Here is a 257,214-nt window from a genome sequence, read left to right as displayed (position 1 = left end):
GAATGGTGCCTGGACATAGCAGGGCAAGGACACTGGGAAGGGAGGCGTGGTCAGCAGTGCTGGTTCTAATGGGAGGTCGCGTCACATAAAGCCAGTCAGGGGGCTTTACGTATTGAGCACCATGAATTATCCATGAGTGACTCTGGTGGTACTAATTTGAGGGAAATGTGTTCTTAAATTCACCCTGAAAAAAATAAGCAGTGTTTGGAAGTTGGAGATGGGAGGGTGAGGAGGGTTAGGGAGGCACCAGAAGAGGGCACTAGAGAGTCTGCCCCCCCCCCACCTTCCCCAACCTTCCCTGGATATTACTTCTGACATCTCAAAGGTGTGTTAACCTGTCCTAGATGCATAAGAACAATGGACAGGGATGACAAGAGAGAGAGAGCACAACATTTGGCTAGAAGTCGTGTACATTGCATTTTATTTATTTATTTATTTATTTATTTATTTAAAATATATATTTTTATTAATTTCAGAGAGGAAGGGAGAGGAAGAGAGAGAGAGATAGAAACATCACTGATGACAGAGGATCATTGATCTGCTGCCCTCTGCATGCCCCTCACTGGGGATCGAGCTTGTAACCCGGGCATGTGCCCTGACCTGGAATCGAATCATGCCCTCCTGGTTCATAGGTCGACGCTCAACCACTGAGCCATGCCGGCCGGGAGCATTTTATTTATTTAATACACCCAGTAGCCCTTAGTGTTCTGAGAAGTTTACAAATATCAACTCACTTAATAAATTCGATTTCTTGCACAACAAGGAACTCTAGGTTGCCAAAGAACTTTTAACTGCAGTGTGCTGGAGAAACAATAACAAAGGCAAGAGAACTGGAAACGATTTAGTAACACCACCTACGCCAATCACCTCTTCTTAATTGCCTTTCCATAAAACGGCGTGAGTAGTATGTTTCTCAGGGGTCGGTAGAGTAAGCACGGGGGAGTTCTTCCCTCGTTCCAAGTTCATTCTGCTTTCAGGACAAGTGACAGAGGGTCTCTCCTTCCTTTATGCCTGTAGTGGTGAAAATGCACAACACCAGTCTCGTCCAGGCCCCACGACGGGGGTATTTCTCTCTGGGTTGGAGCTCCTCAGGGGAGCATGTCCTTATCACTCTCAAGGTGTGCACGGCACGACGTCTGTGCAGCTTGCATCTTATTTGGACTTGGCATGCGTTGCCCTCATTTTCCGGCCTGGCCCCTACTTCTGTGTTGGCGGGTCCTGGGGTTTTGTCTTTGAAGGATGCGTCTGGGGGAGGCAGGTCCCCTTTCAGAATGTCTTTCGAGATCACACCCGTCTTTTGGTCTCTCCATCTATGTGTCGGTTTACATCTCTCTGTGACCATGATATATCTTTCTGTCTCTTCCACACATGACTTCTCCTCTGTCTCCCTTCCCCCCTTTGCAATTCTGTTTCTTAACAAGTCATAATACAGACCTGTTTGTTTTAGTTGTTCCTAAGGAATTACTGCAAATTTCTGAATTAAACCTTTGATGGGCTTAAATGATGCATTTTAAAAATAGACCGTGTCAATTTCTTCAGGAACCCTTAGGTAGCAGCTGTAGGGGTAGAGTATTACACTGATGAGGGTGTGGATGAGAAAGCACTGCATTCAGATGAGGAGACCACTGCAGCTCTGGCTCTGAGGGCAGAGAGTAGAGCGAGTGTGGCAGGTGGAGGGAGTCTGACTGTGGAAGAGGCAGCCTTTGAGGAATTGCACTGGCAGGATGGGCGGGAGCGGGGCGGGGGGGGGGGGGGGCGGGGGAGAAGGGGCATAATTCATTGTCTGCTTCTAGTCCTGGAAGAAAAACAATCAGACGTCTGAACAGGGACACAGGAAAGGCAAAGGGAGGCCAGAATGGCACTCAGAGAAAACCCCACAGTCAACCTATGAGTGTAAGAGATGCAAAGGCTGGGAAGGTGGGGTGATTCGGTTGGAGGTTGTGGGAATGGGAGATGAGGATGGGCTTGCACGCGAGAAGCAGTTCAGAGAAGCATTCCAGCCCAGCAGAGAAATTTCCGTGATGAGGGGAGGTGGGTCATAGCCTGCTTTGCCTGACATGCAGTCCAGGCGGACCTTGGACACACGAGGCAGAAATGGCACAGAGAGAAGCTTTAGCCTGAGAGCGGGCGTAGAAAGGAAAGTAGACACAGGAGAAGTCTTTTATTTTTTTATTTTATTTAAATATATTTGTATTGATTTCAGAGAGGAAGGGAGAGGAAGAGAGAGATAGAAACATCAATGATGACAGATGCATGCCCCCTACTGGGTTCGAGCCCACAATCTCGGCCATGTGCCCTGAACAGGAATCAAAAGGTGACCTCCTGGTTCATAGGTTGATGGTCAACCACTGAGCCACACTGGCCGGGCAGGAGAACTCTTTTAAAAGTTAGTTAAGGCAAGTTAAGCCCAGCTCAGTGAAGAAGCGGTGGGCCTATCCATTTCTGCGCTGTGTACGTTTGTATCGTGAAGTTTCCTCCCTCTGGCCTGAGCAGCGGTTCTCAACCTGTGGGTCGCGACCCCTTTGGGGGTCGAACGACCCTTCACAGGGGTCGCCTAAGACCATCGGAAAACACATATTGAATATATAGTGCCATATTGTTTTTGTGATTAATCACTATGCTTTAATTATGTTCAATTTGTAACAATGAAAATACATCCTGCATATCAGATATTTACATGACGATTCATAACAGTAGCAAAATTATAGTTATGAAGTAGCAATGAAAATAATTTTATGGTTGGGGGTCACCACAACATGAGGAACTGTACTGAAGGGTCGCGGCATTAGGAAGGTTGAGAACCACTGCCCTAGAGGGAAGTTAGGTGATGGCAGAAGGTTGTTCGCACTGACGCTTTGCTCTGACGTAGCCAGTGACCGCTTTGATGCCAAATCCAATGCCCTTTTTCAGTCCCTGCCCTGCCTGATCTCTAAACAAACATCAGTTAGACACTTAATCCCTTCATTCTTCTTGGATCAATCCCCTCCCTTGACTTTTCATAATGATGCACTTTTAAATTTCCCCTTCATCGTCCCTGGTTATTGCTTCTCTCTTCCTTGTTTTCACCAAGAAATTCAATTCATCAAATGTTCATGACTGCTCCCTGCGTGTTCGATTCTACAGCAGGAACGGAGTGTAAAAGGGAATAAGCCACAGCCCCTGCTTTCAAGGAGCTCAAGTTCAAAGCCGTCAGGTAGACTTTACCTGGTGAAGAGTACAGTTCAACCTGATGAGTGCAGCACTGAGGATGCACATGGTCAGAGCTGGCACAGAGCCCACTGACAAGGAGCATGATGGCAGGATGGAGGAGCAGGCACACCTGCGCCCAGAAGCATGAGGTCTGGCAGGGGGACAGAAGGAGAAAGGCACGTGTCCAGGACCTGTAAGAAGTCATAATACTGCTAAACGCCAAGGACAAGGCTCAGGCAGTGTTCAGGGACGAGGCGGGGGATAGAGGTATGCCATGCCAAGGGATTTGTACTTATTCTGTACTAGAGGCCTGGTGCATGAATTGTGCACCAGCAGGGTCCCTTGACCTGGCCTGTGGGATTGGGCTGAAACTGGCTCTCTGACATCCCCTGAGGGGTCCCGGATTACAAGAGGGTGCAGGCCAGGCCAAGGGACCCTACTGGTGCATGATCAGGGCCAGGGAGGGATGCGGGAGGTTGGCCAACCAGGGAGGGACCGAGGGAGGGCTCCAGGGCATGTCTGACCCATCTCACTCAGTCCTGATTGGCCGGACCCCAGCAGCAAGCTAACCTACCAGTCAGAGCGTCTGCCCCCTGGTGGTCAGTACACGTCATAGCGACTGGTCGACTGGTTGACTGTCTGCCCCCTGGTGCTCAGTGCATGTCATAGTGAGCAGTTGAGCAGCCTTAGCATGTGATTAGCATATTACTCTTTGATTGGTTGAATGGCCTACTGGTCAACTGGACACTTAGCATATTAGGCTTTTATTATATAAGATTCACCAGGTGTGAGGGATAAATGAGTTCAATTTAGTTTTTTGTTTGTGTGTGTGTTTTTTCTCTTTGTTAATCCTCACCCAAAGATATTTTCCCATTTGATTATCAGAGAGAGAGAGAGTGGAAGGGAGGGGGAGAGACAGAGTGAGAGAGAAACATGGATGTGAGACAAACGCAGGACCCTTCAGTCCAAGGGCCGGCACTCTATCCACTGAGCCAAACTGGCTAGGGCAAATGAGTTCAGTTTTGAACCTGTTGAGTTTCTGATTCCTAAGAGATTGTCAGGCAGGGATGCTCATAGGAAGAGTTTGGGTCCTGGGGTGATCTGTGTCAAACCCCTACAGGAACTTTCTAAAGATGCAGATTCCTCAGGCAGAACTCAAGCCCATCGACTCAGGGATCTCTGGGGGCGGTGCCTGGGAACATGCATTTAAGTGTACCCTCTAGTCTAGGGGATGGGATGGTTATAACAGAGAATGCCAACAGGCAGAGGTATGGGAACAGCCACTGGTGTGAGACGCTGAGGCTACAGGATGGGGCTGGGAAGGGGGAGACGCCATCATCTGAGATGCTGTGAGGTGTTCTGGAGTTAGAGGGGCCAAGCCAGGGTCCTGGCACCTTGGAGACAAACTGACCTTGGAACCACGGACTTCCTGGCCTCTTGCTAACTGAGCAGAGCGAGGTCCTTATCAAGCCACCTGTAGCCGGGCATACCATTGCTTACAGCTATCAGCTTCTTAATTAATACAAGGAAGAATTTGATTTTGTGATTTCCAGATAGTGTTTTATCACAGTCCATGTGGAGATCTTTTACAAATATTTCAACAGCCTCTGCTGTACACCTAAAACCAATCATATTCAAAATCATATTAAAAAATACGTCAACAGCCTCAAAGAGCAATTTCTAAAAAACAAAGGCTCTTTTTGTCACAGAATTCTGGGGGTTTTCATTGTACGTGCGAGCTGAATTTGAATTTTTAAAGACTTTCTGCTGAAATATGGCAGCAGCTTCAGCTCACATCCCACTTGCCCTAGGTGGTACACTTAATCAACATCTGGGAACTGCTGATCTGCTTATCTTTTCTTTAGGAGACACACACTGCCTGGCAGATTTGAGCTAGTTTGTCTGGTTGAGTTAGATATTTAAATAGAAGACAGAACAACAGAAAGGAAGATTTAATATATAGTTTCGAATTTCCTTGCATTCTTTTGATATTGTTTTGTTGATCCTGAACTTCTGAATGTTAAATAACAGCCACTGAGAAAGGAAGGTGGTGAGCGGCAGGGAGGGGTCAGAGTTCTCTCATCAGAGAAGCAGGCTGGTCAACAACACAACGGCCTCACTGGACACCTGAGTCTGAGCTTTGGGCAAAGCTAGGGCCATGACAGGGGGTCGCTGAGGAGAGCATGTGCTAGGAACAGGTTCAACAGGGCATTCGTCATGAGACCAACGCTACCCACTTTATTTAGCACCAAAGGGGAAACGTTCTGAGATATACATCATTAGGCAATTGTGTTCCTGTGCAAACATCAAAGAGTGTTATGCACACCTGGATGCTGTAGCCTGCTACACACCTAGGCTGTACAGTACAGGCTATTGCTACTAGGCTACAAGCCTGTACAGCATATTAGTGTACGAATCAACATGAGATTAAATCAAGCACAAGAGAAAATGATGCAATCGAGAGATTGGTAAACATGAGATGGATGAGGCTGCTGCCAGTGTGACACAGCATACTGTTTTACAGCAAACCTTTTTTGTCATAAGTAGAAAGATTACATGCTAAAATAATGATAAAAATGATAGTATAGTAAATACATAAATCAGTAACATAGTCATTTACTATCATCGAATATTCTGTACTGTACATAATTGTATGTGTTGTGCTTTTGTACAACTGGCAGTGCACCAGTTATGACGCCACTAAGTTATAGGAATTTTTCAGCCCCAGGATAGTCTTCTGGGCCCACTGTCCCAGCTGAAACGTCCTCACGCAGCACATGACTGTACTGCAACTTGCTCTCCTACCTGCACTGTCCTGTTACTTAACATTCATAAGTTCAGGATCAACAAAACAATATGAAAGAACGCAAGGCAGTCTTGTGGAACCTGGGAATCCCTTCCCGGAATAATGTTTCTAAATGCATTAAAAAAGGTATAGTGTTAACAACTTAACAAAAGGAAGATAAACAACCCAATAAAAAAAAAGGGCTAAGGACCTAAATAGACACTTTTCGCAAGAGGACATACAGAAGGCCAAGAGACATATGAAAACATGCTCAAAGTCACTAATCATCCAAGAGATGCAAATCAAAACAACAATGAGGTACCATCTCACACCTGTCAGAATGGCTATCATCAACAAATCAACAAACGACAAGTGCTGGTGAGGATGTGGAGAAAAAGGAGCCCTTGTCCACTGCTGGTGGGAATGCAGACTGGTGCAGCCACTGTGGAGAACAGTATGGAGTTTCCTCAAAAAACTAAAAATGGAACTCCCATTTGACCCAGTAATCCCACTTCTATGACACCAGAAACACATATCAGAAAGGATATATGCACCCATATGTTCATAGCAGCATAATTCACCATAGCTAAGATTTGGAAACAGCCTAAGTGCCCATCAGCAGATGAGTGGATTAGAAAACTGTGGTACATCTACACAATGGAATACTACGCTGCTGTAAAAAATAAGGAACTTTTACCATTTGCAATAGCATGGATGGAACTGGAGAGCATTATGCTAAGTGAAATAAGCCAGTCGGAGAAAGATAAATATCACATGATCTCACTCACATGTGGGATATAATGAACAACATAAACTGATGAATAAAAACAGAATCAGAGACAGAGAAACACTGAACAGACTGTCAAACCTCAGAGGGAAGGCAGGGGAGAGGCGGTGGGTGGGGGATGGGGGGGAGCGGTCAACCAAAGGACTTGTATGCAAGCATATTAGCATAACCAATGGACATGGTGGCGGCTTGTCCTGGGTGGTGGGAGTGGCCGGGGAGGAGTCCATGGGGGAACAAGGAGACATATGTAATACTTTAAACAAACAAAAAAAGTATAGTGTTATAAAAGAAACTATGTTTCTTTATTTTTTAAATCCTTACAGAAAGATATTTTTCCATTGGTTTTAGAGAGAGTGGAAGAGAGAGGGAAAGACAGAGAGAAACATCGATGTGAGAGAAACACATCGACCGGTTGCCTCCTGCACGTGTCCTGACCAGGGCCCGGGCCGGGAGGAGCCTGCAACTGAGGTACGTGCCCTTGGCCGGAATCAATCCCAGGACCCTTCTGTCCGCAGGCCGACGCTCTATCCACGAGTCAAACCAGCTAGGGCATATGTTTCTTAAAAAAAAAAAAAAAAAAAAAAAAAGAGTCCCTTCTTTTATCCTATTCTGCTACTATTGATTTCAGAGAGGAAGAGAGAGCTAGAAACATCAATGTTCAGAGAATTATTGATCAGCTGCCTCTTGCATGTCTCCTACTGGGCATTGAGAAAGCAACCCAGGTCAATGCTCAACCACTGAGCTACACTAAGATCTAACTGCAGGTCTAATAGCTACAAAGTAGCGATGAATATAACCATACTTCAGTATACCAGCAACAACTCTCAATATGATATAAAAATACTTGTGACAAAGCCAGAGGCACTGCAATTATTCCCGTGGCTGGTTGCCTACAGTCAGATTTGAAGATTTAAGTTGAAAATAAAGAAGTCATTTCCCCCCATTCAAGTTCATAGATCCCCTGAATTCTAGCCACGAACCCCTTGTGGATATGGGACTCCAGCAGAAGAGTCCCTTCTTTTATCCTATTCTGCTATTTTTGGGTAGTATTTAATTGTCTTCTAACATCGTATGTCCTGTATTCATCTTTTAAGTTGGTTTTTTATTGTCTGATACTCCCTAGTGAAATGTAGGTTCCAAGAAGCCAGGATGCTTGCCTATCTTGTTCACTAGTATCCAGAACAGGGCCTGGCACTTACCGGAGGCTCCTTAAATATTGGTCCATGAAAGTGCAGAAAGCACCAGCACTGAGCCCAGGCAGAGTGGCACGGAGTTTTCTTGACTTCTCTTATTTCCCTCTCTCCTGTCTTCCTTCTCTGTTTTCTATCCTCTTTATTTTACCTTTACAATCTTTCTCCTCCCCCCATCTTCTTCATTTTTTTTTTTTTTTAAAAAATCACATATTTTTCATTTCTCTCTCATTCAACAAGTATGTGCTGACAATACACTTGTGATAAGACAGACCCAGACCTGGGGCTCCTAGAGCTGGGCAGTGGCTAAGAACATGGCCTTCAGGCCAATCCAAGTCCAATGTCTGCCTCTCCATCATGCTTGCCATCTGCCTATGGGTAAACCTCTTACCCAGTGGTTCTCAACCTTCCTAATGCCGCGACCCTTTAATACAGCTCCTCATGTTGTGGTGACCCCCAACCATAAAATTATTTTCGTTGCCACTTCATCACTGTAATTTTGCTACTGTTATGAATCGTAATGTAAATATCTGATATGCAGGATGTATTTTCATTGTTACAAATTGAACATAATTAAAGCATAGTGATTAATCGCAAAAACAATATGTAATTATATATGTGTTTTCGGATGGTCTTAGGCAACCCCTGTGAAAGGGTCATTCGACCCCCAGGTTGAGAACCGCTGCTCTTACCTCTCTGTGACTCAGTTTCTTTTCCATCATTCCCTCAATCATTAGGGGGCTGGCGGTGTGTCTGGCGCTCTGCTAGGTACTTGTGCTACTCTGGGGAGAGCGATGAGTCAACACAAGCATATGGTGTGACAAATGTGCTGATGGACAAGGGGCACGTGCTATAAGAGGGTAACTCTTGAAATCCCGAGCCCCATGAAATTTGGTCTTAGAGCAAAGCCAAGGGCAGTCCATTAGCCCCAAAAAATTTCAAATAAATTCCATTGAGTTTTTTGTATTTCTGGAACAACACTGAGGGGACTTCAAGTCCATAGTGCATGACAAGAATGATTAAACCTCTCTTTACTGCATCCAGACGATTTCCTTCTCCCATTGACTGAAACTCTCGCCTTCCTGTTGGGTGAAAGGAAGGGGGCGGGGCACAAATTTCAGGACTGGTGGTTTCAGGGTTCTCCCGGTAGATAGTGAAGAAAGGGCTACGGATGCCCGCTTGGTGCTAATTGTGCTCAGACGCAGGAGCATATGAGATGGGGGGCATCCTGAAGAAAGTGATGTGTAAGCCAAACCACATCAGGAAGAGAGACGCAGCATGCGGGTCTGGAGAACAGGAGATGCTGGCCCTTCGCTGGAGGAATCCAGTCTCCCACGAGCATAAGAGATGACGAGGAGGCTAGCAAGAGACAATGATGAGACGGTGAAATGGAGAGAGGTCAGAGGCCTAAGTGGAGCCAAGTCACACAAGGCCTCTCAAAGGGTTGTGATTGTCCAGAGAAAACTGGGAATCAGGGAGTGACAAGATCAGGCAGAGGTGTTAGGAGCCCTCAGCGGCTACAGAGTGGGACTAGATCAGACGGCCACAAGACTAGAAGGCAGAGGATGAGAGAGACCTGGGCCATGGCGATGGCAACAGGAGGAACCACTGGTTTCAGGAGACATTCCAGAGTTGGAACCGATAGGACTTAATGACTAAGAGTGTGGAGGGCAGGGGAAGTGTTAGGGGTTAAATGTGTCTCCCTCCCCCCAAAATATGTTGAAGTCCTGATCTCCAAGGCTCAGAATGTGACCCTCTTGGGAGCTGGACCATGGCAGATGTAATTAGTTAACTTAAGATGAAGTCTATGGAGTGGGGTGGGCCCTGCTTCAGTACAGCTGGTGTTTTTATAAGACGATGGTCGTGTGGGGACAGAGACATGGAGAATGCCGCATGAAGACAGAGAGGTGGAGTGGTGCACCTACAGGCCAGGAATTCCAGAAATTACCAGAAAACCGCCAGAAGCTAGGAAGAGGCAAGAAAAGATCCCCGAGTTTCAGAGGGATCAGGGTCCTGTGGACACCTTGATTTCAGACTTCTAGCCCCCAGGATGGTGAGGCAGTACGTTTATGTTACTTAGTTACAGCAGCTCAAGGAAACTGACATAAGGGGAGTTTAGCCACATCGTTGAGGTGAACATTTAGGCCACTCTGAACTTTTATTATAAACATTAAGAGCAAGAGGAGCTGGAAAATATGAACAAAAATTAAAAGGAAGCTCTGGCTGGTGTTGCTCAGTGGCTAGAGGGTCTGCCCCCAGACTGAAGAATCTCTGGTTCTATTCCCGGTCTAGGGCACATACTTTTGGGTTATAGGTTCGATCCCCAGCCCTGGTTTGGGTGTGTGCAGGAGGCAACCAATTGATGTCTCTCTCTCTCTCTCTCTCTCTCTCTCTCTCTCTCTCTCTCTCTCTCTCTCTCCCTCTCTTCCTTTCTCCCTTCAACTCTCTCTAAAAATCAATGGAAAAAAATATCCCCGGTGAGGATTAACAACAACAACAACAAATTACAAGGAAAACCAGAAAATGCTGTAAATTGATTCAGAGATGCCTCAAGACCCACAAGTGCTGCTGGAACTCAGCACCCTCGCTCCACAGGCTTGCTGCTCAGTTTAGAGGAGGTGATGCGTGTAGCATTGCTTTGTACACATAAAGCATCTAGTTATGTTAAAGCGTTGTCTCCATTTTAATTAAATAAAAGCACAAGGCCATATGTCGGAGTTGCCTACACAAATAGTTCCCACCCACAGGCCTGGCAACATAACTTGTGGAGCTCAGTGCAAAATGAAACTGTGGGGCCCCTTGTTCAGAAATTATTAAAGAGTTTCAAGTCAGTGACACCAGAGCATCAGGCCAAGCACACAGACAGCCCTGTGGCCTGCACCCTGAAGCCGTGCTGCCCTGGGGAGCCCGAGCCAGACCTCTGTGGAGACCTTCGAATCCAGAGAACCATAGGGTTGGACACGTGGAGGGAAGAGGAGAGGTGAGGAGGAAGGGCTTAGGGCTGAGAACGAAGGAATGATCATGATGCAATGAGTAGAGACTGCCCCGCCCCAAGAGGGGACAGATGTTAGGTAATAGTGAATATACAATATATTTAGACTGTTAGATGGGCCTGGGTGGGGGAGGGCCTTTGGGGCCAAGCAGAGGTATTTGACTCTGTTTCAATAAGTGATAGAGGAGCACTGAAGGTTTTTGAGCAGGAATTCAAGTTGGTAGAGAGTGGAAGGGTTGGAAAACAAAAGCTATAAGGTTATAAATTGTTCTCCAAAGCAAAATATAGCCCCTCTCAAAAGAAGAAGAAGAAGAAACCCCTTCTCTCCAGATCTGTATGTGTGACACCCAACTGTTTGCTGAATGGGTGGCCTTGATGTGATGATGTCTTTCCAACCTGGTTGCACCCAACCAGACATACAAACAGGGATGGATGGGGCAAAAAGGGACTACAGTTGTTCCTATGGAAAACAATACAATAATCTATACTAATAATAGAGGAATATGCAAATTGTCCAGGATGCCATCACGTAACGACCAATCAGGACAGGGGCGGGGCCACGGCGGAGAGCTCTCGGCACACCTGTGCTGCTGGTCCGAAGGGTGTGGAGAGGAAGGGAGAGTATACAGGCAGTTAGGGGGATCAGGCTGTCAGGGGAGAGCAGTTAGGCAGTTAGGGGGATCAGGCCAGGAGGGGAGAGCAGTTAGGCAGTTAGGGGGATCAGGCCAGGAGGGGAGAGCAGTTAGGGATATCAGGTTGGCAGGGGAGCAGTTAGGAGCATCAGACAGGCAGGCAGGTGAGCAGTTACGAGCCAGTGGTTCCAGATTGTGAGAGGGATCCTGGATTGGAGAGGGTGCAGGCCAGGCTGAGGGACACCGCCCCCCCTCCCCATGCATGATTTTTGTGCACCAGGCCTCTAGTTAATAAATAATAATGCAAGAATAAACTTTGTTTTGCATGTTCACAACTGTGAATACAACCATTCACCTTTTTGTTCATAATAATTTGAGAAATTGTAGGAACACCTATAATTTTAGTGTGCTTGATCTCTTTATTAGTGAAATATCTAACCCAGTGGCTAGGAACTGATGGCCGTTTTACTATGGTTTCAACTCACTGTGTTCCGTAAGCGTATTTTTTTCTAGAATATTTTTAGGCCTGAACATGTAATTCTAGGTCAACTCCTCCCTCAACCCACACGGAGCCCTAACTGCTGCTTTGTAATCTGAGCAACATGGTTAGTCAGGCTCACAGACGAAGTGCCAATCATCTGTTTATATGGTCCATCATTTCCTCTTCTCCATAAAGGATGCACATTGCTCTACCATCATTTCCTTTTATCCCACATAGCTGTGACCAAGTGGCAAGCATTCTATCCCAAAGTGCCGCACCAGGACCCTAGGCTTACAAAACAATTCGTCTTGGCTGTAAAGTCAATGTAGCTTTAGTTTAAAGTGCAAGTCGGGACCATCGGATCCTCTGGGTTTCATGTTTGAATGAAACACTCGAACGTCCCCACCACTCCTACTGCCACGAACAGTCTTGTGATGATGTTTGAAAACTAAAACAACCCAAGTCCTGTTCATTTCCTTCAATTTTCTTTTCTTTCCCCAACTGTTTTCTATTTATTCTTTATCCCAACCATAAAGCAAGAAAAACTGAAATAATTACTTAGAAAATTTCCACTGCTGTCAAGATGACAAAAGCTGTACAGTGTGGGTGATTAGGCAAGAACAATGGACAAAAAGACAGTGCTCAAAAAGAAAAATGATTCCTTAAACTCCTGGAGAAAAGAAAGCAAGTTGGCACCGTGATCAAACTAAATTAAGTTACATGGTAGTGAGGAAAAATTTGAATGTCAGACCATTCTTTTCTTGATCCTGTGTACTCATTCTCATGGAGAAGGTAGGTAGTGTGTGTGTGTGTTTAAAGATATTATTATTTTTAAAATATTTTTATTGATTTTAGAGAGGAAGGGAGAGGGGAAAGTGAGATAGAAACATCAATGCTGAGGGAGAATCATTGATTGGCTGCTTCCTGCACATCCCCCGCTGGGGATCAAGCCCACAACCCAGTCATGTACCCTTGACCAGAATCAAACTCGGGACCCTTCAGTCTGTAGGCTGACACTCTACCCACTGAGCCAAACCATCTAGGGCAAGGTAGGTGGTTCAGGACTTCATAGTAAATTTGTATGAGTTAGTGGATATTAAGAGAATGGGTAACAATGGCTGCATTATTAATTGGTATAGGTTCTGAATTTTATATCTGATCGTTCATAAAAATACAGAAACACTAATATAGAGGGAGCCCTTGCCTCCATAAAGTAACACAAGCTGTTGTAACAAATAAAAGCTGACAGTGGCCAAGCACAACGGAAGGTGACTTTTCATTCTTACAACAGCCCAGGGCGGAGTTCAGCAGGAGGCCTTCCACACAGTGATTCAGGGACCTAGCACCCCCCCCCCCCCCGCCCGCCCCGTGTGTGCAGGAGCTCCGAGTCCTTCGCTTCCCACTGGCAGGCAGGAGGAGAGATGGGGAGGTTGATGGGCCCTGTCTTCCATCCACACTCCAGTGGCAACAATTCAGCCCCATGGCTACATCTAAGCCCAAGGGGGCTGGGCAATGGGTCTGAGCATCCACGAGGAAGAGGACAAGTCCTAGAGACTACCACATGGTCCCTGCCGCTATTGCGTAAAGCTGGACTGCCAACGGTCCAGTTCCCGCACAGGGCCACATTCAAAGACACCTAGGTTCAGCTGCAAGAAAGAAGTAAGATAAATCTAAATGGAAACCCCAGCTGCAGTCGCTCCAGAAAGCTTCAAAGAAGAATTACCTTTTCAATGGACAGGCAAACTTTGCGGATCTTCTCCCACCTCCCTCCTTCTATGCGTGTCTCCACTGCACAAGGCAGCCACCTACTCCGCAGGTCCCCTCCTCCCGCTCCTCTCCAGGCAGCATTCAAATCTCTGCAGCGTAGGCCCTTTCCTCCCCATTACCCCGATTGTGCCTGTTTAACCCTCTGGGCTTCAGTGTCCCCATCTGTGAGTTGGGAAACTTGAACCAAATGACCCTCACGTATTGAACACTCTAGAATATTTATTGAGTGCCCATTGGGCTAGGCCAGCTCAAACGTTCTCAAATGCTATGAAAAGGGCAACACGCTTAAATCGGGGACTTTATTCCACTGTGGCTGAAGTTTTATATGGTAAGAATCCACATCCCTTGCCTTGGCTGGTGTACTCAATGGTTAGAGCGTTGGGCTGAGCCCTGAAGAGTCCTGGGTTTGAGTTGGTTTCCGGTTTGATTCCTGGTCAAGGGCATGTATTTAGGCTGTAGGTTCAATCCCCAGCCCTGGTTGGGGCACATGCAGGAGGCAACCAAATCGATATTTTTCTCTCACAGTGATGTTTCTCTCCCTCTCTTTCCTTTCCTCTCTTCCTTCCACTCTATCTAAAAGCAATGGAGAAATATCCTCGGGTGAGGATTAACAAACCAACCAACCAACCAAACAAACAAAGAATCCACACCCCATGAGTGTAACAGTCCCTTCACATGAGTAGAAGGTACATCTTTTCTGACAAAAATAAGGTCCTTATTTTTGTCAATGAAATTGACTGTAATTCATGAAAAACAGCTTATAGAACTGGAACTACCATTTCTGTTAAAAGGAATTGATTCACTTTGGGGAAATATTCATATCTAATAATATAGGCACAGGAGCATTTAATACTTTATTGTTTTTTAGTGGCCCAAAACTAGAATGAACCTGAGTAGGATGTTGGGGACATGCCATGGGGTATGATGCAGCTGGTAAAAATAACGAGCTGGCATTCTATCCACTGACCGAGGACAGTGGTCGGCAAGCTCATTAGTCAGCAGAGCCAAATATCAACAGTACAACGATTGAAATTTCTTTTGAGAGCCAAATTTTTAAAACTTAAACTATATAGGTAGGCACATTGTTATTAACTTAATTAGGGTACTTCTAAGCTGGCCTTTGCTAAAAACATCCTCAATCTGATTGAGGTACGTTCGCTGAGGTCGACCCCTTCCAACTCTCCCATCCACACTCGTCTTGGATACTTGTTTCAGATAGACGAGTGTGGATGGGAAAGTTGGAAGGGGTCGACCTCAGCGAACACGTACCTCAAAACAATGTACCTCCCCCGCGCGCGCGTATCCCCCGGCCCCCCTGCGCTGGGACTCCCGTTGCCCGACCAACCGACACCCCCCACTTCTTCTAACGCCACTTCTTCAAAATAGACTTGCCCAGGCCGAAAACCGACTTCTGCGCGTGGGCCACGAAGTTTCAATCGCACTGTACGTGCGCGCCCGCATGTGGTATTTTGTGGAAGAGCCACACTCAAGGGGCCAAAGAGCCGCATGTGGCTCACGAGCCGCGGTTTGCCGACCACTGCCCTAGCGGAAGTGTCTGTGATGCATTAAGCAAGAAGAGTAAGTCTCAGAGTGAGGTGCATTGTATGACCCCACGTTTGTAAAAGAAACTTGAGAACCTCTAACTGTGCCACGGTGGAGAAGGCTGCATGGCCCCGTCTCTCCGCATCTATTGCTGCCAGGGCTGGGAATGGAGACCGTGGCAGAGACATGAGATAATTAGCTTTTTTTATACATCTTTAGAGTGCTTTTTAGTTTCTTGCAATGATCACAGGCTTTGGAATTAAAAGAATTTTAAGTATGATTTTAAAATATTGAAACAAAGAAGTATTGTATAATGATGCATGTTAATGGGTGGTAGTCCTCATGAAATTTAGAAAAAACAAGAAGCAAAGAGGAAGAATGCGTCTATGTGTCTCCAACATCATGTTCTTTTCCCTGGGAAGATATTTCCCAAAGCAGGCAGGGCTGGCGGGTACATCAGGCTATGCTGTTGTCTATAGAAAGTGCACTCCGAGATTCTGATTTCAAGCTTAGCAAGCTGTCTCTTCATTAGAATGTAATTGATCAGTCTCATGTATATCAGAAGGTAAGTGCCCTGCACCTAAATATTTGGGTCTTAGAAGAATATTCAACTCTCACTCTAAATTAATACATTGTTTTTCTTATTTGGGGGAAAAACAAAAGCTAATCTGTGGTTTGATTAGAATAGATCAACTCACCAGATCCTGAAAACCTTTGGGTAAACTGACAAAATAGAGTTACCAAAACCATAAGGCTGAGACCTGGGCCCCATCTCCCCCGCCCACCCCGGCTCCACAGGATTCTTCAGAGATGCAATCCCTAGGAGGCTGAAAGTCAACCAGCCTGACCCATGATCTGCCTGGTGTTTATTTCAGGCCTGTGTGGGCACCCACTCTCTTGTCTATATTCTCTCTTTAGGTCCCAGAGGTTGAAGACCTTGACCTTTAAGTCAAATTTACTATAGAATGTGCCTCAGCATCTGCGTATAGTTTATTGGCAATAAAAACAAATAAACAAGCAAAACAGAGATAGACATAGAGGCATTCTTTTGGAATCCCATGGAGCAGAGTTGGGTGAGTGGTTGGCCAGTCCCCTTCAGCAGCAGGGATGTGGGGCAAAGAGAGGAATCCGATGCTTTGTCTCCTCAGACAGGCACAGGAGCCTGCGTTTGCTCTGAGCAAGGGCCTTGGTTACTAAGTTAACTCTGCTGCCAGGGAAGAATGAGGGAGGAGAGACGGGATTGCTTTCGTGCCTGTCTTCCAAAAGATGCACTCCTTACGTTGTAAGCATCATTTGGTATCATTTGAGGCCCAGTTGAGAGAACATCAATAGGAAAAAAGGCAAAATGATAAATGGAAAGGACGATACGAAAATTTGGTGCAACATTATCTGACCTACACAAAGAAGGGTCTTTAGGTTGTTTGTCTGCAGCCTGCCTAATGCATGGCTACATGGGCAAGATGTTCAGATCAGACGAGCGGTTTCTAGAGATGTAATTGAATGATTATCTTTTATGTGGATGGCATACTCTAAAACATTGTGAAGAAGAGAAATAGCATAAAACATCCCTGCAGGAATCCTATTAGTCATGAGTACATTTTTTTTTTTAATCCTCACCTAAGAATATTTTTCCATTGATTTTTAGAGAGAGTGGAAGAGAGAGGTAAAGACAGAGAGAAATACTGATTTGAGAGAAACACATAGATTGATTGCCTCCTGCACGAGTCCCAACCACGGCCCATAATGGGGAGGAGCCTTGTAATCAAGGTATCTGCCCTTGACCGGAATAAAAACTGGGACCCTTTGGTCTGCAGGCCGACACTCCATCCACTGAGTCAAACCGGCTAGCAGTGGTCGGCAAACTGCGGCTCTTTGGCCCCTTGAGTGTGGCTCTTCCTAAGCCTCAGGAGTACCCTAATTAAGTTAATAACAGTGTACCTACCTATATAGTTTAAGTTTAAAAAATTTTGGCTCTCAAAAGAAATTTCAGTCGTTGTACTGTTGATATTTGGCTCTATTGACTAATGAGTTTGCCGACCACTGGGCTAGGGCCATGAGTACATTTTAAAAGTATTTATTGAGAGGAGAACCAAGATGGCGGCATAGGTTAACGCTGGAGTTTGCTGCCTTGAACAACTACTTCAAAAGTGAAACTAAAAGACGGAACGGACATCACCCAGAACCACAGGAACGCTGGCTGAGTGGAAGTCCTACAACTAGGAGGAAAGAGAAACGCATACGGACACTCAGAGGAGGCGCAGTGCTGAAGTCAAATTCTGAGGTGCGGAGTGCACGGAGCGGGCTGGCGGAGTAGGGCGCGGTTGGCGTTTTCAATCGGGAGGGAGTCGCAGACTCTGAGCTCCAGATCCGGGCGAGTCTTTAGGGACCCAGACTCAAACGGGAGAAGCGGGACTGTCTGGCTTCGGTCAGAGCGAGTGCAGCTTTCTCTCCGAGGTTTGCAGCGGGTGCTGGGACTCAGAGAGGCAGAGCCCCTGGGGACAGGACTGAGAGCTGCCATAACTGCTCTCTCCGGCCCACCCTGTTGATCCTGTGCGACCCGCCCCGCCCAAGCCCTGCACACAGGCATTTGCTGGATAGCCTCAGGCAAAGGCTAGATTAGCACCTCCCTAGAGGACAGAAGTTCTCTCACTGCAGACACAGCTGATTCTCATAGCCACTTGGCCTGGAGGTCAAACCCTCCCTGGTATTAGCTACAACAAGGTTTAACTATAAGACTGTGCACAAAGACCACTAGGGGGTGCACCAAGGAAGCATAACAAAATGCGGAGACAAAGAAACAGGACAAAATTGTCAATGGAAGATATAGAGTTCAGAACCACACTTTTAAGGTCTCTCAAGAACTGTTTAGAAGCCGCCGATAAACTTAATGAGATCTACAAGAAAACTAATGAGACCCTCGATCTTATATTGGGGAACCAACTAGAAATTAAGCATACACGGACTGAAATAACAAATATTATACAGACTCCCGACAGCAGACCAGAGGAGCGCAAGAATCAAGTCAATGATTTGAAATGTGAGGAAGCAAAAAACACCCAACCGGAAAAGCAAAATGAAAAAAGAATCCAAAAATGCGAGGATAGTGTAAGGAGCCTCTGGGACAGCTTCAAGCGTACCAACATCAGAATTATAGGGGTGCCAGAAGATGAGAGAGAGCAAGATATTGAAAACCTATTTGAAGAAATAATGACAGAAAACTTCCCCCACCTGGTGAAAGAAATGGACTTACAGGTCCAAGAAGCGCGGAGAACCCCAAACAAAAGGAATCCAAAGAGGACCACACCAAGACACATCATAATTAAAATGCCAAGAGCAAAAGATAAAGAGAGAATCTTAAAAACAGCAAGAGAAAGAAACTCAGTTACCTACAAGGGAATACCCATACGACTGTCAGCTGATTTCTCAACAGAAACTTTGCAGGCCAGAAGGGAGTGGCAAGAAATATTCAAAGTGATGAATACCAAGAACCTACAACCAAGATTACTTTATCCAGCAAAGCTATCATTCAGAATTGAAGGTCAGATAAAGAGCTTCACAGATAAGGAAAAGCTAAAGGAGTTCATCACCACCAAACCAGGATTATATGAAATGCTGAAAGGTATCCTTTAAGAAGAGGAAGAGGAAAAAAAAGGTAAAGATACAAATTATGAACAACAAATATGCATCTATCAACAAGTGAATCTAAGAATCAAGTGAATAAATAATCTGATGAACAGAATGAACTGGTGATTATAATAGAATCAGGGACATAGAAAGGGAATGGACTGACTATTCTTGGGGGGGAAAGGGGTGTGGGAGATGCGGGAAGAGACTGGACAAAAATCGTGCACCTATGGATGAGGACAGTGGGTGGGGAGTGAGGGCAGAGGGTGGGGCGGGAACTGGGGGGAGGGGAGTTAAGGGGGGGAAAAAAGAGGAACAAATGTAATAATCTGAACAATAAAGATTTAATTAAAAAAAATAAATAAATAAAAATAAATAAAATAAAAGTATTTATTGAACACCTACTATGTGCCAGACACCTCTTTAATGCATGGCATACATCAGGGAACACATTTGTCTCACAATCTTGTCATAAAAGACAAAACAGAGATTGTGGAAAAATGAGCAAACAAATAATAGAAGGGTGATATGTGGTACTGGCCAAATGAAAGACACTTATTATAAATTCTATTGACTTTTAGGGAATGGAAAGATCACAATGTGCAGAAATAGTCAGGGAAAGCTTAAATTTTGAGCCAGACACTTAGGGAGAGATTTGATTTGCAGAAGCAGAGAAGAAAAGGCAACATATTTTATAGGAGATGGGACAGCATAATAACAGGAACATTGACCAAGTGCTTTCCAGTTTGCAGGGCTTTTTCTCATCCAGGCTGCAGAGGTGAGATGAGCAATGCTTTTCGTGGCCAAGTGCTGAGATCAACGTGACTTAGCAGAGGGAAGTCATCCTTCCTTCCTTCCCTTCTGACCTTGCTTCCCTCTCCAGATCAGGGCTCACGGTTTCATAATCACTTGCTAATCTAATGCCCCTTTACAGAAGTGGCAAAGAGTACCAGGAGGCTGTATTTCTTAACTTAAGAGACAGCATTATTTCTGTATATCGTGTGTGCGTGTGTGTGTGTACACGCATATGTGCAGCATGAGACTCTACTTGGGGGAAACAAGACCTTTTGTAGGTTATAATCCTAAATTAAAGATCTCCTTGACTTGGAAGGACTTCCTTTCTTAGCCAACCTCAATTCCCATTGCTGAGTAAACTCATTCTTCCTCCCTGTTTCACAGCTCTCCCCCGCCAGCTTTCACATCTCTACTCTGGCTGTATGCTCCTTGCTGCACCCAGCCACGTCAAGCCACCTTCATCAGCTCTTTTCCAGCGACAAATGCAACTGGTGGTTCTTCGCACCACTCCTCATCTCTGGGGTTGGTAACATGGAGAGGACGTATACTATCTCCCTGTGAGAATTTAATGAATGCCCTGGAACCTAGACACATATATTCAACAAATATGTGTCTAATTTCGAGATTCATGTACCCCTGAAAATATCACTTTTCTAGATCACATTTATTTTGTGCAAACTATATACTTCAATGCTTTAAAATGTACTGGTACATTATTTTGTCTGGAATATGTCTTATTTTCAGAATTAGATTAGCCTTGGAAATAAAGCTACTTTAGAACTTTTTGGCTAGCCCTGGGTAGAAGGTAGAGCACATGGGGGAGGAGGGTTAGTTCATTTAAAAAAATAATGTGTAAACAAACTGTGGTACATCCATACAGTGCAATATCATTCAGTGATAAGAACAAATGAGCTGTTAAGTCATAAAAGGCGTGGAGGAACCTTAAATGTGTACTACTAAATGGAAGAAGCCCATCTGAAAAGGCTACATGCTGTATGATTCCAATGATACAACATTCTGGAACAGGCAACACTATGGAGATATTAAAAAGATCAGTGGTTTCCAGGGATCTGAGGGGAGGGGGTTCTGAATAGGTAGAGCACGGGAGACTTTTAAGGCAGTGAAACTATCCTGTTTAATACTGTACATTATACATTTGTCAAAACCCATAGAATGTACAACACAGAGTGAACCCTAGTGCCAACTGTGGACTTTAGTTAAGAATAATGTATCAATAATGGCTCATCACTTGTAACAAATACTAGTATACGACATCATTATAAGATGTTAATAATAGAGGGAACTGGAGGGGTAGGGTGGGATGGGGTATATAGGATCTCTCTGTATTTTCTGCTCATTTTTCTATAAACCTAAAACTACTCTAAAAAAAAATAAAGTCTATTGCCCAGCCACTGAGGCTCAGTGGTTGAGAGTTGACCCATAAACCAGGAGGTCATGGCTCGATTCCTAGTCAGGGCACTTGCCCATGTTTTGGGCTCAATCCCCAGTGCGGGGTGTGCAAGAGGCAGCCAATCAATGATTTTCTCTCATCCTTGATGTTTCTATCCCTCTTTCCCTCTTCCTTCCTCTCTGAAATCAATAAAAACATATTAAAAAATAAAGTCTATTAATTAAAAAAAGAAGAGTTTCAGATTTTGACTGTAGCCACTAATGACTTTTGGCATAAAGGATGTGAACTCAATACAATGTTTGCATTTTAGCCTTTTAAAGGTTGTATCTAGTGGTGTTGGACTCAGTTAAATTTGCTGCTTGATAAAATGTCGACACAATATCCAGATTTTTTTTTGTTTTTGTTAATCTTCACCTGAGGATATTTTTCCATTGATTTTTTTTAGAGAGAATGGAAGGGAGGAAGAGAGAGAAACAGCAACATGAGAGAAACATCAATTGGTTGTCTCCTGCTGGTGCCCCGACCAGGCATGTGCCCTTGATCAGAACGAACCTGGGACCCTTTAGTCTGAGGGCAGACACTCTATCCACTGAGCCAAACCAGCTAGGGCCAATATCCAGAATTGTTAAGTGAAGTAACTGAATTAGTGAGATACGCTCCCTTGACATAAATGCAGTCCAATTCTAATGTCCACGAAGACTCAACATTCAACACACGCATTTCAAATTTCAGCATGAAAACAATCCATTAGAGCAGCGGTTCTCAACCTGTGGGTCGCAACCCCTTTGGGGGTCGAACAACCCTTTCACAGGGGTTGCCTAAGACCAGCGGAAAACACATATATAATTATATATTGTTTTTGTGATTAATCACTATGCTTTAATTATGTTCAATTTGTAACAATGAAAATACATCCTGCATATCAGATAGTTACGTTACGATTCATAACAGTAGCAAAATTACAGTTATGAAGTAGCAACGAAAATAATTTTATGGTTGGGGGTCACCACAACATGAGGAGCTGTATTAAAGGGTCGCGGCATTAGGAAGGTTGAGAACCACTGCATTAGAGCATATTCAGTGAGTCTTACACATCAATGGAAAGAAGGGCCACAAAGACATGGCTGTCACTTAAAACAGCTCTTTCTTCGTGATCTGTCTTTATATTCTGAACAGAAGCTTTGAGGAAAAACCGCATCTACCTGGACGAAATGAATATTTGGGGCCCCAGAAAATCAGTTCAGTGAGTGACGGGGCCAAAGTCAGTGCCTTATTCTCAGCTTTGAAAGAACATAGTGAAGGGTGACGGACCCAGATGACTTCTCCTCCAGGTTATGCCAGAGCTGATTATTCTGGAGTCAGGCTAGGATTTTGGCCATAGTTGTAGCACTTTGCCCCACGTGGCTCCTGACATCATACCATCTTGTTTGGTTATTAAAAAGGCTGAATTGACGGAGTGAGTCCTTCCTATTATTCTGTCCATTTGGACACATACATTCAGCATATGGTGATTCGGCTGGTGGGGTAGAAAGTGCTTCATTCTGAGATGGGAGAAAAGGAAGATTTCCTCCCCTACTCTGCCACCCTTTCCTGTCACAAACAGATCGCCCAGCTCTCACCGACACCTTACCTTCCTGTTTGGCTCTGGGTGGGGAAGGAGGGAAAGAGAGAAGAGTTAAGCAAAGGCTCAGCAGGCCAAGCCTCCCAGGTCGCACGTGGGTTCCTCTGAGGCCCCCTGTGTCCCTCAAATATTCAAGCCTCAGACAAGGGGCCATGCTGCCTTTGCAGCAACTCCTTTGACCTCAACCACTAGACATGTGATGCATTCATTTGAGTCTATTTATTTCCTTCTCCAATGATTATAACAATGATGCCTTCCAGATAAAACAGAGACTGCACGCTTCAACCCTTCTCCTTGGAACACACATGCCATGCATTCAAAGTGCAGAGCCTGGGGGTCGCCATTGTGTTCACACAATAAATCTTAGTTTATCTGGGATCCGGCAGTCACGAAGCTGCGATGACAAGAATTTTTTTCTTTAACAGACAGAAGTCAGGGAGGGCAGTCATTGCTCACACAATGAGATTCCAGCAAGTGCTGTTCTGAATCCATGAGCCTTGCAGGGGAGAAGATGGATGAAGCAGGCAAACTGACACAGCCAGAAGGGAAAGGGAGACATCGGTGAAGCCGGAAGGGAAGAAGGCGTGAAAGGGGAGGAAGAGAAAAAATGGAAGCCAGTGGATGGGGGAGGAGTTGTCATCAGGGGAGGGAGTGGAGGGAGAGACCTGGGAGACCAGTGGGCGGGGCCAAGTTTTCCCTGTGCTATGAACAGGGGAAGCCAGGTATATTGTTCTGCAAACCACATGATTAGCTGCCGGCCATATGGTTTCCAAGTTATGTGAGGACAGCAAAGGCAGAAAAGAAAATGTTAGTGAGTTGTGCTAACACTGAAAAAAGAAATCTGGCCCTGGCCGGTTTGGCTCAGTGGATAGAGCGTCGGCCTGCGGACTGAAAGGTCCCAGGTTCGATTCCGGTCAAGGGCATGTGCCTTGGTTGTGGGCACATCCCCGGTGGGAGGTGTGCAGGAGGTGGCTGATCGACGTTTCTCTCTCATCGATGTTTCTAGCTCTCCCTCCCTCTCCCTTCCTCTCTGTAAAAAAAAATCAATAAAATATATTTATAAAAAAAGAGAAATCTGTGTTAATTCCCCTCTACCCCCAAAAAAAGTGAGAATAGAAACCTTCTAGACAGGAGATCAGGGTCTCTGTACATTTCATATATCGAGGCTCCCGACCATGGTAGTTCTGATTCAAATTAGGTTGTTTCCTGTCCATGGTAATGTATGTTCCTAATGGTGAGCATGAAGCATGACAAGGACCTAAGGAAACTTCTGAATTTCCAAAGAAAGATTAATGGGGCCGAGAGCGGTTGGACCCCGAATGCAGTTTGAATGTTAAGCGTACGTTGCTGTGTTCTGATTTTTGGAAGGTTGTGAATCCAAGTGTGAAAGATAGAGTGACTCGCAAGTACCTGGGACTCGGCCCCCAGTCTGGACCTCAGACCTTCGTTCCAATTCTGTCTCTGTAGTTGCTGTCTAGGAGCCCTGTCATCATTTTAAAACATTTTCAGAAACAGCCTCATCCTTCCATCTGCCCTTTTCTCAGACATCGGCACAATTCATCCCTCATCTCACCTTCTTTATTTCCACGGGCTGCCACATTTTTCTGCAAATCTCTTGGTCTCCTCGCCATTCTCACTGCCCTGGATGAAGCCCAGGCCTCACTGACCAGCCTCCGTCTCCACTCCTTCTATTCAGCCAGCCCATATGTTCTAGAACAACTTCCTTAACATCACTTCCATTTGGAGGCGTCTCAGAGCCCAGGAGGTTTCCCTGGCAGCCAGCCCCGCCTGCCCCGCTGCATGCATTATTAGTGAGTTGTGCTAACACTGAAAAAAAGAAATCGGTGTTAATTCCCCCTCCCCGCAAAAAAAAAGTGAGAATAGAAACCTTTCTAGACAGGAGATCAGTGTTCCTGCACGTCACACTCTAACCCAGGGGTGGGCAAACTTTTTTTTTTTTAAATATATTTTATTGATTATTTACAGAGAGGAAGGGAGAGAGATAGTTAGAAACATCGATGAGAGAGAAACATCGATCAGCTGCCTCCTGCACATCTCCTACTGGGGATATGCCCGCAACCCAGGTACATGCCCTTGACCGGAATCGAACCTGGGACCTTTCAGTCCTCAGGCCGACGCTCTGTCCACTGAGCCAAACCGGTTTCAGCAGGGGTGGGCAAACTTTTTGACTCGAGGGCCACAATGGGTTCTTAAACTGGACCGGAGGGCCGGAACAAAAGCATGGATGGAGTGTTTGTGTGAACTAATATAAATTCAAAGTAAACATCATTACATAAAAGGTTTCGGTCTTTTTTTTTTTTTAGTTTTATTCATTTCAAACGGGCCGGATCCGGCCCGCGGGCCGTAGTTTGCCCACGGCTGCTCTAACCACATCTCTTTCTCCAGGCAGGGCTCCCACAACTGGGTGCCAAGCCAGAACCTGTGGATCACCTGGCCATCCTCCCTGTCCTTTTAACCGTCCATCAGCAAGTCCTGCAGATTTCACCCAACGCCGTGGCCCGGCTCCCTCCACGTTCACCACCCTCGGTCAGGTCAACGTCACTTCCTCCCGAGACCCCTGCCACCTCCTCACTTGCTGCTCTAGTCTCCTTGGACTCCCAATCCATCCTCCACACAGTGGCCTGGAAGTAATCTTTAAAAATGCAAATGCGATCATGCCGTGCCTCCCGTGGCTTCTCACTGCACTTAGGATCAGGATCCAAAGTCCTCGCTGTGGCCTCCGAGGTCGGGCAGGCTCCCCCCTGCCTCCCTCCCCAGGCCTCTGCCCACAGCATGCAGGGGCCTCGATACCCCTTCAACAGCCAACTTCTCACCTCTGAGGCCTTGGCTTCAAATGACGTCTTTAGAGAAGCCCTCTGGGCCGCCCTCAGCACCGCCATCCCCACCTCCCACCATGATTCTCGTTACCGCGTTTATTTCCTCCAAACCTTTTCAATCACAATTTGCAATGTTTTTGTTTGCTTGCTTGAGTTTTGCCTGTCTGCTCACTGGGCTCTGAATCCCACAAGGGCCAGACCCACCTTCTCTGCAGCTTCAGCACAGATGCTCAATACATGAAAGCCATTATAATTACTATTTTATTATTTATGTTAGTATTAATTATCAACTTATATTTTATTATCAATTATTATGATGTTTCTTGATGATTCCAGACTTTGTGGGTGGAATATTCTTCCTTCTAAGGGCATCGTTGCCCCTTTCCTACCCCCTCTTACCTCTTCTGGCGCTCCCTCCAAAAAGCATCCTGACCGTCCTAAATTTTCAGTCTTTTCATGGCTGTTTAATTTTTTTCTCTTGCTTACAAAAACTCTCCTATGACTCATTCCCATCTTTCTGCTCCTTCTTAGACAAACCTGCCCTGGAATAGTTTATACCTAACTATTTCCTTGCTTTCATTTATTCCTTTCCTTATATTCAACTTCTTCTAAGCAAATGTTTCTGTTATTCCAAATTAATTTTAGAAACAGTTTTTAGAAAGTTTCCAAAATAATCCCACTGGTGTTTTACTTGGGATTACACTAACTTTGGTTAGTTTAGTTAGTTTGAGGGAAGTCATTATCTTTGCAGTGGAATTCCTCCCAATAAGGCCATTCGTGTATTTTTAAATAAAATGTTTTGTTGGTATTGGTCCGTTTTACATTATTGTTAAATTTCCCCTCAGCAGTCAACAGGATCAGTAGAATATGTCTAAATTTTGTTCCCTTTTTATTAATTTTGCCTGACACATCATGAGCTTTGACTTATGAATGCAGGTCTTGCTTCAACTTAAGATTTTTCTTTTCTAATATCTTTTTTTAATAATATTATTACTAGCAGAAGAAAATTTCCCTGGTCCTTTTTCCCCCTTCTCATTGAAAACTGGATTTTCATTGTCCATCCTCTAGACCTTGTATCTGATAATGTTGATCTGTTTGTCCTTTTCCTCGGTATTATGGAATAAAGTCCACAAGCTTGTCTTTCTTTTCACTGATTGCATTCTCCTCTGTATAATTTCTAGCCATCGATTATGCTAAATTCATTTAAAATTCTGCTATGTTATGAAATGATTTCTTTCATTATTTTCTTAACTCTGACAACCCTCATTTCATATTGCTGTCTCACCTCACTTTCACCTTTTATTTCATCGAATCTATGATTTTTATTTCCCCCTCCATCAAATGTAGTTTAAACGTTGCTTAAATTTACTTTTGTTGTTGATAGTAATTTTTAAAAATATGCAATTTTAACATTTCTCGAGTGCTATGTTTATCTTCGCTCATGTTACAGAATTATTACGTAGGTCACATGTTGTTTTTTAATTTTCCTCTTAAATTGTTTTGGAAAGCAGAAAAGACCTATCTTAACTATACATTCACCAAAAATTAATGTGAATAGATTTTTCACTGTTTACTGGAACTCTATTAACATATTTTTAAAAATCCTAAATTGGTACTTAGACTAAGAACTGGCCAATGACCCAATAGCCTGCTGGGTGTGGAAAGCAAGCAGTCTGGGGCTGTCCTACCAGAGAATCATAATCAATCATAATCATAGTCAATCATAATCATAATCATAATTGCTCCACCTAGATACCAGGCCTGGTTCTAAACATTTTACATGTATTTCTTTAATCCCCACAGTAGTTCCTTGAGGTAGAGTTGATCATTATCTCCGTTTTATAGATGAGGAAACTGAGGCTCAGTTACATTATCCAAACAAATAATTAGTGGAACCAGGTTTCAAACCCAAACAGTCTGGCTCAGGATCCCACATTCTTAACTTCTATTTTATATTGCCTCGCTTCTGCAGACATGCCTGCTTCTTCTCTGTGTCTGTGGGTCTGCAACCTGCCCTCATACATGGAGGGCAGGGAGAGACTGAGGCCGATTGGCAGGAAGCCAGGAACTTAACACACGAGGCTTGTCTTGGGCTCGGCAAGCCGAGTCGATCCCCACCCCTCCCACCAGAGCCTCAGTTTATATAGGGGACTTAACGCAGTGGTTCTCAACCTTCCTAGTGCCGAAACCCTTTAATACAGCTCCTCATGTTGTGGTGACCCCCAACCATAAAATTATTTTCGTTGCTGTAATTTTGCTACTGTTATGAATCGTAATGTAAATATCTGATGTGCAGGATGTATTTTCATTGTTACAAATTGAACATAATTAAAGCATAGTGATTAATCACAAAAACAATATGTAATTATGTATTCAATATGTGTTTTCCGATGGTCTTAGGCGACCCCTGTGAAAGGGTCATTCAACCCCCAAAGGGGTCGCGACCCACAGGTTGAGAACCGCTGCCTTAACGGTTCAGTCACATATTCAGTCCTATTGCTCTGAACACCACCTTATAATCTGAAGGTTGCGACCTTGAAAACATTCCCACTGGGTGCACGGTGGGCACACGGGCATTCACAGGGCAGGGAGGGGTGAGGAGCCCCTGATTGCTCTGGTCTGCTCTTGGGGCAACCAGTGGTCACGACCTCCTGATGACCTCCTTCAACAGTGTCTGTTGAAATTGTCAGGTCAGCTATCTCAGCTGGTTTTAGGGAGGACCCCTACCGCACGCCTGGGAGGGGCCCAGCTGCCCGAGGGCTTTCCTTCGGGGGTGGCCAGGCCTCCTCCCTGGGTCTGAGATGCAAGCACTGCTGAGCACGGGGGTGGCAGGGTGCTTGCTTCTCCGGGGCCTCGCGCCACTGTCACCAGCTCCAGACCTGAGGGTCTTGTCTGTCTGTCCACTTCCATGCCCTGACACACACATTTTCTGGTGAGTCTAACTGTAGGTCTTCCTTCTCGTTTTGGTTCCCCCTTACCTTAATACCTAGAATATATCCCTAGATTTTTTGACAGTTATGTGGCAGATGTTTGCACTTCTCTGCCACGAGCAGGATTTCCACTTATTTCTATTTAAATAACCTTTGCCGGGCTTGGTGGTGTGGCCTGTAGTCCCAGCTACCCGGGAGGCTGAGGCTGGAGGATCGCTTGAGCCCAGGAGTTCTGGGCTGTCGTGTGCTATGCCGATCGGGTGTCCACACGAAGTTGGGCATCAATGTGGTGACCTCCCAGGAGCGGGGACCACCAGGTTGCCTAAGGAGGGGTGAACCGGCCCAGCTCGGAAACGGAGCAGGTCAGAGCTCCTGTGCTGACGAGCATTGGGATTGTGCCTGTGAGGAGCCACTGGGCTCCAGCCTGGGCAACACAGCGAGCCCCCGTCTTTAAACAAACAAACAAACAAACAAACAAACAAACAACAAACAACACCTTTGGTGCTCTCAGTGGTTCCTGGGGAGTGGGATTGAACACCGGTGTGCTGCTCCTCTTTCTAGATCTCTCTTCCTTCTCTCTTGCTCCTGCTTCCTGGCACCCTCTTCTCCTTTGTCCTGCATTACGCTCATTCTCACCTGAGGTTCTCTGGATGAGCCTCTTTCGTCTCCTCTTCCTTCTGCACCTGCTCTCCCCTTTCTTCACCTTTAGTCTTTAGCCTGCTGCCCTTTTCCCTCTGGGTGCTCTCCTTGGTGACCTCACGCCCTCCACCCACATGCTAACGGTCTCCAGTCCAGACCCCAGCCCAGTGCCTCAGAAGCTTCCTTTAAATAGTCAGCTGCCTGCTGGATCTCACAGACGCCACAAACTCAACAAGTCACCTCTTCTCAAAGAACGTGCCTCCTGCATGGTGGGGGAGTCCCTCTAACCTGCCAGTCATCCTTGACTCCTCTCCAGTTCAGCCACCCTCCAGCTAAAGGATGCTCCCCTGTCCTGCAAGAATGGTTACTCTCCCTCCTAAAGTTCTTCAAAGCCTCCAGCTCCAGCTCCTCAATGTGGTCTGGAAGGTCAAGTGAGATTGGTTTATCATCTGTCCTTGTTCCCCGCTGCACTGTTCCCCTTTCTGCACAGCTAGCAGTTTCCTGCCTTTCCCTTGTGTGGCCTCGTCCCTGCCTTCTGGGGAGGAAGAAACCCCTGATCTGTAGCATTTGTGACTTTTCTGGTAAATACTCCCACCATGGCCAATTTCAAACTAACGTGATGTCACTGAATGAGGAGTTGGGAAAAGATGGGTAGTATCCACTGTTAGGTAATATTTCCATCATACAGATACAATAGACCTAAAAAATCCTCAAGGGCATAGCTAATACTAAAATAAATGAGGGACTGATACATTTTTATATTTGTTTTAAATATGATTTATTTAATAGAACTTAATTTAATTTTTAATAATGACCAAGTTTAACAACCAGCTTGCAAGATTACTGAACATTTGTTTTAATCCTCATCTGAGGATATTTTTTCCATTGATTTTTTTAGGGAGGGAGGAAGGAGAGAGAGAAAGAGAGAGAGAGAGAGAGAGAGAGAGAGAGAGAGAGAGAGAGAGAGAGAGAGAGAAAAGGAGAGAAAGAGAGAGAGAGAGAGAAACATCTATGTGAGAGCGACCCATTGATTGGTTGCCTCCCACACGTGCTCCAACTGGGCCATGGATTGAACCTGCAACCAAGGTATGTGCTCTTGACCAGGAATAGAACCCATGGGCTAACAGTCTAACCACTGAGCTAAACTGGATAGGGCAAGACTCCTGAGCATTTAACAGCTGGCCCTTGTGAGCTTGTTCCAGCCAGCTCCAGGACACCACTGACCTCTTTCCCAAAGATCCCTCCTTCCCATTCACTTTGGGAAATAATGCTTGTTGATTGGATCAACTGACCAAGTGGATGAGACCATTTGTCGGTATGAATAGTTCACTCCCATATATTTGAGGTAGGAGGGGGTGTGCTCTCCTACCTACTCCCCAGACATAGGGTCCCCATGCCCATGACCGTCATGTCTCATGCTAACAGTCTAGAGCAGCGGTTCTCAACCTGTGGGTCGCGACCCCTCTGGCGGTCGAACGACCCTTTCACAGGGGTCGCCTAAGACCATCCTGCATATCAGATATTTACATTATGATTCATAACAGTAGCAACATTACAGTTATGAAGTAGCAACGAAAATAATTTTATAGTTGGGTCACAACATGAGGAACTGTATTTAAAGGGCCAGAAGGTTGAGAACCACTGGCCTAGAGGATGCAAATTCATTACTTTGGGAAAGTGATCATTTAAGCAGATGTTCATTTGATATACTTCAGGCCTCTATGCTCAGACCTGGTCTTTTTCATTGAGTGAAAAATAACATTCTAAACCATCACGTTGACTGACAGAGAACCAAACAGTCCACCAGGAAGTGTTACCTGAACTGAACAGAACAGGGATTGAGCATCTGTTATGCAACAGGTGTTGTGTCAGCCATGGGCTGGATCAACAGAAAAGGAATCTGTAAATATACTGATGGTACTGATAATATCTTTTCAGTTTTTCAACTGAATGCTTGTCATTTTAATGACATAGACTCTAATTTCTCAGGATCTTTAGAGTCACTCGTGTCTTTGTAGCTGATTAACCACAGAGGCTGCTGTCTCTAGTCACCTAACTTACTGCACATGCAGCCTTCGCTCCAGCCTCACAGAGAAGGGGCAGCAGTGGATTCTCCAGAATTGCCATGTTATACATGACTCGGACGACTGTCTTCAGTAGGTTAATATATTTATATAAGTGACTCTTTTTGTTTTCCAAGAAGATTCAGCAGTTTCACGGAGCAACAGCGAAAGCAGTAGTCACCTCTCCAGAACAGACCTCAGTCGTGGCAAGATTTATGCTTCACAAATAAATATTTAAAAGCAAACCGTAACAGCACAAAAACAAAACCATGGCACACACCCAAACCACCCCCGTTAGCCGGGTCCGTTTCTCCTGGGAATTATGTGATTCTGAAACCTATGTCGATTTTACTCTCTCCCTAGAGAAAAGTTTGGTGTCTTTAAGATTCAATCTCCACACACGTACTGTTCTGAAAAGCAAAATCACTAAAGACTGAGGCAAATAGAATTTGAAAGAACTTATTTTGTTTACTAGGTTCAACCAGAGAAACATTGAGATTTCTTAAAAATCTCCTTTTACAGGGGAACATTATTTCTTGCCTATGTGGGAAAAATTTATATATGCTCTGCACATAGAGTCACTCTTTGTCACATTGGATGATGGGTCACATCTATGGCAAACAGATGATTCTCAAGAGTCTAAGATTCATGAGCAAAGGTGTGCTGTGGCTGGGTGGTGAGCTGTTCTCAGTAGATGTTTTCAAAGAGAGCTGTGCCCCATAATTAGCCTGAAAGCCAAGTTATCCCCACTGGAGGGGACAGAATGACGTGAGCACCCTCTGCCTGTCTTTGAAGATGAACATCCTAGGACGATTGATTCTGTTCTTGACGATTCTGGACTAGAAATGATTTGACGGCTTGATTGGGGCTCTTGGAAAGGGACTTTGTTGAACTAATCTCTGGAAGAAAAATCTAGACATAGTCTTTATTAAAAATCTAGACACAGACTGTATAACTAATTGTTGAAAGAAAAGAAGGGGGAAAGAAAAAAAGGAGAAGGACTTTTTTCACTCAGACAAGAGCCACAGGAGTAATTAACCCCAAAGACGGAAATAGCAAGTGACCTTTGGTGAGGATATTTTCTGAGCATTTCAAACAGGATCAGACTGCTTTATAATTCTTCCGATGGCATGGAAAGTACTCTATTGTGGGTGAGAAATACCCTGTTTAAAATGAGCAAAGCCTTAAATTAATCCACACACGACAGCGTCTCTGGCCAGGTAGAATATTTCAACCCTGCACTTCCTGGCCTGTACCCTTTAGAGCAATTGCATTTCATAAATTTCAGGAACGTGCCTGGTGCAGGTGGTTGAGACATGGGAATAGTCATAAATCCGGGGCTCAATGGCCTCCAGCCTCCACAGTTAAGGCTCTCACGTGCTGGCCTTGCCACAACTGGAATTCATGCCGTAGAACAGCCTTCCACAGGTGGCGATTCAACAGCTTAGGTTTATTTCTTATCGCCATCCTTGAGAAGCAGCAGTGTAGAGGAATGTTAAAAGAGCGCTCTTTTCCCAGCGGGCTCTAGGAGGCTGCATGGAAGCTGTTTCTGAAGCAAAGATAATTAGGTTGAAATGTTCTACATTTTGTGGCCAAGGATGAATTCTAACTGAGCAAATGTGCACGGGCGCGGGGAGATGATACTGAGCCCACATCCCTGGGCTGAGCTTCCCAGAGAGACGGAGAAGGAGGGAACAAGCACCAAGCACGTTTATTCTCGTATCAGATGTCTGCAGCTCAAACCAAAATTTTCCCTGAACTTTTCCCCCTGTTACAAAACTGACCCATGTTCATCCTAGATTCTAGGACAGTGGTCGGCAAACCGTGGCTCGCGAGCCACATACGGCTCTTTGGCCCCTTGAGTGTGGCTCTTCCACAAAATACCACGTGCGGGTGCGCACGTACAGTGCGATTGAAACTTCATGGCCCATGGGCAGAAGTCGGTTTTCGGAAAGGAGATAGACGAAACAAGTATACAAGACGAGTGTGGATGGGAGAGTAGGAAGGGGTCGACCTCAGCGAACGTACGTCAATCAGATTGAGGACGTTTTTTAGCAAAGGCCAGCTTAGGAGTACCCTAATTAAGTTAATAACAATGTACCTACCTATGTAATTTAAGTTTAAAAAATTTGGCTCTCAAAAGAAATTTCAATCGTTGTACTGTTGATATTTGGCTCTGTTGACTAATGAGTTTGCCGACCACTGATCTAGGAAGTCCAAACACAAGGAAGTGCATTTCCTTTGCTTTCTCCATGGGTATGTGGAAAAACATGTCTTTTGCCTTCTATTTCATTTTGTGGAAGAGGCCTAAATAAAGATAGTACTCTTCTTAGAGACTGGTTTCAAAATGAGTAGGAGGGACATGAACTGAGTGGAGGTGAAATACATCATTTATCCACATGCGCATCCCCATTTGGGGGTTGGGGGACGGACAGGATGGAGAGCCCCAGTGCTCCTGTGTGATTAACCGTGGTGGACAGCCGCACCTACAGTGCTTTGAATGTCCGCAAAGCATCACACAGGCCACTCCGTTCATCTTCCGAGGAGGAGCCTTTTGTTTGAAGACAATGAATGAAGAACATCTTGGGCAAGGCCTGGTCCTTCCCATGTGCCGTGTTCCAGAGACCTCCCAGCTTTGGGCCAATGATGTCCTTCTGGGGTATGTTTAACTGCCTGTGTTGGAGAGTAGTCACGTTGCCTTCATGCGTAAGTCCTTCCACACCACCACAGAAGCACTGGCTGCGCGCCGGCCAAGAAAACATGCTTCAGGTGAAGGGGCTGAGGAAAATTTATTGCCCACTGAACTGCTTATGGCTTCCTGAAAAGTCTTTGAGATGGAAGAATAAGTCCAGTGTTCCTTAGGCTTGTCCAAATGTTTAGTTATTTTATATCCTGCTTCTTTTGAATAGTAACACCCATCATAGACATATGGACCCTCGACTGGTTTCTTGAATCCCATGTGACTGTTTTTTTTTCTTTCTTTTTAATTATGTAATTGAAGTAACCTTACCTGTGTCAGGAACCCTAGAACTTAAGAGTACGAGTTTTCCAGATCTCCTTTAAAACTGTTAACTGTTAACAAATACTAGGTTCAGTGATGATAGACATAGAATGTGCACCGTTTTCTGCCAAAAGCAGGTGTAAGTCAGACGTATGACATTTAGGACCCAGTCTCCAAGCCAGCTGGAATGAATGAGGTGAAGCAAAATGGGGACCTCCCAGGTCCTATGTCCTCTCTCCTCCACACAAGTGCAGTCTGGGATGCCCACCTGTTGGTTGGATCTGGTCTCCATCTCGCTGTCTGGTCCCCTTGGATGGGTGTTTCCTCTGACTGTTCATGTGGCCTTGACTCTGTTCTCCACCAGCACCTCCTTTGCTTCCTGTCTCTCTCAGATGAAGCACCACAACATGGGATGTAGCATCCCTTCACACCAGAAAAACTCAGTAGGAAGAAATAGCCTCTGACCCCATATCTCTACCCAGTGCTGCAAAGGGTAGGCTGCCCTTTGACCCTCTGCTTCCTTTCCCATCACTTCAGCCCACAGCCTGGGCAACTGCTTCACCCTTCAATTCTGGAGCACACGGCTCCAACCCTCACCTCATTCAGGTTTGCGGGGAAGGTTAGCTGGTTGGTACATTTCAGATTCAGGAAGCTGGATACAGGGCTGCTCTCAACATGACGGCAAAGCTGTTTGAAGAAAACACCATTGGGCCAGGACTTGAGCGGCCTGAGTTCTAGTCTCATCATTGCCAAGGTTCACTGAACCTGGCTGAGCCTGCGTGGAACTGCTGGTCCAGTGGGGGCTCTGTCACGACCAGATGAAGGGACAGATGCGGGATCCCTGGCACAGGCGGGAAAATCTGACGCAGGTTCTGGGGCTGTGCAACAGGAGACGGACTGCTTCACGAGGAAGTGAGCTTCCCAGAACTGGAGGAACTAAAGCAGAGACCAGGCAACGAGGTGCCAGGGACACTATGAAGGTAGAAGGCCAGACTAGGTGCCCGGAGTCTCGACTTGGTTTTCCAAAGACTGTGGTTTTCCAGACCGTTTCAAAGATAGTGATTCTTGGCACTGACCTGGAGTCCTCACCAGACTCTGCATCCGGTCATCTTGACCTGAGCCTGGTGTCACTGAGCACAGAGCACGTCTCTCGCCACCCTCCTCTCCAACCCCTGCACCTAAGCTTCTCACCTGGCTGGGCTTGGAGCGCTTCCTAAACGGGTGATGGTGTGCGGGTTCCTCTGACCCCAGCTCTGAGCCTAAGTCCTGTCTCAAATCCAAACTGGCTCCACCAATTTACAAAACTTGTTGGGAGAAGGGGAGGTGCCTACATGATACTGACAATGAATATGATTTGAATCTCAGTTTTGTCATCCAGGACTTTTGATGTCAGAGCACGCAAAGTTAAGGCAGACATCGAGACTATGAGTTTAAGACCCCTGGCCTTATTGTTCCAATGCTGCGAGAATAGCATAGGGAGCAGGACAGATGGAGAGACAAGACAGACATGAAAGAGAGAGACAGACAGACAGTGGGCAGAGGAGCCCCCATGTAGCTCCCAGGCCTGACCTTGGCAATTTCCCTAGTTTCTAGACAGTCTGACCAAACGGAATGATTTGGTCACTTCCATGAAGAGTTTGCCACTTTTGAGACGTAGTCCCCCCTTATTCATGGGGGATATATTCCAACACCCCCAGTGGATGCTTGAAACTGTGGGTAGTGCCAAACCCTGTATGTACTATGCTTTCCCCCCTCTACATACATACCTTTTCACATATAGGAAGCACTTTATGGCTTTTCTTTGGCATATCCAAATTGCCAGCACCACTGCTCTTGAACTTTGGGGCCGTTATTCAGTACAATAAGGGTGACTTGTACGCAAACACTGCGATACTTCAGTAGTTGAGCTGATAACTGAGGCGGCCACTAAGCCACTCACAGGCAGAGAGTGTATACAGCGTGGAGACACTGGACGAAGGGGTGATTCACGTCTGGGCAGGACAGAGCAGGAAGGCATGGGATTTCATCACACTGCTCAGAACAACATGCAATTTAAAACTTACGAGTTGTTTATTTCTGGAATTTTCCATTTATTTATTTTTTTTGGACTGCGCTTGACCACAGGTAACTGAAAATGCAGGAAGCAAAATCGCGGATAGGGGGGACTACTGTCTTCCAATTCATGGCTCATTTGAGAAAGAAAAAGCAGGGAGGAACAAGCCCCATACTGATTTTGTTGGTAAACATCAGCCAACTGTTTCCTTATTAATTTACCTTGGCAACACCTCTCTATTATGTAATTATGTGAAATTTCAGACCCATATTTACTTCTAGCCTACACATACCTTATGCTACCTCATGTTTTCACTACCATCTTGTGAGAAAGGACTCGCTTCTCTTAGTTCCTGCAGACGCTCAAATAATCCCATTGGGAGATAAGACACGTTGGCGCCGAACAGCTGGGTGGCCATGAGGTGCAGGGGTGGGGCCAGGGCTGTGGTGGGAGGAGGTCATGTCAGAGAAGGGAGGCGGAGGGTAGCAGGACTGCAGAAAGCTGCATGACCCACCCACGGGAAAGGCAGAAGAGGAACTGCTGAAATAAGAGCTAGAAAAAGCAAAGTGTCAAGTGCTTATTGGGAAAGAAGCAAATGTGAAATAAATGATCCTGGGAGGGAGACGGGACAGTTCTGGCCAGTTTGGTACACATCTCGGAGCAAAAGGGGAAACTGAGGCCTCATCATGGCAATCAGGAGGGTGTTGGAGACAAAATGGTGAAAATTCATGAGCAGAAAGCAGAGCATTTGCTAATACTCTTCAGCTCCCACACTGCAGCATCTTTAGCCCTGAGGTGCCCCCAGAGGTGCTGTCTTTGAACCTCACATGGAGGCGGAGGGAAGCCCTCCAGATGTTCTATGGATTCCGATCCAGGTGGGTTGGGACAGGCTCTGACTTGAGCATTTAGAAAAAACTTCCACTGTGCTTCTAATGCACAGCTGGGGGCGAGAAGCACCCTTCTCCACGCCTGGTCCCAAACTAGCAGGAGCATCACCTGGGAATTTGGTAGAAATGCAGATTCCCAGGCGCCAGCCCAGACCTACCAAATCAGAAACTCTGATGTGGGGCCTGGCAATCTGTGGGTTAATATCACCCCTCCCCTCCCCCAATGTGTATCTGACTCCCCTACAGTCTGAGAACCACGGCGCCAGAGACACCCAAAACTCGGTGCCGCTTCTCTTAAAAACAGCTGTCTGCCATCTTGCCCATTCCTCTCAGGAGTCCCTCCCATACCACCCTGTCTCCCTCACCCAGCCTGGGGCCTGGAGATGGCTCTGAGGGCTGCTGAGCAGCAGGGGGGTGTGGAACGTCCAGGGACACTGTTCACCTAAGAGTGTTGTAAACAGCATGCTTTTCTGCAGGTAGAAGTCAAGTCCCTGGGAAAAACACATCTTTCTTTAATTTGCACAAAGTCAGGATTTAGCCTGAAGGTGGGCCTCCTTTCTAGGCTCTCTTCTCTCCCTCTTCTTCCCATCAGTTGATTTACCTACAGAGAGAGCATTCCCCGAAGCCGCCCGGATGTCCACCCTCCACGTCCTCCACGTGTCCCATGCCTCAGCCCTACTTCCTAGACGGCGGCAGAGATCTCCCAACATCTGTCCTTCTCAGCACCATTTAGCACATGTCCCTCCCCCCATTGCTGGGCCCTTTCGCTCTCGCACACACGTGCGTGCCCACCTGCCTGCCCGCACACGCATGAACACGTGTGCATGACACCAGCATCCTTTCCAGCTACTCTGCCTCATGGGGGTAAAGTCCACACTCCTCAGCCTGGTGTCCAGAGGCTTCCTCCTGCAGCCCCTCCCTACTGCTCCAACCTTATCTCTCACCAGCCTTAGTTATGAACCCTCTAGCCAAACTGGTCTACTGGTAAAACCCCGATAAGATAAACAAGTAAAATGAGAGCCAGTGAACCCGGAACAGGTACAGGCAGTCACCGGGGTGTCAGGCTGGGACAGCTTCAGACACATCAAGTGCTCAGGAATCTGAACGGATATTCTCGGGTCTTTGAGTTAAATAGTTCCGCACTGAGGTCACGTGGAGAATGGTACCAAGGACTGGAACGCTCAATGGAGCGTTCCCTCTCCCTCTTCCTTTCTTTATGGCATTTCATTTGCTGTATTTTCCTTAGAGAGGCTAGCTTGAGAAATGATGTTGTGGTTATTTCAATGAACTGATACATTTCACAGAAGATTCCCCACGTGCTTGGATTATGGGAACAAACCTCAGTTTACTTCAGGTGTTCTCTCAGAAAGAGCACCCACACCTACCTTCATAACCCAAAGAGCACTGTTGCCATCTGGTGGCTGCTACCTGAAGCACAGGCAGAGCTGCATGTATTCATTCAACAAACGTTTCATGAACACCTACCAGTGCCAGGCAGGCTTTCTCCTGGCCACTGGGGGTACACTGCTGAGTCAGATACAGTTTCTGTAGACATACAATTGATTAGGCAACGTCAACAGAGAACGCTTGGGGTGCTATGGCAGGACATGGAGGTACGAGTCACATCATGGGTGGTCCTGGAGCCTTCCTGGAGGTGACATCTAGTCTGGGTGCTGAAAAGGCACAAGAAGGAATCTGGCCAATTAGGAGGGGGTCAGGTTGACCCAGGGCCTGTCATAACGCAGGTGGGCACAGGTATAAGCAGGCTGGGGCCTCAGTATACGGACCAGTGCAGATGGACAGGGAGCTAGGACCACTAAGGACAAAATGTTCAAGGTATAAGGCAGGGACAGCCGATATTTCTGATTCACATTGTCCAGTGGGGTGTGGAGAATTGAGGCTTGATTCAAGTAGCACTGCATCCTAGGAGGGTCTAGTTGGGAGGACCAGCCTTGTCTAGTTGGGTCTAGGTGAGCATCATACATGGATGGCTCCAATGGCTTCATGGAGCTGTGGGCAGGTTCTGAGCAGTGAACTTGGGGCAGAACCCAAGCTAGCAGCTAGGCTCAGCCTCCGGGGAGAGAGTTGGGGAAACTGGGTCAGATGTCAGCTCCATCATCATAAAGGTTAGTTCCTCTTTATCCTTGATCCCTGAACTGACTACAGGGCTTTTGGGGACCTCCATGCCCCACCCCCCACCCTGTTCTAGTGGCTTGTTTCCTATGGTCGTATTGAGAATAAATTCCAGGCTGGGACCTACCTATGGCAGGAATGCTGTGTGTTTACCAAACTTGTTTCTTTTTCCTCCTGTGCCTGTTCATTCCCCAGCCTCCTTTCATGTGGGTGTGGCCAAGGAAATGAAATTGGGAGTGTTTACACCACTTCTAGGTCTGATCTGTAAAAACCTGGCCAGCTGGTTGCAGACGATCCAGCAAAGGCATCTGAGGGGTGGAAGGAGGTGGAGTCACAAGACTGAAGGAGCCTGCGTTCCCAACTCACTGCATGGAAAGCTGCTCACGGAACACCCAGATTTGGATGGTCAGGTGAGTGAGAAAGAGACTTCTATATTGCCAAGCCCTTGAGATTGGGCTTTTATCCTATCTACTCTCCCCTCAGGACTCAATTTTCATTTCTACTCTGCCATTCTGGGGGCTGGGATCCTCCTACCTGCTCCTCCATACGTCGCCTTGAAAGCAGCTGCTGTTGAAAGTTCTGATTATCTTCTGCTTTGGGGGCCCCACGATTGGGCCCATGCATATGTCACAGAGCCCTCCTTCCTCTGTTGGGACTGCGGGGTGCTGACTTGCCTGGAATTCCACTGCAGTCTGCTGCCAGCCTCTGTGGATTCTGGATTCTGCTTCCTGCGCATGCAGCCGGTCTCCACAATCCCTTCCTCCCTCCCTCACCCGCACCCTGTGACTAGGAGGTGAAAAATGGCTGTTCCAAGCACTAGCTTGACTGAAAGCTCCAAGACTTGCCTGAAGGCAGTCAAGCCATCTGCTGACTCCCCATGTTCACCAGCAGAACTACGCCTCATCGTCAACATGTAGCCACATTCAGCCAGGAGGAGTGCCAGGAAAGATGCGATGACAATTTAGAAAGTGCTAATATCTGACAAGCTGAGATCATGGGTGACATAAATTGATAGAGGGGCTGAAATAGGACGGGCCATGTCTGGTCGCAATACCAAGCAAGAGCAGCCTGCCGTTGACAGGTTGTCCCGCCTTCTGATGAAACATACAGCCAGGGTCTGCATGGTAGCACTGCAGCAGAGCCCCCACTGTGTGACCGGGGCTCCTGGGTGATGCTGACGTACAGGTATTAGACTATCATCTAAAGAGCTCCACACTCATTTTAATAAAACCAGGCGGGACAGAGTTGGCCTAGATACATCATGTCACTCCCCTGCTGAAAGGCCTTCCTTTAACGGCTTCCCTTTCCTTTTGGAAGGAGTGGTACACTTTTTAATGGCCCACCAGGGCTTAGGTGGTCTGACCCCTACCTACCCTCAAGTTTGGTTTCACCCAGTTTTACATTTCCCCTTGCTCAATGCTTCCAGGCCCTGCTAGTCTTCCCGACATTCTTCAGGCACACCCAGCACAGTGCTAGGCACTTAGCACAAACTCAACAAATCAATGTTGATGAATGAACGAGGGACAGGGAGGCGGTTAGGAAACTGCTGCAATCTAGTGAGACAGAGCTGCACTTTGGGTGGATCCCTCTCTAGATACAAGCGCCGTAGGATCAGAAATCTAGCTTGTTTGTTGTTCCAGCGTATTCCCATGGCCGAGAACAGTATCTAACGCAGACTAGATGCCAATACATTTATGGAGTCAGTGGAATGAATGAGAATGAATGGCTAAAGGGAGAAGTGGCCAGAAGGAGAGAAATCAGTAGGCAGAGCCAATAGGGCCTGGTGATTAACTGGATGTGGAGGTTGGAGCTGGGAGAGAAGGAGGAGTCAAGGATGAGCCCAAGTTTTTGACTTGGGAGCGGAGTGGGAGGAGGTATCATTTACTGAGATGGGGGAACATGGGATGAGGACAGGAGGTTAGTGGAGAAAGGAGGCTGCAATGATGAGTCTAGTTTTAGATATTTCAAGTCTGCAGCATCTGTGGAATATCTGTGAGAAGAGGTCCAGTGGGCAACTCATTATATTAGTCAGAAACTCAGGGATGAGAACTGGGCTGGAGAGGATAGATTTGGGAATCATCAGCCTGTGGATATTAATTAAAGCCAAGTGAGTATATAAGGTGGCAGCGTAACAGGTGGTGTGGTTACCCAATGATATATAAAATATGGTCTCTGCCCTTACAACCAATACACAAGTCAAGATTTGACATAGACCTGAAAACTGTTTACAAACCCATCCATGTCTCCATAGCAACCTTGAAGAGCAGAGACAATTCTGCATTGTCACAGGGGCCGGGGGAGCACACAGGTGCTGCTGCCTCCCACAGGTCTCCTCACAGGAGATGTTCCTGCTTCACGTGGGTCCCACTGATAGTGGCACCCAGAGATTCTACTCTAGCTGGTCCAAACCTGTGCTTTCTCCCAGGTCTCCACCGCGGGGCCAAAGAGAGAGAAGCAGAAGGTCATCAGTCCTTTCCAACCTCTTTTTCTCAACATCTGCCCCTTCACCAGAGCCTTTCTGGGTGGCAGCAATGACCTACCTGCTAAATCCTAAGACGCTCTGGTGACCACTTCATTTGGCCTTTCTGCAACATTCCTCACCTTTCGGCATTTCATGCTTCTTTCAACTACCCTCCTGTGGCGTTGGCCAACAGAACCACAGACCACACGTACAAGTGTCCACTCTGCGTCAGAGCCCCGCTAAGCATGCCACACGGCACCTCATTGTCCTCACAACCACCCTGTGCTGTATGTTCAGCTATCGCCACTTTACAGATGGGAAACTGCGGCGTGGAGAAGTTAAATAGCTTCTCAAGACCATCCACGCTGGAGAGCAGAAGTGGCTGGATTCAAACCCCGTTCTTCGGAAAACAGAAAGTGACCCTATTTAAGCACAGAAGTAGGGTGCTGTTCCCGCTCAGATCAGCCCTCCTCCATCTCTCCGGGGTCCCCTTTGCTTCTCCCCTGCAAGGCTGCTCTTGCTAATGTTGTTCCATGACCCACTTCTCAGCACTCTACCTATAATCTGTGGTTAATTTTATTCTCCTGGCTTGATCCCATCCATATGCAGATGGCTCTTCAAACGCAAACTCCTTCTCTACCCCAGATTTCTCTCCTGACCTCTCCGGGGCTGGCTGCCTTCTGAGCATCTTTGCCTCCATGGCCACCAGAGGCCTCATGCTTCGCTGTCTCACCACTGAAGCCACAGTAATTTCCCTCCACTTGCTCCTTCTCCCAGGTCCTAACTGCTGTGTATGGCACCACATGACTCAATCAATAGAGCCAGAAATTGAGGAGTTATCCTCAATCACCCCCTCTCCATCACCCCCACACTCAACCAGTGACCAAACACTGGTGATTCTGCCTTCCCAGGCCTCTCTTCCCCACATCTAGGCCTACTGCTTTATTCAGACTGTCACCGCTTACCTGGATGACCAGTGGCCTCTTTGCTAGTGTCCCCATCTCAGGTATAACCCATCCAGTCTGCCTCCTGAGGGATACTTCTAAAAGCAAAGCTAAGCACACTGCTGCTCAATTTTAGGTCCTACTCTGGCTCCCCACTGATCCCAGAATAAAGTGTAAAGCTTCCAATGCCTTTCGCAAAGGTTAGCTATGCTCCCGCTGCCCAGCACATCTGTCCCCCCTCATCTGCTGGGTGAAGTCATCTGTCCAGTCTAAGCTCTGGCATCATTTGTTCAAACCTTCTTTTAAAAATATTTTTTTTTATTGATTTCAGAGAGAAAGGGAGAGATAGAAACATGAGTGATGAGAGAGAATCATTGATTGGCTGCCTCCTGCACGAGGGGATCGAGCCCCACAACCCAGGCATGTGCCCTGACAGGGAATGGAACCATGACCTCCTGATTCATAGATACACACTCAACCACTGAGCCACACCGCCGGGCTGTGCAAACCTTTTACAAGCACCTTCTTCCTACTATTGCCCCCTCTGTGCCCTACGTGTGTGTGTGTGTGTGTGTGTGTGTGTGTGTGTGTGTGTGTATCACCGCACCTCTAGCACCGATGGCACTTGGGTGTTCACATGTCTGCTTCCCTCTCCTAGAAGCTGAGCTCCTTGGGGGCAAGACCCGGACTTATATATGGGGATTCTATGCCCAGTGCCTAGTGCCTAGCAATTGTTCAATAAATGTTTGTTGGTTGAAGGAATGAAGGAATGGATGAGCCCATCTCACCTGACCCCATGTTTTCAGAAACTGGACAGAGAGTCCCTAAGATATTGCATGGTGTTTAGGAGATGGGGCTGAATGGGGGCCAGCTGAGGTTTGTGCCTTCCAAAAGGGGTCCCAGTATCTCTGCATGGAGATAAAGCCTCCCGCAGGCACACACCATCCCCCCTCTTCCTTATCGGCAACTCTGCACACCTGGAGGTGATCATCGGAACACAGATATCACAGCCGTGGGCTGGCTTGGGGAACTACGGACATTTCAACCAAGAAGTGACTTTAGATTTAGTGGAAAAAACACTGGGTTTAAAGCCAGAGGCTGGGGCTTGAGCCTGGCCTCTAGAATGTGTTAAACGTATGATTTCAGGCAGACTTGGAACATCTCTGAGCTTGTTTTTTCTGCTTGGACCAGGAATGGAAAGTCCTGCTCACCTACTCCCCAGGCTGGCGCTGAGGCTGCAGTGGGGTTATGGTTACACGTAGACGTTCTCTGGATTTGCATGGTGCCCCGGTGTCCTTTATGTGGGGTTCTGCTTGGCAGAGAGAATGTGCCCCACTGTCTTGAACCTCACCAGACACCAGGCTCAGCTCGGCAGCTGGGGCCCGTCAGCAGAGGAGCCAGGCACCGCTCAGACATCTGCACGGGCAGCCTTTAAACACAGGGAACACGGGGGAAATACCACAGGATTTATGGAGTGAAAGCTTTAAAAAGAAACACCAGACTTAAGTCAAAACAGTTGACCCAACTCTGGGGGAGGTGTCTGCCTGGATGTAGGAGAAAAAAAGATAGACTTGGAGTAGGTTGAGGCGGAGGGGAAAAGTGCCAGGGGGTGTCTAACCAAGTGGGGTAACGGCGCACAGCTCGGGGGAGGAAACACTGAGACTCCTTCACGGAGGGCGGCACCCCCCAGCATTTTGAAATGCACGTCTTTGGGCCCAGCGGTGCCACTTCTGAGAATGTCACGGGATATCCTCACACAAGGCCACAGTGATATGTACAAGGATGTTCAATGCAGTTTCATTTGCAGTTGGGAAAACTTGGAAACATCTTGAATACCATTCAGCAGAGGGCAGGGTAATTACGACACACCCACACGATGGAATCCTAAGTACCAGAGATGCATATCTCTAGGAACGAGTGCAGAAAGACAGTCTCGACACAGTGAGGGGAAAAGCCATTTTCAGAATGGCATGGATATGAAGACTTTGCTTTCATAAAAATAAAAAACATAGCCATGTTTATATATGCATAGAAAAAGAAATGGGACGATATACACTCATTCTTAACAGAGTTGGTCTCTGGGAGTTGGTATGTTTCATACAGTTCTGTAGAGTTGATTGTTTGTTTTGTTTTGTTTTTTGTTAATCCTCACCTGAGCATATTTTTTTCATTACTTTTCAGAGAGTGAGAGGAAGGGAGGGAGGGAGAAAGGGAGGGGGAGAGATAGATAGATAGATAGATAGATAGATAGATAGATAGATAGAGAAACATCGATGTGAGAGAGACACATCAATTGGTTGCCTCTTGCACATACTCCAACTCGGGTGGGGAGCAAACCACAACCTAGGTATGTGCCCTTGACTGGGAATTGAGCCCGAGAACCTTTGGTGCAAGGGCCGATGCTCTAACCACTGAGCAACTGGCCAGGACGAGTTGATTGTTTTTAATAGACATAGTATTTAACAGAAAATACCCAGAGAATAAAGGTATAATGTTTAATTATGGTAAATATCATTGCAACAGTTTGTTCTTCATCCTGAAAATATCTTGGCCAGAGAGTCCCTGCATTGTCTCATAGATATAAAAATTATAATACATCCTTAATTATGTTACTTTCCTGATGAAAATCCTTACTATCTCTCATATCCGACCTTTCTACTCCATCTTGGTTAGCTTACTTCCCACAATTCCCTGAGTAGTATCTTTGCTCTGAGGCAAGCATAGAAAGGGTGTGATGATCCCCCCACAAATCACAGGTCACATAGGAAGGGCTCCAAAAATACCAGCTGGAGGAATGAATGGGTGGCCTCGGTGCCACTAGGGGAGTGGACACCAACACTCAAAGGTGTCTCCAAGAACAGGGCAGGACCTGTGCCAGGTGTGTGGGTGACATGCCCACAGGGAGACGTGAAGAATATATTCTAGATGCAGAGCCTAAAAATCGAGATGAGAGACCTGGATTCTATCAGCTATGGGACTTGGTACCAGTCACACCCTTTCTGGGTTTCATTTCCTCCTCTGTAAATAAGACTTGGGCTTGGTCAACATTTTTCAAAGCATGTTCCTGAGGGATGTGTTGATAAATGTCTCTCAAGAGGGACTCTGTGGTCAAATGCACTTGGGAAATGCTGCTCTCGGCATCATACTCTTGCTACGACAAGCCTTTCGGTAAGTAAGCTTGCTTCTGGGTGCTTTACCAGCATTGCTCACATTTATTCACCTCCAAACTTTAGAAGAGAAAACTTTTTCTGAGCCTCTTTCTGGCACACACACTGCTCCCAGTCATACCTGAGGCCCTTCTGACTGAATCTGTGGCCGTGATGAGCTGGCTTCCCCCACACCCACAGCCTCATGTTCTGGGTGTCCCCTGTGGAGTGCAGCTCTGTTTTGTGAGGGGAGCACACAGATCCATTAACATCTCAGTACATACTGATGGGATGGGACGGGACAAAGGAGACTTTGTCTGAAAGGTCTGGGCTGGAGCATGGGGCACTGGGGTCCAGATGGGGTACAGCTGTTGGGGGACACCTAAGTAGGGATGCAAAACAGGGAAGCAGGGCAACTGGTCAGAGAAAAGGGAAGTACTTGGTACCTGAGTGGTTCACTCTCATTTGTGGCTGTAGCTCCATCTATGACTCTGGATTTAAATATCATTTGTATGTTAATGGTGCCCATGTTTGAATATAAACTGTTGTTCAGAGAATGGGCTTTGGAGGCCTACATCCCATGACTTTTCGATAAGATGGGATTAAATTTTACCTCATTGGGTTGTCTGCGAGGATTAAGGGAGCAGACACATATGAACACTCTTAGGAGAGTAACTAACACACAGCAAGTTCCCCATAAATGCACTATCATGACCCATCCTTGTTACATATATTTTCAGCCCAGATTGCTCTCTGACTTGACAGGGCCACTCACATGTCTCCCAAGCATCTCAAACTTAACAAAACCCAAACTGAACTTCTTGATTTTCCCAACAAGACTCCACCTTCCCCATCTCAGTAAAGGACACCCTGTACCCCTGTAGATCAAGACAAGAACCTGGTAGTCAGACATGTTCCCTCCTTCCCCTCCACGTCCCACCCCCCAGGAAACGCTGCAGTCTACCCCCAAATGCATTTCAAATTCACCTGCTTCTGTGCACCTCCCATCCCTGCTGCCGTCTAAGGAGCATCATCTCGGGAGGGAGGTCGCAGTCCTCTGCGTGGCCTCCCTGCACTTCCTCCTGCTCCCTGCCCGTGAATTCCTTACATGTAGCCAGAATGACTTTAATAATCATAAGTATAACCACGTCAAAACCTCAGCGGCTGATAAAGTGAAGTCCAGGTTTCTTCCCTTGGCCTGTGCTATCTGGCCTCTGTGGACACCCCACCTCTTCCCGGCTGCTCCCTCAGCTGGCCCACGGATTCGGATACACCCGCCCCCTTACTAAAGGTGTTGTGCGATGACTAACAAGCAAAAAAGGATCCAGGCTCCCCTAGTCAGATAAGCTCAGCACTAGGACAAAGGATCCATGCACGCGGTTATCTATGGATACACTTTCAGACATTTAAGAAATCCTCGCATTCAGGACGAGAGCACTAATCTGAGGCAGGAGTTTTGGTCCATTGCAACAGCCAGTCACCAACAGCCAGCCCCCAGTCACCTCTGACCCCAGAGAGGTCATCAGGGCCAGGAACCAATGAACTTTGCTGGATGGATGCCCTCAGGGCAGCCAGCATTTTTCATCAGGCTGATGTCCACCCCAGGTTTTTCTGGGATATACAGAATCTCTTCACTTAATTCTAAATTAATTTTTTTTTTTTTTTGAGAGGAGTCTTTCTTTAAGGACCCCTCGTCGTGGTTGAACCAATTTGTTTCTCAGCCAACATGGGGCCAGCTCTGCTGCCGGTTCCCCGGGGAATTTAACGTAAATGTTTATTGACAGTACAGTCATCAAGAAAATGAAGTTGCTGATTCATTGCCTTACACAGAAACCCTTTGTTTTTCCCTCCTCTTCCTTCCTCTTTATACGGAGACACTCTGAGAACGAGCACATTCTGGGGACCCACTCGAGGTGATGGTTTCTTGGTTGCCTCTTCCTTCTTCTGTCTGCAGAGCGTGATTCCTGTACCGGCAGGGCCATCCGCCGCCTCTCCCCCTGCAGGACAGCCCCGAGGGTCTCGGAGGAGCAGGAGCGATGGAAGGCTGGGGGTTCCTCAGCCTGGACGCCAGCGGCCCGGTGCTGACGGTGACCCTGTCAGTGGTCCTCTTGGCCCTCCTGACGTGGTAAGTGCGGCTCAGAGACGGCAGCCCGGGAGCCCGGGAGCCCGGGAGCCCTGCTGGAGCCAGGAGGGGGACGCAGGAGTATGTTTTCCTTCTTTCCTAATCTGGAGGGAGTTGAGTATTAACACAGCTTCAGAATGAAAGGCAAACAGCCGGGTTAATCTTTTGCTAAAATGCATGAGATTGAAGTGTCAGGAAAGGCTGGGGGGTCAGTCACTGAGAACGCTGCACATAATTAAGTCTGAGAGCGATGGAAAAAGAAACCAAGTGGAAAGGTTTGGGGAGCAGTATGTCCTCGCACCCCGTCCTATCTTCTCACCTTGGGTTTCTAAGATCTTCTCCCCGCCTCGGCTGTACAGCACCATCGGCCCCTGGTTCATGTTACGCTAAACACAGAGAGGATGTGGGAGCTCTCTGGCATCGGGGGCTACCCTGCGGGCAGTCATGACGGGGATTTCTGGAGGTTTAGGGACAAAGTGGTGGAACTGATTTCCTTGTTTTCTAATATTTGATAAAAGGGAATGGGCATATGAGCATAGCACGCTCAGTGGCCACAAAGTCTGGGACCCTGCAAGGATCGCAAATGTGAACTGGGAGCAGCTCCCTGTGGTAGTGTTAGTTCAACAGGTTTTCCGACGTCTGGCTCAGTCCAAGGTCACACAACGGGCAGCACTTACGCACAGCCACCTGTCAGTCATAAGCACCTGGATTTAGGCAGCTCTGGGGTTTGAGGGGAAGGTGGAAAAAATAATGGGGAACTTGGGTTTGAACAGAATTTCAATTGATGTTTCCGGTCTAATAAAGCCTCCTCTAGATTAATAACTGGGAAAGCACTTTCAGAAGCATCAAATATTATGCAAATGTGAGGTATTATTCTTTTGGAATTTGCATAGCTGAAAATGGGATTCACGTTTGATGTTCTGTGATGATGAAATTACTTCTTGGAAACTGGCTCTGAAAGGCAGCTTCAGTCCACTGCTGTTTTGCCTTTTAACTGGCTTAATTATCTTTTGAACCTTTCTGTGGCAGTGTAGCTTATCTTGCTTCGGGACCAGCCACATGCAAATGATAGCCCCCCCACCCCATTAATCCATCTTAACATCGTTCCACACTCAGTGACGCACACAGCACAGCACCTGACACGTAGGAGGGTGCTTACTTAGTAGATGTCAGACACTCTAATGACCTGACATTCATGTAACCTAAATGCAGAGGAAAGTAAGTGTTTGGTACTTTAGGCATATTTTTAATTATTTATTAATATTAATTTCTCATCAAACAGCTAGGCTCTGACTGTGGCGCTCAAAGCATGTCCCACCTGAGTCCTCCAGGTGGTCTCATGGCATCAATGTCTATATTATACCAGAGGCCTGGTGCATGAATTCGTGCACGGGTGGGGTCTGGCTGGCCTGGCCTGATGGGGTGGGGTGGGGGTTGGGGGGGATGATCAGGGGCGGGGCCGGCTGAGGGGAGGGGCTGTGGGCAGTTGACTGGCCGGCCCCGCCCCCTGGTTGAACTCCCATCAAAAGGACAATTTGCATATTAGCCTTTTATTATATAAGATACTTTCCTACATGTCTGTGTCTGTTGTTAGTGTGCTGTTTTCATTTCTGTATTCTTATGCCTCACCTAGGGCCTCGATAAATTAATGAATCGCATACATTAATGTTGCTCTGGTCACGGGAAGGGGCGTGTGTCCCGACCATAAGCTGCTGTAACTGTAATCAGCGTACATCAGAGTCACACGGTCAATAACACTGCACTGTTCAGCAAGGCAGCTGTGCATGTGTAATCTATTCCCGGGGACAGATTAATAACCTGGGTCAGAGACAAGATTAGATAAAAGCAGGAAGCAGAGGTGGTAAATAGGAAGGGAGAGCTGACTTCCACCTGTTATCACAAAAGCATTCATTGGTCTGTTCATGTGTGCCAGGCGTGGAGTGAGGCCCCAGGACAAGGTCAGGAAACAGGAAGTGTGGATCGGATCCCATGGGAGGGGGCATATGGAGGTCCTGGGGTAAACTCAACGTCTGGAGAGAATATTCCAGAAGGAGAGGAGCAGCAGGAGGGAGGAGCTGTAGCTGTGGCTCTGGTGTCCTTGAGTCTATCCCTTGATTCGGCTCCAGGAAAACACCTTGGCCTGTTGACCTTTCTCTTCCAGGCAAAGTTCTAAGTAGCCACTGAGCCACAAACATCATCTTGAATAAAGTGGGGTCTCCCAGCTTCCTTTTCTTAGAAGGTTACATGTGAGAGAGATGCTCACAGCCATCTTGCCTGAGGAGAATTCAGAGAGGGTGGCACGTCCTGAATACTTCAACTCCTTAGTCTCTCCTTTCAGAGTGACACCTGCCATGGGCCAGGTAAGATCGCAATGGAAAACCTAAACTCAACTCTGAGAGGGTAAAATTATGAGGGACACCAGGATAGTTTCTTGCCTCTCAACCAGCCAGCGAGTTCCTCCCCGGTAGGGGTGGAGTCTCATATCTCATTACAGTTCTGGCAACTTCTGTCCATGGCACAGGTGTTCTGCTAGCATTTGGTTTAATGGGGGAAAGTTAAGAAGGACACATGTATCAGCCCAGCGTCCAAGACTTAGGGCTTGGCTCTTGCATCTTTCAGTGGCCTCAGCTGGTCTCTCCCCCGACATCCTGTGCTGTTCATGGTTCTCTGAAGGGACACGCTGCAGCAGGGCCTTTGCCCTGGCCGGTCCCCGTGCTTGGATGCCCGTCCTCTCTACTCTTCAATGCTAAGCTCAGGGGTGCCTCCTCAGGGAAGCCTTTCCTGGGGTTGCCCAAGGCACATACAAGCCCCCACTCAGTGCTGCTTTAATCGTCCCTCTCATCTCCTCTCTTTCACATGCCTGGCTGGAGCTTGGCACCTAATAAACGCTGGCTGAAGGCTAATTCCAGCCTCTAATCTCTGCTGGCATTTTCCTTGCTGGTTTAACTCTTAGCCCCTGCAGCTCAGTATAAATCTTTTGTCCACATGAACCAGCCCCTTTCCTGAAAGCCCACTGTACGTTCACTTCGTACCTACTTGGTGACCACTTGTCTAATTGTTGCAGGTGGAATGTCCTTGTAGCTTCCCCCCCCCACCCCCACCCCACACACACACACCTTGTAGAGTAGAGACCATGGCATGTACTTACAAATGAACAAGTCTTAGTTGTTAAGTGTATGTGCAAATTTGAAAAGAGGAAGACAAAATAGTTCATTTCATTTAAAAAGAGTGCATTGTAAAATAGGCATCGTATATGTTGATAGTTTTCCCCAAACTGCACTTGACATGATTTTTCAGTGAGGATCATTCACATTGGCAGGTAGGTGGCTGAGCCGTGTGAATTGGGGTATACGGAGACCAGGGCCACTCCACTGGGGTGGGAGACGGAGCTGGGGGTGTAGAATCTATGAGCTAGAAGTACATGAGGCACAGCAAAGGTGATTAACACATGCGAGAAGCATTTTAAGATTTCTGTATAAAACTGTTTTAAATTCTTACTCCTGGAAGAGATTTGATGTATAAGAAATAAGTTGCATGAGTTGAATATTGCTAGAGGCAGCCTTGACTCCTAGTGCTTTTAAACTCTCAAGCACACCTAAGAACTGGCAGCTGGATTCCTGTCATAAAGATTCCTTTATTCTTTGGAGTAATGGGAGAGTCTTGGCTGATGAGAAAGGTAAATGGAGGCTGTTCCACTAAGCAGCTAAGCAGTTAAAACAAGTGAATATATGCCTATGGTGGAGGCTGAGAAGAGCCCTTGGGAAGATGGAAGAGCTTTTAGTGCTGAGCTGCATTTAAGGTTCAGGATCCCAAGACAACAGAGGTACAGATCAGACAGACATTAAACTAGGAATCAGGGTGAGTTAGTGTTCTGGTCAAGTCTTAGCCTAAGAGACCAGGTTAAAGTAAAATGTGCTGGGTGATTATTAAGACTTAAGACTTTAACAGAAATGCCTATCACTATATCTGAGAATTTCTTTCTCAGACAGCTTGCTCTACATGTGAGGGAACTGGATTCTGATTCTAGACCCACATCTGGTCCCAGAGCCTATTGAAAAGACACCATTGTTCCCTGGGGTGCAAAGATGGTTCAACATCCACAAATCAATAAATGTGACACACCACATTAACAGAACAAGTATAAAAATCACATGATCACCTCAATAGATGCAGTAAAGACATTTGACAAAAATTCAACTTCCTTTCATGATAAAAACGCTCAACCAACCAGGTATAGAAGGAATGTTCCTCAGCGTAATAAAGGCCATATGTGACAAGCTGACAGCGGACATCATACTCACAGTGAAAAGTTGAAAGCTTTTCTGCTAAGGTCAGGAACAAGACAAGGATGCCTGTTCTCACATTTTTATTTAACATAGCATTGGAAGTCCTAGTCAGAGCAATTAGGCAAGAAAAAGAAATACTAGCCCTCCAAACTGGAAAGGAAGAAGTAAAACTGTCTGTTTGCAGATCCCACGAGTGTGTGTGTGTGTGTGTGTGTGTGTGTGTGTGTATCCTATATAATAAAGAGCTAATATGCTAATTAGACCAGATGGCAGAACGACCTTCTGGAGTGACCTTCTGGAATGACCAGTGGAGGTGGGTGGGGCATGGGGCTTCAAGGAAGTCAGGGCTGCTGCGAGGGCAGAGGCAGCCAGGGCTGCGAGGGCCGAGCCCCTTGCACAAATTTTGTGCATCGGGCCTCTAGACTAAAGACTCCATCAAAAAACTGTTAGAACTAATTAACAAATTCTATACAATGGTGGGATAAAAAATCAACATATAAAAATCAGTTACATTCCTATATACGTACAACAAACTCTCTGAAAAAGAAATAAAGAAAACAATCCCATTTACAATAGCATCAAACAGAATAAAATAGGAATAGATTTAGCCAAGGAGGTAAAAGATTATAAAACACTGATGAAGCAGACACAAAGAAATAGAAAGATATCCTGTGTTCACGAATCAGAATTAATATTGTTAAAATGTCCACACTACGTAAAGTCATCTACAGATTCCATGCAATTCCTATCAAAATTTCAATGGCATATTCCACAGAAATAGAAAAGAAATCCTGAAATTTGTATGGAACCATAAAAGACTCCAAATGTACTCCACTTCCTGATTTCAAACTACAGTATAAAGCTATAGTAGTCAAAACAGTCTGATATTGGCATTTAAAAAAACACATAGATCAGTGGAACAGAAGAAAGCATTTAGAAATAAACTGATGGATATACAGTCAATTATTTTTTTTACAAAAAAGCCAAGAATACACAATGGGGAAGGGAAACTCTCTTCAATAAATGATGCTGAGAAAAGTGGATAGACAGATGCAAAGGAATGAAATTGAACTCTTATCTTTGACCATACAGAAAAATTAACTTGCAGTCGATTACAGACTTAAATTTAAGACCTGAAACTGAAACTCCTAAAAGAAAACATAGAGGAAAAGTCCCTTGGCAGTTGTCTTGGCAATCATTTTTTGAATGTGACACAAGAAGCACAGGTAGCAAAAGAAAAAAATAAGTGGGACTACGGCAAATCAAAGAGCTTCTGCACAGCAAAGGGAACAATCAACAAAATAAAAAGGCAAACTACAGCCTGGAAGAAACTATTTGCAAACCATATATCTCATAAGGGGTTAAAACCCAAATTACAGAAGGAACTCATGGAACTCAATAGCAAACAGGCAAACAAAAAATAAAAAAATGGGTAAATGATCTCAATAGACATTTTCCCAGAGAAGATATACTAATGGCCAACAGTTATATTAAAAGGTGTTCAACATTACTAATCATCAGGGAAATGCAAATCAAAACCACAACAAGATATCACCTCCAACCTGTTAGGATGGCTGTCATCAAATGATAGGAGATAATAATTGTTGCCTAGGATGTAGAACAAAGGAAACCCTCATGCACTGTTGGTGGGAATATAAATTGGTGCAGCCATTATGGAAAACAGTATGGGAGGTCCTCAAAAAATTAAAACTAGAACTACCATTTGATCCAGCAATTCCACCTCTTAGTATATATCCAAAGAAAATGAAATCAGGATCTTTAAGAGGTATCTGCACCCCTGTTCACTGCAGCATTATTCACAACTAGAGGCCCGGTGCATGAAATTAATGTACAGGTAGGGTCCCTAGGCTTGGCCGGCAATCAGGGCTGATTGGGGCTTCTGACTGCCAGTTGGGGCCTTCCTTCGTTCCACATCACCCCCTGGTGGTCAGTGCACCTCATAGCAAGTGATCACACTTCTGGTCTCTCTGTTGAACTCCCAAGGGGACACTTTGCATATTAGCCTTTATTATATATAGATAGCCAAGATATGGAAACAACCTAAAGTGTCCATCGATGGATGAATGGATAAAGAGGTTGTGATATATATTTATATATATATAAATATTAGATGGATATACATATATATATCATGTGATATATATGTACATATATAATATATATGTGTAATATATAATCCTATCTAATAATAGACAAACATGGTAATTAACCATACCTCTGCTATGCTTCCCATTGGCTAATCAGGGTGATATGCAAATTAATTGCCAACCAAGATGGCGGCCAGCAGCCATGCCGCTGAAGCGAACATGAGGCTTGCTTGCTCCAGTGATGGAGGAAGCCAAGGTTTCCTGCCTGCCATGGCTGGGCTCTGAGCTGCACTCTAAGCAACAATGTTGCAATTATAGAAGCTAAACAAATCCCAGATACCTGCTTTCAGCCAGCCGGCCTCAGAGCTGGAGTTGCAACAAAGTTTCAATTACAGAAGGTAAATAAATCCCAGAATAAAAAAGAAAAAGAAAAAAAGGAGAGACTGGGAGCTTCAATTGCAGGCTTGGCCTGCCTGAAAACAGCCCTCAGCCCCTCATCCAGTCTGGCCAGGCACTCCAGTGGGGACCCCACCCTGAAGGGGGTGTGGGCAGCCTGAAAACAGCCCTCAGCCCCTCATCCAGTCTGGCCAGGCACTCCAGTGGGGACCCCCACCCTGAAGGGGGTGTGGGAAGCCTGAAAACAGCCATCAGCCCTTCACCCAGGCTGACCAGGCACCCAAGCGGGACCCCCCACCCTGATCTGGGACACCATTCAGGGCAAACCAGCTGGCCCCCACCCGTGCACCAGGCCTCTATCCTATATAGTAAAAGGGTAATATGCAAACTGACCCTAACAGCAGAAAGACTGGGAATGACTGGTCACTATGACACACACTGACCACCAGGGGGTAGACGCTCAATGCAGGAGCTGCCCTCTGGTGGTCAGTGAGCTCCCACATGGAGGAGCTCTGCTCAGCCACAAGTCAGGCTGATGGCTGCCAGTACAGTGGTGGTGGTGGGAGCCTCTCCCGCCTCCTCAGCAGCGCTAAGGATGTCTGACTGCAGCTTAGGTCTGCTCCCCGCTGGCAAGTGGACATACCCCGATGGCAGACGGGCTGCCAGAGGGATATCTGATTGCCAGCTTAGGCCCAATCCCCTGGGGAGCAGGCCTCAGCCAGCAGATGGTTATCCCCCAAGGGGTCCCAGACTATGAGAGGGCACAGGCCAGGCTGAGGGACCTCCCCCCACCCCCAAGTGCACAAATTTTTGTGCACCGGGCCTCTAGTATATATAATAATATATATTATTAGCATTATTTAGCCTTCAAAAAGAAGGATCTCCTGCCATTTATGACAATGTGGATGAACTTGGAGGACATTATGCTAAGTGAAACAAGCCAGACACAAATAGTTCATGATATCACTTATATGTGGAATCTAAAACAGTCAAACTCATTGAAGTAGAGAACAGAATGGTGGTTGTCAGGGGCTGGAAGGTGGGGGAAATGCGGAGATGTTGGTCAAAGGGTACAATTTTTCAGTTATAAGATAAATAAGTTCCAGAGATCTATTGTACAACATGATAACTATAATAAATAATAATATGTTATACTTGAAAGTTGCAAAGATTTGTAAATCGTAAGTGTTCTTACCAACACACAGATGGTAGCTGGGTGAGGTGATGGATATCTAAATTAGCTTGGTTGTGATAATCATTACACAATGTATAAATGAAAGCACCAAATTGGGCACCTTAAATACATACAATTTCTGTCAATCATACATCAGTGAAGCTGGGGAAACCCACTGGGATAGAACACGGGAGCCCAGCTGAGAAACCTTGAGCTGGGCAGAGCAAGGCGGCCGCCGAGGGGTCCCCAGGATAATCAGAGGCAGAGGGAGGGACACCCAGCCGCTGAGTGGGTGTTGGCAGAGTGAGGATCAGTGTGGTCACCATTTCCCAAGTTCTGCTCCTAAAAATGTCTGGGGGGTTAAGTATAATGACGTGCAAGGCCTTTCTTGGTGATTCACAGCATGTCAAAGGCCCTGAAATGTTCCATGGCAAAGAAATCTGTTTAACTTTATTTAACTCAGGGTTTCCTGAGCTTGTTTAATTAAGTAACGCCACGCACGGCCATAGTGAGAAGGGCAGGGAAGACCGCCGCAGTGGTCGGCAAACTGCGGCTCGCGAGCCACAGGCGGCTCTTTGGCCCCTTGAGTGTGGCTCTTCCTAAGCCTTAGGAGTACCCTAATTAAGTTAATAACAGTGTACCTACCTATATAGCTTAAGTTGAAAAAATTTGGCTCTCAAAAGAAATTTCAATCGTACTGTTGATATTTGGCTCTGTGGACTAATGAGTTTGCTGACCACTGGCTAGGGCGTTCCCTTGGAAAGGGTGGTCAGACGTGTCAGTAGTTAGGCAGCTGCCCAGCTGCTGTAAACAAGGGGCAGCTGGACAGGGGAATAAAACATGGAAATGATCCCTCTGCAAGCTCCCAGGCTCTGGGTTGATAATGTGGATGATGTTTTTCAGGGCACAGAGGGTACAGAGTCTAGAAGGCAAAGTAGGGCCAACGTGTGGGGCTGGCACCAGTTCAACATCAAAGGAAATGAATAACCGCAGCTATCCGGCAGCGGCCTGGGGACTTGTGAGTGCCCCTCGGCGTCCATCAGGAACGCCGCCAAAGCGCTCCTCGCGTGGCGTGGGCAGCTGGCCTAGATGACCACGGAGGCCGCGAGGTCTAGGCTGCTGGTCTGTTTCACCTGTTGATGCTCTCACACGGGCAGGTCTGTGCTGAACCTACGTGCTGCCGGTGAAGCAAGTCAGAAAACACCCGTGATCTGCTGGTGTCTGCCCCCTCTCCTGCCTGGCTTGCCCTACTCATCTCCAGTGGCATTTCCTGTGGCCCTGACAGTGTCCCAGGAGCCTGGAAACATGTCCACAAAGCAACTCCCATGGGCCTCGTTGCGGCTTCGTGCCTGACCTCTTGCTTCTTTTTTTTTTTTTTTAAATATATTTTATTGATTTTTTACAGAGAGGAAGGGAGAGAGATAGAAAGTTAGAAACATCGATGAGCGAGAAACATCGATCAGCTGCCTCCTGCACACCCCCTACTGGGGATATGCCCGCAACCCAGGTACATGCCCTTGACCGGAATCGAACCTGGGACCTTTCAGTCCGCAGGCCGACGCTCTATCCACTGAGCCAAACCGGTTTTGGCCTGACCTCTTGCTTCTTGCTTCCCTGTGCCAGTCCCTTGGCTGTTCTGTGTCGCCAGCCATAGGGGCGGCTTTGGAAAGCAGAAGGGCCTCAGGCTGGGCCCTGGAATGCAGGAAGGAACTGCCTTGGAGGAGAGTAGAGGGAGGCAGTTTCAGGTGGAGAAGTATCACAGGCGAAGGCAACACCAGGGCCTGTAACATTTGGTGGAACAAAGCATTCACAGTGTGAGTAGTGGACGCATTTTAGAAATAATGTTAAAGGCCGAGGGTAATTTCCAGTGCCCCAGCGCCTCCAGTGAAGGGCGCACGCTACTTCCCGTTTTTATGTTTTTGTACTTTTGTCTAGGCTGTGATGGGCACTTTGGTTTAATAACTCGGCGATGAGCTTGCAGATAAAATCGAGCCTGCTTATGAAAACGAGGTCTGTGCTTCCTCGAGGACCATTTTCACGGAATATTACTTTTTTTTGTTTTCTCTCTTTTCAATAGTTATGCACAATGTCCCTAGCCCCCCCCCCCCCCCCCCCCGCTTTATTGATTTTCCACGACGATCGTACGAGGTGTGACTATAAAGTAACGTGGCTGATTATTTCAGTACACACACCAGAACGTGCGCAGCCCAGCGGATTTTATGACCTGCCGAGGCACGTTCCTGGTGGGTGAACCTTCCTGCACAGGGGCCACTCTCGCAAAACGCGCGCTTAGCCCTTTTCCTTGGGAAGGGCCCGTGGTGTCTGCACGCAGTCTTTTGACAGCTCTCTGGGCAACAAATCATCATCTCGGTTGAGAACAGATTGATTTTTAAAACAGCCCCGATTTCGGGAAATGGATGATCAGACTGGGGAACTATTTTAAATCCCAAACAAGCCCTGACCGGTTTGGCTCAGTGGATAAAGCGTCAGCCTGCGACTGAAAGGTCCCAGGTTCCATTCCGGCTAAGGGCATGTACCTGGGTTGCGGGCACATCCCCAGTAAAAGGTGTGCAGGAGGCAGCTGATCAGTGTTTCTCTCTCATTGATGTTTCTAACTCTCTATCCCTCTCCCTTCCTCTCTGTGAAAAATCAATAAAATATATATTTAAAAAATCCTAAACAAAACATGATTGTAAAACAATAAGGCATCGTTGTTGTTTCCTCAGAAGGTCTGGAAGCCTGGGGATTCTGTGGAAGGGCCACACTTACCGGGTATAGGAGTTGTTCTTAGGTTTTTTTTGTTTGTTGTTTTAAAGGAAAAATAGTAATAGTCTAAATACTTAAGGTCATGCTTTCTCTAATCTGGTAAGGAATTTAGGCTGCTGGTAACACTTACTCGCTGGGCAGAGATGAAAGAGGAACCTCATTCCTCCTATAAACAAAGCCCACCATCAGCTTGATGGTGGAGCCTTACTGAGCCCCCTGAGTAAACGCTTGCGGCCGCTCTCCCTGGAGGGCAGTGGCTCTTCCAGAGCAGAGCAGTTGGATGAACCTTTCCTCCCCACCCCCCGTGCCCCCCAACACCATCACCACCACCGAACGGCCGTCATTGGCCATGGAGGCCGAGTGCCCCGTTCTCGGGAACCTCAGCAGAGTAGCAGGAACTTGTTTCTGACTATAAACACCAAGTGCCTCTGAACATGGGATGGATGAGACTCTGGGGACAGAGGAACAGGGGACAGGAGCTCACACTATTGTGGACTGGAATTTCAGTTATTAAGAGCCACCTTGTTCCTGGTTTGCCAGAAATATGTGATGTTGCCCAACTTCCTGGGGGGTGGGCAGGGAGGTGTGTCAGCTGAGTGGGAGATCCCCAGAGCCTGCGACTCAGTGTCCTGGGCCTCCTCGCGGGGCCTGTTCCTGGGCCTCCTCGTGGGGCCTGTTCCTGGGCCACACTGCGGGGCCACCCTCAGCCTGCGGCCTGTGCCCTCACAAAGGTGTGCTTCTTAGGTTTCGCGGAGGCACAAGGCAATTCCTGAGTGTGGCCCCAGAAAGAAGACGGCCTTTTTAAAATTGTTATTTGTTCAAAGGTATCTGGAAAAATGGTGTCAGAGATGGTCTAAAAGCAAGGCCAACCTGTATAAATGCTTACTTCACCCAAATCCTGTTTCCTAAGCACTACACCCAGACACCCGGGGAGGGCCAGCGTATGTACCCAAACCAGCCACTGCCTCCACATCGGGAGCTGAAAGGTGCCTAAAATCCTCCTGCCTTTCCCTCCTACCTGCACACCACAGGCCCCTTTTCTCTGCACACTTTGCATACCACTGTCCCTGCTGCCTGGATGCCCTCCCCTCTCTGCTGAATCCAATCCTATCCATCCTCCCTAACTCTGTCAAAATGTTGCTCTTCTTGAAGGTCTTCTTAACCAGGCCAGCCCTCGGTGATCTGCTCACTTTGAACTCCAGGAGCTCTTTCTGTCTCTGTTGCTATCTTGGCACTTACTGTATTTTTTAAATTGTTTCTGCATGTGTCCTCTCTTCCTGGCCTGACTATAAGCCCCGGAGGGCAGGGGCTGAATTTTAAGCCAATGAGTGCCTTGTGCACAGTAGCTGCTCAATAGATGTTAATGATGATAATCCTGCCTCAGGTAACTGGGATAGCAGTCCTGCTTCCAAAATGCTCGCTGTTACGTGGGTGCACGCATGCGCACAGCACAGGGAAAGGTAGGATCAATCTTCCTCCGACTGCACAGTAGCGGCTCCGTGCCCTCATCACCTGGCAGAATGCCTCGCACATGGCCCATTGAAGGAGTGGATAAATGACTTCTCCATTCACACACTCACTGAGTGCTGAAGGTTTTCTGGGTTGTGTGCTGGTTCCGCCTCCTTGATGTGCAGTGGATAACATCCCCATGAATTCAAACAGATTCGGGGATTATCACATGAGGAATCGAGGAGCAAGACTGTGATGCAAAAGGAGGGGCTGGGACAGAATGCAGGACATAGCCGTTTAGGAGATGCACTCCCCAGAGCACTCGGGGGCTAAGCAGGGTGTCCTGACCACAGTGTGAGGGGTATAGGATGCATCCAAGCCCAGCAGAGAGGCTGCAAAGGACAACCACTTGCTCCTTCACTGTCCTACTGAACCCCAAGGCCCACAGCTTAAAGCAATGCTACCTGCACGCTCACCACCTTCCACTGCTTCTAGCATTTCCCCATAGACCCCATGTTCCATTGTTCAAACAACAACATATATTTAAGCAATGATTGATTTATCTTCCCCTTTTAATTATTCAAAGACAAGCTGACGGAAGCTCTGCCAATGAGAACAGCTGATCAGTGAGATAACCAGCATTAGCGTACCGAGTTATAATTCCACTCCAAAGCAAAGAAGCTTGACATTTTAGTTAACCTGCACAATCTGATTGTCAATAAGTGCACAATTTACATTAGGCTCTTTGAAATGCTGAAAGTATCTCAGGTGCCCCCTACACGGATCAATAGGCATCTAGGGACCTCAGGCTGCAAGCATCATAAAGCAGTCGGTTATACATTTATGGGTTTGAACTCTGTCTGTATAAAGAGAGTGACCAAAATTTGTAGCAGCATCTTATGACATAAGGGATGGTTGAGGGAGATCATTGGGGAGGTGTTAGGAGAAACACGGCACTGTGGACATCAGCTAGGCCTTTACAGTTTAGGGTGGATACACTATAATGAGTGGCCTTGGGCAAGTCAGTCTATTCCTACCAGTTTCCTCATTGATAAGAGAGGACTGACAATCCCTGCCTCTCTGCATGTGGCAGCCAGGCCAGCTCTTCCTCACCCTGACAGTCAACTGATCACCTGTGTTGGGAGGCTGTTTCCTAAGTGACCCTTGAATCGCTCCTTCCTCTCTATCGGCTCTCCTCTACTATACATAGTTCAGGATTTCAAGAGCATCCTTGGCTAGAAATAGCCTCCCAAATGATTTTCCTGCCTTCTGTCTCATGCTCCCCAAATTTGTCCTGCAACTTTGCAGCTAGAATACCACCTCAGGAACTTGCCACTCTGCTTCGTAACACCCTCCTCGGCCCTCCTGCCTAGAGAATGTCTCCCTAGCCTGGCACACCAGGCCCTCTCTGACCTGGCCCTGCCCACCTTGGCATGCTCATCTCCCATCAGGTCTCAGCTGGAACTCTGCTCTCTGGTGCTCATTTCCTGCCACATACCATCTGTTTACCACCCGTTCCCTTCCCTCGACTGGGGTGCCCTCCTCTTTCAGTCAAGAGAGGGTTTCTGCATCCCTGTGTTCCTGGCCTCACCGCACCTGGGACCCTCTCTCTCTCCTACCATGTCCCTGGCTCCTCCATTAGAAGGTGAGCATCTCAAGAGCAGGATTGGGTCTTACTCAGCTTTAGCCTTAAGCACCCCAGATTGTGCCTGGGGCACTCAGTGCTATATTTCTATCAGGTAACAAACACATAGGATTTCACGTGGCATGTGCTTGGCATCCCATGCGTGTTAGTTGTTCTTTGCTGCTATGACTATTATCATAGAGAATTTCCTTTCATTCCTGGAGGCATACCCACTGCAACCAGTTACCACCCTCACTTGTTATATAATAAAGTTTCATGGAATTGAACTCTGAATCTTAATAAAAGAGTTTGCCTTTAAAATTCAGGTTAGACTGGGCTGTGGGTGGAAGTTCATCTCTACACGATTTCTTAGGGAGGATTGCCAAACAAAGTCACAGGCAGAGGTGGCGGTTGACCCCATTCAAGAAAATAAACTACTCTCAAGCACTTGAGCCACATGCTACTTCATCAACATTGCCTTTAAAAATGTTTTACCCTTGGCTGCCTTTCTCCACTTTCTGTAATAGTCCAGAGCTTGGACGTTCTAACCAGATTCAAATCCTGCCTAGCTTGGTGACCTTAAGCAAGTTTGTAAGGTTTCTGTGTCTCAGTTTGCCCATCTGTAAAATAGGAATAATAATAGTATATACCTTGTAGCATGCTGAGAGGATTAAATGAATTAAAACACAGAGTAGACTTGGAGCAATGCTGGACACTTTAGTGTTCAATAACCAGGCTTATTATTAGCCAATAACTGCAGGCTCATACTCAGCAATGATTGCATAGATGCTAGGTGGGTAGATTGTGATTTTAATTTAATTTTAAAAACATCATTCAGAATTTTTGCATGATCTCCAGGAAAGCATAGAAGTGAATGTGAAGAGAGCTGCATTTCAAACAAGTGGTCCCATTTGAATGATATTGGGCTTATACACCTAGGTAGCTTTTGACCTTGAACAACTAAGACAAGGTTTAAAAAATACTATTTGAGTTAACTAAGACATCTTAGGTGATGCTGGAGATGGTCACTGATGGTGTGTATGGGAGGGGGGGGGAGCGGGGGGGGGGGGGGAGAACAGATGCCAGGACGCAGGAGGTTTAGGAGTGGGAAGGAGGGCAGTTGAGAAGAGTGGACTTTTCTTTCAAGAAGGTCATCTAAGATGTTTCCAAAGATAAAGTGGAGGAAGTTACCCCTTCCCATCTCCTTGAAAGGGAGTACACGCACTTTGTGAACAGTACATTTTACATCAACTTATATTATTATTAGTCTATTGGCACAATTGTTTATCTCTTAGTTGTAGGTGTTTAAAAATAAAAGAAACCTATTTTTTTGAAAAGTGCTCTATAAATCCAGCTTTAAACTCAATTTGCTTTCCAGAAATTTTTCTATGATAAACTTTACATTTATCCATTGAGCAGGAGAAGCCTGATTCTATGTTTCACTGGTTGCCAGTTGCCTAGCCCTAGGGTTTGAGAATTTGTAGTCTAAACGATGCATATCAAATCAGTAAGTAAATCCTGGCAAGCCTTATTCTACTCTCTCTCATAGACCAGACTTTTTGTTTCCTGTACACTCATGTCCGAGCCCTTATTTTCATTATCCCTTAACTATGACACTGTTAAGGTTCCCTTGCAGGTTCAATTCTCTCCCATCTAAAAACATATAAGTAAGTCAGTCATTAGCTTGCCAACTACCCACCTCTTCTCTGTCTATATGTTCCACCCCAGCTACCACCCCATCTATCCTTCCCTCCCAGCCAAAGGGCTTGAAAGAAGATCCCACATACGCTCACTTTCTCACCTTCCAAGTACCCTTCAGCCACAAATGGGGTTTTCACTCCATTCTCCACTGAGAGGGCTCTCTCTAAGGCCACCAATAGACCTGCATTCCTAAACGGAATTCACTTCCCAATCCTTCTCTTTCTATATTGCTTTGCGATATTTGAATCTGGTGTCTCTGTTGGGTACATTCCAGAGCCCTCAGGTGTATAGAGGTAGAAAAAAGGTTGAGCACCTTGGTTATTGTCCAATGGCTTCATTTTAAAGGTAAGAAAATGAAGGTCCAGAGCAGTGAGTTGATCTGTATCAGTCAGTTATTGGTGCAATAATGCTGTATAAAAACCACCCCCAATTCACCTGCAAACATTTATTCTTCTCACAGTCTATGAGTAGCTCTGTTCCAGGCTGTGAGTGGGGTTCAGATCTGCTCCAGAGGTGTTTGCAATGGGGCCCAGGCTGAAGAGGCTACGTCATAGATGTAGTTCCTAGGAATGCAAGAAATGCAAGAGGAATAAGCAAGAGGCCTCAGCCTGAAAATGGCTTGACGTCACTTCTGCCCATATTACTTTGATTAAGGCAAGTCACATGCCCATGCCTAACATTAACGGGGATGGGTGGGGCGGGGAAGAAGACTCCCCCTACTGTAGTGGGAGGCACTTCAAACTCACAGAACAAAGGGTGGTGATGTGGAATGTAGACACAGGGAGGACATTAGCTGGGAGCAGTGATTCAATCTACCACAGGCTCCAAGATGACACATCTGGGTTCTGATCTCTGGCAAAGCAGAAAGAGGCCGTGGATGAGAAGACAAGACAAAACAAGAAGCAATAATAAAAACAAAGAACAAGCAAACTAAAACTTGAGGCTAATGGACGTTTGGATTTTTATTGTAAATGAAAACAATGATCTCTGATAAAAGTACAGACACCGATGGAGCATTTGCCAGCGGAGACGCTGATGTGGTGGGTCAGGGTGGGTCTTGACCATAGAGTGAGAACTAGCTTCTAGAATGCCAAAAGCAAGGGCTTGAGCTCAGTGTAGGGACTCAGCCTGGAGATGTACCCAGAATTTCTAGCTGAATAAGCAATGGAGGTCAGGGGCTGACTGATGATGGGCGAGTGTGTACTCTGAGAAGAGCAAATATTGATTCAGGAGATGGGGTATGGAAGGGAGGAGCCGCTACCTGAAGGACCTAACTCCAGTCTGGAGAAGCAAAATTGAGGGGAAGCATTTCTGGGGTCCAGAAGACAAGAAATAGACCTTTGGATTTTGGAAAAAAGCCTGAATGCAGAAAGTAGTATGTGCACCATATCCTGAATGACAACAACCAGGGGGCATCCTTGCAGATGGTGAGCTGCATCATTTAAGACAAATTCATTGTTCTACACTGGGCAGTAAATTTATGGCTGCTGCTATGCCAAGAAATGGCTGTGGATGTAAAGAGAAATAGCTACAGAATTCTTTAAATATTCTCATGGGTGCTAGAGCCCTACTGGGTTCTTGAAGAGAAAACAGGTGTTAGGATTATGTCTTGCCCTTCCAGAAACTACCCCTTGGTGCTGGCTAAAAGAAGACAGGGTGACACCCAACACCACAATGCCTGCTACACAGGGTGAGATCAACCTGGGCTTTCAAACAGAGAAAGTGACTTTGTCTCCCTTCCCTGCTCCCCCACCGTATGCGTTTGTACCCTCTCCTCTATTGAGTGTGAACAGGGAAGTGCTCTTGCAATCCAAAATCAGCCACAGCATTTCATTTCCTTTTCTCTATAAAAAGGCTGTGCTGACTAAACTAGAATCTAGCTTAGTTAGTATAATAAAAATAAATAGCCAAAAAAGCCCCCCAAAAGCCCAACAGACAAAAGAAAAAACAGAGCACAACATTGAGAGTGAGTCAGGAAATGAAATGCTTTTGAAATCGTGTCTTCTTTCATTAGGGTTATTTTCTTCCCATCCCACCTCCTCTGACTCCAGGGGGTCAGGGAGAACCCTTGCCACCAACACAGCATGCAGATTATTCTCTGTAGGGCTGCTGACAGCTCTGGTGGTATTTTTCCTGGGTTGAGTAGTGTCCCCTCCAAAAATTCATGTCCACTCAGCACCTCAGCATGTGCCTTACTTGGGAATAGGGGCTTTGCAGATATAACCAAGTTAAGATGAGTTCATACTGGTTTAGAGTGGGCTGTGATCCATGGCTGAGGCCCTTATAAGAAGAGGGAAGTCTGGACATAGAGACGCATGGAGTAAAGATGATTTGAAGATATAGACACACAGGGAGAGCACCATGTGATGAGGCAGAGACTGGAGGGATGTGGCTGCAAGCCAGGAGCAGGACTGCCAGCAACAACCAGAATCTAGGAAGAGTGAGGAAGACTCTTCCCCTAGAATCCTTGAGAGAGAGCATGGCCCTACTGACACCCTGATTTTAGACATCCGGCCTCTAGGACTGTGAGAGAATCAACTTCTGTTGTAAGCCCCCGGTTTGTTACGACAGCCCTAGGAGATGACTGTGGTCTCCTTCCTTTCACGAGCCTTGCTGAGCCAGGACAGGCCCATCCTGGCTCAGGTCTTCAGTCAGACGTCCCCAGCCTGGGCTGCAGCCTGGCCACTGAGCAGGGGGCCAGACCCTGGGGCTGGTTTCTAAGTCTCATTTCCCCATCTATATAATAGACATAACAAGGATGTTGATGGAGATTAGAAGCCACAATGTTTATAATGTGTTGGTACACTGCCTGACCCAAAGCAAGTGCTTAGTAGATGTTAGCTATTATTAGCCAGATGGTTTCCTGAAGGCTTTACATTCATTTTTCACCCAAGTTTGAAGTTTCCCAGATTTTACTTTTCCAGTAAAGCCAAGTAGATCCTATCCGTTCTCCCGGTGATATATGATGGCATCTGGCACCGTGCCTGGCACTGAGCAGGCACTGAATACGTCTTTATGAAGTGAAAAATGGCACAACTACATCTTGTTTCAATACCTCCTCACAGGAGGGAGCAGCTTACAGACCTAACACAGCTTAGTAACCAGCTTGAAAAACCCAAGGTGAAACTCTGGAGGAACGATGCACTTTAATGAAATTTGTTCACACTGGGGCACAAGTGGTGTGGTAGGCAGCCTCCAAAACGTCCCCTGAATGACCCCTGTGGCCCTCTCCCATTGTACCGGGGCCACTCATGTGACCAGTAGAATAACGCATGTGACAGTGTTTCACTTCCAAGGTTAGGTTATAAATGACTGAGCCTTCTGTAACCTAATCTTGGACTCTCCCTTGGACTGCTTGCTTAGGGGAAGCCACCTGGCTGAGGAGTGGCACTGCAGAGAGGCTCACATAGTGACGCCTGCTAACGCTTAACCTAAGTGGGCATGGAAGCGGATTCTCAGGCTCTGCATGCCTTCGATCAGTGGTTCTCAACCTCCCTAATGCCGTGACCCTTTAATACAGTTCCTCATGTTGTGGTGACCCCCAACCATAAAATTATTTTTGTTGCTACTTCATAACTGTAATTTTGCTACTGTTATGAATCGTAATGTAAATATCTGATATGCAGAATGTATTTAGGCGACCCCTGTGAAAGGGTCGTTCGACCCCCAAAGGGGTTGCGACCCACAGGTTGAGAACCACTGCCTTAGATCATTGCAGCCCCAACGGAAAGCTTGACTGTAACCTCAGGGGAGACCCTGAGCCTCAACCACCAGCTAATCTGCTTCCAGATTCCTGACCCTTGGAAGCTGTGTGCGATAACAAATGTCTGTTGTTTTAAGCCACTTCAGTTCAAGAGTAATTTGGTACACAGCGATGAATAACTAGTGCAGGTGGTGAGAGAGGAGTGGTCAGGACGACCCAGGACTAGGACAAGGGACAGTAATCATACAAGTGATTATAAGGTTCAGGAGGCAGGCAAGAGGCCAAATGCAGATGGGCCGGCCACGGGGAAGGCTGGGCAGGTTCCATGTGTCTGTGCATCCGGTCCAGAGCCCAGGGGGCCGAGAGCCAGAACCAACCACATCGGTGAGCAAAGGGCACGGAGACTCTTGGCGATCTTAGACTGGAGCTACTGCCTTTGGACCTTGTTTTGTGCAATTTCCAGTAGAACTTATAGTTGATGACTGTGGCTAAGAGGCAATCAAAGGCCATGAGTGAACTTGGCAAGAATCAGGTCAACACAAAGATTTCAGGATTACAGTAACAAAAAAGATGCAATGGGATTAAAAATATTTTTGAAATGCTTACAATAATCTTTTGTTATTTTGATTGCCTAAGCTCTTTAAGTCATCTGCCAGGCTTGGAGACAGAACTGGGTTTCCCAGGCCTGTTCCAGGCTTCTGAGCAGGTCACAGTGCAATAGAAAGACAGAGATACTGACTGGGTTTATGAAGACATAATCAAATCCAATTGGCAAATATTTTTGAATGCCCACTAGGCTAGATACAAAGGAACTTGGAATCACTCTGTGCACCCACTACAAAGACCCAATGCCCTGAGTACCAACCTTGGCTACTAAGAGACCTAGTAACTCAAAGAAACAGCCCTCTATTCTCTACGAAGGCCAGATCTTCACTGTAAGTTTACTGTCCTTGTTTCAAGTCTCAGGGTCCTGCGGACTCATTAGCTAATCTGATCAATTGATTTGATCCCAGGGGTTAACAGAGCCCTGTGAATGGCATCTGTGAGCAAAGGAGGGCTTTCTGCCCTCCTGCCTTGTAGATAGGTTTGGTTCTAGGCAACTTGCTGCTCTGCAGATGTAAAATGAGACACAGTACAGGCTGCTAGCCAAGAGCACAGACTTGAACCAGACAGCCTGGGGTCAAATGTCAGCTCTGCTACCTACTCGCTGTGTGACCTTGGGCAAGTTACTTGGTCTCTCTGAGCCTCTGTTTTCTCATCTGCAAAATGAAGATGAGCATAGCAGCACATTCTGTATGGGGAGGAATAAATGAGCTCACATGTGGGGAGCACTGAGAGCAGCCCCCGGCCCCTGCAAAACATTCAGTAACTGTTCGATATTCTTAAGAAGCACACAGAGGCATGCTAATAGCAAACGGGTCGTTGCCCACTCTGTGCCAGGCACTGTGCACTCTCAGGGCTCAAACTGTCATTGGGGTGCACCGAGGCAGATATCTCTTTCACAACAATATCTTAAGGGTTCTTTAAGGACTTCATGAAAACAAAAGGATTAACTACAGATGACTAAGCCCGCACGATGGAAACAGAACCGGGTCCAGTAAATAATGAACTTAAGCAGGATTATATCCCTACAAATAACACACCAATTCTTCTATTCTTCGTTGGCAATCCCTCTGCATTAGGGAATCGGTGGCCAAGGAAACATCTCCATGTGCCTAGGACAGCCTGGGTGGGCCCCTGGAGAAATCGGAAGGACAATTAGGACCTGCCAGGTGGAGAAAGAGGGTGGACACATCAGGCAGGGAACAGAGTGTACTGGGAGAGAGTGAGGTAAGCAGGCATCTGGGGTGTAAGATTTAAGGAGGCACTTATGCTCAGGGTCATACAAGACTTGCAGGGGTGGCACTTGCATATCGTGGAGAGTAAGAGCTTCCTTAAATTTTGCACCCTTGGTGTCTCCCATGCCTTTTCTTCGACTTGGCCATGGAGAAGAGCATGGGTTTAAAAGCCTGGGAGGGTGAAATAAACTGACATAACTGTCAATGTCCAGGTGCTGCAAGATTGCTGGAGTCTAAAGGCGGGGGACAGCGACCACTTTGAGTTAGGCCAGGCCAGATCATCAAAGGCCCTACGGGCCAAATAAAGGAGTTTACTGCTTGGTCTGAAAGTGACTGGGAGCCAATGAACTCCTGAAGCAGAGACAACGGTGCCCTGAGAAAGGGCGATGCCAGTGAGAAGGAAGGAAAGAACCCACTCGAGACGTTCTGAAAGCAGAATTGACAGTCCTTGGGGACTGATTGCAGATGAGGATTGACGGAAAGAATAAAAGATAGCACTGCAGTTTCTAATCGGAGACCAGCTTAGAAGCCATGGGAGTTACTAGGTAAAATAAGTACATGGAAGGCTGTTGTCGGGGTTCCCCCAAGTCCAAGGGAAATCGCCCTTTTCCCCATTTGTTTTCCTTAGGATACACTCTCTGGGGGTCGGGATGGTGTCTGTACTCTGTAGGTATCGCTGAACTAAACTCAGTGACTTCCAGATCCCATCCCTTCATCCTGCTCATTGGCTTCCAGGTGGCCTTGTGGTGTCAACGTCCTTTCAAAGGTGGCTGGGATCAGACCAACCTCCGGTTCTGGACCCATGAGATCCCATGGCTCTGATTTTGGCCCCCATGACCTCGGTAGGGACCTGGAGAGCCACTGGGTGCCAGGCAAGGCCAGACTGGCCCGGGGCTCTGGGGGGAGGGGCAGTAGGAGGGAGCAGGTAAAGGGGAATGAGGGTCTTTTGGGAAACTGGGAAGCTTGCGTTGCCTGGTGAAGAGAGCCTTCTGAGACACAATTTGAGATCAGAGTCAGCCAGAGAGCAGGCTGGAGGGTGGTGGGTCTGAGGTGCAGCCCGGAAGGGCTGAGGTGGCTATGCTGGGGGCAGGGGGAGGTGGCGGTGGCTTCCCAATGGCTAAGCCTGGGGCAGGGGAAGTGCTGAGACTGCAGGGCAGCCTTTGAGGCATAGGTTGGGACTAACTTCCTCTGACCCAGGCACAACCACACACACTGACCTTGTGGTCAACTAAAGCCCCCAGATCCTTTTCTATGAACTTCAGTGAAGCAGGGCCTCACCTTCCTGCACTTGAGAAGTTTGGAAAATACCTGCTGTGCACGAATTTCCCCACATTCTCTTAAAAATAAAGCAGGTGAAAAAGCAAATCTGAGCTCTTTGAAACATTAATTAAAGGCACCAGAGTTTCCTTATTTAACTAAGGGTTGCTACCTCATTTGGGATTATTAGCAAAGCAAGACAGCCTTTGTTGTGCTTGACAAAGTGATTAATTCAGACTCTAGGTGAATTTTGGCTTTCTCAACATCTTTTGATGTGCTAAGATTCCCCAGGGAGGACAACACCATCAATTACTTAAACAAGCCATTACCTGGAGAGCACAATTATCAGGGAGGCCCAGTCTACTAATTGGCAGATGGAGAGATGGAAATGAACTCTCGCTCTGGCCTGGACCCCTACCTGTCTAGGAGGAGCAAGCGTCCCTTCACTTGTCTCATGACGATGCTCCCGCTGATGGGGGCGACCTAGTTATTTTCCCACCTCTGCAAAAATGCATCTCGGGTGACTGTGTCTCCACAACCCAGAAGCTGCCTGTGGCTCTCCGATGACAACTTCATTCTCCAGGGCAGGGCTGTAGAACTCAGCACTGGGGGAACTCAAAAGAGATGAGGCCACTGAAGCAAAATTCTTTTTTGAAAGGAATTTGTAAGAGATTCTTTGACTTGCTTTTTCCCTCTCAGGAGCCAAATTCTCCAGCTCCTGGGACAAGCAGGCTGAGGTGGGGCTTTGGAGATGCCATGTCTGGGTTTAAATCCCCTGACATGGAAGGAATTCAAGAGGCTGCTTTTCATTCTTAAACATAAACATATGAAATGACATTTAAATATATTTGTATTTAAATGCATAAAATAACATATATTATAATGCATTTAAACATATTTTATTTTAAAATGTTTATTATGTATATATTTTTAAATGCACTAAGCCATTACTCCCCCCACCCAGAAGAGAGGTTTTGGGGGCAGGTTTGGGATTGCATTTATATATGTCACTGTTTTTTTCTGGTGGGGATTAGGGAAGCTTATTCTAGTTAAATTCAGTCGAATACTTTTAAAAAAATCTAGGAGTGTTTCAAAAATATCAGCCACTTAACCCATTTTATGACTTAATTCAATTGCTTTGATCTATTTTTAAAATAGAAGGATGAGTTGCATGCACATTAATATTGTGAAACTACTCTTTGCTCTACCTTCATCCTTCTTCTCTAATTCTCACTGGCACGAAAGCTAAAGGCATGCTCCCAGCCTCCCTCTGTGACCAGCCCTGTGATGGGGCGGCAGAGATGGGAACAAGGCTGAGGCTAGCCTGGCTCCGGGCGTCACTCAGAGCCCCCTTCCTGCTTAACTACCCACTCCAACAGCATGTCATTTGCTGCCCTTCGTCCCAGAACGTATCAGTTGGTTTTCTTGAGGCGGGACGGGCATTGGAAAGCACTGGGCTTAAGACAGAGACAGCGTTTCCTCCCCCACAATGGCCCCAGCCCAGCCCAGTACCCTCTGGGCCACCAGCCCTTGCAAGGCCTCCCCCAGCGCCATCAGACGGCTATGGGTGATGCAGCCCTGTTTATCCCTCCAGCTTCAACACCTCTGTCCTCAGTTTAGTGGTTTTCTGGAGACTGATTCTCTTTGAAAGGTCCTATTTTTTGAAAACTGGCCTTGGGGAGAAATAATAAGCGTCAGGACCACTTTCCCTTTTTTTGGATTCTATAAATCCCACCCAACGGTTGGACAGAAGAAGTGCTCCTAAGTGATCAAAATACAAAGTGTGCATTTCAACTGGCACGTTCCCATGATGCTTCTTTGCTGCAAGGATCATAATGTAAACGCTGAATTAATTGCTTCTCATTAGCCATTGAATGTCTGTCTGATCCACTAGGTTCCTGCCATGTCCCTGCAGCATTCCTGGCACCCAGTGCCATGCCTGGCACCCAGGAGATGGGCAAGGAATATGTGTCGTTCCCATGATTCTCTTCATTGGTCACATGCCCATTAACGTCAGCCCTAACAGTGATAAAGAAGTTCACTATTAGGACCTGTACCTCTTATGAGGGTAAACACCTATCATAGTTTGGAATAAACCCAGTGTCAAATGCAGACCAGCTCTCTTTAGTTTTGAGAGAGGAAATACAAGACAATAGATTCATTTGATCTCATTCTCCACATGAATGTTGAACAAGGACTGAATTGTTCTCATTCTCTGGCCTTGGTATTAAACTATCAGCTGAGCCAGGGCAACCTCGATGGAGCACATTTTAAAATGTGGCCTGCTGGGCCCAGCCTTGGCCTGTGGACTTACCTTCAGCAGGTGAGATCTTCACGGGCTTTTGGAATTTTCCATTGTGAAGTATTTATTTTTCACATGAGTTTTTATTTATGGGAACGGTTTTTATTTGTGGTCACGACATAAAGTTTCCTTTGAAAACAAATGCATTTAAGTTTATTCAAAGGAAATAGGAAGTAAAATAGCACAAGTGATTTACAGATAATGGCAAAGACTCTAAAGATGCTATCCAAACAACTGAATTTAGAAGAATAACATCTTAATATCAATTAAGATTTATTGACTCAACTGACTCTCCCGCCCTGAAAAGTTGAGATAAACATGGAATAGTTAACTCTGCACTGCAATGACCATCAACTGGTCAATTGTAGTATTTTCTTTAAAATACTTCTGTTGCTCGCTTAGATGCCAGGGCCACCAAAGCCTGGTTCAGCGGTGCCGGAGGCAGAGGCTGAATGTCGTTGGAGCTCTGGGCTTGCCTCCTTTCCATCCTCCAGCAGCTGTGACACCCAGTTCTCCCTAAACAGGAAGCTCTGACAATCCGGACACCAGACACTTCTCCTTTACAGTATAGGCACAGTTCAAAACTCCACCATAAAATCAGGATCTACACACAATATAAGTTGGTGTGGTAGCTAAATAGTGGCCCCAAAGATGTCATGTCCTAATCCCTGGAACCTGTAGAATACCACTTTCAATGGCAAAAGGGACTTGAAAGATAGGATTGAGGATCTAGAGATGGGGATAGTGTCTGGATTACCTGGGTGGGCCCTACATGTAACCTGAGGATCTTTATAAGGGGGACCCAGGAGGAGTTGGTCGCAAAAGGCGATGTGATGACTGGAAGCAGAGATGGGAGAGATGTAGCCATAAGTGGCAGAAATAAAGAATCGATAATTCTCTGAATCCTCCAGAAGGAATCGTCCCTACCTGATACCTCAACTTTAGGCTAGTGAGACTGATTTTAAGCTTCTGGCCCCCAGAACCATTAGGTAATAAGTTGTGCTGCTTTAAGCCACTAAGTTTGTGGTTATTTGTTATAACAGCAATAGGAAACAAGTACAGTCAGGAAAGATTAGTTTATGTAAAAGAATTCATTCACTTCTTGGTAGGATTCCCCATATTGATCTTTTAGGTGAGGTACCGCTATACATTTAAAATAATTTTAATTACAAAGGAGTCAATAAACAAGTTTCAAAATCTATTTACGTTTTTGAACAGGCATTCACATGAAGAATCAAATATGGTGTCATGAAGTATCACTTGGAAATACAGTGAAAAGTCTTCCTCCTAGATGCCATTTTACATTAAAAGGAACCAGGGCTTCTTGGGGAAATGGCTGGTCCAGGTTTGGTGCAAGAAATGTGCAAGATAAACCTGAAACATCTTGTTATTTAAGAAAGTAATGCCGAAACCGGTTTGGCTCAGTGGATAGAGCGTCGGCCTGCGGACTGAGAGGTCCCAGGTTCGATTCTGGTCAGGGGCATGTACCTGGGTTGCGGGCACATCCCCAGTGGGAGATGTGCAGGAGGCAGCTGATCGATGTTTCTCTCTCATCGATGTTTCTAACTTTCTATCTCTCTCCCTTCCTCTCTGTGAAAAATCAATAAAATATATTAAAAAAAAAAAAAAAGTAAGGAAGCTGTTCTGTCAAAAGTACTCAGGAACACATTTACATGCACTCAACCAGCCGAAGGTGGGATAATTTGATAAATGAAATAATAATTGCAATGGATCCAAACACATAAAAAATATTTAAATCCATGAATTCATCATGACACAAAAATATCATGTCACCACTGTAAAATGTTATGAAATGAACTCTTTAGTTTAGTATATTTTATATTCAGAAGTTCCCTAGTAGACTACAAGAGATACTGAATGTACTGCATTTAAAAATGTGTGAGATGCAACTAAAGACATACTGAGAGAGAGATTTCAGTCTTAAATGCATTCATTAAAAATAAAATGACATTGAAAATAAGTGAGCTAAATTGTTAAGAAGTTAAAAAAAGAAACAAAAAGTAAAATCAAAGAAAACAGAAGGAAAATGATAATAAAAATATGAGCATAAATTAATGAAATAGAAGGCAAAAAAATAGAAATGATGAATAAAAGCAAATGTTGGTTCTTTGAAAAGATTAATAAAATAGGCAAAACCATGGCAAGACTAATAAGAAACACTTTTCTAAGTAGGAATAGAAGGAAATGTCCTTAACCCAATAAAGAATATCTATCAAAAATCTACAATAAAATCTCACACTTAATTTTGAAACATTAGATGCATTCCCATAGAGTCAGGAATATGAAAAGGGCACCCTCTTTTACGGCTTTTTAAAAATATTGTACTAGAGGTCCCAGCCACTGGAATAAGAAAAGAAAATGAAAAGTGAGACAAAGTATTAAAAGGAGATCAAGCTGATCCTATTTGCATAACATGTAATTGTCAGCATAAGAAATCAAAGAGCTTCCATATGTAAACCAATAAGAAAGTTTAGAAGGCTCATTGATTACAAGATTAGCATAAAAAAAAAACAATTAGTGTTTCTACACATGAGCCATACCAATCCGTCAGATATACACCAGATGATTTCCAGCCCTGATGGCAAATGAGAGCAAGGGCTTGAGGGGGTGAGTCATAGGAGAGGCCTTGAGCACGAGCCAGAGGACGCTAAAACAGAAATGAGGTGTTGAAGGGGAACTGAAATGACCTCCCATAGAAACTCTATATTTCCAAGGAACTCTTGCTTAATGCATGATTGAAGCAAGCTCTGTACTTACAGTTTCTCTATTATAGTGGTGGGGGAAGAACGGGGAAAGGAAGAAGAAGGATATAGAGTTTAAATTCAGCTAATAAGGCTGTAGTTATTAAATGAAAACTGTTCAGACTACAACTGCTCATTTCTTCCCTTTGCCTAAATATGTGCTTGGAGTCAGCTTGCAGTCTCCCGTCAATAACTGTTCATTTTCCAACTAATGCTTTAATTGCTGTGACATAATTCCGCCTGGCACCTACATAAACTGTAGTGGAAATGAGGTGGGGAGAAGAAAGAATAACTTCAAAGTTGGGAAATATTTTTGAAATTGGAGAAAAAAGGATGGCAAAAATGTTCTCTCTCTTTAGTGATGAGAGAAATGCAAGCATCCAGATACATTGATGTGTCGATAAAAATAGGAAAACATTTTATGAGAGTATTTGGTGAAATGAACACTGACAGTGAGGCTGACTGGGACAAACTTTCTGGAAAGCACTTTGGCAAGTGTACCAACATTTAACACCAGGGACTCCATGGACTTCAGGTTTGGAAAAGCTTCATGTATAAAGTACTAGAGAAGTTTCATGCCCAGAGATGTTCGTTATAGGAGCATAAAAATTAGCAAAAATACTGAAGACACCCTAAATATTAAACAATAAGAATAGTTTAGTAAGTTATATATGCACAAGAAGAATATTATATTGCCATAAAAGTAATATCCATAAAGGATTAATAACATGGACATACAGTATTCCTTATGTTAAATGAGAAAAATAGAAATAAAGGGAAATAGAAATAGAAAAAATATTATCTTATTTAATAGAAAGGTAATATACAAATTGACCATCATGCCCTCGCACAAGATGGTCACCCCCATATGGTCACAAGATGGCTGGCAGGGGAGGGCAGTTGGGGGGACCAGGCCAGCAGGGGAGGTCAGTTAGGGGTGATCAGGCTGGCAGGGCAGCAGTTTGGCGTCAATCAGGCAGGCAGGCGAGCGGTTGGGAGCCAGCAGTCATGGATTGTGAGAGGGATGTCCAACCGGCAGTCGGACAACCCCCGAGGTCCCAGATTGGAGAGGGTGCAGGCTGGGCTGAGGGACACCCTCCTCCCTCTCCCTCCGCCCCCCGCCAGTGCACGAATTTTGTGCACCGGGCCTCTAGTAGAGAATATGATCTCAAACATATAAAAAATACTCAGAAGATAAAAACTATAAAGACTTACAATAAAATGACAGTAGGCTTTCTCCATGATTGTTCTAACTTTTTTGCTCAAATTTCTATAAAGTAATTCTTCTGGAGAGCTAGCAAACCTCACATCCTGTTCCCTTGTCATAAAACCTTTTGAAAAGGCAATGATTTAAGGCCTTTTTTCTAATGAAGATTTTGATGTGGTCCCAATTTTTTTATGAAAGTTCTGGCAAAGCCTTTGATGGCTATGCATGTGGCGAGCGTAGGGTAACCACAAGAAAGCAATTTTCTTCCCCACAGAGTAGCACAGGTGGGCTACCTGGCACCCCGGGCTTCACCTGTTCCTGGAGCATCATGACTTTTCATCGCAGGAGAAGTGTTATTTGCCAAAGAAATCTTTCACCATTTCAAAAACGTCAGTAGCCTCTGAAATTTCCAAAAGCAGCTCACCAAGCAGGAATTCTTTCTTTTTAAAAATATATTCTTATTGATTTCAGAGAGGAAGAGAGAGGAAGAGATAAAAACACCAACGATGAGGAAGAATTATTGATCGGCTGCCTCCTGCATGCCCCCTACTGAGGATCTAGCCTGCAACCCAGGCATGTACCCTTGACCAGAATCGAACCTGGGACCCTTCTGTCCACAGGCCGATGCTCTATCCACTGAGCCAAACTGGCCAGGCCAAGCAGGAATTCTTTGATAGTGACGGTGAGGATACTGAATGAGCAGAGGAGCTGCTGTTTCCAGAAGCACATAAGAGAAAAACCCACTCCTCTCTGACTGCTTATGATATGCATAGGCAAATCGTAGAGGGTAGCTTCTCATTTGACTGGTGTTTTCTTTTGCTCCAAGCTCCAATCAGCTTGACCATCTCTTTAATATTCCACTCATCAAAATATTCCCCAGTTTATCGTGGGTGTCTTCATTGGCTGAACAATGGGCTGACCACTCTTGTTGAATGCATCCAGAAAAGGCTTTGTCTTGGGGAAAACAGAATGTTGGGAAATTTCTAGGCTTTAAAAATGGAATCTTATTTTGAAAATGAGCCATTTGTCACAATTTATTTTGAAAATTGACAGTATAAGGTGCACCCTGGCATTTGCAAGATTGGGGTCCTGTAGCAATAAATCACTGCGTTATTTGTCACAGTAAAATCCAAGGATGTATCTGAAGCTACTACATACATTTTTGTTGTCATTTTCCAACTAAGTATCCTTAATGTAAGCAATGATGCATGTGCATAGGCACACTAGTAACTGTGAGATCCATTTGCATGCATACCCATACAAAGGGAAGCTATTCTAAATATCACAGCACAGTTGTGTACCACCTGCTTTTCACAGCAGCATCCTCGGCCACCTGCACTTTTTTGATGACACAGGAATTAATGGCACATTTTAACATAAAAGAGCAAATTTCTCTCACAATGACAACGTTTAAAGTATCAGCAGGATATTTTTAAAAATCCTTTTTCATTCATGGGTATTCTGGTTTATCAATTTGCTAGGACCGCCATAACAAAGTACCACAAACTGGACTTAAAACAGTGGCATTTGCAAACCCCACAGTTCTGAAAGCTGGAAGTTTGAAATCAAGGCAGGTACAGGCCATGCTCCCTCTGAAACCTGGAGAGGAGAATCCTTCCCTGCCTCTTCCTAGCTTCCAGTGGCTTGCTGATGATCTTTGGCATTCCCTGGCTTGCCGCTGCATAACGCCAATCTCTGCCTTTGTCATCGCTTGGCATTCTCCCCGTGCCTCCATTCACGCGGCCGTTCTCTTATAAGGACACCAGTCAAAATGGATTAGAGGTCCACTCTACTTTGGTAGGACCTAATTTTAACTAATTAAATTTGCAACACCCTATCACCAAATAAGGCTATACTCTGAGGTACTGGGAGTGGGGAGTTCCACTTATCTTTTTTGGGGTGACACAATTCAACCTCTAACTCCTGGGGTTCATAGATTCTGGGTTAAGAGCCTGTTGAGAGAGACAGAGGGGACCCAGGGACCAGGGAATATGAAACAAGGGTGCAGAGAAGGAAGGGGGAGGGAGACAAATGCAATTTTGCTCGGTAGTCTGGTGGCAGGGACCTCACCCTGCTGATTTTGGCGCAAGGACTCTAGTTACTGATGGCAACATTTGGCAATTCCTAGCTCAAGACCCTTAAGGTCTACACTTGAGTCTAGGCTGCAAGTGAAGTTGATGGCTGTGACTAGAACATTCTCTGCTGATGCCATGTCTTTGAAAATGTCTGAATTTTGTGCAGGGGCACACAAGCAGTATTTTCATAAGTGGAGTTACATAGTTAGGACATGGACTTGCATAATAATTAGCACGTGTAATTAGGCACAGACTTCTTGTCCTTTAATTAGACAATCAAGACATCTAATTACAAAATTAAGATGTAATTATGTGGCCCAAGATGACATATTTCCTTCTACCCATTAGAGATTATATTTCAAAAATAATTCACAAAAACTGATGAAGACATGGACCTAGGAGCCAGATGTGAGACCCCGAGGGGAGTAGTAAGTGGACTGGTATGCTGCCTTTGCTCTCTCCTCTTAGGTGTGTGGGGAGTTATTTAAACTATCATCTCCGACTTGAAAGAATAACTCTTGCACCCCGTGCTGTCAACCTTTGGTACACACGCTAATGAAGAGGAGTGTGGGCGTGACTGATCCATGTAATTCGCACACGGCCCTTGATTGTGGTTTGTAATTACACTTGCACAGGGACAGAAATGTGAGGTCCTGGGATTCATTCAAACCCGATAATGCAGCCATATGGTGGAACCCTGGGTCGGGGAGCTGGGAGCAGAACCCTCTTCCTTTTCTGCCCTGGCCTGGTTCTCCCCTGTGGCCACTTTAAAAGCAGACTCAGCCGGCTGGTGTGGCTCAGTGGTTGAGCATTCAACCTATGAACCAGGAGGTCATGGTTCGATTCCCGGTCAGGGCACATGCCCAGGTTGTAGGCTTGATCCCCAGTGTGGGGCATGCAGGAGGCAGCAAGTCGGTAATTCTCTCTCATCATTGATGTTTCTTTCTCTTTCTCCTTCTCCCTTCATCTCCAAAATCAATAAAAATATGCTTTGTTTTAAAAAAGCAGACCCATTGCTCAGAATAACACAAATCAACCCTTAGGCTGGACTGGCCTTTGCTTGAATATCTGAATGTTCGATTAAAAGTTCTTATTTGAAGTGCTCCTCACTGGACTGTAAGTAGGAAGGTCAAAGACTCTAGCAAGCATTCCATTTTTCTAATAATAAGCCAGTGATTCTTCCAGCAGTGGTTTGTTTTTCTTAAGTTCCAGGTCTGCTATGAAGCCCAGCTGTAGTGATACCCCACAGTTTTCCTTGCTCCTAAATTAAGATTTGGCTGATCTCTGCATGATGCTAAACACCCAGTTTGACTCATTAATTTTTCTGAACTAACTGAACTTTTGACCTAATTAGCTGGCTGATCAGGGATCACAGCCATATGTCCAGGGTTTTCAGAACCAGCGCTGACTTTCCCGGCGCTCTCCCTCTGTTCCCATAAACTGTTGAAACGTCCCAGTAACTCCAATGTTTTGACAGCCACATGCACTTCTCAGACTGCCGCTCTCTCCTGGAAAGTGGCATAGAAATCTGTCAGGCGGCATTTCCTGATTTTTGGTTAAGAAAATATGTTTCCCATATGGTTTCAGGCCGTGCAAACAAAGACATGAAGAGGCTGTTAGTGGTTGGTGATGAGGTCTCGTCTCCATGGGGTGTTCCTTCCGTCCCTATTTTTTATTTTTAGGGACGGAGAGAACACTCTGTCCCTAAACATGTGCTGTGGGACAAATTCTGTGCAGGGGTCAATTTTGACCAAGAAAATAGACAAATTTGCACAGGGAACTTATCTCTGCCATTGTGACTTTTTACCCCTTGCCTTTTGAAACAATTGTTCATGGTAGATTTAGAGCAGTGGTTGTCAACCTTTCTAATGCCGCGACCCTTTAATACAGTTCCTCATGTTGTGGTGACCCCCAATTTCATTGTTACAAATGGAACATAATTAAAGCATAGTGATCAATCACAAAAACAATATGTAATTATATATGTGTTTTCCGATCGTCTTAGGCGACCCGTGTGAAAGGGTCGTTCGACCCCCAAAGGGGTCGCGACTCACAGGTTGAGAACCGCTGGTTTAGAGGCAAAGGGAGACATGTGTTTTAAAGAACAATTTATTGATGGGCATTTTAGGTGGGGAAGGGCATTTGGACATCATGTCTCAGGGGTCACTCAATCCGGAGTAATTTACGGGGTTCTATGCCACTCACTCCCCTATAGGCCTCTACCTCTTCAATCCTTAGATATTGTCAATGGAAACGGCTTTTCCTACCATTACTTCCGGAGGACTCAATAATTCTGACACCTTATAAAGCCAAAAGCATGAATTCCAACTTCAGTTTCTCTGGTTTTTAATTTGCTTTTCCCCTCAGGTACTCTACTTCGGCATTTTCAAGACTGGAGAAGTTGGGCATCAGACATCCCAAGCCTTCTCCTTTTATTGGAAACCTGTCGTTTTTCCGCCAGGTAAGGGCTGCTGTCCATGCCTTCCAGCATAAGACATGCTGAGCCCAGTGCAGCTTTGCCCTGAAGCACTGCTCCTGTCTAGGTCACCCACACCTGGAGTGGTTGGTATGGGAAGGTGCTATGTGATGACAATGACCTATTGCTTATCACTTATCAATATGCACTGAGTCCTGTCATCCATTCACCCAGAAAAATCAGTTAGTTGGTGCCTAAATGTGCCAGCCCTGGAGTGTGGAAGAAGTAGAAGTTACTTATGCCCTCAAGGGCACATACCAAATAGTGGTGGACATCACCAGATCAGATCTATCCTAGCGCTAGATGGGGTAGCTGTCCTTCAGAGGAGAGGGAGAGCCATCCTGGAGGACTTCCTGGAGAAAGGGGTCCTGCAGGGGCAATGGACACAAAGACAAGGACACACAAGCCAGATGCAGAGCGACAACGTGTGTGATGCACCTGCCTGAGAACCAGGGCACAGCTTGATGAGCAGCCTGGAAGCCAAAGACTGGGAACCCCTGAGGATTGCAGCTGTGAGAGAGAGGGAGGGAAGGGAAGGTGGAACAATTTCCTGACAGTCTGGAAAGGCAAGTGAAGGACCATTCATGTGCTATTATTTGTGAGTAAGAGAGGGACACCAAAGTGGGCGATTACTCTGTAAGGAAGAGAATTTAGGTCAGGACTGCAGAATCCGACTGTTGTTGAAGTCTAGGTGTGAAGTGAAGACTTGGCTCAGGGTGCTAATAACAGTGAAAAGAGAGGGGTGCTGGGGACAAAATTAGTACCTCGTGTGACTAATTAGGTGTAGAGAATTCAGAGCAAGATGAGTCAAATGTGCCTGTAACTTTGGAGCCAGGGAAACGGGGAAATGGCCATGAGTTGTTGGAAGGGAAGCTGGTTCAGTGAGATGCCTTTGACTTGTCAGAGTGACTGATTAGCAAGTGGAAATGTCTGCATTTGTAGATATAGGCCCAAGGCTCTATGTTCTAAACTCGATGTTTCCCTCTCATTGGGTTTTCTCAGAAGCCAGTGGTCTATTCTGCTAACTCACGGAGGTGCTGCCACTAGACCCCACATCAGGAGCCAACAGATTCAGCGTGTGAGAGCCACTAAGCCGAAGGCAGGAAGAACCCAATTTGGGCCAGTCCTGATAGTAACCCTTTGAGGTCTTTTCAGAATCCCCCCGCCCCCGCCCCCCGGAAAGGCAGGCCCTTGGTGCCAGATAGAAAATCACGCTAGCTATTTCTGTCCTGCTTCCTTCTCAGTTGCTCTCTCACATCAGTGTCTCTCTCCCTAAAAATTCAATAAAAACATATTTTAAAAAAATACAATGACTAGTGGTCAGGCCCTGGGAGCCTTCACCATCCCTCACAACAACGGGTGCGTGAAGGTGGGCTGCAATGGGACCAGTGGCCCTCCGTGCGTTGGTCTAATTTGCCTTCCTAACCCATAGCAGGTCTTTCTCCATGAACTTATCTGAAGCCTACATGGACCTGTGTACTGTAAAATATACTGTCAGCTGTATGACCATATCAGCTACCATCCATTCCTCTGTCCCTTTCTCTGTCCGACAGCCACTTTCACTCTTTACTGTTGCTGTTTCTCTCTTCTTAGTGTTTTTAAAAAAAAACACTTCTCATCTCTATCTCAGGATGGCCAGTTCACAACGTTAAGCCCACAGCTACACCTCATCTGGGCTCCGTGTGAGATTCCTGAAGCAAGTGTGAAGAAATTTCTCAGTGTGAAAATAGAACAACAGCCCAGATAGGAAATTTAATACATTCCACATATTTTGGTGTGTATGTGCGTGTGTGTGTGTGTGTGTGTGTGTGTGTGTGTGTGTGTGTGTATGTGTGTGGTGATCAGTTGCATTCAGTTGAGTAATTACTTTGGTATTAACATTTGGAGGGAAACAGTCTGACTGTCGATGTGAAGAGAACATTGTGCCCCTCCCTCTGGATAATTTCCAGGATGCTCTTCTTCAGCTCGTCATCCTTGTATGTACGCACTCTGCCAAGTTCTTTGAGAACACAGCAATTTCAGTGACTGTTTTTATATTCATATATGATTTCCTTGATATATGGCAAACTTAGACCATGAAAGTCGATTTAATGAAAATGGAATGTATTTCCATCAAGGACACCCACCTCTTTGATCTCCCCAACTTTAAACTCTCACCCACCCATCCTATGTCTGCCCAGATTCTTGTATTCTCCATTCCCACAATACAGGGCTAGCATTTTCCACCTCCATCCCAACCCATGCATGCTTAAATGTAAACTTCATTTCCACAATACAAAGGATCTAGCAATTTCTAACCCTTCACCCATACAATCCCTCTATGTGTATCTGCACACATACTCCATCCCTATACACAACTCCATCTCTACAACACAATGAGTTTAGCATTTTCTGAGCCTCCACCCCCATCCCCACACATACCTCCATATATAATCATTTCCCACTATGAAATGTGTCATGTTTTGTCCTATATAAAGTTGCTCTAAGGTTCTGAATATGTTGATTTTAGTTAAAATTGAACTTGGATGACGATAATTCAGAATTTGTGATAATTTGGATAGACCCAGCAGATGTTTACACATAGACTGGCTGTGAAAAGAAGCTTTGCCAAAAATAATAATAATATAAACCAAATTGCAGAGGGGAATGTTAACATAGTTGGGAAAGCAAACAGTTTTCAAATATTTTAGCAGCAATTATACACAAATAGTTTAAGTACAGATGATCTTTTCTGTCCATGAAAGCAGAGCTGATGGAGACTTTTCCTTGGCAACATATATATTTTTAAAGCTATTAGTTTATTCTAATACTCCAAAGTACTTGAAAGCAATATCACTTCAATTCTTTTTTATTGTTTATGTAATTGCGTTCTCGCTGTTCCAGACTTCTTTTCTGAATACTAAGTTTGAACACTTGACATTTTGTTGAATAGTATTCTTACTCTAGTGTGTGTTTTCTGCAGGGTTCCTGGGAAAGCCAAATGGAGCTCAGAAGGCTGTATGGACGTCTGTGTGGGTAAGAGGGAAACTCCGTTCTTCTACCATTTTGATTTTTGTGTGGTGAATTGTTTGGAAGTAATAACAGGATGGGAAGGTATACGTGTTTCTATCTTTTGAGGATCCACAAAAGGGAGTGCCCAGCAGGTGAGACCCCTAGAAGAGACCACAGAGTTGGCCAAGGGGACATCGGTTAGCCTGAAACACCATCACTTCCCAGGCTTTAAGACCCTGACCATCCCTGGCTGGTGTGGCTCAGTTGGTTGAGCATCATCCCATGCACCAAAAGGTCACTGGTTCCATTCCTGGTCAAGGCACATGTCCAGGTTATGGGATTGATGATCCCCAGTAGGAACATGCAGGAGGCAGCTGATCGATGTTGTTCTTTCACATCAGTCTCTCTCTCTCTCTCTCTCTCTCTCTCTCTCTCTCTCTCTCTCTCTTTCTCTCTCTAAAAATTCAATAAAAACATATTTTGAAAAAAATACAATGACCAGTTGGTCAGGCCCTGGGTACCTTCACCATCTCTCACAATAACGGGTGCATGAAGGTGGGCTGCAATGGGACCAGTGGCCCTCTATACATTGGTCTATTTTGCCTTCATAACCCATAGCAGGTCTTTCCCTATGAACTTATCTGAATCTTACATGGACCTGTATACTGTAAAATATACTGTCAGCTGTATGATCATATCATCTACCATCCATTCCAGTATACTTTTGAAAGTGAAAGGGGGTGTTATTAATAACTAGAGGCTTGGCGCATGAAAATTCATGCACTGGAGGGGGGTCCCTCAGCCTGGCCTGCCCCCTCTCACAGTCCGGGAGCCCTCAGAGGCCAGAGGTGACCTGGCAATCAGGGGAAGGTGATGCCCCATCACACCTCTGCTGCTGCCACTGATGGCAGCGCAAGCCTTGGCCAGCCCTGGTTACCTGTGCCTTGGGCCGGCCTTGGGCGGCTGGGCAGCCACCATCCGAGGCTTGCCTGCTCCTCAGGCCGGCCCTTGGTGGCTGGGGGGCTGAGGGGACTGGAGGCCTTGCAGCATGCCTGCCACCCTGGCGGGGCTGAAGGGACTGGGCGCCGCCATCTTTGAGAGCGGGGCAGTCAATTAACATATTCCCTCCTTATTAGATAGGATTACCCTAAGACAGCAGTGGAAATTAAGGCTGGCCTGTATGTACATAGGGTCACCCTAGTTCTCAACCAGGTAAAGTAATATAGACTTCCCTTTATTATTCCCTGAATTTTCCCTTTTACACTTCAGAGTGTGCTCCCCACCAACTTTCTAAAAAAAATAAAAAGAAAGAAAGAAATTCTGGAATCTAATGAACAAACCCATGCTCAGAGCATTTGCCCTATTCAAGATTTCAGACTTGAATCAATTGACTCTCAACATGTGTCTGTCCACAGTGGTGTCCTAATCATTTCAGGCTGTTGTCACACAATTTATCCTTAGCCACTGGGTAATTTTAGTAGCTCTTTTCTAGGCTTCCAGGTCAATGGTAACTTTTCTGGGACAGTAAATTTCTGTTGTGTTCCTAATACACATCCTGATGGGGTCCAGTGTCTTGTGAGTCCTCCAATCCCAGAATGCGTGATGCTTGTTCTCCCAGCGATGATTTCCGAAAGGGATTGACTTGTATCCTATGTGGACACAGCCCTACCCAGGAAACTCACAGTCTGGCCAAGGTCTGCTTAACCACTCTTTAGTTGGCTATGTGACACCATGAAAGTAATAAATTAAGATGTTATACTACATGCTCTCTGTATGAGTTTGTTATTGCTGTATAACAAACTACTCTAAAATGACGTGACTTAAACAACAAATTATTATTTTTTTATCATGTGCCAGAGGGTTGTCTGGAATTGACTGATCTGAGCTACCCTTGGCTGGGAAGCTGAGATGAGCTTCCTGGTGCACCGCAGGTCAGCTGGGGAGGTGGCTCATGTAGGTCAGGCTCAGCTGGGGCAGCTCTGCTCCACATGCCTCTCATCCTCCTGGGAACAGCAGGGCAGGCTCTTCTCACGGTAAAGGCAAAGATTCAAGAGAGCAAACTCAATAGCACAAGAGTATTTTGAGTGTCTGCTGTACCATATCTGCTAACATCCTATTGGCCAAACCAAGTTATATGGCCAAACCCAGAGTCAGGGCAGGAAGTTTTGTGGCCAACCATGACATTGATGGAGCGGGAAGGTGTATTCTTCTGATGGAAGGACAAGTAGATGGTGCATATCTTCCAGTAATAAGCAACTCTACCTCACTCTCTAAGATCTCTTTCAGTTTAGTCTTTCTTTTCTTTCGTGTGTGTGTGTGTGTGTGTGTGTGTGTGTGTGTGTGTGTGTGTGTGTGGCTTCTTGCTTTTGGCATGATAGATACTCAATAGAGGCTCAAGGAATTGAACTGTTTACCTTTCTCTTTCTCCTGTGTGGTTTTATTGCTCTGTAAAGGTTCTCCTTCCACCTTTTCCTTTCCAATAGTCTCACTTTGCAGTTGATTTGACACTGACCGTGCAGACCGTCTCAAACATTTTTGAGGCATCGAACTGACTCAGAATGACAGTAGCTTCCCCAGAATTAGAAAAGGCCTCACTGAGCTTGAATTCTAGGAACTACTTCCCTGAGTACTTCTTGTACAGATTTTCAGAGTAGAGCCATTGGTATTTTAAAGTAATCTTAAAATTTCAGATGAAGAATTTAAAGGGCACTGTAATAACTGGTGGGTGGTGTGGTGCCGTTTTGTGTGGTGTGTGTGTGTGTGTGTGTGTGTGTGTGTGTGTGTGTGTGTGTGTGAGAGAGAGAGAGAGAGAGAGAGAATAAGAGAAAGAAAGAAAATTGGTTTCCTTGACAACAGAATGCCCAATCAACTTTTCCCCAACTTTAACTACTAGTAAGTTAGCACAATTTATCCTTTTCATTTCAAGAAAACTTAAATCAAAGAGAATGATTTCAAACGAGATTGTAGAGATAGAAATTACAGTAGTATCTCCACTCTTTGTTCCCAGCTCTGATGAAAAGGAGAGAGAGAGAGGGAAAAAAAGAAAGGTGATGGTATAATTTCTTCACACAAAGATAACACCTTTCTCTGTTTTAGAAATAAACATGAGCCACAAAATACTGACTTCTTTTGAAACGTGTCCACTCCTGCAGTTAGAGGCAGCGTGGTGGTGGGGTAAAGTCCTGTTTGAGCTCTATAATCTGGATGACACTCAATAGGCTCACCTTTTAAAACAGAAGTGTTGCCTACTTTCAGTCAAGATGGCAACATAGGCAAATGCAGTACTTGAATCCTCCCACAATCAAATCAAAATCACAACTAAATTACAGAACAACCATCATTCATACTGTCTGAAATCTAGCTGAATGGAAGTCCTATGACTAGGGATTTAAAGAGGAAGAAACATCAAGACTGGTAGAGGGGCAAAGATGCAGAATGGGCTGGTCCCACACCCATGTGTGGCAGATAAAAATTGGGAAAGATATCTTGACTGTGGAAGTCCTTTTGAGGACTAAGAGGTCCCAGCCTCACATCAGACCCTCAAGCCCAAAGCCAGGAAGAGAAGTCCTCATAACTTTGGGCTGTAAAACCAGTGGGGATTGTGACTGAGAGACACAGAGGCTGCTGGAATCCAAGGCAGTTCCTCTTAAAGGGCCAGTGCATGGACTCACTCAAAACTCACTCCCTCTGAGCTTTAGTGCTACAGCAGCAGCTTGAAAGGAGCCATACAGGGAGCTGGGGTTGGCAGCTTCCTATCAAAGAGAAGTGCTGGCAAAGGCCATTGTTCTTTTGCTGATCTCTCCTCCACAGAGCTGGCAGGTGGGCACCATATCTGAGTCTCCATTAACCTGGCTCACACTGTTTGCCCTACCCTGGTCATTCCCTGAGACCCAGCCCCACCCAACTTGCAGGCCTATGCAAGCCATTTCCAGTGGCTTTTTCATACAAATGACCTCTCTTGCTTCATGCTTCAGATGTTCCTAAAGTCTCTCAAACAAGCAGCAGCTGGTCTCTGCGTACCCTCTTGCTAAGTGGCCCCAGGCACGATATTACTGAAATCCAGCCTTGGTTCACAGCTTGGCCTCTCCTGGGCACCTCTAAGCCAAGCACGAGTAGCAGCCATCTGAAGATCACTCTGTAGCCTGTGCCAGGTGGCCCAGGCAGGGCACAGGCAGTGGCTGAACTTGCACCTCCTGGGAGACTCCAAAGCCAGTGCACCCAGGGTAGACCATGCTGGATTACAACACATTCAAGGGGCAGACTCAGTGGGCACTAAAGTCCACTGAAAGTCCTGCTCCATTGGTTCAATTCCTATACAGCAGTTTCTCCACTGTAGTCTCAGTCCTCACAGCTGATCAGCCTGGAGATCAATCCCTCCCAGTGACACCAAGAGTAATCAAGGCTCAACTACAATTGGACAGTGCATACAGCCTGCACAGGGGCACACCTGGAGCACCCAGCTTGGGTGAATGTGGAGGCTGTGCCACTGGGCCCAACAGGACATCTATTACACAAGGCCACTCTACCAAGTTATAGAGAAATAGCAGCTCTACCTAATACACAGAAATGAGCATAGGGAAGCAGTGAAAATGCAGAGACAAAGAAACAGGTCCCAAATGAAAAAACAGGAGAAATCTCCAGAAAAAGAATTAAACAAAATGGAGACAAGTAATCTACCAGATGCAGAGTTCAAAACGATGGTTATAACGATCCTCAAAGAACTTAGTGGGAACTTCCTAAGCTGCTGCCCCAGCACTAGTTTCATATCTTGAAACATGAAAAAGGACATAGAAACCATAAAAAAAAAAAAAAGAGCTAGTCATGTGGCTTAGTGGTTGAGCGTCAACCCATGAACCAGGAGGTCAGGGCACAAGCCCAGGCTGTGGGCTCGATTCCCACTAGGGGGCAGGTGGGAGGCAACCAATCAATGATTTTCTCTCGTAAATGATGTTTCTGTTTCTCCCTCTTGGAAATCAATAGAAATATATTAAAAGAAAAGAACTAGTTAGAAATGAAGGCTACACTAAATGAAATGAAGAATAATTTATAGGGAATAAATATTAAAGTAGGTGAAACTGAGGATCAAATCAGCAATTTAGAGTACAAGGAAGCAAAACAACAACAACAACAACAACAACAACAACAACAACAACAAAAATATAAATCAGATAGCAAAAAGAAAAAAGAATTTAAAAAAATGAAGGTAGTTAAGGAGCCTCTGGGACAACTTTGAGTGTACCAATATTCACATCATGGGGGGTGCCAGAAGAAGAAGAAGGAGCGCAAGAAATTGAAAACCTATTTGAAAAAATTAAAATAATGACAGAAAACTTCCCTAACCTGGTGAATAAAGTAGACATACAAGTCCAAGAAGCACAGAGAGTCCCAAACAAGATGAACTCAAAGAGCCCCATATCTAGACACATCATAATTAAAATGCCAAAGATTAAAGACAAAGAGAGAATAGTAAAAGCAGCAAGAGAAAAGCAATTAGTTACCTACAAGGGAGCGCCAATAAGACTGTCAGCTTATTTCTCAACAGAAACTTTGCAGGCCAGAAGGGAGTGGCAAAAAATATTCAAAATGACCTCCAACCAAGATTTACTCTACCCAGCAAAGCTATCAGTTAGAATTAAAGAAAAGATAAAGCGCTTCCCAAACAAGAAAAATATAAAGGAGTTCATCACCACTAAGCCAGTATGACATGAAATGTTAAAGAGTCTTCTTCAAGAAGGAAAAGAAAAAAAGATAAAAAATATGAACAATAAAATACCCAAAATACATATCTATCAACAGTTGAATCTAAAAAACAAAAAGAACAGAAACAGACTCATAGATACAGAGAACGTCTTGATTGTTGCCAGATGTGAGGGGGGTTGAGGAGAATGGGTAAAAAAGTTGAAGGGAGTAAGAAGTACAAATTTGTTGTTATAAAACAGTCATGGGAATATAGTGCAGCACAGGGAATCTATACTAATAATAGAGAAATATGCAAATTGTATGGGACACCGTCACAGTAACAGTAACGACAGAACATCATGGGGTGACAAGGCCGGCAGGGGGAGGTTAGCAATGGACAACCAAACTGACTGAACAGCAGGCTGCATGGGGTGACCAGGCTGGCAGCGGGGAGCAGTGAAGGGGTGACCAGGCCAGCAAGGAGGGGCAGTTGGGGGTGACCAGGCCAGCAGGCAGAGGCGGTTAAGGGTGATCAGGCTGGTGGGGGGGGGGGGAGGGTGGAGGAGGAGGTCAGTTAGGGGCGATCAGGCAGGCAGGCAGGTGAGCAGTTAGGAGCCAACAGTCCCGGATTGTGAGAGGATGTCCAAACTGGAGAGGGTGCAGGCTGGGCTGAGGGGACCCCCCTGCTGTGCATGAATTTCATGCACTGGGCCTCTAGTATATTCAATAATATTCTAATAACTATGTATGCTGCCAGATGGGTATGCGATTTATCAAGATGATCACTTAGTAAGTTACGTAATGTCTAATCACTGGGTGTACACCTGAAACTAATATAATATTGCATGTCAACTTTAATTGAAAAATAAAAATGATTTAAAAATAAAATAAAACAAAGGGTTGAACTAGTCTATATTTAAGGTCCTTTCTAGCCCTAAAAATTATTTTGTTACTGCTTCAATTTTAGAAAAATGGGTTCACTGATTGGGAATATCAAGGATGAATTTTGTGAAATGAAAGACCTGTCCTTTAAGAAATGTTTTGGTTTAAATTATGTTAATTTTTAGACTGCTATCATTAGAAAGTATTATCAATCCCAGTCTGGTCTCTCTCACATTGATGTTTCTCTCTTTCTCTTTCTCTTTCTCTTCCTCTTTCTTTTTCTCTTTCTCTCTCCCTCCCTCCCTTCCACTCTCTAAAATCAATGGAAAAAATATACTCGAATGAGGATTAAAAACAAAACCAAACTGAAATAATTAACCGATTCACCATATGACAAGTGAAACCTCACACTGTTACTTCCATACAGAGGTTCCCTATGTTTTTAGATGACAGGACATAACAGGATATTGGGAGAAATTCAAACCTAAAAGCCAAATATGGTGATTATTTATGCTTATGATCTGGTTGTCATCATAGCAACTCAGTCAGAGTTTAGGTCCCAAAACTTGAAATCGGCTCCTTGCCCATTTTTCCTCTTACTCACTGCTATGGGGAAGATATTTCCAGAGAAAATTTCTGCCAAGAGGTGTTGAGAACATTAGTACTAGTGTTTATTATCACCACCACTACCATCCCATCATCACTACCATTACTACCACCACCACTACCACCGCCATCATCATAACCACCACAGCCATCACCACCATCATCACCACCACCCACTACTACCACAAACAAAATGTCGTTACCAAATGTCTAATTATGTAGCCTGCTTTGCCAGGCCATGTGCAGTAAAACTATTTTTATTTGCACACATTGTCTCTGGCTTTTGTGAACTTGAATGTAAAGCGGGCGGACTGGCACAAACACCTATACTATTTTTACTTATAATACTTGATTAGAACTCTTGAGTTACACAGTAGTACCCTTGGCAATATAATATGAAGAAAACAAGGCTTTATCGCCTTAGATAACCTTCAGTCAATTAATGATTACTGGTTATTTCCTTTAGTCTGAGAATGAGCCCTAAGTTGGATTTATATTCCTTCCAAGCCGTAAAGGACCAATATCAATATAATCATCATACATTTGTGATTAAATATAAAGAAGAGAGAGATTATGTCCCCTTCAATTTGCAATTGACTTTGTAATCCAGTGGATGACAGCCTTTATTATGCTATTACTATTAATTACTTATAAATACTTACACAGCACCCTAAGTTCAGCTCATTAGAAACTTCTAAAGGCTCCAATCAAAACTCCCTTTCTCCTTATCTCATCTATCTTTTAAGTAACAGCTCTAAAGCTATTCTTTTTTTCTAGCTTCATCCCCATATTTTCTCACGCCCACATCACTTTAGTCTTAATATCTAGTATAAACTTACCTCCCTTTTGTTAAATTTGACTTTCATGCTTCCTGGTGCCCATCACCTATGCCCCTCCATTAGACTAATAGCACCTGATCCCTATATACCTTCATCAAGCCAAACTTGTTAAATAACCTCATATACTCTCATGAGAACATTAAGTTGTAAGTAGGTAAACATGCACAATGCACATAAAGTACAAATAACTACACAGGTAAAAGTAAAACTGACTCCCACCTTGGACCCTTACACTCCTCAGAAACAACCTCTGTTCTCAATCTCTTAATACTCAAATGGATAATATATGATAGATGCCACCCTTTACCTGGCTTACTTCACTCATGATATTTGGGAAATTGTCCAGTTTTAATACGTTCATTCTTGTTTGCTATTCTGTTTTTTAAGGATTCCACTGTATGGATGTATCCTAATTTGAAAAAGAAGTTCTCAGTTGGTGAACACCTTTTACTTTTTATAAACAGTACTACAGTGAATATTCTTCTATAGACATCATTGTGTCAGTATGTCTGTAGAATAAGTTCCTAGAAATAAAATTATTAGGTCAAAGAGTATCTACACTTTTATCTTGATAAATATTACTAAATAGCTCTCTTTATGGGTTATATCAATTTACACTCCCATTAATAGGTACATGAGAGCACCTGGTTCTCGCTGGTCACAATTACATTTACCTTTTGATGGTAGTTTTAAGTTTTTTACAATAAATTTTTTATTTTTATTGAATTTATTGGGGTGATATTGATTAATAAAATTAGAAAGGTTTCAGGTGTACAATTCTATAATACATCATCTGTATACTGTATTGTGTGTTCACCACACCCCCCAAGTCAAGTCTCTTTCCATCACCATTTATCCCTCCTATACCCTCTCCTACCTTCCCCTACCCCACTACTTTCCCTCTGGTAATCACCATACTGTTGTCTATGAGGTTTTTGTTTTATTTTTGCTTAATCCCTTCATCTTTTTCACCCAGCCTGCCTACCCACTCTGACAGCTGTCCGTCTTTTCTCTGTATCTATGAGTCTGTTTCTATTTTGTTAGTTAGTTTATTTTGTTCATTAGATTCCACATATAAGTGAAATCATATGGTACTTGTCTTTCTCTGGCTGGTTTATTTCACTTAGCATAACACACTACAGGTCCATCCATGCCATTGGAAAAGGTAAGATTTCCTTCTTTCCTATGGCTGAGTAAATTCCACTGTGTAAATGTCCCACAGCTTTTTTATCCATTCATCTACTGATGGGCACTTGGGCTGCTTCCAAATCTTGGGTATTGTAAATAACATAGGGGTACATATATTGTTTTGAATTAGTGTTTCAGGTTTCTTTGGAAATATTCTCGAAGTGGAATCACTGGGTCATAAGGCAGTTCCATTTTTAATTTTTTGAGGAAACTCCATACTGCTTTCCACAGTAGCTGCACCAATATGTGTCCCCACCAACAGTGTACTTTCCTCCATATCCTTGACAACACTCCTTTGTTCATTTATTGATGGTAGCCATTCTGACGGGTGTGAGGTGATATCTTATTGTGATTTTAATTTGCATCTCTCTGATGATTAGTGATGGTGAACATTTTTTCATATATCTATTGGCCACCTGTATATCTTCTTTGGAGAAGTGTCTATTCAGGTCCTTTGCCCATTTTTTAATTGGATTATTTGGTGTGTTTTGGGGGGAAGTTTCTTGGGGGGGATGTTGAATTGTATAAGTTCTTTATAAATTTTGGATATTAACTCATTAGATGTATCATTGGGGAGCATGTTCTTCCATCCAGTGGGTTGTATTTCGTTGTGTTGATTGTTTCCTTTGCTATGCTAAACTTTTTGAGTTTGATGTAGACCTATTTGTTTATTTTTTCTTTTGCTTCCCTTGCCTGAGAAGATATGTCAGGAAAAAAATAGTGCTATGAGAAATGTCCGAGATTTTACTGCCTGTTTTCTTCTAGGATTTTTATGGTTTTGAGTCTTACATTTAAGTTTTTAATCTTGATGGCAGTTTTTAATTTGCATTTCTCTAAATATAAGCAAGTTTGAGCATCTTTTTATTTGTTTAAAATCCATTATATTTTGTTTTCTGAAGAATCCTTTGCTACTTTTCCATTGCATTATTGATCTTTCCCTAATTTATTTGTAGAAGCTCTTTATATATTAAAGAAAATCACCCTTTATATTTAATATCTGTTGCAAATATTTTCTCCTTTTTATCATCTTGTCTTTTATTTTGCTTATTTTGTATTTTTTTTTAATCAGAAAACATTTGTTTTTGTGTTGTTGAATTTAATCAGTTTTAATGGAGTTTACATTTTGTATCTTTCTCAGAAAGGATTCCTCCATCAAAGATTTTTCTCATGTATTTTATTTCATTATAAAATGTAGGTATTTGATTTATTTGAGGGTAAAGGTAGGAGTAGGGGTCCAGCCTTACTTTTTCCAGATGGTGGTGTTCCATCTGGAAATTCATCCTTTTCCAACTGACTTGAAATATCACTTTTATCATTTATTGATTCCCATATGTATCTCTGGCTTTTCTGCTCCATTCCTCTGCCTAATCACATGCCTCACTGGATGCCCTTCTTTGGATATCATGCAGGGAGCACCTTCTTGTACCCAGCTGCCGTAGAGTGTTCTAAGAACACTGTATCAGAATCTGAAGCAATTTATCTCCCAGGGAACCTGTGGTCTCTGCACTGAACAAATCAATTTAGCAAATAAATCATCTTTCAGCATAAAGGACCTGCCACTTAGATGCAAGGTCCATGCCCAAAGGAGGTAGAGGTGTTCCGTATGCCTCCAACCTGGAGGTTGTTAGCACTGTTTTTATTTAACTAGCTAGCACGCATGCACAAATAGCACCTTGTCACCAGGCAGTGAGGAAGCTGAGAAGGTGGGGACACATATGGAAGAGTATATGGCATCAGCAATGAAAACGATAAGGTCGTTTCAATGGTTTTTTAAAGCTCAGATTCCACCGTGCCATCCATTAACAGTGTGTGCGCCAGAAGTGACTAAGGTGTAAAAACTTCTCATTAAGCGCCCTGCACCATCATCCTTATGTACTACGTAGATAAGGTTGAAGAAGTAGAGACGGTCTACTTTAATGTGGTCAGATGGCTCGGTTGTCAACCTGCGGGAGATTTGCTGGCCTATTTCCATAGAATCAAGAACTCTGGGAATTAATGGGCTCTGAGGGACTCAGCCTGTTGCCTCCCAGTGTCACATGATTATTCTTTGACTTACAAGACACAAGACACCCGAACACACTGGACTTGAAAAATGTGGCAGAGGATGGGGTGCTTTGTGTAAGAAAATCCAAGTATTCAGACTCACATTGGGCAGCTGACATGGGGAGGCTGCTCTTGATTTTGAATTGGCCTGAATTCAATAGAGTCCTCGATGTGTAAAAACTGCAGGACTCTTAGGTGGAAATATAGCCCAGTGGCAGCAGAGCCTCACAGACACTGATGCACAGGAATTGAACTTGAAGTTTCTGCTGGTGATCTGGAGTTTATGCCTCAGAATGAGACTCATTTACTAAGTATCTGACCTAAAAATGCAACTCAGTTGAAGAGGAATTGATGAAAATAAAAACACACTATGGTCATTGAGAGAACACAGTATCCTTGAAACTATGGAATTCTGCATGGAAATCCTAAATTATCCTAACATTTCTATGAGGCCCGACTTGGAGCAATATTTGCGCCCCCTACCTGAGTAAAAGTTGAGTCTTTCATAAAAGTGTTGAAAGCAAAACTTAGGATCACAGGTTCAAGTAATATAAATATGAAACCAAAATTAATATGAGACCTGATGTTATAATTACTGAGAAGTAGTCAGTGAATTCAATATCTATATTCTCATGGGTCAAAAACAAACCATAATCACTAATACTTGGCCTGTGAAGGCACAAGTTAAAATGAGTGTTTGTTAAACTATTATTGCATTTTGAAGGGCACATTATTTTATAAAGGCCAATACCCTGACATAATGAGCTGATTTTTTTAGTCCTTTAGGAATAGGAAGAAGGTTGTCAGCAGGAACACACGACAATTATCACCAATCCAGATGTGTAGCCCAATAGGTAGAATTATCAAAGGACCAATTGTGCTCAAATGAATAGGCAACTTAGACCAGAAGGGGACAGGGGGGTTCTATTAGAGTCCCGCTTTTCTTGAATGAACCTTTAATATATGCTTCACCTTGCCTGGCCCTATCAAGGTCTCTGGTTATATCAAGTGGTAGATTACTGCAAAGCTTCCATTCTTACTTACAGTTAAGACCACCTTTCTTCCTAGTCATCATGCAAAGACCCTTCTGAAGTGTGCCCATTTCCCTCTGCACTTCTGACCTCTTCTTTCTCCTTTATTTCACACCACTTCCTTTCCCCCACCTTCATTCTATGACAACCTGCTGGTGATGATTGCTGCCTATTTTAATGCCTACTGATGGCCAAGTCTTTGTGACTCACACTCCTAAAGATCAAGAGTCTACAATAATTCCTTTTGTTTGGGCAGAAAAACACCAAACAGAGCATGCCAACTTTCAATAGAAACCTGAGGCTCAAGTTCCAGCTCCAATTCTCTATCTGCCACTTGTTAGCTTAATGGATCTAGGCCTACCACTCCTCCCCTAAAAGCCCAAGTTCTCTCAGATGGAAAATGAGGGGATTTGGACTAGATCCGCAACTTGACACTTTGTTTAATTATAAGCCTCAGTAAATAATCTATCACACACACACACACACACACACACACACACACACACACACACGAAATACAAGTTTAATAAAATAATACCTTATTTAACATATAAGATGCACTTTGACCTATTCTATTGTATTCTTTCATAAAAAACAAAATCAATACAAGCTGGCCATACCCCCATTAAATTGGTTTCCTTACCACTAGTGAGTCAAAATGAGCAATCTGAAAAGCAAAGGCCAGATGATATTTGAAGTCCTTTCCAATTCCAAACAAGATGACCACAGATTGATGACTCAACCCCAGCAGTCCACATGAGAACATTTTTATGAGCCCCATTTTTGCCCCATTGTGGTTTAAGACTCTGAGAACCTTCTAACAAATTCAGAAAAAGCCCACTGTTGGCAGCTAAAGTCGAACCTAAGCCGAAGCACTGTCCCTCCGGAGGCGGCTCGGGCACCTGACTGCGGACCCAGGCCCAGCACCAGCTGCCCCAAAGCGACTCCCTTCTTCTCCTTTAAAATTGCAGGTTTAAGCACAATTAAAATAATTTCCCACCCTTAACCCAGAAAGCTTATAAAAATATATTAGTCCACAATTTAAAATATCTAAGTAATTCAGGTGCATATCCTATCTCAGCTATGTATGGCCAGTGGGTTGCTTATTCCCAGGGGATGAGGCAGCAGAAGGAAATGACCTAGAACCTGGAATTGGCCCCATTCACTGGGGTGGGCGAGGTATAGGAAACTGACCAGGTTGTGGGTGCTGACAGAGCAGGTTCCAGCTGCTGAGCAAAGCACAGCACTGACAGAGTAGGAAAGGGACCCTCCCCAGTCTAGTAAACACTGGCCATCTTGGACCGTCCAGGAGAAAGCTGCCCACAGAGGTGCCAGCTGGGCAACAGTCAGGCATTCAGTAAAGCAGGGATCAAGAAGGCCTGCCAGTGGACATTAGGTCCCAGCTACAAGGTGTTCTGGGCCCCGAGAAGCAAGTCGGGCAGGAGCATAAGCAGAGGCTCGGGAAGATGGGCCCAGGAGATAATCCACTGCAGACACACAGTCCTAAGCCTGAGAGCATGATGTGAAGCACAAGGCTCAGAAAACAGACCTAGCTCCTGCACTCAGCTGGGGACTAAAGGTCCATCCTGGCTGGAACAGATGGCGGCTGAGGATGCTACGGGAACAGGCTGGGACTGCAGGTGGAGGCTGAGCACCCGGCTGGGAAGAGTGGACAGCCATGGAGGCTGGGAAGTCAGGCACAGATTTTCAGTCCTGCATTCCTTGATGGGTGTATTTTCCAAAACCCACCAGCATATCAGGCTCAAGGTGAAAGGGAGCTCATTCTCCATCAGTGATGATCAAATGTGGCAACAATAACGTTGTTCCCCTCCGATGACAGCCCCGTGCAGAAATGTTCCCAAACAACAGAACATCTCAAGTTAAAATCGCATAAAAGCTCTATTTCTAGCTAACATTTTCAAATAATAAATTCCATATTTAATTGAATTGTACCTGCAACAAACCCAAGTTGTTCGGCCAAATGCAAAATAGTTATGCAACATAGTCCTGAATCACTGTGGCGCTTGCCAAGGCATACTCCCACCTGGACGCAGGTCCAGCTAACACGTGGCATTATGTACATCTCTTCTGTCAAGAACCCTTTTGCATAATCTCAAAAACTGTACACATTTAGCCAATCCTTATGGCTCTTAAACCTAATTCATTGAGGATGCAAAGGAAATCCCTTTTTTTTTATCCAAAAAGCAAAATGACAAGCCATCTTTGATTTCACAATTTAAAAAAAAAATCACTACCAAATCCAAAGAAACAGCTAACTCACAAGTCACATGGAGCTTAAAGTTCTTTGGTCACTATTTTGTGAGCAGAGAAACTTCTTCCAAACAAGTTTTCGGAACTCTTGGACAATTAAAAGAACAGTTTTAAATCTTGTTACTTACATTGGGCAAAAGGCAAAGCTACCTAAATGTCTAAGCCAAGGTAAGTCTAGATATATAGTGGAAATTTTCAAAAAAGTATCACGCATCAACCATCACGCGTACATTTGAAATTCTCCTAAATTTGGAATATCAAAGTTTAACTTTAAATGACCATATTCTCCATTATTCCCCAGGACTCTTAAATGTTTTAGAGTTTGGGTTGTTTCCTATACATTCCAATTATTCCTGGTCAGTCTTATGTGGAGCACTTCTGTGGCTGTCCATATCAAGTAATTCCCAGCAAGGAGTTGGCAGGTTTTTGATGCCTACATGCCTGAGGCAGATCATAAAAACTTAACTACTAAGAAAAGTTCCTTGATTGTTCATCCCATCTCAAGACCATGCTCCTATCAACTTCTCTACCATCTCACCCCCAAACTACAAGAATTTTGCAACTTACTCTATGAAGTTTTCCACTCTGGGTAAAGCTCTCAGTTTATTGACCTCTTTTTAAAGGCCTGACTCTTGGACGTGTTCTCCTGGCACTTCCACATTAACCACTAAGGAGACACTGTTAGCACATCAGGCTATGTTTGCCTCTGCTAAAAGAGGAACTTCCTAACCTTTGCCCTGAGCCTATGGCTGGTGGTGGCCTGTCACAGCATGTTAGGTAGATGTGGTGAGTGAGGTCTTTTGTGTTGCAACACCCACCACCCCTGCTTGATATTACTCAGGCTACAGGCGAGATGGGCATCCAGGTATTGATTGAGGCCACTGCCTTCTTCATCAGGACCCACCCTGAGAAAGGAAACTCCAGTACTCCCCAGGTTACGCCCCTTGCCATCTCCACTGCTAATGCTGTGCCTGGTGCATATGGACCACCAGAGAGGAAACTGTTGAATGGACCTTCCACTTTCCTTTGGAGGTTATCTGTTACTCTGCAAGTTCCTTCTCTGCCTTATAATTGATACTGCCGCCGGGTCTTTCCAAGAGACTCCGGTCTAAAGACTCTGAACTGCTTCCCCAAAGTCTCAGGCTTCTCTGCTAGAGCTTGGTTCCCCAGACACCCCAGAGACAAGAAGCCTCAGCCCTGTCCTCCTTGCCTGGAGGCCGCTATGATGCTAACCCTCCAACCCGAATGGACACAGCACCCTGAGTTCCACCCTCCTTCATCCATACTTGTTCATGAGTAACAATTTCAGAGCCTGAGAACCCAGGCTGATACCTACAAAGATTTTACCTGAGTAGGTAGAATGGGTCTTCGTGCTTCTACAATATGGCCAGTAAGAGAGACTCTACAACCCATGACTGTGGGATTGATGGGTCCCCTGCTTCCCATGGATCCAGGTGCTAAGGATGGCATGCAGGATGTGTGGCTGGAGGACATGTTTTTAAATTATGGTAAAATATACACAACACACATACAACAAGTACAAAATAAGACAATAAATTCAACATCCTAAGCATTTTTTTATTAATTAAATCTTTATTGTTCAGATTATTACATTTGTTCCTCTTTTTTCCCCCCATAACTCCCCTCCACCCAGTTCCCACCCTACCCTTCTCCCTCACTCCCCACCCACTGTCCTCATCCATAGGTGCACGATTTTTGTCCAGTCTCTTCCCGCATCCCCCTCACCCCTTTCCCCCCTAAAAATAGTCAGTCCACTCCCTTTCTATGCCACTGATTCTATTATAGTCACCAGTTCATTCTGTTCATCAGATTATTCACTTGATTTTCAGATTCGCTTGTTGATAGATGTGTATTTGTTGTTCATAATTTGTATCTTTACCTTTTTCTTCTTCCTCCTCTTCTTAAAGGATACCTTTCAGCATTTCATATAATACTGGTTTGGTGGTGATGAACTCCTTTAGCTTTTTCTTATCTGTGAAGCTCTTTATCTGACCTTCAATTCTGAATGATAGCTTTGCTGGATAAAGTAATCTTGGTTGTAGGTTCTTGCTATTCATCACTTTGAATATTTCTTGCCACTCCCTTCTGGCCTGCAAAGTTTCTGTTGAGAAATCAGCTGACATTCATATGGGTACTCCCTTGTAGGTAACTGAGTTTCTTTCTCTTGCTGCTTTTAAGATTCTCTGTCTTTTGCTCTTGGCATTTTAATTTTGATGTGTCTTGGTGTGGTCCTCTTTGGATTCCTTTTGTTTGGGGTTCTCTGTGCTTCCTGGACTTGTAAGTCTATTTCTTTCATCAGGTAGGGGAAGTTTTCTGTCATTATTTCTTCAAATACGTTTTCAATATCTTGCTTTCTTTCTTCTTCTGGCACCCCTATAATTCGGATGTTGGTACTCTTGAAGCTGTCCCAGAGGCTCCTTACACTATCTTCGTATTTTCGGATTCTTTTTTCATTTTGCTTTTCCGGTTGGGTGTTTTTTGCTTCTTCGTATTTCAAATCGTTGACTTGATTCTTGCGATCCTCTAGTCTGCTGTTGGGAGTCTGTATAATATTCTTTATTTCAGTCAGTGTCTGCTTAATTTCTAGTTGGTCCTTTATCACAACCTCGAGGGTATCATTAGATTTCTTGTAGGTCTCATTAAGTTTATCAGCAGTTTCTAGAAAATTCTTGAAAAACCTTAAAAGTGTGGTTTTGAACTCTATATCCAGTCGTTTGCTTTCCTCCATTTCTGTCATTTGTGACCTGTTTCTTTGTCTCTGCATTTTTTATGCTTCTCTGTGTTGATAGAGTGGCTTTGTGGGCTAGGTGTCCTATAGGGCCCATGGCTCAGCCTCCCTAATTACTTGAGGTGGACACTCTTGGTGCACCCCCTTGTGGTCTTTGTGCACAGTCTTGTTGTAGTTAAGCCTTGATTGTTGTAGGTATCACTGGGAGGAATTGACCTCCAGGCCAATTGGCTGTGAGAATCAGCTGTGTCTGCAGTGGGAGAACTTCTGTGCTGGAGACACCCCTCCGGGGCAAGACTTGCTTCAATGGGGCTTTGGTGCTCACTGAGTCTGCCCCCTGAGTGTGTCCTTTATGGTTCCACGGAGCTACAAACTGGATGGTCCCACTCTGACCTCTGGGAACACAGGCTCCTGGATTTCTAGGGAGGTGCTAATCTAGCCTCTGCCTGAGGCTATCCAGCAAAAGCCTCCCTGCAGGGCTTGGGCAGGGCGGGTCCCAAGGGATCAACAGGTCAGGGCTAGCAGTTATGGCTGCTCTCAGAGGCTCTGCTTCTCAGTGTCCCAGCAATGGCTGCAAGCCCCTCCGAGAGAAAGCTGCCCTTGAGTTCAACCGATGCCAGACAGTCCCACTTCTCCCGTCTGAGTCTGGGTCCCCAGAGACTCGCCCGGAACTGGAGCTCAGAGCCTGAGACTCCCTCCCGATTGAAGACGACAACCACGCCCTCAGCTGCCAGCCCGCTCCGTGTGCGCCTCTGTACCTTAGTATTTTACTTCTGCACTGTGCCTCCTCTGAGTCTCGGTATGCTTTTCTCTTTCCTTCTAGTTGTAGAATTTCCACTCAGCCAGCCTTCCTGTGGTTCTGGATGATGTCCGTTCCATCTTTTAGTTGTGTTTTTGAAGTGGTTGTTCGAGGCAGCAAACTCCGGTGTTTACGTATGCCGCCATCTTGGTTTCTCCTCCCCTAAGCATTTTTAAGTGTGCAGTCAGTGGCATTAAGTACATTCACATTGTTGTCAACCATCCCCACCAATCATCTCCAGAACTCTTTTTATCTTGAAAAACAGAAACTCCGTAGCCATTAAACACTAACTCCCCATTCCCCCCGTCCCCTACTCCCTGGCAACCACCATTCTATTTTTTCTCTCTGTGAATCTGACTGTATTACAATATTTGTCCTTGTGTGACTGACTTAGCTCATTTGAAATAATGACCTCAGGATTCATCCATGTTGTAGCCTGTGTTGGAATTTCCTCCCTTTTAAGGCTGAATAATATTCTATTCTACATTTATGCCACATTTTATTTATCCATTCATCTCACCTTTGGGCTATTATGAACAATACTGCTATGAACATGGCTGTATAAATATTTCTTAGAGAGCTCACTTTCAATTCTTTCAGGTATATATCCAGGAGTAGAATTTCTGAATCATGTGGTAGTTGTATTTTTTTTTGTTTGAGGAACTACCATACTATTTTCTGTAGAAACTGTACCATTTTACATTTGGAGAACATTTTATAGCAATGTTTTACTGCTCCCTTTGGCCATGGCTGAGTGGCCATTACTTCTTGCCTTGAAGCCTTAACAGCGAACTCCAGAAGAAATTTAAACTTCTTGTGCTCTGGAACCCAACTGATCAATGTGAACCACACATTTCTGATTGGAAGGCACAGCCCCAGTCCTCTTGCCCCAACTTCCTGTTGACTACCAGCCAATTAGCACATTCTTTACCAGACTAGCCCTGTTATCAACAAACACATTCACTGCGCCATAAATTCAGTTTGTTTTAATAATTCCCAACAGCCCCTACCCAGGCCTCTTCTTCCCTTATCTCACTGTTTGCCAAACGCTTCACAATTTATGTGTTTGTTTTTCTATTCTGCTTTCAGCCCTCTCTGAGTTCCCTTTTCCCACCAGGTCGCTAGAGCCTTTTTGTCTCATATAAGTTTAGTCTTCTCTGTCTAGGACTCGTTGACTTCTACTTTCTAATCTCTGGGCTTCCTACCTCAAGTAATTTGTCAAGATCATGTCCTTGCAATTTGCAACTTATTCATTTTCTTTCTCTGTGTTTCTTTAGCACAGTCTTTCAGCTCTGTCATGGCATATGTCCCAGCTTTGTGGTCACTTGCTGGAGGAGAACTATTAAATTCCCTTTGTCCCCATAGTCTGTGCACTGAGTGTGTGTTCACTGAGAGAGGCTAACTAGCTCTATAGTCGCCCAAATGAAAGAGAGATGGCAGGTGGCATGTATGCCCAGGCACATAAGTTAGGGAGAACGTTTAGAGGTTTGGGCTGAAATAGAAAAAGGGAGAGTAGAGGCTGAGGGTGTGTTAGGAAGGTGTGATGTTTGGGACACCAATAGAGAGGAAACCTTGGCCGTAGCAGGAGAGGAAACAGGCCTAAGGAATGATGCCAAGGAAGTGGGGTTTTGAAGGCAGTTGTGCAGGTGCACAGAGTAGAGAAGGGCAAGGTGAGGGGTGAAGGGAGAAGTGAAACAAACAAGCAAACAACCATTCTAATAGCCCAGGGGAATGATAACAGTGATTCGAATAATCAGCAATGTAAGGAAACAGACTTATAGACACAGAAAACAGATCAACAGTGTTAGAGGGGAGGGGGTTGGGGGCTGGATGAAAAGGTGAAGGGATTAAATAAACAAATAAAAACCTCGTAGACACAGGCAATAGTATGGTGATTACCAGAGGGAAAGGGGGCATGGGGAGGAGGTAGAAAAGAGTAAAGGAGCGATAAATGGTGATAGAAGGAGACTTGACTTGGGGTGGTGAACCTGCAATACAATACACAGATGATGTATATAGAATTGTATACCCGAAACCTATATAACTTTATTAACCAATGTCACCCCAATAAATTCAATTTAAAATAAAAATCGAAAAAGAAACATAAGGGAAAGTAAAGGAAAATTTTATCTAGGAAATGTCCTACAGCAGCAGTATTGGACAACTCATCGATTGATATAAGGAATCGGAGATGAGTCAGCATTAGTCAATGACGCTGGCTCTGAATTCTGGAGACAGAATGTTCATTCCTGCCGTAACGAGGAGGTTGAACATGGCAGAGGGAAAGACAGTTCCATCTTTGCCACAGTCAAGTGCATGAGACATGGGGTCCAAGGTGGCTCAGGAACGAAGCACTCTAAGGATGGCCCAGCATGTTAGGCGGAGAGGAGAGGATATGAGGCCCAGGCTGTGCCGGGGACCTGGAACCCCCGGCCTCTCAGCCGTCAGCTGTCTAACACGATATTTCCCACGTTGTGTCCCTTGGACCATTTCCAATGACAATAATCATTACATGGAAAATAAAAGGGGGGTTTCCCTTGGTCAAACGCTGGAAACAGTGGGTTGATCAAAGGAACACAGGTCTCTTTATTGTAGGACTTCTTGAAACCTTTCATGTAATAATGTGCTTGGGAAACCTCCAAGTGAGAACTTCAGCATTTGACTACAGAACTTTTCTTGTTGTTTTCCAGAATGTCTCTTGGGACTAGAATATATGGAGAACAGGCTTTGAGAGAAAACATGGATCTAACACATAGCAACATTCTATTCCCAAAGAATCACGTTAAAAACAAAAAAGGCCATTGACAAAATAGTTTACTTCACCATTGTGAATTATTAATATTGCGACCAATAATTACTAATTTCCCCCACTTCCAGGTGTGTGTGTGTGTGTGTGTGTGTGTGTGTGTGTGTGTGTGTCACTGTGGAGCCCTGGGAACACACTGCAATGCTTTGCTTGTCTCTCTATTCCTTGTATTTTCACACCTTTCTTGCATTCTGCTTCTTATCCCCAACAAACAACCACCCCAATTGTGCTTACTGTGTATTTTTTGGGTACACATTCTTTGCAAACTGTGTATCCTTATTTTGTGTGCATTATCTGTAGCTTATGCCAACAGTTAGTAATCTCATTCTATTGCTTAGTGTGTTCACTGAGCACTGTGTTTTCAAGATTCATCATGTCTCTGTCTCTCCCTCCCCCCCCGCAAGTCTATTGCATCCAACTACTGCCTGTCCCTGTGCAGTGTACCCCCACCCGTCTTACCCGTCCACTCTCCCAGAAGGTGACACACAGTGGCTTCCGGCAAACAACGTTGCAATGGACAAACTTTTAAAGGCCCTTTATGGACCTGTGCACAAATTCTATGGACTAGAGATCTCGCTTTTATGACTGTAAGAGACATATATCTTTGTTCCCTGGGGCCACTTTCATAGTAACTGTCATTGATCCATAACAGTTTTCTAGTTTTCTATATGGGTCTTGTCCCTTTAATACAGTATCTCGTGTGACCCTCCCAACAACCCTGCGAGTTTAGCTGGGCTGATCACATTATCCTCAATTTATACGTAAACATAAGGGACTTCAATTGGGGAATGATAGTTTAGTCAGAGGTGAGCGTAGGGCCGTGTGGGTTCTCCTTATTAACCCAAAGCCTTCCGTTCCACTGTTCCTTATTGTTCCTTGGGCGCTCTCAGCACTCCTGCCTTAGGACATCAGCCCTGACACTAGGTCACATCATTATGTGTTGACTGTCCTGCTCTCCTGCTGGAATGCAAGCTCTGTGAGGACAGGGACTCTGTCTCTTCTTTGCTCTGCTTTCCCCAGTGCCCGGAAGTGACCTACAAAAGGTGCTCAGTAAATATTTGTTGAATGATGAAAAGAATCATTCAGGATAGATATGTCCCCAAGGAAACCTCAAACAGGAAGTCTTGTTGTTTTGCTGATTTCAGTAATGAGCATTATTTCCCAGGGACTTACGGAAAGGAATCGGGGAGGTCTGTCCCCTAAAATCAAGGTTTTGGGTGGTGGGGTCTGTAATCTCTCCCCATCAGTGCTCCATCAATTCAGCAGTCAGCCCACAAAAGTACAGTTGATTTACTACCATGTCAGGCCATCTCGGGATCCACAGGATAAGGGAAGGATCTGCTCTGAAGAGCTGCCAGTTCAGTTCCACTCATTCGGGTCATGCCTCGGACTCTTACTGGAATACTATCTCACGTCTCTTTCCTAGCCTGACTCAGGGGTTGGCCTAGGGTGCCAGAAAGAGCACCAGATTGGGAACCAGATCTGGCTTCTAGTCTCAACTCAGCTGTTCCCAGCCAAGGGACCAGAATCATCATCCTTACCTTGAAAACACACTTGAGCTCCTGCCTACCTCATAGGTCTGATGTGAGAAAGGAACTCTTGCTCTGTCAGAGCAGGGGTTCTAATCCTGATTCCTCCCATCCCAGCTGGCACCCGGGAGCCTGTCCCTGACCAGCCGTGGGTGAGCTTCACTAGTCCTGCACATGGGGCCTCAGAAAGGCCGGGGAGGAGTTCCTCTGGTCTCTCCCGCCTCCTCCTGGCTAAGGGGCAGCTCTAGGGCAATGGCACGTGTTCTGGGGCACACACACCATCACCTCACTTCGTTGGACCTGCTTTCCTATGAAATGAGGGGTTTGAGCTAGAGCTGTCATCTTGCAGCTTCCTTCTGTCTCTCAAATACCATGATCTGTGCTTTAATGTCTCTTTTCTCTGCCTCCTGTGTCTCCCCAACAGGGTCTAAAATTCTTTTGCCATTAAATTCTCCTTTCTTCAGAGCTCCCCATCTGGGCTTGCTAACACCTGGCCCAGGACAGCGCCCTCCAGCCATGGCCTGGGGCTCCTCCCCTGGCTGCACTGTCGCTTCAGAACTGGTTCTAGCTTTCATCAAGCCCTTCAATTCATATTCTGAGTCCACATATCATTTGGGAAGAAGAGATTTTGCCATATACTGTCACACAAATATATGTCTTGCACGTATTCTATGCAATAGGCCCCCTTCTCCCCATGGTCACACACACACACACACACACACACACACACACACACACACACACACACTTCCCTCCAGTGCCTGAGAATCTACATGCCTGGGCATGACTGTGTGGGCACAAAAACACAGGGACAGCCAATGACTATTTTAATGTTTCTTTGTCCCTGTGGTGCCATCTAACTATTTATTTAGTGGTGTGATGCTGTTTGCATCAACAACTTTGCCTTATAGGCTGTTCTTCATGTTTATGCTTCTTACTGTGAAAAAAATTGCTTGCCTAACATCTGTTCTGAATTCGCTTTTTCTTTGTTTTGTTATTTATCTATTCCCTATTGAATTAAATTTGCACCAAGGACAGTAACTGGAATTGGAATCTTCGGTGTCCTCCAGGATTCCTGTATACTTCAATGCATCTCTTAATTACTCTTTTTTTGCTGTTATGAGATATACATATTTACCCACGTTCACGCAGGCAGATTGGCTTGTAGCTTACCTCTGCCTGCCCCCTCCGGGGAATACATTTATTAACTGAATAAATTAAGTGGGCACGTATATCCAATAGAGTAGAGAGGTTTTTCGCTATAGGTTTATTTCAGATCATTTTCCCCTGGCTGCCCAGTTCCCTCTTTGAGCCAGAGCTCTGTTCTGGAAGAAGCTTTAATGTAGCTTGATATCATCATAACTCACTAGGACTAGGAGGGCCACTGTGTTTTACAGATGAAGACTCTCTTCCAGGCTGGTTTGTGTGTAATTGGACCCGAATCCCCACTAACCCCCTACTCCCACCACTCAGAAACTCACTTTGGGACTGACCAAGCATATGCCCAGCTGTAGCCCAGACGGTCCCTAAAGAAGGGCGGTGAGATCTGCTTTTCTTCCTGACGCCTGGGAAATCTACCAGGTGTAAGCCTGTGACCCTGAGACTCAGGGGCTGGTGCAAAGTCACTAAGTTCTAACTCCAAAGGCAGTGCTCACTCTGGGAGAGGGACGGAGCCCCTTTCCCTCTTTATGACCTTTCCCACACTCATCTCAGGGTCTGTGTCCATGTCTTCTAAAGCCACAAAGACAGAGAGGACGATTTCCCCCAAGTCTGAGAGAACTCACTGCTGGCCCCACTCCAGACATTGTCCACTCAACAGATATCTCAGCTTTGCTCTGTGTAGAGCACTGAGCTGATGGTAGTGGGAGAGACCACCCCTCCCTTCCAAAAAAGTATAATTCCTGTCTCTTTTCCTAAAGACATTTGGTATCTACTTCAGAAGAAACACGTGAACATAGGCCAAGTTGCCCAAGAATGCCAGGTAGTAAGTGTCTAAAAACCACATGATTGAACCACCACCCTGAAGCCACAAATTCGATTGGTTTATGGGCCAGTGAAGGCAGAGAAGGCTTCTAGGCGGAGACAGTACTTGAGCAAGGTCTTGGAGGATGAATAACAGGGAGATGAGAGGGAAGAGGGAAGAACATACAGACCTGAGACTCACCTGCACCGGCCTCAAAGGGAGGCCCAGAGTAGAGCAGACCTGCAGGCAGATGCCCCTTCCACAGTGTGGAAGAGAACAGAGAGTGGACCACGTGTTTCAGAACGGGCAGGGACTGGGTGACTTTTGGAATGGCAAGATAAAGGTGAGTACAGAGAAACAAGGTTCTGAGGTTTCAAGTCTGGCTTCAAATCCGAAGGAATTGGGAAGCAGGAGGATAAGAAGTGATTTCCCAGGACCAGAAAGGCAGGCTCAAAACCATCCTCCTAATCACTCGTATGTACAGATTGCTCTCTAGCTTCTTGGGGAACTGAAGAGAAAATAAGACAGGGCTTTGTCCTCAAAGAATTCACAGAGCAGTAAGGAGCCTGTCAATAAAGAAAACAGAGTGAGATGCAGATTGATAGAGGAATGGAAAAAGAGCTATGGAACCTGAGAGGTCCACAGAAGAGGGGGCAGGTGACTTGTCAGCCTTTTCCAAACTAATGAGATGAAGACCACAAGAAAAATCATGTGCAAGGTTGGAGAAATACTGCCAAGTTTGAGAGCCACAAATAACTATTTTTATAGCAATGATGAGGTTATGATTCCCAAACTATGTGCGAAGGCACCCCAGGGTGCCACAGTGAATTCATAGGGCTTCTTGGGATATTTTAAATATTCATGGGGAACACAGCGACATCTGTTGGTCACTGTGAGAACCACTTCCAAGTATGTGTATTTTTTCAAATGTCCACTAAGCTGTTAGAACATGAATACTTATTAAGCTGTTTGGACTTAACTGCTTAAAAAATAAGAGTGTTAGGGACTTCTTTTGGCCTTGGGAGGCTATGAAAAATTACTAAGTCATTAAGGGTGCTGTGAATTGATAAATTTTGGGAATCATTTTGGAAGAGGAATGAGGCAGGAAGAGAGGGTGCAAGCTTCGGCTGGGACCCTTGTTATGGACCAAGAGGCTCGCATTAGTTGCTTCAATGGAGAGTTTTATCTGGAGTGGGACAACATGGTCACCTTCTGTTTTACAAAGTTAGATTTGTCCTTGAGGTGGGAGTTGGTTTGGAGCAGAGGTGGGCAAACTTTTTGACTCGAGGGCCACAATGGGTTCTTAAACTGGACCGGAGGGCTGGAACAAAAGCATGGATGGAGTGTTTGTGTGAACTAATATAAATTCAAAGTAAACATCATTACATAAAAGGGTACGGTCTTTTTTTTTTTTTAGTTTTATTCATTTCAAACGGGCCGGATCCGGCCCGTGGGCCGTAGTTTGCCCACGGCTGGTTTGGAGGCAGGGAGCCCCTTTGGGAGCTACTGCAGTGGTCCTAGTGAGAGAGATGGAGGTGAACCCACAGCATTAGGATTAGCATGTCCATTAAAGTGATGGAACTCCTACTGCATGCCCAACACAGCAGTAAATGCCAGACATCAAAGATAAACGGGACAAGGGCCCTGTGCTTAATGCACTCATAATTAAGTGGAAAGGCAGCCAAGGAAACAGACCATTACAAACCAGCAGTTAACCAGGCAAGAGAAGAAGAAAGAGTGCTGTTCCAGGAAGCTAGAGGGAACAGCATGTGCAAAGACATGGAGGTGAGAGGTGGTGAGGGTTTTAGTAAATCAGGTTGATCATCAGCACTGGCTCTTGGGTGATGGGGAATAGGGAGGGAAGAGGCCGAGAGCAAGGCAGGGGCCAGGTTGTGAAGGATGCTAAAGACTTCCAAAGCGCTAGATCAGTGGTTCTCAACCTTCTGGACCTTTAAATACAGTTCCTCATGTTGTGACCCAACCATAAAATTATTTTCGTTGTGACTTCATAACTGTAATGTTGCTACTGTTATGAATCGTAATGTAAATATCTGATATGCAGGATGGTCTTAGGCGACCCCTGTGAAAGGGTCGTTTGACCGCCAAAGGGGTCGCGACCCACAGGTTGAGAACCACTGGGCTAGATGGTGACAAACCACTGAAGGGTTTTCAATAAAGATACAATGAGATTTGCATTTGACAAAGTCCTAGGCCAGTGATGGCGAACCTTTTGAGCTCGGCATGTCAGCATTTTGAAAAACCCTAACTTAACTCTGGCGCCATGTCACATATAGAAATTTTTTGATATTTGCCACCATAGTAAAACAAAGACTTATATTTTTGATATTTATTTTATATATTTAAATGCCATTTAACAAAGAAAAATCAACCAAAAAAATGAGTTCATAGTGTCATAGGTTCGCCATCACTGTCCGAGGCGGATAGACTGAGTTGGGGCCCACGTGGAGACAAGCAGCAGATCAGATACACAAGCTAGAATGATGGACCCATAAATCTCTGAGTGGGAGGTCCCAAGTCCGGCAGGAAGTGAGGGACCGGAGACCCACCAGTATGACGAGGCAGGAGAACAATGCCAAACGGGCCTCAGGTGCCCCTGAGAGGAAAAGGGCTGATTAAGGGCTGATTCTGTCCATCAAGCTCTGGCGGGTCTGTGAGTTCAGGGTGGGCCCCCAGGCAGGCGGGTCCTGAGGCTTATTTCCCCACTGAGCTGCCTGCCACTTCCACATCAAGAGTCCAGGCTGGAGGTTAGACTTAAGGCCAGGACAAGAGTCAACCTGCTGGGAGATCAAACTGTCACCCAGGCAAGGATTTATCAGGTGCTTAGTGCTTAGCAGTTGTCAGAGTTGCTGGCGGTCCTCACTGACCCTTCAGTCTCTACCTAGAAACCAGGTCTCCAGGCACGCTCAGAGTCCTTCTGCCGACATGGGGAGGGTGTTGGCATGTCACCTGGTCTCCAGGGGCACTCCGAGCCCAGCTCCTTCATCCCCTATAAAGTAGCACTCCACCCACTGGAGTGTGCAGGGCCCCTCACTTTGATGGGGAGGTGATCATGCCAACACTTTACTGTGGATCAAGCATTCTCCCGTTTCTCATCTGACCCACATAACAGCCTCTTTTATCAAAGAAACTGGCTCCGGAAGGCTGTGGTTTGCTCAAGGTGACACAGCTGCTAACTCATAGGACAGGGCCTTGAACCCAAGTCCCTGTAGCTGCACCACTGCCAACCTCCACCCTGAGGCTCGACAGATGCGGTGGGAACAACCCAGTGACGAGTCTCTCTCTTCCCTTTTCTTTTTTTTTTCCTTTTTCTTATTGCAAAAGTCACATGCACTCATTATAAGCCACTAGAACTTGAAAGAGATACACAATGTGAAAAGTAACAGTCCCCATAACTTCCTGCTCCAGATACATGCCCCGTTAGCCAGCTAATATATCTTCCTCCAAATCTTTTCCAGGAATATTGTTCACAGCTCAATAAGTGCTTGTTGAATGAACTAATAGAGAGACGACCATTTACTTACAGAACTATAGGGACCATTTCACAACGTGCTTTTCTGTTCAGCTGTGACATTCGGACATCCTTTCGTGTGCGTGAGCACAGGTGCCACCGATGATCAGCCGCTAGCGTGGTCACCCCGATGGGGGGCAGGCCTTCTGGAACAGGGCCAGGCAGCCCCCAAGCTAACTAACACCAGCCGCCTACCCACCTCAGCTCCCGGAAGGCAGCTGTGAACTATTTTGGTTGACCTGACTGGTCAGTTTTTTTTTTTGAAAAAAGAAAACTACAAATTAAGTCAAACAAGTGTTATTTTTATTTGCATAATACTTCACTGATTTGCCTCAATTTTCTCTTCAATCCGGTGCTTTGGGGTTGCAGAAGCAAATTCTTATGTGCATAAATAAATAGAATTGAATAATTGGCTGAGAAGTTTTTGCTCGGAAAGGTGACTGTTTACACATGTAGATTAGAAGAAGCAAGAACTTACCTCGGTCACTGGGCTGGTGTGGTGGTTCTGGCGGCTTTGAATTCCTACCTTAAAAGACACGGTGCACACAGTGGCTCCCTCCTCCCGCACAATTACTCAGCCCTGGGCTGCTCTGCGGAGGCCGCCTGGGCGAGGAGAGCTGAGGGAGCAGAGGGCACAGGGTCAGTGGCAGGGGCTCAGGCTTTGCCAGCTGTCAGCCTGGGATCAGGTCCCGTGGGCAACTCAAACTCTCTAAGTCTCAGTTTCCTAGTTTGAAAAGTGGGTACAATAACTACCCCATCCATTTCTAATGAGGATTAAATGAGATAATACAAGCAGTGCACTTAGAACAAGGCCCGTTGGCAGTGAGCATTCCATACATGCTCACATGGGGGTTACCTCGAAGGCTCTGAGAAGCGTCCTCAACCTTCTCCACTGGCCGATTTCACAGGTATAGGATGTCCCTTCACACCCTACAGAGAGGTGCCTTGCTATTCAAAGACCACAATGTCATTTCCTTTTTCATTCATAGGAACTGCAGGATTTAAAGCTACTGAAGCCAACTGCAGAGTCCCAGTTTCACTCCCATATTTCAGGGACAAGGAGGCTGAAGTGAGGGGTGTTTACAGAGTTTGCCTGGGACGGTTTCCTGAGCTGGGGAATCCTGACCCAGCCTCCTGGGCTCCAGTGCCCATTGTTTTGCAATGCACCCCCACCCGCACCTCAGGAAGCAGCCGCCAGCCATTCATTCGCCTGCACACAGCTGAGGGCAGGCCCTCTGGGGAAGCCCATTTTGAGGGGCAGAATGACATCGGCATTCACAGGGTTGAGAAGAAAGGGGGCACCATATTTGTTAGGACTTCAGGATTACAAGCACGGAACCCAACTCAAATGAACTTAAGTACAAATGAAAGTGAGCTTGAAGGACCCAAGGAAGACTGCAGGAGGCCAAAGGCCTTCAGCCAAACGTTGTATGAACTAACTCAGCACTCTCTGTTCACCTCAGACCTCTGCTCGTCTCTTAGCAGCTTCTGCAGAGGGTTCTTGCCCCGGGGCAGAAAGATGACCACCAAGAGCCCTAAATTAATATATTCCGTTCAGCAGCACCAGGGGAAAGACAGTGTTCGCCCCAGCCTCCATGCACTCATCACACTGAAGGATTCTGACTGGCCCGGACTAGGTCATGTGTCAACCCTGTGGACCAGTCACTGTTGCCAAGGAGATGAGGTACTAGGATAGGCCATGCCTAGATGGTGAGTCCATTCTCATGCCCAGAGGGACAGAGTGCTATCACTGGCAGCAGCTCCAGAGCTGCCTGGAAGGGGGAGGTGCTACCTCGAGGAAAGCTGGGCAGACAAAACAGTGGAGCCATCCCAGAAACTGCAAAGGAAGCCCTGAGAAATGAGCTTCATTTACATGTTTTTCTTTTCAAGATCTTTCCAGGAGCTCCTCAAACTACAGATGAGCGTTTGTATAAATATAAATTCACAAGATTACACAATTTACATGTAAAATGGGGCCAGTTTTCTCAGGAGGTTCATAAACCAGCTCTGAAGCAATTCTAAAGGCATTGTGACAAAATGGTTTTTAGCATTAGCAATATTGCAAGAAAAACACATAAAGACTCCCAAGATGCCCACCAGGGAGGACAACTTCCCTTTGAATGTAGGAGTGTTATTTTGGGTTTTTGAAAATCCAGACTATGTGTAAAATTATTTGGCAATAACTAAATCAATACAAATATAGTATTACTAAAATATGCTTGCACCCTAGTGTAAATGTTTTCCTTGTAGAACTAAGAATGCAGGGAAACAGGAATGGTGTGAACTTTGGTTAGATATAGAGCAGGGCTTTTTATTTGGGGTTTGGACCCCAAACTGGTTATTGTTATCACATCAGGATCCCCTGGGGAACCTGTTAACATGAGAAGAGACTGGGTCCCACTCCAGAGACGTGGTCAGGTGGGTCTGGGCAGGGTCAGGCGGCCTTGTTTTCTGAATGCTGGACAGATGGTTTTGACTAGCCACTGCCCTCGGACAGTGTTCCTCGGGGTGGAGCCATCAGAACCTCAAGAGCCTGTTAAAATGCATTTGCTTGGGCCCCACCCAGGCCTGCCAGATCCGACTCAGTGAAGAGCAGAGCTATAACTCTATAGTCTATTAAGCTCCCAAGTGACTTTCCTAAAAATAATTTTTATTTTGAGACAGTTATAGATTCCCAAAAAGTTGTAAAACAAAATGTACAGAGAGGTCCCAGGGACCCTTTGTCCAGTTTCCCCCAGTGGGGAATTGGAGTACATTATCGAAACCAGGAATTTGACATTGGTATAATCCACAATGCTTATTCGGATTGTATTAGGTTTATATGCACGTGTGTGTGTGTGTGTGTGTGTGTGTGTGTGTGTGTGTGTGTGTGAACAAGAGAGGGAGAGAGAGAGAGAGAGAGAGAGAGAGAGAGAGAGAGAGAGAATAGTATTTTATGCAAGTACATCACGTGTGTAAGTTTGTGTAACCGCCACCGCAGCCAATGTACAGAACTGTCCCGTCACCACAAGGCTCTCTAGTGCTACCCTTTATAGCCACACCAACCCTTCACCATCCCTTCTCTCACCTCTGGCAACTACTAATCCCTGCTCCAATCTCTATAATTTTATTATTTCAAAAATGAAAAAACTGTGGTACATTTACACCATAAAGTAGTGTGCAGCTGTACAAAAAGAAGGATCTCACCTGGCCAGCGGGGCTCAGTGGTTGAGCATCAACCTGTGAACCAGGAGGTCACTGTTCGATTCCCAGTCAGGACACATGCCTGGGTTGTGGGCGTGATCCCCAATGTGGAGGTGCAGGAGGCAGCCAATTAATGATTCTCTCTCATTATTAATGTTTCTCTCTCTATCTCCCTCTCCATTCCTCTCTGAAATTGTATATATAATATATATGTATTATATTATATATATATTATATGTATATATATATATTATATATATATTTTTTATAAAATATATATATATATTTTAAGAATGATCTCCCTTGGCGACACCATAGAGGGATCTGGAAAGTATTATGCTAAGCAAAATAAGCCGGTCAGAGAAAGACAAGTATCACATGATCTCACTTATATGTGAAATCTAATAAACAAAATAAACAGATGAACAAAATAGATCCAGAGACATAGAGGCATAGAGCAGATTGCAGAATCTCAGAGGGAAAGGGGAGGTGGAGCCAGGAAGAGATTAACCAAAGAACTTATATGCATATATGTATGGCCCATGGACAGACAATAGTGTGATGAAGGCCTGGGGTGGGGCAGGAGCCAGGTGGAGGGGAGCAAAGAGGGAATAATAGGGGACAACTGTAATACTCACAACAATACAAATAAAATTTAAAAAACTCAGGGGGGAAATGTTATACAAGTGGAATCATATAATATGAAATTTTTCCCTCAAAAGCAGGGGCAGAGATTATAAAAGATTTTTTAAAAATAAGTATGAGAATTAAAAATATATACGAACTCTTTCTAGAATGGCTTTTTTTCACTCACACAACTCCCTTGAGATCCACCCAAATCAGTGTAAGTGTTAATAGTTTGGGGCCTTTTCTTACAGCGTAGTATTCCATTGCATGGAGGTAGCACTGCTTGTTCAGCCATCCATCTGCCGAAGAACATTTGATTTGCTTTCAGTTTTTGTCTATTACAAATGAAGCTGCTATGAACATCCATGTCCATGTTTTCTGTGTGAACGTAAGTCTTCATTTCTCTGGGATAAATACCCGGGTGCGATGGCTGGGTCATATAGTGAGTGCATGTTTAGTTGTTAAGAAACCGCCAAAATGTTTTCCAAAGTGGCTGTACCATTTTCCATTCCCACCACCAATGTAGGCGTGATCCAGATTCTCCACCTGCTCGTCAGCATTTGATAGTATCACTTTATCTTAGCCATTCCGATAGATGTGTAGTAACAGCTCACTGTGGTTTTAATTAGCATTTCCCAAATGGCTAATGGTAGTGAGCATCTTTTCATGTGCTTACTTGGCATCTGCATATCCTCTTTGGTGAAACATTTGTCCACTTTTTTATAGAATATGTACTCTAGATGCAAATTCTTTGTCAAATATATCGTTGGAAAAAAATTCTCCCAGCCTGAAGATTACATTTTCATTAAAACAAGGTCTTTTAGGGAGCAAAACATATTTTTGTTGGATGAAGTCCGTTTCATTAATTTTTGTCTGTGATAGGTTGTACTTTGGGTGTCAAATCTAAGAACTATTTGCCTCCTAAATCCCCAAAATTGTCTCCTATTGTTTTCTAAAAGTTTTATGTTTTACATGTAAGTCTTTAATCCATTTTGAAGTAATTTTTTGTATGCAGTGTGAGGTCATTGTTTGGCCAGTGTATGTCCAATTGCCCCAGCACTACTTGCTGAAAAGGCTTTGCTTTTGTATCTTTGTCTAAAATCGATTGAGGATATTTGTATGGTTGTACTTCTGGGTTTTCTACTCTGTTCCATTCACCTATGTGTCTACTTTTCTGCCAATACCACCCAGTCTTGACTACTGTAGTCAAGCCTTGGAATCTGGTAGATGGAATCCTCCCACTTCATTCTTCTTCTTCAAAATTGATTTAGTTATTTTAACAACTTTGCCTTTCCATATAAGTTTTAAAATAAGCTTGCCTGTGCCTAAAAAAAGTTCTCACTATGATTTTGATAGGAATTGCATTAAACCTATGGACCAGTTTTGAGAGAATTGACATCTTTACAGTGTGGAGTCTTCCAATCCATGAACATTATTTATCTCTCCATTTATTTAGGTCTTCTTTGATTTTTTTAATATGCATTGTAAATGGTATCGTATTTCAACTTTGGTTTCCCCATGTTCATTGCTAGTATACAGAAATGCTATACTGATTTTGCATTTGTATATGTGTTGATCTTGAATTCTGCAACCTTGTTGAACTCATTTATTAGTTCAGGGTTTTTTTATGTCATCTGAAAATAGGGACAATTGCATTAATTTCTTTGCAATCTATATGCTTTTAATTTACTTGCCGTGGTGCACTTGCTAGGAGTTCCAGCACTATGTTAAATATCCTTGCCTTGTTCCCAATCTCAAGAGAAAGTATTCATTCTTTCACCATTAAATGTGAAGGCTGTGACTGGCTCTTGGTTGCTTTTGTCTCCTCGGCACTTTAATAAATAAACACAACAAGGCATATTTGTAAGCACTGCCTCCAGTTAGAATGCATTAGCACCAGCTGACTGACCAGTCCTTGCCCTCATTTCTTCGTTAACGTCCAAGTATCTGTGGAGTTCCTTCATATGCAGATGTGGTAACCAGATGTTCAGCCCTTCCCCTGCAGGTTTAATCTTTCCTGAATTCTCACAAATCCTTATTAATTCACTTCAGACTTTTTCCAAGAATCTTTTTTTTTTTTTCTAGAATGACTCTCTCTCTCCACTTTTGAATAATGTGGACAATACTGACCTCCACCATTTTCTTCTTGGTCTTACCGCTGGATCTTACGGATTCCTTCTTAAGGTGTTTAAACTTACAGATCTATCTTTTCTATCAGGCTATGAGCTCCCTGGATGCAGGGAGTCTCCAGGGACGGGCACGGCAGGGTTCTATAAATGTCTGTGGAATGCTAGTTCGATCATCTCGGCTGCACTGCTCCTCAGGATGAGCTCGTGCACGCCCTCCTCTACTCCGCACCTTTACTGCCTGTTTATCTTTTATCCTTCTGCCAAGCCACTACGAACTCTTTTATGAAAGGATAAATGGATAGACAGACACAACATATTTTAAACTAATTCTTTTATTCTCCCAGGTACTATCTCGGCCGTCGGATGTTTATCGTTATCTCAGAGCCGGACATGATCAAGCAGGTGTTGGTTGAGAACTTCAGTAATTTTACCAACAGAATGGTATGTAGTTTTCTTTCTGCATATGGATGGGTGGGGGATTGTTCTCAGATGCAAGGACTGCACATCACATCTAATAGAGTCATGATTGGGTCTCTTATCAGGTTTAGATCAGCTCAACTCAAAATTGAGCTCCCCAGTGAATTCAGGTTTTCAAAAGAGATGTACAGGACTGGTGGAAAAAGAATGGAATTTACCTTTAAGAAATGCTTCAAGACAGCTAAAGAGCAAGAGAAGTTGTGGTTATAAAAATGCTAAAACCAGGAGGGTTGTTCAAAGCTAGAGGAATCTAGAGGGCACAGGTCAAGTGACTGAGGAAGACCCAGCAAGGTTAATAAATGACAGAAAAAAAGCAAAATTTTGAGCCTCTTGTGCTGATATCTTTCCCAGAGAGTATGAAATTCTTGAGGCTGGAAAGAAAAGACAAGCAACGTTAAGAGGGAAATTTGTCCCCAGATAGCAGGAGGAGCCTGTAAGTGACCCCTTTATGTCAGTTCAAGTCTCCGACCCAGTAAAGGATGTACATACTCCATCTTTTTAAAAAGCATATTTCCTACTTTTTATCTTTGATGAGAAATCCCAAGGAATGGAAGAGGTGACAGAGAATGGCAGAGGTCAGAGTAGTCCATATTTTCCAAAAGTGGGGAAATAAGAATTCTAGCAGAGAAGACCAATAGCATTTATGTTGGTTCTTAAAATGAGTCTAAAGTGAAAAAAAACTTGTTTGTGAGACTTCAGAGAATCACTATGTGCCAACTTTTTTTTTTTTTTTTTTTTTGTCAAATTAAACTCATCTCCCATTCTTATGTGGATAGTTGGTAATGTAGTCACTCTTGTTGGTTATTTGGCAAACTTTTGCCATATGCCAGGCACTGTCTGGGTGCTGGTCATAAAGAGATAGAAGACTCAGCCTTGTCCTCAAGGAGCTGAAGGTCTAGGGACAGAGGCCAACAGGCAGAGGGACCAGTACACTATGGTAGGGTGAGTGTACTGCTGTCGAAAACACTGTGACACCCAGGATGGGGACAGAAGAAGACTTATTAGATGGGAGATCTCGGGGGTTGAATCTTAAAGAAAGTTGCATAGCCCCCCTGTGTTCTGTGCTGGTTGAGCCACCCAGAGTGTTTTGTTCTCATTAAATTTCATAAGAACTAATGAGATTGGTACAATTATCATCTCTATTGAACAGACAAAGGGACTAAGACCTGATGAAGTGACTACCCTGGTCACATGACTAGTAGGAAGAGCAGGGATTCACATGCCCTCTCCCAACTCAAGTCCAGGGCGCTTTTTCCTGCCACAACTATGACAGTTGCCTCAGGGGACATTTCTGGATTGTCAACGTTTCACTGAGTCATTGGCTGCTCACCCAAACATGCTCATTGTCCAGCCCCGAGCTTCATGCCCAGTTCCAGACGCCGCATGGCCACTGGAAGGTGGCTGGAGGGATGGCTGAAGGACCTGCCGAAGTTCACTATGCTGCCTCTAGGGTCTCTTCCCCGAACATTATATTGCTGTTCCCCTGTTCAAGCTCAAGGTCTTCTGTGGCGTTGGACTCTGAGAGACTGTGCCTGATAGTAAATGCAGTTGTTGGTTTTTGCTCAAAGAGTGTTGATTATAGAAGTGGCGGAAGCCAGTGAGTCACAGGGCCCAGACCCCAAGCTGTGTCTCAGCAGGCAGCGAAGGCACTCCGAGAGCCTGCCACGGTTCTTGAGTACCCCTAGCTCCTAAGCAGTGAGATGGGACGTGGCAGCCACGTGCCTCCCTATTGTTTCATGTGACACCCAGATGTTACCAAGATCCTGACGGCTGACTTGGAAGAGGGCTGCCCTCTAATTGATATATTAGGAGCAGACATTCACTCAACATACACATGCAAGCAGTGTGCACCAACAAATTTGCCCCACCTTCAGTCCACTTCTCCTCTAAATCATTTGTCTGTCCTCTCTAATTTTTCTCAACCCCAGACTAAGGTTTACAAGCCCCAGATTCAGAATATGGTTCTAATTTCCTTCTTGCACTCAACACAGTGTCCTCAGGATGAAGTTCAAGTTCCCCCGATGGGATGTAAGGGCCTCTATACTTTAGATACATTTCATATCCTCCAATCTCACCTCTCACTACTCCCAATACAAGCTGTCACTCCAGCAGGACCAGTCTCTCCATTCTCTCGGTAACCTCCTTTGGAAAGCCCTGCCCCAGGGCCTTTGCTCGTGCTGACACTCCCACTAGAATTGGAGGCAGTATAACAGTGGGTTTTGCATTTACCAGTGATGTGAACTTAAGAAAATTACTTAACTCCTTTAAGCCTCTCCTTCCTCCTTTGGAAGGTGGGGAGATGATCTACCTTTGGGCTGGTGAAGGCTAAATGAGATCACACATATAAATCACACTTACATGCAGGCAAGACAAGCACTCAATGAGCACTAGCTGCTATTAATAGGAAGACCTCCACCTCTTGGCATCTGTCCAATCCCTAGCTAATCTTCCAGGCTGTCCTCCAATTCTGCCTCCTCCATGAAGCCTTCCCTACTTTTCTCCTTCTCTCAACTCTTATAACGCTTATCATCAGCGTCGCTCAATTTCACAACTGAGCCTCTGTGCCCCCTACTACTTACAGTACATGAACGTATGGCTTTCACCCTAATTTGATCATTAGCTCTTTAAGGCTTGTACTACTGTTTGTACCCCATGGCCCAAGCACATAACGACTATTCAGTATCCAGTATGTCCTTGTTCAAACTGAACTGAATCCCCATCAACTTGACACTCTCCCTAGAAGTCCTAGGTGTTACCTGAACCTGCAAGTCAATATACGCTTTCACTTCTCCTCTTCATAAACATGGAAGAAGACCCATCAAAGATGAGAGCTCTAGGAAATGCCAATGTTTGTACTTTTCCATCTGGGGACACAGCCACTTCTCTAGCTTTGTTTACAGACTTTCAGCCAATTCCATATTGATGGCAAAACAATCCTTAGTGACTCCATTTTTAAAAAACCATCTTAGAGTGGGATTTTTCTCCCAGGCTTTTGAAAGTCAAATCAAATTGGGTTCTGTGGTTCCCTCTTATCCATCTGCTTATTTATCTGCTGAAAGAACTCAAGATTAGTGAGGCGTGATTTCTCCTTGCGACACCAGGCCGCCTCCCCTCCAATAAGCCATGTTTATGTAGGTGTTCCGCTACTCAGCTTTCTTATGCATTCACTCAGTAAACATTAACCGCTTACTCCATGCAAGCTTCTCCCAAATGGTCCCTTGTGATACAGAAAACACTTCAGCATATTAGTTTGCTACGTTAGGTGAAAAGGAACTTAAATAATGCATGGCTTCACTTTCTGTTGTGAGAACCCATGTTTGCTCACAAATTCACACTTGATGCATATGGGCCCCACCGACCTGGTGATGTGGGAGGGTGATGTGAGCTCTACGCACCCATGAGGAATTGATAGAGTATACTGGCTGGAAGTGGGAACACCACAGGGAACTCCTGGACATATGTTGCTATTGGACAAATACTTGAATTCAGAAGTTGCTGAATGAAATGATTATTTTTTCAAACTCCAGAACACTGAGCTGGACAGACTGTGGGTCAGACCCAGGGTGGCAGTTCTTACAACATGTCCCCATCACATCTATACATATAAAAGGCTAATATGCTAAGTGTCCCTCCGACTGTCTGCCCGGTTGCTATGATATGCACTGACCACCAGGGCGCAGAAGCTCAACACAGGAGCTGCTGTGACGTGCACCGGCCATTTACAAAGAAATTTTAGCACTGCAGACCTGGTGCTAACAAAGCAACACTTGGCTTCCCCCAAGTGGGACACAGGCCCCGCCACCACCCCGGAATGACAGCCCACCAAATCGCAGCCAACGCTGCCAAGACCCCATGGCACAAAATGCGGCCCACAGCCCAGCCCAGCCCAAAAATGGTTGCTGTGGCCGCCGGGTAATGATGCCACATAGCAATGCCTGACTTCCTCTCCCTAGTGACTAGCCTCCTTGGAGTTTCTTCAGCCCAGGAACATGACTTGCTTTATAGCCAGGTGCAAACATTTCACACTTTAACCAAATGTCTGCGAAGCGTTTTCCTGTGCCTCATCTCATTTGATCCTCACAGAAGTCCTGGAGTATGTAAATAGGAGACTCAGTGGAATCCTATTTTCATTAGCCAGAAAATGGAGATTTAGAAAGTTTAGAAACTTGACCCGACTGAAAGAAGTAAGAAATGGTGGACCTTGAAAATGACTTCAGGTTTTCTCACTGCACAGACTATAGTCAAACACTGCTGCAGTTAAATATTTTACCCTTTGTTCTTCCTGCGTGATATACAATAATAATCTGCTTTGTATTGATATTTACTGCTGTGTTGCTGACAATTACCTGAAAGAGAAGTTGGGGAGCTTCACTGGGCTGGAAAAAGTTTAGCTAAATCAGAAAGCAGGTCTAATTAAGCAAGTTTATTCTATATCTATAAAAGGCTAAGTTGATTCATGCATGTGTAATACATATAAAGCTCTCACTGGTGCCAATTGCACGCATGTGTTTCAATCTGTCATTGTCAATTGTTAATTTGGTTGATACTTCTATCATAGAGAAAGGGCGAATAGTGATATTAAAATATTTCTTCTAATTAATTTCCTTTCAATATGCATGAATCCATGCACTGGGCCACTAGTTTTTTTTATAAATATATTTTTATTGGTTTCAAAGAGGAAGGGAGAGGGAGAGAGACACAGAAACATCCATGATGAGAGAGAATCATTGATAAGCTGCCTCCTGCAAGCCCCCCACTGGAAATTGAGCCAGCAACCTGGGCAGGAGCCTTGATTGACAATCAAACCCGGGACCTCCTGGTTCATAGGTCGATGCTCTACCACTGAGCCACATGTGCTGGATCCCCATCACACTTCTTAAAAAAATATGTTTTTATTTATTTCAGAGAGGAAGGGAGAGAGAGAGAGAGAGATAGAAACATCAGTGATGAGAGAGAAACATTGACTGGCTGCCTCCTGCACACCCCCTAACTGGGGATTGAGCCTGCAACCCGGGCATGTGCCCTTGACCAGAATCGAACCTGGGACCTCCTTTCTGTCTGCAGGCCAACGCTCTATCCACAGAGCCAAACTGGCTAGGGCCCAATCACATTTTTTGAGGCTCTCAATTCTATGGAAAGACTGCTCTAACTTTCCCAGTTTCCAAATGGACTCTTGGCCTCTATCAGTGCCCTCAGCACTTCCTGATGTTGCTTCCTGGTCATGAACCACAGCTTACCATTAAACCCAAACCAATCTTCTAACGTTTATAGGACCTGTTGCCCCATCACCTCGAAACTTGGTTGTTTTTATTTAAATATGTTTAATCAGCTCCTCTTTGCTATCAGGCACTCCATGGATCCAGGGCAGCTCTTACTTTAATATCTGCAGAAACTGGAGCTGGGCCCGCATGACTCAGCAGGGATGGTCACAACCCGCGGCAGAACTTCCCATCCCCGGTCTCTCCCCAAGCCCGGAGCTGGGGGAGCTGTGGGAGGGGTGAGCGAGGTAGGGGGTCTGTGGTCCAGGGCAGGGTCTAGTTGGAAGGGAGCATGGAGGGGTGCGCTCAGTCACTAAACCTGCTGCCGGAAGCTCTGAGTTCTAGTCCAAATGTCAACACGGAGAGTGGGTCTGGCTGCGGCGTGTGCATTTCCAGGCTCTGCCTGGACGTAGAGTGGAGATGGAAGGTGCTGGGAGTTCAGTGTGTGGTGGGTACCAGCCCTGAGGTCCTCATGGGTGACACAGGGTCGCCACTCCAGGCACAGGTCCGGGCATACCCTTGGCTCACAAGAGACACGTCGGAAACCACGGGATGATTTGTGGGTGGTTTTATCCAGAACCACAGGAACCCAGGGCCCTGGCTGCCAGGGGCAGCCTCTCCCAAGGCCACATTCATCCTCTCAGGAGACTTGCCCTTCCCAGCCAAGTGTGAGAGAGGACATGTCAGAGACACGCCGCCCTCCTTAACACCGCTCCTACGAGAAGCTGCTGAGGGCCGGTGAAGATCTTCCTCAGGAGGCACGATTTCCCAAACCCTCTCACCTGCTTCCCCAGTCAGGAAACCCCACGCCGCCATCTGGCATGGGGCCAATGCAAACACAGATCCAAGCATGTGGTTCCCCTCCTTGGAGGAAATGCTGGAAACCCTATCAGCAGGGCCACCCGAGTCCATAGCATGCCTTTGTCCAATTAGATGATGAGTTGGCAGATGGAGCCCAAGCTGGATCTAGCCCCCATTGCCCCCCTGAGCTGTGGACACACCACACACCACACCCCCTTCCTCAGAGGCCATGCTCTCTGGCCAGTCAGTGTCAGAAGCCGAGACAGGGAAGATCAGATCGTGTGACCTCTGAAACCCTCTTCCACTGGCGGAGAGTGAGTGGGTGACGATCGTCCAGTGGGGATGGAACACTTCACTATGTCAAAGCACCAAGATGGAAACCCTGGTGGCTATCTCTGTGCAGGTGCAGCCATGTGTTGAAAACAGTATAGATTCTCCGGGATAGAATTTGGGGTTCTCCAAGTGACAGAATCCTAGAGTAGTTAGTTGTTGGTTATAATATAATGAGGGGCTGGGCAACATGCTGCACCTGCCACGTGAAGAGAGAGACAGGTGGTGCCAGGAAGCCTCTCATCTGTGCACGGAAGGTTTGGCACAGTGGTCACGGCATACTTTCTTGTATTAATATTTTTGCAGCCTACTTGACACCCCACTGAACAAGTTGGCAATGCTCACACCAGGACCCCGAAGTCTGACAGTATCTCTTGGCGTCTTTAAAAGCACCTCATTCTGTGTACGCGACCTGCAGCTCAGCGTGGCTGCCTGAGAACCGTTGGCTTCTATGCCACAGCTTCACAGGCATCACACGGATCTAGAGTTGATGTTCTTGCAGGTCCCAGGACACAAGGAAACATGAAGGCTACGGCCTCGTGTTCTGTTATGTCGCTTGTGCCCTTTCCATAACAACCTGCACACCGGGCACAGCAGAGGGCCCTGCACGGGCTTCGCAGTGCTCTGCGCGGCTCTCCAGGTCAGCTGAGAATCCGGTTTGGCCCAGGACAAACACCCAATTAATGGTTTCTCTCTTCAAGGGACCTCAGAATGCCAAGGTGTTTGTTTTCTTTAATAACTTGCTCCCCAGGATTGTGGCATTCTTCAAAGCTTAAGGTTTATGCTTAGCTGGTCTAGTAAGAAGTCAGGCTCTGTTTTATGAGATCTTAATTGAAAAGATAAACCCGATAAGCTGTCCAAGGCACACGTAGCATGGGGGCCACTGCTGGACCATCGCTGCTTACCAGGACAGGTCTCCCTATTGCTGGAGAATTACCCCCAAATTATTGAAATGACATAGAAAGGACTTTCATAGCTGTAAGATCAACAGATGTTGGTTAAAAACCACCCCATGAGCCCCTGGAGGACAAGAGTCCCATTCTTTGCTAACATAGCACCTGGCGCATAGTAGGTGCTCAATAAATGGTGACAACCTACTAACACTTAGACTGAGAGGGTATTAGTTGAGGGAGAGGCCAACTCCAAAATTTGGTGTTTTGGTTACAGTAGGTTTTTCAAACTTTTTTTGACTGTGGCCTACAACAAGAAACACATTTCACATCATGACACAGAACAGTCACTGTCTTTCTCTCTCTCTATATATATATACCACACACACATACTTTTTGAATAAAAGTTTTACAACAACAAAATAGCCGTACTTTATAAAACACTCCTCTATCTTTCTACTCTGCTCTATTTATTGCCTCTCTCTCTCTCTCTCTCTCTCTCTCTCTCTCTCTCTCTCTCTCTCTCTCTCTCTCTCTCTCGCGCGCGCGCTGTTTGCCACCCACTATACTAATTCCACCAGTTCCACTGGCCACGGCTTGCTGCCTGGAAACTCCTGCCCAGAAAACGATTGAAGATGCCTTCACTGAGACTCTGCACATAGAGCTGGGCAGACAGACAAGAGGCTAGAAAGCCCTGTTTCCCTGGTCCCGCCTCCTTTTCTGCTCCGACACTCACAGTCCTGCCCCCAGCAGATTTCCCTGTCCGGTTCCGTTGCCCATTTCTTTGGAGAAGAGCCCTCTGTGTCTCTTGAGGCCTCCCTCAACAAATCTAATCAATTGTTACATGTAGAGGGCCTGAGGGACAGGGTGGTAGTTATTGTTCCATAGGCGGAGTTTCAGTTTCACAAGATGAAAGAGTTCTGCGGATGGGTGTGAGGGGATGGCTACACAACAACGTGAATGTACTTAATACCACCGAACTGCATGCTTAAAATGGCTAAGATGGCACATTTTACATTATGTGTAATTGGCCACAATTAATGTGTGTGTGTGTGTGTGTGTGTGTGTGTGTGTGTGTGTGTGTGTGTGTGTGAGAGAGAGAGAGAGAGAGAGAGAGAGAGAGAGAGAGAGAGAGAGAGAGAGAGAGAGAGTGAGAGAGAGAGAGAGAGAACTAATACAAAAATACCTGGAGGAGTGTTCTGGAGAGGAAGTCTCAGGCTTGGAAGAGTTTTTAAAGGTCATTTAGACCAACCCCCTGACCTCTCAGACACTCAAGCCTCCAGTGCGGGATTTCCAGGAAGGGGTAAGTCTCCAGCAATGGGGACTCATTTTTTCTTTAAACAATTCTGCCTTTTGTGTGTTTGTTTTGTTGTTGTTGTTTTTATTGATTTCAAAGAGGAAGGGAGAGGGAGAGAGAGAGAAAAACATCAATGATGAGAGAGAATCATTAATCGATTGCCTCCTCCACATCCCACACTGGGGATCGAGCCCGAAACCCAGGTATGTGCCCTGACTGGGAATCAAACTGTGACCTCCTGGTTCATAGGTTGATGCTCAACCACTGAGCCACGCCAGCTGGGCTAATTCTGCCTTTTGACTATTGGGAAGTTCTTTAGATATGTAGATCTTTCCCCATAGCTTCCCCTATTGAACCCAATTCTACCCCCTCAGGTCTAAAAACAACCTAAATTTCCTCTCCCATGTAACATGCCTTCGGTAAATATATTTTGAGGTCACATTAAGTACTGTTCTCTGGTCATCCAAGTCTTCTATTTGCCGCTGAACATTCCAAAACTTGACAACTATTTTATATGACATCCATTCACATCTCCTCTTCTGAAATGACTGATTTTTGCCGCTCTCCCTCTTACAGTATGACATCTAGAAATGAAAACATTTCTCTAACCAATGCCCCCGAAATTCTCCATTAAAACTGGGGAATCCTAATGGAAGCTGTGGGCTGGGAAGAGTATCGTCCTGGCCGATTGGGGAGGGGGAGGTTTGAGGGCTATGCTGACATCGCGCAGAGGGCTAGATTTGTCCTCCAGGTGCCAGATAAAAAACGTCTTGGATCCAGTCCTAGGTCTGATGGATGGATACAATATCCAATCAATCTTGACTCTTATCTCTAATTTATTCGGTTTCATCAGGACCCCATAAACCACCACCCAGCCTTCCTTGGAGTGAAATGTTTTATTGCCTGCAGCTTTTCACAGGACTGGGTGTTTGCCAATATATAAATATACCTAATGCGTGCTTTCTCCTTTGACTCTGGAACCTAAACAAATGGGTTATGTTCCCATAACTCCATAAAGCCACCATTCTGCATGGTGACCAAGGCACTCCTACAGAATTTCATCCTAAACACGGAGAGGATTCCTCTGCAGAAAAATAGCCCAGCCCCTTGGTTCTTATATATAATTAATTCCCCCCCACACCCAGATACTTTGCAGTTATGTTTTATAGCTTATTCCGAGTGTTCATATTTTATCAGAAAATTATAATTTTCCTCTAAATAGGAGTTTTTACAAGGCTTTTGAATTATGATGGCTGGCTTCATGTTTCAACTATAATTAAAACGGGGAAAAGAACTAGTGAAACCGTACATCACATGTGGTTCTGAAGAGTGCTTGGGCCTCCAATCCCCCCTCCTCCTCACACCCTGGGGCCTTGGGGCGGGGGAGGGGGGACCCACTGATCAGCTGTGGGGAGGGGGGGGTGGTCCCAGCTTTGACCACTGGGTGGGAGTAGCTGGTTTTAGGAAGAAACAGAATAGCCTGGAAAGAAGGGGTGAGGAGGGTCATCCTTTGCATGCTTCCAGACTCAGCTGACTACCTCCTCCTCCGAGAAGCCTTCCTGACCGTTTGGTCCCCTATGATGTTCTCACCTTGCCCTGTTTCCTCACTTCATAACTCTCACCTTCTCATGAGCAGTAATGACATCTGTTCGTTAGTCTATGAGCTCCCTGTCGGCTTCCCCACTGGACTATCAGCTCCTTGAGGGCCAAACCTACGCCTTCATTATTCAACCCTGGAGAGCCATCGCCTGGCATATATTACACAGTCAACAAATGTTTGCTGAATGAGAAAAACGAATGAATGAATGAGTGTGTGAATGAGTGGAAATACACAGGAACACGGCTCTCTCTCGGAAGCAGCTCTGTTGGGATAAGCTTCCGAAGGACTCTCCTTTCCCCCTCCCGTCTCCCTCCACACTCCCCACCTTATCTTCCCCCATTCCCCGCCCCCTTCCCCACTCCACGACACACACCGAAGACCCAGACACATGAGTCTGTCAACTCCCGGCCCAACCTGACCAATCCAGCCACACAAAACTTCTTGCCATCAAGTTCAGGCCTGAAACTCCATCCCAGGGGAGACTAGCCCACCCCAAGAAGCCTGCTGCTTGGTCCTCAGCAGAGAGACTGCAGAGCATACAGGACCGCTGTGTTACTTATACAGCGGTGACCACATTGTCGCAGGGCGAAGTGGGCCAGCAGAGCGTATCCATCTGCTGCCCCGGCCCTCCGCCATGAATCTTCAGGTCATTATCCTTAAGTCTTTATATTCTTCTCCTGTATCCTTGCAAACGAAACCTCCCCGTTTGTTGGTCATTGGTGAACCTTTGACTAGAATGTTTATCATGGGCCTGCACTGCCGCCCAGGTGGCTCGGGCTCCCTTGTGGTCTAACCCTCTGCTTGCTGTTTTCCGTCAGGCCACGGGTTTGGAATGCAAACCGGTAGCTGACAGCATCGTGTTTTTACGTGACAAAAGATGGGAAGAGGTCAGAAGTGTCCTAACTTCTGCTTTCAGTCCTGAAAAGCTGAATGAGGTAAGACCCGGGAAATGCAGACTCTCTTCCTTAAGGGACAGGTTTTTTTTCTTCAAATGGTGATGGAGAGCTGGTTCACCCTGCATCACTCGTCCACGTGGCCCAACAAAATGCCCTGCCTCCTGGGGCCTTTAGACCTCCCTATTCTGCAAAAGCACAGGACACTGCATCGGCGTCTTCCGTTTCCCCAGCCTCCCACATCCTCAGAGGCCATGACCCATCGAATCAACAGCACTGAGGGCATCCCCTCTATGTCCCCAGACCCTGCCCCAGGCACTTTGGGGGCACACGGGAGAAAACTGGGGCAGTGTCCCTCACACTTTCACGTATAATGGACCACCCGGTGGTCTTGTCAATGGGGCCCGAGACTCTGCTTTCTAACAACCTGGCAGGTGATGTGGATGCTTCTGAACAGTGAGGCTCGCCTTACACAGCGAGGGGCAGGAGAACAGCCTGAAACACAGGTGGGCTCGGATCAGACCCGAAACGGGAGGAGATGGCCATGGTTCCTGGGGAGGAGTGGGGGTGCATGTGGAAGAGCTCTGGGCGCGCAGGCAGGCCCTGGTAAATGAGCGCCCTGGTCATCCTTCCCGGCTGGCCAAGGCGGAGGGAAGGGTGGCATCCCCAACAGGCTGCCAGCTCTGTAAGCCCTGGGCTCCCCCCGCCCCCACCCCTTCTCCCCAAGTTCTCGCACTCCTGATCCTCACTGATGGCCCCTCCATTGCCGATCTGGCTTTAGTTTCTGTTCCGAATTCTGCAACCCCTGAGGAGGAGGTCTGGAGCCCTTATGTTTGGTGGCGAAGGGGCTGCCTCAGTTTGAGTCCCAGTTCCAGAGCCGCCCACCATGTCTAGCTGTTCCGAAACGGCTGGGCTTGGAGTGGCCTGTCATCAGCTCAATAAATGAAAGCTACTCTTAGCTTCAACTCAAGACGCTCACCCCTATGGTTCTGTTCAAAGCCTATGAATTTTCTGAAGCCCCCAGGAGAGGAAGGGTCCCATACATCATAATTAACTCCATCCAAGTGAGCTCTCTCAGAAACCCGTGATCCTGTCCATCTTCAATGAGGTTTAATTTGTTTCCACCACGGCCTTTGGTATCTGAGGTCAGAGGGCATGGCCCCAGCTCACCAGCTCACACTCACAGCTCTTACTGTGCCAGGCACCACTCAAAGGGCCTCCTATTTGTATTAACACACAACCTTCACCACATTCCTGTGAGGTAAATACTATTATTATCACCTCGTTTTACAGATGAGGAAACTGAGGCACAGAGAGACTAAGTAACACGCCTCATGTCACACATGTAAGCCAGTGAGCGGCAGAGCCAAGATTAGAATCCAGCTCCAGGATTAGAATCCATGAGGACTGATGAACCTTCCAACTGACCATGTCTCTACTTAGCTACGTGGGACCGTCCCGGGGTTGTCTGGGGGTGGGGGAAAGGAAGTAGAGCAGATGGGGCCCCTGTGGAAACCTAGGCGGGTTAGAAGCAGCTCTCCTCTCTCTATTTTATACCCAAGTTTGGAATCAACTGAGGTAAGGAAACAGGTTTCAGACAGAGGTCATGGCAATGTCTCCTTTCTTGCCAGTAAAGCGGTTTGAGAACAGTGGCTCCGCCATCCAGTCCCCGAATGGGCAAGTTGCAGCCTCCCCCGCAGGAGGGCGGCCCAGAGCACACACCGGGTCAGGGAGGGAGCGCTGCTCCACTCTCAGCCTCCTTACATATTGAGGTTTCAAGGGAGAATTTGTTTGAAGGAAGGGCCTGCTTCTTTAAAAAGTTGTAAGCACTGGACAAGTTCAAGGGAGGACTCCTTTACGACATTAGTCACCAAAATGTTGAGTTAACCAAAGAAGGGGGTGACATCCGCTGGCCATGGTGCATCCTATTTCTTTACTCATGAGTCAGCAATGGCGTGGCGGCACTACAGATGCAGCGAGAATCTCATTTGTTAAAAAGACACTGGTGAAGTGTATTGATTGGGGGAAAAACAGTAAGAAAGGAAAAGAGTTTTCTTGTCAGTCTTGAGCTGTTTCTTTGAGGGGGAAAAAGACCCGTATCAGGGTCTAGATTTCTTTAGCACCTTACAGGGTATATTCCAGAAAGTGGTACAATATTGTTTCCCAAATAAATCTAGTGCTGGGGGACCCAAAGCATCTCCTTTCTCTGGTTCAGAAATTGAAATCTTAGTGTCTGAATTAGTTGTGGAAAATAGAGACCCTCACAGAGGTTCACAGCACTAGGGGAAGGGGTTGTCATAAATGAAAGAGGTGGGGGGGGGGACCGGGGGGGGGCGGGGAATGTCATGGACAGATCCCCTGGGTTTTGTCAGTTCTAGGCCACTGTTTAACATATATCCCCAGTGAACTTAAAGCTCCACAGAAAATCATCTTCCTACTAAATACAGGTCAGTTTACTTTCCTGGGTTTCCATTTGAGAGGAGGCCGTTCCGGGGGCAGGGGATCCCTCTTCCTCCCCCTCTCTGGAGAACTTAGACCTGGTGAGTTTAAGGTTCCTGGGAAACAGATAACTGAGCAGATGCACCAGGGAGATGTTGGCTGCAGATCTGGAGCTCAGGAGACAAGGGTAGGAAAGATGGTCATCAGACACACAGACATGGGCGAGGTCGCCTGTAGCACCAGAAGAGAAAGGGGGGCTGCGGAGAGCCCCACTGAAGTGAGGGGCAGAGTAGAAACCTACAAAGAAGACTCAGGAAGAAGAGCTGCAGTAGAATTCCAGGAGAATGGGGAGGGGGAGTATTTCAGGGAGGAAAGAGGTGCTAAATGCTGCTTAAATGAAGGAAACATGAGGACTGAAAGGGACGTGACAAGGATAATATTTTTCCAACATGAAACCAATGTAAGTGTCTCACGCTCCATAAATCGTGTCCCCGTGATTTCCTCTCCCCACCAGATCCGTGGCTCTCATTGCTTCAGAAGGAGACAGTGGTGCCGTCCAGAGCAAGGAGGTCGTTGCTCAGCTTGGAACTGCACACCAGGCTTATGTGATCCACACAGAGACAGGGGTCTTGGAAGCCAAGATTTGTTAGGGGGATAGAGTTTTCCTAATCCCAAAAGCAACTTCCCTTTGCATATGAAGAACAAGCAAGGTTTGGGGCCCTGAGCATGGACTCTATGACAAGATGCAGACAGGATGGAGGATATGGGAAGAGCCTGGCTTCTATTCTATGGAAGATGGAGGGAGGGGTGGAAGAGAGAAGAGCAGGCTACCAGACGTTAGTGTCTCTGACTGCCTCTTTCCCCAGCATATATAACCCCCCCCCACACACACACACACACACACACACCCCTAGTTTCTGGATGCTTCCTTGGACTTAAACCTCCCATCAGGCTCTGGTCTCTAGATCACTGGTTCTCAAACCACGGGCTTGTGACCAACAGCTGCACCAGAATCACCTGAAACCCTTGTTAAAAATACGTAATTCTAGCCACCCTAGGACCTGCAGGAGGAGGACTTCTAAGCGTGTCTGGGAATCTGTATATGTCACAAGTCCCCTGGCATCGTTACAATAAGAGCCAGAGTGGAAAGCACTGGTGATCTGTCTGACTCTTGGTCCCTTGTCCGACCATCTGGCCTGTGGTTACCCACGTTCTCAGAATCTGGGCCCCAGGACCCCAAACCCTTCCCTGCTTTATTCTCCCCTGTAGCACTATCACCAGCGAACATTCCATTTACTTGACTTGGTTTATTTCTTTATTGTTAACTGCACGGCACTAGGCACATAATGGGCCCTAAGTAATGATTTGCTGAATGAATGGATGAATGAAGAATCAAAGAACCAGGAAGCTTCCAATGGAAAGATATATGCTAAAACTGAGAGAAAAGGGAAATAATTTTATCAAGGAAAATTAAATACAAGGATGCAACCAATTGTTGGCTTCCTCTTTAGAGAGTCACCAATATAGATATTAGATATATACAGAAGGAGAAAAAGTAGGTCACGCCCAGCCGTCATGGATCAGTGGTTGAGCATCAATCTATAAACCAGAAGGTCATGGTTCAATTCCCGGTCAGGGCGCATGCCCAGGTGATAGGCTCCATCCCCAGTGTAGGGCATGCAAGAGGCAGCTGATCAATGATTCTCTCTCATCATTGATGTTCCTATCTCTCTTTTCCTCTCTGAAATCAATAAAAATATATATTTAAAAAAGGAAGAAAGAAAGAAAAAGCAGGTCACAAGGACACAAAGAGGAGAATGAGGTACACAGGGTCTGGGTGGAGGAGGCAGAGCTGGGAGAAGCTCAGAGAACCAGCAGGAGCCTGCACTTCACTTGGTTGCTGGTTCCTAAGTTAGTTTTCCCAGAAATAACTTTGAAATATCCATTATCTTCAGTCCTTTCTGAATTTGTGACTAGCTTTTGGGCTTTGTTTTCAAACTTCAGAGTTCATTCTTGAAATCAAGGTTTATTTTCCCTTGGAAGTCTCAGGCTTTTTCCCATGGCACCTTGGCAGCCCAAGTCCTTTACTGTATCTGTGTCATTAATATTCAAATAACACTGGCTTTATTTATGTGGATTTTAGACTGCCTCAGTCAACAATGCTTGAAAGTCACTTTAAAATCAGCATTATATCACAAATCCATATTTTTTATTTAAAATAAAATTGGTTTCCGGCTTAAGTTGTACCAGGGATAATATAGAGAGATAGAGACACAGTGAAAGTGGATTGATTCATGCCTGATTCCAGAATCAGAGAAGACCATCAAATCATTGCCCAGTGACAGGCGAGTTATTGAGATTTATATTGAAGGATGGCTAAGTAGTGAGGGGGAAACAACTAATGACTTTATTGGGGGGAGATTTTGCCAGGTTAACCTGCCAGAGTTTTCACCCTCTCTCCTAAAGGATTAATTTTTTTTAAGGGGCAACTGGTAGATTTACTTAGATTTTTAGAGCCTTTTTTAGATTCTTTACCAAAGGCTATTAATGAGTAACCCTGGGATTGTGTAAAACTTTATTATGGGCCAGGAAGTAAATAGATTTATCTTCAGGAAACAAAACTGGGGGCTAATTTAATTCTTCTCTGAGGGAAACATATAAGTAAGGGGATTCCCTGGAGACCCAGGTGAGCACTAATTTTATTTCTAAATTTTATAACTCATCTGAAAGAGGGAGAACACCGGGAAATCTATACATTTGTATATTCCTCTAAGCTCTCTGAGTTGAAAAGTATTAAATCAATTGAAATAAGTTGCTAAGACTGTTCTAAGGTTGTGTATGTCAGCACAAAAGTGGCAGCTAAACCTTCAGTGTAAGCAAGAATAAAATAATACTTCGAGGAGAAAAGCATTTCGACTATACTTATGTGACGATGAACTTCAAACTAGGAATTACTACCAAGGAAAAGGATTTGAAATCACCGAGGGCCAAAAAGGCCTAATGGTCATACAGTTCAGTAAAATATTGCAAACCATCTTCTTAGAGATTCATCAAGTACCTTAGCATGTTAAAGGCTTGGGAGAAACCTGCAGGAGGGAGATCTTTGTCTCTTTGTTTATTCTGGGTGCAAATAAGTTTGCAGTAGGTGAAAGCGTGGGTAGTTAATGTCATCGCCGGCTATTGAGAGAAATGAAGCAAGTGGGCACTACGTCTTTGGAGGTAGAGTTCATGAGCAACTCCATCGTCAAGTGCCTCCTGGGCAGAGACCAAGCTCCAAATTGGATGGACCATGGACCATGGACCCAACCCAATATGGCGGCTGGTCTATTCTCAGTCCTCAAAGCTGGACAGATGTGATGGACATTCTCTCATTCACCCAGATAATTAAGCTGGTGGAGGCCCACTGAGCTGGCAACTTCATACATGATTTCCTAAGGCTACGTGTGTGTCACTCAAGAGGAAATGAGCCAATTGTATATCTGTGCTTGGGGACTCAAAGAAAAGCCAGACCAACTGGGAAGGTTGGTATCTCTTCCAGGCACCGAGAATCCAGCTTGATGCCTAATTTTTCACTTTCGTCCAGATGTTTCCTGCCAGGAAGGCACAGTCAATAATGTATGAATCTTAAAGGCGGAGGCAGAAGTGGTTATTATTCCCTCTAGGCCTTTCTTGCCTTGGAGAAGACGTATTACTCCAGGATGACTACAATTTTTAAAAATTTAAGTTGATAAAGCCAGCTTATGAGTAAATGCATAGTTACAGCCATTTCAGTGCAAAAGTCTTTGCAGAATTACAGTCATCACCACAGTTTAGTTTGACCTTCAAATTTTCACTGTAAACTCTCAGACAGTCACGCACAAGGGCTTCTAAAACAGACCCTCGTCTTCCAATGATGTTAGAACAAGCAGCGTCCTCTTGGCTGTATCAGCCTCCTGCCGTCTATTTTTAATATTTGCTTTTATTTCTGAGTCCTTCCAAACAATAAAAATGAAAGTCATTATAACCAAGTGCGGCTATGGTGATAAGTACTTCGGAATCCAAAAATACCTTGTCCCTGCCTGCCCAGGTGCCCGTTTTCCAGAATGTCTGGGTATTTATCTAGCGGCAAGAGGCCCTTATCCTGCAACACAGTTGTATTCCACCGACACTTAATCTCCTAGTTAAAATCAATATAATGATGAACTGTTTAAATTCTGGTTAAAATGTTCCTTTTCCATCTGCATTCGAAAGAAAACACACTCCTCATCATGGGTACCCCATCCTGGGTTATAATTTGGCTCTCCTTTGCCAGAATTATAATGTCACTCCGACTTGCCGCTGGTTAAATCTAAGAGCATCTCAATGTGCCTCCTAGCTTGTCTGTTGCCTGGCAACTCCAGCAGCCACCTCCTCGTCGGGGTGAGTTCTAATTGGTCAAACTCTTGACAGGAGCCAAGAGTGATTAGAAATGACACTTTATTATTCACCTAGATGGCTAGAACTGATATATATCAGCAGGAAATTTTGCATGAAAATAAGTCATGGATGTTTTCAATATCTGGGTAGCAGAGGGAGGTTGTAAGTTTTGTTAACTAGTATGAATTTTACATTTATTAGTCACCTGTTTAGAGGTATTATTTTTTTCTATTTTTTAAATCAACAATATAGTTCAATACCATTTCCCATCTGTATTAGCTGACCTTTATTTATTCAGAAAATCACCCTCTAACGTCCATGCCAAAACAGCAACAGTGCCCACGGGTCGAAGCGTGCCAAATAGAATGAAACATTAAATTCATAACATTCAACTGATATTTATTAGTTCACATCTTTAAGGGGTTTATAATGTAGAAGGGCAACAGGATGGATGTATTTCTACGTCATTTCCAACTCGTGGGAGACGGTGGCACTTTGGGGGTTTGGGGGGTGGGTAGCATTGGAACGGAGCCCTGGAGATTTTGCTGAGTTTTGACAGAGGGAAAGGTGCTTTGCAGGTGGAATGAGCTGCAGGAACAAAGTCATCTGGACGAAAAAGTACAGGGTGTGTTTGGGGAATAGGGAGTATAAACTGGCTGGAACACAGAGTACGCGCAAGCACTTAGTGAAAGCAAATGGGAAAAGTAGGTTGAGGCACATAGAGTTCCCAGTTCTCTGCTGGGGGCGGGGGGAGTACTTGGTGCACACTTCACTGAATAGTGAGGAGCTATTAAATATTTGAAAGTGGGGGACTGAGGAAAAAAAGGGTTCCAATTCAGCCATTTAGCTTCCAAGATCTTATACACACACACACACACACACACACACACACACACACACACACCCCGACTCGTGGGCAAACACTTCTGGAGCAGGTGAGAACAGGTCTCCACTTTGATGTCTCCACTTTGCGTGGCCCCAAAGGGGTGGCTCCTGGGGGCCACATATTGATCTCAGGGCGGTGGCCTGCACAAGGGCTCTTTACTGAATCTTTCTTCATAGATGACACATGAATCACCCAGCCTCCACACCACCAATGTGTGGGGTCATTTCTGTTTAGAAGTATAAAGTGACACAGAAGAGACCCTCTCCTCCAGCTCCCCTGCACTCCCCCAACCCCCCCGAGGAAATGTGTCTCTCCTAGCACTCAGCCTGTCTCCATTCTCCAACCGTCCGGGACTCCAAAGGCTTCATGGTGTTTGTTTCTCAAGTTCATGGCATCAGAACTGGATTGAGTGAGATTATAACCTAGATGTTAATTAACTGAGGAGCAAAAGGATTATGCATCCTGAATTTGGAGAAAAAAGGCAGTATGTCAGAAGTCAAAGGATCTGGTGTCCTAATTCTCACTTTTATTTAATTATTTGAGCATAAAAATCACCAGAGTCTGCCTTTTAGGTCTTCATGTAATTCTGAAATAAAACAGATACAAAAAGGCTTTTTTAGGGATGTCACGTGGTGGAGCAAGTAGGCCTACTGAGCTGGCTATTTACTGCCCTGAACTAGGTAGGACGTTGCCTGCTCTTTCCATGGCTCCCAAGCAATGGTCTCAACCTGGTATCTACTGACCTCCTTGGAATCCCAGAATGCCCATGGAAAGGGACTTTATAGCTCATTGCAATGAGCCCCACATTTGGGGGTGAGGACCCACATTCAGAGAGATTCCAGTGACTCGCCCAGAGTAAGAGGTAGAACCACCATGGGCCTCAGGTCTTCACTCAGGGCCAGCTCCCAGGAAACTGCACTGCATTCATGCTACGAGCACTCAATGTGTTAATGTTTCTTGGATGCTTTCTATGTGAAGGCCCTTAGGGAACATTCAGCCAATCAGTCATCACATCGCTATTTGCAGAGAATCAACTGGATGCATTGCACTGTGCTCATTCCCGATAGAACAAATGCCAAGAACCTCAATAATACATGACAACATGTAAGAGTTGCCACAAGATAGTAACATTGCGAGTGGATTCGTTATCTATTGCTGTGTCATAAATTACCCCTAAATTTAGCAGTTTAAAACAACAAATTTTTATTCGCTCATAGTTTCTGAGGCTCAGGGATCTGGGCATGGCTTAGAGAGGTGCCTCTTTCTCAGGGTCTCTGTAGTCAAGCTGCCAGCTGGACTGTGGTCTCACGGGAAGGTTGGACTGGGGGAAGGTGGGCCTCGAAGTTTACCCACATGGTTACTGGCAGGGTTCAGTTCTTAATGGGCTTTAGAAAACAGGATCAGAAGCTTGTTCTACATCCTTCAGTCAATGGGGCTCTCCGAAAGATTTCAGCAAAACATTGCTCGGGTAACAAGTATTTTTGGAAGGCCAATCTGGTGACTGCAGACAGGATAGATTAGAAAGTGAAAAGACAGGAGGTAAGGAGGCCAGAAGGTTCTTTTGAAAAAAAAAAGAAACTGTTAGTACACCAATGTGCCAGGCACTATACTAGGTACTAAGGCTACAAATATGCTTAAGATATAGTCATTGTTCTCAAGGAGCAAGATAACAACCACATTCCAGGCAACCCGTGGCAAAGCCTGAAGTAGCGTGGTCACTGGGGAAATAAAGATGGAGAGACAGATTGGAGAAAGGAGTGATGATAACTAGGTGAGGCAAGAGCACGTGGACCCGATGGGTGCTGTGAGGAATAAGAGATGAGAGACTGATGCCTGGCACTCAAACCAGTCTGGGAGCATGGGCATCCCAGTGCTTGCAACTTTCACTGCCTTCTAGCGCTAAATCTTTTACCTATTTTGTTTCTAATCTTTGTCATGACTCTTCAAGGGAGCTATTACTATTCCCATTCTGCAGATGAAGAAATTGATTCGGTGAGGTTAGGTCAAACACAACTACGAAGTGCCAAGGAGAGGAAACCTAACAATTGGCACTGGCCTTGAATGTTTTCTCTCCCTGGGGCCAAGTGTATTTAATAAGGTCAAACTTAGCCTCAGGAGGAAACTCCAAGGATGAAATTCTAGGGATTGCCTAGAAGGGGAGAGGAACGCCTTTGAGCAGGAGAATGTCTGAGCCTTCTGGGTCTTTATCCCATACGCTGTCTCTTTTGCCCACTCACAGAGCCCTCTCCGGCTTCTTGAATGAGCTCTCTGGCCCTCGGGCTGCACCTTGATGCAGAATTCCTCAGTCAGTAAAGATTCCATCCGCTTTGTGTTTAACTGGGCCACTTTGATTATATGGTAAACTGCAGGTTACCAAGAGCTTCCTTTCTTGGGAAATTTCCTTTACCCTTGATAGTTACTGCCAGTTACTAAATAGCTGACCAGTCGTACACTCAGGATCATCTATAATGAAGATAACCAATGTGAGAGCAGACAGAAGAAAATTGGGAAACTTTCTCCCCAGGCTTGGCTGCTGGGCTGATCCCCCCCCAAGAAGAAATCGTTCTTTAAAAGCCCAATAGCAATAATATTTTATCTGACTCTAAGTGTAACATATGTGCATTATGAAAAACAGAACAAAACAAAAATCACTCATTATGCTACGAAGATGAAAAGGAACGGCCAAATGAGAGTCTTCTATTAAGATGTGTATGATGATAGCATTGTGTGCTCATCTGTGCATGTGTTTGCACAAGCCACCTCTACCTGCCTGTCTGCAAATCTAGGGGAATAACTGCGGGGTTTGTGGATTGTATGAAGATGATCGCAAGCCCATCAAAGCGAGCTTCTGTTTGTATGCGACTCGTGTAAGAGTAAATACTCCGTGACCGCTTGTGTAGGATGCCAGGAAGAAAACCTGAGACGATGGCTACTGGCCAGCACGCAGCTCCTGCTCTCCTGTCTGATAATATTTTCCCTGCATTTCTTTTAAAAACATTTTTCATAATTCATGCCCCATCTCCTATCACATTAACCCAACTAAAAATGTCATTATCCATTCGGTTCGACAGACAGCAGGCAGAGTATGGTAGAAAATTACAATCACGCCAGCCAGCAACAAAGAATTCCAGTCACAAGCGCGTGGAGGCGCCGATGGTGGGCATCTGGCCCACCCCCTCTGCACTGTCCAGGCATACGATTAGGTTCCGTATGGGTGGAGCCCTCTTCGTACACACAGCATGCTTCTGAAGAGTTGTATGTAAATCAATTTTATATTGCATCCCATTTTGGTACATTAAGGAGGCTTTAAGCTTGACATCTAAAGAGACTTCCTCTTTTTTTTCTTTATTATTATTTTTTTTAGAGATAGAGGAAGGGCTAAGGAGAGAGAGAGAGAGAAACATCAATCAGCAGCCTCCTGCACACAACCCAATGGGAGATCAAACCGGCAGCCCAGGCATGTGCCCTGACCAGGGATTGAACTGGCAATCTCTCAGTGCACAGGATGATGTCCAACCAACTGAGCCACACTGGCCAGGGCCTAAAGGGACTTCCTTTTAAACAGTAGTTTTCTTTTTGCCATGTTACTATTCTTCTAAACTACATCTAAAAGATATTTCTGCACATGTGATTTGACTGAAGCAGAGTTCAGTTGTACCACTAAGTTTATTAAAATAATGGAAGGAGCCTAGCTGGTGATGCCAGTCATAGAAATGCAGCTTAAATAGTACCGAGTCCTCCAAATACTAAGGTGGCCTGAGATTTCTTGAGAGTAACGAGCCTCACACACACTTTTGTGCTGACGGATTATTAAACGGATGGTTTGTGAGGATTTAGGGAATAATTCAGTGGTCACGAGAGTGCATCCAGAATTATCAAGAGTAAACCAGGGTAGTCATTCTCATGTCTTTTTTTAGTGGACTTCAGGATATGGAGATACGATACCGGGCATTTCTGCTTCAGCAAATCATTTGACAAAGTCTTCCCCGCCCCGCCCCGCCCCATCCCCACCCCCCAACCCTCACTTACTGATAAGATGCTGCCTGGCTGAAAATTTACTTAGGCTCCTGCACAGCTGCCCAGAAACAGTGATAATGACCATTTCTGTGGCTACCTAGAGTAGCCGCCTAGTGGAGGGCCTCGGGCTCTGTGTTTGATCCTGTATACATGTTAATAAACTGAATGAAGGCTTGGAAGACACATTTACCAAATTTCAGTTGGAACAAAGGAGTAGCCACATTGCAGGAGATAAGATTTGAATGAGTGAGTACACAGCTCGGCCCACACACACTGAGTACAGACGCCCAGTGCTCTGAGCTCTTAAGGCTTCCTGAGCAGAAAATCCTCTTTTCCAGGCTCTCCCTGTCCAGATACTCCCTCCAAGTCTTGGCAACAGGGGAGGGCCTCAGATGCTCTGCCATCTCTCTACTGGGGGTGGGGGTGGGGGGGCAGGGGAGGTGTCTGCTGAGCTGCCCACAGGTGCTGCCCCTGCCACTGTCCCAGCCCTGGGAACCCATGCAGCCCTGAGCTCAGACCATAGCTCACTCACTTTCACACAACAGGAATGCCCTCTCTGCCTCTTACACAGCGAGGAGCTGGGCCCTGGTGACACAGTTCCTTCCTTACACCCCAAAGCACACGGGGCTGTCTTGGAGGGAGCAGTAGGAGGAAAGAGTCCAACAAAGCCATGTGTTCCTCCAACCTCAGCCAACAGCCACCCAGTCTGTCCCGCTCTGCCAGACTTCTCCAATCACCTCAATGTTTTGGGGAAGTTAAGAGATTGTTCCACTCAGAACACATGGTAGGACTTATTATTGCAATACAAGCAATGTAAAAGCAAAGCCTTTCAAATGAATGGACCCTAAAGGGTCAAAAAATCAATTGTACATGGTGATGATTCATGGAGAAAGATCTTGTGGTTTTCATTGACCTGAACCTCAATATTTGCCTGTTATATGTCTCCTGAAAAAGTCAACATAACCTGGCTTTGTGCTTGATGTGCAAGGAAATGGCCTATTTATAATTTACAGGATTGCTGTGTTCCGTTCATGGAGTTGCCTTTCAGGTGTGATGCAGGGAGAGAGGAGAGGAGAGGAGAGGAGAGGAGAGGAGAGGAGAGGAGAGGAGGGGAGGGGAGGGGAGGGGAGGGGAGGGGAGGGGAGGGGAGGGGAGGGGAGGGGAGGGGAGGGGAGGGGAGGGGAGGGGAGGGGAGGAAAAAGTTAGATTTCGCCTCAATACAATATACCTCCTAACATTTTAGGACTTTTTCCAAATGTCTCAAGGCTTTATCAGCAAAGAGTGGATCTTATGTAAACATTATATCCATTCATTCATTCATTCATCATTCATTCATTCATTCAACAAATAATTACTATGTGCCAGGCACTGTTCTGGGTACCAAAGACACAAAAATGGACAAAAATCTCCTGTACCCAGAGGAATTTATATTTTTGTGTCAAAAAGGTAAACTCTAAACATAGATAACATTTCAAAATATGTTTTCCAAAGAAATGCTCAGAACAATGTAGTCCAGCATGTTGCTTTCCCGGTGATGTTGCTCTAGAATGCGCCCTGGATAAAATGGCTCCCCTCAATGCTTCCAACTTGGCTTTCACGTGGGTGCCCATCAGGCTCCAATAAGAATCCCACCCACTCAAGCCAGCCTGCGGTGGGGTCAAAGTGGGGGGCAGCCAAAGTGAGATCTAAATTTGTGGAAGCTGGATAATTAGTAACATGAATGTGCGTATGCTCACGACACCGTTCTCTCTCTTAGAAAATTTCCATAATAAAAATATTTTACTATTAAAAGAGAAATTCAGCAACCATCCTGCGTGGGCATAAAAGGCCTCTTGAAGTCACGGGTTCCCCTGACTTGAAGGTTATGAGCAATTTAAGCAGAAATGAACAACCAGCCATCAGAAATGCTCTAAGAATGACTTTTGTATTGAATGCGAAGTATGGAAAGGGGCAACCTTAGTTCCTTGGGCTACTCGGATTTTCTATTTTAGTGGAAGATCTAAAGTATAATTGAAACCAAGTTAACATGGATTTGGGCTAATTCCAGAGATAGTACATATGGATTGCGGTCTATTTACTCTCTAACGCTAACCAAATGTCATGAAACCAAATACAGATTGTCATTTCCATCGCAGCACTTAACGATCATTTTCACAATTATTTCACAGCATTTACTCTACATCCTTTCTTCTTTTTGCTTCCAAAAAAACAGATTGCTTAAGCTAAAATAGAAATTTTACAGCTATTGTATGTCATGATTTCTGTGAATTTTAGCCCTTCCTCTTGAATCTTAGCTGCGTGAATATTATCTTCAAAACAATATCCATTTTCCAGGAAGCACCACACATAACCTCTTTATCTGCAGCTCCTGTAGGCATGCTCCCCGCATGGTGTCCTAATTACACCTTTGTTATCCGCTATCAGATGACGCCCCTAATCAGCCAAGCCTGCGACCTGCTCCTGGCTCATCTAAAACGCTACGCGGAATCTGGGGACGCTTTCGACATCCAGAGGTAAGGGCTGCCTTACAGGTGAGAAGTCCCACTTTCTAATCGCTGCTCCTTGTAACGGTACATAATTACTGGACAATGACCTCGGGACCAGCAGAGGATGGAAATGCTAAAAGCTCATAAAAGCACTGGCAGACTGACCAACGAGTAGACATGAAACCCGTATGCAACGTGAAGCAGATGTGAACACAGCCCAAGGGGAGTGCGGCATGTTGAGGGAAGCCTCGAGCAGGCAGTGGTTTGTGAGTGGACTTGTCCGTTAACCTCTGCAAACCTAGGAGTGGGCAGGATACACCCGGGAGAAGGGCAGGGTCCTGGGAAAAGTCCCTGCATTTCCACTTCCGGAGAAACTGTGGTGCACCTCAGCCTCGAAGCCATGACTTAGCGGGGGACATCAAATTTAAATGACTGACGATCTGACTCTTCTCCCAGTTGTCCTATGCTCACTTATGGTAGACTAGGGGTAAGGTGGGGGCGGCAGATAAGCCGGAAGCTGACTCATTTTTATTATCATTGCTAATAAAATGATAACATAATCATCACTGGCATTTACATTGTACCCTGCTGTTTACACAATTCTCTTGTACACATTCTCTCTGGTCATGAGATGCGTGAGTTGGCCAAAGATAAGGTGGGCACAGCAGCTATAAAAGCAGAGTAAACAACTCTTAAAACCCTTAAATCTTCCATCATTGGGATCAGATGAAATCACATTCAGTTGTCAAATTGTTTTTGCAACAGGAGCAGGGAGATGTGTAATCAACTGTAGGGACATTTTCAATAACAGCAGTCAAAATAAAATAAGTCGTCTGGAGATGTCATTTACTCCTCATGGTTGGTTATAGAATTTATGAGGAAGAGGAACTAGGTATGGGCCTACATCAAACCCTGAAAATAGTCCTTTTAATTACAAAGGGATATGACTACCCAGTTGCTGGCCCTTTTAGAATAACAGAAAAAAAGATCACTCTAGTTTAAATGGCCATTTGGGGGCAGGCATCCCAGAGCCCGAGAAGTTCATTTTTCTGGAGCTACTGCCAGACACTTTCCCATCTGTTTGTTTCTAAAATACAACGTGTGTTTTCTGTAATAATATAATATGTTCATGAAGCTGGTTCCAAAGTTTGTCTTGTATTTCTTTGAGAGTGACGGGCCTCTGTGGTTTTTTGTTTGTTTGTTGCCCTTATGAAAACTGTAAACCCATGAGGAGGGAGCGGGGATAAAGCTAATCCAACTAGACAAGCAGGTTGTTAATTCATTCATCACAATTTGCTCTGTCTCGACTGATCATCAGATGCTGGCTCTGAACAGCTTTGGGGTGACATGCATAGGCTTTGGGTCCACTGTTTTCCCTCGGTCGCGGGAGGAAATTTATAGCGCAGTTTGGTGTCGGACCGTGTCTGGCTGATACAGCTGCCACAGCCTGGAAGTTATGTGACGCTGTCCCCGCTTCCCGTCTGTGTTCAGATCAGCTCCTGGTGGTGTCTTGTGTCTCCTCTGATATCCCGCTGTCCCTGCTCAGAGGGTCTAAGCCAGGGGTGGGCAAACTTTTTAACTCGAGGGCCACAATGGGTTCTTAAACTGGACCGGAGGGCCGGAACAAAAGCATGGATGGAGTGTTTGTGTGAACTAATATAAATTCAAAGTAAACATCATTACATAAAAGGGTACGGTCTTTTTTTTTTTAGTCTTATTCATTTCAAACGGGCCGGATCCGGCCAGCGGGCCGTAGTTTGCCCACGGCTGGTCTAAGCCCAGCTGCTTCCTCCCACCCCCTCCCTCAGGCCTGCAGGAAGCTCCTCTTTTGAGTAAGTGGACGATGGAGTCCAACGGGTGGGCCGATGGCAGAGTCCTCTTGAAATTCAAATGGGTCCCTCTCCCGTAGGTGCTACAACTGCTACAGCACGGATGTGGTGGCCAGCGTCGCCTTCGGCACCCGGGTGGACTCCCAAAAGACTCCCGAGGACCCCTTCGTGCAGCACTGCAGGCGTTTCTTTGCCTCCTCCATCCCCAAACCGCTCCTGGTTTTAATCTGTACGTACAGCCCCCCGAGGGCGGGGACACTGGGCTACTGCAGGCGGGCAGAGCCTGGGGCACGTGGGTGGTGCTGGAGGCTCTCAGGACCCAGCCTCTGCCACTAGGAACGGTGCTCAGGGGTCTCTGGGAGTCACCCTGCAGGGTCTGCCATGCAGAGGCCTTGTCTCCCCAGAGCCCCTTCTTACCCGCCCAGGTGGCCTCTCTCACCACCGCCAGCCACCGGGGGAACAGCAGCCGAGCCCTCTGCGGAGTGTGTTGCACGCATTGCCTCAGGAAGGGCTTGAATTCATCCTGTAAGAGAGGTGTTCTCATCCCCATTTTATAGATGGGGAAACTGAGGCTTAGAAAGGCAAAGCCGATGCTGGAACCCAAAGCCTTTCCCGGGCATATTTCTCCCCGCCAGCAAGATCCTCTGCAGAAGACTTCTCTGCCTGAGGCCCAGTGCACAGCAAACTAGAGCATATGCGGCAGGTGGCGTGCAGGCTACCTATCGCCACGGAGACCAGTCAGTTTACTTTTAGAAGTGAGTTTTTACCCTCTGGCCAATTCCAGTATCTTCTTGCTTTCACAAGAGTATCGAGGTGTTGAGTTCGTTGTTATTAATTATTGCCATCATTTCTAACCATTTGCAGGGCTGGTAAATTTTATTCATTCCTCGGTCAGCTTCATTTCCATTTCTGAGTCAATGTCTATGGACGTTGCTCTGCATCTGCTTGCACTGACATTGTAGGAGGAGTTGCAAAGGGTTCAAGCATCGTCCTCCTTTGCCCCCCACCCCTGCACCTCAGGGAGCTGCTCCAGCTGAGTTGGCCCCTCTTGCCATCAACCACGGGGAGGTGGTTCCATGGTCCCACGCTGTTGCCGCTCAGCTCTCTGCCACTCGGAGCCCGTCTCCCTGCCGTGTCTCTGGTTCAGGCTCTGGTTCTTGAAAATGGGCAGAGCATTCGGGTCCAGAACTGCCCGCCCCAGCCCGGCTTCCGCACAATGCCTGTGCACAGTAGGCCCACCGTGAACGCCGAGGAGCTAAACTGAGCTGAGTTCCCTGTCACCACCCAGGAGGTGATAAGCATCCCTGACCCAGGTAGCCCTGTCCCAAGGGCATGGCAGCAATGGCCCAGGCTGCACATGACACACAGGGGAGGCACCCACAGGGGGTGGGGCCAGCATCCTTGCCAGCAGCTGCGTCGGCAACACTTAGGGACGATTCAAGTGGTAGCTCTGGGGACAGTTATCCAGTGGGGGCGGGAGGGTGCACATGGCCAGAAAGCTGAGAAAGTAGATCAGCTTCTCCCACTTGCTAAGACTTGAAACATGGCCTGCACTCTGTTCTTTCTTGATGAAGTACAAAGAGCGTGGGCCCTCATATCTAGGGCCTGGAAAATTAATTTCGAGGCATGAGATTGATTTCTGGAGGGGAAGATGGAAGGGGGGATTCAGGCATATGAGTGTTTATCAATGTGCAAGGGGCGGCGAGGAGTCCAGGGGTGGAATGAGACGCGGCCCCTCCCCGAGGAGCCAGGAGCGAGGAGCGAGGAGCGGCAGTTCAGAGGGGAAGACGGGCCTTCAAGCGACTCTAATTCAAGGCCGGGGCTTGCTTCCTGGCAACAGGCCTCTAACAGCCTTGGTTTATTATCGCCCCCCCTTTCAGTGCCATTTTTGTTTTTCTCTTTCAAGTATCATTTCCATCCATAATGGTCCCACTGGCCCGGATTCTGCCCAATAAGAAGCGAGATGAACTGAACAGCTTTTTTAACAAACTCATTAGAAATGTGATTGCCTTGCGGGACCAGCAAGCAGCAGAAGAGGTAACGTGCTTTAATAGGACACAGCTTCGGAACGGAATGGAACCTAATTTGGCATCGTTCGTGGTCTCTTTTTTCTCTCTCCCCTCCCTGCCCCACCCACGGCGCCCTGCTGTCCTGCATGGGGCTCCCACCCAGAGCTTTCCAGGGGCAGTAGAAAGAAAGGAGAAAGGTCGAGGAGGAGCAAACAGGAGAGAGAGCAGGCGGGAGGCACTGTGGGGAGAGGTCCGGACAATCTGTCCACACTCCGAGGTCAGTAGAATTAAAGCTGCCCCCCAATCTCACCACCTATTTCAAGCATCACCCCCCGCACAGGTCAGAGCTGCTCCCAAGAGAATTCTCCAGATAAATGTGCTTTTCATCAGTATGTTCTTTACATTGAAAAAATGGCAAGAATGAGGTTTTACAGCATGAGCAGCATCAATATTAGAGAGGAGGTAGGCAGCCCTCACCAGTCCCACACTCCCTTTCGGCTCCCAGAACGCTCCTACGTAACCTGTGGCTGGGGGCCCTCTCCTGCTTCATCGGAGACCCAAGAGTCCTTTCCTCCTCACAGACTTGCACCACGCTCGGCACAAAGTAGGGACTGAGTAAAATATGTGTTCCTTGAACTTGGCTGAGAATGGAAGTAGGAATTTTTAATGTTAGGGAAAATAATTTCAATGTTGGATATGCTGGTTGCATATGCAACGCTATGCTTTAAGGGGCCTGTTACATTCAAGAAAGTTGCTTAAAAGAGAAAGGAAAAAAAAACAAGGCAAAATGTCTTATACAAAATTGACTTGGGCACAATGTTGCTTTCAAGGGGTTTCCTCAAAGGCTGGGTGGCTCAGAGGATTGACAAGGAAAAGGGAGTGAGGCCCAATGGTGGCAGCCTTAGTGGAGGATGAAATCGGGGGGTGAGGGGCAGGCTGGATGCGCGGAGCTGGCTCGGGGAGCAGCAACCTCGCCCTGCCCAGCTGTGTCCTCTGGAGACTGGGCAGCAAAGGTATCCAGGTCCAGAAGGTGGGGAAGGTGTAGACAAGCTCATCACCCCTGGGCCCACACCACCATGAACTCAACTTGATGCCCTGGCAGGTGCGGGGAGGATGATCTAACGGGCACCCCCGGCCAGGCTCTGCAGCCTAAAGAGACAGGGCGCTCAGCCAGGGTCCGGTTTCTCGGGAGTGAGGCTGGGGCCTGGGGCAGGAGACGGGGGAAGCCCCATTTTCAAACCTCAGTGCTGCTAGAAAGGTGTGGGTGTGAGTGAGCATTTGGTCACTCCCACCCACACCCCCTGCCCCAACGCAGCCTGGAACCCACTGGCTGAGGAGTCAGGCCGAGATTCTCAAACTGTCGCACCCGAGTGGCTTACGAAGAGGCGAGGGTTATTAAAGATCCAATTACTGGGATTGCCTCGAGCTTTTCCTTTTATAAACTCGAGAGCTATTTGTTTCAAACAATGAGTTGATCTGAGGAAAAACCTCCCAACCACAAATCCAGAACTGCCCGTGTCAAGACAGGGCTATACGGTTACTAAGAAAACTCACTTTAAACCCATCTGAACTCTGCAGACATTCCATCAAGCAGATGTGTGTTTGCGCAGTGGAAAATGCGGCACAGATGTTAAAAGGTAAATATTTTTCTAAGCTCTAGCCGATGGGTGGATTAGACACCTACATCTATCAGGGTGCGTATTTTTCTTGGATATAACCATAAACCAGCAGTGTTCGGGTCCTAAATGGGCAGTGTTTGAATAGCCTGGTGATGCAGTGCAAATAAAAGCAAGCCATCTGCACTAATGCCCCTCTCCAGGCCGGGGCCCCAGAGAGCAGCCCTTTCTGGCCTCCATAGCTGGAGGTTAAGACTGATTTGTAGAAGGCTCGAAGGCCCTGTAGCAGCCTGCCTCGGCCTGGAGGCGACGAAAGGATGCCAGCTGCGTCTGCCCCTGGGAAACTCCAATAGTGTGGATGTGCTTGTGCGCCCCCTCCTGCCAACGACCTCACCCCACTCCAGCAAAGCCACAAGCAAGCCTCAGGGACCACAACTGTATCACAGGCCGAGGAATTTCAGACACGCCCACTGAGAGGCCTGCGGATATTCTGGGGTCCCAGGCCGGCATCCAGGAGCTGAGGTAGCAGAGGGGATCACCTGCCATGCATGCCATTATGCCCCCACCTTGGCCCCACGGGACCAGAGCTAGTAGTGGGGCCACCACAGCCATCCAGGTGTTGACCAAGCAGCAGGAAGGAAGCTGGGGTAAGCCATCCCTTGAGGATGCCATTGGGAAAGCAGAATGAGCAGGGCCAGGGTAGAAAGAGGCAGCCAACTGGGCTGGCCCTTTGCTATTCTCTCCACTGTTCCAACCTGAGCGGGTTGGCCGGACACTGAGGCCCTGCCTCTTTGGTCTCCAGGTTCTTGACACCCAGGCCTCGCTGTGAGCCCTGCTGGTATCTCAGCAGACACCTTCCAAGGTCACAAATCTGGGAAGCAGAAGAGCTGCAAAGGTCTCATGATCCAAGGTGGCTGCTCCAAACAGCATGTCATTGTCAGCAAATCCAGCACAGCCTTCCTCAGAATGCATTCAACGCGCTGCATTTTTATTTATGGAGCTGTGTGTGTTGCGTGCCTAACATGCACTCCGCACAACACCAAAACTGAGGTGGGGGTGCAGGGTCCTGCCCTGGAGACACTCCTATTTTTATAGAAGGAAGAAAGCAGCCACACAGGAAATAACAGCCATCTTTAAGGATAAAGTGCTCACGTGTGTGACACAGATTATTCAGGCAATAGAAACCCAGAAGCCAATAATAAACTGAGGAAATTCTACAACAAGCAACGTACTTTAAAATTAGAATGTGTTGTTGGTGGTTCTGATACTCTCCTTTTGCTGTTTAATTCTATAAACACCTGAAAAGAGTAACCTATTGTTTGCTACTCATCACATTAAAGAGCTTTTCAGAGAAGGGATGTGCCAGGGATATACGCAGTCAAGGCTAAGGACATATGTAAGCGCTTCTGTGGATACAATTAGTGATAGTAAAACTATAAAGAAGATAAGGGAAAATGGCAAGACAGTTCTAACCACTTAAATGGGCTACTGATTACTGAGGGGAAAAAGGAGCCCGAGATGAGGAGGCTAGGCTAGGAGATGCAGAACACAGGCTGGAGAATTTGAAGACAAGCTTCACCAAAGCTAGTCTCCCGCCCCCCGCCCCCCACCCCACCCCACCTCCAGGTTCTGTTAACTTCCTGCTGGTGAGAAAAACACGGCCATCACAGAAGCCCTGAACTGGGTATGAGTGAACAATGGAGCACATACTTGGACTTAAATCTACATGATGTTGTGTTTGTTTTATTGTTAGAAAACCAACCAGCCAATGAATAGTACAAACATGAGTAAAGTACTAAAAGCCCCCCGGTTCTCCCATCTCCTCCAGCTCACTGGGAACTGTTGAGTATGGATGTTGCTAAAGATTTGCTCTGCAAGGACAAATAGATGCAATTAGGTGCCTTGTACATGGACTGTTTTTACAAATCCTTCCGCAACTTGCTTTGTTCACTCACCAGAGTGGCTTCACATCTTTCTGATCAGCCCAGATAGGCAGACGGCTTCATCTTTTTGACTGCAGCACAGCCTGCTCTTGGCTGCACCAGTATGCGGACCAGTGCAGACGGAGGGACATTCAGGGGGCTCTCGCCATCTCAGATCATCCTGCAGCGAGAATCCTTGTTCTGTCCTAAAGCTGCATGTCCACGTCCTGTTTTGTGCCCCAAGAAACCCCACTTATGCGGCCCTGGGCCATAATGTGCATTTCTTCTTTCGTCCCTTAGAGGCGGAGAGACTTCCTCCAAATGGTCCTGGATGCCCGCCATTCTGCCGCCTCCGTGGGCGTGGAGGGCTTTGACATCGTCACACAAGTCTTCTCCGATGAATGCTCGGCGAATCCTTCGGAGAAACACCAGCCCAGACGCCCGTCCAAGCCTCTGACCGTGGATGAGGTCGTGGGCCAGGCCTTCCTCTTTCTCATCGCTGGCTACGAGATCGTCACCAACACTCTCTCCTTCGCCACCTACCTACTGGCCACCAACCCCGACTGCCAGGAGAGGCTTCTGAGAGAGGTGGACCGGTTTAACGAGAAATATGTGAGTACAAGTTGGGTCCGGTGGCCCATGTGAAATCCACACAATTGTGTGTTCGTGGAGGTGAAACTTATTTTTGTTAACTGCCTTGCTAACATCACATCCTAAGTTTATAAGATGAAATAGGGCCACAGCCCACATTCTCCATCTCTCGGAGTTAGCAAGTAAGATGTTGTGTTCAGAACAACAGAAGAAAAAACAAGAAAAAGAAAAATTGTGCGCGTGCCTTCCCTGTTTGGGGCCATCCATGAAACCAGGCCTGGCTGCCAAGTCCTCCGTTGGTCAGGGGTGGGGCAGAAGGTGTTATTTCCCAGTGTTCTGGCTGTAGAGGTGCCATGCTCAGGGAGGCAGGTGTGAAGGCAGGAGTGGGCGTAACGCAGGCTGGGCGAACACAGAAGAGCAGGTCTGTAAATGGAGTCAGGTGAAATGGGGCCTGGTAGTGCCGAGTCCAGATTCTGGTTCTTCCTTCTAGAGGAGACCTCTCCTTGCTGGACTTGAAGCACATGTTCAAGGGCACTGAGTTAGGCTACTTCATGATGCCATTATTTTTTCTGGATGCTTATGGTGTATTGCTCTGACTTATGAGTTGTTAAAGAAAATCATTGTTAAAATATGTGCTTTAAAAGGAGGACCACCATCTTAGAAGCCTTTCTACTACATTCTGATATAATTACTGCATTCACAGTTTTGGGAGGTGGCCCATTCTGTTATTGGAACTATTAGAATTTTTTTTTGTATATTGAGCTGAAAACTGTTTCCCAGAAAATTCTGCTTCTTTATCCCACTGGGGAACTAAATGCAAGATTAGCTTTTCTTCTCCAATGCATTACCTGTGTTACTAATTGCTTCAAGTTTTGGCTCATCATGAGCTGTGGTCAGCCTAAAGTTCCATGATGTTATGACAAGTGCCAAGCCGGACCTTCCCAATCCACTGCTTATATAATTGATTTTTTTTAAAGCCTAGATGCAAGCGTTTATATTTATTCTTATTATTGCTCAAGTCAGTCAAAATAATTTTGAATCTTGATTCTGCCATCTGTCATATTAGCAATTCCTCCAGCTCTGTGTCATCTGAGACTTGCTAAGCATGTCTCCTATTTCATCCGAGTCATTGATTAAAATGTTGAACAGGACAGGGCTTCCCTCCAGGTTGACATTGATCCATTAATCGATATTCTTTGGGCATGGAGTCTCAACAAGTCATGAATCCAAATCACCCTGCTACCCACTCCCGCCACCTCTCAGCTCCTACTTTATTGATAATTGTGTGACTTTTTTAATTGAGGAGGGGGAGGATAAGGAACCAGAGATGACTGGGGTACATGCTGCAAGAGAAATAACAGACACTGAAGGGCACATCTATTGGGATGTATTTGCTGGCAGGTAACAAAACCCCAAATAAAACTGATTTAAAAGGGGGCGGGGCTTATTAGGACAGAAAACTGAACAACTCAGGAATAGATGTGGCTTCAGGCACATCTTTACAAAGGCCTCAGTGCCATGCTCAGGCCCCAGGTCTCCCGTTGTTGGCTGTGCCTCCGGAGTACGGCCTCATTCTCAGTTGTGCTCCAAGCAGCCTGCCAACAACGTCTGCACTACTGGCTTCCTTGCTCATAATCAATGGAGCAAAGAGTGTCTGTGGCCCCAGCTTTTCGGCAAGAGACGTGAGGTTCACTCTGATGGGAATGTGTAGGTCACTGCCCATTCTTAAAGCAACTACTGTGGGGGACTGGGGTACAGACGGGCTTGAAGCAATTAATCGCACCCCCAGAGTCAATCATCACGTTCTATGACTGAGAACTTGGGAGAGCACCTCCCAGAGGAAGTTCTGGTTGTTATCCCAGGAAGGCAGTGAAGACTGGCCTTCAGTAAACCAAAGGAAGGTCGAACTAAAGCATCTGGCGAGTGGCCAGCCGTTGGCAGATATGGCAGTGGGTTACACAGGTAGAAGTCACGCTCCTTACCTTCAGGGAATTTAATCACTAATTGAAAATAAAAACAAAAACAACAAAAATAGGGGGGGGGGTAAGAAGTTATGTCTATTAAAATAATATCTCCCTTCCAAATAAAACCCTCCAAGGCAATCGAAGGCAGCAAATAATCAAGTCTAGACGGTGCGGTGTGAAGCAGAGAGCATGGGCTCCAGGAGCCTGGCCCCCCAGCGCCATCATAACCACATCTGGTTGTGTCCCTCTCCCAGGAGGCCACAGGGAGTGTTCCACAGGCTTCCCGTCCACGACCCTCACAAACACAACCCGCCACCTCCGACATGGCCTTCACTGACCATGACCTCAAGAAGGATGGCATTGTCGCGTTAAACCCTGGCTCTTTCAAATCCCCCCAGCCTAGCATGGGGGCTTCTTTCCCCAGAGGACCACCTCCCACCAGGCTGTGCAGAGGTTGCCGGACACGGAGGGCCCACGGGCAAAGAAACACTCTAGGAGGTAAAGTTCTGAAACTTTCGCAAACAGGAAACCATCTGGGAGGAGTATTGGAATGCAGGTTCCAGGCCCCTCCCTCAGGGGTTCTGATTCCATGAAGTCTGGTCAATTCCCAGGAGTCTGCATTTTAAAATGAACAGCCCGGGAGATTTTGATGTAGGCGGTTCCTAGTTACACCTTGAGTAGACAGCTAAGACTCTCAGGGTCCAAATCCCAATTCTAATTTAAACCCCAGTCGTACAACCCCCCAGGCCATTTTCTTTCTCTAGGTAACAGCTGGGACTGTCTCTGAGAAATAGGAATACAGTGTGTCTTTTTAAACAATTGAATTTGGTCGTCACAATGGTGCTACTAGTAGTATAGCCTCCCACATGGTATGCACTCAATAAACATTTGTAAGATCTTTTTTTTTCCCTTGTTCTTCCTTCTTTCGTCTCCTCCTTCCGATAATCAGTTTTGTTAATACGGACCATCTGTCAGGATATGGAAGTGCAGATTATATATGTTCACACATTAGATATTTTCCTGAAAATTAGCATGTCAAGAATGACTTGTTATAATTTCCTGCTGGTTTGCATTCAACAAATATTCCTGGAGTGCCAGTTAATGCCAGACTTGGCTCCAGCGGCTACCCAAGGATGGCCTGGCCTGGCTTTCCCATGATGTCCCTGTAGAGCCCCACACGCCTCAGTAGATGGCCTTCCCTTGTATTTGTCAATGAGATCGCTGGATTTGAACTCTACAGTGTCTTTTCCCTGAGTCATATCCTTTTACAGCAACACCCTAGGTGCATCTCATGAAACTTCTGTCCCTCTTTCCAAAAAAAAGAGTACATATGTGCCCTGTATCAGTTAGGATTTTTTCTGTTGACAGTCAGAAAACTCAAAGCAGATTGGCTCAGGGGGCTTATTGACCCACATATCAAAGAAATCTGGCCTGGCCGGTGTGGCTCAATGGATTGAGCGCCGTCCCATACACCAAGAGGTCACTGGTTCGATTCGTGGTCTGGCACATGCCTGGGTTGTGGACTTGATACCCAGTAGGGGGCGTGCAGGAGGCAGCCCATCATTGATTCTCTCTCCTCATTGATGTTTCTCTCTCTCCCTCTCCCTTCCTCTCTGAAGTCAATAAAAAGGTATTTTTAAAAAGTCTGGGGAGATGCAGGGGTTCACACACTGTCGCTGGGGCCCTGGGCGTTCTCTCTCCCCATCTCTCAGTCTACTCTGGGCGCACTCCATTCTCAGACAGGACTCCCCCAGGGGTCTCACGACACCTGTGTAGCCAGTATGTGCAACAGTCTGAACTAAGAGGTACCAACATGGAACCATATTGTGTTTTCCCCAATTATTTCTTTTCAAAGTGCTTTCATGAATCTTCTTCCTCTTTCCTTGATGACACCTCAGACAGATCTCAAAAGCTTCTGGTCACTTTTAGGCATTAAAAGGTCTTAAACCACTCCGGTACGGTTTACAACTTCAGTCTCCGATCCACGTCAACCCGCTTCCACCCTCTAGCTCAGGCTGACCTGTGGCCTGAGGAAGCTGCCCTGAGGAGGGAGTGTGTCTCTTCTTCCACTCTTCCTCCTCGCCCCCACCCCTTGCCCCTTGTGGGCCCCTTCTCCTCCCAGGGTTGGGGCCATCGAACAGATCCCCAAATCCTGCTTAACTGGGGCTTCTCTCCGTGCCTAACTGCAGGGGCCTCTGGCATGGAGAGGATGCCGGTTATGCACAGTGCTCCTGGGACCTCCTCGCCATACCATCCCTGATGGGGGAGGGCGCTCCAGCCCCCACTGCAGCTCCTGCCCCACAGCCTCTTGGTGGGGGGAGGGGGTCTCCTGGTGGCAGTCAGCCCTCTTGAACAGCTTTGGTGCCTTCCTCAGTGCCCACGTGGCCCACAGGAGGCACACCCACAGTGGCTGCTCCCTCCATGTCCCCTCTCTCTGCCCTGACGTCTCTCCCCAGTTACTTTTCTTGTGCTTACATGGGCAGAGAGGGCAAATGGGCAATTCTGCTATATCAGCCGGTGACCACCTGGAGAATGGCACACCCGCTCAGGCTGCTGCCCCGCTCTGCAGAGTGGTTCCATCCGAGACCCCTTCCTTGGCTCGGGACGGGGAACACATCCTCTCTAGGCCAGTGATGGCGAACCTTATGAGCTCGGCGTGTCAGCATTTTGAAAAACCCTAACTTAACTCTGGTGCCGTGTCACATATAGAAATTTTTTGATATTTGTAATCATAGTAAAACAAAGACTTATATTTTTGATATTTATTCTATATATTTAAATGCCATTTAACAAAAAAAATTAACCAAAAAAATGAGTTCGCATGTCATAGGTTCACCATCACTGCTCTAGGCTGATGGCTCCCTCTCCTCCCCTCAGAGGCCGAGGCTCAGGGGTAGAAGAGAGCAGATTCGGGTCCAGCACGAAACAGCAAGAGTCTCTTTCCTGGAAATCTCAGGGAGAGTATCGTGGCATCTCCCTGACAGACTGGGTCCCGAGCCCAGCCCCCAACCAATCACCGCAGCCGAGAATATGACCCTTTGGTTGGCTTACACCTGAGTCCCTGCTCCATCGCTGAAGGTGGTGTCCTTCCGATTTCCAGTGGATCCCCAAACCTCTGTTACTGGAAGTGGGGGGAATGAATGCCAAGTCGCCAGAAAACAGTGCGTCCTCCATGTACATAGAATCTGTGGTTCCCGCTTTCAAATTTCTTGTTGTGCAGTCACACCCACCTTCCTCTGAACTTTTAAAAACTGACTTTCCAAAGGCAGCGGTACAAGTCCAACCGCGCTTAGTGCTGCCCGCTGTTTGTGCTTGTAAATGATCTGCTCTCGTGAACTTCCTGCAAAGGATGCCGCGTTTCATACCGGAGCCAGTCGCCGCTTCCCTGCTGGTTAGAAAGAAGCCCGGGCAGACAGCTGGCCTCGTTGCATCCTGTCCCAGTCAAGGTGTGAAATTGTCAGAGGTGAAAGGCAGTGATTCAGGTGCTGCACCTTGAGCAGAATGGAATTTCTGGCACATGTAATGATACTCAAAGGTCTTCCTTCACTACCGAGGATTCTCTTATACTACATGCCTTACGGCTCGAACATTCTGCCGCCCTATCTCTCACCACCTGTTTTGACCCGAGTGACCTTGACTGCCTTTCTCCTTTGAGGGCACAGGTGTCTGTTTCAGTTTATAGTACAGTTACAACCCACTTTACCTTCATTAAGCCGCCTGTGTTTTCTTCCGAATCGTCTGGCTTTGGACTTTTGTCTGGCTTTCCTTCCTCTCATTCCCCATCAAATTGCGGCTTAAAACCTTCTTTCTCAAGTCACCCAATCTCTTGGAGAGCTCTCTCTTTTCTCCGTGGCTTCTTCGTCATATTGAGGAGGAGGTACGTTCATTAAATTCGAGTTGAGAAGGGGAAGATTTGTAGCACTTGTGCCACGCGTAACATTAGGAAGGCACACCAGTGACTTAATAAGACCTTTGTGATGTGGATGCTTCATTGTGTTCTCCAATATCTAATTTTGAAAAGGATGAGAGAGAGAAAACAACTTTCCATATAAATTGTTTTTGCTATAGCGTTAGCACTTTATGTGGAAATTATCGACTTTTGATCTAAACCATTCTCTTTTTTCTCGTCGGTGCCGGACTGTGCCAGCCAAAAATTTATGACCCATTTTCCTTCCGCTTAATTGTTGTTATAAATCTGTGCAGAACCCAGTTGTAAATTTATCTCAAATTGGGCTAGATTGATAGATAGCCTCTCTTTAGGGTAATTTGAACATAGTTATGCCTTAGAAGGAAGGCCAAATTCTGAAAATTTCTCTTGAAGAGCTGCTTTGTAACCATTATAAATATCTAATTAAAATGAACTCACTCTTTTTCTCGTAAGGATAAAAGGGCGTTCCATGCTGGGTATTTCAGCTGATTAGCTCATGCTGCTCATGTGAGCAAGGTTGAGGATTTGTTCCTTGAAGCAGCCAGGGGATCTCAAAGGAAAATAGCATATTCTGTGGCTACATTAAAAGAAAAAATAAAGAGCCATTTGCCTCCGACTAGCTGTTTCATAAACACACATCCTTTGTAGCAGAGGGAGGGTTCGTGGAAAAAATGCAAGTAGCTTAACAGAAACTTATCCTCACTCTGGGGGAAAAAATGTCTCCCACTTTGGATCCCACCCAGGGCAAATTTTCAGGATCATGTCCACACAGGGCGTGGGGCAGAGTTGACTTTGAGTGAAGAACTGGAAATGGGTTTCCCTCCTGGGAAGGGTTCCTGCCTAGGTCTGCTCGGGTCTTGCCGTCACACATTTAGGAGGATACATTCGGGTGTCCCCAGCCACACGGGGCAGTAGAGGTTCATCTGACGCATCCCTTCCCTGCAGATCCTAACCGCTCAGCAGAACACAGATCAATGAGGCACAAGGAAAGACGTAGGAGCAAAGGACAACTTGCAGCCCTAGAGCCAAACTATAAAACAAGACAAGAACTGGGACACGGGCAGGGCCACAGACGGCAGCACCAGACAGAGGTGGAGCTTCTCCAAGTTTAATGGGGGGAGCTTGTTACCTGCAGGTGCTGACTCATAGGTGTGGGGCGGGGCCTGAGATTCTGCATTCCCAGCAAGCTCCCAGGTGATGTGGCAGCTGCTGGTCCGTGGCCCGCCCTGTGATCAGCCAGGTCCTAACACCCACCCCATCTCTCTCAGTTGTGATGTATGTAGCAAGTAACTGTTTCTCCTGATAGTTAAAGTACTGATGTTCTGCAGTGATCTACCTGCTGTTAATAAATGAAAACAGCCTCAAAATGATTCCAAAAATAAGCACGCCACTCTCACATTATTGAGTGAGAGATAAAGTGATGAGGGAATTACCCAAATCCTGGGTGTTTTTAGAAGTGTGTTGCCCATAACCCTAAAACTGTCTGGCCTCCTTAAACAACTTTCTCCAGGGTGGGAAGCTAGGGAGAGCTCTGGAGTGGATGGAAGGTCACTTACAAGGCGGGTGGAGATGGCCACCAGAGCCTTCTCTCAGGGTGCACGTGCACTCGGGGGCCCTATCACATCCAGCAGGCACCCGCCAGGCCAGGTCTTCTAGGCAGGGAGCTGTGTCTGGACCGCAGCTCCCCCGAGGAGCCCTTAGTGTAGATGCCAACCAAGAGGCCACGTCCAAGTATTGTGATCAAAGCAACTCCCCTGATGCGGCTTCCCTGGGAGCCCAGAGCAAACCTGTACTATCCTCGCTGCAGGAACAGGAGCCTCAGTGGGGGCCCTTGGAATGTGTCCAACATGCCCACTTCCTGTCCTTCATTCTGGAAGTGTCTGCCCCCAGAGAAGTAGACTCACCCTTCCCTGGCATCCCAACACCGAATAGCAGCGCAGAGAAGTCTTGACGGCCTGCAAGAGAGGCCTCCCGGTGTGTGCACCTGGAACTCCATCTTGGAAGTTACCATAGGTGGCTCTGCTACCACAGCACCCACTCCGGGAAGGAAGAAGGAAGACAGGGTGCAGGGCACTTCTGTGCCCCACCAGTAGACAACTCAAGTGTCCCCAAAGAGGGGTGACCAGTCAATCTGGATCAGGTGGCAGAGCCCAGTTGTCCACTGCCCATGTGGTTATTAGACACACACAATAGCCTTTGCGATCCAGGTCATCTGCCCATTCTCTCCTTGGGGGACACCTGCAGGAAGGTAGACTGTCCTCTCTGTGGCCATCTGTGCTGTGAATGTGTGCTGCTCAGGGCCAAGGGCTCCCTCTGCCACCACCCAGGGGTCCACTCTTCCACATTGTCAGGGACTGTTAAAACCCATGCCCACCTGACCACTGGGGAAACTGACCCACTTTGACTTTGAACTGCTCCCAGGGGCCTTGGCAGTGGCAGCCACACCCCCAGGCCTTGTGGATCCCTGCCTCTTCTTTTTCTTCTCCCTTTTCCTCTGGCCCCACTTCCTGGATTTCTCTTCTCTGTCCTCTACAAGATTCGCAGCACTATTTCGTCTTCTTGATTCTTGTTCTGGCTCTGTTCCCCGAGGTCCAGAGAGACAGAGCTTCCTGCTTCACCTCCTGACCCACTGTCCCCTTGGGGCCCCTGGCTGTCCCGGAGCCTGTAAATTTGCATAGTGATGTCTTGTGTGCATCCAGCGGGGATGGTCAAGTGGGAGGCGGGTTGAAGAGCAGGAAGAACGTGAGGGTGTGTTTCTGGGCCACCAGGCTTAATCAAGTGTAGCACTTGAGCACTTGCAATTTTTAGCAATTAATGCTCCGAGTCCCCCTCCGCTTTGAGTCCCTGCGGAGCAATTCTGTCTCGGCAGAGGGAGAGGTGACCTGCAAAGAGATGGTCCTCCTGGGAATGGACCACGCCAACCAGCATCTATGTGGAGACTCAGAGTATTTTATTCTCACTACCTGGGCCTCTGGGCTGAGCTTTGCTAAGCCAATAAGCTGCCAGGGTCAGTTCACATCAATCCAGAAAAGCAAGAATTAAAAATAAACTTGGGGAAGTGAGCTCTGTAGGTGAAGCGTTGCGTTCTGTGGGCCCACTTGACATGGAGCTGGATTCTCAGCTGAATGGCTCATTTATCTGACTACTGCTCGCATTATAGGCTCTTCAAACATCAAAAATATGGGTTTTATGCCCAACAATTAGCTCTTGGAATAAGAAATAAACACACACATTTTAAAAAACAAAAGTCACTGGACTCTGCTGACCAAACCATTTGTCTCCCTGTGGAGCCGAGTGGGATCGGCTGCGGCAAACTTACTAGTAAAGACTCCTACTCCCCAAGGACCCAACCCGTCACCAGGACTAGGATTGCACCATTAGGGGTTCCTCCTTTGTTTCAGCCCATTACCCAGGATTAAAATGCCACCACTCTTGGGAGGGGTGATATACTCAGTCCCCACAGGGACTGTCTTCTGCCTGGCACACTGGTATGTCTCAGGGCCTCCAGCATGCCTGGCACATAGAGGCTTGTGATGAATGGGTGTTGAATGAATGAGTGCCAGTTTGCCCACTCTCTTCTAACTGGTGACTACCTGCACGCAACCTGGAGGTGGGAACCCACAGGGACACTCCCGGCAGAAAACACGTGGTTACTCCCCCTGGTGGACTGGAGTCAGGGAAGGCCACTGCCAAGGTAGATGCAGTGAAGGCAGCACTCAGCACTGCCTACAATCCTACAATGGTGTCCCCACAGGACTCCCGGGGGCTACTTCACACACCCACCACTTCATGCCCAGAACTGTCTCATCAAAGGAAGGAAGAAACCGGATGGCTCTGAGGGGATCTCAGGGGCCATCTAGGGCAGCCTCCCATCGAGGACAGAGGTCTGAGAGATCATGTCGCTCTGCTTGAGTGCTCCCAGGAACAGGGAATTTATTACCTATGGCCCCCCTGTTGTCCTTGATAAAGTTCTTCCTGCCTCAAGTTGAAATCTGTCCTCACTAATTGCCCACCTACTCACCCTTGTCTCTCCCCTCTAGTTCATGGTATTTATCTACTAGCAGTCAGCAAATTCATAGCTTCTCCCTGGGGCGTGGGAGCTACTTCCACCCCCACTAACAGCCAGTCACTGGGCATCTCAGAGACGGAGGGGAGAAGGAAAATTGGAAAATCAGTAAAGAATAAGGGGCCTTTCTAAAGTGTTTGCTTGTGGTGTGGTCCGTACATTTAATTTAGTCTCAGTTTTCTGGTAAATCTGTTTTGCCCCAGGGCTGTGGATAGCATTATGTTTGTGGTGTGTGGGTGCGTGCGTGCACGTGTTCATGTGTGTGTGTGTGTGTGTGTGTGTGTGTAGCATTCTGTGTTACAGCTGAATATGGTCTGTGTGAAAACATCAACTGCATGAGCCTGTGCAGCCAGGCATATGAATCTTCCAGATCAGAAAGGATATTTGACTCCCCTATGAGTTGCAATGTGTAAGGTTTATAAAGTTAAGCACTTAGAATTCTGTCTTTAAAATTTAAATATTTAGATTGGGTCCCTAGGACACAAAACGCAATGCCTGCTTCTCAATCGCTTAATTTGATTTTTTTTTTTCCCCTTTTTGGTAGCATAAGTTGTTTTTCAAAGCCTCGTTCCTTGAATGTTCCCTATAGGAGGAATGTAATTAAACTTCCCTGGCCTCCCCCTGCTGGGACCAAACTGGGGCCGGAGCTGTAGGAAGCATAAAACAGATACCCCGCGAAAAGAATCCTTGTTCTAAAGATGAGAAGAGGATCGACTTCCCTCTGGTCATGAACAAGAAGCTTTAGAAAGCCACCCAGGCTCTTTTGGCAACGGGCTTAGTCTCGAAGACATTTTAATTAGTAATTTAAGGCTGGAAGGAAGAGAATAAACTCCTCACCTCCTCAATTGTATGCAAGAAGTTTAACTCAATGGGAAACTCAATGTTTGGAGTTTGAATGGCAGAGAAGGAGGGAGGCCCGGGGGAGGGTGATTCTGGAAAAAGAACAAACTTTTTCATGAAAATGGCACCATGAGGTACACTGGCCTCGTCACCCACTGTGTTTGAGTCCCCTCTTTGGGCGCAGGCGCGCTCTACCCAGCTGAGACAGAGTCACGAAGCTCTCACTGAGGGAGCGGCTCCCCTCACACTCAGACCAACCTAGACTTCGCTCTGACCAAGGAGCATTGCCACCCAAAAAGGGGCCCATGCCGTGGGTGCTGGGCCCGTCCTTCCACTAGCGCACTCAGAGACACTGAGCTGCACTCCCTGGCAGTGTGACAGGGATGACTGGCACAGTCCCTTTGCTCCTCCTTTTCCTGTCTGTAAAATGGGAATATGAGTCCTGGCCAGTATGCTCAGTGGTTAGAGTGCCGGCCCACACACCCAGGGGTCACAGGTTCGATTCCTGGTCAAGGGCACATACCTGGGTTACAGGTATGTAATCCCCTGCCCTCATTGGGGCATGTGCAGGAGTCAGGCAACTGATATGTCTCTCTCACATTAACGTTTCTCTCTCTCTCTCTCTCTCTCTCTCTCTCTCTCTCTCTCTCTCTCTCTCTCTCTCCTTCCCTTCCACTCTCTCTAAAAAGCAATGGAAAAAAATATCCTAGGGTGAGGATTTTCTTTAAAAAATGGGGATATGAGTATATAGCTCATAAGATTGCCATGAGGATTAGATGAGTGAGCCCATTCATGATTCTGGGCACAGTGGCAGGGGTACATACAATGCTGGGGTCACCCCCTTGCTGTGCCTCAGTTTCCTGGTCTGTGAAAGGAAGGCATGGACTGGACTTCTTCTCCTCTGGCAAAGATAATGATCCGTGGATGTGTACATGCCAGACCCTAAGCCAAGTGTGTCACATGCAAGTGTTAACTCTTTCCTCACCATAACGTTCTGAAGCAGGAATTGTCACACCCATTTAACCCGTGGGGGAAGGGAGGGCGTGGTCAGGGAGTCTGGAGGAGCAGGACCACAGGAGAGAGAGAAGCCATAAGGAATTGACTCATTTGATGGTGGGGGCTGGCAAGGGCAGGCCAGCAGGCTGGACACTCAGCCGGATGCGATGCTGCGTCTTGAGGCAAAACATCGTTGTCTCCAGGAAACCTCAGGTTTTGCCCTTAAGGCCTTCAACTGACTGGATGAGGATCATCCACATTATCAAAGGCAGCCTCCTTCACTTACACTTCAAGCCAACCACATGGGCAGGGCACTTTCACGGCAACACTGAGACTCCCATAATTAAATGACTGGGGACAAGTGGGTGCAAATGACCGGCCATCCCAGAGCCCTCAAGAAGGTCATTTCTCAAAGGTTCTACACTAGGAAGGGGCCTGGCCTGGCTTGGTGCTCACAGCTCCAGACCACTTCATATATATATATATATATATATATATATATATATATATATATATCCTTCAAAAAAAAAAATGAATGAGTGCCAGGTTGCCCACTCTCTTCTAACTGGTGACTACCTGCACGCAACCTGGAGGTGGGAACCCACAGGGACACTCCCGGCAGAAAACACGTGGTTACTCCCCCTGGTGGACTGGAGTCAGGGAAGGCCACTGCCAAGGTAGATGCAGTGAAGGCAGCACTCAGCACTGCCTACAATCCTACAATGGTGTCCCCACAGGACTCCCGGGGGCTACTTCACACACCCACCACTTCATGCCCAGAACTGTCTCATCAAAGGAAGATATATATATAAATATATTTTTAATGACATTTTAGAGAGAGGAAGGGAGAGGGATAGAGAGATAGAAACATTGACAAGAGAGAAACATCATTGATTGGCTGCCTCCCACATGCCCCCTACTGGGGATCAAGCCTGCAACCCGGGCATGTGCCCTGACTGGGAATTGAACCGGTGACCTCCTGGTACAGGGACGATGCTCAATCCACTAAACCACACTGCCCGGCTCCTCGCTGTTCTTTTCAACATTATCGCAGCATTCGGCGATGCGCTGATTCGGAAACTGTCCCTCGATGCCGCACGGCCCGGCCTGCCCAGGTCAATGTCGGCTTCAGCACTTCTCTGAGGGGGGCTTCCAGGCTGCCTGCTGGGGAGGGGCCTGAAGCCATGTGGGCACAGCACTGCTATGGCGTTGAGGAAATGCCACCGCCCAGGTGGATGCGGGCACACATCCTCATCGGACACCTTTGCTGGCACCACCTTTAACTGCCATCCTGGCTCTCAGCCTGGGGATGAGAAGTGTTCCTGGGTTTGTTGTGGCTTTTCCACTCCCATGTGGAGTCCGGCCTCCGAGTTCGTGCATTCTCTTTGTTCGCGGCCCACCATGGGCCGAGGTTTTAGACTAGACGCCAGCCCACCGCTAGGCAGAATCTGACTTTAGGCAACTGGAGACCTTCTAACAATTCCTTCTCCTACCCACCTGGCCACCCAGACCACGACCCACATGCACATCAAGGCCCAACAGCAGCCGTACATTCGTGTCTGAGAACTTCTACCAAATGGCGGGTACTTCTACACCCCAGGAGATTCTACAGCGAGGCCGGCACCCCACTTCTTTAAAAGCCCCCCGGGTGACTGTAAGGTGCAGGTGGGGGGAGAACCATGGCCACACTCCCTTGAGATGTATGTGCCAACTTCACTTTAGTCCTTGGGCTGCATTGTGCACAACGTGACTAACTGTACAGATACTCGGCGTAATTACTGGGGTGCTGTTTGCTCTTTGGGAAACACTCACTGAGTGACCAGGAAGTAATGGGTTTTCTGTGACTGTGCTGTGGTTCAGGTCTATCCACAGAGCCACGAGACCAAGGCCTGGCAAGAATGATGGGGACTGCGCTTAGAATGATGGCCCTTAGACATGGAAGATACCAGAACACAGGAGGCCATCTGCTCTGTGCCCCACATCCAGGAGCAGCAGGGCTATTTCTCCATCTCACAGATAAGACAACTGACGTGTAGGGAGGTTCCCTCACAAGCCACATTGCTACCTCAGAATTCAGGGAGTGTTTCTAGCTGCCTGGAGCCTCTCTCTCTCTCTCTCTCTCTCTCTCGCTCTTTTTCTCTCTCTCCCCCTCAACCTCTCTCCTTTCTCTGAAAGGCTCGTTTAATGATTCTCCAGCCTGGCTGCAAATGAGTGATTTGTAGACCTGAAAGATGCTAATGATGGTGGTCACCAGCACCATCATCATAACAGTAAACATTTATGGGGCACCATAATTACTCATAATAATTTTTATGTGTAAAATAAATCTGACCTAACTCTATAAAGAAATAAGTCCTACTAACCAGGAATGTTATGTAAATTAGAAAGCTCCTAGAAGCATCTCATGGAAAAGTCTCTAGTTCCAGTGGTGTTGTTTCTGAGGTCAGTTCCCTGTGGGCCCCTTACTCAATTTTAAGGGTATTGTCCATCTTCTCTGTGCTCAGTCTGTGACCTTAACTCTCTGACGGTAACTCTCTGCTGTCCGTGTGGGCTGCGTGAGGTTATCCTGCAGAAACACCCTGATTTCCAAGTGTTTTTATCAAGGAGTGATTCTTTGGAGTCAAGCACTCAATATCAATGAATATTGGTAATGATTATGATAGAAATAATAAGAAGATGAATTACTATTTATTGAACACATGCTCTGTGCCTTGGGCTGGGCCAGACAATTCTAACAACGAATTTGATATTTCCCCCATGTTAAAGATTAGGAAATTGAAACAGAGAGCAAATGACTAGCTCAAAGTAGAAGCAGAGTCTACATTTGACCCCAGGTCCACAAACCCCAACATTCCTTGGTGCTCTCTTGGGAATGACCCCAAGGTCGATGTAGACAGGTCTCTGAGAGCCGGCAGCTGTCCAAAGTGGTTTAGCTCCCAGTTAGACCCATTTACGACCACTTGCTGGCCCTGTGACCACCAGGTCCTTGTCCAGGTGTTGGGAAGATCCCAGTCATTTTCCCCTCCTGTCTCGGGCGTCCTCTCCCTGTCCTCTGCCACCCAGTACCAAGGACACAATCAGGATAAATGGCATTTTCACTTGTATCTTCAGCTTTGATAGATCAAGAGATCCTGATAAGCCAAGATGTGTCTTTACCATGAACAGAAAAACTAAATTAACTCGCTTCAACAACCAATAAACAGATCAAACAACATAAAAGTCCATAGCGAAAGAAACCTAAGCCAAAAAGTATACTGTTACTTTTTACTTAACATTTGACAAATTGACATGCCCTTGTCTGTCCTTAAAATAAAATCCTATCAATACGTCCATGTACAATTTTTTTCTACATGAAGTCCAACAGATCAGGAATTTCTCTGTTCACTCTGTCCCTTGGGTTTCAGGCAGACAGTTTCTTCCCTCGGGAATAATTCGTTACACCTGCCATCTATCACTGCGTCTAGTAGCTTTTTCTCCCTGTCCCTCAAAATTCTGCTCACTTACTAAGGCCTGTGGTTGTCCTGACAAACACCCCTCTCAGGCTCCGTGAGATTTCTGGTGATACAGGCCGCAATCTAGCGAAACAAATCCTGCCCGTGGCTGTGTCTAAGGGGCATCCTGCTGAATGCCCATGCTTGCTTTTCTCTTCTGCAGCTGAAAGGAGGGGTGAACTTCCCCCCCACCCCCCGCCCCCAAGCCTCCAAATCTCATTTCCCATATCAAACTTCAAAGCCTTGGGAGATGCAAGGCAGCTTTTTGCTGATTCATTCATTCATTTCCATGTGGATCAGCTGGAACAAGAAGTGGGCCCTGGGTTTAATCCATTCCAGCGGCTGCTCCATCTTGGACAGAAACTTCCAGAAATCAGATCCTCCTAGTTGCCCGTGTCATCAGAGGCCTCTCCCTCCACAGCTGGGAGAACCAGTGACCAAAAAAGCAACAGATTTTGCCTCTTGGAATTTGCCTTTCTTAGTCATTTTCAGAAAGTCGGAGTCAGCAACCTGAGAAGGAGTTTCCTATTCTCTCCCCTGCTCCTCCTCCTCCTCCTTCCCCTTTTCTTAGACACTTCTGCTTGTTGACCCCTAGACAAGTTCCCCTCTTGACACCGTGAGTGCAAGGTTCTCTCTGTCACCACATCCAGGCACATACTAGGTGCTCAAGGTTAGTGGAATGAATGAATGAATGAACGAATGAAAGCTTAAGTTGAAAGAAAATTAGAAAACCTTCAATCTAATGCCTTTATTTTATAGATGAAAAAACTGAGGCAAAGGACATCAGGAAGCTAGCTAAGGTCACTCTGGGTGTGGATACCTGACTCCCAGGCCCATGCTCATTTCCTAGCCTCGTGGCCGGCAAACCGCGGCTCACGAGCCACATGCGGCTCTTTGGCCCCTTGAGTGTGGCTCTTCCACAAAATACCACGTGTGGGCGCGCACGTACAGTGCAATTGAAACTTTGTGGCCCATGCGCAGAAGTCGATATTTTGTGGAAGAGCTGGTATTTTGTGGAAGAGCCACACTCAAGGGGCCAAAGAGCCGCGTGTGGCTCGCGAGCCGCATGTGGCTCGCGAGCCATGGTTTGCCAAGCCACAGCTTGCTGACCACTGCCCTAGCCAGTCACAGGGTCTGGGAAGACTGAGTGTAGACAGTGTGCCCCTGCCCCTGCCCCCACCCCGGGGCAGGAAGAGTCTGCCTTTGTAGAGGGGAAGTGGGCACAGTTACCGCCCAGCACGCCACTGTGACTTTTCCCTCGGAGTCTGTATTTTCTCTGCTGGGTGAACAAAGAGTCCTTTTTTAATTGCATCAGCCTCACCTGCCCTCCTCCCTGCAATTTCTGCTGCAAGCAGCCTGTCTTCCGAGCCTGGCCTGGCATTCTTCAAAGATTCCTTACAGCCATCTGGTTCCCGGCCCTCCTCGCAGCCTCCGCTCTCAGGACCACTTTGAGGATGTAATGTGCCCTGAGCAAGCTCTTACCCCTCCCTCCCAGCACAGACACCAGCATTTCTGCCCCAAACAGGATCCCACAATTAGAAAAACAAAATTATAATTGCTAAGAACAAACACAAAAGGCGGTGGCATGCCAGGAGCTGCAAGAGAAGAGGCCGTCGTCATTTGAAAAACTAAGCAGATCAGCCTGAAGATAAGCCATCTATCTCTGTTATGCTCTGAATATTCAATTAGCCAACTGGTGGGCATTTCTACCGCTACCTATAGCAAAGCAGCAGCAGAAAGTGGGGTTTCCCCCTTTGTGTACAATCATCAAGAAACAGAAAGGCACAGAGATTAAAGACCAAATGATCTCCCTTCTGCTCGTCCAGTGAAGCTAAGCCTCGCGAAGCACAGTTCTTATTGGTGGGAAATCGCCAACTTCCAGATGAAAGGCAGGGGTGTTCTTGCCTGTTATTTCATCACCAAGCTGTGTTTCTTCAAAGGCATTAACATGGAAGAAAGCAACCACAGGCCACTCACTGGGATTGTTCTCGAGAATTCTGGAGAGACCATAAGTAATTCAGTGAGACGCTCACAAAGACCCTGCTCTGTGTATCGGTGGCTGCGGCATTCGGCGAGCCCGAGGTAATCAGCGCCACCGAAATGCAGAACCCAACTCTTATCAGAAGATGTCATTTTTTTCTAAATGTCATATATACAGTTTTTATTGGAGCATGATGACAGATAGCGAATAACTTAACATAAATTTGCATAATATGATACAGCTGTTAATTTATGATCATATGAAAGCACGAAGTTTTGTAGTTTGGGGCACTTAGAAGTCTTAATCTTTGGAAACTTTCCCTCCAGTTTCCTGTTTATTTATTGCTTACCTGGGGCTGCCACATAAAATACAGTTGTCTGGTTAATTTTAAATTTCTGATGAACAGTGAATCATTTTTTTTTTTTAGTATAAGTATGTTTCATGCAATATTTTGGACATACTTATACTAAAAAATGATTCCTTGCATATCTGAAATTCCCATTTAATTGAATGATTGTATTTTCATATGATAAATCTGGCAACTCTATTATTACCTAATAATCACCATAAGCCCTACGGGCTCTGCTGGCAGGGAGGGGGGCTGTTGTTCAGGGACGGGCACCAGCTGCTGGGACTTCTGTACTGTTAGCAGAGTCAAAGGAATCATTTATAACGGCGCCAGTGAATGAGGGAAACTGAGGCAAGCAGCACCTGAGGATATTAGAGCTATGTTTTTCAAACTTTTTTTTTAAACAACAACTTATCACTACAGCTCAGAAAAGTGAATGAGGAGATTTTTAAATTTTATTTTGTATTTTTCAATTGCTTTTTAGAACAAGAGGAAAGGAAAGAGATAGAGAGATAGAAACATCATCAATTGGCTGCCTCCCTCACGCCCTCTACTGGGAATAGAGCCTGCAAATTGGGCATGTGCCCTGACCAGGAATCGAACCAGTGACCCCTTGGTTCTGGGTCAACATGCAACCCCTGAGCCACACCGGCCAGGCAGGAGATTTTTTTTTAAATCCACTTTACAAATAAGGAAACACATCAGATCAGTTAAGAGACTTCCTAAGCCCATTTCACTAATTTGTGGCCAAACTAGGAATAAAACTTAGACCTCCCAACTCCCAAGCTTGAGCCTTTGGTTTCACTCTACTACACTTTCTAGTATCTATTTTCCTGGTCTCCAAGTTAAAGTACACAGTCTGAGCTCCACATTTTTCAGTTTTATTTGATGGAATTGTCTTACTTCTATACCATTTTATCACTTCAATTTCTTCTAAAATTTCCAAGATTTACATCATTTCTGATCTAAACTGAGAATATCATTGCTATGGCATCCACTTGACTTATACCAAATTTAAGTTATTCCATCTTGGTACATCTAGTATCTTCCTGCTCTCCTACCTGAGCCCTATCTTGGCATTGTGGTACCTCAGGGGATCTAGACCAAGCAACTGGCTCCATTTTCTCCACTGGGATGTGCACTATCAGGATGTAAGAAAAGCATAGTAACAGAAACTATTATTCGTTACCATTTTTCTCCCTAATCTACGAAGTTAGTAGAGTACCTATTACAAATATTCCCGTTAGAGTTCAAAGGTAGGCTCAGAGAGGTTAGGTGTCTTGCTCAGGGTCACACAGCAAATACAGAATTCAAACGATCTTGCTCTAACTCTTATGTTCGGTTATCAGGACAGGGGGCTGCTGAGCTGAGGTGCCTACAAACAAGTACACTGGTGGGGAAATTACATGAATACAAGGGGCTATCTAGTTTGTATATTTTTCTCGTATACTAAGTCTAGATATTCAAACCACATACAGAACCTTCTGGCATCTTTCAGTTTACCATCCTCTAGATCAGTGGTTCTCAACCTTCTGGCCCTTTAAATACAGTTACTCATGTTGTGACCCAACCATAAAATTATTTTCGTTGCTACTTCATAACTGTAACATTGCTACTGCTATGAATCATAATGTAAATATCTGATATGCAGGATGGTCTTAGGCGACCCCTGTGAAAGGGTCGTTCGACCGCCAAAGGGGTCGCGACCCACAGGTTGAGAACCGCTGCTCTAGATCCTCTCCATGCGCACACACTCCACGGCTTTTTGGTCCAGTTGTGATAGACCATTTCCAAAAATAGGCATGGTCTCCAGAGCCCCTTTTCAGAACCCACGCTTCCTCCTCTGCTCTGTCTCCCACAGTTCACCTGGGCTTGCAGAATCCAAATTCAGGGGCTCCTTCCAATATTTCTATTAGCTCAGTAGTCAATCAGTTTACAAAGAGAAGTCCATTGGGCTCCCTCCCGCCTACCATCCCATGGAACAAACTTGCCAGTTGGTTCCTGCCTGAGCCCCTGGGGTTGAAAGTGGTTCCCTGCCAGCCCCCCTCGCCCCCCACCCAGGATCAGCACAGAGGAGCCACGGCCCACCTCTTCAGGGTGGTGCGAAGCGAGGACGCTCACAGCAGGACTGACTCACAGACGGTGTGTTACAGGTCCCGCGGCCCTCTACCAATTTTACCTTCGCCCAGCCTGGATGCAGCCAGGCTGAGGGCTAAGAGCACAGGCTCTGGGTCAGTCTCCCCGCCTCAAAGCCAGGCTGAACCCCCTTCCAGCCACGGGACGCTAACTCTCAGCTTCCTAACCTGTCAGAAGGGGATGTAATCGTACCTGCTCTGTTAGGTTGGGGATGATGAGCTGGGATAACATGGAAGCGTGGAGCCCGCAGCTAGTGGCTCTCCAGAAACATTCGTTTTTATTTTGCTGCTGTTGTTGCAAATCTTCCTGTTATTCCCATTCTACAGATCATCTCAGAAACCTTAGGTAGACAGACATATGTCACTTCCACACGTCTCTCCTCGCCCGCCACTGAGCCTCGATGCCACCCAGGGTCTCAGCATGTGCATGTTGCTCCCCCCACAAACAGGGTCCTCTGGGCCACCCTGAGCCACCACTGACAGCTCCTCCGCGTGCCCCTTCCTTTCAGCTCAGAACTTTTTCTACCCTCCTTCCCTTCCAGCAAAACTCTCTTTGGCCCTCCGATGTGTCCAGGACAGCAGTTTGCTAGGGACCAACAAAATGATCAAATAGCCAAGATCTGAGGACTTTAGAGATTGTTGCCGATCCCAGCAACCAAGGGTCCCAGGCAGGACCCGGGTACGGCCTCCCGCTGAGTTTATGTCCCTAACGAGGCGCCCGCCTCTGGCTGGCCCTCAGCCCTCGGCGTGGAGAGCGCACCCTGGAACGACCCGCTTGAATGAGGGAGAGAAAGGCCTCCTGTGCCGTCATCTCTGCCTGGTGCTGTCCTCGCCATTGGAACCACGCACACGTGGCTTTTCACTCGCCCCGACTCCGTGCTTCTGCCGGTCTCCCCCCTCTCTGCCCAGTGATCTGCCACACAAACCCCTCTGAGCCTCCGTGTCCTCGTCCGTACAGTAAAAATTCAATGAAATGATGCAAGTGGAACTCACCCCTGTGCCCGCCCCAGTGTAGCCGCAGAACTTTCCCTTCCAGAGATGTCATAGGTTCCGCTCTCAGCCCCCCACGGCCGGGCTTCCTCTGCCCGGTCCCCACGGTGCACCCGCACGGCCTGTGCCCTGCTTCCTGGCCCTCACTCCGGCCGTGGCTCGGGGGGACGCAGAGGCCGTCTGCAGGGCCACAGCTGGCCTCCTCTCTCATGGACGCACACGCGGGTGCAGCCGTTACGGGCAGGACACACAGCTCCGACGGACAGCCTGTGCCCCATGGGAGTGGCTGCCCGGAAAGCGCGGAGCTGGAGGGCCGCTGGCCTCTGGCCTGTTTCCTCTGTGGCCACAGATGACCCGCCTGTCTTCCAAGGAGCCCAACCTTTTTCGTTAGGTCTGCTGGGGGGTCATCCCCACCCCTCTAAGCCTGACCCCTGTGACCTCTTATCCTGGACCCGCCAAAGCTGTGAGGCTGTCACCCAGGAGCTGCTGGGGACCCATCTGCTGTCACCCTGTGAGGGTAGGCAACAGGGCCCTGCAATAGGCTGGCCCTGCTCAGCCATGCCCACCCTCTCAGGGCTGCTTCTGTCCCCCAGGTGCCCACACTTCCCTCCCTGCCCCCTCCTGCCACCACCTGGTCCATGGATGTGGCTGCCTGGACCATGATCCTACAAAAATCTCTCCAGCCCGCTAGTCCCGCCCCTCAGGGCCTCCTTGTGTGACCCTGTCACTCTGGCCCCTGGAGGGACCCGCCTGCCCCACCCTAAGGTTCGGTCCCTGGGAGAAGCCTCAGTATGTGGGAGGGGGAGAGGGAGGGGGCACGGTGTGGAGGGGAGTGGACTGAGGCCGTGGGCACATGGAGTGCTGCAGGGAGCAGCAGACACGGAAGACAAAGGAAACAAACGATTCCTTAAGATCCGCGGCCAAAACAAATTGCCGTAATTAGCGCGCGCCGCTGCCAATATACACGGGCCGCCACGTGGCCGGCGTGAGGCAGGGAGGCGTGAACCGCAGAGAGCACGCGTTCCAATAAAACAGCCCCAAATGTGCGGCTGCGATAGAACTCGTTTCAGTTTTGTTCCAAAACCTTGTTTAAGTGCTTTTATTGTTTCTGTGTGAAAGAACACAGAATGCCTTTTGAAAATTGCTTCGGCGGAAGCCTCGCCTTCTCTGGGAAGGCTTTCCGATCCCACAACCCCCACCCGGGGCAGTTCCGTGGCCCCAGGGCAGTTCCGTGGCCCCAGGATGCCACCGTGTGTTCCCGGGGCGCCCGCACTTCCTCCGCAGGGGGCCCGCTGGGCTTGTCCGCATCTCCCCTCCCCTCCCCCCTAGAACAGGGTATACAGCAGGCACTGGGAGGCCATGCCCCGCAGAACGCTGGTCAGGGGATGGAAGAGGCAGTTTGTAAATATCAGGGCGGCCCAGAGGTTGGGAAGGGGACCTGCAGGACTGGTGAATTCTTGTTAGAAAGCATCCGTCAGCAAATCCCTAAGATAAATAAAAGCAATAAACGCAAGAAGAAAGGAAACCATAGACAGAGGACCTCCTCTCAGGGGCGTGGGGAGAGCTGGCTTGCCCCCCTGGGCCAGTCATCCTCTCGGGGTTGAGTCCCACGTTAGAACAGCCCCTGTATGAAAGGTTAACAAAAGTGGGGCCCAGGGTGGGGCCTAGGGTGAAGCCCCCAGGGCTCAGGCAGCTCTGTCCAGATGAGAGGACACCCCTAACTGAAGCTTTTGCCTGATGTTTTGGGGTCTGCAGGCCCAGCTTGCCCAGCAGATGGGGGAAGGAGGAGAGGGGCTTGAATGGGAGCACTCCGCACCCCATTCCCCTAGACATGGAGTGTGTGGGCCTCACTTGCAGGGGAGCCTCCGGCACCCTCCCTCCCCTGCCTGCGGGCTCTGGGGACACATGCAGGAAGGATGGAATGGGGTAGCCCTTCTCCCCTCCATGCCCACCTTAGGGAGGACAGCCTCCCCATCTGGGATGAGGGGGAGGGTCTGCCAGGCCACTGCTGACCGGGACCACCTGCCAGCCAGCTGGTGGGAGCCCTGCCGTCTGTCCATCCGTCTGGGCAGCTTCCCCTCGCCTGCGGCCGGCCGGCACCCAGCAGACAGAGGCTGGGCAGGAAGGCAGAGTCTCAGCTACTCTGAGCAGAAATCAGCCACCAAGGCTCTGAGACACATGCTGGAGGCCCTCGCACCCCGATTATTTTATAAGCATTTCCCTCCCCAGGAGCCTTATTCTCACTTTTCAGCTCTGAGAGGCGGGGAGACGGCTTTGTGTGGACACGGCCCACAGCCGCGGGAAGCTCGCATCAGCCACTGCCCTGGGCCTGTGCGCACTTAGCCTGCCGCTGCGGAGGCCATTCTTGCCCAGGAGCCCTTTCCACTAAGAGCCACCTGCCATGGAGAGAGGAACAGGGCCACCGCCTCAGGTGGGGCAGGTGGGAAGCCAGGGCCGTGCGGCTGAGAGGTGGCCCTGCTGTCCGGGGCCTGGCTGTGTGGCCGGGGGCCAGCGGCCCGGGCTCCTGGCACCTCTGTCTCCTCCTGTGCAAAGTGCAGTCTTGTGAGGATCAGACGGGATGGCAGAGAGGCGTGCTCTCCGTTCTTGGCAGACGAAGGTTATCAGCTCTGTGCACACCCAGGGGTTTCCACACAGGCACCCCAGGGACAAGCACCCTGAGGGCGGGAAGGAAACAGACGGATGGGCTATGAGAGGCACCTGCTGGGAATGTGCCCCACCCCACCCCCCTCATCTCATGCCCCAAAGCAGAAGAATTACAAACAGAGCCTCTGAAGAAACCCTATCGGTGTGGGCCTTATGAGGGCTCCTCACGGCAAGCTTCGAGGTGTGACTGCTGCCCATGTTACAGATGAGCTGGCTTAACCCTCGGACAGTGATGGCGAACCTATGACACAGGAACTCATTTTTTTGGTTGATTTTCCTTTGTTAAATGGCATTTAAATATATAAAATAAATATCAAAAATATAAGTCTTTGTTTTACGATGGTGGCAAATATCAAAAAATTTCTATATGTGACACGGCACCAGCGCTAAGTTAGGGTTTTTCAAAATGCTGACACACCGAACTCAAAAGGTTCGCCATCACTGCCCTAGGAGGCTTACTGACTGGCCATCTTCCATCCAGAGCTGACGGATGCCGCATCTCCGCCCTTCCATTTTGATAGTGAAATTCAGAATCTCAGGAGTTTGTTATAAAAGAGAAAAATGATAAATTGCTGTCTAGACTTCTGATTTTTAACTTCAAAACTTACTCTTAGCTAGGGTTGGGTATATTTTAGCTGGTTTAATGGAATTATTTATTCTCTTAAAAGGAGTAATAAGTGAGGATTTCGATGTGGGCACAGTGAGGGCCAGTCGCCCGACCCCTCTGGGCTGTGGTTCCTCATCTGAACATGAGAGGGCTGAGCTGGTGTGACTCCTGGGCCTCCGCTCTTTTCTATTTTACCATCATCCTGTGGCTGTTCTCCTCGCCTGACGGCTAGAGCACTGGTTGACCCTGCCCTCAATTGGCCAACAGATGTGCCTCACTTCTGGGCATTTGTTAAAGTGCGGTTCCAGACGCCACTTTAGGTCATTAGACATGGTTTTGGGGCAAAGGAGATTTTGTCTTTTTTTTTTTTTTTTAGCTTGCCCTCCCCGCTTATATCCTAAGATGTGAAAATGGACTGAGCAGGCAATAGGGAATTTAAAATGAGCTCGGCATAAACCCCAAAGCCCTGCTACAATAAATCGTATCACAGTGGAGATCTCTATCTAACCAGAAAATTCTCAGCCCAGACAATGGCTCATTTATTTCCAACAATATTCAATACAGAAGCATTCCCGGCCAACAAAAGGATTTCTACAGGTTCTTGGAGTTGGTTACAAAGGGATTTAACCTACATAGAAGAGAGAGCTGTTCAGTTATAGATGCCCAGGTGTGAGGGAGACCTTTGTAAATAAATTGGAAGGTGGGCTGCTGAAACGCGGTACCTCCCTGGGGAGCACCTCACCTCCTGACAGTGGGAGACGAAGCACCTCCCTGCTGGGGGAGGGCATTTGGGTGAATATTTGGGTAGCGATGGCTGCTGCTGGAATGGTAAGCAGAGCCAGCTCTCCGAGGAAACGGTCCCTTCCTTCCAGGCCCTCAGATGATACGTTTTTATAAACATTCAGGCAGGCGGCCTCTACAGGCTCCCGGGCTCTCCAAACACATTTCAGGTTCATGGTCAGCGAGCCTCTGTTCTGAGCATGGGCACTGAGGAGGAGGCAGGAAACCAGAGGGTGGGAGGGGTCTGGAATCAGCCTTCTAAATTTAACATGCAGTGGCTTTTAGGCCGAGTGGATAAAAAATAAATTCCAGTGCTTAAAGCTCTTATCTTTGTTTACCATTCCCCAAACAGTGAGTGACCTGGGCCCTGACTCAGACTGAATTATCAACGCCATGCACACAGGACCAAGGATGGGAAGGCTGGGGGCTGGGGGCGGGGGCTGGGGCTGGGTAGGGGTGGGGGTGGGGGATAAATAGAGCAAGTCGATCACTCTCCACATTCCTGTGACATTTGTGACATTTATTCGGCCTGGCAGAGTGACTGGGATCTACTAATGCAGCAGGCTGTCCCTGGGGAGAGGGGGGAGGTTGTGATGCATCAGACCATCCCAGATATGAAAGGCACCATGGACTTGCCCAATGCCACCTCCTATTGGTGAGCGATCCATGAATATCCTACAGAGACCTTGTCAGATGCTCAATAACAGCTTTTGGAAATCTCCAGTGGGCATGGGGCTTGTCTAGTTCCCTGTTAAGCTCCTTTCATCTGGCCTGGCCAGTGCGGCTTAGTGGTTGAGCATGAACCTATGAACCAGGAGGTCACAGTTCGATTCCTGGCCAGGGCACATGCCTGGGTTGTGGGCCTGATCCCAAGTAGGGGTGTGCAGGAGGCAGCCGATCAGTGATTCCCTCTCATCATTGATGTTTCTCTCTCTCTCTCCCTCTCCCTTCCTCTCCTTTCATTTGAATACCATTCCCTACATTGAGTCAAAGTCTTTCTCTCTGGGACTTAACCACTGGGCCTGATTCCGCCCTCAGTAACTACAGGGGAAGTCTTTCCCTTTGTCACACGCCTGCCACCCAGCCACATGACAGCGCCCTTACTTCTCCCCTTGGCTTGCTCTATAGCACACCTCCTAGGAGGGGTGTCGGTCCCTCCTGCTCCATCCCCTCTCCCCCTGCCCATCCTTCAACCCCACTGGTGCTGGCTTTGGCGACCCCTCCCTCCCCCAGTTGGCTGATGCAGTGGCCTCCCCTAGTTCTTAATCTCCTGGGACGTGTCCAGGAGCTCGGTGACACTGTCTGGGGTCCCTTCCTTCCCAGTCTCTCTGTCACCTGTCCCTGGACAGTCCTTATGGTTCAGCCCTCAGCATCCAGCTTTCTTTCCCACCCCCATCCCAGAGCACTCATTCATCTCCCCGGGACCCTCCACACACCTGCCAGGCGGAGCTCCTCCTGGGGGAGGCAGACCCACCTGCTTTGTCCACCCAGGAATGAAGCCTGGGGATCACTCTCATCTCGTCACTCCCTGACCCCTTATCTCCAAAGACCCGCCTCCTTTAAGTAAAACAGATATTACTTAAGTAAAATATTTTTTTAAAAAAATTTTTTTAAAAACCCACCTCCCCTGGTAAGTCTTCCCTTATTATAATGTATATCCTAGGGAGATTTAAGACAATACCAATTCCTGGCCCCAACCCACACCAATTACTACTGAGTATTCTGCAGGGGAGGCCCTGGCCTCAGTGGGGAGAGCCAAGGTGGAGATGACTGCTCAGATTGCTTCTCTCTTTCAACCCCTTTTCCCATTCCAAGGCTGACACTGGAATCGGAGCTCATCACTTTTGCCTGGACTATCGCGTAGTCTCTCCTGTCTCATTTCCAAGCTCTTCCAAACATCCAGCCTACACATCATTGCAAGGTCACGAAATACCCCTTTCAGCATTACCTCCACTCATCAGAAAGCGTCGATGGCTCCCTGTTACCCAATAATAAATCTGTGAATGAACAAGTATATGGTTTCCCAAATACGTAATAAGTTGTATAGTAGGTGACTGTATCTTATCTCTTTTCCCCCTCCCAACCCTCTAGCCCTGCAAAATGTATGTCAGGTGTCCAACGTTTACCTGGGAGACAGGGAACAAGAAGAATTTGTCTGCAAATTAAATGCAGAGAAAGTGGGCTGGGTGATTTAACTGTCATTACTTAAGGGCTTATTTCTTTAAACATTATATACAATCAATGTGAATGGTCCATGGCAATGGAGAGAACAGAATCCTAAATATTAAAAAGCAGCAGATAACCCAAAGACTCAGATCTAGTTGATTTTAGTGTATGTTTTATGCTTATGACTGCTTGTGTCTGATAATTGGGACAACTTTTAGAAATTAGGTAATTAGATGTTCCTAATTTGCCAACCTCGCCCCCCCTACACACACACACACACACACACACACACACACACACACGCTATAGGAATAAATAACTCAGCTCCCCAAATAATGCACTACTTTTTCTCTTGACCCTTTCCCGGAATAGAGATAGTGGTTAGATTGCAGCCCATTGGAGAGGGCGGGCAGAGAGAGGAGAGGAGGAACCCACAGTGAGAGAAAATAGAAGGAACCGGAGGGGGTGGTGACAAGCTGCTTTTCGGCTGATTCCCGGTTAAAGTTTTAGGCAGTATGTACAGCCAGTGTGTAAAACCGTTCAAAATATCTACAAAAGCTGAACGTGCACATCCCTTGTGACCCAGCAACTTGGTCCTAGGTATGTGTATCCCCAACAGAAACGTGCACATCTGCTCGCCCAAAGTCACGTACAAGATGTGCTCATAATGACCCCCACACTGGGAACAGCCAAAGGTACAGAAAGGAGCAGAGGGCGAGGTGGCACGCCGAGAGCGGGCACGGTACCCCTCCATGCCAGACCACGGATGACTTTCAAGACACAATACTGAGCACGAGAAGGCAGATGCAAACACCTACACATGTAAAGTTATTATAAAGACAAAAGGAATCTTTCGTGCCAGAGGACAGAATGGTTACCCTCGCGGGCGCCTCAGAGCTCTGGAAATCTTCCGTGACTCAAGCTGACGCTGGTTACGCAGGTGTGCTTGCTTTGGGAAAATTCACTGAGCTACACTCGTTTGTGTTGTATTTTGTTGTATGTATGTTATGCTTCCAGAAATGGAAGGAAGGGAGGAAGGAAGGGAGGAAGGAAGGGAGGAAGGAAGGGAGGAAGGAAGGGAGGAAGGAAGGGAGGAAGGAAGGGAGGAAGGAAGGGAGGAAGAGGGAGGAAGGAAGGGAGGAAGGAAGGAAGGAAGGAAGGAAGGAAGGAAGGAAGGGAAGGGAGGAAGGAAGGGAGGAGGAAGGAAGGGAAGGAAGGAAGGAAGGGAAGGAGGAGGAAGGAAGGAAGGAAGGAAGGAAGGAGGAAGGAAGGGAGGAAGGAAGGGAGGAGGAAGGAAGGAAGGAAGGAAGGAAGGAAGGAAGGAAGGAGGAAGGAGGAAGGAAGGAAGGAAGGAAGGAGGGAGGAAGAAGGAAGGAAGGAAGGAAGGAAGGAGGAGGGAGGAAGGAAGGAGGAAGGAAGGAGGAGGAAGGAAGGGGAGGAAGGAAGGAAGGAAGGAAGGGAAGGAGGAGGAAGGGAAGGGAGGAGGGAGGGAGGAAGGAATGGAGGAAGGAAGGGAGGAAGGAAGGGAGGAAGGGAGGGAGGGCGGAAGGAGAGGGAGGGGAAGGAAGGAAGGAAGGGAGGGAGGGAGGGAGGGGAGGGAGGAAGGAAGGGAGGAAGGAGGAAGGAGGGGAAGGAAGGAAGGAAGGACGGAAGGAAGGAAGGAAGGGAGGAGGAGGGAGGAAGGAAGGGAGGAAGGAAGGAAGGAAGGACGGAAGGAAGGAAGGAAGGAAGGAGGAGGAAGGAAGGCGGAAGGAAGGGAGGAAGGAAGGAGGAAGGAAGGAAGGAAGGAAGGAAGGAAGGAAGGAAGGAAGGAAGGAAGGAAGGAAGGAAGGAAGGAAGGAAGGGAAGGAAGGAAGGGAAGGAGAGGAAGGGAGGAAGGAAGGGAGGAAGGAAGGAAGGAAGGAAGGAAGGAAGGAAGGAGGGAGGAAGGGAGGGAGGGAGGGAAGGGAGAGAGGGAGGAAGGAAGGAAGGAAGGGAGGGAGGGAGGGAGGGAGGGAGGAGGAGGGAGGGAGGAGAAGGAAGGAAGGAAGGAAGGGAGGGGGAGGAAGGAAGGGAGGAAGGAAGGGGAGGAAGGAAGGAAGGGAGGGAGGGAGGAAGGGAGAGAGGGAGGGAGGAAGGAAGGAAGGGAGGGAGGAGGGAGGGAGGGAGGGAGGGAGGGAGGGAGGAAGGAAGAAGGAAGGAAGGAGGGAGGGAGGGAGGAAGGGAGGGAGGAAGGAAGGAAGGAAGGAAGGGAGGAAGGAAGGAAGGAAGGGAGGGAGGGAGGGATGGAGGAAGGGAGGGAGGGAGGAAGGAAGGAAGGGAGGGAGGGAGGGAGGGAGGGAGGGAGGGAGGGAGGGAGGAAGGGAGGGAGGAGGAAGGAAGGAAGGGAGGGAGGGAGGAGGGAGGGAGGGAGGGAGGAAGGAGGGAGGGAGGGAGGGAGGGAGGAAGGAAGGGAGGAAGGGAGGGAGAGAGGGAGGGAGGGAGGGAGGAGGGGAGGGAGGGAGGGAGGGAGGGAGCGAGGGAAGGAGGGAGGGAGGGAGGCAGGGAGGTCTAGGCAGCACGGCATGATGGGAAATGCTTGGCATCTGAAGATTTGGATTTAGTTCCAACTCTGCCATTTACTAGCTGTGTGTCCCTGGACAAGCCATGGACCTCTCTGAATCCCTGCTTTCTTCATCAGTAAAATAGGCAACACAATCTGCCCTAACACCTCACAGTGCAGTTGTGAGGACCAACGATACAATGGATGTAAAAGTCCCTCGGGCAGTAAAGTATGGCAGGAGGCAAGTGCTATTATTATAGATCTCTAAAGACAGACATTCCTGCGGGGCGAGCGCTATCAATAAAGCTCAAGCCAGGGCTACGGGCTGTGCGTGCTGCCTGTGTGTGCGCGCACTCAGGCTGGTTTATGTTCTTTCATTACATCTCCCCCTCCCCACCAATCTCTATGGCCTGGACCTCAGAGCACAGAGCACCTGGAATAAGCCATGTGTTTATGTGAGATGAGCCTGTCTCTTTCCTTTCAAAGTGGATATAAATAGATGCTATATATACTTTCCTAATTACTTTTTCTGACGTATGCATGTCTGCATCTAAACCTGCCAAATTCTTTAAACTAGCACGTAGGACTTTCTGGGCATTGGCTAGGCAAGCCAGCGCTGTTGAAAGACCCTCCCCCGGCCCCTCTGTAGCCATGACCTCCGCCCCCCATTGCCTCTTGCTCCAAGCCTGAAACCGCTCACTAGCCACGTCTACGGAATCTCTGAGCTGGGAGTCAGAGCTGAAAGGACCTCAGCGCCTCTGCTGCGAGACGTGGGCAGTGAGGAGCCCCGGCCTACTCAGGCCTCGCCCTGAGGACTCCCTCCTCACCTTGGAGGCTGGCGGCAAGGGGAGGGGCTTCTCTTCTGGGTTTGTGGGCAAAAGGGCAAAGCCAGTGTCACCACGCTCCCCTGGACTGGTTTCATGTTATAGTCTGGAGAATCGGAGCGAATGGAAATCTGTTCTTCATCTGGCTGCATGGCCCGTGGCTGTCCCGATGCTAGAATGCTGCATCCTAAGGGATTCCAAGTTCCCGGCCTCCTGGAGGGGAGGGAGGGCTGGGATGGCTCAGCCCGCTTTACATAGCGCTATGGCGGGGGCGGGGGCAGAAGCACCCATCAACACTGCCTCAGGCTGCTGTTGCTGCGACTTGGGAGGCACAAAACTGAAGCCACCCTATTTCTATTTCCTTTAGCAAAATAGGACAATGATAACATTCCTATTAGCTCCCTGATCTCCAGGAAAAATCTTCTTCTCTTCTTCTTCTTTTTTTTTTTTTTTTTTTGTTAATCCTCATCTGAGGATATTTTTTCTATTGCTTTTCAGAGAGAGTGGAAGAGAGAGAGAGAGAGAGAGAGAGAGAGAGAGAGAGAGGAGAGAGAGGAGAGAGAGAGAGAGAGAGAGAGAGAGACATCTATTGAAAGCATGTCAAACTCAAAGGCTAACATGGGCCAAATAAACGAGGCATGAGTTTGACCTGCTTGATCTATTGGTTGCCTCCCACATGTAACCAACTGGGGGTGGGAAGCAAACCTGTAACTCAGGTACGACCCTTTGGTGCGTGGCCGACACTCTAATCACTGAGCCACACAGGCCAGGGCTCTGGGGAAAATCTTTTTTTCTTTATATATATTTGTGTTGATTTCAGAGAGGAAGGGAGAGGGAGAGAGATAGAAACAACAATGATGAGAGAGAATCATTGATTGACTGCCTCCCACATGCCTCCTCCTGGGGATTGAGGCTGCAACCTGGGCATGTGCCCCTGATGGGAATCAAACCTGGGATCAAACCTGGGACCCTACAGTCTGCAGGCGATGCTCCATCCACTGAGCCAAACCAGCCAGGGCTGGGAAAAATCTCTTTGAAAGCGATGACATTTTTTATTTTCTTTTTCTCATGTATACTCCACATCATATTTAGGGTGTGTGTGTAGATGTGGGTGACTCAGTGTGTGTGTGTGTGTGTGTGTGTGTGTGTGTGTGTGTGTGTGTGTGTCTAGCTTACAGAGAAAATGTACACAATAATCTAAATGTAGCAAAGCGATATTAATAGGAGAGAGCAGTATGATTTCCTCTTCAAGGGCTTTATCTAAAGATTTTCCATGAAGTTCCTTTAACCATCAATTTACTTATTGCATTTAGATATTGGTTTATAGATCCTAACCTATATGATCTAAACACTAAGAAACCAAGAACCTTAAAAATAAAATTCGAATTACTGCCCATTCAAAATCAAACGCAGAAGAAAAAAATCTCCCTAGAAATGAAGGAATGCTGGATTAGGAGTGTAAACCACAACTCAAAGATCCAGTTTACCGTTTAAGTTTCTATTTTTCCCGATATTTATCCATTAAGTATTTAGTCGATATTTCCCAATGTTAAGTATTAGTAAATATTTAATACTGATTTTCAACCTTCTCAGGGCAGTTACTTATGCTACGAAGTAAGCACCAGCGGAAGTAAATGCTATCAGATTTTAGAATCACTCTCCTCTTTGACACATCCTTACAGTTTCATACACAACGGAGGGCCTCCCGATGAAATGAGCTCCCTGCTACTGAATATGTCCAAACAGAAGTATCATCAGCTTGTTTGGTACATTCACTTTCCAGAGACCTTTCACCGGCTCGTCCGTCCTGCCCTAGAGATGGGTGGGGACTGTCATGACCCCAACTTACAGACCAGGTGACCTGCTGATGTTGCCTTGGCAACTGGCGCAAGGCCACAGCTGATGAGCCATGGATCCAGGATGGAGCCCCGGCCGAACCTGGTGACGACTCCAGGCAGGGCCACAATCAGGGACTGAGGCTGCAGGACACCCTGTGGGGGAAGCAGGCAGGCTGACTTTAAGAGTCCTCTCGGTTCTGATTCTGAGTTCTTTGGTCTGTGCAGCAGGAGTCAGGGAAAACCCCTAGGGACCACTTTTTAAGATGCTTCACATGCATCCTGTCTGGACATAGAGAATATTCTGCTCAGACCCTCCCAAGGCCCCCTGACACTCCAGGCAGGCAGACCCCGCCTGACCAGATGGACAGGGGGCTGAGCAGGCCCAGGCCGGCAGCATGGGAACGCTCAGCCCACGGTCCAGCCTCCTGCCTGCGAGACGCTGCTTCCATCTTCAACACTCGGGGTGAGCGGCCAGCCTGCTCTTCAAGGAAAAGCACTTCCTTGACTAAGCATCCCTTCCTTCTCCTCTTCACTTCTCGTGAATCCTCCTCCACCCCCCAATTTTTTCTCTCTTAGTTTTTTCTAGATGGCAATGAAAAATGTGTAGCATATCAACCCACATTGCATAACGGCCTTTGCCTTGCTTTTTTGACAGCCCTCCCACCACTGTGTACAATCCCCTCCACATTTCATCGACTTCTGACGCTGCCCGAAGGCTTGTCCCGGTGGGAGGCCTTTCTGACTCCTGTGCCTGGAGACCTGTTCCCTGTTGTCCAAGATTCAACCCCCAGTGTCCCCTCTCCCACTCAGCCACCCAATGCAATCGTTTTTAATTCTTTAACACAGCTCAGAGTCTTTGCAGAGGCTGTTCCACCCACTCCTGCTGTTTAAATGTCTATTTAGTTTAACTTTATAGGAAACAAAGCTTTAACCTACACAAATTGGAAGAGTAATTGCATAAACCCTGGGTATACCCATCACCTGACTTCAACCAGAGTCAACTTATGGCCACTCTAGTTTCAGGTAACTCCCATCCTACCCCACTTCCATTAAAGAGGAATCCCAGGCATCTCATCACATTGTCTGTAAATATTTCGGTATATATCTCTAAAAGAAAAGGGCTCTTTTCTAAAACACACCCACCATATCATCATCCCACTAAAAATAAACCATATGTTCCTAAGCACACAGAATATCCCCTCAGGGTCCAAGGCCCTGTGATTGACTTTTTTTTTTTATTGGTTTGAACCAGCATCCCAACAAGTCCACCCACTATTCACCTGCTTCTTCTTATTCACTGTAAGGATCTCTGTTTAGACATCACTTTCTTCTAGCAACTGCCCCCATCCAAATGCCAGGATGTGTGCCCCTTGTCAGTTCTCCCACAGTGGGTCTCAAAGTAATGCCCCTGTGCCTAGCACAGTGCCTGGTCAATAGTATGCACCAACTCTCTCTGGGTTGGATGAATAAGTAAATAAATGAGCTCCCAAAAAAGAGCTATAGTTCCCGTTCCTAAGCCCACATTCAGTATAAGGACTTACTTAGGAGTCTGTTTCCCCATGGAGCAGAGACTTAATCCTGTTGGATCCCAGCACCTAGCCCCCCACCTGGCACACAGTAGGTGTTTGAGGGATTGCTGAATGAGTAACACCTGGGTTTCCATTCCAAGTTCCATCTGTGTGACTTGGAGGTTCATGGCTTCCCTCCCTGGGGCTCGTTTTTCCCACCTCTATGATGAAGAATCTGGATTCATGATTTCTAAGGTCCTTAGGGGTCTAACTTGTGATTCTGAGTTGGGGCCCAGCCTCCCGGGGAGTCCCCATTTGCCATACATTTGCTGCCCTCTGCTGGCAGGATTGGCTCACAACCCCTTTGTCCCAGATTTTCCTGAAAAGAACTACAGGCCGGCAAAACTAGGTCCCAGAGGGTGGGCTGGTCTGTAAATGGGACGGGGACATAAAACATAGTCCCATTAAAACACAGAGGCCTGGGCCTCCCTCCAGCCGATCCCGAAAGGAGGATCCTGAGGTAGCAGACAGACAGGAAGACTAGCAGTGGTCTGACCCCTCAGGCTACACACGAGAACCTGGGGAGGGAAGGACTTCAAAAGAAAAGATGGGGCCCAGGCTCCCCTGCAGACCAATAATCAATCAATAGTGTGGATCAACGCTCCCTGGGTTGAATGAATAAGCAAATGAGGGGGCGGGGCCCAAGCATCCATCTGTATTAAAAGCCGTCCGCCGCAGCTCATGTTCCACCACATCAGAACTGCTGGGCCACACTAATGCTCACATGGGTAAGTTGAGCCAAAAGCTTAGAAGCACAGTTAAAAGCTCCTCCAGGGAAAGAATAAATGAAGGCTTTAACTTTATCATACAAATATCCCTTAGTCCGTCTTAGCACATTTTCTTTCAAACAGGCTCACCCAAACCCACAGTAGGCTGCGAACCCTCAAAGACCTTCAGACCTCCGTGCCGAACACACTCAGTTTGGCGGGGCCTCGAATAATGTCATTTTGGTCACTGTCATTTCGCAGGGTGAGGGCCAGAGCAGGACGGTGCCACTGCAGTGGAAGCCGTCAGGGGGTGTCAGGGTTCCCCAACATGGGGTATTATTAGCTCCATACCTCCCTCCCGCCCCAGCATCTAATCAGTGTTTCCCAACGTTTCCTAATCTGATAGGTGACAAACGGACTCTCATGATTTTCATTTGAATTCTTATCATGACAACTTGTATTTCTTCTTCCGTGCTTTGCCTCTTCATAGCCTTTGACCCTTTTTCTAATGAATTTCTCTTCTTAGCTCTTTGGGTTCTGCTACTATTATTAATCCTTTATAAATGCTGCAAACTTTTCTTTCTTCTTTTTCTATTTCACTATTTGTCTTGTAACTTTATTAGTCCCTACAACCACAGTTTTCTCATTTACTAGCTGTCTGGCCGGTTTGCTGGGAGGATTAAATAAGGTAGTGTCTGTACAATGCGTAGCTTGCTGCATCACCAGGTCTCTGTAAGTGCCAACGATGTTTCATAACTGAACTTCTCTATATGACCCTCAGGGACCGCCCCCCCCCCCCCAGCCCCCGGCTGGGCCTGCCTGGCCTCAGTAGTATACTAGTAGCCCCGTGAAACAAGCACAGAGGACATGCTGCTCAACAGGACATGGGGCGCTCATCACATGCCTTCACGGTGGTGTCAGCTTTGGATCTGGTGGGGGTTCCGTTTAAGTGTTTGCTCAAGTTGAAGCAGGACTCTAACGTGAAGGGAAAAGACAGAAGGCTGTGTCCTTGGTCTAACTCGACACTCTTCCTTTGTCACATCCCTCGGTCAGACGGCCCCTGAGTACTGCAGCCTCCAGGAAGGCCTGCCCTACCTGGACATGGTGATCGCAGAGACCTTGAGGATATACCCACCGGCTTTCAGGTAGGCTCGCACCCCCACCCTGCGCCCCTTCAGCATCACTGTTTGGGGTCCTCACCTGTCCATTCTGCCACCACCTGTGTTATCAGCAACGCTGGACTCAAGCTCCTTGGAGGCAGGATCTGAATCTTACGTTTCTTTGTATCCCCTGGGGGCACCAGGTGTAATGCCTTCCATGCAATAACCACAACAATAAGCGTCTCAACATGACCTTCCTCCCCACCCCAAGCTGGTCTCCTTGGCCTCCCAGCGTTAGATGGCTTTCGCCACTGCCCTGGCCCATTCCTTCCTTCCTTCATTCAGCAGCTTTTATTGAGCATCTGCCTTGTGCCATGCACTAGGAAATGAGCCACGTACAAAACAGAGACACACCCGTGCCCTGGAGTTGACATTCCGGGGTGGGGGGGGACGCCAAGGCCTGGTCCCCAACAGCCCACACCTGTTCCATCTTCGGAGTTCCAAGCCAAGGTCTGACTGCGCCATGCTGCACTGTTCCTCACTGCCTCCCTCCCCAGCACTTTCGGCCCTAACTATGCTTCGTGTTATATTTGGACACATTTCAGCTGCTCTGTAAAATGTCTCCACTGTACATCCGGCCACGCTAGCCTGTGGCGCCTTGAGAGCAGGAACCAGGCCGCCTGCTTCTTTCAAAGTCCCCCTAAACCAGGCATCTCATGGAGCCAGGTCTCCCTTCAGGTCTAGATTTCAGGCTCCAGAATCAGAAGCCACACAATAAAGTCCATCCACATTTTTATGAATGAATAAACCACAAGGAGATATAAGAAAATGTGGATGATTTGCAGGTATCTTGAAATTATATTCCAAAAACCTCACTAGAGAGTGTGTTTGTAGATATTGTCCCATATGTTCAGGCCCAGAGCAAATATAGAGAATTCCAGGGTGTGAGTCATGATACGTGGTCCCTGAGCACACGAGGCTTCTGTCACCTGCCTGGAAGCAGTGGTGACGCCAGGCCTGCCTGCTCCCCTGGGGCCAGGGTGAGGAGTGACTCCATGGGCCTTCCCTGATTTGGAGGGAGCCGCAAAGCAAACTGTATCCAATCTTTGTTTTTTAATGATTTATATCCAACATCCTTCTAATAGAACTTGGGCGGCTGCTATACACATTAAAAGAAAATTCAAAATAAGACATTCAGGGACACAACAAAGACCGTCAAAAGGAAAGAAGCCTTTAGGGGGCCCCAGAGACACCGGTGTCCCAGGTCAGGCCCTCGGGTGCCGGGGCTCCTGGCACAGGGGAACTCAGCTGAGTTGAACAGTCGTGTTCTCTAGGGGGAGGAAAGTGTATAAACTCATCAAAGACACATCATTTCCTGGATCTAAACTCAATCAAAAATTCATCACCAGACCTTGAATAGATGACGTGTTGAGTGACAAAGTGAACAGGCTCTTAAACACAAAATGCCGCAGCCAGTTCTCCAGTCCTCCTGCTGGCCTGTATCCGCAGCACCATGTGAGCAAGTAGGCAACAGCATCGCGCCTGGGAAATAGCACACTGGCGCTCCCACTCCGGGACAGGACAGAAACCAGAGTACCTGGATGCATTTGTATAAAGTCGCATATAGTGCAGTGACCTATACTGACAGAATGGGTCTAGGCCAGTGATTTTTCTACCTTTTTCATGGCACACATTAACTAATTACTAAAATTCTGTGGCATGCCAAAAAGTATAATTTTTGCAGGTCTGACAAAAAAAAAATAGATATAATTTTTTAGCTATTGTTGTTGACTGTTGGCAATTTTTAATTTGACAATCTAAAGGAAAAGAGGTCAGAGCCCCTGACTAGTCAGGTATTGCACGTTTTAAAAAGTCGTATGGCACGCCAGTTGAAAATCGCTGGTCTAGATATAAAGTCAGGACAGTCTTGGCCCAGCCCTGAGTTTACTGTGTGACCTTGGCTAAGTTCTGTACTGCTCTGTGCCTCTGTGTCCTGAGTGTTCAATGGGCACATGTGCCTGCCCCACGGAATACAGTGAGAATCAGTGGGATAGTGATGGGAAAATGCAGTCCCCTCTGAGCAGCCTGCCATGGAAGGTATGAGGTAAAGAGCAAGAGGCACTGAGCTTCGAGTCGAGTGGCCAGCTTCCAGTCCTGCTCCAACCCCGGGCACTCCATGATCTCCTGAGCCTCACCTTCCTCTACCCCTACTCCACTGGCATTTTAAACTGTATCAGCTCTGCTGATTTCTGTTATCAAACAAAAATGAGACAGGCAAACCATCATTATTCTCACCCAAACAAGAGGCCAATTCGCTTTGGCCCAGGCATAGGATTTGAGGTGAATGTAAAGAGAGTGAGAATTTTATTATTCTATTCTAGTCTAGTCTAGTCTAATTCTATTCTTCTATTCCATTTTATTATTCCTTTAATCTCAGAAAAAGCCTGCTAGCTTTTCCCAAGCACTGATACAACTTGACTGACACCCTCATCTATAAAAATAACTCAGAATGGCCCTTGTGAAAAACATAATTCTTATTGAAAGGTTATTAATGTGAGTCCAATTTCCATGCAGTAGGATTCAGAGATTTTTTTTTTTTTCTGGCCTTTTATGCAGCCTAACCGAGCCAGAGAGGCCACCATGTTCAGAAGGGAGGCCCTGTTTTCTGTTTTGTAGGGGGCTTTGCATCCAGGTCCAAGCTATTTCCGGTAAAGATGACAAAGAAGGGATGCCAGGGAGTAGCCTTGTTTGATCCTTTTTGAGCTGAGGTTGTACACCCCTCCCCCCATCTTCCTGCTCAAAACTGGGGTTTTGCTCCCAGATGCATACACATATTAACTGCATTAGTAACTGAGGATCTGAATGGGGCCCCACAACCCTGCCTCTCAGGCTCCTGACTCTTACATTAAATGCTCATAACAGAGTGATGAATGCTGCAAGGAGCTGCGGTTGCTGTTAATATCTTTTATAGCTATAATTAATATAATAATTTTATCTCCTCTAAGATATTGAGGGAAGCTCAATCCTACCACTTGAAGCAAAAGCCAACATAGATTATTTTTAATTTTTTAAAAATTATTTATATTACCAAAACAATATGCTTATACCTAAAAAATACCCCCCAAAACTAAACAACACCGAAGGATCCAAAGAAAAAGTTGTCAGCCTGGTCCCTGCCATCCTCCACCCCAGTCCCATCCCCTAGAGGAGATAATGGGAGCAGTTTAGGAATTCTTCCAGAAATTGTCCATATGCAAACATAGATAGTCTAGCCTTTAAAAAATAGAACATAAAAGGCATTATGCCATGGCCATTCGATAAAATAAACCATCTGACCAGAAGCATTTCTCTCTGGTGGAACTTATCCATAGTGACACAGACAATATATGGGGAACAGATTTTCAAACTCAAATTTCCGTTAGGTAAAGCGAAGGGTGAGGGAGGGTGTGGCCATGTAAACCCTTATCAGAAATAAGCCCTTCAAAGGCACCCATGTGCCCCCAACCCAGGCATAAGATGGGCTTCAGGCTGGATGAAGGAAGGAGCAGTGACTGCGCTTTCACCAAGGGCCAGGCCAGTCTAGAGCCTAGAGCAAGCATGTCAAACTCGTGGCCCTCAGGCCACATGCATCGTTTATTTGGCCGGTGTTAGCCTTTGAGTTTGACATGCTTGGCCAAGGCTGCAGGGCCCTGGGCAGTAGAGACTTAATGGGGTGGGGTGGGTAGGTCTTTGTCACCCCCCGAAGGGGACAGGGCCTCCTCTTCCCTTGTCCCTCATTCCATACTTCAGACCCAGAACCCCTTTGCCCCGGCATCACCCCACCCTAGCTCTCCTCGTCTCTATTCTGCATCAAGGCCGGGGTGACCCGTTGTTCCCCCCTCCCTTCCCGCCCCCACAGGTTCACACGGGAGGCGGCACAGGACTGCGAGTTGCTGGGGCAGCGCATTCCCGCGGGCACAGTGGTCGAAATGGCTGTGGGCGCCTTACACCATGATCCGAAGCACTGGCCACGTCCAGAGGCCTTTGACCCCGAGAGGTGAGCACCGCCCCTTCAAATGGGCCCCTGAGGGAGGTGAGCGAAGGGGAGAGATTGTAGGTGGCTGCCTAGAGACACAGATTTGGTAAAGATCTAGTACCATTGTCCCCTGTCAAAAGCCAAGGCAATCATATTGTACCACTTTTAAAAGCCCCAAACAGAATCCAAAGAGTTAGCATTTCAGCAGCACTGCACGAAAGGAACAAGGCAATTTCAAGTGGGTGTCTTCTGTTTGTTCAAACCAGGACACAGGACACCGGATCATATTTCAGGTGTGCACGGGAAAGTAACACAACATCTTTTCCTTTTTAAAAAATGGAGCCTGATCCAAAACAAGAAGATCAACACAATTTCTCCAGGAATTCATGAGAACCAGCTAGACTAACATGGCAGACCTGGACCCCCTCCGGCCCCTACGTGGGATGTGGTCCCTTGTTTACACTTCATTTCTAGGCTCCCAGGCTTAAAATGTCTGCACCGGTATCCACAGCCCCTCCTCAAAAGAACGCATTTCTATCCCTTCCTGTGCGATCTGGCCAGGGAGGGCTGGTCAGGCAGCAGGTGGGCTCCATCTTCAGCGCTTCCAGCTTCCCGGGGACCCAACCCCAGCTCTACAACCAGCCACAGGGAAGCTGTGGGCAGCGGGGCCTAGACAAACTATACCCTGCTGCACAGCAGCTCCTGGAAATAAAGCTCAGGAACCATAAACAGTGGCCGTCGGGCTTATAGCATCATCTTTGAAACAAACATTGCATTAATATTCAGTTGAAAAAGGGGATAGGGGGCCCAGGGTACCTTGGGCCCAGAAAAGTGTGGAGGTGGTAAGACGTGAGCTGGCTACCACACAACAATGGCTGTCACCTCGCTTTACTGCCACAGAACACGTGCGGCACACGCTGCCATGTGTAGCAGATAGGCAATTCCTCTGAGGAAGGCCTTCCGTGGTTCAAGTGCCACAGCCTCCGGTAGTTCAATTTCACTGCTTGAACCAGAGGGGCAAGGACAGCTGGCAGGACCTGGCCTTGGGGCAGGAGAGGAGGACCAGGGCCCAGGGACCCTTCTTAGGAAGTATGGCTGGTGTCACCTCCGGCTGATGGAGAAGGTGGAGCCCAGGGTCCAGGTAAGGGCTGTGGTTTCTTTAAGGCTCTTACCTTTCTGGCTCATAGTGAGCCCGCAGGCTCGTTAACAGCATGATGGGCTGTAGGAGGGCAGGAGGGCAACACTGACTGTCCAGGTGATTCTTTTCATTCAAAATGCCTTTGCAGGAAGGGAGGAGGGGAGTGGAACGAAAGCTCAGGGATTAGCAGCCACCAGCTCCATAGTTTGGGGACAGGCCCGAGAGAAAACGGGATTCTGTTGACTTCGGTGGAGGTTAGGCCCGCTTGGTAGGATCGTCACCTCCGATGTAGGGGACCCTCAGCCAGACCCAGTGGCTGAAGAGGCCCCTAAGTAGAGGCAGGTGTCCTGGGCCAACCCTGACTGCGCTGACTCACAGGTTCACAGCTGAGGCCCAGAGGTGCCGGCGACCCTTCACCTACCTGCCATTCGGAGCGGGTCCCCGGAGCTGCCTCGGGGTGCGGCTGGGGTTGCTGGAGGTCAAGCTGACACTGCTCCACCTCCTGAGCAAGTTCCGGTTTGAAGTCTGCCCTGAGACTCAGGTGAGCCCCCTGCTGGTGAACCCTGCTGCTCCTGGCTCAGGCGTGTTCACTGCGTTGTCTGCACTGCAGCTGGCCTAATATTATTATTATTCTTTGTACAGTAGGGTTAGCCCTCATGATGCTATAGCCCTTCCCTCCTTGGCAAAGAGAATCCAAGGTAGGTTTTATTATTCCCATTTTCAGACGAGGAGCTAAAAAGAGGTTAAATAACTTGCCTGAGGTCAAACAGTTGGACTACAGGCTCCGTGAGGACAGGGAACAAGTTTGTCATATTTATTGTTCGGTGCCTCAGCACCCAGCTTAATGCCAGGCACATGGCAGATGCTCATTCATTCATTCAACAAACATCAACAAGCAAATGAATGACTAGCCAGAGTGAAGAAACTGGGGTTCAAATCAGATCTTGCTCATTCCCAAGTCCTCCCGCTCCTCCACATCCAGCAGCCTGCCTGCAAGGGGCTAGCTGTTCCCCACACAACTGGAACTTCGCTCTCCTCCATGCCTTTTTGGAACTCCCCTGCACAGCAGTAGACCTGGACCAGAGCGCATAGGGGACAGATAAGGACACAGTGACAGATGGTGACAACTTCTAGATCCAGAGTGGCACTGCCCCTCTCCCCCATCAAACAGGGAGACTGGGGTGGGTGCTGGTCCAGGAGGAATAAGGAGTTCAGTTGGGCTAAAAAAGATACTGGATGTGAAAATGTCCACCATCTGATGGTCACTGCTGGAGAGAGGAGGGACAAATTGGGACCACAGAGTTGAGCCAAAGCAGATGAGGGAACAGAGAAAGAAGGCAGGTCTGACTGCCCTAGGTCTTCCACGTGTGCAAGACTTCCTTCTGGGGTTTGCCTCATTACCCTTCATCTTGACATACAGTACAGTGGCTGGACCAATGTCCCCAACCACTGCTTATGCCTGGCACTTCCCAGCTCAAGAACCAGCCATGAGTCTGTAGCCTGCTGATCTGGGGAGAACTTATCTGAGCCCATTTTACATTCCCCGCCCCAACTTCCCACTCTAAGAGCGTTCTACCTGCTCAGGCTACTGCCCTGACCTGGAATGTCCTCTCTTCAACTTTCCACCCCAAGTCTAGTCCCATCCTCCACATTCCTGGGTGTTGCCTCAAATCCCGAAGTGACTCCTGAGAAGTTCTGCTCACATGGCTTCTCCCATTCCTAGACCCACCTCAGGAGTCACCTCCTCCAGGAAGCCCTCCCTGACTTCGCTAGCCCCAAATGACCTCCTTTTTTTGAAGTCCAATGGTGTTTCTAGTTTGTCTAGGCCTGCACTAATACAGGAGCTACTAGCCACATGTGGCTATTTAAACGTTAATGATTAAATCAAATAAAAAATTCAGCCCCTTTTCCACTAACCACATTTCAAGCATTCAACAGCTACATAATGCTAGTGGCTACCGTACAGGATAGCACAGGTCTAGACCATCTTGCTTCTGGGGCATAGAACTGGTCTCCCATCTGAACTATAATCCTCAAAGACATCTGACAATTCTGCCAAGGCCCCAGTAGTAAGGCCTGGTGACTCTTCTTTCCTCGAAAGGGTTCACGTGAGCCACTGAACCATCATTTTACATATGGTTCCAGGGGCTACCCTGCTTCTTAAGTATTTCTTTGGTGTTTCTTCCAAGACCCCAGCCCACCAGGGATCTTCCTTGTAAGACATAAGGAAAGCTTTCTGTATGGCACTGAGGTCAGACCACAGCACGCTTGAGCAGGGAACGGCATGAGGCCCAACTCCCCAAAGTCCTTCCCAGAGAGGCTGCTCAGTGTCTGGCTGGGCACAGGGAGGGAGATGGAGATGAAAAGAGTTTGAGGCTTGGCTCTTTATTTTCTAGTCATGTGACCTTGAACAAGTCACTTGGCCTCTCTGAACCTTCATTTCTTCATTTGCAAAGTGAGCCACTACTACCTCTTTTGCAGGGTTCTTGGGAGAATAAATGGGAATTATTAACACAGGAAAGGGGGGATAAGCACCAGTGCTGCAGGGCCCAGTGCCTAGTCCTGGAGAAGCAGCTCTGCTGGGTCCGAGGGGTCCTGATGGGAGGCTGCATTGCTTGCTCCTGGCTCAACTCTCTGAGACCTCAGCCGAATTTCCATAACCCTGCTTCAGGCCCGGTTCCAAGAATGTTTTCCTGTGGATGTGTTTAACTGTGACAAATATTTTAATCTCCTCTACCTTAGGTACCACTGCAGCTAGAATCCAAATCTGCCCTAAGTCCAAAAAATGGTGTCTACATCAAGATTGTCTCCCGCTGACACAGTTACAACAGCACCTTCTAATTCAAAGAAAACCCTTGTGGAAATTCGGATTTGGGGGGAACGTCACCTAAGTAATTTAAAGGGTGCCTGGCATACAAGTATAAAAGAGGTCATTTCCGTAACATTTCCTAAATGTTTAATAAACGTTTGTTTGTTACACTTAGTTTTATCTTTGCCAATGGTGTTTGAACGACAGATCCCCCTCTCTCAATAAGGAATTGCTGATAAATAAGTGAAACTGTAGCTTGACAAAATGACTGAGAACTTGGGGTTTTGTCCTGGCCTCAGGATGGAAGGAATCGACACAGGGGCATTGTGCTGAGCTGTCCTGATGGTACCAGCTCATAGGCCTTTTCAGCTTCTGGTGCTTTGCAGTATTTGACTAAGGCAATGACATTCAGAAGTTCAACTTCAAAGGTGGTTCAAAAGCTTTATTATTCTTTGATATTTCTAGGTAGGGTAATACTGACTTCTTAAGTTTCAATGTACATAAAAGTGATAGAGGCTAAAGTGTACTTTTTCTTTTTACGAGCATCATCTTTTCTTAATTTTGATCAATTAAAATACAGAGGTGAATGTTAGTAAAAAGTAGTTATTGTATTGCTGAGAAGTTTAAATTCAACAAAGAACTTGCAAATTGAATCCCAGATCTCCCACCAGCAGCCATGCTCTTGCCACCTCCCTGAGCCTCGGTTTTCCCATCTGTAAAGCAAGGAGGCTGACCAAGATCAAAGACCTTTTCCTCTATCTGACCTCTGAGCAGCATTAAGAGGCTAAATGCCATATAGATAATAGGAATCTGTGAGCATGGATGGGATACCCAGATGCTGACCCACCTTTAGAAAGTTCAGACTGTTTCAGGTGAGCTGGCAGAATAGGTTGCCACATATCCGTGGCTGGAAATGCTGCCTCTGCTGTGAAGTCTTCTCCCTCCAGCCCAGAGCTCCCCATGCTTCACCCAAAGGGCTCCCCTGAAAGTTCCTGAGAGGAAGGCAGCCTTGTTTCCCAGCACTGCCCCAGCCCTGGTTGTTGCCCATCCTCTAGGACAGTGGTCTGCAAACTGCGGCTCGCGAGCCACATGCGGCTCTTTGGCCCCTTGAGTGTGGCTCTTCCACAAAATACCACATGCGGGCGCGCATGTACAGTGCGATTGAAACTTCGTGGCGCATGCGCAGAAGTAGGTATTTTGTGAACAAGCCACACTCAAGGGGCCAAAGAGCCGCAGTTTGTGGACCACTGCTCTAGGAGGTCCCACCAGCCCATCACAACCCTCTCACACACTTGCTGCCCATCACCTGCTCATGTCTGGAACCCAGCCCCTTTGACATGCCCAGCCCAGGGCTCAGACTCACTGGGAAAAACCATCCAGTCCCATTCCCAGTGACCCATTTGCTCCCCTGATGGCCCCACTTGTCTCCCCCAGTCCCTGACCCCCCATGGCCATCACAGAACCTCATCCTACAGAAGGGCCCAGCTGAGCACCTGGCTCCCTAGTTGAGGTGCAGGTCCACACCTGACACCCCAGCCCATCAACTCTGTTGGCTTCCCTCCCCTTCTCCATCCAGGTGGTCACAATCTCCAAACACAGCAGTCAAACTTCCTAATGGGCTAGAATCGCTGGACTCACACATCCCCGGGCTGTTTAAAGCCCACTGTTCACACCCAGCACCAGCTAACACAGGGCAGGAAATGGCACTGACAGGTCCTGAACAAAGCCCTCCAGCTGCATCCCAGCTGGGCCTCCTGACAACTTCTTGGCTATTACACACACACTTGCCCTGGATCCCACTACCTCTTTGCATTAACATTCTGAGTCATGGTCATTTTGACTTCTCATCACATTGCCCACTCCCTCCTGTGCCCACACAGGAGGAACAGCTTTCCCCATGCCCACCCTACAACCTGGCCTCATGGACCCCCATTCCTCTTGAATTTCTAGTCCATGTAGATGCTTTTCCTGACTTGCTTTCTCAAAGGTCAGCCAATCCATGTTGTCTGCAGTCTTCATAGCTCACATGACTTTTCTGGAGCATGTGATACTCTCCCATCCCAGGTTCCTCTTGCCATCCTTCCCACTAAAATTCCCCAAAAGACCATTCCTGCTTCCCACTCCTTGGCTCCCAGGAGCCAGATGGTTAAAAAGCATGGGATCAGTATATCTACATTTAAGACTTAATAGGCAGCCCTGGCCCGGTAGCTCAGCTGATTAGAGCAACATCCCGATACACCAAGGTTGCAGGCTCAATCCCCAATCAGGGCACATACAAGAAGCAACCAATGCCTGGCCGGCACAGCACAGTGGTTGAGCATTGACCTATGAACCAGGAGGTCACAGTTTGATTTCAGGGCCCATGCATGGGTTGTGGGCTTGATCCCCACTGGGGATGTGCAGGAAGCAGCCGATCAATGATTTTTTTTCATCACTGATGTTTGTATCTCCCTCTCCCTTCCTCTCTGAAATCAATAAAAATGTTTACAATTTTAAAAAGCAACCAATGATTGCATAAATAAGTGGGACAGATTATTTTCTCTCTTCCTCCCCCCAACTCTCTAAAATCAATACATAAATTTTTTTTTAAAAGACTTAGCAGGCAAGCACCTGTTCAATGATTCTCTGACATCCCTCGGGCCCCCCACCTACACGGTAGGAGGACTAGTGTCCTAATCAAAAAGCAATGAATGAAATTTCAAGATTAGTCAGGATGTGGGGGAAATATTTGGGAGGTTCTGAAAATCATAACATATACACCTAGGTCCTGCTGGTGAAAAAGATAGTATTGTCATTGCTTCTTCATTTTTCTGGCCATTTAACTCAGTTCTCTTCTGGTCTGAATAGCTGACCTGTGTCAAGTTCCAGATCACTCTCTGGGACAAACCAACTGAACTGAAGGCATCATGTGTAGAGTGAACATATTGTATTAGGAAGGTGAGGGGAAGAACGGTGCAGGTCAGGAGAGGACTGTGGTTGTAGAATGAACCTGGAGGGCCAATGGGTACAGCACCCAGGAAGGGGCAGACAGCCTCACATCCTGGAGCTTCCCTGCCAGCCCTCTGCCACTGGACAAGAGGCAGCCAGTGTCTACCAGACTCCACAACCCGCTGTGTGTGGAAGACACACAAAGGACATACCCACCTCCTCCATGTCCACAACATACAGTGATTCTAGGTTTGTGGGGCTTGGAACTTGTGTGAAATGGGAAAAAGAAAAGAAAAATACTAAGATGTAACTTGCAAATTTAACCAAAATGTATGACCATGTGACCATATAGCTGGGGCCCCTCCTACGGCTGTGGAAGGGGCTTCTTCAGCTTCATGATAAACTAGACATAGCACCCCCGAAGCCAATAACAGGGGCTCTGTGATATTCCAACACCCAGAAAAGCTCCTGTACCCAGCAGGAACTCAATACACGATGCTGAACAATGGACTTCAGTCGTCACCCACTTGAGATAAATATTATTTTATTTCCATATTGTGACATCTGCAGCACAGGTATTCAAATCTCATGAAGATATAAAACCCATATTCAGAGGATGTCCAGTGCGCTTAGAAGATGCTGGGAAAGGCATTCACGCACTAGGCCCATGACAAAGGAAAACCACAGGGACTGAATGACACCCCACAGTAGCTATGTGTCTGACGATGTGATATATGGACCAATTCCAAGGCCAGAGCCCAGGAGAAGCAGCAGAAGAGCTGCCTGGATTAGAACCAGAGCAACAGACACCATGTCTGCACCTCCCTAGGCCACAAGACAGGTTTTTCTGTACATAGGCTATAAAAAGTTGAATAATGCCACCAAGACCCTGAAAAACCAAATCACTAGAGATAGACAGAAATTAATAAAAATTAAAATCAATCCATAAAATAGTTAACTAGAAACTCTGTGCCTGGTGCCAATCAGTAGCAAAGTCAACAAAAATAGTAAAATGTAAAACTTATCCTAGTAAAAAATCTCACCTACAATCACTATTGGTTAGCCCATATCAAGCTTAAAAATTACTTAAAACCAAAAACTATCATCAGCAAGAGATTAAGAAGGTAACTTCACTGAAAAATCAATGTTAAACAGTTCATTAAAAGCTTTTTTGTTATAAAAAAAAAAAAAAAATTCCCAAATAGCTATTTCAAGGAAGACAAGCCTGAAAGGTATGAAATGCATCCTCGTGCTCACTGCCGGATACCAAAAAAGGATGCCAGGGATAACAGGGAGGAGGCCCCGTCCAGAGGCTTGCTGGAGGTGTACTGGATGACATACTCTGGATAGACCTGGTGCTTCTCAAAGATCACGAAGATAGACGGGTCTGACATGCTGTTCACACAGCTGTCGTAGAGAACGTTGCCCTGGTCCTCCTTGGCTGGGGGGCGGACTAAGGAGGCATTGCCTCGGGTGAACTCGCCCACCAGCACCCGAGCCAGGAACATCGTGTAGCACTTCGAGTCGGGTTTGGTGTAGTGGTGGGAATATGCAGCATCTCGGGCAAAGTAGCTCCCTGCAAAAACACGCACAGGCTTAATTGGGCACTGGGAGGACAGCTGCAGCCAGGCAGGAGGGGCTCTAGCATCCTGCCAACCAGGCAATGCCAATGGCCTCTGCTCCTCTGTCACCACATCTTGCTCCTGTTCTCCATCCTCCCTCTTTCTCCAGCCTTCCCCATGAAGGGCATCAGAGAGGACACAAAACAGACAGGAAACTCCTTTCACATTCTGATTATGTCAGTCAAATCATAAGGCTCTCTGGGCATAACACTACTTAACCCCCAAACCTGTTTCCTCAGCTATAAAATGGGGCTGTCATGCCCAGCTTCATAAGGTTGGAGTGGAAAGTGACCAAGATCCCATACATGGAACCACACCGGCAGCCCAATGCATACAATTACGAACCCTGTTCAATGGGAACTTGAGTTGAAAGCTGCCACCTATACATTTGGATTTATAACCTTCCAGTGGCTCTCGTCCATCCTGACACCTAGTCATCATGCTGGACTAAGGCTAAGTTGTGGACAACTGATGGAACTGGGACAGGGATTGTTGATTATACTATCACATCACTGTAAGATTTTTTCAATTTAGTAACCATGTGATGACAGAAGATAATGTCCTTTTTCTTAGGAGGTGTTAAAGGGTGAAGGAGTATGACATATGTCACACACTTACAAATGGATCAGAAAAAAAATGGGGGGGGGTATAAAGCCAACATGGCAAAATATTAAAACACGTGAATCTAGGTAAATGTATGCAGGACTTTTCCAGGACTTTAAAAAGTATTATTCTTGCAACTTTCCTTGAAATTATGTCCAAATAAAGTTTAAAAATAACCAAGAGACAGAAAAACACTCAGATAACTCACCAAATAGCTAGAATGGCATATTTACATGCATATATCTGAGGTGTTCAGAGTTCTACTCTTACAAAATAGTGCAGGCACAGGGTTGGTTGGGTAGGCACCCTTCCTCTCCTGACTCTTGCTCACCATCTCCCGAGGCCTCCACTCCACAGGGACATAGGCCCATCTCTTAAGGAAGCAAAACCCCAGCCTAAGCAGGACTGCCCATGCTAACCCTTGGGTCAGGCTCCTGGTTGCACACAAAGGAGAGGAAGGGTGCCAACAGCTGGGCATCCCCACAGATGGCAGGGCCATTCCTCACTGAGTATGAACTGGCTTATCAGCTTACACTGCGCCCCCGCCCCACCCCCATCAATTGCTTTAAAACGGTTTCCTGAGCCCTGGATAGTACAGCGAGGCCTGATTATGCTGGTGCAAGCTGCCCTCACCCTTACCTTTGCCATAGGAAGTGCCATGAAGACCACAGACCCTCCAATCAAAATTCTGCTGGCAGATGGCGTCAACCAAACCAGTGCTGGTGCCATGAAACAGCTGTCTCTCATCCACCGCCTTCCCTCCATTTCTCTTCTGCATCTGCCCTTTTTGCCTAGAATCACAGGAGAGAAATGTGTGCTGGAGACAGACAGCACTTACCACCAAATACATGCCACCTGACCCAAGAAAACACATTTTATCATAAGTGTCACAAGGCCAGGAGATATGGATCCAAGTCCATGATACTCTAGCCATGGGCCAGAGAGGGAAAGGTAGAACACAGGACCTGGATGAAAAGCAGAGGGAAGCCTTTCCCACCACAGCCTTAGGCCTCCAGCAGCAAATTGAACCTCCAAAGCAGACCAGCCTTGGGAAGACAGACGTGCTTTGTGCCTACCCCCTTGCTTCCTCATGGAGCTTAGCAGAGGGAGCCTGAGACAGCTGCTCACTGGGGGGTCATCTGTGTCCCCTCTCCCATAAGTTCCCAGCACCATGAGGCTTGATTTTATCACTGGCCCAGAGCACAGATGAGACTGCTCCAACCTTTTGTGGGGACAGGTCAGCAGAACCCAAGGCCTGCCATGGTGACCTGCTGTGATTCTCCTCCCCAGCTCACGTAGACAACTGCCCAAGAACATGCTGGTCTTCAGGCAAAAAAGAAGGCCCCTACTCTGGCTGTCAGGACAATAGCTTTATGTTCTCCAGAGTGTGGGTGGCTTATACTGGACCACCCTGTCGATCTTTAGGGAGGCAGAATACAAGTGCTGGCTTTCTCCCCTCGTCTCTCTGAGGGGACATGCAGCACTAAGCTATAAAGATGATGAGATAAATTAAAAAACAGGAACACAGTTCCCAATTCCAGCAGCACTGGTCAAGCAGTGGCTGCCATCTGGAACTGTCCCTGACGTCCAGGGCCCATTTGGTAAGCAGCTAGCCTACTATGTACGAGTGTGAGGGGACAAAGTCATCAGCCTGCCGAGAGCAAGCCCTTGACGTACCACTGGTAGACTTCCCAGAGAGCCAGGTTCTGGACTCGCTCGATCTTCTGAACATAGTAGCAGGGCAGCGTATTGTTAAAAAGATTGCAAACCTTCTGATATTCTTCTGATAAAGAACTGAGGGTGATCAGCTGCAAGGGCAAAGATTTTTATTATGTTATCATCAAAGTATAAAGTACAGATCAATCTCTTTCCAAGGCTACTCCTAAAATGCTAGAACTGTAAAAGCAAGCCCTGAAGGTGATTACCACTCCCCTTTATCCCGAAAGTCAGTCTCTCCAGGTACAGAATGTGTACTATTTGTGTTCACTGTGAAACCTGCCTGACGGACAGGTATGACGCTTACATCAGCACCATCCTAGGTATGCCCAGGATGTCCCTGCTCTTCTGACCCCACACAAGGCAGACTACATAGTCTACAAGCCCAAAGTGTTGGTGTCAATAAATGTGGACGGCATACATTTGGTGAGAGGGGCAAACGCTGTCATGAGCAGCAGCATTGTGTGAACGCCCCACACCACAAGCACCGACAGAAAGGCCAGGCTGGTAGACGGGCACGTGGCACCTCAGGAGCATGGCCACTGCATCCCTCCCAGCTGAGCCCAACTCTCCCTTAGCCTCTTGTTCAGGGAAAACAGCACTTTGATGGGCCAAGAGAGGCCCCTGACCAGGAGCAGGCGACTGTCAGAGTGACAATGCTCAAATTCCTGCACTTGCAGCCTGGACCATATAATCAGCCTCCCTGTTCCCAGCGCCATGAGGTTTGATCCAGTGATAGACCAGATGAGGATCTCTGGGGAGTCCCTTTATAATACCATCTTCTTCCTCTACCCCATGTACAGCCTTGTAATAGCCACATCACCATCACCCCCAAAGACCCTACATGTCAGGACTAGGCATGCATGTCCATGGGTCTCCTGCAACCCAAATTCTGACTCTGGTTTCCCTGTTCCAATCTCATGGGAGCTGCTAAACTCCTCTTCCTCAAGTATGGAAACCAGCCCTGCTCCTTCCAGACCAGAGGTCCTCAGGGGTTCCCATACTTGTCATGACCTCTGCTCGAACCCATGATCAAGGCACTGCACAGCCCAGCCCTGACCTCTCTCCTGCTTCCCATGTCTGTTCACACCCTCCATCCAAGATACACCTGACACCCCATGTCCTGACCTGGGCTGCTTCACGTGCAGTTCCCATCACCCTGTATGTTCTCCTACCTCTACCTGTGCAAGCACCAGCCATCGTTCAGATGTGGACCCAGTAGAGCCTTCCCTAGTCCCCTCAATATGGTTGCCTTGTCCTCTGACATCTGAGTGCTGCTGTCAACTCACCCTGCCTGTCACTGGTCTTGCCTGTGCCACTGGTGTCTGTGTGAGCTTTGTCAGCTCAACAAGATGAGTCCTCCCAAGGCAGTGACAATTAGTTGTAAAAGCTGGCTGCAACATGCTTGGCACCAAGTTAGCCATCAGAGGCCAGTCTGAGTGCCCCACATACATGGGACAGATCTTGGCCTGAGTACTCTACTGAATTCAGTGCAATTCCCAAAATCTGACAGGCCTTAAAGGAGCTGCTGAATTGAGTGTTCCTTCTCTTGTCTTCTATAATCTAGCACCTTCCAACAGAAATTTCCCTTCTAGATGTCACTTGTCATAGTCAGTGGTTTCTTTTCCTTTTCTTGCTTAATGTAACTAATATATATTGGCTGAGCCCAGCTCTTATTTCTACCCTTTCTAGAAATTTACCAGCTCACTGTCCTCCATCCACAATACATCCTCTCCCCTCAAGACCACAGCCATCTCCTGGGTGGTCTCTAGCCTTAAAATCCCCAAAACCTGAAAAAATAACCACACGCATACCTCTTCTGTCCTCCCTCGTGAGCCCTGGCCTCACAGCTTCCTCAGTGGTGGAGGAAAGAGCACGTCGCTCACACTCACTGATCTCAAAGAACACTCTCCTCCCCAGTCCAAGACAACACGAGACCCATACCTTAAAGCCGGGATCTGGCAGGGCTGAGGGGTCCCAATGGTCTGGGATACTCTTTGGGCCTTGAAACTTGACATTGCTACAAAATGTAAACAAAAGCACTAAGACATTTGGTTTGCACACACCAACAGACTATCACACACAGGTGGCCTCCACTAGCCAATACCACCTGTCTCAAGTATCAGCATCTCGCTTTTTAAAAGTAGGGAGGAAAGGAAGCACATAAGCACACTATCCATCTTGTGAGAGCACTTTCCTCTTTGCCTAAGTGGCTCAAACTGTAACAATGAGGATACTCGCCTGTATCTCAACTCCTGTACACAGAGAGAAAGAATATAATTAAAGCAGCACAGACAGACCATTATCCATGATTTTTAAACTCAAAGAGCTCTGAAATTTATATTAAAGAGCTCTGAATTATTATTACAAACTAGAGGCCCAGTGCATGAAATTCGTGCACTGGTAGGATCCCTAGCGTCTGGCGGCAGCTGGCAGGGTACTCCCTCCCTTCCCCTGGCCACCTGCCACTGGCCAGGGCCTCCCTCCCTTCCCCCAGCCAGCCTTGCCCCCTGGTCAAACTCCCAGAAGGACTCCAGTCAAGGGGACAATTTGCATACTATACTTTTATTACACAGGATAGCCTCAAAGAGGTGTATCTGGCATATAAAAACATAAAACGGATGTCAAAACTCATTTGGTAGTAGAAATTTGACTTGAACTGCCAGAGGCTGCTTGTGGTCTCTATATATCTTTCTTAAAGTGACTATGCATATTTTTTACTCAGAAATATTAACTACAGGGTGTCACATAATACAAACAGCACATGATATTTCTAAAAATAAAAATTTTAAAAAGCTGAGTTATAAAAGACATGTGTCCCAAAGGGTTTAGGAACAAGGACTGGGAAACCAATTCAAAATCATTGCTACTCAGTTTCAGAAAGCTCTGTTCTTCCTACACTAGATCTACCTTCCATTTCTGCTGGCATGAGGCCTTCATCCTAAGCCTCAAAGAACTCCCACAAATAACATGCCTAGGAAAATAGCACAGTTTAAAATAACTAAGCAATAAGCAAGAATCAGTCAGAAATAAGCCCACAATGAATTAAGTTGCTGAAATTAATGAACATAATACAAAATAACTAGTCTTTCTATGTAAAAAAATAAAACACAAACTAAAAACATATGCAAGGCACAGGAAACTATAATATGACCTGGAGGATCTGAAAAAGAATCAAATACAACTTTTAGAAATATAAAATACAATCCTTGATAGTAAAACTTCAATGGACATGCTTACTAGCAGATCAGACCACCTGAAGAGAGAATGAGTGAGCTGAATGATATGGGAAATAGAATTCTCCAGACTATGGCCCAGAGCAGTAAGAGGATAGAAAATATTGGGAAGAACCTGAGATGTGGAGAAGAGAGTAAGAGGACCTGAATTTGGTCAGAACCCAACTGAAATTCAAAGAGAGGACAGAGAACAGGGTAAAGGCAATCTTCAAAGAGAACTAATGAGATTCACCAACTCACAGGTTTAAGAAGCCCAAAGTATCTCCAACAGGAAAATTAAAACACATTCTGAGACATGTTGTAGTGAGAATCCATATACCAAGATAAACAGAAAATCTTAAAAGTAACCAAAGGGAAGAAAAGAGTGATTCAGGCAAAGAAGTACCAGTTAAACTGGCAGTTATTTCCCAAAAGCAGCCATGAAAACCAGAGGACAGTGGAATGACATCAATGTTCTGAGAGAAAACAATTACAATGAAAAATTTATACCCAGAGAAAATACCTTTCAATGTTGAGGGCAAAATAAAGACATATTCAAAACACAGTTTTCCTACAGCAAAATAAAACCATCAACAAAATGAAAAGACAACCCACTGAATGGGAGAACATATTTGCCAATGATACATTTGATAAGGGGTTAATATTCAAAATTTATAAACAACTTATAATAAAAAAAAACTCAACACCAAAAAACACCAAACAATCCAATCAAAAAAATGGGAAAAAGACCTGAACAGATGCTTCTCCAAAGAGGACATACAGATGGTCAATAGACATATGAAAAGATGCTCAACATCAGTAATCATCACAGAAATGCAAATTAAAACCACAATGAGATATCACTTCAGACCTGTCAGAAAGGCTATCATCAATAAATCAACAAACAACAAGTGTTGGTGAGGATGTGGAGAAAAGGGAACTCGTGTGCACTGTTGGTGAGAATGCAGATTGGTGCAGCCACTGTGGAAGCAGTATGGAGTTAACCTCAAAAAATTAAAAAACAAACCTGTTTTATGACCCAGCGATTCCACTTCTGGAAATTTATCCAAAGAAACTCGAAACACTAATTCAAAATAATATATGTAGCCCTATGTTCACTACAGCATTATTTATAATAGCCAAGATTTGGAGCAGCCCAAGTGACCACGAGTAGATGAGTGAATAAAAAAGCTGTGGTACATTTACACAATGGAAATTTTGCCCATGGGTTTGGCTCGATGGTTAAAGCGATGGTGCGAGTACTGAAGGGTCTCAAGTTTGATTCCTGGGCAAGGGCACATACCTGGGCTGCAGGTTCCCAGCCCCAGTGGGGGTGCATGAAGGAGGCAACCAATCAATGTATCTCTCTCACATCAATGCCCCTCTCTTTCTCTCTCCTGCTCCTGCCTCCCTCCCACTCTCTTTAAAAATCAATGGAAAAAATATCCTCAGATGAGGATTTAAAAAAGAAAATAGAGACAGACTCATAACTAGAGAACGGGTAGACAGCTCTGGTGTGTGGAGGGAGTAAGCAAAAAAAGAAAAAAAGAGAGAGAGAGCTCAAGGACATGGGAAACAGTGAGGTGATTTCGGTGGGGTGGGGTGGGTGGAGGTATAAGAGGACACAGATGATAAATGGTAAAGTAAAATAAATTTTAAAAAACAAATCAATAAACACCCCCTCCCCCAATAAAACAAAACAACCCCCCCACCCCCGCCAGTTTTCCAACAGACCTTCATCTAAGGAAATTTGAAAGGACAAAGAAAATGGTAAGAATGTGAGTAAATTTAATGAAACGCTCATAGTATAAAATAACAGTGCCTCATTAAATTAAAAAATAATATAAGTCACCTAGCTGGCATGGCTCAGTGGTGAAGCGTTGACCTATGAACCAGGAGGTCACGGTTCGATTCCCAGTCAGGGCACATGCCCAGGTTGTGGGCTCAATCCCCAATGTGGGGCAGCCAATTAATGATTCTCTCTCATCATTGATGTTTCTTTCCCTCTCTCCCTCTCTCCCTTCCTCTCTGAAATCAATAAAAATATATTTTAAAAAATAAAAATTTTAAAATAACAAGTCAAGAGAAAAGTAAATGGAATTGTGTATAATAAAAGGCTAATTGCCCGGCTAGCTCAGTCGGTAGAGCATGAGACTCTTAAAAGGCTAATATACAAATCGACCCAACGGCAAAATGACCAGTCGCTATGATGTACACTGACCACCACACTCAACGCAGGAGCTGCCCCCTGGTGGTCAGTGCACTCCCACAGGGGGAGCACTGCTCAGCCAGAAGCTGGGCTCAGAGCTGGTGAGCGCAGAGGTGGTGGAGGGAGACCGCGGCAGCGCTAACGATGTCCAACTGATGGCTTAGGACAAGCCGTCAATTGGACGTCCCCCAAGGGCTCCTGGACTGTGAGAGGGCACAGGCCAGGCTAAGGGACAGCCCCCCTCCCCCGCAAGTGCTCAAATTTTGTGCACCGGGACTCTTAGTAAATTATATAAAGCTCCTTATATAATTTAACAGGAGAGCAAACAAATTAACTGACTTGTACCTAAGTGAAGAACACGTGTTGTAATTTCTAGTGTGGCCTTTAAAAAAATAGTAACATAATGTATAACTTCCAAACTAGTGGAAGGGAAAAAATTAAATAACAAAACAAAAAAAATCTAAAAAAAAAGGAAAAAATGAGACCCAATTACATGAATAAACCATTTCCATGGAGGATGGAAAGACAGTAAGGAACTAAACCAGATACCTTATGCGTAAATGCCATTTTGAACTTTCCATTAAATAACTGTGACTCTATTAACTGTTTTAAATAGAGAACTTGTTTCTGAAAGTGATCAACCCTAAGAGTCCCAGGTGGCCAAGGAGGCTCAAGCAGATTTGCCTGCTGGAGTTATGACAACAGGTTAGAGGGAAGAACCACACGTCACTGCATCATGTACAACTCTCAGATTACGGAGAGGGAAGATTCTGAATCATTCATATCGTAGTCTGAATTTGAGCAAAATAACCACTTTTATTTCTGATGTGTGGCATTTGCTTATGGCCCCCTTAAGACTAAGAGTGATGATAAAAGAGATCTAGCTTTAGGAAAAAGACAAACTATGCCTTCATTAGGCTCTGGAGAGTCAAAAATGACTTCCAGAAGTGGTAGCAGTCATAGTTGACCAAAATTCTAAATCCAGAAGCAATTAGAAGAGACTGATACATTTAACTAAAAAATAAATACATAAAAAATAACTATTTCTGTGTGGTAAAATACTTCATAAACAAATCCAAAAGAGAAATAAACCAAGAGAAAATATTTACAATTTATATATAACAAAGCAAGGGTTCATCTCTCTAATAGATAAAAAGATTCTCCTATTTAAGGAAAATACCAAAAGGTTGACAGAAAAATAGACAAAAACACAAATAGTCTATAGAAAGAGATAGGAAAATGGCTCTTACATGTTAGGAAAAAATAGTAAGCCTTACTTATAAGAAAAAGCCAATTAAAATGCACAACTATACCTTTTCCCACCTATGAAAATGGCAAAGATCTAAAAGCTTCACCACTCTGTTGGCAAAGCCAAGGGAAACTGGCACCTCATGCATTCTGGGACAAATGCATAATGGTTCAACCTCATGAAGAGGAACCTGCACTGACTGTTTAGGACTCTAATCTGATGACCCAGCTCCACAAATATGAAACGGCACATACACCAGATCATCCTTGTGCGGTTATACTTGTAATAGCAAAAACTCCAAAAGATCAAGGGCCAGGCCCAGAATTCTTAGACACCGAGAGTGCTTGGGCACTCAGTTACACAGCCAACAAACCTTTTTAATGCTTTAACCAGTCTGAAGGTTTTTGTTCTTAGCAGAGCACACCCCCCAACTGATACACACCGTAAGTGACAAGTTCCCCAACCCCACTCACCTGGTTTGCTTCACCTTTACATCCTGAGGAGACACGTATTTGGGTCTCCGACAAACCTTTCTAAATGTACCATAGACCAGGTTTCTCTGAATAAATACTGCAAAATAAAAAATAAACACACACACACACACACGTCAGTGTTCAATATACAAATTAAATGGGTTTGAAAGCTAATCCAACCATATAGACCCCAGAATCGTCTGTTAAAAATAAGGCATATTTACCTATTTCAAATATTCATAAATAGCAATCCTTAGGAGACTGGGTTTAATGAATAGATGAATGATTAGTAACTGACACATTGATTATATATGAGTGCTTTTAAATTGTTCCTTCCGATCTTGTTTAAACTATTATTTTGCTCAGCAATTTTTCCCAGTCTGGATATAAAAAAAACTTCAGCCCAGCCTGAGACCAATTATCACATCTTGAGCCAGTGGGATTTAGAGTTAATATAATAATTTTACTCTTATGACTTTTCTTAAATTGACTCTATAGCATACAGTATTTCTCAACCTTGTAAAACCCGTACCATTATTTATTTATTTTTTTACAGAGAGGAAGGGAGAGGGATAGAGAGTTAGAAACATCGATAAGAGAGAAACATCGATCAGCTGCCTCCTGCACACCCCCCACGGGGATGTGCCTGCAACAAAGGTACATGCCCTTGACCGGAATCGAACCTGGGACCCTTCAGTCCTCAGGCCGAGGCTCTATCTACTGAACCAAACCGGTTAGGGCCCGTACCATTTTTAATCAGCAAATTTCTTGTCCCATGCCCATCCCTAAGATCCTGAGATTCATCCTGAGGGTGAAAGGGACAACACCCTTTGAGTTGAAAAACCATGAATACCTCCTACAAATTAGATTATATGTCCCCACCTACCAAGAAAACCTTGTCAAGCCTTACTTTCTGCACCTAGGGTACAAAAATAACTTTTTTTCATTTAAAAAGCATTTTAATATTAATTTGTATATATCTGTAACTTATCTTACTGCACTTGAGGGGTGTGTTCCCAATGCTACCGCCCAGGAGGTCATCAAGATCAGGCACTCCTGAGCCGATCAATGATTGTCTTTCATCACTGATGTTTCTATCTCTTTCTCCCTCTCCCTTCCTCTCTGAAATCAGTAAAAATATATTTTAAAAAAAGGTCAGGCACTCCTAGGGGTTCCCCCATGTTCTAATGGGAGCCCATAATCCAGATTCTGCTACTACAACCCCCTTTGCTATCCACTGTTCAATTTCTCACTACTCTGTTCATTAACATACAAATTTTATTGACCTGTTCACTAACATTGTGATGAATCTTAAATGGGCTTTTCACTAGTGAAATTAAAAGTTATTCAAGACGTGTATGTGAGACTCAATCCCTATCCTCCCATGGGCAGGGTAAAGTGAGGCCTTTTCCGAATTTACCCTAAAAGAGGATACACGAGGTTAAGTCCCTAAGCAAGCCCTGCCTGTGGGGATTCTGTCTAACTGATACCAGCTAACAAATGTCAGAATTCAGCCTCTCCTCTAGAATCTTGGCATTACCTTGAGTGACTCTTTTATGACAAGAGTCCCTAAAAGGACAGCTGAGTCTTTCCCAATCCTACAGAACAAGTCATTTGGTTTGTTGTGTGTTTAAATGTACTTACTTCCTAATATTTAGTTCATAACTGTGAGTGGCAGATTTGGGTCTGAAACTTGCTTTCATTATACCTAGTAGTGAGGTTGTGAGGAGAGACGTTAACTCATCTCAAGCTTCTTGTGGCTACTGCTATCTACCACCAACACAAAACTGTGTCTACCAAGGTGAGCTTGAAGCAGTCTGCGGTGAACATGTTTTTCCTGCAGTTTGCAGTCAACTGCATGTGTGTGCTCTTATCCAGCCTCACCTGACTTTCTGTTCTGTCCCCTGGAAGTATGGCCTAGGTTGAGAGTGATCAAGGCTGCATGACATTTTTGGTTTAGTTGTTTTGATATTCCCAATAGTTTAACAAATATTTCAAACAACAGCAACCAGATAGGTGATAGTTATATAGACTTGATCTTCAAGGCAGTTCTGACTTTTAATATTTTGCGTATCTCTCACTGTCCCTTTTGGGAACCTGCATTTACCAGACTGGATTGGTTGGTGTTTGCCAACAGATGCTAAGGCTGGTAAGCAGCTCTCACTGAAGAGTAGTAGACACTTTAAGATCCCTGTAAGGGCCCATCGAGGCAGCAGCCATTCTACCTTAAGCAAAACCAACAGTGCTACAAAACCCAAGCAAAAACAACTGACTAAAAACAGGCAATTAAAGTGGCTTTAGGGCAGCCGTGGGCAAACTATGGCCCGGGCCGGATCCGGCCCGTTTGAAATGAATAAAACTAAAAAAAAAAAAAAAAAGACCGTACGTACCCTTTTATGTAACGATGTTTACTTTGAATTTATATTAGTTCACACAAACACTCCATCCATGCTTTTGTTCCGGTCCTCCGGTCCAGTTTAAGAATCCATTGTGGCCCTCGAGTCAAAAAGTTTGCCCACCCCTGCTTTAGGGTAATTCACTAAAGACACTTTGTTGCCCTCCACACAGAATGAAGGTCCACAAAAATGGAGAAAACAGTCAACTGTGTTTAAAAGAAAGCCCACTTTAAATCCATTTGGAAATGGCTTAAGAGAAGTTATAGAAAAACTAAAACTTAAAAATAAAAATCCTCACTCTTTGGCCAGCTCACTGGAAGACCTAGCCAAAGAGTGTTTGGCCTGCTTCCGTCTGTCAAGGCAAAAGGGACAAGTCATTTAAGGCCCAGTTTCAGGTCACCATAAGCACAAAAAAATATGCTTCCCAGCACCTTTTAGTTAATGTATGCTTCTACCACGTGTTTAACCTGGCAACCCATCTATGCCGAAGGTGCCTATAGAAAAGATGATATTAATGTTACCACACTGGGGAGTATAAGGCAAAGCTGCATAGCAGAACCACTACGACACTTGTTGGGGACTAAGGTTTATCCTCGGACACAGAGGGACTTGGCCATGGCCAATAGGACAACCACCAATGCACAGTGCTGACCCTGCTTGTCCCTCCCTCCATTGTTTAGGCTCCTAGCCCCTCCTCAGGGTCCTCTTCCACTCCCCCTCACCCACTCTTCAGGCAGTTTCTCTTTGATTCTGCTGGACTGGCATCATCTGTTTATAGGTCTGTCTCCCCTTCTATATGGGAAGTATTTCAGAGCAGAAATCACCCTTCCTTTTTACCCCTGGCCCTCAATGTGTGAACAGTTCGTCTAGGAACTGACACAGCCAGCAGATGACCAGGCCCAGTTGAGTGAGGGCAGTGAGTCAGTAAGTACCTCTAAAGTCTAACTCGTATTTGTGCTTTCCAGCCTGGAACTTGAGAATGGCTGCCTGGGTGTCAGATCCTGGTGTGCAGTATGCCAGGTAGGCCTTCTCCAAATCGCTGCTGCTGACGGTGGTTGTGGGATGCTCCATGCCCTGCAAAGCAAAAAACCAGATACTTCATGAAGGCAAGAACCTACAATAATGAAGACAGACATTGGTGCTGTCCTTGTCATGTTGCAGACTTGGTGACAGTGGAATGAGTATTATGGGGGAGGCATGAAAGGAGCAGGGATATGGCAGGACAGGGAGGCACAAAACAGAAGCCAACACAACTGCTTCCTAAAAGTTGCCTGAAAAAATAAATTATAAATATGGGTGCTGCTAACCAGGATAACCATGATGGGAGCAATGGAGGAGAGAGCATTCAGTGACTCAGTGGATTACACAGCATTCAAATAAAGGGGAAACATCAACAGAGAATCCTCGAACACTGCCTGACTGGATGGTCTGAGAAATGCTGCCCCCTTTCCATCTAGTCTTGTTCCTGCCATCCTTTAGTCCAGTGGTTCTCAACCTTCCTAATGCCGCGACCTTTAATACAGTTCCTCATGTTGTGGTGACTCCCAATTTCATTGTTACAAATTGAACATAATTAAAGCATAGTGATTAATCACAAAAACAATATGTAATTATATATGTTTTCTCCGATGGTCTTAGGTGACCCCTGTGAAAGGGTCGTTCGACCCCCAAAGGTGTCGCGACCCACAGGTTGAGAACTGCTGATTTAGTCATAGGACAGCCCTCCTTGTTTTCTTTTTTTGATCCCTTGGAGAGCTCTTCCATTTTTTCAATTATCCATTGTGATCTCTCACTCTCATTCCAATTACAGTGGGGCCTTGACTTACGAGTGTCCCGACTAACGAGTTTTTCGAGATACGAGCTGTCTCTCGGCCGATTTTTTGCTTTGAGTTGCGAGCTAAAATTCGGGTTATGAGCCAGCTTCAGATACCCCACCACTAGTTGGTGCAGCGAACGTCACAGTGAACGCCAACATCAGCCCAGCATCACATGTCTCACTGGTTCACTGTTGATTTGACATACGAGTAATCTGAGTTACGAGCTCCATCACAGAACGAATTAAACTCGTAAGTCAAGGCCCCACTGTACCTATACGATATCTAAGATTTTGGGATAGACTGAGCTTGAATTCTAGCCCCAAACCTATTTCCTCTATAACCTTAGCAAGTTATTTTAACTTCTCTGAGCCTTGATTATCTCAACTCTGTAACAGGAGTAATAATAGTACTCCTATCATTACAATAGTATCATACCATCCGCAAAGGGCTGGAAAATAATTAAAATAAGACATTCAGGGCACTTAGCACAGTGCCTGGGGAAAAAAAGCAAAGGTAGGCAGAACTATCAGGTGGGTGCCTGGATACACAAGTCTGGTAATTGAAGAATCTGGTCTGGAGACAGAGACATAGAGTTCACTTGAGGTGGGCACCCCTGTCAGAAGAATCTATGTGATCACCCCTGAAAACACACAACTGGAAAGAATGGTGTTTTCCCAGGAGTGTGGGCTAGACCCTGAAAAACCCCTACATTCACCAAGGGGACTGGAAAAGAAGCCCAGGAAGGACATGAAGGAGAAGCAAGAATGCCAGGTGTGTGAGGAAGGAATGGACAGCACTCTGGGCAAAGGCTGGAAGTGCCATCGGATTTAGCCCAAGCCCTCTCCCCTTGACAGCATCTGTGCCTGGCTGGGTTCCACCTCCTAAAAGTACTCCTGAATAGTGACCAGATAAACAGTAATGGGAATAGAAGTCAGGTTCTGGCAAGTCAGATGGTTGGATTGTTCAGGTACAAAAGGATGAAGGTAACAAACAGTAGGGCTTGTAGATCAAAGCAGAGGAGATCACAGGAAAGGGGGGAATGAAAAAGGTAAGTTGAAAAGAGAAGCCTGTTGAGAATAATCCAATGAGAATATAGGTCAGGGTAATGCATGCTGGAGTCCAATACCTCGGGGACATCGAGTTTAATGCAGGAAACTTCAATGGGCCAAGAACAATAATTCTTGCCAAGCCAGTGTGGCTCAGTGGTTGAGCATCTACCTATGAACCAGAAGGTCACGGTTCAATTCCCGGTCAGGACATATGCCAGGGTGTGAGTTCTGTCCCCAGTGTGTGTGTGTGTGTGTGGGGGGGGGGGGGCGCACGTGCAACGATTCTCTCTCATCACTGATGTTTGTATCTATCTCTCCCTATCCCTTCCATTCTGAAATTAATTTTAAAAAATATTTTTTAAAAAAGAAAGAACAGTAATTCTTTTATATACAAGATTAGGTTATGGGTTTGTGTTCCCTAATCCCCTGTACCTGAAAAATGTGACCTTACTTAGAAACAGGATCGTTGCAGATGTAATTAATTAAGATAGGCCCCTAATGCAACATGACTGATATTCTTACAAGAGGATGGCCATCTGAAGACACACAGGGAGAACACCATATGATGACAAAGGAAGACTGGAGTGATGCATCTACAAGCCAAGAAACACCAAAGACTGCCGGCAAACCACAAGAAGCTAGGAAGAGGCAAGAAAGGATTACCTACTGGTTATACAGGAAGCATGGCCCTATAGCAGTGATGGCGAACCTATGACATGAGTGTCAGAGGTGACACACAAACTCATTTTTTTGGTTGATTTTTCTTTGTTAAATGGCATTTAAATATATAAAATAAATATCAAAAATATAAGTCTTTGTTTTACTATGGCTGCAAATATAAAAAAATTCTCTATGTGGCATGGCACCAGAGTTAAGTTAGGGTTTTTCAAAATGCTGACACGCCAAGCTCAAAAGGTTCACCATCACTGCCCTATAGACACCTTGATTTCAATTTCCAGCCTCCAGATATGTGAGATAATAAATCACTGGTATTCTAAAGTTTGTGGTACTTTGTCATGGCAGCTCTAGGAAATTAATAGGATGGAAGCAATTTGGACCTAAAATTTGGGGGTACATGCTGAGCTCAGGCATAAAAGAACCTAGCTTTTCTGAGAATCAAGAAAACTATTTTGAATGGCAATTAGCACAAAACCAAGAAAGAAATACAAATATGGGTGACACCAGAAGTGTGTGGGAAAGGAAGGGCTAGAATGGACAGGTCACTTCATGAGGTAGTCCCGCTGATGGTACAAACTGAGACCATGCAGTGGACCATCACCAAACACACACACACATGCATCTGTACCCACTCGCACATAGTGTGTCTATCATACCTACATAGTCATCTCCAGAGATTCTTTCTCACTGTTCTAAAGAGGTTATGCACTCTGAATACACTGCATTAAAGAGTAGTGGCACAGCACTAGCTGGTTTGGCTCGGTGAACAGAGCATTGGCCTGTGGACTGAAGGATCCCAGGTTCGATTCCAGTCAAGGGCACATGCCTGGGTTGCGGGCTCGATCCCCAGGAGGGGGCGTGCAGGAGGCAGCCAATCAATGATTCTCTCTTATCATTGATGTTTCTATCTCTCCCTTCCTCTCTGAAATCTATCTACCTATCTAGCTAGCTAGCTAGCTACCTATCTACCTACCTATTTATATATACACTGAGTGGCCAGATTATTATGACCACCTAACGTTTGTAAGCAAATTAGCTATAATTTCCCGCTGAAGTTGCTAGAGGGCCAGACCATTATAAATAGGGAAGCAGGTTGTTTACCACAGTAGAAGTGACTTTTTTCTGAAGATATGGGTAAACAACGCAATTTAACAGCCTTTGCACGTGGGATGATTGTTGGCGCTCAGAGCCATGGAGTGAGTATCAGCAAAACAGCCGAAGGCCTGTTCGAACACCTCTGCTGTCTGCAGTTACCAAGATAAAACGTCTCCAAATCGCACAGGAACATAAGGATTGGACAGTCAAGCATTGGAAAAAAGTCATGTGGTCCGATGAATCTCATTTCCAGTTGCATCATGCAGATGGCAGAGTGAGAATTTGGCGGAAACAGCATGAAAGCATGCACCCCACATGCATGAGTACAACCCTTCAAGCTGGTGGGATCAATGTTATGGTTTGAGGCATGTTTTCCTGGCATGATTTGGGCCCTTTAATTCATGTGGAACAACGTCTGAATAGTACAACATACCTAAGTATCGTTGCTGATCAAGTTCATCCTATCATGTTGATGGCGTATCCCAATGGAGATGGCTTCTTCCAACAAGACAATGCGCCATGCCACGGTGCTTGTATTGTGCAGGAGTGGTTTCAAGAACATGAGGGAGACTTTACCTTGCTTAGGTGGCCCTACAATCACCAGATCTCAATCCAATTGAGCATTTGTGGGATGAAATTAAAAGAGCCATCAGGCAGTTGGTTCCACAACCATCAAATCTCACAGAACTGGACAGTGCTATTCATCAGGCATGGTGTCAGATTCCTCGCATCACCTTTCAACATCTTGTGGAGTCAATGCCAAGAAGACTCGCCGCAGTATTGAAGGCAAAAGGTGGCCCAACGAAGTACTGATAGGGTGGTCATAATAATCTGGCCACTCAGTGTGTGTTATGTATGTACATGTATGTATGTATGTATGTATATGTGTATATTTATATACACACATACACACACACACACACACACACACACACACACACATAGAGGGGGGGGGGGGGGAGAGAGAGAGAGTAGTGGCACAGAAAAGAAAAAGGGAGCACCCTAAGAGTGGGCTGTCTGAAGGAGAAAGGCCTCTAGTCCCCCTCTAGTCTCTGGAGAGAATGCACTCGCTCCAGAGTTACCTGTTTAACAGTAAGAGAAGCATCTTTCTACCCCCGTTTAACAAAACCAATGAAGAAACGTGATCTCACTACAACTTTTACTCATTCTGATCTTGTGAACCAACAGATATTGAATCGTTCAAAGAAAAAACCTCAGACAAATGAACTTCAAATTAGCTAGTTTTGCCGAAATCCCCTTCTACCCCCCACCCCAGAAACAGGGTGAGTCAGGAGATCTGGAGATCTCTGGCTTTTTCACTAACCCGAAGAACAATCCTTATGCCTGTGCTTAGAAGGGCTTGTCTATATAGCCCTAAGGAGGAAACATTTGCCCGCTTTCTATTACACTTACTTGTTTTCCATATTCCTGCCAAGAACCGAAGTCATCAGTCCAGTACCAAATCCACTCCGTGGTGAGAATGAAGTGTGGAGGTTTGGTGACAGAAGACGGTGTGGAGAGGCGGCGAGCCCGGGCAGTGCCGAACTTCATAGACTCAAAGTTCAGATAATCAGAGCGAAAGATACTGACCAAGTCAGCACATAAGATCCTGCAAAAGAATACAAGGGATATACTTAAAATTCCACCAATCAGATGAACATAAGCCCCTCAACTTCCACCCATGGTCTTCGAGACACTCGGATGCTAGGTGTGAACATACTAGTAAATTTAACATGCACATTAAAAAAAAAAAGTATTTCCAAGTGGGGAGGGGAGGACTGCTTTTTAAGATCAGTTTTGCCATGCAAAAATAAAATCAAACTCATTATCATGACATTCTTTTCACAACACAGAAAATGTTGCTTTAAAAAAATTTTAATGCACTGCTTAGTTGGTAAGAAAGGGAAATCCTTAGAAGCCAAAATAACAATAGTTAACATATAATGAGTGTTTATTGTGTGAGTGTGGCCCTGTTGACACCTTAATTTCTAACTTCTCGCCTCCAAAGCTGTGATAGAATAAATTTCTGTTGTTTTACGTCACCACACGGTAAACTGCTAAGGCAGTCCTAGGAAACTATTATACCTATATTTAGACTTATAGCTAACTTCTAAACTGAACCAATGGAAGCCAGAAAACAATGGAATAATCTTTGAGGAATTCAAAGAAAATACCCAATAAAATGATCTTTCAAAAATGAGGACTAAATAAAGATACTTTCAGACAAACAAACAACACATTTGCCCCTATACTCTTACTAAGGCAACTTCTAGGAGATGAACTTAAAAAGGAAAATAATCCAAGAGGAAATATATGGCAAAGGAATGTTGAGCACAAAACAAAATGATAAATGTGTAAGTTGAAGCAAATATTAACAGTGTAAAATTATGCTAATTTCCAACTTCTGGAAAATAAAAAAAAGAATAGAGGCAACATGTATATAGACATGTTACATGCCTAGCACTTTCCTGAGTGTTTTATATATATTAACACTTAATTCTCAAAATAACCCTTTGATGTAAAAACTATTTTATCTACTTGACATATAGGGAAGGTTAAGTAATTTGCCCAAATTCATATACGGAGTAAATAAGTTTGAATGGAACTACCTCAGAATTCAAATGTTCAAGTTTCTTTTATAATTCAAGAGAATGATTAAAAGTATAAATTAGTTTGAATTGTTAAACTAAAGTTTGCTATAAGTTAATGAACCTGTTTAGATTTCTAGAGTAACCAGTAAAAGAACAGATATTCAGTATATGCTAGTAGATACGAAAAAAAATTAAATGAGGAGGAAAAAAATCTTAAAGAAGACCAAAAAGAGAGAAAAGAAATATAGAAAAAGCAGGTCAAATAGCAAAAAAATCAAGATGGACAGTGAAAATTAATTCAAATGTACAGGTAATCACAATAAATGTAAGTAAACTAACTTTTAATTAAAAAACATTGTCAAGCTGTAACCGGTTTGGCTCAGTGGATAGAGCGTCGGCCTGTGGACTGAAAGGTCCCAGATTCGATTCTGGTCAGGGGCATGTACCTTGGTTGTGGGCACATCCCCAGTAGGGGGTGTGCAGGAGGCAGCTGATCGATGTTTCTCTCTCATCAATGTTTCTAATTCTCTATCCCTCTCCCTTCCTACCTGTAAAAAATCAATAAAATATATTTTTAAAAAAAACAAACATTGTCAAACTGAAAAAAGAAGTTCTAAGATGTTTACAGGAAATATATCTAAAATATAAGGACAAAAAAGCTTGAAAGTAAAGAATAGTAAACAGTAACTAAAAGCAGTTGGCATCATTATATTAATATCAAACAAGACAAATCTAAAGCAAAAATCATTACGGGGGGGAGGGGGGGGGATTAACCAGGGAACTTAAATGCATATATGTATAGCCCATGGACACAGACAATAGTGTAGTGAAGGCCTAGAAGGGGCAGGTGCAGGATGGAGGAGGTCATGGGGGGAGAAAGGGGGGACATCTGTAATACTTTCAACAATAAAGATAAATTTTTAAAAAAATCATTACTAGAAATAAAAATCATTCACTTTACATTAACAGGCTGAAATTACTAAGAAGATATAAATGCTAAACTTATATATGCTTTAAAGGACTTTTTAAATAAATGAAACAAAAATTGATGGAATTACAAGGAGAAACTGACAAATTTATAATGTTAACATATCTCTGAGGGTAACTGATTAAAGCAGCAAAAAAATCAATAAGGATATAGAAGATTTGAACCACATAATTAATACACTTCATCTAAACTGTATCAAAAAAAACTTTTTGCATACATAGGACTTTTACTAAAACTGACCCTGTGCTACACTCATAAAGCTAGTCACAATAAAATTCAAGGAGCTTATTATTATATGCTCTTTACTTTCTGACCACAATGCAAATCATTTAAAATTAAATAAACACATTTTGAAAATATACTTAAGAAATAAACCATGGATCACCTAATATATGAGATCAAGAAAGGACAAAAGTTGGTTCTTTTAAAAAAGAAAAATATTAGAAAATTAATAAATCTGTTAGATAGATCAAGAAAAAAAGAAGGGGGACATATTAGAAATGTAAAAGGGCCCTGGCAAGTGTGGCTCAGTTGGTGACGGGTTCAATTCTCGGTCAGGGCACATACCCAGATTGTGGGTCCTTAGTCAGGGTGCATGCATGAGGCAACCAGTCCATGTGTCTCACATCGATGTCTCTCTCTCTCTCTCTTTCTCCCTCTCTCTGTCCCTTCCCACTGTCTCTGAAAAGCAATGGAAAAAATATCCTCAGATGAGGTTTAACAAAACAAAATTAAAAAAAGAAATGTGAAAGGGATAAAAATTAAAGATGCCATAGACACAAGCAACTTTATGACAATTACTTTGAAAATAAATAAATGAACAAACTCCTGGAAATAAACTTACCAAAATTGACTCACAGAAAAATAGAAAACCTGACTGGCCCTATAACAATTATCAGAAATTGGGTTAGTAGTTTAAAGTCTTCCCACAAATTAAACATTAGGCCTAAACATTCTTATGATCAATTATTAAGAATTCGAATTTTATATCAATTTTTTTCAAAGAACAGAAAAGGAGCCACTCCAATCCCATTTTTAGAAGGCTATGAATTTAAGATAAAAAACTAGGCAAAGATGCCCTAGCTGGTGTGGCTCAGTGAATAGTGTTGGCTTGTGGACTGAAGGGTCCCAGGTTCAATTCCAGTCAAGGGCACATGCCCAGGTTGTGGGCTCGGTCCCGAGTGGGGAGTGTCCAAGAGGAAGCCAATTCTCTTTCTATATCTCTGTCTCCCTCTCTGAAATCAATAAAAATAAAATAAACTAGGCAAAGATAATATGAAACAAGTACAAACCAATCTTACCAAACATAAATGCAAAAATCTTTAACTAAGTACCTGCAACCCAAATTCAGCACTATGTGAAAGAGTCTGAGTGTGTCAGCATGTGTATCCTGGCTAAGTATGACTTAAGTCCAGGAATGTGGTAGCTTAACATTAAAAAATTAATATAATTCACTTCATTAAGGAGACATGGGCTCCTAATTAATGCAGAAGCAGCACTCAATAAAATTCAATTTCCATATACAATTAAAAAAACAACTGCTAGCATACTAAGAATAACATTAGAATTCCTTAACAAGGCCAAAAGTTCCAAACATATATTCACTAGAGGCCCGGTGCACAAAATTCGTGCACTGGGGACAAAGGGGGTCCCTCAGCCCGGCCTGCACCTTGTCACAGTCTGGGACCACTCGGGGGATGTCCGCCTGCCGGCTTAGACCCGATCCCTCTGGGGATCGGGCCTAAACTGGCAGTCGGGGGGGGGGGGGAGTTGGGCCTAAGCTGGCAGTCGGACATCCCTCTCACAATCCGGGATCCCTCGCTCCTTACCACTCAGCTTGCTGCTCCTTAGCTGCCATGGGGGCAGGAGAGGCTCCCACCACCTCAGCTGCACTCACCAGCTGTGAGCCTGGCTTCTGGCTGAGCAGCACTCCCCGCTGTGGGAGCGCACTGACCACCAGGGGGCAGCTCCTGCATTGCGTATCACAGCGACCAATCATTCTGCATTCCGCCGTAATGGTCACTTAGGCTTTTATTACATAGACTAGTGGCCCGGTGCACGAAATTTGTGCACAGGGGAGGGTGTGTTCCTCAGCCTGGCCTGCACCCTCTCCAATTTGGGACCCCTCAAAGGATGTCCTACTGCCAGTTTACAGGGATCGGGTCTAAACCAGCAGTTGGACATCCCTCTCGCAATCCGGGACTGCTGGCTCCTAACCGCTCGCCTGCCTGCCTGCCTGCCTGATTGCCTCTAACCACTCTGCCTACCGGCCTGCCCACCCCCAACTGCCCCCCCCCGCCGCTGCCGGCCTGCTTGCCCCCAAATGCCCCCCCGCCAGCCTGATCACCCCAAACTGGCCCCCCCTGCTGATCTGCTCGCCCCTACCTCCCTTCCCCACTGGCCTGCTCATCCACAACTGTCTCCCTGCTGGTCTGCTTACCCCCAACAGCCCCGCCCCCCACCAGCCTGATCACCCACAACTGCCCTCCCCTCTTGGCCTCTAACCACCTCTACCTCGGCCCCGACACCATGGCTTTGTCCAGAAGAACATCTGAAAGGTCTCCTGGAAGGTCTCCTAGTCTAATTAGCATATTACTCTTTTATTAGTATAGATATATTTGTCTGTAAATATGATTATGATTGCAGATCTGAGTAGGACCAGGTAAAATTTTATAGAATGGGCCTTTTATTACAGATGGTTTGCCATGTATGCATTTTTTCTAAAGAAGTAAAAATTACTTTAAAAAATGTTTTAGGAAGACTTTGAGAAATTTACAGTATCTGCTTTTCTTCCAAGAAAGTTGTCACTTTTATGCCAGAGTGAGAATTATTTGTATGCTTTCTATGTCAGCATTGGGCCACTGTGACTGGGGGGCATTTAGCTTGACTTGAGAGTAATTATCTTGCTCACTGGCTGGGAGGGAGGGTGTGTGGCAGAAGAGATAAATACTCAGTTCTGGGTTATTCATAGATTGCTGACTTTCTGGATTCATTGTGCAAGCCCCTCCTTTTATTGATGTCCACCTTCTATTGACAGACATCTACCCTGGGAGAGAAATGATGAAACTCTCTTTCTTTTCATTGTAAAAAGCATTTGAATTCCTAAGGTGTGAAAAGGCCACCCAGCCATCCACAGTCAAGGTACACATTTTCATGGAGGATGTTCTCACTCTTGAATAAATTAAAACAATTTTTTTCTTTTAATTTAAACTTTCTTCTATAACTGTTTTCTTGTTACTTAAAAGCTAGTTTTTTTGAAACTACTTCCAAAGCTTTTCAAGCTGTGTATGTCCTTGGAATGAATTTATAAATAAGAATTGAGCCCGGCCAGTGTGACTCAGTGGTTTAGCTTGGACCTATGAACCAGGAAGTCACAGTTTGATTCCAGGTCAGGCCACATGCCCGGGTTGTGGGCTTGATCCCCAGTACAGGGCGTGTAGGAGGAAGCTGATCAATGATTCTCTCTCATCATTGGTGTTTCTATCTCTCTCCCTCTCCCTTTCTCTCTGAATCAGTAAGAATATATTTTAAAGTGAGAGAGAGAGAGAGAGAAAAGAGTATATATGTTTGTAAATAAGAAAACATGTATTTGATGCTCTTAGAAAGTCTTATTTTCTTTCATTAAAACTTGTGCAGTATAGGGAACTCCATAGATTCTCTTAATTTGAAGAAAGTTAGAGGGAAAGGTACTAATTCAGAGTTCCTTGGGAAAATGTGTCACTTATATATTTTTTTATGTTTATTTTTTTTTAAATCAAAAACTGAAATATTTTCTATTCAGAAAATATATTTGGATCTAAATATCTTCTGTAATTTTAACCCTAAAATATCAATTTAAATATTTTAAAAATGGTTGGGATGTTTGTTTTTTTAAATAAGTTAGGTTACTGGAGTTCTACATGTTACTGAATCACCTGGGGTAATTTTCTGATTGGAAAATTAAGAATTATAGTCAGAGGGGAGGACATGAGAATTTTTAAAGAACAAATTCAATTTACTTTAGAAGCCGAACCTCTCTTATCATGTGACTTGTTTTGTATGTTTGTTAAACTATATTATCACATAAGCATTGCTGCTATTGGGACAAACAGTGACAGTTGATTCGGGTCATTTGAATGTCCACTGTCTGTCTTAATTTGTATGTTCGTTTTGACTCTGTCATCTACTCAAACTTCAGTGGAAGTCATGAGAACCTATTATTTTTGCCTGTTCCCTCCTCTACGTTGGAAATACTCTTTTTTACTCAGAGGGACCTTAACTTTGATTGTTTCCGTTGCCAACTGTTTTCTTCCTTGCCAAGTAAGAGAGTTGTTGTGAACTCTTCAGTGATGCCTTCCCCAGGATATTTGCAGATGTGGTTGGGAAAAGTCATTTCATCCCCGACCTTTGCATGTCAGGTGCTGGGGTGCCGGGGTGCCACCCAGCCTGCACCCCGGCTCTCTCTCCCTCCAATCGCCATAGCGACCACTGTTCTTCCGTCCTTCCCCTTTCGCCTGCCATCACTGTGCCCACATATGCAAATTAACCGCCATCTTTGTTGGCAGTTAATTTGCCTATCACCCTAATTAGCCCATGGGAAGCATAGCGGAGGTATGGTTAATTGTCCTTTTTGTCTTTTATTAGATAGGATGGTTAAATGAGTACCATTTTAACATTTAAAGTTATTAATTTTAAAATCAGAGGGAAAGAATGATATTTCAGCCATTACCACCCCTATTTGGCATGATATAGGAGGTCCTAGCCCAGGGGTGGGCAAACCTTTTGACTCGAGGGCCACAATGGGTTCTTAAACTGGACTAGAGAGCCGGAACAAAAGCATGGATGGAGTGTTTGTGTGAACTAATATAAATTCAAAGTAAACATCATTACATAAAAGGGTACGGTCTTTTTTTTCAATAGTTTTATTCATTTCAAACGGGCCGGATCCGGCCCACGGGCCGTAGTTTGCCCACGGCTGTCCTAGCCACTACAATAAGGCAATAAAAAGAAATAAAATGTATATGAATTTAAAAGAAATAAAAATATTATTCACCAATTATGTTGATTTCTGCATATAGTTACTAGAATATATAACTATATAGATAATTCACATAAATTAACAGATCTTTTGAGTTAAGATATTTTAGGAAAGTTGCAGGATATAAGATTATACAAATGTCAGTTGCATTTCTATGCATCAGCAGAGAGAAAACATAACTTAAATTTTTTTTAACTGGGATGTAAAGTATAACATGATGACTACAGTTAACAATGCTGTATGGCATATTTGATAACTGCTAAGAGAATAGATCCTAAAAGTTCTCATCACAAAGAAATAAAAATTTTTTATAACCATATGAGGTGATGGATACTAACTAAATTTATTGTTGTAACCATTTTGCAATATATACATGTCAAGTCATTGTGCTGTACACCTTAAACTTAAATAGTGTTGTATATCATTTATATCTCAAATAAACTGGGGAAAATACGTATTTTTAAAATTTTTTTAAGTGAAGGAACTAACAGATCCCAAAAGAAAAAAGTCTAACAAAAGATATATAAGACCTTAATGGAGAAAATTATAGAACTATATTAAAGATTTAAATAAATGGGATGCTATTATACGTATGAAAGTCTCAGCATCATAAAGATGTCAATTCTCCCCAAACTGACAGCAGTCAATGCAATTTCAATTTTAAAAAGTCACAACAGAGGTTTTTTTGTGTGAAAATTGAGTAGATTTTCAAATTTCTAAGCAAAAGACCAAGAAGAACCAAGACAATATAAAGAAAATCAAGGTAGGGATTTGCCTCACCAGATGCAACTAAAAAGCATTATGAGGTAAAACAGCATGGTATTGATACAAACAGACCAATGAACAGAAAAGACCAGAAACAGACTTGGGTGTGTATTTGCTAACTTGGCATCTAACACAGGCGGCATTGAAAACGGGTGGAAAAGAAATGGCCTACTTTTAAAAAGTAATATTTGGCAGCTGAATGTGAAAATAAACTATAAAATGTGTTAATGTTCTGCCAAATTTGGCTCAGTTTTTATTGATTTAAAAATAAATTAACTTCTGGAAATGGCTAATGGTGATGGTTGCACACAATGTGAATGTACTTAATGCCACTGAAGTGTACACTTAAAAATGGTTAAGATGGTACATTTTATGTTATGTATATTTTCCACAATTTTTTTTTAAATATTTTATTGATTTTTTACAGAGAGGAAGGGAGAGAGATAGAGAGTTAGAAACATCGATGAGAGAGAAACACCGATCAGCTGCCTCCTGCACATCTCCTAGTGGGGATGTGCCTGCAACCCAGGTACATGCCCCTGACCGGAATCGAACCTGGGACCTTTCAGTCCACAAGCCGACGCTCTATCCACTGAGCCAAACCGGTTTCGGCATTTTCCACAATTTTTAAATTTTTATATTAAATACATTTATAATAACTGGCCTTTGGCAAAACTGGTAATTCATCTGCGTAAGAAACTGAACTCATATTTCACACATACAGGAAGAAATTAAATGCAGACCTTAATACTTTTTAAAGAAAATTTCTTTATGGTCTTGGATTAAGGAAGGATTTCTTATGACATGAAAAGTATAAAACAATAAAAATAAAAAAAAAAGATGGAAAAATACTTCTCTTCATTAAAAGATACCATAACCTGACAGGAAGAATGCATTTTCAACACACATTTAGTAACTAAAATTTTTTAAATTCCTAAAACTAAAATAATAAAAACACAACACAACCTCCCCCTAAATTCTGCCAACATAGGCAAACTACTAGGACAGAGATTTTAATAGCACAGGAAGCACAAATGGCCAACAAATATATAGGGATACACTTTGACTCATTGGATATGCAAACGAAGATACCAGTTACACCCCCCAGACTAGGAAAAGTTCAGATGCAGACACTAACAAACGTTAGGGAGACATGTCACTAGAGACTGCTAATAGGAGTGGAAAGTGGCATAATCCCTTTGAAAAACAACTTGGCATCACCTGGCAGAGTTGAGGATGGACCCAGGCTACCCCCCTACAGCAGTTTCATCCCTGAACAACTGCCCTAAGGAAGCCTGTGTGCATGTGAACAAGACATCTTGGAAGAGTCTCGAGAACAGAGTGCTGACAGAAAGACTCCAGCCACAACAGTCCAGTGTATAGTTGCACTTAGCTGTAGGTCAAGAACAGGCAATCTATGGTGATAGTCATCAGAACAACAGTGGCCTACGGGGGTGGGCACTAACTGAAAGGGAACAAGAGGAAACTTGCTGGGGTGATAAAAACGATCTATACCTGAATCAGTGTTGGCTACACAAGTGAATGCATTTGTCAAACTCACTGAACTATACACTCAGTATCAGTGCACTTCACTGTGTGTAAATTTTGCTTCAGAATAAAAGAGAAGGAGAGAGAGAGACAGGTGGTTTGTGAGCCATTTAATCCTCCTAAAGGGAATAATTCGTTTCACATACTTTGCAGTAGCAATTTGCACATAATTGTACTCTAAGTACAAATTTATTTTATTCACTCAAAAAATCAATGCAAATTCTCTTTTTGACAACATATTTTAGCAAGTTCAATCCAAGACATGATAAGTATTTGAAAATAAAGCTACCCAGGGTTTCCATTTACTCTGAATTGACTAAGTGAAAATATTGAGACACATTTAGAAAAATAAGAAAGTTAAAGGCTGGATAAACAGCAAGTCAGCCAAATGACTTCATAGGCAAAGGCTAAAATTTCACAAATGATTGCTCTTGCTTTTCTGCACTAGTCAGTGAAGATATATGCAAGTGATCAGTCCCAACAACAAATAATTCAGAACTCACTTGTTACCACCATTTCCTTCCCCCACAGCTTTTCCCTGAAAAACGAGGAAGGTGGAAGAACAGAGGCACCAAACCTCCAGTATGAACAGTAACTTCCAATTCTGCTTACTAAGTGTGTATGTGTGAGAGAGTGTGTAAAGGCCATCAAAACTAAATCCTGCTGGCCCAGCTGGTGTGGCTCAGTGGTTGAGGGTCGACCTATGAACCAGGAGGTCATGATTCCATTTCCAGTCAGGGCCCAAGTCCGGGTTGCAGGCTCGATTCCCAGTGTGGGGCATGCAGGAGGCAGCTGATTGGTGATTCTCTCTCATCATTGATGTTTCTACCTCTCTCTCCCTCTCCCTTCCTCTCTGAAATCAATAAAAATATATTTGGAGAAAAAAAACAAAACTAAAAACTAAACGCTTGTGTGTGTCTAAACTTCCCACAACACACACAAAAAAGCCCAGGCACAAAGCAGATACAAATGACATATTTCCTACCTGTTTTTATTAGGATTGCTATATGCCTCTTCAATAAGCTCCATTTTGTCCAAATCCTTCCACTTGCCTCCATCCAAGAATTGCCAACGATACGGCAAATGGAAATGAACTCTATTGCACTTATCTAAAACGAAAATATAAAGACATTTGGCATTAGACAGCATGACCTAGTCCCATGGTTATCAATGAGTGTGGTGCTGCATGCTGACCTAGGAATACTTTGGAAATTTGTGGAGGAGTCTTTTTTTAGTACAGTCATATCTAAGCATTTAGTTATTTAAATACTATGTATTTTATCATATACATTTTCCTTTTTATGTCTCTCTTTTTAACAGGACATTACACTCACTGATTTTTCAAATGACATAAGTTGGCAGATTACATTATATATGCATTTCATCTCATGATAGTAAAGAAGCTGATCATGAAGTCAAAGGCACCATCCCAGCAGGTAAAATTCTGACTATGTGTTACTGCTATTCATGTGGCAGGTGGACAGGTAGTGTACATGCCAAAAACGGAGCCAGCTTTATCTCTACCATCTCAACCCCAGACATGTTTGATTGCAAGTGGGTCAGAAGCATGGTTCTAACACACACTGATCTTTCTGGACACACACACACACACACACACACACACACACACACCCCTAAAGGTCTTTATACACTGCTCTGCCCCTGCAGATATACACATAATAAATGGCCTAGGTCAGTGGTCGGCAAACTCATTAGTCAGCAGAGCCAAATATCAACAGTACAACGATTGAAGTTTCTTTTGAGAGCCAAATTTTTTAAACTTAAATTACATAGGTAGGTACATTGTTATTAACTTAATTAGGGTACTCCTAAGCTGGCCTTTGCTAAAAACGTCCTCAGTCTGATTGAGGTACGTTCACTGAGGTCGACCCCTTCCAACTCTCCCATCCACACTCGTCTTGTATACTTGTTTCGTCTATTAGTGGTCGGCAAACTGCGGCTCGCAAGCTACATACGGCTCTTTGACCCCTTGAGAGCGTCGGCCTGCAGATTGAAGGTTCCTGGGTTCGATTCCAGTCAAGGGCACATGCCCAGGTTGTGGGTTTAATCCCAGTAGGGGGCATGCAGGAGTCAACCAATCAATGATTCTCTCTCATCATTAATGTTTCCATCTCTCTCTCCCTCTCTGAAATCAATAAAAATATTTTATTTTCAAAAAAATAGACCCAGAAGTCACAGAAGCATGAACAGACTGTTGAACCTCAGAGGGAAGGCAGGGGAGGTTGGGTAGGAAGAGATCAACCAATGAACTTATATGTATATATGCATAAGCCATGGACACAGACAATGGGGTAGTGAGGGCCTGGGGGGAGGCGGGGAATGGGAGCGGGCTGGAAGAGGTTAATGGGGGGGGGAAGGAGGACCTATGTAATACTTTCAACAATAAAGATCTTTTTTTTAAAAAAAAAAGAATGACTCTTTTGGGGTAAAAAAAAAAAAAAAAATTAGAGATATTTTGTCTAAATACACATCTGTGCACATTATTCCTTGCAGGGGGAACTGGATGGCCAGGACAGAGTTATAAGGGGAGATTTCTGTTGTTTTTTGTACCTTTTAAATTTTGGACCAAATCACATATTATATATTCAAAAAAATTAAATGTCTAATGAAGTGAAAAAAGATATCACAATGTGCATAGCATGCCTGTGTAAGAAGAAAACAGATTAGACATATACACTTGTTCATGTATAAAATCTTTGTGAAAGGATATTAAAGGAATTGGTAATAATGACTGTTTCTGGGGGTGATCTGTATACTGGGTAAAAGGTGTGAGGGAGACATTTCTTAATGACTGTCCTTTGCACATTTTTAATTCATCTTTCAAAACAACAACAATGAAGCTTGGCTAATTTGACACTTGAAAATAATAAAATTATAAGCATTGTTTCAGGTAAGTCTCAATACTCCTTCTTTCTCAAAGATTCTACAAAAGATGTGGTGGTGTGGGGAGGACAATGAAGGAAGGTGGGAGGCTGCCTGGGCTTGGCAAAGGCCAGGCCTAGGGCCAGGCCACCTGGGTGGAAGAGAGCACCTGGCTGAAAGGACAGAGAACAAAAGGATGACCCCAGTCAAGGGAATCTCCTCTGAGATCAGCAAGGCTAGACACAGCCAACTGGGGGATCTCAGGACATCCTGACTTGTCCAAAGTTAGAGCCTCTAAGACTCCTGACTAGGGATATGTACAAGAGTGATAATGAAGGACTCAGCCTGAATACATGAGGTCATAACTTTGGTCCAGAGTTATGACAAAACTAGAGGCCCAGTGCACAAAATTCATGCACGGGGGGGGGGGGGGTTCCCTCAGCCCAGCTGCACCCACTCCAATCGGGGACCCCTCGGGGGATGTCTGACCACTGGGCATCGGGCCTACACCAGCAGTCAGACACCCCTCTCACAATCTGGGACCGCTGGCTCCTAACCACTCACCTGCCTGCCTGCCTAATCATCCCTAACCTCTCAGCCTGCCTGCCTGATTGCCCCTAACTGCCTCTGCCTGCCTGCCTGATCGCCCCTAACTGCCCTCCCCTGCCGGCCTGATCGAGCCCCCAACTGCTCTCCCCTGCTGGCCTGATCAAGCCCCCAACTACCTCTGCCTAGCTGATCCCTAACTACCCTCCCTTGCCGGCCTGATCTCACCCCCAACTGCCCTCCCCTGCTGCCTGATCTCGCCCCTAACTGCTCTCCCCTGCTGGCCTGATCACCCCTAACTGCCTCTGCCTGCCTGATCACCCTAACTGCCCTCCCCTGCAGGCTTGATCTCGCCCCCAATTGCCCTTCTCTGCTTGCCAATTTGAGTCTGACTGGTCAGTTTCTATGCCAGTCAGCGTCAAAAGCTCTACCTCCTAGGCAGCCATTGGCTCCTTACATTCACCCAGATTTGGTTCTAATTGGTCAGTTTCTATGCCAGTCAGCATCTCTGGGCCTATCAATGGGGCCTGATCAGAAAGGCGGGGCTGATCAGCAGTCCCGGTGTAGGCCTGGAGAGAAATGGAGGCAAGGCTGTTGGCCAGGCCGGGAGAGAAAGAGAGGCAAGTTCTGATCAACAGCTGCCACAGAGGCTACGGATCAGACCCTGCCTCTCTCCAGGCCTGATCTGCAGCCCCCTAGGCCAGTAATGGAGAACCTATGACACGCGTTTCAGAGGTGACACGCGAACTCATTTTTTTGGTTGATTTTTCTTTGTTAAATGGCATTTAAATATATAAAATAAATATCAAAAATATAAATCTTTGTTTTACTATGGTTGCAAATATCAAAAAATTTCTGTGACACAGCACCAGAGTTAAGTTAGGTTTTTTCAAAATGCTGACACGCCGAGCTCAAAAGGTTTGCCATCACTGGCCTAAGACCATTCTGCATATCAGATATTTACACCACGGCAACCCAGCACTGACTTCCAGTCTGGTCAAACCTTCCATCGTAATTGGTCGCTATGACCCTGGCTCTTTATTATATAGATAAGATTTCCTGTTTCCTCTTGAGAGGCATTAAGGGAAATGATCCTCGGTAAGTGTTCAGTTACTGCATCTATAAACCCAAGCACAAGTGAATCCTGGATAGCCTGAAGAAAGGTCCTCCCTAAAGAAGGCACCTCCAGGTGCACCACCCACTGCCTTCCAGGCTGATCCTTCATTGAGAAGGACATGAGGGCCAAGGGAAGGCACTGTGGTCAAACAGCAGGTTCAAGCCTTTGAGTCTTAATCTGAGCTGAGCATGGATCCCCTACTGCTCACAAGTCAGAAGGCACTAAAAGAGGGTGCTGGCCAGAAGGGGGCAATAGGAAAAAAGGTGGTATCTGTAATACTTTCAACAATAAAGACTTTTTTAAAAAAGCACAAGGAAAGGAGGGTGCCATATAGGCCACCACAGCTACAGTGGCTGGCAAGAGTTGAGTCCCAGTTCAGTGATGAAGGCATGAGACCCCTTCTCTGCCACATCTGCCCTGGTCTTCCTGTCTCCTTTCTCAGTTTCCTTCCATACTTCAAACATTCCCCACCTCATTGTGTCATTATAGAGTCTAGGCCTTCTAGAAGGTGAGACACAGAAACCAAATCAATTTGGCAAAGTACCCACATCTACATCCCCTTTCTCTCTACAGCCCTTGAAATGATAGGCCATAGACAGGATAAATCCCAAAGCACTAGAAAACAATAAACCATTCCATCAAAAGACCAGATTTATTGAAGAATTCCTAAAAATATGAAACAGACAGAATCAAACTGAGAGAAAAAGGAAAGAGAAAAACACATGCAAAGTAAGCAGAGGAGAGCTACTGCAGAAGTGGGAAGGGTCTGAGGGCTTCACAAACTCAAGGTTCAATGTATCAAGAAGCAAGGAAGACACTCAGACAATGGCAATGAGAGTTATTGGGATCCACCCCAGCAGGCATTCCCTCAGTGCCTTGCTTGTGCACAGCAACCTTGCTATTTGTCCCATGCAACACTGACTGTAGATATAAGGGCTGCAGAAAGAGAAGCCTATGAGAAACCCTTGCAACTCAATAACAAAATCAAACAACACCCCACATATTGTATGATTCCATTTCTTTGAAATATCCAGATGCCCTAGCCCAGTGGTCGGCAAACTGCAGCTCGGCAAACCACGGCTCGCGAGCCACATGCGGCTCTTTGGCCCCTTGAGCGTGGCTCTTCCACAAAATACCGACTTATGCGCATGGGCCACGAAGTTTCAATCGCACTGTACATGCAAGCCCACATGTGGTATTTTGTGGAAGAGCCACACTCAAGGGGCCAAAGAGCCGCATGTGGCTCATGAGCCGCGGTTTGCCGGCCACGGCCCTAGCCAGTTTGGCTGAATGGATAGAGTGTTAGCCTGTGGACTGAAGGGTCCCGGGTTTGATTCCAGTCAAGCGCACATGCCCAGGTTGCGGGCTTGATCCAGGTGTGAGGCATGCAAGAGGCAGCTGATGGATGATTCTCTCTCATCACTGATGTTTCTATCTCTCTCTTCCTCTCTCTTCCTATCTGAAATCAATAATATATATATGTCAATAATATATATATTATTGATTTAGTATATATATTATTATATATTATATATTTACTAGGGGCCCGGTGCACGAAATTCATGCACTGGGGGGGGGGGGAGTGTCCCTCAGCCCAGCCTGCCCCCTCTCACATACTGGGAGCCCTCAGGTGTTGACCCCCATCACCCTCCAATCGCAGGATCGGCCCCTTGCCCAGAGGCGTCAGGCCTGGGCAGGGGACCCTCATTTCCCCCCATCACTGGTTCTGCCCCCAGCCCAGGCCTGATGCCTCTGGCCCAGGCATCAGGCCTGGGCAGGGGACCCCCAGACCCCTCCGATTGCTGGCTCTGCCCCTTGCCCAGGCCTGATGCCTCGGCCAGAGGCGTAGACCCCCATCACCCTCCGATCGCCTGATCGGCCCCTTGCCCAGGCCTGACGCCTCCGCCAGAGGTGTCAGGCTTAGACAGGGGACCCCCATCTCCCCCCCGATCACTGGCTCTGACCCCCGCCCAGGCCTGAGGCCTCTGGCCCAGGAATCATGCCTGGGCAGGGGACCCCCATCTCCCTCTGATCGCTTGCTCCACCCCCGACCCAAGCCTGATGCCTCTGACTCAGGCTTCAGGCCTGGGCAAGGGGACCATCATATCCCTCCAATCCCCAGCTCCGCCCCCCACCCAGGCCTGATGCCTCTGGCCCAGGCATCAGGCCTGGGCAGGGGACCCCCAGCCCCCCGCCCAGGCCTGATGCCTCGGCCAGAGGAGTTGACCCTCATCACCCTCCGATCACCAATCACCAGATCGGCCCCTTGACCAGGCCTGAGGCCTCCGGCAGAGGTGTCAGGCCTGGGCAGGGGATCCCCAGCTCCCCGCGGTTGCAGGCTCCGCCCCTGCCCAGGCCTAACTCCTCTGGCCGAGGCATTAGGCCTGGGCAGGGGACTCCCAGCTCCCCGCGATCTCCCGCTCTGCCCCTGCCCAGGTCTAACTCCTCTGGCCAAGGCATTAGGCCTGGGCAGGGGACTCCCAGCTCCCCGCGATCTCCCGCTCTGCCCCTGCCCAGGCCTAACGCCTCGCGCCTCTGGCCGAGGCGTTAGGCCTGGGCAGGGGACCCCCAGCTCCCCGCGGTTGCAGGCTCCGCCCCTGCCCAGGCCTAACACCTCTGGCCGAGGCGTCCGGCCCGGGCAGCAGGGACCCGCAGCGGCAGCAGCGCCGCGATCTCCCGCTCTGCCCCTGCCCAGGCCTAACACCTCTGGCCGAAGCATTAGGCCTGGGCAGGGGACCCCCAGCTCCCCACGGTTGCAGGCTCCGCCCCTGCCCAGGCCTAACGCCCCAGAGCCGCCTCTGCCCTGCCCCCCACCTCTTAGCTCCCCCCTGGGTTTCCGATCACTGTCAGTGGCAGGGGGCTTCTTCCTGCTTTCCCTTTTGCCTCCCTGCATTGTGCCTACATATGCAAATTAGCCGCCATCTTTGTTGGCAGTTAACTGCCATCTTAGTTGGCAGTTAATTTGCATATAGCCCTGATTAGCCAATGAAAAGGGTAGCGCCGTACGCCAATTACCATTTTTCTCTTTTATTAGTGTAGATTATATATATTATATATATTATTGATACACATATATATATACACACACACACATATATATGTACATATATTTAAAAATATATATATCCAGGCAAATCCATAGAGATATAATGTAAATCTGTAGTTGCCAGGAGCTGGAGGGGAAGGGAGAATATGAGTGACTTCTAATGAGTACAGGGTTTCTTCGATGAAATGTTTTAATACTGACTGATAATGGCTGCTCAATTCTTTGAGTATATTAAAAACTATTAAATAGAGGAATTGTATGGTATGTGAATTATACTCATTATCTCAAAAAAGCTATTATCTAAAACACAGGCAAAAGATTTAAATAAATACTTCACATAAGACATACAAATGGCCAATAAACATATGAAAATAAATGTTAAATACCATTAATCATCAGAAAATGCAAGTTAAAACTACAATGAGCTATCACTACTCTTATCAGAACAGCTAACATTTATTTTTATTTTTATTTTTTTAATATATTTTATTGATTTTTTACAGAGAGGAAGGGAGAGAGACAGAGAGCTAGAAACATCGATCAGCTGCCTCCTGCACATCTCCTACCGGGAATGTGCCCACGACCAAGGTACATGCCCTTGATCGTAATCGAACCTGGGACCTTTCAGTCCGCAGGCCGACGCTCTATCCACTGAGCCAAACCGGTTTCGGCAGAACAGCTAACATTTAAATGGCTGACAATACCAAGTGTTAACAAGGATGCAGAACAACTGAAATGCTCACACATTGCTGGTGGAAAGTTAAAATAATATACATACACTTTGGAAGACAGTTTGGCAATTTTTTATAAAGTTAAACACACATTTATCACATGATCCAATAATTGCACTTCTAGGTCTTTACCAAAGAAAAGTGGAAACATATATCCACATGAAAACTTGTACATGAAGATTTACAGAAGCTTTATTTGTAAAAAAGCCAAAAACTGGAAACCCAAATGTTCATCTGAATGGTTAAACAAATTGTAGTCAATCCATGCAATGAAATACTACTTAGCAATAAAAAGGAACAAACTATGGATATTCCAACATGACCAAGCCTCAAAAATAAGCTCAGTGAAAGAAGATGGTACCGGAGAATACATGCTGTATAATTCTATTTACATGCAATCCTAGATAAGGCAAATCAACCTACAGTAACAAAGTAGATCAGGGATTTCCTGAGAAAATTGGAGGGGGGGGGATTAACTATAAAGGGGCATAAGGGAAACTTTTGGAATGAGGGAATTGTTCCATATCTAGATTATAGTCATGGCTATATTTATTTAGCAGCCCCATTTACCAAAACTCAGAGTGTACATGGCAGATATACTTACCAAAACTCAGAGTGTACACTTAAAATGGATTAATTTTATTGTGTGTAAATTAGATCTGTGTTGATTTTTAAAATATACACATATATGTATATACTAGAGGCCCGGTGCATGAAATTCGTGCACAAGGGGCGGGTCCCCTCAGCTCAGCCTGCACCCTCTCCAATCGGGGTCCCCTCAGGGGATGTCCGACCACCAGGCATCGGGCCTAAACAGGCAGTTGGACATCCCTCTCACAATCCGGGACTGCTGGCTCCTGACCGCTCACCTGCTTGCCTGCCTGATCACCCCTAACCACTCTGCCTGCCTGCCAGATTGCCCCTAACCGCCTCTGCCTCGGCCCCTGCCACCAGAGCTTTGTCCGAAAGGAAGGCAGAACGACCGGAAGATGTCTGGTCAACCCAGTCTAATTAGCATATTACCCTTTTATTAGTATAGATGGCACCTATTCTTTGACTTACCATTCCATTTCCAGGAATCTGTCCATGGAAATACACATGTATACTCAGATGTTCAATGGAACAACACTCTAATTGAATACTACACAATTGTTTTTAAAAACAAGGTGAATTTACATGTACTAACTAACCTGGGGAAAAAACCTCCAAGACACAATACTAAGTAAAGGAAGCAGGTAAAATAGTATGTCATAAATATCATAACCACATGGCATGTGTTTACCTTTGGGGAAGGCTGGAGGACTTCAGACTTTACCCTGTATTAATAGACTCTTTTACAAAGAGAAAGTATTCGTGAATTGCTTGGGTAGTTTTTAAAGACTGAAAACGAAACAAGAAATTGTGGTGTTTGCTTTTTAAGAGAAGTCACCGAATTTGAAAAAGAAACATTCTTCAAAGCCCAGGACAGCAATAAGAAGAAAACAAAGGTTTAGTAAAAATATAAACACACACATAGATACAAGAATTGCTACATCTGATAAAAGAGGGACTGTGGAGAGAAAACCACAACTTAAACAATTACTCATCTCCCAAGAATAAACATGGGTCTAAGGCATCTCTAAGTCTACAACCACACTGTACAAAAAACACTTATCTTTGTTCCACTAGACTAGGCATCTGTGACTTGTGCACATCTGTGACTTCATACTATGCTGACCAAGGTTTCACCCACTGCATGAACCAACAGTTATGGTCCCCAAAATCATCTAGTCTGATTTTTAGAAACTTAAATAATTCCTATCATCCCCAACTCCCCAACAAACTGCTGCAGAACTGGTGTGACCAAATGCCACACCAGCTTATGATTAAGAAGGCCCGACCCTCTCTGGACAGTGAAGAGGACTTTGTGGGTGGCCTCAGAGCAGAGCTCCAGGAATGAGAAGCAGTTATCCCACCCACACTTAGATGAGAGGTTTTCCTGGACTTACCTTGAAAGCTACAACTTTTCCGAATATGGTACAAGCAGATCTGATCACTCTCCTCTTGGTGAGTAGTTGTTGAGGACACAGAACCTGAACTGTCTCTTCTTTCTACAAACAAACACCACAAAGATGTATCAGCTACTGGATTTAATTCCAATAGCAGATCCTTGTTAATGAACTATTAGGATTGGGTAACAATACCAAGAAAAAAAGCAATAAATGGAAAGTCTGTCTCTCAAAATAAAACCTCAATTAATTTTAGGTTAATTATAATAAATTTAATATAAAAAGAACATGTAAGTGATTTCAAAGTTTACCTTTACTAGTGCTACAATGAGCCTTTACCTAATAGTTACATTTAATACTCCCCACCTACCACCACATAAGCAAGCATATAGCAAACCCTCTCTACTTAATATCACCTGTAATCTTATTATTCCTCTTCATTTTTCTTTTTATGTGCTCCTCAGACATATATAGGCTCAACCTCAAAACCTACACTTGTGGGACCCTGAAGGTTGCCTCCCTCTGTCCCCAAGGGCAGGTATCCTTCCCTCCCTTACTAACAAGGCCATAATCCAATTGAACTCTTCAAGATCTATTTAAAGCAAAACCTTGTCTACTTCTAGGCTTTCTACTATTAAAAGAAATTAACCAAGCCCTAGCTGGTTTGGCTCACTGGATAGAGCGTCGGCCTGGGGACTGAAGGGTCCCGGGTTTGATTCCGGTCAAGCGCATGTACCTTGGTTGCGGGCACATCCCCAGTGGGGGGTGTGCAGGAGGCAGCTGATTGATGCTTCTCTCTCATCAATGTTTCTAACTCACTATCCCTCTTCCTTTCTCTCTGTAAAAAAATCAATAAAATATATTTAAAAAAAAAAAAGAAAGAAATTAACCAAAATTAATCAAAGATAATGTGAAGGGAAAATACATATAGCAAGAATAATTGTTAAATATAAAAAAATCAGATAAGATTAGTGTGATAAGTTTGTCTGCTGGTAGTCCTGACACCTGATATTTTAAAAAGGGGTCTCTATACTCTGGTTTCTCTTCAGATCGTATAAATCTTTCGCCTTTTAAAAAGGGGTCTAACCAGTTTGGCTCAGTGGATAGAACGTAGGCCTGCGGAATGAAGGGTCCCGGGTTCGATTCTGGTCAAGGGCATGTACCTTGGTTGTAGGCACATCCCCAGTAGGGGGTGTGCAGGAGGCAACTCATTGATGTTTCTCTCTCATCCATGTTTCTGACTCTCTATGCCTCTCCCTTCCTCTCTGTAAAAAATCAATAAAGTATATATATTTTTTTTAATTTAAAAAAAATCCTAAATATCATTGTAGCTAACAAGTGGGTTTGATTGTGCATCCCTGGTGGAGCCATGTCTCATAGTCACCAAGACATAGCCAGGCCCAGGACAGTAACTATCACTAAATGGCAAGCACTAAAATTTGTTGAATAAAACAATGGATAACCAGAATGGCTAGCCAACAGCCAATAATGCAAGGGACACCAATGTATCATGACCTCTGTGAGGGACCACATTCTCCATTTCCCACACAACAGGTACTCAAGAAATGCTTATTACATAAATAATCTCTGCTCAGAATTTCCCCATGTTCCTCTCACTAAGTCTGACATTATTTTTATTACTATTTTTTTTTAATCCACACCTGAGAATATTTTCTCCATTCATTTTTAGAGTGAAAGGGAAGGAGGAAGGGGGAAGAAAGAGAAACATCGATGTGAGACAGACACATGGCCTGGTTGCCTCCTGCACACACCCCAACCAGGGATAGGGATCAAACCTACACTGAGGTACATGCCCTTGATTGGGACTTGAACCTGAGACCATTGGGTCCACGGGCCAATGCTCTAACCACTGAGCAACCAGCCAGGGCCTGACATTTCTTTTTTTAAAAAATACTTATCTTAGCATGTTCATTCATTCAACAAATGTCTGAGTGCCTACTGTGGGCCTGGGCACTGTCCAGGCACTGGAGATGAGCAGTGAACAAAGTAAATTTACAATGTCTAAAAAAATTCCATTTATTCATCTCAAGAAGGGACCAACATTACTCTATGCTTTGTTCACTTGTTTTTAAAACAATCAAAACAGAATGCAATGCAAAGGATTCCCCTAGAGCTGTGCAGGTCTCCAGGGGACAGAGGGATGACTGCACAGAGAAGCAGTCTGCCATCTCAGTGCAAGTAAGGCCCAGCAGGAATTCATTCATTGTCAACACCAACTGGCATTTTTGTAGAATGTCTTGCTTGTTCATGCCCATGATTTCAACTCATCTTTACAGCCCCACCAGCTAGAAAGGGATCACTAACAGCATTTTACTAAAAGAAGCACCAACTTATCCAAAGTCACACATTCCATTTAATGGCCAGCTGGAATCCAGGAGCCCCAGCTGAGGGCCTTACCAGAAGTCGCCTGTGGGACAGGGGCAGAGCTCTTATTCTTGATGTCATGAGCATTTCTATAAATGGAAGGCAGCCTCCTCACCAGGTCTGAGCTCATGCCCAACTTCTGCAGTTTTTCCAGATTTTCAGAATTAGAGAAATCATGGGATCTCTTACAGCCTGTGCCAAACTTGCATTCACCCTGTACAAAGTACTGGCAGACATGGAGTTTGACACATTGCTTTCTAAAGGAACACGAGCCATGGTGTCCATCTCCTTTGTTGTAATGAAGGCAGATCTATTGACAGAGAAGGGGAAAGACAGCAGTTTAGGAAGGCTTCACACATTACACCATCTTCCTACTGACCAGTCCACTGGTTAGAAGAGGTTCCTCTAGAGACCTAGCAACTGCTGTGATTCCATCATCCACACAGCCCCACACAAAATGAGAATATCCCTCACTCTGAATGTCTGTTAATAAACACCCTTGGCTAAAACAGAAACTTGGTGGATAGCAGACTTCTCAAAACAAGCCCCTCCACTGGGAAAAGCCAAAAAACTTCAAACTGATCAGCGCTATTCCTTCACAGGAGACATTTGAATGTAAGCTGCATAACAGTTCCTAACAACCCTTACATTCTACCTACACCCTTCCCCCTGATTCACCAACTCTCCCCAACTCATGCCCCAGCTTCTCCCAACTCTTTTTTCTACAATTCAGGGTCAAAGAAGTTCTTAGGGTTTAAAGCATCTTAGAGAAGGCCAAATGCAGTCCTTTTTTTCTCAAGAGAGCATGCAGACTCAGAGAAGTTAATCCACTTGCCCTAGGTCACACAGCAATCTGGCACACACAGTGGCTGTTGAGCTGGGTTGTTGGCAAAGCTGGGACTTGAATCAATTAATCCTTCCCCTCTACTCTCAAATTCCTGGGGATGAAAACAAGGCCAGAGACCACTAAGTGTTCAACCACTTAATCCACAGGTATTAGACTGAGCATGATTTAGCAGGGACCCCACTCAAGGAATGGAAGCCCCAAAGGGAAAGGCCAGAGAGGGCTGAATCCTAACATTGATTCTGCCACTTACAAGCTGCCTGACCTTAGGCAAGCCACTCACCAGCTCTGAGATTCGGTTTTTCAGTTCCTTAAAATGGGAATAATCCCATGTATATGGTGGGCTATTGTGCGGATTAAAAGGGAAATACAAGGAGTGGCTAATATATACAATGTCTGGAACACAGTGGGTGCTTGATTCATGGTGATGGCCCCCATCTAGTCATTGGATGAGGAGTCTAGCCTGAGAGTAGACATCCTGACAGAAATGCCACCCTGGGTCTCAGCTCCCATTTGCTGGCACTGTGTTCTGAACCAACCTGTACACCCAAGCACACAGATGCTACACACTCCAGACTGTTCATCTTCTGATTCATTTTTCACACTAATAACAAGAGGATCTCTCCAAAATGTGAAAACGCACTCTGCAAACACAAATCTCCCCCGCCATACTCCTTCCCTCTGCCTACCCATTTCTTTTTCTCCCCTCTCTAACCCTAAATCCACTGACCTACATGCTATCTCCTAACCATGCCAAGTTCCCTCCTTTCTGTGTCTCCCTCTTCCCAAACCTTCATCCTTCAGCTCCCAGAGCAGGCACCATCTATTCCAGGGTGTCTTCCCCAGCACCCAAAACTGCCCCTGTTACAAAGCACTGATTAGAGCATCTAAAACAGCACCTTACAATTATTCACTGACTTGTCTGTCTGACCCAGTAAACGTGCCTCCTGGAAGGGTGGAAGAGGGTCTTTTATCTCCTTATCCCCCATGTCTGACTCATAGAGAATATTCAATAAAGATTAGCTGAATTAAATCAATATTAATTTTCAAAAGAAAAAAAGTTAACACCTATTATGTGGCAGTCCCTGCGCTTATGTAGCACCTTTCTCAAATGAGTGATTTTAATTGAATCATATAGAAGCCTTTTCATTAAAATATGCCAATCTAATCTCTGTTGCCTCATTGTAGGGTGTGTCAGAACATCCCATATAACCTGGCTGGCCACAGGAAGGCACTGCTCAGATGTGCTGCAGACCACAGCTAACTCTTGGCCCAGCTGCTACCCTCTGGAGCTACTACCTTATTCACACAGAGGCCACACTCCTGCGGGATGCTCCCAGCCAAAAACAGAGCATGCCATTCTGGGGAGACACCAGCCACCTCCAACAGTGAAGATTTTATATCAGAACTGCCTGTTGGTCAGGTAGAAGCTTTCTTAGAAATGGGTTAGTCAGGATATCTTTCTGCCCAGTCCCCTTCCTTCCCTTTCTGCTGCCACAGATGTCAGACCTACATCATTGCCTGAAGGCTCACCCCAACTTCTTCTGCTCATCCTCCAATAAATCTCTCACACTTATAATCCCATGTTAGTGTCTGCTTCTAGGAAGACCCAAAGACTTAAATAATTAACTATTGCAATAAGTTTTTAATCAAGTGGATACCAGAAATGCAACATCAACTAAAGTTCAAAATCCTGGGTACAAATGAATTAGTAAATAGCACATCTGCCTGTCAGCAGCCCTAGAAAGCTTTTCTATAGACCCAACTGGGTCCAGTGATATCTGCATGGTTCCAAGTCCTGCTAGACAGGGAGGAACTGACTGGAGTCTCTCATCTCCTCAGCTGTATAAATAATGTCTTGCTGCAGCCACTGGCCAAACGGGCTCCCCCAACCTCACAGACGCCCTGGAAAGGCAGTACAGCCCAATTGATGCAGAAGGAAAGGCTTTAAGGGGCAAGTTCAGTCCCCAAGGTCACAGAACTGGGAATGCAAACTAGATCTCCTCCAAGCAGATCCCAATGATCATGATGGGAGCCTGGGCTTCTCTTTTGCCATAATATTTCCTATCTTCCAACCTTCTGGCCTCTTCCCAATTCCTTGCTCACATACCCACCTCCTCCCAGCACTCACCTCTGGCAAAAGCCAGGGGTCGTTCTGAAACAAGAGCTGGCAGAGTTCACTGTAGCTGAGATGATCAACGCCATGAGTTTTCAGCACACTCAGGTTATGCTCAGTTGTCAAGGTGTGACTGTTTCTACAGTTCTTCCTGCAAAGGATCAGAGTTAGTGTCACAACTGAATTGTGTCTCCACAAAATTCTTATGTTGAAACCCTAATCCCCAGTACCTTAAAAGTGTTTGTATTTGGAGACAGTCTTTAAAAAGGGGTGATTAAGTTAAAATGGGGTCACTGGAGGGGGACCAATCCAATCTGACTGGAGCCTTACAAGAAGGGATTAGGACACAGATTCACAAAGGGAAGACGATGTGAGGATATAGGGAGAAAATGGCCATCTACAAGCCAAGGAGAAAAGCCTCAGAAGAAACCAACCATTGATGTCTAACTTCTAGCCTCCATAATTGTAAGAAAATAAACTTCTGGTTTAAACTCCCCAATCTGTGTTAACTTGTGTCCTAAGCAAACTAATACAATTATCAATCTTTAAGATAATTACCAATTACCAATTATCAATTTTTAAGATAATTTTACAATAGTTCCTTACATTGTTTAGAAGCCCTGGAGAAAAAACAGCATTTCTATGCAAAGATCAAACATAAAGCTTATTTACAAAGGAAGAGATGATAACTTGTGAATTGTAGAATCTGGAACAGCGCCTCTCAGCAGGTATCTAATGAGAATGACAGGGTCATTCCCCAAAGAAGAGTCACAGCATACCAGTCACTGGACATTTAAAAAGCAGCTGAGTAAATAAGTATAGATGCCTTATGGTTACAAGGGCTTATACACCCATGAGGCCCAGCCCTTTCTCCTCTCCACTCCCCCAACCCGCTCCATTTTTGGATCAACAAGCCCTTGTTAAACACTCACTGTGAACCAGGCACTGGAACCATGCCCCAATGATACAAAGACTTCAACTGACTGCCGTGATCAACATGACTGAGAAGAATCAGGCAAATACCATTTGCTTGACTCAGACACTGCCGTACATCATACATCAAGCTTATTATAAGCATCTCAAAAGAAAACCAAACCCTTGATCGACTCCTCCAAACCTGCACCTCCCACAGGCTTTGCCATCTCAGTAAAAGACCATTTCCCTCTCCTTTGGAGTCATCCTGATTCCACTCCTCTCATCTAGTGGAGGTGAAAGACATAGAGATGACTCTAAAATGGAGTGGGAAGTGCAAGGTCAGCTGTGTTTAGAATATATCAGTGTGGAGAAGAGGGGCACCTGACCCTGATGGAAATTTGGAAGCCAACTAGAGGGAGCCTGAGCCGAATTCTTAGGATTGAGGATCCAGGCAAGGAGAGAAGGAAAGAACATTCTAGGCAGAGGGGCTAATAATCGGTGCTGCCAGAGCCAAATCTATCTAATCATTATAATGATAATGGCTGCTAAAACTTTTTGAGCATTTACAATAAACCAGGGATTGCCCAAACATTTTCTTTGTTAATTCATTTAGTCCTCAAAAATTCTATGAAGTAGATGGTATTGTTTTTTAAATTTACCTTTACTGTTTAAAGTATTACAGATGTCCCCTATTTTCCCCATTGACCCCCTCCACCACACATCCCCAGGCAAGGTAGGTGGTATCATTATTCCCATTTTGCAGATGATGGAACTGAGGCTCAGATATAAAGTAACTTGCCTAAGACCACTCAGCTAGCAAGGAACGGAGACAGGGTTGGAACAAGGTAGGCTTGTCTTCAGGGCTGTGCACTTGACCACAATGCTCACTATCCCCCTAAGCACAGGAAGGAAGTCAGGGACCAGAGATCCTTCCCAGGTGTCACCAATGAAAAGCAGCAGTGAGAATCTATTTCTGAAACAGCTGACCTGAGGTTCAGGAAGACCAGTAGAGATGCAGGAAAATACATAGAAAATACAACCGGCCACATACACTCTCCTTATGTGACCCAGAAACAGAGAAGGGGCAAGGAACTTTTGTGTGAACCTCAAGGAAAAGGGAAAGGTGAAGAATAAAGAAGATGTGGAATCTAATGAATAAAATCATCTAACAAACAAAACAGAAGCACAGACACATAAAACAAATTGGCAGCCGTAAGAGGGGTTTTGGCAGGCTGGGTGAAAAAGGTGAAGGAATTACGCAAAAATAACAATAATAATAATAACCATGGCCAGTGTGGCTCAGTTGGTTGAGCATTGTCCCATGCACCAAAAGGTCCCCGGTTTGATTCCAGTTTGATTCCCGTTCAGGGCACATGCCCAGGTTTTCAGTTCGATCACCAGTCAGGGTGTGTACAGGAGGCAACCAATCGATGGTTCTCTCACGTCGATGCTTCTTCTTCTCTCTCCAAAATCAATGAAAACATATTTAATAATAATAACAACAATAACACATACACACAGACAACAGTATGGTGATTGCCAGAGGGAAAGGGGGGTGGGGGAAGGTGAAAGAGGGCAAAGGGGGAATAAATGAGGACAGAAAGAATTTACTTTGGGCAGTGAGCACATGATGCATTATGCAGTTGTACACTTGAAACCTGCATGGTTTTATTAACTGATGTCACACAGTAAATTCAACTTAAAAAAAAAAAAAAAAAGGAAACTCAGAATCATCTAGGCCAGTAAACACCAGATGTCCAAATTTCCAAGACGAGTAAAATTTGACCCCAAATTTTGGGAAGCAGCCTAAGAATAGAGCTGCCATCTTCAGCTTACCAAATACAGATATTAGCATTAACAAGATTCACTAATTACCCCCATAATATAATCCATCATCCACCATTTATTGTGTCTGTCTTCCTCTTCAGCTGCTGCTCCTCATTGTCCCAAGATGCCTCTTCTCCACACGTCCCTGAGGGACCAATTTCCTCATGGTTCCACCCTCAGATTCCCATCTCGGATCTGACCCACTCCAGGAGCCGTGGCCTATACCACCCAACAACTCCCCAACTAGCCAATCAGGGCCCTGGCCATCCTCTCAAGCTTCAGACCCCTGGGCAGGTTTCAAAACAAAATCCTCTCCTGCTCTCTCAGCCAACAATAAGAAATGAAAGTAAGAGTCATCTCTCAGTCAACAAATGGACAGAAAACTGTCAAAAATTTGGGGAGTTGGTGAGAGTGTAGTGACAGTATGCTGTCACTACACTCTCACCAACTCCCCAAATTTTTCACACATCACCCCTGGAGGATTTTCTCTTTTCCGCGTCGAACGAGGATAGAGAGTGGTCTGGTTCTTTGAGTAGGGGTGGCTAGGAATTGAGAAAATGAAAGAAAGAGACAGACACAGAGATGGAAGGAAAAGCTGGAACTGGGTGGGACCGCTGCCCTCTTCTGATGAAGAGAGAGATACCAAAATACCAGGAAGTTTCACCAAAGGTCAAGACAAAGGAGATTATGTGCATTCTTGTAGTGTCAGTTCTGGATGGGCCCGGAGTCGTATTCATTCCTGGTGCTTGGCTGGATTTACATAATAAAACCCACTCCCCAGCACCTGGGCAGAAATGAAGGTCAAGCTGAGAACACTTCTGCCTTTTGGCAAATTGTGTTTCCAGGACGTGGCTTTGCCTACCGCCCTGGATTCAGCTGACAATTAAAGAAATGCCCATGTGCCTTCCCAGGGGCTCTCTACACACCCCTTCTTCTTAAGGTCTCACCTGGGCCTCGCAATATTCTAATCCAGATATTTCTGGGCAGCTGCTTCCCAGAAACTACATTCCCAGCCCCATCTAGTGGGACCATGAGACATCTTGCGGTCCAGAGGATGTAGGTGGAAAGCTGTCTACCACTTCCAGAGCTAGTCCATAAAAACCTCTCTCCACCCCTCTACTGTGCATCTTCTCCATCTGCTTTCTGGAACCTCATACCCAGAAGCAGTGGTTCTCAACCTTCTGGCCCTTTAAATACAGTTCCTCTTGTTGTGACCCAACCATAAAATTATTTCCGTTGCTACTTCATAACTGTAATGTTGCTGTTATGAATTGTAATGTAAATATCTGACATGCAGGATGGTCTTAGGCGACCCCTGTGAAAGGGTCGTTCGACCGCCAAAGAGGTCGCGACCCACAGGTTGAGAACCCCTGTGAGGAGGGCATGGGTTCCCCAATGGCTGCATAGATCAAGGACCCTACCCCACACTGGCTATTGAGCCTGATATGAGCCAGAAGTAATGTATACTGTGTTAAACCAGAAAAAGAAAAAGAAAAAAGGAAGGGAGGAAGGAACGAATTATTTCAGATAAATGAACTAATTTCCAATCAGGTCCCCATCGCATTCTCCTGTAAATCAGCATCCACACAAAGATACACCTTCCTAAAATGCAGACTTGGTGGCTGCTCTCTCCTGCCATTTCACAGGCTCCTATCACCTTCAGGGTGAGGTCCAAACTCTTAGCCCAAACCGAGTCCATCCACCTCAGAGAGCACCTGAGGCAGGCAGCGCGGGAAGCCGCCGGCCAGGACAGGGCCCGCACCCGCCCGCCCGCCTTGGCCTTCGGTTTCCGTCCTCCTGGGGTGGGGGGAGGGCAGGTGCTATGAGAAAAGAAACAGGACAGCGTGATGGAGAGGAAGAGGGGGCTCAAAAAGTAAAGGGATCCGTGAGCTAAGGCCGGGATTCGGGGGACAGACTGGGAAAGGCGCTCACGTTCCACGCAGGGCAAAGGCCACCAGGTGGGCAGAGGCCGGGAGTGTTCCCGGGAGCAAAGGGCGCCTGCAGGGGCGGGGCGGCGGGCCAGCTCCCCGGGGACGCTCTGGCCGGGGGAGAGGAACTTGCATTTTATCCGAAACGCCGCAGAAAGCTCTCCCGCTGGCGAACCGGCGGCAACAGGCCGAGAGGTCCTCCGTCCGGGACCGAGGAAGCCGCCCGTTTGCGGCCCTCAGGGCTCGGAGGCAGGGCGTCGCGCGCAGCGGGCCGCGGCCTGTTTTCTTCAGAAGAGCCCGCCCCTCCCCCCGCGCCCGCGCCCGCGCCCCACCCCCCACGCTCACGCCCCCCGCGCCCCTCCCCCCACGCCCACGCCCCCCCGCGTCCACGCCCCCGCGCCCACACCCCCCACTCCCGCGCCCACGCCCCTCCCCCCGCGCCCACGCCCACGCGCCGGTGCGGCCACACCCAGGTTGTCTCAGCCTCTAAATCACTCTCTGCCGGTCAGGAGCCTGGAGGGCACGGCTCCACCCGAGTCCCTCCCACACACAGTGCCAGGCATTCAGTAGGTGCTCAATAAATGCTCACTGAGGAGAATTAGGGGCAACGGCCACCAAATCACCTCCCCAGACTTTAGAAAGGGCTCAAAGCGGGCGAACTGAGGGGACGCGGCCCTCGCCCCACCCGACCCCACCCACCCCGGCCTCACCCGGCCCGCCGCCCCTTCCCCCCCTCCACCCCCTCCACTCGGCCGCGGGGCCTTACCCGGTTTTGAGGAACTTGCAGGCGCCCAGGACCATAAACTTGCAGAAGTGCAGCTGCCCGCAGAGCCCCGCGCAGGTGGGCTTGAGGCCCTGGTGGCCGCGACACAGGCGCAGCGCGGAGACGGCCAGCACCACCCGCTCGGGGACCGCGGCCGCGCCGCCCGCGTCCGCCCGCGTCGCCACCAGGAGGCCGGGGGACTCCCGCAGCAGCCGCTCCAGCGCGTCCGCGCCGACGCCGCCCCGCAAGCGGCGCCGCAGCTCCGACAGCTCCAAGGCGCCCCCGGCCGCGCATAGCACCTGGGTCACCTCCGCGAGCGCGGCAGCCTGGGCCATGGCCGCGGCGGCGGGGGCGCAGTGCCCGTCGGGCCGCCGGCTAGCGGGGCGGGTCCCGCGGGGAGGAGACGCCGGCGGGAAACGAAAGCAAAAGCTGCCCCGGCTCGGGGTAAAGCTGAACCGCGGCAGCCTCGCCACGCCCCCGGGCCCGCAGCTGAGCGGGACTCGGCGCCTTCCCTCGGCGCCCCCGGCGGAGGCGGCCGGCCAGCCCGACCAGGAGATCATCCTCGCCGTCGGGGCCCGGTGCTCTGGTGGCGCCCGGGCAGCTCGTCGCCCCTCAGGGCAGCTCTCGGGGCGCTTCACCTCGAGGACGGACGGCGACGCCGCACGCGCGCTCTCCTCCCGGGGCCGAAATGTGAGAGGCTCCACGGAGCAGAGATTTAGCGCGTCCGTCAGGTGGGATGTGGCGCCCCCTGCGAGGCTGCGACGTCGCGACGCCCCCTGGGGGGCTGCGTGAGGCTGCGACGTCGCGACGCCTCCTGGGGGGCTGCGTGAGGCTCCGACGCCCCCCGGGGGCTGCGTGAGGCTGCGACGTCGCGACGCCTCCTGGGGGGCTGCGTGAGGCTCCGACGGCCCCTGGGAAGCCCGGGGACGGGCAAGCCGCCCAGAGGGCTTCGTGGTCGGCCCGCGAACCAGCTCGCAGCCCCAGGCACAACTATCACCCGAAGGGCGAGAGGGGCGGGAGCAGCTGTAGTGTTGCTTTCTCCTCAGTTTTGGCAGCGAAATCGTCATTTTAAACATCAGAGGATACATTACTTTAAAAAGCCGTTACGTGGCTCCGCACCCTTTCTGAGTGGAGCGTGAACAAGTTGTGAGACACCTTTCCGAGCACAGGGACACGTTGAGGATAGAAATAGCTACTTACATTTTCCATGTGTATGACCTTTGACCTGGCGACCCTTCCTCAGAATCTTCTAGAACTAAAAGGAACAGCACCCAGGTTACGTAGCCAAATGTTTGGGGGTGGGAGTGGGCACAAGGTGGGTCGTTTCCCACACGGTAGACGGCGTGCACAACCTCCTGTCACATCTCCGTCTGCGGACCGAGGCGGCCACGAGCGCTCCGGGAGGAGGAAGCGGGTGCAATCAGTGGCCACGACAGACCCGCTGAGCGCAGGCGGCCGGGGTTTGCCCTGAGCCGGCGGCGGCCGGACGGCGAGCGCCGCTGTTCCCTCCACACGGGGAGCGGGCGCGGGCGGGAGGGACCGGGAAAGTGGGGAAAGGAAGATGAGAGGTGGAAAGATGGTGGGGAAATCACAGTATTATGTTAACTTGAACATAAAGTTCTATTTATAAAAGTACCAACAAAAATGTCAGAATCTATGTCTGGAAGAAGAGTAGACAGTAACATGGACAAATGAAAATGAATTAATTAGGGGGTGGGATGAGGAGCAATTTTCCTCTGGATTTTTTCTTTTCAATTTGTGTGGGAAAGTTCTTTTAAAATTTTAATTTATTTTTTTAAGTTGTGGTTTAATGTTGTACAATAAAATAACATTTTTCTTAAAGGAAGGGTGATGTCAGTGAAAATGCTGGAGTGAAGACCTCATAAAATTTGCCCTTCCGTACAAGCAATGAAAAACTGGCAAAAAAAAAAAAAAAAAAAATGGTCAGAATGAATGCCTTCAGAGTTCTGTAAATTAACCCGTCTTGCAGCAATGGGTCAGTTAGCATTTAGTCAAGAAAAACAGCTAATCTGAGTAGGAACATCAAGCTTTGTAGCATTCTAATTTACTCCAGTCCTGCCGCCGCCTCCTCCCCGCCGCCTTGAAGATTAACAGCCCAAATTAACAAAATAAACTGACGAACAGAATAGATCCAGAGACATGGAAGCATGAACCAGGCTGAGACATCTCAGAGGGAAGTGGGGTGTGGGAGGAGATTAACCACACAATTTATATGCATGTGCTGTATGCATAACCTTGGGCACAGACCGTAGTGCGTGGAGGTCTGAGGGGTGGGGGAGTGGGATTCAGGAGGGTCACTGGAGGGGGGGGACATCTGTAATACATTCAACAATTAAGATAACTTAAAAAAAAAAAAACTAACAACCCACCCTCCTGGTACCTGTAGCAGACAGCAAAACAGAGCGGGAGCTCTTTCAAAGCCTGGGTCCCAAGTAAGTCATGATTTGACCTGTCGGAGGTCCTCTGGAAGACTTCCGAAAAAGGCTGGTCTTTATCCCATTTCACTCGGACTAGACCAATCCTAGTGGCTTCTCTCCATAGGTTGTTTACCATTTGAATGCTTTTATGTCCTGGCTGCTGGAGGCAATGGATAACAGTAGGGGCAAACAATAAACTAACCCCCCCAAAAAAACTTAAAAGCTGAACAATGAGATGTCCATTGGGGCTTTTGCAAAGCTCCAACTTCTTTCTTAGAATCTAGAAGGCCACCCGCACCCCCACCATGGATTCTCATTATTCCTGGTAGTTATATTCTATAAAGTCACCATGAACACTGAATTAGAGAATATGAAATCGTAGCTTCTAGGGGGAGTACAGAGCTAAGTTCCTGTGAGCCTCTGCTCACATTTTTGGGATTTGGGTTATTGCACAACTGATAGATCCTCCCTTTCCCCAACTGGTGGGCGGAGTATGACATAACCTGCAGCAGGGAAATACCTGAGTGACTAACCATGTACCTTATATGGACTATACATTGGATCACCAATCCACACCTGCCAAATACCCTAAGCCCTGTCCTATATGGACCATACAGTAAGCCACCAATCAGAGTGCGCCGAGTACACTAAGCCCCCACCCCTTCCCATTCTGCCCCTCAAAAGGGATGCTCACCCCTGCACGTGCTGCTGTTCTCCCCTTGCGAGACAGCCCAGCAGGTCCTTCTCTAATAAAGCCTGTAGTCCTGGTTTTCGGCCTCTGTCTGATTTTTCATTTTTGGTGCCAAAACCCGGGATGTTTGTTGTTCTTTAAAGATGCCAGTGTATTTTCTTGATTCATTAAAATTGAACTTACAGCCCACATCACTATAGCCCATGCCTGAACAAAGCTTACCTAACCTAGGGATTTTCCCCACAGGCACAGCAGAGCCTGCTTGCTCTTAGAAACACAAGCCAGCCCTTCAGCACAATGCTTGGGGATCATTTTAAACAGTGAAATGACCAACAAAAAGCACCAAAGTGTAAAAAACATGGCTGTAACTGGTTTGGTTCAGTGGATAGAGTGTCAGCCTGAGGACTGAAAGGTCCCAGGTTTGATTCCAGTCAAGGGCATGTACCTTGGTTGCGGGCACATCCCTAGTAGGGGGTGTGCAGGAGGCAGCTCATCGATGTATCTCTCTCATTGATCTTTCTCTCTATCCTTCTCCCTTCCTCTCTGTAAAAAATCAATAAAATATATTTTTTTAAAAACATGCACTAAATAGACAACAAAAAGAATACTTGTTTACCAGGTGTACTGGTTAATAATTCGGATTTTTTTCAATAGATGGAGTTACACATATGTTGATATATATGCTATTTGATATGTATGCTATTTTGTTGTATTGACAGCAAGCTTCAAAACTTCATATGTCAAATTTGCTGAAGGTGTTAACATCATAGATATTTTTACGCTTAAAAATGTTGAATCTCGTGCCAAAAAAAAAGCATTTGCAGGAAGTTTTAATTCATTACTTTATTTTAAAGAAAAAGTTATCGTATACTTCCAGGAAGCTTACGGTGAACGTGCTCCATCTCAAGATACTTGTGACGCTGGTTTAAACACTTTAAAAGTGATGATTTCGATGTAAACGACAAAGAACATCCAGGTCAAACGAAAAAGTTTGAGGACCAACAGTTCCAAGCATTATTGGATGAAGATGCGTGTCAAATGCAAAAACAACTTGCAGAACAATTAAACATTGCTCAGCAAACAATTTCTGATCGTTTACAAGCAATGGGAAAGATTTAAAGGAAGGAAAATGGGTGACACATCAACTGAACGAAAGACAAATGGAAAACCAAAAAGTCATCAGTAAAATGTTGCTTCAACGGCACAAAAGAAAGTCTTTTGTGCATTGAATTGTGACTGGCGATGAAAAGTGGATTTGAGAATCCCAAACGCACAAAATCATGGGTTGATCCAGGTCAACCATCAACATTGACTGCAAGGCCAAATCGCTTTGGAAAGAAGACAATTCTTTGCGTTTGTTGGGCTCTAGAAGGTGTGGTGTATTATGCGCTTCCAAAACCAAGTGAAACCATTAATACTGATCGTTACCGACAACAAACAATTTGAACCACACTTTGATCGTAAAACGACCGGAATGGGTCAGAAGAATCGGCAAACTATTTTTGCTTCATGATAACGCATCATCACATACTTCAAAACCAGTTAAAGAAATGTTAAAAGGGAAGTATTAACCCCACCCACCGTATTCACCAGACCTCGCTCCTTCAGATTACCACCTGTTCTGATCGATGGCACACGTGCTTTCTGAGCAGCACTTCAAAACGTATGGAGAAGTGGAAAATTGGGTCTCTGAATGGTTTGCCTCAAAACAAGAAAAATTCTATTGGGACGGTATCCACAAATTACCTGAAAGATGGGGGAAATGTGTAGCTAGCGATGGACATTACTTTGAATAAAGTACTTTTGATGTTTCTGTTGAAATTATCGTATTTTGATTACAAAATCTACATTATTAACCAGTACACATGGTACCTGAAGAGCTGAAATAAGAGTACTGTGTTACTATGTGTGTGTCCTGGAATGACCATGAAAGTACCACACAGTGATTTGGGGTTACAAGTACATTGTAGTGCATAGGCAAATTTGCAAATATGGAATCTGAGCATAGGCAGGGTGGATTATAAATACTGCCCAGAGTGTGTCCCTCTGGGCTGTCATTTCCCTGTACCACCATCCATCAGGCATTGGCTAAGGCCTGAGGGGGAGCAAGGGCAGAAAGAAAACCCCGGGCCCTTCTGGCTCTCTGTACCTTATGCCCCTGGGCAAAGTGGCTCCAAAGCTTGCAGTTGGACAAAAAGGATCCAAAAGCACCTGGGTAGAGTAGTGTCCACAACACACTCGGCTCAGGACACAGGAGCATCACTGCTGGGCAGCGATAATCCCCAGAGAAAGGAGGAAGTCTGCACTGCTGCAGGGCTGGACACCAGGCACGGGACAGCATGGGATCCCAGACCAGGCTTCAGTGCTGCCTCAAGGCTAGCACAGTGCTTTTTCCTAGACTGTCACCCCCTGCTCTGACAGAGGGGACCCTGTTCTGTTCCCATTGACCTACCCAGAGCCCAGCCAGTACGTAATATTCAATAAATATTTGAGAAAGGAATAAATACAGCAAGTGTCACCCATAATCCCACTACCCACATGGAACTGTATTGATCCCTGGGGATTTGCTCTGGACATGGGTAGGGCTAGAAGTCCTGCCCCAAGACTTCATCTGACCCAAGGTAAAAGGATCGTTTTAAGGATCATAAGCAGGCCAGTGACTCTGTAAAGGGGCACATTTCTTATGCAGTGGTCACCACTGATCTGGTCAGGGGATAATGTGGTAATAAGAAAAATGTTTCTCTTTTTTTAAACATGGATTTATAAACTTGCCCTGGCCAGCATGGCTTAGTGGTTAGAGTGTCGACCTATGCACCAGAGGGTCACAGATTTGATTTCTGGCACATACCTTGGTTGCAGGTCCAGTTCTTGCCCTCATTTGGGGCGTGTACAGGAGGCAACCAATTGATCTCTCTCACATCAATGTCTCCCTCCTCTCTCTTTTCCCCCCTCCCCCCTTTCTTCCACTCTCTCTAAAAAAATCAATGGAAAAATATCCTCACTCCTCGGGTAAGGATTTTAAAAAAAAAAATAAACATGGATTTATAAACTTGACTCACTGAGAGTTATTATTTGTATACATATGAGTTGATCCAGTAGTGTTATGGATTGAATTGTGTCTCCCCTCAAAGTTCATATGTTGGAAGTCCTAACTTCCAATAGCTCAGAATATAAACATTTTGGGGTATAGGGTCTTTTAAGAGATAATTAAATTAAAATGAGTTTATGCTTTGGCCAGTGTGGTCAGGTGGTTAGAACGTCAGCACAAACATGGAAGGGTCTCTGGTTCAATTCCTGGTTCAAGTCTGGGAAAACTCGGGAGGCAACCAATCTGTGTCTCTCACATTGATGTTTCTCTCTTTCTGTCTCTCCCCACCCCCCCTTTCACTCTCTCTAAAAATCAATGGAAAAAATATCCTCGGGTAAGGATTAACTAAAAAAAAAGGGGGGGGAGGTAATTAGGGTAAGCCTGAATACAGTATGGCTGGTGAATTTACAAAAGGGGTAAATTTGGACACAGACACAGACACGTACTGAGAGGGAAGACGATGTGAGAGACACGGATATGATGGCCATGTGTAAGTTGAGGAGAGGCTTGGAATGTATCCTTCTTTATCCTTCTTTTATGGGCCCCCCCCTCCCCCCCCAGACAGAATCAACCCTGCTAACACCTTAGTCTCCAACTCTAACCTCGAGAGGGATGAAAAAACAAATCTGTTGTTTAAGCCACGCAGTCTGTGGTACTTTGTTATAGCAGCCCTAGCAAACTAATACCAGTAGTTAGCCCCCAGACCAAAGAGAATAAGCACAGCTTTGCCTCCCATTGGCAAAACCTCCAATATGGTAATTGACTTTTTTATTCTCGACTTTTATTCTTAAGGCAGACTTTGGGAGAATCACTGTTGTGGTTATTGTAGACTATTGAAGGCTGTGCCCTAAGTGACCTCCTAAGTAGTTGGGGAGATATATAGAGATATAGAAATAAAGAGAGCCCTAACTGGTTTGGCTCAGTGGATAGAGCGTCGGCCTGCAGACTGAAGGGTCCCAGGTTTGATTCCGGTCAAGGGCATGTACCTTGGTTGCGGGCACATCCCCAGTAGGGGGTGTGCAGGAGGCAACTGGTCGATGTTTCTCTCTCATCGATGTTTCTAACTGTCTATCCCTCTCCCTTCCTCTCTGTAAAATATCAATAAAATTTTTTTTAAGAAAGAAAGAGAAATATGGATGGACTTCTTTCTCCTTCCTTATCTGGGCTGACCCTTTTACCAGAGCTGAGGGGCAGGAAATGATGCCCGAAGAGGTTGCAGTGTGGGAAGGGCAGTGGTAGACGGCTGTGCCGTCCTGCAGGGCCATGTCCAGTGGAAGGGGTGCCACTAGGCACGGCCTAACTCTGGGACTTTGGGAATTCATGTTAGGTTCATGGATTCTAACAGTATCACCTGTCCCTTGTGTACAGTTCGTTCTTCACTAGAAGGTGGGATCCTAGAAGTTAAACAGCATGCTTTCATCTGTACCCAGCCCCTAGGAAAAGGACAGACTCAAACTTTGAATGATAGAAAACTTCTGTAAAAAGATTATTTTCAGTCCAAAATGGTTGCCTATAAGTAAAATTTTAGAATACAAATCATTCCTAAAGACCATCTATTCCTTTTTAATAATTGAAAGTAAAACACAAACTCAGAGAGAGCAGGCAGACAGCTCTGGTGGAAAGAGGGATGTTGGGGGAGATTGAGTAAAAAAGAAAAAAAAAAAAGAAAGAACTTACAGACATGGACAACAGTGTGGTGATTGGGGTGGTAGTGGAGGTGGACGAGTGTATGGGGGGTGGATAAAAGGTGATGAGGAAAAATAAAGGAAAATAAATTTAAAAAATAGAGAAAAACAATTCATAAAAAATGATGTGGCCTTTAGAGTTAGGCTTTTGATTAAAATCTCAGTTCTACTTTTTAGCAGTGTGAACTTGCACATGTCAGTTACTATCTCTGGCCTCAGTTTCATCTGCAGGATGGGGAGTATAGCACCTACCTCGCTGGGCTGAGAGGAAGAAATGAAAATATGCCTTGTACACTGCAAGTACTCAAATGGAAAATAAAGACAATGAGGGTTTCTATTCAAAAGCCTGTCTGCAACATAGCACCCAATTCTTCCCACTCTAAAATGAGGGGTGGGTAACACCCCACTTTCCACAGTCTCACTGCTTCGTGGAAACACAAAGGTCAGCTAAAGATCAAAGGAGTGTCAGTCCTGATAATTACTTGCTAACATGCAAACTAGAGGAAGGGCAAACATTCCACAGGTTCACAGATGGCATGTGGACTTTTACAACAGAACAGATTTATTCAGACTGTTTTCAATCAGCTGGAATAAACAGGCCAGTAAGATAGAGGAGGTGTGAACGTGCTTTGGGCACCATTCTTGGAACAGCTGTTGAGGTGGCTTTAAGTGGGTGCACTCTGGACCACCTACTCTCTTGCAGGTATTAGTACAGGAAGAGCCGAGGCCGTGGGTCCTTCAGTGCCTTGGTTTCCATCAATCTGCATTCAGGCTCCTCCAGAGCAGATCCTCCTACCATTTCCTGCCCCTCCCAGGCTCTTCTTCTGCCCTGAAGTGCTGCTCCCTGTGCTCCTTCCTCCTTGGTCCTGGCTCCTCTCCTGGGCCCAAGTTAAGCTCAGCTCATCCCAGACCTGGCTCTCACACCCTTAAAAGCACTATGTCCACGATGAACTGATCTCACTGAACTCACACTTCCACTCCCACCCCCCTACGCAGCCAGGTCACAGCAACCCCTTGATCTCCCCTCCTTTCACATCTATCACAGGCTCCT

At 46.2% G+C, this 257,214-nt stretch overlaps 2 protein-coding genes and 1 long non-coding RNA gene across 4 annotated transcripts; 1 reads left to right on the top strand and 2 right to left on the bottom strand.

The window, feature by feature from the left end:
• Window positions 1-35,610: 35,610 nt before the first annotated feature.
• On the bottom strand, window positions 35,611-40,103 carry LOC118666353. Its single transcript, XR_004970945.1, has 3 exons — window positions 39,894-40,103; window positions 39,487-39,667; window positions 35,611-38,899 (listed from the first exon to the last, which is right to left on the bottom strand). It is a non-coding gene; the product is annotated as an uncharacterized LOC118666353 (long non-coding RNA).
• Window positions 39,623-195,389, top strand: TBXAS1 (thromboxane A synthase 1). The gene is made up of 14 exons (XM_036328564.1): window positions 39,623-39,769; window positions 47,865-48,035; window positions 81,048-81,141; window positions 84,119-84,171; window positions 118,345-118,441; window positions 129,472-129,588; window positions 143,708-143,796; window positions 145,679-145,827; window positions 147,505-147,635; window positions 151,446-151,757; window positions 187,205-187,296; window positions 191,150-191,287; window positions 192,783-192,945; window positions 195,147-195,389. Exons 2-14 carry the CDS (start codon window positions 47,947-47,949, stop codon window positions 195,219-195,221), a joined length of 1,599 nt encoding a protein of 532 aa, XP_036184457.1. The 5' UTR covers window positions 39,623-39,769; window positions 47,865-47,946; the 3' UTR covers window positions 195,222-195,389.
• A 3,279-nt stretch (window positions 195,390-198,668) lies between these two features.
• PARP12 (poly(ADP-ribose) polymerase family member 12) lies at window positions 198,669-248,683 on the bottom strand. Of its 2 annotated transcripts, XM_036328561.1 has the most exons (12): window positions 248,265-248,683; window positions 242,844-242,979; window positions 239,902-240,178; window positions 237,484-237,585; window positions 228,158-228,281; window positions 217,677-217,872; window positions 212,557-212,698; window positions 209,229-209,325; window positions 204,027-204,102; window positions 202,044-202,174; window positions 201,006-201,157; window positions 198,669-199,717 (listed from the first exon to the last, which is right to left on the bottom strand). In XM_036328561.1, the coding sequence occupies exons 1-12, from the start codon at window positions 248,594-248,596 to the stop codon at window positions 199,395-199,397; spliced, it is 2,088 nt and encodes a 695-aa protein (XP_036184454.1). In that variant the 5' UTR covers window positions 248,597-248,683; the 3' UTR covers window positions 198,669-199,394. The 2 variants fall into 2 exon arrangements, with proteins under 2 accessions (XP_036184454.1, XP_036184456.1); XM_036328563.1 differs by lacking the exon at window positions 242,844-242,979 and having other exon boundaries at window positions 248,265-248,662.
• Between the last annotated feature and the right edge of the window lie 8,531 nt (window positions 248,684-257,214).

The sequence above is a fragment of the Myotis myotis genome, unplaced genomic scaffold, assembly GCF_014108235.1.
Source record: "Myotis myotis isolate mMyoMyo1 unplaced genomic scaffold, mMyoMyo1.p scaffold_m19_p_11, whole genome shotgun sequence".
Taxonomy (NCBI): domain Eukaryota; kingdom Metazoa; phylum Chordata; class Mammalia; order Chiroptera; family Vespertilionidae; genus Myotis; species Myotis myotis.
The sequence above is the reverse complement of the archived record's forward strand: the minus strand, read 5'-3'. Positions and strand labels throughout refer to the sequence as shown.

Bases quoted from the DNA above. Each gene is read 5' to 3' on its own strand.
- PARP12 (XM_036328561.1), bottom strand. From the start codon at position 248,596: ATGGCCCAGGCTGCCGCGCTCGCGGAGGTGACCCAGGTGCTATGCGCG. The intron at 240,179-242,843 runs GTGAGTGCTGGG...CTCTGTCAATAG, and splicing joins ACCCCTGGCTTTTGCCAGAG to ATCTGCCTTCATTACAACAA. The intron at 237,586-239,901 runs GTAAGGCCCTCA...GTTTGTTTGTAG, and splicing joins TGTCCCACAGGCGACTTCTG to AAAGAAGAGACAGTTCAGGT.
- TBXAS1 (XM_036328564.1), top strand. From the start codon at position 47,947: ATGGAAGGCTGGGGGTTCCTCAGCCTGGACGCCAGCGGCCCGGTGCTG. The intron at 81,142-84,118 runs GTAAGGGCTGCT...TGTTTTCTGCAG, and splicing joins ACCTGTCGTTTTTCCGCCAG to GGTTCCTGGGAAAGCCAAAT. The intron at 129,589-143,707 runs GTAAGACCCGGG...ATCCGCTATCAG, and splicing joins GTCCTGAAAAGCTGAATGAG to ATGACGCCCCTAATCAGCCA.